The sequence below is a fragment of the Oncorhynchus gorbuscha genome, linkage group LG12 (assembly GCF_021184085.1).
Source record: "Oncorhynchus gorbuscha isolate QuinsamMale2020 ecotype Even-year linkage group LG12, OgorEven_v1.0, whole genome shotgun sequence".
Taxonomy (NCBI): domain Eukaryota; kingdom Metazoa; phylum Chordata; class Actinopteri; order Salmoniformes; family Salmonidae; genus Oncorhynchus; species Oncorhynchus gorbuscha.
Window position 1 is genome coordinate 14,366,561 of NC_060184.1, and position 215,648 is coordinate 14,582,208.

Here is a 215,648-nt window from a genome sequence, read left to right on the forward strand (position 1 = left end):
CAGGTCGGAGCACTAGAAAGAGGAATTCCAAGTCGAGAAAGAGGAATTCCAACCTATTTTCCCAGTCGGAGCTAGTTTTTTTCCACGGGTTCCCAGTTCTCTTGAATTCACTGAAATCTGGGATTTCCCAGTTCTGAGTTTCAAGTAGTTTTCAAAACTAATTATAAGCTTGAAAAAGAGTCCCTTAAATCCAGACTTGGACCACACATCCACTCCACTGAATAGCAGGCTAGTGATTGCTTTGCTATGCTTGCAGTTCGACACTGATTCCTTCCAAACAACTTGTTGTTGAACTTGTGATATCCAACTTGTTTTGTAATGTTTATTTCCAATGGCCAATGAGCAGCGATACATTTGATCTAAAATCTCTCCTCATAATTTCTCTTCATATGACAAGGATGGAAAAAGATTTGCCAGTAGATTGTCAACTTGATTCATCATGATGACTGCTAGCTTGCTGGCTAAGATTATGAAAGTATTATGTTGACATGATCAGTCCAATCACAGCTACTGTAGATATAATTTGATTTGACATCAATTTATCTCGGGCCAATGACCTTGAGCCTTCATGGATGGGCACTTCTAATGCAACTCTATGGCAGCACCCAAGGGGCTTGAATTTTCTAGCTCTCTATGTAGATGTTGCGTTGACGTAGAGTCCCCATGAGTGACAGAACACTGAGCCAATCACAGCGCAGCTAGAGAACATTACCAACCCCTACGCTTAGTATTTTCCGCTGGCTGCCCCACCACCACAGAAAGCACTGAGCTAAGCTGAAACACACACATTTTGGAGCTGCCTTACTCAATAAAGAAAAAAAGAGACCATGTTTGTATGCAGCTTTATTAACTCAATGATTTATATATTTTTTTACATTGCTTGCAAACTGATAATTGACACATATTAATGTCAATATAACATGCAAAACAGGCAAAGCTAAACAAGTGGGGCACTGAATAGAAAACAATCAGTTTTTCACCTCTTCCACACTCACTTTTCGGAAATCAAAATTACAATGCTTGTCTTTCATAATTTTCATCATATGGATGAACCAGGATGGGAGCAGTGAAGCTGTGTTTGAGGTCCCGGAACGCCCGGTCAGCAGCAGGGGACCACATGAACGGAACCTTGGGAGAAGTAAGTGCTGACAGGGGGGAAGCCAGGGTGCTGTAACCCCGGATAAAGCGGCGATAGAATTTGGCGAACCCCAGGAAATGTTGCAGCTGCACCCTGGACGAAGATTGAGGACAATCCACCACCGCTCACCTTCCCGGGATCCATCTGGACACTCCCAGCGGGGAGGATGTACCCCAGAAAGGGGATGGTGGAACGATGGAACTCGCACTTTCCTGCCTTAACAAACAGCTGGTTCTCCAGGAGACATTGAAGAACCTGTCGGATGTGGAGCACATGTTCTTGGGGGGAGCGGGAGAAGACGAGGATGTCATCAATGTAGACGAAGATGAACCGGTTCAACATGTCGCGGAGAACATCACTTACCAGAGCCTGGAACACAGCAGGGGCATTGGTGAGGTCAAATGGCAAGACCAAATACTCGTAGTGGCCACTGGCCATGTTGAAGGCAGTCTTCCATTCATCCCCCCCCCCCCCCCACGGTATCCGGACCAGGTAGTAGGCGTTCTGTAGATCCAGCTTGGACAACTCGAATGGCCCTCTGGATTGGCTCGAAGGCCGAGGAGATGAATGACAACGGGTAGCAATTCTTCTCTATTACGTCATTAAGTCCCCGGTAGTCGATTCACGGGCGCAGAGTCTTGTCTTTCTTCTTAGCAAAGAAGAACCCTGCACCGGCGGGAGAGGACGAAGGACGTATAAATCCTGCAGCTAGGGAGGCCCCAATATAGGTGTCCTGACAACGACTACAGTCTTCCCCGGGGCAGAGTGGTGTTAGGTGTTAGTTTTCAGACCCTTTACTCAGTACTTTCTTGAAGCACCTTTGGCAGTAATTACAGCCTCGAATCTTCTTGGGTATTACTCTACAAGCTTGGCACACCTGTATTTGGGGAGTTTCTCCAATTCTTCTCTGCAGATCCTCTCAAGCTCTGTCAGGTTGGATGGGGAGCGTGGTACGGCAACTGCTCTGCCCACAACCATAAGGCTCTCCAGAGGGTAGTGAGGTCTGCACAACGCATCACCGGGGGCAAACTACCTGCCCTCCAGGACACCTACACCACCCGATGTCACAGGAAGGCCAAAAAGATCATAGTGGATAACAACCACCCGAGCCACTGCCTGTTCACCCCGCTATCATCCAGAAGGCGAGGTCAGTACAGGTGTATCAAAGCTGGGACCGAGAGACTGAAAAACAGCTTCTATCTCAAGGCCATCAGACTGTTAAACAGCCATCACTAACATTGAGTGGCTGCTGCCAACATACTGACTCAAATCTCTAGGCACTTTAATAATAAAAAATGGATGTAATGAATGTATATCTAGTCACTTTATATAGTGTTTACATACCCTACATTACTCATCTCATATGTATATACTGTACTCTATACCATCTACTCCATCTTGCCTATGCCGTTCGGCCATCGCTCATCCATATATTTGTATGTACATATTCTTATTCATTCCTTTACACTTGTGTGTATAAGGTAGCTGTTGTGAAATTGTTAGATTACTTGTTAGATATTACTGCACGGTCAGAACTAGAAGCACAAGCATTTCGCTACACTTGCATTAACATCTGCTAACCATGTGGATGTGAGCAATAAAATGTGATTTGATTTGAAGCCACTCCTGAGTTGTCTTGGCTGTGTACAGATGGTCCTTGTCCTGTTGGAAGGTGAACCTTCGCAGCAGTCTGAGGTCCTGAGTGCTCTGGAGCAGGCTTTCATCAAGGATCTCTCTGTACTTTGCTCAGTTTATCTTTCCCTTAATCCTGACTAGTCTCCTAGTTCCTGCCGATGAAAAACATCCCCACAGCATGAATTTGCCACCACCATAATTCACCGTAGGGATGGTGCCAGGTTTCTTCCAGATGTGATGCTTGGCATTCAGGCCAAAGAGTTTATTCTTGGTTTCATTAGACCAGATAATCTTGTTTCTCATTGTCTCATTGCCTTTTGGCAAACTCCAAGCGGGCTGTCATGTGCCTTTTACTGAGGAGTGGCTTCCGTCTGGCCACTCTACCATAAAGGCCTGATTGGTGGAGTGTTGCAGAGATGGTTTTCCTTCTGAAAGGTTCTCCCATCTCCACAGGGAACTCTGGAGCTCTGTCAGAGTGACCATCAGGTTCTTGGTCACGTCCCTGACTTATGCCCTCAGTTTGGAATGGGCGGCCAGCTCTAGGAAGAGTCTTGGTGGTTCCAAACTTCTTCAACTTAAGAATGATGGAGGCCACTGTGTTCTTGGGGACCTTCAATGAGGCAGAAATATTTTGGTACCTTTCCCCAGATCTGTGCCTCGAAAGACTCCTATCTCGGAGCTTTACGGACAATTTCTTTGACCTCATAGCTTGGTTTTTGCTCTGATATGCAAAGTCAAATGTGAGACCCTATGTAGACAGATGTGTGCCTTTCCAAACCATGTCCAATCAATTTAATTTACCACAGGTGGACACCAATCAATTTGTAAAAACATCTCAAGGATGATCAACAGAAACAGGATACACCTGAGCTCAACTTCGAGTATCATAGCAAAGGATCTGAATACTTATGTAAATAAGTTTTTATTTTTAATACATTTGCATTTACACTTTTTTTCAGTTTGTCATTATGGGGTATTGTGTGTAGATTGATGAGGATTTGTTTTTATTTAATCCATTTTAGAATAAGGCTGTAATGTAACAAAATGTGGATGCAGACAAAAAAAAACACACAAGGGCACTTATAAATACAACCAGTGCAACCACTGCATGAACAGTGCATGGAACCAGTTTGGACAGGTTGTCACAACCTCCAACACTGAGTATCAAAACAAACATTTAATGAACTGTAAAACCGACCACCCAAGTCAACATAGCTATTGTTGGAGAGCCATAGCCAGCTGTAATGAACACGAGGAAGACAGAGAGCTGGTTTCAAGCGCAGGGCGTAGCAGGTGTTTAATGTAAAGGACCACAGGAGGAGGCAGGTAGCTGGGTCCAGGGGCAGGCAGCAGGTCATACACAGGGGGTCCAAAAGGCAACAGTACAGGCAGGGAAAAGGCTAGTAACGTCGTCCGTGAGATCAGGCAATAGGTAAATAACAGGAAATCCGATAGGCTAAGGTACATGAATGGAATAGGCTAAAGGGGTTGTTAGTGAGGCAGGCAAAAACTATCATACACAGGAGGAGTAAATTACGGGAAAAACAGAGCTCCAAAGAGAAGTGTGTCAAAAACAAACAATACCCCACAAAGAAAGGGTGCAAAGAACTGAACTAAATAGTGTGTGATAATGACATTAAAGGTGTGTGAACAGGTCATCAGAATTCGGGTGATTGGGATCTGGAGAGTGAGCTGCATTCAGGGGCTCTAAGTGTATGAGAGTGTGAGTTGGAAGCAGACGTTACACCAGCTAGCTAACATAGTGTAACGGATGTGAAATAGCTAGCTAGTTAGCGGTGGTGCGCGCTAAATAGCGTTTCAATCGGTGACGTCACTTGCTCTAAGACCTTGAAGTAGTTGTTCCCCTTGCTCTGCAAGGGCCGTAGGTTTTGTGGTGCGATGGGTAACGATGCTTTGTGGGTGACAGTTGTTGATGTGTGCAGACGGTCCCTGGTTCGCGCCTGGGTATGGGCGAGGGGACGGTCTAAAGTTATACTGTTACAATAGCATCCCTCTCTGTTTGAGCACGCTAAGCTAGCTAGTTCTATTCGCTAGCAAAGTGAGAAAAAAAATACAAATAAACATAGCTATGTCTCTCTCTCTTTTAGCCTTGCTTCTCCTTTTTAAATAAATACATTTGTTAAAAACTGTTCAACTATTGTCTTTCTCTCTCTTTGAGTCAACTACTCACCACATTTTATGCACTGCAGTGCTAGCTAGCTGTAGCTTATGCTTTCAGTGCTAGATTCATTCTCTGATCATTTGATTGGAACAAAGAATTAACAAAAAGTATGAAAATGTATGCACTCACTGTAAGTCAGTCTGGATAAAAGCATCTGCTAAATTATTAAAATGTCAAATGTAAAATGGACATGTCAGTTCATGCTACAAGACCTCTGATAGGTTGGAGGATGTCTTCCAGAAGTTGTCATAACTACTGGGTAAGTCAATGAAAGGGGGTGAGAACCATGAGTCAATGTACCCAGAGGATGACGGAAAGTAGCTGTCCTCCACCGACACCATGGTGCTACCCAACAGAGTACTGGTGAAGCTACTGTAGACCTTTGTTGCAAAACAGTGTGTTTTTATCAATTATTTGGTGACGTGAATATATTTAGTATAGTTTTAATTTGGGGAATAAAACCGAAAATATAATTGAAAATGGGGAGGACACATTTCAAGTTTCCATATTTAATCTGAATGAATGCCATACTTTCCTCAGGCCCTAACACTCAGTCTTGAGTATTAAAAGCCTCTCATTTGTGGGGAGTACAACTCGCTGGCGAAGCTAGAAGGATGCCATCATGCAGGGCAAGCTAGTGATTTAAAATCAGTACTCTATATGGGGACAACCAGTTCAATTTATTGATGTTGATAGTGACAGATGAATAGAAACGAACTAGATTAATTTTTGCAATGTGCCCTTGTGCACGTTAGTCTGTTGGGAGCTCTGGCAGTTTATAAAACCATTAGGTCAACAGGAGAATAACTTCCATTTGTTCTAATTATTAGCTTTGGTTAAACAGGGCGAAAATGATCTTATCCATGATGCAACCCGTTCTACAGCCTTGTGAAGTACATGTACATCAAGTACAGAAAATGAGGGCAAAAACAACACATGGCAAAACGCATGTGCATCTGGTGGACATATGGCAGTAGTCACATTGTTTCTGACACATATATCAGAATCCCATAGTTCTTACCTTTCTGAAAGTACTATGCATGTGTTTGTAGGAATTATAGTTTTGAATCCGAAATGCACTTTATGAGGGTAGTGTTATGTATGGTACAGCGTGCAGTACATTAGGGTCTACCACAGTATGCTGCTTTACGGATGAATGGGTTATGAGAATGAGTGGCATATGTCATTAAGAGAGAGGGAGTGATGTACAATGTGAAACCGTGCGGATGTGCGTTCTTCTACAGCTAAACTAGATATAATATTGGCAACGACGCCAGCACCATTCCTCGCCTTGAAATAACTGGCTTGATAAGTTTTAACTCTTATCTCGAAGCTATGGACTGTTCCATCACAGACTCCGTACAGAGGGACAGAGGATTTTCAGAGCGCTTGGATCGGCTCCAACATTCTGCTGCAGTCAGCCTCCTACTGAACCACTTTGCCGGTAAAAAGCGAGTGCTCCTCCGACGCTACCGGCTATAAAAATTAAATCAATGGCCGGGTGAGTCCATTCAAAGCTACGTGGCTATTCTGTGGGTATATATGGGACACTTCAGGACGAGATCAGCTGATAGAGGGGACGTTATGTGAAAAGACAAGGCGGGAGAAGCAGCTTTTGGAATCAAATAATTTACAAGTCGATGGAGCATTTCAAACAGCACTCCAGGTTGAAGCGGCGTTGGAATGCTCAACAATGCTGACAGACAGCTCTGCAGTATACTACACTCGGCCCCCAGCCATTCACACAGCAGCTTCAGACCGAGCATGCGCACTACAACGATCACGCGCTGTGCACGCCCTCCTACGTAGATAGCTGCATGGACACAGACACCAGCATCAGTAATGCCAATTTAGAAATTTTGTTGCTAGATTTAGCAACTTTTTTTTCAAACAGCATGTAGCAACCAATTTTGCTACTTTTAAAAATGTATTTTGAACTTTTAGCAACTTTTGAAAAGTGGCTAAAATGCACACATTTTCCCTCTAAATGACACAAAAACGTTTTTTAAACAGAACTTACAACATCAATCAACATGTCTCAATAACAATTGTACAGCCAGAAGAACAGAAAAGACTGGGAGTCTGTACCTGAACATGTCAAATAATATTTTTCGCTGAGATGGCCAGTCAATTTGAGTAACGTTGTTGTGTGTTCTACGTAATGACGCAGTTTTACGCTATCAACTGTAGCAACTTTTAGCAACAAATCAACCTGCCTCTAGCAACTTACCCTGAACATTTTTTTGGCACACTGACCAGCATGCCCATACAGCAGACACACAAACAGACAGACTCTCACAATTCTAGGGCTTCAAACTGCCCAGCCCATGGGAAAACATTCAAGAACTGTTCAAAATACAATCACTTTACAAAATGTCATTCTGCTCCAGCTTTTAGCCACACTCAGAACAGGCACTTATTTTCATCTCACTCTCAACATGAACACACTGAAATCCAAACCGTCTCCACCAACCATGTGACATTCAAGACATTGTGCAGCTCAGCGAGGTGGGTTTGCCTTTGCTACTGGATACCAGCACTGCGGTGTCGTTGCTCAACCCTGCCACTTACTACAAGTTTTTCCGTCACCTACCACTCCAACAGCACTCCACTGCCCTGTGTGGGTATGGTAGATCCAAGACATTGCAGGTGTAACCGATGTGAAATTGCTAGCTAGTTAGCGGTGGTGCGCGCTTGTGGCGTTTCAATCGGTGACGTCACTTGCTCTGAGACCTTGAAGTATTGGTTCCCCTTGCTCTGCAAGGGCCGTGGCTTTTGTGGAGCGATGGGTAATGATGCTTCGAGGATGACTGTTGACGAGTGCAGAGTGTCTCTCGTTCGCGCCTAGGTCGGGGCGATGTAAAGTCTATACTGTTACACAGGCACCCTTCAGGTCCCAGTGCACTACGGCGCCAAGCATCTACCATCATTCACGTTTCAAAGTGGGGTGTCAACCTCCTGGGCCTCGACCTCTTCACGGGCTTGGGGTTCACACTGAGAGATGACAGTGGGTCGGCTATCCACCAAGTTACCTGCACATGGCAACAGAATTGGCCAACTGACCGCACAATTTCATGGCTCCAGGGTCTTCACGAAGCTCGACCTGCGTCAGGTTACCTTCAGGTGCCTTTCCACCCAGCCAGCAGAGATCTCATGGCCTTTGTCACACATGCTGGCGTGTTCAGATAAACACGCAGCGGAGATTGGAGTATGTGTCTTAGTCAACCTCCAGGTTAATGGACTGAACTGGCTAGTTTGGAGAGTCATTGTTTACCTCTTCTATTAAAGGGTTAATTTTTATTTCAGGTATCACTCTAGGTTCTTGCCCTATGGACATTTTTATATATGGTACCAGTCCCTGGTTTTGGAAAGGGGGGGAAATGTTATGTATGGTACGACGTGCTGTACGTTATGGTTTACAACAGTGTGCTGCTTTATGGATGAATGGGTTGTGAGAATGAGTGACACGTGTCATTAAATGAGAGTGATATTCAGTGCCTTACAAAAGTATTCATCCCCCTTGGCGTTGTCCTATTTTGTTGTATTACAACCTGTAATTTAAATGGATTTTTATTTGGATTTCATGTAATGGACATACACAAAATAGTTCAAATTGTTGAAGTGAAATGAAAAATATAAAAAAAATATAAAAAAAACAGGAAAAGTGGTGCGTACATACTATGAAGCCCCTAAATAAGATCTGGTGCAAACAATTACCTTCAGAAGTCACATAATTAGTTAAATAAAGTCCACCTGTGTGCATTCTAAGTGTCACATGATCTGTCACATGATCTCAGTGTATATACACCTGTTCTGAAAGGCCCCAGAGTCTGCAACACTATTAAGCAAGGAGCACCACCAAGCAAGCTGCACCATGAAGATCAAGGAGCTCTCCAAACAGGTCAGGGACAAAGTTGTGGAGAAGAGGCAACAAAGAGACCAAAGATAACCCTGAAGGAGCTGCAAAGCTCCGCAGCGGAGATTGGAGTATCTGTCCATAGGACCACTTTAAGCCGTACACTTCACAGAGCTGGGCTTCTACGGAAGCCAGAAAAAAGCCATTGCTTAAAGAAAAAAATAAGCAAACACGTTTGGTGTTCACCAAAAGGCATGTGGGAGACTCCGCAAACAAATGGAAGTAGGTACTTTGGTCAGATGAGATTAAAATTGAGCTTTTTGGCCATCAAGGAAAACAATATGTCTGGCACAAACCCAACACCTCTCATCACCCCGAGAACACCATCCCCACAGTGAAGCATGGTGGTGGCAGCATAATGCTGTGGGGATGTTTTTCATCAGCAGGGACTGGGAAACTGGCCAGAATTGAAGGAATGATGGATAGTGCTAAATACAGGGAAATTCTTGAGGGAAACCGGTTTAAGTCTTCCAGTTATTTGAGACTGGGACGGAGGTTCACCTTCCAGCAGGACAATGACCATAAGCATACTACTAAAGCAACACTCAAGTGGTTTAAGGGGAAACATTTAAATGTCTTGGAATGGCCTAGTCAAAGCCCAGACCTCAATCCAATTGAGAATCTGTGGTATGACTTAAAGATTGCTGTACACCAGCGGAACCCATCCAACTTGAAGCGGCTGGAGCAGTTTTACCTTGAAGAATGGGCAAAAATCCCAGGGACTAGATGTGCCAAGCTTATAAAGACATACCACAAGAGACTTGTAGCTGTAATTGCTGCAAAAGGTATTATTGACTACAAAGTATTGACTTTGGGTGGGTGAAAAGTTATGCACGATCAAGTTTTCAGTTTTTTTGTCATATTTCTTGTTTGTTTCACAATAAAAAAAATGTGCATCTTCAAAGTGGTAGGCATGTTGTGTAAATCAAATGACACAAACCCCCCAAACATACATTTTATTTCCAGGTTGTAAGGCAACAAAATAGGAAAAATGCCAAGTGGGTGAATACTTTCGCAAGCCACTGTATAATGTGAAACCGTTCAGATGTGCGTTCTTCTACAGCTAAACTAGATATAACAGGTAGCATACAATATTATGGGTAATTTAGAAAATGCCACCAGAGGTCATCAGAGTTTGAGGTTTGAAGAAAGTGATTGAGCCCAATGCTACTTCCTTGTAAAAATGCATGTAGGTACAGTGTGAAAAAAAGTACCCAAAAGTCATACTTGAGTAAAAGTAAAGTCACCCAGAAAAATACTACTTGGGTAAATGTCTAAAAGTATTTGTTTTTAAATATACTTAAGTATCAAAAGTGAAAATATAAAATATTTCCAATTCCTTATATTAAGCAAACTGGACAGCAATATTTTCTTGTTTTTAAATGTATGTATAGCCAGGGGCACACTCCAACACTCATAATTTACAAACGAAACATGTATGTTTAGTGAGTCCATCAGATCAGAGGCAGTAGGGATGTCCAGGGATGTCCTCTTGATAATTGTGTGAATGGACCATTTTCCAGTCCTGCAATGCTTTCAAAATGTAAACGATTACTTTTGGGTGTCAGGGAATATGTATGAAGAAAAAGGACATTGCTAAAGAAAATACATGTAGTGAAGTAAAAGTTGTCAAAAATATAAATAGTAAAGTACAGACACCCCAAAAAATGACTTAAGTAATACTTTAAAGTATTTTTACTTAAGTACTTTACACCACTGTGTTGGTAGTTGTGTTGTTGTGTGTTTGTTCTGATGTTGTTTTGTTTGTTTGTTTATTTGTTGTTGGTGGGTTTTTTTGGGGAGGAGGGGTGCTAGGAGGGGGAGGAACATTTTTAAAGTGTTGCCACAACAGCAGTTGTGCAAAGTGTTCATGCCAACACAAATGAACGGCATAAGACATTTTAATTCAAAATGAGGCCTACAACCCATGTTCAACCCTAGTCTGTATGGGACCAACAGTATGTCCCTTCTGTGTCCCCCTTTCTGAGCTCCTTGGTCTATTTTAAACGCTTAAGGTAGGCATAAACCTATTGTTAATGTTGCCTAATCACTGATGTAGTCATTGTTCATGCCTAAAGGAGAACCAGTAAATAAAAAGGCTTTGTATCAGCACAAACTTCATCGCCTCCAGTTTTCAATTTGCCATAAAATCAACTGTGAAGTAAGCTAATAAACATTGACTTAATGTGTATTTCTTTAAATTTTCAGATGTAATTTAAATAATTTCTATCCCAGTTGATTTAGTCATTGAAGTGTATATAAGTGTGCACACTGAACCACTATGAGAGTCAAAGTTTTCTATGACTACTTTTTCTCTTATCCTGCTTTTTAGAATTATGACTGCTATCTATGAAGCCTTAAATGTTCACTCAAAACATTTTCTGTACATAATAGTGTTCTGCAGTCCTGAGGTTACTCTTTTAAGGACTTATGCAACTTCACATTATGTTCGTCTGCCTGATTATGTTATCTTCTCACTCTAGCAAATATCATCACGCTGACTGAGTGCACTTCTGTGGGAATCCTGATCAAAGAGGTTCATAGATTTCTTTATAGAGGTGAAAGGGGGAACTATGCATCCGTCTCTGTCCATTCATACTTTAGTCACACACGATATGTCAGACACCACTGGCCTGATTTTAACTAAACTTGGGTAAATGATGCATCTTGCCATAGAGATCTGGCATTTACAAAATACATTTGATAAGCCCAAGGGGGGCGCTATATTAATCAACTGAAATGTGGTTGTGTTACTGTTGCCTTATCTTAATGTACATCTTACAAGGCCTCCGTTTACACTTCTGTCCATTATAAACGTGTACATATGATATTCAGTTGGAAAAATAGCATTCAGGGTCTTGTAGATAGAATTTCAGGGAAGTATAATTAAGCATACAGAAAACAAATGACTAAAATACACATTTATCCATTCAACTAACCTATTTGGGTTGGTAGAGTAGATCATTCATGTTAGTAGGCATGTTCTGAGTGACTTGCAGGCCACCAATCTCATCTGACCACATTAATCTATACAACACAAATATCAGAACAGGTGTACAGTAAATCCCATGTAACAATGATAAATAATTTGCTACAGTGCTTGAGCACCAGTGACAATGTTTTTTTTTAAATACACAAGTTTATTTTACAACCCCTTACTTCAATCACTTGTTTCTAAAGCATGAAAAACCTTAGTTTGTAAATAAAATAAAAATGATAATAATAAAAAGCTAATCTAATACAATCAGAGAGTCCAATCAAGTCCAGTGCTGACTGACAAGTCTTGGGAGTGTTTGTGAAATGAGTTAGGCCTACCTTTGCCCTGCCACAAGGACTGCCTGAACTCTGGAACCAGGGCGGCACTCTGGCAGTTCTGGATCTCTGAAAGAGGGTTGTGAGAACTATAAAAGCAGAGAGCCAAAGCAGAGGAATCAGTCTACTGAAAGAGTGAACAGACCTCTTCTTCTCTCCCGAAGGCTTACAGAGCTTCTTCCAACCCATCATGGGGGATACTAAGCTCTGCCTTCTGCTACTGCTAGGCACCTATGCCTTGGCCCGTAAGTACAGCGCAATTTACACATTGTTTTTGAGGTCCATTTTTAATACATGCTTTTCATTCTCTACACAACTTTTTGGTAGTTTTGTGCTACAAGCATCCATTTGTGTTGAAATAGGTCTACATTTAACAAGAGACGATATAACTAATTCTGGGTAGCTTACATACACTTTTTTAAATTGTCATTGACATATAAGCATATATATATATATATATATATAATGAAAATATGCAGATACTATGAATACATTTTACAGACAGACAATTGCTGCAATGGATGATGTTCTGTGCACTGGTATTTCAACTTTTTTCCCAATACTTTTTTATTTTCATTATTCACAGAGCAAGATATTGGGAATTCTGAGGGACAATCTCCAACTTGTCTCTGTAAGTTTTTATTTTTATTTATTTAAATGTTAGATGAAGGTAATCTTCCAGTAGACAATGGTGTCTAGGGGAAATGGGTTTTCAACTTTCAACAAGTTGCAAAATGTCAGAGAAGAGAGGAGAAACAACCATATTGCTTGCTAGCTAGGAATCAAGCTTCAGGGGATTTTGTTTTACCTCAGGATTACAATAAAAATATGTTTTCTTCCAGACTCCACTAAAAACCATAGTGGAATCAGCACATCTTTATTATAATGTTTACTCCTTGTAGCCTAATCACAACAACTCTAGGGATCATTGCTAAAATTCACCTAGGCCTACTGAACTTGCACTGGTCAGCTGAAATGTGTGACTTTGGACACTTTTGATGATATCGCCATTCACTATCAGGTTGACTTTGCTAGCTAGCTACTGTCTGTAGCTATTTAGTTTCACCACAGGATTAAAATTAAAATAGCTACATGGTTTTCCAGACTAAGATACTAAGCAAGTTGTCAATACAACTCTGATATGGAATTTTTATGAATTTGCCTATAGACTATACTTAATTTGCAAACATTTAAAAAGAGTGAATGAACAGGATGGGACAAAACTTATGCTTAGCATTTTTCTCTGGTAAAATTCTGATAATTTTCATACACTAATTCTGACGTCATCAGAACCCAAAACAGGATATCAAACAAAAAAGGAGAGTGATTTTGTGAGAAGTTATCACGGCTTGTTAAAACCATAGAGGAATAAGCAAATCTTTGTTTCAACTCCTTGTAGTCTAGTACTCACAACGGTTCTGGGGAACGTTACTTCACCTAGGTCTACTCAATTTGCACTGGTCTCAGCTGAAATGTGTGACTTTGAACTCAATGATGAGATCATCGATCAGTGTCATGTTGACTTGCCAAATGTCAACACTATCAATTTTATCATACGAAAGGTAGAGTCCAGAACTCCTTATCTCACTAGAGATTAGATGTCTTTCATAACATGTCCCTACGTATTGCTCCCTTTTTCTCATAACTGTAATTGCAACGTTAGTCATTTATGCCCCCTTATTTTTAGTGGCAAAGAGGTTCAAGAACTTCAGAAGATTTCTGTACCAGTATGAAGCCGAGACACTTAATGGTGTAAATGGAGCTACCAACCTCAAGAATGGCCCTAAAGTAACCTGCAAGGTACGTGACAGACAGCTGAGCCCAGAGCCCTCCAGCAACTCTTCCGGGCTCTCACTCAACTTCCATTCCTCCCTTACAGAAGGGGACATTAAAGGGACAGTCCTCTGACCGTTCCTTTTCTCCTTCTCACAGGTCGAAATTGATGTGCCCCAAACATGCAGTTTCATCCTGCGCACCCCAGAGTGCTCCCTGAGCGAGGTCGTCCACGTCGACACAGAGGGTTCCGCTGTGTTCGCGCCCGCTGCTGGTGCTGAGGCTTTCCAGGCTGCCATGGCGAAGTACGCTATCACGTCACTCTTATCCCACAGCGATTTACAGACCTTTTCTATTGCTTGATAACCCTTGATGATAGAATAAGAGTATACTTAGTGGCTCTGATGAAAGTTTGACTACCAAAAGATCAACGTAAATAAATAGAAAATTGTGCATTGATCCTGAATGTGCGGAGATTCCTTTTCATTTCAGAATAAGAGTATACGAAATAAGATGATCACTCCTTTATTGTCCAGGAACCCCCTGAAGGTCATGGTTGAGGGACAGACAGGTGTGAAACTCTTCCCTGAGGAGGATGAGACCACCACCATCTTAAACATCAAGAGGGGAATTGTCTCAGCCCTTATCGTGCCTGCCTTGGAGGAAGAGAAGAACAAGGACATGGTAAGAGCTGACCAAGGCAATTTCCTCACCTGCCAGCTCACAGTCAATTAGTCAGTGACGTGACATAACAGTCATCAGGTCCATATAGGTCTGGGTCATCAAGGCAATTTGATTTTGTTTGTGATGTATCAAGATACAAATGACATAATAAACAGATAAGATGCCGCAATCTAGGGTGATAAATACCAAAAAACAAGTTGTTACAATGACTACCTAGAATGACTGCACCATAGATAAAGCTGCAGGTCAAAGTCCTTCATAGCTTCATCTCAAAACTTTGTGTGTCCATCTTATTGAGTTGACCATTCTAGATCTATAATCTGTAAATATCCTTCTTGGTACCAGTCATGTGACAAGGAATCACAGAAACCGAAGTATATTGTGTTAACCTAATAATCTAAATGGATGTATGTTCGTCATTTACTTTAACAAAAACTCTCTCAACATTCAGGCCACCCTTCATGGAGTCTGTGTCACCAACTTCGCTGTCAATTCCAAAGAAGACATCGCCACTGACGTGACCATCACCAGGGACCTGTCCAAATGCGACAGCTTCATTGCCCAGAGGGACCACACCAGCCCCCTGGCTATCCTCTCTGGCATGGTTAGAGGGAGGGGAAACGTGCAAAAAGATAACTTTATGGCCATCATTTACAAAAAAACATTTGGTCATTCTTCGATTAAGCATTACATTTTAATAGAATATCATATCATAAATTCAGCCACGGGCCAATTTTCTTCTTGAACGGATGGTCACGTGGCCCGAACATAATTGCAAATAATTTGTAGACTGCAAATTTACCGCAAGATGCCCAAACAGATAAAAATATTTGACTAAAACATCATAATTTCTTACATTTGTACACATTCACATATCTCTCTATTATTGTTGGAAATACTTTGGAGCAGATTTCCCAAATTAAAATCACTTGGAGCTGATTTGCTGGTATTTTTAGTCAACATTTGGCCAACATTTAAAAAAATATATAACTCACTTTTTTTACTTTTTTTTTTTACTTGGGGGGACAAATAAAATCACGTCAGTTGGGGAACCTTGATTTACACCATAAACCCATCATGATTATTGTTCCTGACAAAGTGTTTAATTGTGCTTCCCTGTCAACAGCAATACCCACTGTCCAAGCTGATCAGCAGCACCCAGACTTGCAACTACAAGTTTGACAACCAGAAGAAGCACATGACTGCTGGATCCTGCACGGAGAAGCACATCTTCCTCCCTTTCTCCCACCAGTAAATCCAGGCAACTTCAAATCTGTTTAATCCTATGAATAGAATACTGAGTCTGCAATGATGTTAGCCCAGATTTGACCCAGGCCAGTTTAGAATTCGTCACATGTTCTTCAATCCTCTTCCTAAATGCAGGACTGAGTATGGAGTGTCAACATTGGTCAAACAGACTTTGACTCTCCTGGAGACTAGCAAGATCAACGAAAGAGTTTTCAACCACAGTAAGAATTGACACTGGTCAAAATTCGTCTTTTACTCAAATGATAAACAGAATGTGTACTGTACCAGGCGGCCTTTACAGAATGACCTTTAAAACTAAATGTCTTCTATCTTACTCTCTAAAGATGAGGCCAACCTCAAGGGTTTACCCATGGAGGCTGCTGAGGACAAAGCTGCCGTCCAGACAGCAGATGCTGCTCTTGCCACCCTGAGGGAACTGAGCACCCTGTCCGAGACCAACCAGGGCCACCAGCGTGCCAGCACCTTCCAGAGACTTGTGTCTGAGCTCCGGGGACTGAAGGGTGAGGCTATGAGCCCTGCCGTCCCTGAGATGGTGTTCGTATCGGACGCCCTGACCTGGCAGGCCCTGGCCCAGTGCGGTACTCCTGAGTGTAGCAGCGCCATGCTCCAGCAACTCAGGACCTTCGAGCCTGAAGCTATTGAAGTCGACGCCGCTGTCTATGCCCTGGGACTCCTGCCCAACCCCTCCCGCCTCCTAGTCAAAGACATGCTCAGCATGGCTCAGTACAAACAGAGCAAGCCCATCATGTTTGCTTTAGGCAATGTCGTCAGAAAGTAAGTCCAAAATGTATACTCTACTTGGTTATTGACTGATAGACAATGACTGACGGTTTCAAATTAGTTTAATAAACATTATGGTTCAAATGTTCATTGCCACCCTCTTGTTTTGTGTTACTAGGCTCTACCAGGCTGAGGGCAAAGTCACCCCCGAGATTGCTGCTGTGTCTGAGTTCCTTGTCTCCCTTTTGGGTGCTGATTGTGCTGGAGAAAAGGAGCTGACCTTCCTGACCCTGAGGGTATGTTGTCACCTGTTGCTCAACTAATTCGATTCTTCTTCCCACCTAATCACATGACATGGAAAGCTTGACTTCTTTGACTGCTTATCTGACTCTCTCTCTCTTTTATTTGTAATGGACTCCAGATTATTGGCAACATAGGAGAAGCCATGGAGGCCGCCGACGCTACCGTGAAGACCACCCTGCTGAAGTGCATGAGACAGCCCACCACAACCCTGCAGGTCCAGCTCGCTGCCATCCAGGCCTTCAGGCGCATGTCTGTGACCGATGAGGTAAACTATATTCAAACTCAAAAGGAGTGTAGGAGTGCTGATCTAGGATCAGGTCCCCATATAATGTTTTTCATTATGATCTAAATAAATAGACAAGCTGATCCTATATCAGCACTCCTACTCTGAGACATGTGAATAAGGGCCATGCACTGCTATACTGTGGCACAAATTCTCCTTTCAAAAATACATTGACTAATTAGCTGCCATTTTGTTTTTCCTTTCCAGGTGCGCTCTAACCTCCAGAGGGTGAGCTCATACGCTAAGGGTGCTGTGCAGAAGAGACTGGCAGCCTACCTGATTCTGATGAGGACACCTGAGGCAAGTGACCTGGAGCTGGTGAAGAAAATACTGAAGGCGTCGATGCAGGAGCAGAAACCAGACGTCCAGGAGCAGAATGCGCAGGTCAAGGCCTTCGTGACCTCTCACATCTACAACATCATCCACTCCAATGACCCCGAGACCATAAAGTATGTATAAATTTGATCTGAAACAGACTTTGTCATAATATTATACAAAAAAGTTAAGTATCCAGTGTTAGTACTGATCTTTAATATTCTGTGATCCTAATCCCCAGGCTGGGCGAAAAGATCCTTGATGTCCTTGCTGACCCTACCATTGCAACCACTCATGGTGACTACACTACTATGTCTCGCAACTACAAGATGGATGCTGCCATGAACAACATGAAGACCAGCATGCAAGGAAACATGATCTTTGATCCCACCAGCCAACTGCCCAAGGAGATCATGCTTGAGACTACCCTAAAGGCTTTCGGCTATAACATGGACATGTGGGAGGTATGTAATAACAGAAAGAGGTTTTTACGTCTAGTAACTCATAATAACAGGTTTGTAGTGTGATTTTTGTTATATCCACTCTACATTGCATTGACTGTTTTTTTTTGTCTATAGATTGGCATGGAGGGAAAAGACTTTGAGCCAACTATTGAGGCTCTGTTCGGAAAGAGCGGGTTCTTCCCTGACACTGTATCCAAGGCTATGTACTGGGCTGGAGACAAGATGCCAGACCAGGTGAACGAGGTTCTGAAGAACTTCGCTGCCCCATTGAAGAATGAGAAAACAAAGGTGATTACCACACATCCAAAAAAATATTACTCCACTGCATTCAGTTTGTGTTACGATTGTCATTGTTAACTCTTCTCAAATCTTTTCTTCAGGTCCCAGAGAACATCATGAGGGAGATTATCCGCAACTTCAACAAGCTGGCGAAGGATCTGCAGGCTCAGGAGTCCCCTGAAGCCATGGCCTATCTAAGGATCATGGGAACTGAGCTTGGATACATCAAGGGCAGCGAGCTGAAGGGCATTGCCCAATACGCAGCCATGTACGCTGAGATCCTCCTCAAGGACATGCCCGCAAAGGTAATTCACATGTTTACACATATGTGTACCTCCAAGTGTGAAGAACCCTCTTGTTTTATTTCCAGCTAAGAACAATTTAATGTTTATAAAAATGTTCAAGAATGTATGACTTTTAAGTTGCTTTGGATAACAGCATCTGCTGAATGATATATTTTATATGTATTTATTGTTATTGTCATTGATTACATTTCTTCCGGGGTTTAGTTCATGCAGAATATGGTGGCAGGCACTGACAATGAAGTGTTTGCCCATTACATCTTCATGGACAACAAGTTTTCCCTGTCAACTGCCTCTGGCTTCCCTCTGAAGTTCTCTCTGTCCGGTACCTTTGCTCCTGGAGCTAAGGGTGGCCTGCGCTTTCACCGCAACATGGTAAATATCTCACTCACTGTTCTCTGCTATCTTCCTGCACTCAATCAACATTCTTTCACAAGATTCTAATTCCATTTTTTGTTGAGTTTTCAGTAACAGTAGTTTTCATACTATTGATACATTTGTATCCAATTGTTTGTAAACATTTAGAAAAATTCTCAAGTATTTGTAATAAACATTTGTAATAATAATATATGAAACATTTATAATAATGCATTTATACATAAGAGTTTTCTAATGGGCCTCTCACTGCTATCTTTTAACAGCAGGAAGTGTCCTTCATGCCCTCTGTGGGAGTGGAGTTTGTGACCCAGATGGGAGTACACATCCCTGAGTTTACCAGCTCCGTTGTGGAGATGCACACCAACATGTACCACGAAAGCGCCGTCAACGCCAAGATCACCATGGAGCAGAACCAGATCAAGCTGGGTATCCCTGCTCCTCAGGGCTCCACCCAGCTCTTCAGAGTCAGGTACATAAAAAACAACCAAAACAAATTCAAATTTTCAATTGAGTAAATGTATCAAAAGTCACATGATTTGTTATTTATTTTTGTTCTTTTGCTTTTCTTCAACAACAGCAACAGAATGCTGACAGTTACCTCTGGTCAGGCTACTCTGATCCCCCCCATGGATGAGGGCAGGACCAACGTTGTGAACTGCAACCCTCTCTTCTCTGGAGTGAAGTACTGCACCACCGTCCGTTACAACTTAGCTGGTGACAACGCTGCTGCTCCTTATTTCCCTCTCAATGGAGAGACTAAGTAAGTACAACATTTGAGGGAGTCTGGATGTGTTTATGGAAAGATATTGCTAATGCACCATGTATGAAGATCAAACTAGCATCATACTGAACAACAGTCTCTCTGTTCTAGGTTTGCTCTTGATATCCAGCCCACTGACGAGGTCTCTGAGTACACCGCCACCTTTGCCTATGACCTCCTTAGCGAGGGAAAGGAGGGACGCCAGAAGGTTGACACCGTGAGGATGACACTTAGAGCGGAGGGTAGGAACATCTGTCCAAGCACTACATTTCCCATGGTTCATACTGTTTGGTGTGAGTCAGTGGTTAAAATCAACTCACTCTCTTCCTCCTTGTTTCCCTAGGTGCTAAACCCACTGAGGCCACCGCCACCATGAAGTACAACAGGAACAGGAACATCCTGACCGCCAACGTCCAGATCCCCGACTATGATGTGGAGGCTGGAATCAGGATTGGTCTCACCGACAGCAGAGCCAATGGAAAGTCCATCACCATCGACATCACCAACAAGAACATCCCTCAGCTGTCTCTAATTGGCCGCGCCAAGTAAGTAAACGCAAAAGCCCTCCCCTTTAGCCACATTCATTGGTGCATGTCTTCATAGATCAGCACATGTTGGAAATTAATTGAATCACTAAGAGATTCTGATGGTTTTCTTTCCTCCAGGCTTGAGGCCATGAGCGACAGTATGCTGCAGGTCCAGCTGGTTGTCCCTGCCCTCAAGACTGATGCAGTTATCACTGCCACTATGAAGAGTGCAGAGGAACTCACCCTGGAGCTCAGGAGTGACATCAAGCTCCCCGAGACCACCTCCATTCAGGGTGTCATCTTCAAATACGGTACGCTGATTCTACAAATTCATAATACACCATTGTGTAGGGAGGAGGTCTATCTTTATGTGGTATGTTTATTTGACTAGTATGCAATAGACATAAGGTTCAAAGTTGAATGTACTAATAATACAACATGTTTTCCTTTTAGATGAGAACAAGGTTGAGGTTCAGCTGGTGTCCGACATGGGCTCTGAGATCCAAAAGGTCATCCCTCATACCGAAGCCCTCCAGGCATGGCTGAAGCAGCTCTCTGAGGACATCCTGGACCAGCAGGTGGTCAAGACCGACATGAAACTGCGTCAAATCCTCACCAAATCTCTTGAGGTAAGACAACACCCAAATCCTTTTCGTACAGTCTCCTCAATTCATTTCATGTTTTATTCTTCCATAGAAGTCAAACCAATGGTGGCAGATCAACGCATAACAAAATAGTTTTTTAACAGGCCATCAACATTTGGATGGACAAGATCACCTTTGATGTTCCCATGGTTGAGACACTGAAGGACAACATGCCAGAGCTGGCAATGCCCACAATGCCCGAAAGACTGTTCCTGAAATCGTAAGTACATCTGAAAGCAGTATTCTCTTTTTGGGGTCTATTTTTATAGAGCCTAGTAATTTTCTATGTGATGTCAGTGTCCAGTATCATAGTCTGATAGTAACAAACTATTTTTCATTATTTCATTCCTTCAACAGTGAGAGCACATTCAAATACCAGTTCAACAAGAACCGTGTTACCATCACCATCCCCATGCCATTCGGAGGAAAGTCATCTGAGGAGCTGAGGATCCCTGCCATGCTGACCACCCCACATCTGTCCGTGCCCCAGGTCGGTTTGGAGCTTGCCTCCAAGAAGGTCCAGGTCCCCACCTTCTCCATCCCCAATGACTACAAGCTCACTGTGCCACTCTTCGGAATGGTTGAAGTCTCTGCTAAGGTGAACAGCAACTACTATAACTGGGAGGGAATGGTCTCCGGTGGCAACAACTCTGTGGAGAGCCCCAGCTACATTGCCAAGTTTAAGGTGGTAGCTGACAGTCCCATTGAACTCCTCGCTTTCACATCTGAAGGTAAACCTTTTCTCTTAACTTTTTTTTAACCTTTTTGATTGTTATAACCTTAACAAGTTCATTGAACTTCCAAATCAGAAATGTTTAGTAGTTTTACAGATTGCCATATTATCATGTTTGGAAAGGAAGAAACATGATACATAATAACTTCAAATTAGATTATATAATATAACCTACCTTGAGTCAGTTTGACTGATTTACATTGTGTGTACTATAGTGACTTCATGTCCCTTGTTTTGTCTCATTACAGGAACTGCCCTCATCACTGACGTGCCAGAAGACTCTCTGAATGTGATTTTGAATGGTTCCCTGAGCCACAAGCTCATTGACACCAGCTTTGAGGTAATGGAAACCGTCAGTGTGTCAGACAAAGTGAGAGCCACAGGCAACCACAAGATTCAGGTCTTCAGCCCTCTGGGTCTGCAGACATCCTTGGACATCACTTCGCAGGCCTCCTTGGCCTCTGACATGCTCATTGGAGATGCTAACATGGATGGTAGTGTAACCCTTGGATCCGTGACCGCCAGCACCACTTATTCCCAGTCTTTCTCTTTCGAACACATGAAGAAAGAAGCCAGAGCCGAGTCCACACTGAGGGTGAACTCCCCAATCCTGGAGATTGTCAACAAGCTCAAGGCCGGCTATGCTAATGAGCAGCTTCTGATTGAGTCCAATACCAACCTGAACAACGACCCCATTAAGCACACCACTAAGTTCAGCATCAGCTACAAAGAGGCCCAGCTGACGATCCAGTCCGACTCTGTGACCAAGGCTGAAGAGAAAATGATCCGCAGCAAAGTGGACTTCACCGCCTCCAGGGATGAAGCCATCATCAGGGTAGAAAACCAGGCTGATGATACTGAGAATCGTGCCTACTCCCTGCTCTCCGGAGCCCTGAACCCCGCCAGCCTAGAGATCAATGCAGACGCTTCCGTCAACGTCCTCGGCAACCGCGCCTTCCACAAGGCTGCTCTGACGCTGAACAAGGAAGGTCTAGCAACAAGTGCCACCACCACCGCCCAAAGCAGCCCCATAACCTTCGAGAATGTCTTCAATGGTGGAGTCGATACCACCGGGGCCCATGTGTCCATAAACACCAAGGGGACCTTTGGAGAGACCACCGCCAACCTCAACTTGGAGGGGAAAGTGGCAAGCTCTGAGGTCTACCTAAACAGCATTTTCAAGGGCAATCTCTTCGATGCCAACACCATGAACAGAGTGAACCTGAAGGTGAATGAAGATGGCCTGGCCCTCACCAACAAGCTGGTCGCTGAACTGTATCAGATGGAGACTGAGAACACACACAGCCTGACTCTCACTCTTAAATCTCTGGCCCTCCGCTCCAAGACCGAGAACTTCTTCAACAAGGAGAACACCTACAAGCACGACATCTCTGTCGACATTCAGCGCTTGGGTGTTGCTGTGAACGTGAAAAACGACCTCAAGATCACAGAGATTAACTTTGTCAATGAGGCTATGTTCAAGGTAGAGAATTACAAGATGGAACTGACCGGCAGCCTGAAGGGAGTCTCTTCCGAAGAGGCCAATTTCAAGCACACTTATGAGATCAGTTTTGCTGACATGACCACCACTGCTAAGTGCAACACCAATGGAAAATATGCACTCTCTCAGATGACACACACTGCTGACCTCGAGATTGCTGGTCTGTCCACCAAGTTCAACAGCTTGGCTAGCATCAACTCTGAAGCACTGAACTTGGACAGCACTGTCAACGTTGTCGCTGAGCCATTCATGGTTGACATTTCTGCTCTATTCAACTCCAACGGAACTCCGAATATGTTTGGAATTCAGAACATTGAGCTGTTCAACCAGTTCCTGTTGAAGGCAGAGCCCCTGGCTTTCTCCCACTCCCACGAATGCAAGGCCTCCACCAGCCTCCAGCTGGAAAATGGAGACTCTGTCAAGACCAACCTGGACAACAAGATCACCAGTCGTCTGACTCCCCAGGAGCAGTATGCCTCAATGAAGATGACATCCAAACTGAATAACCATGAATTCAACCAAGAGCTTAGCGCCTTGAACAATGCTGAAACTATGGGAATGGAGATGACAGGAGCTGTCTTCACCACAATCTTGAACAAGGCCGGTGAAAACGAGGAATACGCCATCTCTGGTTCCCTGAAGTACGAGAAGAATGTTGACAGCCATTTCATTCTGCTGCCATTTGTTGAGCATCTCCCTGCAGTCATTGAACAAGTCAAAATTGCCACGATGATGACAATGGAAAACAGCAAAGGCCTGCTGCTAGATATTGACACCAAATACAAAATTAGAGCAAAGATCCAGGGGAAAGTGGGTGAACTGAAACAAGTTGTTGAGAGCTTCGACATCAACCTGTTCATTCAGGACCTGAAGAACTTCATCAATTCCATTGAAAGCCACATTCCTACACTGATAGCCAAGATTCCCACTGAAGAAATCATGAATGTCCTGAAGTCAATCAGGGACACTATTATGAGGTGGATCAAGAAAAATGACATCACTGGCAAGATAAATGCTGTTTACACCAAAATTGAAGAGATCCTGTCCAATTACGAGGTTGAAAAGATGGTTGAGAACATCATGGATGAGGTTGTGGAAATCATGAAGTCCTACCAGCTCAGAGAACACATTCAGTCAGCAAACAATGCTCTTAAGTCTATTGATATCCAAGCCATGCTGAACAAAATCATGTCACATGTGAATGAGTTTGTAAATGAACTGAATGCCTTTGACTTCAAGCAAATGGTAGACAACATCAGTGTCTATTTCGATAGACTGACAGAGAAGATCAGGTCTTTTGATTATAACACATTCGCCGAGGAGCTGAAACAGAAAGTCATCGAACTGAGCAGGGTCCCCTGTTTCGGAAAACTCCACGGAGAGTTCAGTGTCATCTCACCTGACTACATTATGAGCACCAATGCTGAGTTCCGGAATGCCACAACTACCGAAGTGACACCAGAGTTCTACGCTATCCTCAAATCTCAGGCCACTTCTACCTTTGATCTGTTCGCCTACACCCTGGATGCCAAAGTTGACATTGCTGTGCCCAAGATGAGCCACCTGTCTGTTTCTGAGAACATCAAGATCGTGCACAGGGACTTCTCCGTGGACCACCAAGGAACAGTTGCCTTCTACAGCACATCAGTCCAGGCGTCCTCCAAGACCAATGCCAAGGCCACAACTGAGCCCTACACCGCCGAGCTGGTTAGCAATGCCTTCTTCGACATGGAGAATGGAGTCTCTACCACACTGGAGACTACATACAACCACAATGTGAACCTCCCATTTCTCAACATCTTCAGCAAGGCTGCCATAACCCAGAAGGCATTTGCTCGCCTGGAAGGTGGCATTGTCACTCTGACTCTTACCAATGAGGGTAACGGTAAATCTGCCATCCAGGATTACTCCGATGAAGGAACCCACAAGTATGACATGCAGATTGTAATGAACCTCAACACTGTCAAACTGATCTTCACTGGGGTAACCGACACCAACAACCTGAAAATGAAGCAGAATGTGAATGCTGAAGCCAGCATTTTCAGTCACATCATCATTGAAGCCAACACTGAGACCGAAACTCCCTTCATCAAAAGCAGTGTTGCTGAGCTGAAAGCAGAGGCTAAGGTGCAGGATCTGAAAATTGAGGTAACTGCCTACTGCAACACAGAGCTGGTAGGCAAAGTTGAGGGAATTATTTCCAACTCAATCAACTTCATCGCTACACCCTATGAGTTTGTGTTTGACACCAAGAACAAGGAAAACACCAAGATTGCGCTTCCCTTCAAGTTGACTGGAAAGATTGATCTTCAGAATGACTTTGCCTTTACCCTCAACTCTGGAGTGCAGCAGGCTAGCTGGACTGGACTGGCACGATTCAACCAGTACAAATACTCACACTACTTCACAATGGACAACGGTGAGCAGGAAATCCACATCTTCGCCCAGATCAATGGAGAAGTGAACCTTGATGCGTTGAAGGAGCCCATCTCCATTCCCAAAAGAGCTGTAGAATTCATAGGTAGGACTGAGTTCTCTCTGTGGGAGGACACCGGTCTGAGTGTGCTCTTGACCACACCTCAGCAGACCTTTGACATGGACACCAAGCTCACATACAAGAAGAACCCTGAGATGATCACCATTGGCATTGACATGGAGCCAATCTTCAATGCCATCAACAAGCACACCAGGAGTCTGAACAAGAACATGATCGTTGGAAGGGACAAGGCTGTTGCCATTCTCTCTACATCATTTGACCAGGCAAAGGCAGAGTACGAGAAATACAACATTGAGCTACCCAAAACTCTCACTGTTCCGGCACACATAGTTCCAGTGCTGAATATTGAAGTGTCTGGTTTCACCATTCCTGTGCCTGACTTCAGTCTCATCACAATGCCTACTATGCATGTTCCATCTGCTCTTAGCAAGCTGACCCTGCCAAAAATCACTCTGCCCAAAATGCAGAGCAACATCATGATCCCTATCTTCGGTGACCTGACCTACGAGTTCTCCATGAAGACAGCTGTCCTGACAGTGAAGGCAAATGCTGCTGTTCTCAATCAGGATGACATCATTGTCCGATTTGACGCTTCCTCTACCTCTGAATTTGATGCTCTGAAGGCCAAGATTGATGGTAGCGCCACCTTGAACAGGAACAATGGATTGAAACTGGCCTCTATCCTGAATTTGGAAGCGATGTATGTTCAGGGCAGCCATGACAGCACCATCAGCCTCAATAGCGATGGTATGGATGCCTCCATCACAAATACAGCTACCCTCTGGACTCTGGAAGTCAACCAGGAGGTCTTTGGAAATGCCCAGGAAGGCCTCATTATCTCTGTGTCTTCTCCAAATGCCGGACTCCTAGGACTCCAGCTGCAGGCCAAGAAACCACCCCAAGTGAAAGGAAGACTCTACGGCAGATACCCGGTAAGACTCGTGTACATTTCAATGAATTGATAAGTACTTTTTGCAATGTGTTCATGACAGCCATGTAGAGCATGTTACAATGCTGTTTCACTCACTTATTTCTGTTTCTGTTTTCATTCTCTCATGCAGTCTGAACCCACCACTGATGTGGAGATCATGGCCCTGAAAATGTCTGTGATCAACTCTGAGAAGCTGAACATTCAGACCACCTGGAATATGGAGGTTCCCACTGAGATGCTCCTGGTAGTGAAGGCGAAGGTGCCTGAGATCATGTCAGCAGTTTGCATGGAGGATATCCTATCTGCTCCCCAGAAGATAGCCGACAGACTTGAGGGTAGTATGGAACAGATCACGGATCAAGGCAAGGTCATCTACAAGAGGGCTGCAGAAAACATTGCAGCTATGGATCTTACAGCCATCACAGACAAGCTCTCCAACAGTGTCATTTTCGTCCTCAGACAGTACCAGAAGAATGTTCAGGTTTTGCTCGATGCTGCCATCAAGTTCCTGAGAGAGACCCAGTTCCAGATGCCTGGACTTGAGGGAAAGATGTCCGGTCTTGAGGCCTACCAGAAACTGAGTAGATTATTTGCTGAATTGGTTGAGGAAGCTATCAAGAAGGTTCCAGAATTCTTTGCCTCCCATGGTGCAGCTCTCCTTGAAAAGATCAGAAACATCAAATTCACACTTCCAGGCTCCAGCAACCTGGTCAGCGGGAGAGAAATCCTGGATGACCTGATGGCTGCCATTGAGAAGATTCAGAAGCAGGTGATCATCATTGTGAAGAGAGTCGGAGATGTCCCTCTGGAGGATATTGTGAGCAGGCTGTCTGCATTCCTGCGCTTAACCGTGCAGAAAACCGAAGAGCTCATTGTCTCCCTGAAATCTCAGGATATGGAGAAACTCACCGTGTGGATGAGTGACGTCTTCAGCGAAGCCATCGACTCCCTTGCCATGTCTGATATTGCACAGCAGATGGAGGAAGCCAAGAGAATTATCCGAGAATATCGCGACCTCTTTGCTGAAATGTCCATTGAGCAGATCAATGCTGACATCCAGTCTTGGATTGACTCTGTGATTCAGAGTATTAACGCCATCCACATCAAGGTTACGGAGTTCCTTCAGGACATTACCAGAAATGCTGAGTCTTTTGTGACAGTGAGTGACAAACAGATGGACATTGAAATTCCTATTCCATTCATTGCTCAGCTTAACATGTAAAACATATATGCCCAATTCATTGGCTTTCAACTTGCAAACATAACTGTTATTCTCATGTAGTCTATTCATATTATAATGCATTTCCATTTATTTTTTGTAAGTTACTAATTTAGTTTATTATTCACAAGTTAAGACAGCCAACTTAACTGGTTTAATTTTGCTTCCTATGTGTCTTGTTCTTTTTAAAAACTTGAAAGAAAACCATGAATAAAGACAATTTGATGCAAATGACGAGATACATTTTTCTATATCACTCCCCACCCATTCATAAACTTACATCTATCTTGCTCGGCCACGATCAATAACATTAACAGATCAAGCCTATGTTGTCTTGGGTTCTTGGTGGGTCTCTCTGATTTTGGTCAAATACCTTATGAAACAGCTTGTTAATTAAATAAAATGTACTATGATAATACACTATAATACACTGTTATGTATTTAATGTACTTGATCTATTTATAAACATAATTAGCTACAATACAACAACTATATACACTGCTCAAAAAAATAAAGGGAACACTTAAACAACACAATGTAACTCCAAGTCAATCACACTTCTGTGAAATCAAACTGTCCACTTGGGAAGCAACACTGATTGACAATAAATTTCACATGCTGTTGTGCAAATGGAATAGACAACAGGTGGAAATTATAGGCATTTAGCAAGACACCCCCAATAAAGGAGTGGATCTGCAGGTGGTGACCAGACCACTTCTCAGATCCTATGCTTCCTGGCTGATGTTTTGGTCACTTTTGAATGCTGGCGGTGCTTTCACTCTAGTGGTAGCATGAGACGGAGTCTACAACCCACACAAGTGGCTCAGGTAGTGCAACTCATCCAGGATGGCACATCAATGCGAGCTGTGGCAAGAAGGTTTGCTGTGTCTGTCAGCGTAGTGTCCAGAGCATGGAGGCGCTACCAGGAGACAGGCCAGTACATCAGGAGACGTGGAGGAGGCCGTAGGAGGGCAACAACCCAGCAGCAGGACCGCTACTTCTGCCTTTGTGCAAGGAGGAGCAGGAGGAGCACTGCCAGAGCCCTGCAAAATGACCTCCAGCAGGCCACAAATGTGCATGTGTCTGCTCAAACGGTCAGAAACAGACTCCATGAGGGTGGAATGAGGGCCCGATGTCCACAGGTGGGGGTTGTACTTACAGCTCAACACTGTGCAGGACGTTTCGCATGTGGCAGAGAACACCAAGATTGGCAAATTCGCCACTGGCGCCCGTGCTCTTCACAGATGAAAGCAGGTTCACACTGAGCACGTGACAGACGTGACAGTCTGGAGACGCCATGGAGAACGTTCTGCTGCCTGCAACATCCTCCAGCATGACCGGTTTGGCGGTGGGTCAGTCATGGTGTGGGGTGGCATGTCTTTGGGGCGCCGCACAGCCCTCCATGTGCTCGCCAGAGGTAGCATGACTGCCATTAGGTACCGAGATGAGATCCTCAGACCCCTTGTGAGACCATATGCTGGTGCGGTTGGCCCTGGGTTCTTCCTAATGCAAGACAATGCTAGACCTCATGTGGCTGGAGTGTGTCAGCAGTTCCTGCAAGAGGAAGGCATTGATGCTATGGACTGGCCCGCCCGTTCCCCAGACCTGAATCCAATTGAGCACATCTGGGACATCATGTCTCGCTCCATCCACCAAGGCCACGTTGCACCACAGACTGTCCAGGAGTTGGCGGATGCTTTAGTCCAGGTCTGGGAGGAGATCCCTCAGGAGACCATCCACTACCTCATCAGGAGCATGCCCAGGCATTGTAGGGAGGTCATACAGGCACATGGAGGCCACACACACTACTGAGCCTCATTTTGACTTGTTTTAAGGACATTACATCAAAGTTGGATCAGCCTGTAGTGTGGTTTTCCACTTTAATTTTGAGTGTGACTCCATATCCAGACCTCCATGGGTTGATAAATTTGATTTCCATTGATAATTTTTGTGTGATTTTGTTGTCAGCACATTCAACTATGTAAAGAAAAAAGTATTTAATAAGAATATTTCATTCATTCAGATCTAGGATATGTTATTTTAGTCTTCCTTTTATTTTTTTGAGCAGTCTATTTTACTCAAATGTTTTACTTTTACACCGTGCAATATTTCAGTAGCCCTGAAGGAGATGCTGTTGCAGCCAAAAACCAATTGAGTGTTTCCAATGGCACAGGAGTCATACACTAAATATGAGAAAGAAACAGAATTATTTCTTAATATGAGGGATTATACAGCCTGACACAAAATTGTTCAAAAGCCAGAAAAATAAGTAATTTATTAAAAAAATTACAACACACTCTCTTAACTATAAAAACGTACTGTCCTTCACAGTACTTCACTGAACAATATTAAGATATTTCACTGCATCATCAGATTTGTATCCATCAGATAATTAATAACCTTACAATCTTATGGAATTCCATCATATACATTCTGATGTAACTTTCTTCAACAAACATGCCCACCCTTAAATCCTGTGGTCTAAATATAAACTATGGCAGACAAAAATGACATCATTGCTAGCGTGTCTCTGGAGAGAAGTTTTACTGTAATTTCCACAGTCCTTGGTTATGATACTGGCATGCCCAGTGCTGTAAAGCCAGTGGGTAAAATCCTCAACTCCCTCCTAATGGAACTTCTAAAACTATATCAGCATCCGTCACTATTATAATGGGCGGCAGGTTGCCTCGCGGTTAAAAGCATTGAGCCATTAATCGAAAGGTCGCTGTTTTGAATCCCCTAGCCGACTAGGTGATAAATCTGTCGATGTGCCCTTTAGCAGGGAACTTAAGTCTAATTGCTCCTGTAAGTTGCTCTGGATAAGAGTGTCTGCTAAATGACTAAAATGTCAATGTAAAATGTATTACGACAACCAACTTTGAGCATGAAACACACTGTGATCCATCGGTGTAGTTGCGTAGAATATTATCTGTATAATTGATATATGGGTTCAGTTCTTGCAATACAAGGTCATGAACTGCTGTTCCTGTTACACACACTATTTCATGGGGCTGGATTTAAAAGCATTTGTAATTTTAAACATCTTCACTGGAGTGTTTAAACAGAGTATCAAGTGTAGTGTCCTTTATGTAGTTGGAGATGAAAATAGTGGAGAGTTGCTGTACTGTGGTGTAGGCCTAGCTAGCTCAATGTTAGGCTTTCAATTGAGGGACTATGAGGTCATTAGAGGTCTTTGGTTTATAATGATCAATTCTCTGTTATACGTAGTAGCCATAAAGACGACTGATATTAATATGCCAACTTCCCTGTGATTTACAAGGACAGTCTGATGTTACTCTTTGTCATATAAATGGGAAACCCGTTGGCACATAGGGGGATGGAGATCCATTGATTAGATATTGATGGTCCTGCTGTTGGCAATTGTTCCCTTGAATTCTCTATTGCTTTTCCAATTAAAACTTTCCATTCATTTAATTTTAGGTACTATTCCGAGATACAAAGTGGAGTTTAGTAACTAAACTCAGCAAAAAAAGAAATGTCCTCTCAGTGTCAACTGCATTTATTTTCAGCAAACTTAACATGTGTAAATATTTGTATGAACATAAGATTCAACAATGGAAACATAAACTGAACAAGTTCCACAGACATGTGACTAACATAAATTGAATAATGTGTCCTTGAACAAAGGGGGGGGGGGTCAAAATCAATAGTAACAGTCAGTATCTGGTGTGGCCACCAGCTGCGTTAAGTACTGCAGTGCATCTCCTCCTCATGGACTGCACCAGATTTGCCCGTTCTTGCTGTGAGATGTTACTCCACTCTTCCACCAAGGCACCTGTAAGTTCCCGGACATTTCTGGGGGGAATGGCCCTAGCCCTCACCCTCCGATCCAACAGGTCCCAGACGTGCTCAATGGGATTGAGATCCGGGCTCTTCGCTGGCCATGGCAGAACACTGACATTCCTGTCTTGCAGGAAATCACGCACAGAACGAGCTGTATGGCTGGTGGCATTGTCATGCTGGAGGGTCATGTCAGGATGAGCCTGCAGGAAGGGTACCACATGAGGGAGGAGGATGTCTTCCCTGTAACGCACAGCGTTGAGATTGCCTGCAATGACAACAAGAATCAGTCCGATGATGCTGTAACACACTGCCCCAGACCATGACGGACCCTCCACCTCCAAATCGATCCCGCTCCAGAGTACAGGCCTCAGTGTAACGCTCATTCCTTCGATGATAAACATGAATCCGAACATCACCCCTGGTGAGACAAAACCGGGACTCGTCATAGAAGAGCACTTTTTGCCAATCCTGTCTGGTCCAGGGACGGTGGGTTTGTGCCCATAGACGACGTTGTTGATGGTGATGTCTGGTGAGGACCTGCCTCACAACAGGCCTACAAGCCCTCAGTCCAGCCTCTCTCAGCCTATTGCGTACAGTCTGAGCACTGATGGAGGGATTGTGCGTTCCTGGTGTAACTCGGGCAGTTGTTGTTGCCATCCTGTACCTGTCCCGCAGGTGTGATGTTCGGATGTACCGATCCTGTGCAGGTGTTGTTACACGTGGTCTGCCACTGCGAGGACAATCAGCTGTCTCTCCTGTCTCGCTGTCTTAGCCGTCTCACAGTACAAACATTGCAATTTGTTGACATGGCCACATCTGCAGTTCTCATGCCTCCTTGCCTTATGCCTAAGGCACGTTCACGCAGGTGAGTAGGGACCCTGGGTATCTTTCTTTTGGTGTTTTTCAGTCAGTAGAAAGAACTCTTTAGTGTCCTAATTTTTCATAACTGTGACCTTAATTGCCTACCGTCTGTAATCGGTTTGTGTCTTAACGACCGTTCCTCAGGTGCATGTTCATGAATTGTTTATGGTTCATTGAACAAGCATGGGAAACAGTGTTGAAACTCTTTACAATGAAGATCTGTTTATTTATTTGGATTTTAACGAATTATCTTTGAAAGACAGGGTCCTGAAAAAGGGCCGTTTCTTTTTTTGCTGAGTTGAGGTTTTGGTTTAAATCAACCTGGAAATGCACAGATGCACTAATCTATGTATTATTGCAGAGATTATGCAGTGTAATGTTACATACTTTAGTTTGTTTCCTACCAATTTACTTTTGTTGATGAATTTATCTAGGACTGAGATAAGAAAAAAATTGGACAGTCCCTACCAAAAAAGTGTCCTCTACTTTGCCTGTTACATGGGGGAAAACCCCATTATTGGAACATTTAAGATCGTAGTATCCGAAGGCAGACTTCCTCAATTTGGAACCAGACCCAATAGCTTTCTTTAAACTTGTTTTAACCATGAAAACCATGTTTTCTGCCTATCCTTCAGGAAGAATTAAATCATACATGATTATATATGGAAAAAGGAGAAAGGAAGAAATGTTTATATGAAAGAGATCCAGTGGGTACATTGTGTCCTTTCCTGAACGTAAACAAAGGGTCCAGCAACAGAACACTATAGTAAAGAATGTGACTTCTAAGTAATTGCAAATGAAAAAAAGCAACCCTTTGAGAACCCCCCCCCCCCCAACAAGATCATTATGTTACACAAAAGAGCCCAGCTGTCCTTCGAGGGGGTCAGGGGGAAAGGAAAGAAAGAAAATTGTATGTCTCCAATGGATGTTCCAATGCTGTCATCTGTGGAGACCCTCCCAGGCTCCCACCACATAAAGCACAGTAATGTCACAGCCATCTGAACATAGCATCATTTATGTTTTATTGGCCAGTGTGTGTCTCCTATAAAAATGAAATACTACTTGGATATACAGTACCAGTCAACATTTTGGACACACCTACTCATTCAAGGGTTTTTCTTTATTCGTACTATGTTCTACATTGTAGAATAATAGTGAAGACATCAAAACTATGAAATAACACATACTGTATGGAATAATGTAGTAACCAACCGTTTTAACAAATCTAAATATATTTTAGATTCTTCAAAGTAGCAACCCTTTGCGTTGATGACAGCTTTGCACACTCTTGGAATTCTCTCAACCAGCTTCACCTGGAATGCTTTTCCAACAGTCTTGAAGGAGTTACCAACATATGCTGAGCAACTAATCCCAAACCATCTCAATTGGATTGAGGTCGGGTGATCGTGGAGGCCAGGTCAACGGATGCAACACTCCATAACTCTCCTTCTTGGTCAAATAGCCCTTACATAACCTGGAGGTGTTTTGGGTCATTGTCCTGTTGAAAAACAAATGATAGTCCCACTAAGCGCAAACCAGATGGGATGGCGTGTCGCTGCAGAATGTTGTGGTAGCCATGCTGGTTAAGTGTGCCTTGAAATCTAAATAAATCATTGACAGTGTCACCAGCAAAGCCCCACACTATCACACCTCCTCCTCCATGCTTCACGGTGGGAACCACACTTCCATTCACCTACTCTGCGTCTCACAAAGACACGGCGGTTGGAACCAAAAATCTCAAATTTGAACTCATCAGACCAAGCACGTCTCCTCTTATTATTGGTGTCCTTTAGTGGTGGTTTCTTTGCAGCAAATCAATCAGGAAGGCCTGATTCACACAGTCTCCTCTGAACAGTTGATGTTGAGATGTGTCTGTTACTTGAACTCTGTGAAGCTTTTATTTGGGCTGCAATTTCTGAGGCTGATAATTTATTTTACCTTTATTTAACTAGGCAAGTCAGTTAAGAACAAATTCCTATTTTCAATGACGGCCTAGGAACAGTGGGTTAACTGCCTGTTCAGGGGCAGAACGACACCTTGTCAGCTCGGGGGTTTGAACTTGCAACTTTTTGGTTACTGGTCCAACGTTCTAACCACTCTAGGCTACCCTGCCGCCCCAACTCTAATGAACTTACCCCCTGCAGCAGAGACTGCTGGACTCCCTTTCCTGTGGCGGTCCTCATGAGAGCCAGTTTCATCATAGTGCTTGATGGTTTTTGCGACTGCACTTATAGAAACTTTTAAAGTTCTTGACATTTTACAGATTGACTGACTTAAAGTAATGATGGACTGTCGTTTATCTTTGTTCTTTTGAGCTGTTGCCATAATACAGACTTTGTCTTTTGACAAAGTTTGACACCCCTACATTGTCACAACACAACTGATTGGCTCAAACGCATTAAGGAAAGAAATTCCACAAATTTACTTTTAACAAGGCACACCTGTTAATTGAAATGCATTCCAGGTGACAACCTCATTACTTTGAAGAATCTCAAATATAAAATATATTTAGATTTTTTTAACACTTTTTTGGTTACGACATGATTGCATGTGTCATTTCATAGTTTTGATGTCTTCTGTTTTATTCTACAATGTAGAAAATAGTAAAAATAAAGAAAAACCCTTGAATTAGTAACTACTGTACGTAGTTACTAAATTTTAATAACAATGTTTTCTGTGGACATATGACTAGTTGACCTCCAAGTTGACTAGTTGACCCCCAAGTATCATTTCACACATTATACACGTGGATATTTGTGAATCAAAATTTCTTATAGTTCCCAAAAACTAGATTACTGAGAATTAAACAGCTGAAAATAGGTCACACCCATAACCTGTGCGTTGATTCAAAGGCTATTTTAACATGGTACTGTAAAGGTAGAGCACCAAAAACATCAATAAAACACCGGGTTTGTTGAGACACTGACATATCTTGTTAATTAACTGAGCGCCTTCTCAAACATTCACTGTGCAACTAATTTTTGTTGATTTAAATGGAATTCCTTTCACCTTCCTCTAACCTGGCTGGGCATCTAAGAAGTGTGCTACAAAAGTCCCCCTCATGTTTTTCATGCGTCATTTTTTCCATCCCTCCTCCACTGCACTGGTTTTTAGACAAAGTAGCTTAAAAATGACAGCGTAATATCCTGACAGTTCTCTTGATAGAAACATCGCAAAATAATCCATTTTAGAAACACACACTTGCTATCTTATTTCCCTGGTTTAAACCAATAATGGAGTCAGAGAATAGAAGGGGACAGAATTGTGTGTCATTATTGTCCTAAACCACTAAGCTGACCACCGTCACATTTAGCAGGCCTACCAGTGCTTCCAGTCAATTGTGTGTGGTTGGGTTGTGATGGAAAGCAGTCTCCCAGTCTACCTGTTCGCCCAGTCCCCCCATATTACAACAGTGCCTTTGTGTTCTGTCCTCATGTCATCCGCTTGTGCTGTAATACTAATTTCCAATATATATTTACTGTATTATTTATTATAATAGCTGTTAAAATAGCTTTCCATACCACCTAACCCATTTCTGCAGAGGTAGTTTGTGTTATCCTGAATTGTGATGCTATTTATCCAAAACAAGGCTGTGAGTATGAAAATATGCAGGCTGTGGGTTAACTGCTGCTATCAATAAGCTATAGCGGCATTACATAAGTGGATTGCCTTGTGACCCTGAACAACACCAGACCCATAAGTCAGGAGTGAGAGATCCTTTTCACATTTTAATGTCCCAGTAATGGTGACCTTAAAATTCCTGACTTGCGTTAATTATTTATATGATGATCCACTATGAAATTTCCCATGTGGGACAGATAATTATGCACAAAGTCAAATAATTAGGTTTTCCCATGTGCATTTACAGTTTACATCCACAGCAGCAGGCCATACAAATATAATTCCATTGGCAGTAGGCTATACACATTCTAATCATATCTTTATTATTTAATAACATAAAACAATAAACTGACAAAGTTGAAACTAAGACAAAATATTGCACTATGGGGATCTTTTTTGAACCACCATATACAGTATGTGAAATAATAGCATTCATGCTTTACACAGTGCTGCAGTGCTATCCCTGTCATGTTAAATAATGCTATGATGCACACGGCAGGATGAACAGCCTTTTAAAAACATTAGGAGAGCAACAACAAACATAACAAACAAACCAAACATGGAAATGTTCCTTACAAGTCAGAATGTTGAATAAATTAAGTTTGAATTTATTCTACCGGTTGCCTGTGTGGTTGGTCCTTCAGCTGCTTGGAATTTGAGGCAAATAGATAGACTTTTTAGAGTGCTGATACTGAAGTTGAAATTTCTATCACCTGGCACATGTACAAAACCATGTAAACATCAGTTATCATGCATACATCACGTGCATGTACTTCGGTCTTGTGCACATGCCTTTGTTCATGAGCAAACATATTTATTGCCACACACAGACCTGCGTTTTGAAGTTGGTTTAATAATAAGTCCCTGTGGATATTTTGTCTCAAATGTCGACCAGCTAAAGGACCAACACCACGCACAATCGGCAGATTAAGTTGAAATATAAAAGGAACTCAACATTCGTGACAGACAAGGGAAGTGTAGGTTTTTGTCCATGTAAATGTGCGTGGAGTTTAAGGCATCACCACGTTTCGTGACTAACTGGTTGCATGTCAACAAGGCTTGGCACCCACACTCAAGTAGGCTCCTTGGAACAATATCCTCAAAGGCTACAGCATCATTTCAGGCAGCATCCGGAATGCATAGCAAATGAATTTATTCAGTAAATTAGAATCGCATGGAGTGTCAGTTGTTGGCTACTTGTATTAGAGTATGTATTCGCGTCAATTGAGGGATCAGGTAAATAGATCAAGATGATCCACAATCTGAGGATTATTAGATTTCTCATGGCTACAGGCTCAAAATAAAGTCTTTAGCCTAATGGGAGACAGACTTGGTCATGCATCTTTTCAAGCACAATGACAACAGGTCTTGGTGGTGTTGGCAGCCGTACATTAACGTAAGATACATTATTGCTCACGTTAGCTGTTCATTCACAACAACAGACAGCAGTTCACACAACCGCTGGAGGGTTTTGATCTCTTCTGTAAAGAGGCACGTGTAGCAGTGTCGAACACCTCCCGAATACCATCCTTCGTTTTAGCAGAACACTCCAAATAGTCATATGCACCAATGCGCATGGCCATGGCGCGCCCGTCCTCTGTTTTCACTGGTTCCTGTTTCATTCTGGACAGCTCGCTCCTAACATTCTCGTCGTTGCGCAAGTCTCTTTTGTTGGCAACTAAAATAATGGGCACGTTGGGACAAAAGTGCTTTACCTCTGGCACCCATTTCTCGGGGATGTTTTCGAGGGAGTCCGGGCTGTCCACGGAAAAGCACATCAGGATGACATCAGTGTCCGGATAGGATAGCGGGCGTAGGCGATCGTAGTCCTCTTGTCCAGCCGTGTCCCACAGTGCTAGTTGGACTTGCTTGGTGTCCACTTCAATGTCGGCCACATAGTTGTCAAATACAGTTGGCACATAGACCTCAGGAAACTCGTCTTTGCTGAACACAATCAGCAAGCAGGTCTTTCCACAGGCGCCGTCGCCGACTACGACCAGCTTTTTTCGTATCTCTGCCATTTGCTTCTCTTAACCGATACTTTTCCTTGATCCTAACTGTTAAACAAATATGACGTATAAACTGTCTGTGTTAGCTAAGAAGTCAAATTATGGTACGAGCCTGGTTAAACTTCCCTGAACGTAGCCGTCTGCGTTTCTCCGGTGGATTCGATATTTCTCAACTACTTGCTCCCTGTCCAGCCACTGAAGCGCTTCCTTTATAAAGAGCATGGGTGCTTTCCTAATATAGCAATCCAATCGGAAGTAGGGCGGTGAGATCATTATTTCGAAAGAAGGAGGTGATTGGATCCCAGACCTGCTTTGTCGGTAGAGGAGGGTCGTACCACGAGGATCATGTCTCGCCCAGACACTGACCTGGGATCAGCTCTATAAAATCAGAGCTCAACTAATTTGGCAATATGATTTTGGGATATTTCATACACCATAAAAAATGTTTCAATAAATGTTTCATAATTCATAAACACATAATTTAATTTATGAAAAATAATTTGACATGGACATATGGCACTAGTTTATCCTTCTGTCAAACACACAGGTACTGTCCTAAACTGTAGACTACAATAGGCTATAGTACCGTGGGCAGAAAAGGCTTCGACCATACTGATACTAAAATATTTTAACTGGCCATCAACTCCCAAGATAACAATTCCATAGGCCACGTTTTTTTTTGTTCAGGGCCTTAAGCACAGGCAGATCTATGCTCCTCACAACCCCCCTCTCTCATTTACATAGAGATAGAAGCATAGGAACGTGTGTCTTCGTCCAGTTTAGTTACACCTATAGAATTATAACAATCATTGTTATATTCATTAACCACCATGAAAAATATTGATCAGTATTTACTGAAACGACTCCCTAGAATACTTTTATTGATACGGATAAATCATGTATATGCTACCACATGTCAACAATTGAGAATTTTTGAGTGGGTATTATTTTATATTGTATTAGAATTGCAAATAGCGGGTTTAATTGACGTACTATGCGCGGGTCTAATTAACGTACAATATGCATAATAGGCAGCAGGAAGGGCACTAGCGTGATATAGTCAAACTCCTATATATTGCATGTTCAATCCCAAATCATTAAAACACCGATCTCCACGGAAACAAAACAATATACATTTAATACCCTTGAAATTTTGTACAAGCATCGCTCTTCTACCGAAAAGACAGCGCGTGAGTATCTTCTAAATGTCTATAATGCGATGTTGTACGTAATTCTCACTATTTTAAACGTGGATTATTGCCGTGGTCGTTGAGAATTTCCCCCTTTTGTTTAGCGGGTAAGGCCCCTCTGGAACTTGGAGGGGGGCCATGTTGTTAGTGAGTGTGTAGTTACCCAGCAGCAATGGTGTTTTGTTAATGCAGCTCACCAGACGGCATTTGTATGGTTCGCTCGGTTAAAAACGTTTGATTACAACTGTTCAGCGGCGTGTGAACAACGGAGAGCTATGTTTTTATTGTATGCACTTATTTAACTACAATAGCTAGCTAGTAATTTTGGGGGTGTTTTTTTATTTATTTTTATTATCAAACTGAAAAGGTAAGAGGCCTTCCTTAAATCTGCCTAGCTAGCCATGGTAGCATCAACAAATCTAGTCATCTGACTAGCTAGTTAAATTAGTTCATTTAACAAATTCAACATTGACGCTGGATTTACAGGTGAACTGTTAACGCTAGCTAGCTAACTTGGCTTCTGTCAGTATAGCTCGCTAACTAACGGCAGGTAGCTAACCGCTAATGATAGCTAGCTAACGTAGTTCACGAACGGTTGTTTTTCCAGTGAACTAGCCCGTTGTCCGGAACAGAGAAATCGTTAACTATCTCTATGTTATGTTGCCAGGAAACGTAAGTTTGAGAATGTATACATTTCGCATGATAACTAACATTCAGACACGTTTTTTTTTTCAACTAGCCAAACTAATCCAACGAAGTACAGTACGTTAACTAGCTAGCTACATGCTGCCTGTAATATGTCGAAACACACACCCGACACCGAAGAGTTGAGCATTCGGTGGGCAGACATTCATTGTTCGATTGGCTACGCTAACAAGTTATTTAGCAAGCTAGCTAATTTAGCTAGGCTAGATGGAGAGCTAGTTAACGTTATCCATCTAACGTTACCTAACATTGTTTTGATTATTAAGAGATTGGTCTCCACTGCCTATAGCTAGCTAGTTCAATTTGACCATGTTAGCGATTGATGTTACCTAGTTTGGCTAAGAAGGCCAAATTGCGTATTACACGGACTTTCGGACACTGAATATTTATTCGTTTATGTTAGCTAGCTAGCAACGAGCTCAAGTGTATTAATGTAATAGCTAGCTACTTAACTAGCAAGCTAGGTAGCCAAGTCAAAGGAAGGGCAGGTAACGTCCCCAGAGAAGATTGTTACCTTAGATTGACACTAGCTGTTAGTGCTTTATGCTGAAGTTCTACAGACCTTTCAGTGTGTCAATTTACAAATGTTATTGTAACTTATGAAACAAAGCAAGGAAACTCTCTGTTAGGGACCAAAGAAAGACTGTGTGTGGTTGGTTCAATAAGCATACATGGGGGATCCCTAATAAATACAAATGCATTCAATATCAGAAACCTCAGGTTAATGTATATACATTATGTTTGATAAGTGCTATCCATATGCAATCTAAAGCAACTCTACTCACACTTGTTCTGTTATTTCCCCCTCCAAAGGTTTCCCCGTGGAATGAGTGTTCCATGCAGCATCCTAGGTATGAATGACGTGGCCTGGCAGGAGACACGAGGCGGGATGCTGCACACAAACGGTGCTCCTGAAGCCGGGAGCGTCGGAGTTCACGGAGGGGGATCCCTGGCTGCCATGGGGGTTGCAGGTCAGGGTCCTGGAGGGCCACACCGTCTGCAGGGACCCAACCCCATCCCAGGCACCCCACAGCCTCCACTAAGTGGGCGCTCTCAGGATGATGCCACAGTGGGCTACTTCTTCCAGAGGCAGCCTGGGGAGCAGCTGGGAGGTTGCACCTCCAGCAAGCACCGTTGGCCCACTGGAGACGGCAACCACGTTGACCAGGTACAATGGTTTTGCCAGAGCTAAACTACTTGGCTACAAGCTTCCTGTTTGATAATAAAATATTTGAATGAAGCCGATCTTATACTTTCTAGAAACTACTTTACCACAAGAGACCCTTGCCGTTTCAGTCCAGAGCATGACATCAATTGCACCAGCCAAAGATTTCCCACTCTTTAGAAAGCTACACTTGCTTCTGTTTCATAGAAATCACTTTCAACAAATATTAATTGTAGCAAGCATTAGCCTAATATAAATATTCTAGTGGTTCATTCTAATGGCTTGTTAAACTAATTTTTAAAGTTGTATGTGAAAGTTTGAAGGAAATGTTCCATTCCCAGTAAATCAAATCAAATCAACACCCAGCCTGTTGACGACAACAACAACTGACTTGGGAAGTATGTGTCTGTGTAAGGAGGGGGGGGGGGGTCTCTGTCAGTGATCTCTATCTAAGGATAGAATTCAGATTTGTAACTCATCCTATGCTTTAACAACCCATACAGTAGTAGGGTTTTTATTACTTTTTAGTGAACATTGTAATTTATTTAGACTCATAATAGTCTTTGTTGTCTAGGACAACCTTGTAAGTGTGGCTGGAGTTTGCATCAATTTGTGTTGTATCAATTTGTGTTCCTCCAATTTCAATATGATGTCCAGAAATAACGTACCATGCATGAGAATATCATTTTTGCCAGGTTGAATTGTGTATGTGCTCTGACTGAAGCCAAATTATTATTTTTATCAGGTTCGAACTGTGGATGAGATGAACTATGGTTTTCAAGCCCTTGCTTTGGAGTCCAGGGGCATGGGTGAGGTAGGTTGAGATCCACCACAACGTCTCACATTTCCTCCCTTTAAAACTAGGATAGATTCTGTGCTACATCTTCCATTGAAGTTTCCCACGGTGACCCAGAATGTCGAGAATGTCCAAGTAGCCATTTTGCCTTCTCTTTACAGCTCCTGCCAGCAAAAAAACTGTGGGATTCGGATGACTTGTCCAAGGATGGAAGGAAAGGGATGCTCCTTGGAGAGGAATGGCGGGAGAATGCTTGGGGATCTTCTCGTGAGTGGTTTTCTATGCCTCTGCTTGTTTGTCTGTTTGTTTAACCCTCGGGGCTCTTTGAGAACCAATTTTATTTTTATCAACCCCTTGGCTCCCCCATATGCATACATTCTTAGAGGCACTATGCAGAAATCGCTCCGCAATTTCCTGGCTGCTAAAATTCTAATAGTTATCATAATTTCTGTTTTTATGTGACAAAACAGTATACTGTTGTGTAGAGCAGGGTTCCCCAACTGTCGCCGGTTGGTTTTATTCCCCCCCAGGTTTTCTGAGCATTAAAAAAATCTATATAAATATATAGTGTGTGTGGAATTTTCATTGTTGGACATAAAATACTGTTAAATGTTGTTTTTTTAAACACCAGGAAATCGGCTCCAAGTGATTTTTAAGTCAAGAAATCTGTTCCCAAGTATTACCTATGCTTAATAAAGTGATATGACATGATTATATACCAATGTATGCAAGGTTGAGATTGTTTTAGTCAAATATCTGTTTGTGCTTCTTGTGGTCAATTTGCAGTCTACAAATTATTTGTAATTATGTTCTGACCATCTGCTCAAGAGAGAAATTGGGCTGCAGCTGAATCTAGTTCATTATTCCTGGTGTAGAGCATCATTGTACCATCTAAACTGCTGTAAAATATATTTTTTGAAGCTGGTGTACAAAACCGTAAGTGAAAAAGACGCAAAAGCAAAACTTAAGAGCGGAATCAGAGAAATGGCAAACATTGACCAGATCTACCGCTTCTTAGTCCCGCTTTCAATGAGAATGACAGATCTATAACACTCATACCTATGTGAATTTGGTCAGAGTCACCTAAAAAGTGACATTTCAGCTTTAACTTCTTGGATGTAATGTCTGTTTAGGGGATCTGCATGGTTCTTGTACTGGTTCCGACTGATATTTTTATGGACACTATATCTAATTGGCTGGTTCCTACTGACACCATAGTATATTTGAGCCGGTGTGAAGTAGGATGTGAAATCTGAAACCACTTGAAGCTGGGATGGCCCTCCTACCATTTCTTTTGCTCTTCGACTGTCCAACTCCTGGCTGAACCCTATGTCACAAGCACTGGCAAAGCACATGCCTGCAATCCTTACATCATAGCACAGCTGGAGAGCGTGGCTTCATCGCTGTAGCACACTGAGATCGATTTATAGCCATTAATCTCAAAATTCACAGATACATTTTTTTTAAGCATCGTTTGTTTGTCAGACTGATAAGATTAATATGAGATGAAAGGCTAGTTCCTAACAAGTTCAGATAGCCACGCTACAGCTCCGTGAGACGTGAACAGTGACATTTTGATCAAAAGCCCTTTAGAAAATATGCCCCCCAAAATTCTAACATTAAACAAACAAATATGAATTTTACAGTTATAAGGAAGGTGAAGTCTTGTAGTTGGTCACTTTATTACTTGGTTATCCTACACTGAACAAAAATATAAATGCAACATGCAAAAATGAAGAAGTTTACTAAGTTACAGTTCATATAAGGAAATCAGTCAATTGAAATGAATTTGTTAGGCCCTAATCTATGGATTTCCCATGACTGGGGAATATAGACAATGCATCCGTTGGTCACATACCTTAAAAAGAAAATGGGTGTGGATCAGAAGCGGTCAGTATCTGGTGTCGCCACCATTTGCCTCATGCAGTGCGACACAACTCCTTTGCATACTTGGGGCTGTGCATTGTTATGTTGAAACATGAGGTGATGGCGGTGGATGAATGGCACGATGTGGAGGTCCTGGGCTGGCGTGGACACACGTGGTATACGGTTGTGAGGCCGGTTGGACATACTGCCAAATTCTCTAAAATAACATGGGAGACGGCTTATGGTAGAGAAATGAACATTTATATTATCTGGCAACAGCTCTGGTGAACATTCCTGTAATCAGCATGCCAATTATACACTCCCTCAAAGCTGGGGACTGGCATTGTGTTGTGTGACAACTTCACATTTTAGAGTGGCCTTTTATTTTCCCCAGCACATGGTGTACCTGTGAAATGATCATGCTGTTTAATCAGCTTGATATGTTGATATGCCACACCTGTCAGGTGGGTGGATGGATTGTCCTGGCAAAGGAGAAATGCTCACTAACAGGCATGTAAGCAAATATGTGCACAGATTTTGAGAGAGAATAAGCTTTTTGTCATGCAACTCGGGACCAACTGTTTACATGTTGCTTTTTTTTTTTAAAGCATACTAGTCATTTCAAACATTTAATAGTTATAGAATAGGAGATGTGAGATGTTACCCCACTCTTCCACCAAGGCACCTGCAAGTTCCCTGACATTTCTGGGGGGAATGGCCCTAGCCCCCACCCTCCGATCCAACAAGTTCAAGACGTGCTCAATGGGATTGAGATCCGGCAACAACGTCACCTATGCGCACAAACCCACCGTCGCTGGACCAGACAGGACTGGCAAAAAGTGCTCTTTGACGAGTCGCGGTTTTGTCTCACCAGGGGTGATAGTCAGATTCGCGTTTATCATCGAAGGAATGAGCGTTACACCGAGGCCTGTACTCTGGAGCGGGATCAAGGTGGAGGGTCCGTCATGGTCTGGGGAAGTGTCACAGCATCATCGGACTGCGCTTGTTGAGATTGCCTGCCATGACAACGCTGTGGTTACAGGGGAGACCTCCTCCTCCCTCATGTGGTACCCTTCCTGCAGGCTCATTCTGACATGACCCTCCAGCATGACAATGCCACCAGCTATACAGCTCGTTCTGTGCGTGATTTCCTGCAAGACAGGAATGTCAGGAATGTTCGTTGCCATGGCCAACGAAGAGCACTTTTTGCCAGTCCTGTCTGGTCCAGCGACGGTGGGTTTGTGCCTATAGGTGACGTTGTTGATGGTGATGTCTGGTGAGGACCTTCCTTACAACAGGCCTACGAGCCCTCAGGTCAGCCTCTCTCAGCCTATTGCGAACAGTCTGAGCACTGATGGAGGGATTGTGCGTTCCTGGTGTAACTTGGGCAGTTGTTGTTGCCATCCTGTACCTGTCCCGCAGGTGTGATGTTCGGATGTACCGATCCTGTGCAGGTGTTACACGTGGTCTGCCAATGTGAGGACGATCAGCTGTTTGTCCTGTCTCCCTATAGCGCTGTCTTAGGCGTCTTACTGTACCGACATTGCAATTTATTGCCCTGGCCACATCTGCAATCCTCATGCCTAAGGCACATTCACGCAGATGAGCAGGGACCCTGGGCATCTTTCTTTTGGTGTTTTTCAGAGTCAGTAGACAGGCCTCTTTAGGGGTCTACGTTTTCATAACCGTTATCTTTATTGCCTACCGTCTGTAAGCTGTTCGTGTCTTAACGAGCAACGTGCATGTTCATGAATTTATGGTTCATTGAACAAGCATGGAAACAGTGTTTAAACCCTTTACAATGAAGATCTGTTTAGTTATTTGGATTTTTACTAAATATCTTAGACAGGGCCCTGAAAAAATGATTTTTTTGCTGAGTTTAGTTATTGTTTATGGCCCTCTCATGATTAATAATTACTTCTGGGGATTACTTTAAGTTACACTTAAGTTACTTGTTTTATAAAATTCTATTTGCTCAGAGTTAATGGTGCTTTTAACAAAATGGCCAATTCAACCCAAAATCAAAGTTTCCTTCTAGGCATAGTGTAACATTTTAGTGCGTAGAGATAATACATAGTTGAACTGGTACCATGAAGACCATGCAAATAGCTTTTAAAATTATTATTATTATTATTTTTTTTTAATCTGCTGAAACTCCTATTTGAGAAGGGTTGTCTCTGCATTGACCCAGGACAATCTCCATGTCTCACCTTCCTGGCTGTCTATTCTATTCCTCTGAACAGATCACTCTGTGTCCCAACCAATCATGGTGCAGCGACGACCCGGACAGGGTTTCCATGGGAACGGTGACGCCAACTCCGTGCTCTCCCCTCGCTCTGAGGGCGGAGGCCTGGGCGTGAGCATGGTGGAGTACGTCCTGAGCTCCTCCCCCGGGGACAAGATGGATGGCCGCTACAGGAACGGTGGCTACGTAAGTCTTTCTGCCAAGGTCTCTTTCGCTCTCTGCCCTTTACGCCAATCCACTCAGAACCAACAGAAGATCTACATCGGCTTCAGTAGTGATACAAAAATTGTCAGGTCTAGAGTTATTCCAGAACTGTAACATCAAATTCTTATTGCTTAGGGCCTAGCCTCTTGTTCTCTGATGGAGCGTTGCGTCTGTTTGGAGGAACAAGCCTTCTGAATGTTTGATTTATCTTTGCTTTTGTAGGGCGGCGGGGACGCTGACCCGGACGGGAGGGAGAATAGTAACGCCCAAGATCAGACGTCCCCGTTTGAAGAGGACAAGAGCCCAGAAATGAAAGTGGGAGAGGAGAGTGATGCGGCCAAGGCCAATGGGAGAGGCCTGCTCAATGGCATGGACAGAGACTGCAAAGACTTCAAGTATGGGACATTTTTAGTGGTTATTGGGGGGGTCTTGAAATTATCATTGAGATTTTATTTACCAATCCGTCACCGCACATAGAGCCCATTTTGGAAAATGAAAGTTATTTGAATTATGCCGATTAGACATTTGAATCCTTTTGCTTCAAAGAGCAACCGATTTGTAAGGCAGTCTGTCTGAGACTTTGCAGGGAGATAGTTGTGAACAAAGCCTCAAAGACCATATCGTCACATGTACTGCTCCCGTCACCCCCCCCCCCCCTTCTCCAGTCCCACCCCAGGAAGTCGCCAGGCCTCCCCCCACCGAGGCGGTGGAGAGGATGGGCCCCGGCCAGACTGGGCTGGAGATGATGGTCCAGCACCAGCAGCACCAGCATCAGCAACACCACCTCCAGCACCAGACCATGCAGCCCCAGAACAAGCCCCAGCAGCAGGATGACTTCCAGAGCCAGGAGGCCCAGAACATGGGCAACATGGAGCAGCAGCAGGGTGTGGAGTCACTCCAGTTCGACTACGCCGGCAACCAGATCCAGGTAGACTCCTCCGGCACCCCCGTCGGCCTGTTTGACTACAACTCCCAGCAGCAGGTGGGTTGAACCAGGAAGTAGTAACGAGGGACTACATTTCTCTAGTGCATAGATTGATGTAAACCTGTCACTTTTTGGTGATCTGAGCCGTTTTGATCTCCAATAGACCTGGAGATCTGAAGGAACAATGTTTTTTGGGTGGGTTGGGGTCTGTGTCCTATCAATCATTGACTGAGCACAGAAAGTTAAGTGTTGAACTTATTAGAAAATAAGTTTTGTTGCAGTAGTTTCTCACAATTCATTAACATGTTAGGGTTTGTTTCTTCTTCGTCCTTGTCAATCATTGGTTCATTGATGAAATTAGCATTATGGCTTTCTTTAATTAAATAATTCAAAAACTTTTAATGCAAAAGTTGACAAACAGGAATATAGCACACATGTTTCTGAGTAAGTTCTGCATCAAACAAAAGGTCTCAAGTTGTTTTCTTAAACAACTGACTACGTCATTACCTTTTTACTCCTGAGACCAAAACCCTGCATCCATAGCTATACAAACATAAGAATTTCAGTGTTTATCTAAAAGCTAGGCAATAAATGTCCCCTCCCCAAAGTTGATTTATTGTGGAATGTCTGAGTAGTCTCTTATCTCCCACACTCCCCTGCAGAGTTCTGTCTGTCACACATTATAAGAGAGCGAGCAAACAACTGTGGAACAATTATAAAACTATATAATGTGTGTGTGTGTGTATATATATGTATGTATTTTAAAAAAAAATCTGTAGTCAAGGACCCTATAAATGTGAGGGAGGGGTCTTATAACCCCTCTCCTTCTATTAATAAAGCATAATCAATTATTCTAATACATCAAACATTTTGGTACAAACCTTTTCATGACCCCTTGGTGAACCCGACAAACAATGCATCAGTGATTCTTATTTCCTGCAACTTTCTGAAGTACCGCCTGTTTCTGTGCACCTCTGTGTTGTGTAGCCAGTTAGCATGACTTTAATGTCTGCATAATCTAGTGGCTTTCCCCCAAAAAACTTCCCAATTAAATGTTGACTGCAAAGTTGGTCTACCTTACAGAATGATATCATAAGGATTTTTATCAATCGATTTGCAAACACCGCTGCAGAAAGAAACACTGCTAGCCAAACACAACTCTCTTCCTGGTGTGCAATGTTTTTTTAAACATTTATTTTATTTAACCAGGTAGGCTAGTTTAGAAGTTATCATTAGCAATTGTGACCTGGCCAAGATAAAGCAAACCATCACAACACTGAAGTGTAGGAGATCTCCAATTTTTTTAATGGACTGGATCTTTATATATACCACTTGGGTACTGTTTCAGTAATAATGATATCAGACCTTCTTGTTGGTTGTCTGATAATCTACCATCTATATATGAGTGGTTAAAACATGCTAATAATGGTCCTTTGAGTATATCAAACGTTTTTTCTTTTTAATTTATGCCATCCAGCCCTGGAGTTTATCCATCCTTAAAGGCCCCAATTGCATCAAGTAGTTCTTCCTTTGTAATTTGGCCTTCACATGAGTCTTTCTGTACAGATGTTAATTTTACAATATTATTAGGGAAAAAATCCATACAATTAGTTTCAGTCAGTGGAGATGGAGGAGCCTGAAACACAAACATATTCTTAAAGTACTTCCTCTTTCAAAATATAATTTGGTGAATCCATCATTTGTTACAAGTTTTAATTTTAACATTTTTTATTTGTAGCATTTCTATATTGAAGATTGAAAAAGCATTTGGTGTATGTTTTTTCCCTATATTCCATCCAGTTTGCTTGATTTTTTTTAATAGTATATTACACTGGATCTTTCTGGAATAAGTTCCTCCATTTCTTTTTGTTTTTCCTCTAACTTATTCTGTGCCTCTATGGTATCGTTTTTATTGCTATCTAACTGTACTGTTAGTCCTTCAATTTCCTTTGTTAATATGGACTCTTTTGATCTAAAGTCCTTTTGTTTTATAGATGAGTACTGAATTGCATGGCCTCTAAAGGCACATTTAAAAGTGTCCCATACAATAAGGGGATTGGCTGTACCTATGTTATGTCTGAAAAAGTCAGTTATAAATTAATCTGTCCTAGTTCTAAACAATTTATCATCTAGTAGGCTTTGGTTAAATGTCCAATATCCTCGCCCATGTGGAAATTCTGTAAGAGTAATATATATGTAAATTATGTGATGATCCGACCGCATTCTGTCCCCTAGCAACACTTTTAAAACTTTTGGTGCCAGAGAGAATGGCATAAGAAAGTAGTCAAGACGACTAGCTTGATTAAGCCTCCGCCAAGTATATCTCACTAGGTCAGGGTATTTAAGTCTCCATATATCCACTAATTCCAATATATCCATGACATTCATGATTTCCTTAAGTGCCTGAGGGTGATAGTTTGTAGTGTGATTTCTTTTCCGGTCCATAGAGCTATATAAGACCGTATTAAAATCTCCCACCATAATAATAGAGTCTAGTGTTAAATTCTTATATTTTCAAAGAAGCTTGGATCATCATTATTCGGACCGTATAGGTTAATAAGCCATATCTGTTTATTGTCCAATAACATATTTAAAATAATCCATCTACCTTGAGGATCTGCTTCTTGGACTTGCTTTGAATGAGTGACAGATCTATAACTCACTTTTCTTTGTGTCGACTCTTCCAAAAAGTTACGTACTGCAACTTTAAACCCAGACCAAAGAGTCCAACGCAACCCCCCCCTCCCCAACCCCAGGATAATAAAGTTTATTGTGGTTTGGATAGTTAGGAATATTGAGATTGATCAAATGTGTGTAATTTAAAAAAAATCTGAAATGCACAGAAACATGCACGTTGTTCGTCACCTTTTTGAGTCTTTACCAGTTTGCTTCCCTGTCCCTGAGAGTAGAGGAAGCTTGGGTATTAATGTGTCTAACTTGTTCCGTTTGTTGTCCAGTTGTTCCAGAGGTCCAACCATCTGACTGTCCAGCAGCTCACTGCTGCCCAGCAGCAACAGTATGCCCTGGCTGCTGCCCAGCAACAACACCTTGGTAGGTTCTAGATGTTCTACCCTGGCTGCTTGCCCAGCAACAACACCTTGGTAGGTTCTAGATGTTCTACCCTGGCTGCTGCCCAGCAACAACACCTTGGTAGGTTCTAGATGTTCTACCCTGACTGCTGCCCAGCAACAACACCTTGGTAGGTTCTAGATGTTCTACCCTGGCTGCTGCCCTGCAACAACACCTTGGTAGGTTCTAGATGTTCTACCCTGGCTGCTGCCCAGCAACAACACCTTGGTAGGTTCTACCCTGGCTGCTGCCCAGCAACAATACAAGCACCCCCTAAATTATGATTGTAGTTTTGATTACTATATACAGTAATGTACTGTGGATTTATTCATTATTTGCCTCCAAACTGCACACACACATATTTGTGCCAGATTGGGTAGTATTACCTTTTATTGGTGTAGTATTACGTCTGAATGTTTTGTACGTAAAAATGTCCTGAATGCCATACTTGGAAAAAATATATATATATTTTAAATGTAGTTGTGGTTTTGACTGCAATTTGATATCGGATGATGTGTTATTCGATTTGGACACACTGCTAACTGGAGGTTTTCTTCAGCCGGCCTTGCTCCCGCGTTCGTGCCAAACCCATACATCATCAACACTGGACCCCCCGGAACCGACCCTTACACCGCTGCAGGACTGGCCGCAGCAGCTACACTTGCCGGTTAGCACACACACAAACTGTATTCATACATAGCACCTCTTTCACTCTGAGTGGGTACTGTCATCAAAAGCTGCTTTACTGCTTCGTGAGTGTATAATCTTCTGTATAAAATTGAATTGCAAGTTCATACCACAGGTTTGGTAGTAGTAACTGAGGACTCCCTTCCCTTAGGGCCTACAGTGGTTCCTCCCCAGTACTATGGTGTTCCTTGGGGCGTGTACCCTGCCAACCTCTTCCAGCAACAGGCTGCCAGTCACAACGCTAACCAGCAGGGATCCAATCAAGGACCGGGGCCAGGACAGCAACAGGTAGGCATTTCACCAATTAACAGCAGCTAACTAGAGAATTAATTTAAGGGTTAAGCGTTATAGGTGTATTGGAAGTGACCATGATTTATCTTGTACATTTTCCCTCAGATGACTTAAGTCATTTTAAGTGTGGTTGTGGTGTAACCCCTTGATCTTCTCTCTCTCTCTCCAGGTGATGCGCCCCGGGAACAACCAGCGCCCTCTCACCCCTGGTCAGGGCCAGCAGAGCCAGCAGGAGTCTCTGGCAGCAGCTGCCGCCGCCAACCCTGCCCTCGCCTACGCTGGTATGCCAGGTCAGTGACTGAGTAGTGTTAGTTGAGCACACACAGGTTTTTACCTACATTTACAAATGACCTCGACTAACCGGTGCCCTTGCACATAGACTCTGTACCTGTAACCCCTGGTAACAATAGCATTGCTATTGTTATTTTACTGATTCTCTTTATTTATTTGTTTTTCTTTATTGCGTTGTTGGGTAAGGGCTTGTAAGTAAGCATTTCACTGTAAGGTTGTATTCGGCGCATGTGTATTCGGCGCAAATAAAATTTGATTTGAACACTACTGAGCCAAACCAAGCTCTACTGAGCAGGCCTGGTTAAGCAGCCACATAATTGCAGGAACAAAGGACAATGTCAAAAGAGGATATCCGAGCAGGCAGCGTTTGGTTTGGTGCGTTAGTGTGAAAAGTACAACACAGCCAGTCGTGTACAGGTCTGGAGTTTACCCAAGGGGTGAGAGGTGAAGAGTAGCATGTGAATATATTATACTGACTCTCAGCATTATGTTGAGGTTTCCCTTTAGCCCCTTCTAACAGGCTTAACAGGTCTGTGTAGTGCTTTAGTGGGGGGGGGGTAATTTGATATGAACGCTTGTCTAATATTCCCTCTGGAATACGTTTGTGTACACACTCTTTCAAACTGCCTTTCCCTTCTGATTCTGGTGCAGTAAGATAACACGTCTTCAGCCCTTTCGTAGACCACACGCAACTTCATAGGCCAAACACACACTCGCCAGGCTGGTTTTCACAGTGTGTTTCCCCTCAGTTTGTCTGTCTCCTGCCCACCCAGGTTACCAGATGCTGGCCCCCGCCGCTTACTACGACCAGAACGGAACCCTGGTGATGGCCCCTGGGGCCCGCGGTGGTCTGGGAGGGCCCGTCCGCCTGGTCCAAACCCCGCTCCTCATCAACCCACAGGCCGCAGCGCAGGCTGGTGAGTACCACGGGTTGTCTGGCCCAGTGTTCTCCTAATGGGAGGTGGCTTAGCAGCTAGTGGAATGAGTGCCATGTGGATAGTTTGAACACAATATTACTGTACTTGTGAAAGTTGAGCAAAGCTTTATAATCGAATCTCAATCTTACAATGACGTGGATGAATTGCTCATACCAACAGGGCTATCCAGCAGTTTTAATAGTGCTCACCCCACCCCATGTCTACTCTAAATAGGCACCATACTGAACCGTGGTGACCTGGTTTTTCTTTCCATCCCTCTTTCTCCCCTCTGTCTATATAGCGGCTGCGGCGTCAGCGTCCGGCTCGGGCAACAACATGTCAGGCCCCCAGCCCAACGGTCTGTACCGCTCCATGTCCCAACCCCAGCAGCAGCCCCAGCAGCAGCAGAACCAGGGCCTACCCTCCAGCTCCTTCTACGGCTCTGGGTCGGTGCCGGCCAGCTCCCAGAGCAGCTCCCTGTTCTCCCATACCTCCCAGGCTCCACCGCCCACCTCGTCTCTAGGATTCAGCGGTGCCGGCGGCTCCCTGGGCGTGGGCCTGGGCTCGGCGCTCGGAGGCTTCGGCTCCTCAGGTTAGTGGAGAAGGAACCTTCAGGTTCATTGTTCATATGGCAAAAAGCATACATAAGATGTGATGCACTCTTGACAATTAATTGCATTTTCCAAAGATTCTGTACCCCCCTCTTTGGATGCCCTGCTGTCCTCTTTTTTTTTCTTTCTCCCGTCTCCTTATTTCCCCGTCTTCATCTCTCTCTCCCATAGTGTCGAGCTCCACCAGCAGCAGTGTGTCTCGCCGGGACTCCCTGCTGGCCAACTCGGACCTGTACAAGCGTGGAGGTGGTAGCAGCCTCACCCCCATTGGTCAGCCCTTCTACAACAGCCTGGGCTACTCCTCGCCCAGTCCCATTGGCCTAACACCGGGCCACTCCCCCCTCACACCCCCACCCTCTCTGCCCTCCTCTCATGGCTCCTCCTCCAGCCTTCACCTGGGTAAGACCAGGTGTAATAAATGCGTTGGAGAGCATAGACATGAACATAAGATGGGCAGGCAGATAGAAAACTTCATGCAGTGATACACAATTACGTTTTGTCGCCACCCTGTCAGTCACTCTTCAAATGATGAAATGGTTTTGCACCATATGGAGATGTCTCTCTCACATTATCTGTCTAGTTCACTTAACTCAACACCACTCTAAGTGGATGGCTAGACACGCATAGAAATAGTGACCAGATGGGGAATTCCCATTCAAGCTACGTACTGAGGGTTGAAATCTTATCTCTATGGCAACGCCCCCTCATCCTTTGTTTCCTCCCGGTATTCCCAACCTCCAGGCGGCCTGACGAACGGTAGCGGGCGTTACATCTCGGCGGCGCCCGGCGCGGAGGCCAAGTACCGCAGTGCGGGGGGCACCTCCAGCCTGTTCAGCTCCAGCAGCCAGCTATTCCCGCCGTCTCGGCCCCGCTACAGCCGCTCAGACGTCATGCCCAGCGGACGCAGCCGCCTGCTGGAGGACTTCCGCAACAACCGCTTCCCCAACCTGCAGCTGCGTGACCTGCCCGGCCACATGGTGGAGTTCTCCCAGGACCAGCACGGCTCCAGGTGGGTGACGAATAGACGCACGGCTGAATGGACACAGTCTCTCACATACTATGAACTCGTTTTCTCACACCACACACATACACACGAAGTCTCTCTCACGTACACAAGCTCACTCACATAAAATGAACATGCATTTTCTCACGCCGCATGCACACACAGTGGTACATAGACTCACACAACCTCTGCGGCATATTATGCCCTCCAATCATGCTGTTGAAAAACAACACTTATCACTGTAATGCTCAGGTTGCTCTTAACTCCTCTTCCTCCTTTTCTTTCTCTTGCTTCCCCCCCTGTATCCAGGTTCATCCAACAGAAGCTGGAGAGAGCCACCCCAGCAGAGAGACAGATGGTGTTTGGGGAGATCCTGCAAGCAGCCTACCAGCTGATGACAGACGTGTTTGGCAACTACGTCATCCAGAAGTTCTTTGAGGTGGGAACTGGTCAAAGTTGTCGGGTTAGATTCAATGCCACTCTGGATACTTGTGATATCATTGGATCATACCATACCAACTTGAGGTCGACCCCATTATGATTTTTCAACGCCGATACCGATTATTGGAGGACCCCCAAAAAAAAGCCGATACCGATTTAATCTGCCAATATTTTGGGGATTATTATTAGAATTTATTTTTTGTAATAATGACAATTACAACAATACTGAATTTACACTTATTTGAACTTAATATAATACATCAATAAAAATCTATTTAGCCTCAAATAAATAATGAAACATGTTCAATGTGGTTTAAATAATGCAAAAACAAAGTGTTGGAGAAGAAAGTAAAAGTGCAATATGTGCCATGTAAGAAAGCTAACGTTTCAGTTCCTTGCTCAGAACATGAGAACCTATGAAAGCTGGTGGTTCCTTTTAACATGAGACTTCAATATTCCAAGGTAAGAGGTTGTAGTTCATATAGTATTTATAGGACTTTCTCTCTATACACACATTTGTATTTCATATACCTTTGACTATTGGTTGTTCTTATAGGCACTTTAATATTGCCAGAGTAACAGTATAGCTTCCGAACTGGGAACACATCGACAACAGCCACCCTCGAAGCATCGTTACCCATCGCTCCATAAAATACGCGGCCCTTGCTGAGCAAGGGGAACAACTACTCAAATCAAATCACATTTATTTATATAGCCCTTCTTACATCAGCTGCTTTCTCAGTGCTGTACAGAAACCCAGCCTAAAACCCCAAACAGCAAGCAATGCAGGTGTAGAACCAAGTCTCAGAGTGAGTGACGTTTGAAACGCTATTAGCGCGCACCCCGCTAACTAGCTAGCCATTTCACATTGGTTACACCAGCGAAGAGCTGCTGGCAAAACCCACGAAAGTGCTGTTTGAAAGAATGCCTACGAGCCTGCTGCTGCCTACCACCGCTCAGTCAGACTGCTCTATCAAATATCAAATCATAGACTTAATTGTAACATAATAACACACAGAAATGCCAGCCTTTGGTCATTTAATATGGTCGAACCGTTCGGTGTTTTATCTAACGGGTGGCATCCCTAAGTCTAAATATTCCTGTTACATTGTACAACCTTCAATGTTATAATTACGTAAAATCTGGGCAAATTAGTTCGCAACGAGCCAGGCGGCACAAACTGTTGCATATACACCGACTGCGTGCAATGAACGCAAGAGAAGTGACACAATTTCACCTGGTTAATATTGCCTGCTAACCTGGATTTATTTTAGCTAAATATGCAGGTTTAAAAATAGATACTTCTCTGTATTGGTTTTAAGAAAAGGAATTGATGTTTATGGTTATGTACACATTGGAGCATGGACAGTCCTTTTTCATGAATATGCACCGCATCGATTAAATGTAACGCAAGACACGCTAGATAACTACACATGGTTGATGATATTACTAGTTTAACTAGTGATTATGATTGCTTGATTGTTTTTTATAAGATAAGTTTAATGCTAGCTAGCAACTTACCTTGGCTTACTGCGTTCGTAACAGGCAGGCTCCTCGTGGAGTGCAATGAGGCAGGTGCTTTGAGCATTGGACTAGTTAACTGTAAGGTTGCAAGATTGAATCCCCCGAGCTGACAAGGTAAAAATCTGTGGTTCTGCCCCTGAACAAGGCAGTTAACCCACCAAAAATACGTCCAAATCGGTGTCCAAAAATACCGATTTCCGTTATGAACTTGAAATCAGCCTTAATTAATCGGTCGACCTCAAATACCAACTGTTAGTGTGCTTTCAACCAGCACGTGTCTGATAATTCAATTTTTTTTATTTTTTTTACTAGCACCGATATTGCAGCTTGGGGCTTACTTTTTCAGGTTCAATATTAATTGTGTTATCTTAACCATACAATAAGTGTATCCCACTAAAGTAGTTATCTGGATAAGAGCATTTGTTTTAAATTACTGGACATTATATAATGCAAACAATCAAAACGAACAAACGTTCAAGTCGCTGTCATTGAAGTATTGTTTGTCTCTGCAGTTTGGCAGTGCGGATCAGAAGCTGGCTCTGGCCACGCGTATCCGAGGCCACGTGCTGCCCCTGGCCCTGCAGATGTACGGCTGCCGGGTCATCCAGAAGGCCCTGGAGTCTATCTCCTCTGACCAGCAGGTAATTGTAAGTGGGATCTTCACTTCTCATTAGATTTATTTTATTGCTTCTAGGATGCATCCCAAATGGCATCCTATTCCCTTTTCTAGTGCACTACTTTTGACCATGACGTAGCCCTAGGGTTATCAGTTGCTGTCTTCTGATAAGTTCTGATAAGCATGGTGGATGGATAGAAACCTGTGTAATATGATCCTGTGACCTTTTTGGTCCACTTTGAAAAGCCTTAATTAAGCTTCTTTGAAATTGCCCTTGACATTAAGGACTATGGTAGAAATTAGATTGTTATCAATGAGCCACTAGAAGGAAGAGAATGGATGTATGTACCATAGAAGCAGAATAATAGAATGACTCAATTTCTATGGGAATGACCTAGACGGGTTGAAAATGGATAGATTGATGTGAGAGAGGGATGGATAGATGACTCCTCTCCCTCTATCCCCTTCCTCAGAGTGACATCGTACGAGAACTGGACGGCCACGTGCTGAAGTGTGTGAAGGATCAGAACGGGAACCATGTGGTGCAGAAGTGTATCGAGTGTGTCCAGCCCCAGGCCCTGCAGTTCATCATCGACGCCTTCCAGGGCCAGGTGAGAGCTCATTCAATAGGGCACGCAATGGGAAGAAAAAATTAACAGAAAATTAGAGATTCTGTTGGCAACAATTTGTTTGTTTTTTTGCTGATGTTTACTGACACGGCCATATTCAATAGGTGTTGTGCGTTTGTAAATTCATTAGTATATTCTGTGCGCTGGCACACTCAGACGAGAGTGCTCTGAAATCGGAGTACATAGCCAGAGTGAATTTACAAAACGCACCCCTAGTTATAGGTGTAGTAGCTAGGCTCGTGTTCAGCAGGGCACTCCGCAGCAACACTTTTTACAACTGGAAACTAAAATCTGTTCTTACCTGCCCGTTTCAGGAAAATCTTAATCTGTTGAAAATTGACCCAGACGCACAGTAGAAATGTTTTCTCCTTAGGATTCAATGTATGGACTGGCCCATTTGGCCCTTTTCAAGTGTTTTTTTTTAAATTGAACAAATTTTCACACCGACATTGAGTTAATTCAGTTAATGACAACATACTCTACGCTTTAATCAATGTTTTGCTTAATTCCATTTATCTGAAGCATTACTTTATTTTCCACTTATCTAGACCTGAGGGATCCTGCCACCCATTTTGTTGAGGTGTGCTGTCTGTCTCTTCCCTGCAGGTGTTTGTGCTGTCCACCCACCCTTACGGCTGCAGGGTGATTCAGAGGATCCTGGAGCACTGCACACAGGAGCAGACCCTGCCCATCCTGGAGGAGCTGCACCAGCATTCTGAGCAGCTCGGCCAGGTAAGTGCAGCCAGTTAAGCCCCTGGTCTCCTCATAACTTGGCCCAAGTCACCCAGATACAATGTGATGAGCTTTGTGTGTGTGTTGTAGTTCTTGTGACGTTTTCATTGTTAGTGTTGCTGTGTAGCCTGGGTTGTGTCTGATTTCTCTTTGGACAAGTCCCGGCAGTCCCTCCCTGTTTCAGTAGGTTTTCTTCCCTTTGGTGCCTAACGAACATGACTGTGAGCCCTGTCAGTTAACGATAGATAAGGATAAGTATATGAATTCTGTCAATGATTTCTACCTCTGACCTATGTTAATTTTACCCCCTCCCCCCACTTATTCCATCTAGAAATATCAAGGCGTTTCATTGGAGATGACACCCAAAACATATTATACAGTTTCCAGCGACGCACTGTTTAAGGTCAGAGCAATTCGCCTCCCTCCCACGCGGACGTTGTCCTCGTGTCACCTCCCTCCCCTCTCTCTCTTTCTCTCTCAACAACCAGTGTGCTTTAACACAGTAAATGCCTTTTTACCGTCACTAAACTCTCTAACCCTCTTTTGCAGGCCTCTTTCCTCCTCTAAACTCAAGAGCACGCCTCTTCCTCCCTCGCCACTTTTTCTTTCTCCTTTGCTTCTAAACAATCTGTTCTGTCATGTAGAGGATACACAGCACCCTACTTCTCGGCTCTCTCTGTTTAGATAATCACTCTCTTAGGTCACGGGTGCCTCCTGATTCTTCCTCTTTCCCCCTCCCTCCTGCTCTCTTCCTTCTCTGATGTTTATTCCTCACTGCTTGGTAGAAAGACTCCCTAAGTCGACAGCATTTGTTTTGCCAAAATTTGGACCCCCCTCCCCCAACATTGACATGGATTGTCTGATAGGCTTTGAACTCAATTGTGGTTCTTGGAACTTAGGGGTAAAGTCCATCAGACCATGTAGAGCAATTATGCCAAATGATGGGGGAGGTTTGTAAATCAAATAGGGGGGGGGGGGGCATGATACTCATGGGTGATTTTTTTATATTTTTTATTTTTTATATTCCCCCCCCCCAAGAAACCAGGACAAAACATGTACTTAAAAAATATATATGTTGACTTTATATTTCACATTTGTATCTTAAAGCATTAGTGAGAAATAATGATTTGAAGTTGTAACATTTTGGCATTTATCTGTTTTCGTGAGGAATTGTCATCATTTAAGATTGTCAAATGTTGGCACTATTGATGTTATTATCTGGTCAGGTGAGTTTCAGTGTCTGTCTTCCTGCACAGGTTTAGGTGTATTGGGTTGTTTTCCCTCACAACCATAACGGTCTTATCAGCCATCCCTGAAGGGAGATGCAGCTGTTTGCTCGTGGACCTGTATAGGCCTGTGTCCCATACGAATCACTAGCCTCTCTCTGGTCTTTTGACCTTAATCTGTGGTATGGATGTGGTGCTATTGATACAATTCTGCGGGGGTTGTCATGCTAGATTTCTGTCAAAAGAAAATCTGTCTCAAATGTCTGTAAATGATTGAATCTATAGTGGGGGTGAACTAAATGCCGTTATAAGATTATGTAATTGATTGTTTTCCTTTGTGGGGAATGGGAAACGTGATCCCACACACGCTCACTGTCTTCTGTTTCCATCGCCCTCTGCAGGATCAGTACGGCAACTACGTCATCCAGCATGTCCTGGAGCACGGCAGACCCGAAGATAAGAGCAAAATTGTGGCAGAGGTCCGCGGAAAAGTGCTCCTCCTGAGCCAGCACAAATTTGCAAGGTAAGGCAAAACCCTTTCGTTCTCCCATTACTAATCACAGGGCTGTCTTCATTTTATATACAGTTTCATAGCTGGTGGGAGTGAGATCCATAGAGATGTGCCTCCACTGAGTGAGACAAGTCACATTCTCAGACTTCTAGGGTTGGTTTTCAATGTAGATTCTCCAGTGAGTTGGTTTTTAGTTCAGGACTAGGCTGACTGTCCAAGACACCGGCCCATGTAGCCTCTCTCGTCTCTCCTTCAGTAACGTGGTGGAGAAGTGCGTGATCCACTCGTCCCGTGCCGAGCGGGCCCTGCTGATTGACGAGGTGTGCTGCCAGAAGGACGGCCCCCACAGCGCCCTGTACACCATGATGAAGGACCAGTATGCCAACTACGTGGTGCAGCGGATGATCGACATGGCCGAGCCCGCCCAGCGCAAGATCATCATGCACAAGGTGGGTTGCCATATACCATCGTCTCTGAGGTGAATTCATTCGTGCAATACGTTTCACAACGGGAAACATTTTGCTACGAAAATTTGTGTTTCTCATTGGAGAAGTTAAGGTTAGTCCCGTTTTGGCCTGTTTGCTTGGCTTTGGTTCCTAGTGAGCACATCCCCCCTATTACCTGTTCATTTAAATCAGAATAGTTTAAGCCAGGTTCATTTATTCAGGTTAATTTATTGTCATACGACCAAAGGTTGGTGATTTTGGGTGCAACATGGTTGGGATACTCTGAAGTTGTTCTAATTGTTAATTAATCACGTGCTCTGTGAAGTCCAGTATTATGTGGAATGTTGACCAGACTGCTGTCCCATCATTTTTTCTGTTTTAGTATCCTTCAATGGCAGACTTTTTAAGTGGAACGCAGACTGCATTGTTTTTTAAATTAAAACGAGAACAACTTTTAAACCTCATTGGTCCAGTCCCACCAAAAATGGTATAATTAATCTTTGTTCTCTGCTCCCCCAGATCCGGCCCCACATCGCCACCCTGCGCAAGTACACCTACGGCAAGCATATCCTGGCCAAGCTAGAGAAATACTACATGAAGAGTAGCTCTGACCTGGGGCCCATCGGAGGGCCCACCAACGGCCTCATGTAGTCCTGCCTTCTGTGTCCACTGACTAAAGGCCAGAGTAGGAGCTGCCCCCCCCTAACCTTATTTCTAGTTATGTAAAGAGGTGCTCCTGAGCCATCAGGGCTGACCTTTGACACCCTCTGAATTACCAAAAAGATTTAAACGTCACCTGTGAAATGCTGTGACATCTGACCCCTGCAACTCTAATGCTACCCTCCGTGCTTGTGGCCACCATGGAGGGTAGCAGACAGTTTTGCAGGCAATCTCTTGGTTAAAGCACAGCCCCCCCCCCCCCCCCTCACACACAATTTGTTTATGATGTAACTGGCTGGTTTTTCTTATATAATCCTGTACATTTAGTTTTTTTACCTTGTAAATTCTCTGTAGAAAAAAAAAAAGAAACGCATTTGCTGATAATGTACAATTCTTACAATTACACCAGCAAGTGACTTTATAAGGCCGAACTTGAGTGATCCTTTTAAACAATTTTTCATTTGTTTTTGTACCCAGACTTACTACTACTATCAGCTGTTATGATTAAAAGCCAGGTGTTTAAATATATATATACAATTATCTTTCTACTACCACAAAATGATCCCAATGCCAAAGCAGCTGATGGATCCATTTCTACTTCTTGCACTGCATAGTATGGATAGATTATGAAACTCATCTGTCCCACTGACGATTACTATGTCTCTCGTGCCAATGAGTTAGTCATCCACTGGTCTCTACTTGAACACCTACAATGCTTTGTGCTTCATCTTTAGTGGAGTGTCATCCACTTGCCGGCTTGTGATCGCCGCATGCCTCTGTTTTTCCGCAGACTGACCTCCTCTTTCTCTCACACTGTTTGCTTGATTTGACTAGTCGGCTCCGGGCGACAAATGGCATGGTTGTTCAACAGTGCACATATGCTGTTGCATCTGTAAGCAGTGATTCCACTAAATCCCACCTATACGGTCTTTCCTTTTCTCGCAGATCATTCAATGGCTGCTTGGGCTTACAGCAGACACGGGTAGCGTGGACGTTTATTCTCTTTCAAAAGCAGAGCACAAGGTTGGGTTGTATAGTGGAAGTGTAACTTGGTTGTAATCTTTACAGTAAATGACCGTAGCGGGGGCGTGTGTGGGTGGGGGGTGGGGGGGTAAGCATAGGCATGCTGTAACAGGTTTTTAATAACTTGACTGATTTCTTTATCATGTTTTGTGGAACATCTATCTGTCTTGTAGTTTTGAGATGAACACTGCCCTAGAAGCGGTATCTTTATGTACTGAATATTCATCTCTTGCGTAGAAATAGTTTAGCAAAAATGTATAGCATCTTTGTGTATGAGTAAATATTAAATGGTTGCTTTTTTGGCTAGGGGGCTTGGGGTAAGTTTTTATTTAAAAAAACTTTTTGAAGTGGCTCATCCCAAGTATGTAAAGCGGAGGGTAGAATTGGGAATGAAATTAGGAAAAATAACAGGATGGTTTTATGCGAGAACGACCGTCATGAGGTTGTTTTAATTTAGTTATTCCTCATTTTAATTTTTCTTCTGGTCTGAATATTCAAGTGAATTAGGTGGGGTGAGTAGTGGGGCCATCTAAAAAGCTACACAACTCCTCTGTGACGCTAGTAGTAATGGCTTTTGCTTCATATGAATAATTGTAGAATACGTGTAGTATATGTGCAGTTGATAAGTGTGTAAGTTTAATTGGTGTTTGACAGGCCTTGATAAATTGGTAGTGATGCTTTTTATTTTGTCTGTACAGTTGTACATTTGTAAACGTTGATGCTGTAAATGGATGTCTTTTACACTTTTGGGGGAAAAATTGCCTAAATGTGCATTTTGATGTATGTGTGTGTATATTCATCACTCCTTTCCCCTCAAATATAATGTATACAGTTTTATTTGATCAAGCGTTATTTTAAAACAATCTTTTTATGGCTTCTCGATCTGACATGGTTTTGTTTTAAATCTGTTATGAGAAAGGTCGGCCTCGTTTTGTATGCGGAGCTTTATAACGTCTCCTGTTTATATTGTCTTTCTGACGTGTGACAGTTTTAAAGGAACACCAATGCTCTGTACTTAAAATGAGGCTGCTTCTGGTCCCCTCTGCTGCCATGGAAACTTCACAGGATATGACAGAATTATTTTTGTACAGAAGAGTGCTGTATTTTGGAACAGCTACTACCTTGTAAGCAAAAGAAATGTAAGATATTGTCAATTATATAAATATGAACATATGAGTTTTGTCACACTGTCAAAGTCTTGTACATTTTCAGGTGGCCTTATGTACATTTCCAGACATTTAGATGAAGAAAAAAATACTCATTTTTTGGAAGCAGAATTGTGGCTGTATGATTAAACCGTTCTAACATTTGATCATTTATTTCTGTGCCTTTTTTTAATGTTATTTCAATATCATCTTTTAGGAAGTTGGTGTTGCGCAAACTACAGTACTTGAATTTGGAACATAAAGTTGGATTTAACTGACCTGCTTATCACCTGTTTTGAGCAGTAGATGGTGCTTCTTGCCAGTCTCCAGTTTATACTCAATCATTTTCAATATCACTTGTTTTAAAGTAGTTTCTAAACCGGTTGCTGAATGTCTGTCTACATTCTGCAGAGCACACGATTTCATTTGAGTCAAGATTTTTCTTCCTCTGATCCTGTGTCCGACTCTGACATTCTCACTATTTGCTTCTGTAAACAGAGGGCGGGGCCTTGAATCCCGCCACAGGTAGGTTTAACGTACACCTGTACTACATTGAGACGGAAAATACATTTTAAGACCTACACTAGTAGTAATAAAATCACTGCAGACGACAAGATACAATGAGGACTTTAGTGATTTCCACTTTACTGTTTGCTATGGGCACATGTTTACCTGCAATAACCACATCTGTGAGTAGACTGGTATACTTCTCATGTTAATGTCATTTACTTGTCATGAATGTTGATTTGTGCAGTGTACTTGTCTTGGTTGCCTTTGCTATGACTGCAGTGAATGAACATTGGCTTTGGGATATATATGCAGCTTGAAATATGAATACCATGTGATCGATTGCTTGTGAATTTTATCAAATCAAATGTTATTGGTCACAAACACCGACTACAACAGGTTCAGCCTTTACCTTGAGATGCGTACTTACAATCCCATTCCCATCAATGCAAAGTTAAGAAGTAAGTATTTACAGTATATGCCATTGGAATTGTATCATTAGACCTAACACCAATTATGCATTAACTGATAAGATATCAGGCAGTTGAACTTCATTAATATTTTGATAGGCTAGGGGATCAGCTCTCAGACAGGCTTTCAAGGGATGGAATTTGAATACAACTTGTGTACCTTTGACCAAGCCTCCTAACAAAGTATGGACTCCACTCAATCACATACACATTTTTGGTGAAAAATTGTAAGATTCCGATCTGAAAAGTACATCTGTGTCATTTTTCTTCTCAATAAGCAGGATTACTGTTACATTTTAAGTGTTTGTTCATGTGGTGATACTGTCATGGATTAAACTGAGTGTACATCACTAACCATTATTGTGAAGAGATGAATTTCACAGGGCTGCAGGAGTGAAGTTGGTGATGTCACCATGATACTGAGAAAATCCTGGCCTAATTCTATATCTTCAATTAGTAAAACAATGTCATAAGAAACATAAAATTAAACATTTTATTTTCCAAATTGATGCCCCTATTAGTTCTAGGCTCTAGTCACTCAGTCGATTCTGTCTGACACTTCATGGGGGTTTCTGTTGTGAATCACTCTTCTACCAACCATTTCCTGGCATACAAAAGATCCAATGTTCTGTTTGTTATCTTACTGGGTTAATCTGTAGTGTGTTGACACTCATTTACATTGTAAAAATCCAGCCACTGCTATTGTCCCTACAGTCCATGTATTGTCCCCTCGGGGTGTTTTTATAGGACAGTGGCAGCTTGCCGGCAGTGCCTCGTCCTGAGTCATTACGTATCGGCCATGTTGTGTTGCTGGTGGGGCGACGAGTTGTTGGCGTAGCACTGGACTTCAGACCTCATGATTCACTGGCTGACTCACAGCTCTGTGTTATTGAGACAATATTGTTTTAGCCATTCCTCTTGCAGTCCTTAATCTAGTATGACATGGTATCAAAGGGTTGCATGAAAGTTAACCCTGTAAATACTATTCAACCAGTAAATCATTAAAACTACCATGAAAATGTGATAAATACTCCTTGTTTTCTGTTTCTGTGACAATCCTCCTCGCCAGTGAGAGGTAATGATACAGAGCAGTGAAGGGGGGTCTACTCTGAAAGTATAGTTTACCAATTACTTCACACTGGAAGAAGTTAAGCCACACTAAAGCTATCCTAAAGAAACATATAGTTTACTTCACTAAAGTGACTATGAAAAGGTAGTTCACTACTTTCTGAAAAATTATATGTAAATCTGAAATGTCAGACTACAAATCACAAGAACAGATCACTTTGGGGTCATATGTTAACAATATGGAATTTAGCCTATTAAACACAATTATGTTTCAAGTGATATTTTGTTTTTGCAAAAAAAAGTGCATATATGTAGTTAGATACAGTGCATACACATTGTGTTACGTTACAGCTTTATCTAAAATATATTACATTTGTTTTTCTTCAATCTACACACAATACCCCATAATGACAAAATGTAAACAGGTTTTGGGATTATTTTGCAATTTTTTTTTAAACAATATTATTTAGACTTCTTGAGTATCTGGAACATCAGCATGTGTGGGTTTGATTACAGGCTCAAAATGGCCAGAAACAAAGACCTTTCTTCTGAAACTCGTCAGTCTATTCTTATTCTGAGAAATCAAGGCTATTCCATGTGAGAAATTGCCAAGAAACTGAAGATCTCGTACAACGCTGTGTACTACTCCCTTCACAGAACAGCAAACTCTTTGTTTCTGGCCATTTTGAGCCTATAATTGAAAGTCAAGGGGTCTGACTACTTTCCGTATGCACTGTACACCGTTACATGGCAAAAAAGTAAATAACTAATGAAAACACAACCTAGAATTGAATTTAGTTCAACTACCACCAAGCTACTGTAAAATGTAATTAAATGACTAGTTGAACTACATATAGTTTATTACTCCACAACACTGGAATAGAGGTACACAGTTATTGGCTTCTGTGGACATGGCCTTATGTTGGACTTCTGGGGTCATTTCCACACTGAAGTTGTACGTGTGTTGTTTTTCCTTGTACTCAGTATTCTATTCCTCCAGAAGACCTGGATGGATCGGGACATGATCTGGAAAGTTCTGGCTCAGGTTCAGGGGAACGGGCAGAAGGTAATCCTATTCATTGTGTGTGTCAGGGTGTATGTGTGTGTGTGTCTGTCTGTCTATGTCTGTGGGTTTCACATTTCTTAGTAAACATTTCTGCTTCCACTCCCTTCAGTGTCCAAAGGCTCAGTGAGGCTTACCACTATCTCAACATTTACAATGACAATGAGTGAAGATGACTTAATGTTCAATGCCATTGATGAAGAGGATAAAGCCGTCCCAATTATCATGACAGACAACACCAGAAATAAAATATCAGTAGGTCATTTTAGTATTTTAAGAATTGATTAGTCTTTTAAGAATTCACTATGAGCAAAATATGTTCTCTCTTGATAGAGGTGAAAAAACGTCTGAGTATCCCATCTTTTCTGTGTCTTTAGGAGGACTCAGACTTGACCTTTGACAAAAGGCCTAAACTAGATGACAACAACGGATCAGCCATTGGCAATGTGGCAAAGAGTGGGGGTCTTCTAGCAAACAAAGAAGCTCTTGCAGGTAACATCCAACTTATTGAGTATATTATTTGGTATATTATTTCCTCCATATCAACTGACAGATGCGCTGAGGTACAAGTAGCCCAACCTTCTTATTCTTCCTCTTTGCAGCTATTATTGCAGGAGGAGTGGTGGGACTGGCCTTGGCTGCCTCCCTGTTAACACTCATGGTCTATAACATGAAGAAGAAAGATGAGGGAGGCTACACTGTCAACCAGAAAAACACATCTAACGGAGGATATCAGAAACCGAAGACCAAGGAGGAGTTTATTGCGTAACTTCCCCTCAAAGACAAAATAATGTCTCAACCCAGCAGATTTGTTTGAAGAGTTCATTTTTGAGAGAAAGAAGTTGGTTGGGTTTGCGCCAGGAGAAAATTCACAGCAGAAAATGCAAACTTGTGGTGTATTCGAGGTTTAAAAAGACGGTAACACTTTACTTGACACCCAAGTAAAGATAACATATAACATGGTCATAACCATGTCATAATACGTCATAACAGCTGACATAACTTGTCATATGGCCACAACACTGTCATGACACATAATAAACAGCAAAAAAAGAAACGTCCTCTCACTGTCAACTGCGTTTATTTTCAGCAAACTTAACGTGTAAATATTTGTATGAACATAAGATTCAACAACTGAGACATAAACTGAACAAGTTCCACAGACATGTGACTAACAGAAATGGAATATTGTGTCCCTGAACAAAGGGGGGGGTCAAAATAAAAAATAACAGTCAGTATCTGGTGTGGCCACCAGCTGCATTAAGTACTGCAGTGCATCTCCCCCTCATGAACTGCACCAGATTTGCCAGTTCTTGCTGTGAGATGTTACTACACTCTTCCATGAAGGCACCTGCAAGTTCCCTGACATTTCTGGGGGGAATGGCCCTAGCCCTCACCCTCTGATCCAACAGGTCCCAGACGTGCTCAATGGGATTGAGATCCGGGCTCTTCACTGGCTATGGCAGAACACTGACATTCCTGTCACGCACAGAATAAGCAGTATGGCTGGTGGCAATGTCATGCTGGTGGGTCATGTCAGGATGAGCCTGCAGGAAGGGTACCACACGAGGGAGGAGGATGTCTTCTCTGTAATGCACAGCGTTGAGATTGCCTGCAATGACAACAAGCTCAGTCCGATGATGCTGTGACACACCGCCCCAGACCATGACGAACCCTCCACCTCCAAATCGATCCCGCTCCAGAGTACAGCATTCGGTGTCAAGCAATTTTTTTCAACAATACACACGAATCCGACCATCACCCCTGGTGAGACAAAACCTTGACTCATCAGAGACGAGCACATTTTGCCAGTCCTGTCTAGTCCAGCGACGGTGGGTTTGTGCCCATAGGCGGTGTTGTTGCCGGTGATGTCTGGTGAGGACCTGCCTTACAACAGACCTACAAGCCCTCAGTCCAGCCTCTCTCAGCCTATTATAGACAGTTTGAGGGATTGTGCATTCCTGGTGTAACTCGGGCAGTTGTTGTTGCCATCCTGTACCTGTCCTGCAGGTGTAATGTTCAGATGTACCGATCCTGTGCAGGTGTTGTTCCACGTGGTCTGCCACTGAGAGGACGATCAGCTGTCCTTCTTGTCTCCCTGTAGCACTGTCTTAGGTGTCTCACAGTGCGGACATTGCAATTTGTTGCCCTGGCCACATTTGCAGTCCTCATGCCTCCTTGCAGCATGCCTAAGGCACTTTCACACAGATGAGCAGGGACCCTGGGCATCTTTCTTTTGGTGTTTGTCAGAGTCTGTAGAAAGGCCTCTTTAGTGTCTGAAGTTTTCATAACTGTGACCTTAACTGGTCACAATAAAAGATCCCAGAAATGTTCCATATGCACAAAAAGCTTATTTCTCGCAAATGTTGTGCACAAATTTGTTTACATCCCTGTTAGTGAGCATTTCTCATTTGCCAAGATAATCCATCCACCTGACAGGTGTGGCAGACCAAGAAGCTAATTAAACAGCATGACCATTACACAGGTGCACCTTGTGTTGGGGGCAACATGCCACTAAAATGTGTGATTTTGTCACACAATACAATGCCACAAATGTTTCAAGTTTTGAGGGAGAGTGCAATTGTCATGCTGACTGCAGGAATGTCCACCAGAGCTGTTGCCAGATAATTTTATGTTGATTTATTTACCATAAACCGCCTACAATGTCATTTTAGAGAATTTGGCAGTACGTCTAAATGGTCTCACAACTGCAGACCACATGTGGCGTCATGAGGGACGAGCGGTTTGTTAATGTCAATGTTGTTAACAGAGTGTCCCCTGGGGCCAGTGGCAACAAACAGAATTGCATTTTGTCGTTGGCAATTTGAATGCACAGAGATACCGTGATGAGATCCTGAGGTCCATTGTTGTGCCATTCATCCGCTACCATCAAATCACCTCATGTTTCAGCATGATAATGCACGGCCCCATGTCACAAGGATCTGTACACAATTCCGGAAAGCTGAAAATTTCCCTACATACTCACCAGACATGTCACCCATTGAGCATGTTCTGACTCGACGTGTACAACAGCGTGTTCCAGTTCCCGCCTATATCCAGCAACTTCTTACAGCCATTAAAGAGGAGTGGGACAACATTCCACAGGCCACAATCAACAGCCTGATCAACTCTATGCAAAGGAGATGTGTAATGCTGCAAAACCAGACACTGACAAGTTTCTGATCCACGCCCATACCTTTTTTTAAGGTATCGGTCACCAACAGCATTTCTGTATTCCCAGTCATGTGAAATCCATAGATTAGAGCTTAATTTATTTTTTTCAATGGACTGATTTCCTTGTATGAATTGTAACTCAGTAAAATCTTTGAAATTGTTGCATGTTGTGTTTGTTTTTATTCAGTGTATATGTCACAACAGGTGTAAATATATGAGTCATGACAGTGTCATGACCATGTGACAGGTTATGACAAGTTATGTCAGCTGTTATGACATTTTATGACATGGTTATGACCGTGTCATAACATGTTATGACACTGGGTGTCTAGTAAAGTGTTATCAAAAAGGCTTCTAAGGTTAATTTAAATTTTAATATATATTTGCCCTTACTAAAAATGAATCAATCTCAACAAATATTTCTTAATGATAATCCACACAATAATTCAGATTTCCTTTTGCTTAAGGTTTATTTTCCTGCTGTGAGAAACTGTAAGATCCTACACATGTAATTTCAAGTTTTTTTTAAGAGTAAGGAACAGGTTTATTTAAAATCAAAGTACATTTTGTATTACTGTTCCACATTTGTATTATGTTATCTGTAACATGTGTGCACTGTGTGGATATTATACACCTTGATGTAATGGACACTTTACGTACAACTGTGTTGAATGTAATTAATATAGTGTGGCCTTGAGACTAAAGTGTACCTTGTAGTTGTTTGTCCTATGTCTAATCCCTTATTGCTTAAATAGGAGCGGAAATTGACCTCCCTAACACAATACACTCCTTGTGTTGCAACAGTGAGAAGCACCTTATCACAAAGCACAGCCATATAAGAACCATCTATCTCTCTGACTCTGAATCACCGAGGTCATAAAGAACTATATTACTACATTTCTGTACCAGTTTCTATGTTTTACCATGCAAAAACACATTTCTAAGATATTTTCACATGTTCATAGAGAAACTGTAGACATTTTTAAATGTATATTTATAGGTCCATGTGAGTGGAATATTGTTATGTGAACCATAACTGTTGTTCTGCTTATATCTTAACGTGTTTTCTGCACTCATTTAAAAATAAATGCATACAAGTGTCTGCTAAATTAGTATTCAGTCTATGCAGTGATGGAAAAAGTACTTAATCCTTGATTAAAGGTAAAGATACCTTAATAGAAAATGACTCAAGTAAAGGTGAAAGTCACTCAGTAAAATACTACTTGAGTAAAAGTAAACAAATATGTCAATTTAAAGTAAATGTAATTGCAAAAATATAAAAAAGTATCAAAACTAAAAGTACGATTAATTTAAAATTCCTTATATTAAGCAAACCAAACAGCATAATTGTATTTTTAAAATTTAATTTACGGATAGCCAGGGGCACACTCCAAAACCTGGAAATAATTTACAAATTAAGCATTTGTGTTTATTGAGTCCGCCAGATCAAAGGCAGTTGGGATGACCAGGGATGCTTTCTTGATAAGTGTGCGAATTTGACCATTTTCCTGTCCTGCTAAACATAAAAAATGTAACTAGTACCTTTAGGTGCCATTGAAAAATATATGGAGTAAAAAGTACATTATTTACTTTAGGAATGAAGTGAAGTAAAAGTAAAAGTTGTTAAAAATATAAATAGTAAAGTACACATACTACCCAAAAATACTTAAGAAATAGTTTAAAGTATTTTTACTTAATTACTTTTCACCACTGAACAAATTGCCCTGATAACACATTGCTGCTTCTGACTTCAGAGTTTGTCTTGAAAACCTTGGTCTCACTATTGCTGTCCTGCCATCTAGGGCTGAAAGTAGGAATAATCTGACTGGATCTCAGTTGAATTTGTCACATGTAATACCCTTAGTCTGGCATACATGGTCTTTGTGCTACATACAGTCAGTGCCTTCAGAAAGTATTCATACCCCTTGAATTATTACACCCATCTACACACAATAATTCATTATGACAAAATGAAAACATGTTTTAAAAAATGTTTGCAAATGTATTGAAAATGAAATAACATAACATGATGCAGCCACCACTTCACTTGCAAATATGGAGAGTGGTATTCAGTAATGTGTTGTATTGGATTTGCCTAAAACTTAGCACGTTGTATTCAGGACAAAAACTTGATTGCTTTGCCACATTTTTTGCAGTATTGCTTTAGAGCCTTGTTGCAAACAGGATGCATGTTTTGGAATATGTTTATTCTATACAGGCTTCCTTCTTTTCACTCTGTCAATTAGGTTAGTATTGTAGAGTTACTACAATGTTGTTAATCCATCCTCAGTTTTCTCCTATCACAGCCATTAAATAATAATAAATAATAAATAAATAATATGCCATTTAGCAGACGCTTTTATCCGAAGCGACTTACAGTCATGTGTGCATACATTCTACGTATGGGTGGTCCCGGGAATCAAACCCACTACCCTGGCGTTACAAGCGCCATGCTCTACCAACTGAGCTACAGAAGGACCATTAACCTCTGTAACGGTTTTACCATCACCCTTGGCCCCATAGCGAAATCTTTGAGCGGTTTCCTTACTCTCTGAAGACTGAGTTAGAAAGGACGCCTGTATCTTTGTAGTGACTGGGTGTATTGATACACCATCCAAAGTGTAATTAATAACTTCACCATGCTCAAAGGGATATATTCAAAGTCTGCTTTTTAAATGCCCTTCTTTGCGAGGCATTGGAAAATCTCCCTGGTCTTTGTGGTTGAATCTGTTTGAAATTCACTGCTCGACTGAGTGACCTTAGAGATAATTGTATGTGTGGGGTACAGAGATGAGGTAGCCATTCATTATGTGACATGTTAAGCACATTTGTACTCTTGAACTTATTTAGGCTTGCCATGACAAAGGAGTTGAATATTTTGACATAAGACATTTCAGCTTTTCATTTTACATGAATTTGTAAACATTTCTAAAAACACATCACTCCACTTTGACAATAAATGGGGTATTGTGTGTAGGCCAGTAAAACAAAATCTAATTTTAATAAAATCAAAATTCAGGCTGAACATAACAAAATGTGGAAAAGGTCAAGGCGTGTGAATTATTTTTGAAGGCACTGTAGTTCATTGTTGTTTTACCATTTATCCATCATTCCATCATTGCAGCATTAACTGGGATAAATGGAAACAAAAACAACAGCAACAATAGCCAAACACACCAAAAGACTTCTGCATTGCCCTGCCATTGACCTGAATACTGTATGCAACTATGCATCCACTTTAGTTATGGATTCTATTCATGTTTATAGATTCTCTGCATATTGTAACTCGTTTAATCACCAAAAAGCAGAGGTAATAATAATAAATAATAATAATATATGCCATTTAGCAGACGCTTTTATCCAAAGCGACTTACAGTCATGTGTGCATACATTCTACGTATGGGTGGTCCCGTGAGAGATGTTAAGTGTGTAAGGGTAGAACAATAACATTTTCTGAATAACAAAGAGTAGTTTGTTTTATTTTTTTGGAGAGCATATCGTCTTTTAGAGATGGGAAACTGATGATGGTGTTGTATTCCCTCCCCATCATCACCCTCAACCCCTGGGCCACAGGGGACAGTTCTGAGTATTTGTCAGTGTGAGCTGTGGCAGCTGATTTGTTGACGTTCACCATCTCAGCTCTACTAATGGCCAAATTGTCTGTCAATCAAAACAGGGTATAGTTTGTGTTTTCTTTCACCAACGCCAGTCATATAAGTGGGCGCGTCATAACACTGTCCGTTGTTGATGGTGCAGGCTTTCTTCATCGCGCAGCTTCAGCGATGTTTATCCCTACTTTAGAGGAAGACATGCACCATTTTAAACCGAATCGACACAGGCGCTACACAACGAGATGCTGTGGGTGTTGCCATGTCAGGACGGGAACCATCATTCTCGGCACTTGGTACATGGTACGTACTATACAAATGGTCGCCTTGCTTTTAGATTGTGCTAACGTTAGCTTCGTTGCAGTCATGTTGCAGTACCCCATCGTTGCCATTGCACTGTCGATAGTAGGCCGTTGTACTAACTAGCTAGCTAGCTTGTTACCAGTAAGTTAAACCGAAGCTACTATTTGTCGAGAAAAATCACTTTGCTATCTGAATGCGTGCCCTACTTTAGAACATATTGCCAGCTAGATTATGTAACTCTTCCTGTATTAGCTGACTAACTAGCAAATGTAATCGGATAGTTAACTAACGTTAGCTAAATTAGTTAATTAGCTAAGTGTCAACGTTACCCGCTAGGGACTTTCAGCCAATAGTGTGATTGCTGCACGCAATTCGGGCAGGGCTGACAACTTTTGAAGAAAACTGGAGTGAGATTTGCTAAATGGATTTCATTGCCCCTTGACAGAGTCCCTAGAAGTGGGGCTGGGAATATGTTACTGTTTTAAAGCTAATTTACTGCAATTCTGCGTATTGGGTTAGGCCTATGACCAGGGTGGAAAAAATAATTCGACCACCTTGAGGGGATGAACTTTTTAAAAATCGAACATTTTGTTTACAATGGTTTGAGAAGCATTCCGACTGTAATGAAATTAGCTAGGGAGACGGTATAAAAAGTGGGATAATTGGAAACCGGGCTTGATCCCTGTTCTCAGGTAGAAAGTTGTGTGTAGTGCTCTGCACAGGAGTTAAAACATTATTTTTAAACCTCTCAAGGATCGGACCCTTTCTTTTAAAATTTTCGCTGAGAATGACATACCCAAATCTAACTGCCTGTAGCTCGGTACCTGAAGCAAGGATATGCTTGATACCATTTGAAAGGAAACACTTTGAAGTTTGTGGAAATGTGAAATGAATCTAGGATAATATAACACATTAGATCTGGTAAAAGATAATACAAAGACTAAATGTATTTTTTTGCCACCAGATGGCAGCTGTGTATGTGCAAAGTTTTATACTGATCCAATGAACCATTGCATTTCTGTTAAAAATGGTCTCAAGACTGCCCAAATGTGCCTAATTGGTTTATTAATAACTTTTCAAGTTCAGAACTGTGCACTCTCCTCAAACAATATATTATGATATTATTTCACTGTAATAACTACTGTAAATTGGACAGTGCAGTTAGATTAACAATAATCTAAGCTTTCTCACAATATAAAATAGGTTTGTGTTCTGGGAAATGTTCTTGTTACTTATAACCTCATGCTAATCTCGTTAGCCTACATTAGCTCAACCGTCCCATGGGGGACCCACTGGTCCTGTAAAGGTTGATAGCAAAGGGTAGCCAAATCATAGATTGCAGTTTCCTTGTCCATAGACTGCTTTCAAGGTAAGGACACAAACATTTTGTAATTTGGGTGAACTAGCTATCTCTTTAAAATAGATCCGGTAGAATGTATGCACACATGACTGTAAGTCGCTTTGGATAAAAGCGTCTGCTAAATGGCATATATTATATTATTATTATTATTATTAAAACCCTGCTTGCTATCCAGGAGGGTTGGTCACCTGTGATCTATGTTTTCCAAGTGTTCGGTGTTCGAAAATTTGAATGAATATCAATATTTAGGAGGTTTATGTCTACTAGTTGAATATCCTTGACATCATCTTACTCTACATAGACAAAATATGTATTTATGAGGTGAGTCCCCCTACCATCTCTGCCTAGCATGTGCACAATACTAAACTGTGAAAATTATATTTAATTCCTGGCGTATTTAACATCCTTTTGCTTATTTGTATGACTTATGACTTAAAACTGTCCATGAATGGCTACAATAATACATAATTCGTTTTGAAAGACACAACAGGTATATCCTATTTCAAATGGGTAATTCCACTAGCAAAATAGAGTTATACAAGTAATTATACAAGGAATAACAAGTGTTCTTGCTGACAAGCACAGTAATTATCCTGTATTTTAGCCCATTGTTAAGAATTAGAATTGTTCTACTGATCAGACTAAATAAATGGATAATAAAAATAAGACATAAATCTACCACTACACCCTAACCAAATAATATTCCGTCCTCTTTAGAATCACATGTACACTTTTGGGTTCACAATCTGACACAATTATTGTCATAGTTCCAAATCAGGTCACCCTACCAAACTTCCCTGCTAAAACATACTGTAGGTCTGTCTGCTCCCATTTTGTCATCTCAGCCTGAATGCCAATAGGCCGTCATTGAAAATAAGAATTTGTTAACGGACTTGCCTAGTTAAATGACATTTGACATAACACAGCTACCATGCTGCTCTTTTTACAGTTTAATAAACTCAGCTCCATTCTAATCTTGAGGGGTGTTTCTTTAAAACATGCACCCAATCCCCTTGAGCCTTCACATAACTAGACCAATCATTTGCTTCAATGTGCTGTGGCAAGACAGGACGATGATAGTGGTCCCGCTCATGATGTTAAATTGTAGGCGCAGATGCTTTGATTTCCAAAAGATTTGGAGCACAGTTAACACGCTAATGTAAAAATTAGGAAAATAAATGCAGTTGTTTTCAATGTGTGAGATATTAGGTGTGGCTTGAAGAGGGTCAAATGTGTGTGTCTCACAGCCAATGTGTGAGAATTGGCAGCTCTGATGTAGGCATTCCTGCATATGCAGGAACACCTTGAATTTCGGTCTGCAATTACACCTGTCTCCTTTCAGCTCCCTCCCATGCACATCTGGTGCCGGTGCTGTAGCTAGTGGTAGCTAGCTACCAGTACCTAGTTAGCTGGATACACTGAACAAAAATATAATCACAACATGCAACAATTTAAAATATTTTACTGAGTTATAGTTCATATAAGGACATCAGTCAATTGAAATGCATTGATTAGACCCTAATCTATCAATTTCACATGACTGGGAATACACAGATTATTTTTTTATGCCTGTATGATTCAGAGAACCAGTTAGTGTATGGTGTGAACATTTACTTCATGCATTGGGACACATCTCCTTTGCATATAGTTGATCAGGCTGCTTATTGTGGCCTGTGGAATGTTGTCCCACTCCTCTTCAATGGCTGTGCAAAGTTGCTGGATATTTACTGGAACGCGCTGTTGTACACATCAATCCAGAGCATCCCAAACATGCTCAATGGGTGACTTGTCTGCTGAGTATGCAGGCCATGGAAGAACTGGAACATTTTCAGCTTCAGCTTTCAGGAATTGTGTACAGATCCTTGTGACATGGGGATGTGCATTATCATGCTGATACTTGAGGTGATGGCGGTGGATGAATGGCACGACAATGGGCCTCATGATCTCGTCACAGTATCTCTGTATTCATAATTGCCGTCGATACAATGCAGTTGTGTTCTTTGCCCATAGCTTATGCCTGCCCATAGCATAACCAATGTTCCCTCAAATGTTTTTAATCACTGAGCAAGATTCAGGTCTGCCGAGCGCAAACTTGAACATTTAAAATGCTGTGCAACTTCCGGCGTGCACTTACTGTGAACACTGAGGTTGTACCCACTTTAAGTTAGTTTTAACAGTGATCAAGTAGGCTACTGGGGCTATTTGATCATAATGTAGGTCTACCATTGTGGCCTACCATCAAAAACAATGGAGAAAATGCATCCCATAACATTTTAACATGGAAATAGCTGTTCTATCGTTAAGCCTACAGTAGCAGTGTGGTGGTCAATGTAGGCCTACATTCCTTGAGACTTGCAGGGCTTGACATTAACTGGTTTATCCACTTGTTTTTCAGACAAGGTGACTGAAAATGTTGTTCTTTGATGAACGAAAATGCATCATAATTCCCATACCATTGTTACAGAAAATCAGACTAATGTATTCTACCCTCTGCCTATTGGCCACTTAGCTTATTCAAGCCTGCCTCAAAATACAACACTGTCCCTTTTTATGACAAAAAAAAGCTATGACTCGCTTCAAAGATGTCTAGAAATGCACACCTTGTGCTCTTGTAGGAGGAGGCAAACACTCCCACATTGCTGACTACAAATTATGTAATAACTAACTAAGTAGCAAAGGATATGTGCACACCGCTACATGTAGCTGTCGCTTTGCTCTCAAAACAAGCACATCTACTGACAACCGCTCATGTTGTAAACACAGTCCAGTTCAAAGTGACTGGCACAGATCCATATATGGCGAAGTGCCTTTTTGCATATAGGCCCGACTGCAGCTCTTATTTGATGTGGTGCACTGATTTGTGTAGAGTACCGGCCTGAGTTGTGCCAATCAATGCAATAGAATCCTACTCCGAAGCTTAAAATGCCAAACTGCAGTCCGGTTAAGACTGGTGAGGACGATGAGCACGCAGATGCACTTTCCTGAGACTGTTTGTGCAGAAAATCTTTGGTTGTGCAAAATCAGTTTCATCAGGTGGTGATCCCGCAGGTGATGAAGGCGGATGTGGAGGTCCTGGGCTGGCGTGGTTACACATGGTCTGCAGTTGAGGACAGTTGGATGTACTGCCAAATTCTCTAAAATTATGTTGGAGGCGGCTTATGGTAGAGAAATGAACATTCAATTCTCTGGCAACAGGCCACCACTCTACAACACAGTGATTTTTTCTCCTTTGCCAAGCTAATCCATCCACCTGACAGGTGTGGCATATTAAGAAGCTGAGTAAACAACATGATTATTACACAGGTTCTGGGAACAATAAAAGGCCACTTTTTAAAATGTGCAGTTTTTTTCACAAAACACAATGCCACAGATGTCTCATGTTGAGGGAGCGTGTAATTGGCATTCTGAATGCAGGAATGTTCACCAGAGCTGTTCCCAGAGAATTGAATGTCGCAGACCAACCACAGACCACACTTAAGCACTCCAGCCCAGGACCTCCACATCCACCTTCTTCACCTGTGGGATTTTCTTACATAAATTTTCACTTTCTCCGTCTCGTGTTTTTTAAACATTTTTAATACTTGATATATGTATTATAAGAAGTGAGAATTACGGAGGGATCGTAACCACAAGTGTTAACATCTGGAGTGTTGGAGTGTTTTGTTTTGCACAGTGAAGATGGGTAACAGTGCATGATTTAACATCAACAGTTGACAAGTGTAAAAAGACCCATTTGATCGATCTGTCGTCATTCACAACGGTTGTTGGCAAAACCTCTGGATACATTGATGACCGAGGCCTATATCACAAGTCTAATCATTAAATATATTATGGAATGTATGAGAGGGATTTAATATTTTAAATATAACATACACTTTGACAGGGAAAGTCCATTAAACAGATTAGGGAAAAAGGACTCCTAGCAACCATACAAACCACCTGGTAATAATAACTATTATTTAGGCTCTTCCTAATGAGAGCGCCTTGGTTTTTTCAAATAAAATGAAGTGTAATTTGTTGCTTATCTGTGGAAACAGAAACCTAGTATGTCACAAAATATCAATGTTCTCATCTACAACAGACTGTATCCTAGCATGGTTTCAGATCTGTTTGTAATGTCTTGACAACTCCTATGTCACTCACGCCACATTATAGGAGTTGGCAAACCAGCACAAATCGATCTAGGACCAGTCTATGCGTTGTAGGACATAGTGTAACAATGCCTTTCTGTCTCTCCAGGTGGTGAACCTGTTGATGGGCATTCTGCTGACCGTGGCCGTGACCCACCCAGAGAACGTGCCCACTGTGGACCTGCAGTATGAGGTTATCGAGCACTACTTTAGCCACACCCTCCAGGTGGAGGGGAATGTCTTAAAGGGTTAGTTCGTTGTATCTTCATGTTTTGTTCAACTTGGGTTGTCTACGTAGGCCAGTACTGACAGCATCCACGATAATATATGTTTATCTTCCCAAAAGGCAGTAGCTGGCATGATTTAGCATAGTCTCCCGATGTTGGTATTTGTTAGCAAAGTTGCAGTACTTTTTCTGGACTGGTACCTCATAGCTCTCACACACACACCAATCCCCTTCTCATCCAGCATTGATAACTTTCACCAAATGCCTGCTTCTTTAATCTTTCAGCCCTATACGGACTGATTTAGCTAGAACTCTTATTTTGTCACAGGCTCAAAGCCTGAAGAATCAGGATTTTAATACATAACCTGGAGCTGGGCAGCGCTGAGCTGTGCTCTCTGTGGCTGGCTGTTGTTTAGTTTATTCGGTGCGGTTATGTTGTTTATTTGGCTTGGTTGCACAAGGACTCCTCATTTCCCAGAAAGTGACTCAGTAAGAGCTGAAGGGGCTTGGCGCTTGTGGGCAGCGACTGAACCACCCCCGCAACACACGTGCACACAGAGCAGGGCTGTGCCAAAAGAAGGGGGGGTATGCGCGCACTATGTAAATCCAAAGCCTGGCACTGCTGTGGCTTCATGGGTGCCATTTCTAGACAGCCTCTTCCCACTTGGTTGACGTGTTTTAAGAAGGTTGCGAGCCAGTTTGGAGCCAACACAGCCGACTTTGGACAAGCAATGGTATGACATCGCCCCGCGTTAGAGGTACGAATCCCCGGTATGACACTTTCAATGCTGTCTATCCTTTTCTAGGACTCCCACCTACGGTCTAAATAAAGGACATTGTTTACAGACAAAACATGAGGGTCTGAACCGCCGTGACCTGCAGTGTGATATCAAAGTACAAGGTGTGTTAGAGGGCCCCTGTTAGAAGAGGGCTTGAAAATGCATATTTCCTTTCTTGTGTCCTTGTGGTAAGCACAGATCTATAAGCAAGTGGATCGGTATTAAACAACGTTAGCGCCCTATTACTGTCGCCAATCCAACCATTTCAGATTTGTGATTACCTCCAGGTAGGTAGGAACGCAGGATACCTTTCTGAAGTATTCTAACAGAACTGAAAACAAATGGAGAAGCCCCAAATAAGAGATGTTGTTCCATCCGAATACTCTTCTACAATTACCTAAAATATATATTTTTTAAGTTCTGTATTTGACTACCATTTCCATCTGTTCTTTTCCACTGATATCTTTCACTGTAATATCAGATATTTCACACGCGCATAGAAAGGTTCACAGTTATCCTGTTGGTGTTGGCAGATTCCCCGATCCAGAATGCCTGCCAGAGGCTGATGAATGTATAGCCTGGCCTCAGACACGGGACGAAATGCCTAACGATCTAATGTAATGGATTGGGCTACAGATTGCATCAGTGACGACCCTTCTGACACACACACACACACACACACACACACACACACACACACACACACACACACACACACACACACACACACACACACACACAATGTACAGCTTCAGAACTGAATTTGGAAGCTCTGCATGGACTGCACACTCCTCTTCTCATTCAGTCACATTCATAAATGCCCTACTAGGAAGGAATGGCTTGCAGATTGCATCAGTTACCGTTACGACAATCGGATATGTTACACTCTGAAGAGAAACGGCTTCCTGCACAGCTTTAGAATGACTGTCTGACTGATAGTCTGGAGTGAACCACACATGCCTCGCCTCAACTCACTCACTTAGTGCCCAGCACGAGGCTGTGAGCTGTTAGAAGTAATTGACCGACGCAGCAGATGGCAGGCCTATTAATTAGCCTAGTGTAGCCTGTTTTGTTGTGCGTTGTCTTCACTGATGCTACTGAGTGCCTGAGTGGGAGAAGCTTAGGGCTCCCCAGAGCACGCTAACGCTAAAAGAGAGCGAGTTAGTAGGCAATGCATCCCTGGAGACGCTTCAGTTACACACAAATCAATTGGGCCTCTGTAGTAACGCTCTCACTGACAGTTGCATGAATGCACTCTGTGGGGCCCCATCGTGGGATGCAACTGGCGCAGACCAGGCAGCCATGATGGCTCACAAGGATAGGTGCACAATACCACTATATTCAATTGTTAGTTATAGATAATTCAACATTTGGGTTAATATTTTTTAGATTTAGGAAATGATTCTCCCAACGTCTTTGACTGACGTTAATTTCAAGACTTACTACAAGTTTAGTTTGTAGTTGAATGTACAAGTATTTGACCCTAATGAATGAACTATGTTAGTCTCTGACTTTCTCTCTCTGTGCTTATAGAGAATGCCTGTGTGGGATTCGCAATCTCTCTGTTGATGCTCACTATCAGCGCCATGATGGTCTATGGAGCCATTACTGTAAGTTTCTATCCATCTATTTTGTATGTGTGTCAATCAAATGTCTTACATTTGTATGCTGGGCTTAGAATATATAAGTTGTGACAGCGGGGATGACAATTACCCCTGGAGGAGTGGGAGAAATAGGAAGTTGAAAAGAGTTCTCACTGAACTTCAACCATGGTCAAGTTCATTATGGAAGAAAGCGAACTAAAACTGGGAAGAACTACTTGGAGTTATCCAATAATAAACACTAATTTTGAGCTTCGTGTTGCAAAATGTTTTAAAACCTATGTGCCCCAATGAACACAACTCTGGCAGTGCTTTGTCCCTTCCTGGTGTCTGAAAGGACAATATATATTTGTTATGTCTTAATGCTTTTTAACAGATTCACTGCATGCAAACTCCTTGCTTGTGCATTCAACTAGCCCCACCAGGGTGAGCGGAAAGTTTGCTACACAACGTTGTTCTAATGTTATCATCTTTACCTCACCAGGCCTACCTGATGGGCATCCACACTGACAGGTTTGATGGATATGTGACGTGGACCTGAATAGAGCTTCATGACTCATTGTCTAGGTTTTGGTTGATCTTTGTGTGAGCAACTAGCGTTATGGCTTAGCTGTGAATACAGGCTCTTAGGTTACCCTTGTAGATGCCCTGTATTCAGTGTTTGTCAGAGTAGTTCCATTGCTGGCTGTAGCCTCCTTTGCTAAATACCCTGTCCTGATGATGTAAGAACAGATGTACATAGATTGATTCAATACCTGTGAATTTTGTGACATCCTCAACATTGCTTAGAACCCAAAATTTAGACCAGGTTTTTTGCTAGGGCTAGATATCCTTCTTGCTTGACAAACCCCCAGACAAACTCTTGTGAAATGGCCATTCTTTTACATGTATGGTCAATGACGTGTGTTTACTCTTCCTCCCCATGTAGCATCGTGACGGCTGGCTCATCCCGTTCTTCTGCTACCAGCTCTTTGACTTTGCTCTGAGTTGTCTGGTGGCCATCAGCTCCCTCACCTACCTACCCCGGATCAAGGACTACATGACAGAGCTGGTGAGTCAGTCCAGTCCACCACCACCAGGCCGGTCGGCTAGTCCGCCACCACCCCAGGCCTGTCGGCTAGTCCACCACCTCCCAAACAATGAAAGCATTGAATATAGTGTGTACATTTGTTTACCTCCCTGTTAGTGAGCAGTTCACAATTGCCGAGAGAATTTATCCACTTGAGAGGTGTGGCATGTCAAGAAGCTGATAAAATATCATTACACAGGTACACCTTGTGCTGGGGACATTAAAAGGCCACTCTAAAATGTGCAGTTTTTTTCACAACACTACCACAGACGTCTCAAATTTTCAAGGAGCATGCAATTGGCCAGGGGAATAGTTACAGGGGAGAAGTTACAGGGGAGAGGAGGGGGATGAATGAGCCAATTGTAAACTGCGGATTATTAGGTGACGTGATGGTTTGATGACCAGATTGGGAATTTAGCCAGGACACCGGTGTTAACACCCCTACTCTTACGATAAGTGCCATGGGATCTTTAATGACCGCAGAGAGTCAGGACACCCGTTTAACGTCCCATCCGGGGGGGGTATTTCTGCCTGTAATAAAGCCCTTTTGTGGGCACCCCAGTGGTTGGGCCTATGCTCTCCCAGGCCACCCGTGGGAAAGCCCTTGCCCAGTCATGTGAAATCCATAGATTAGGGCCTCGGGAATTGATTTCAAGTTTTCTTATATGAACTGTAACTCAGTAAAACCTTTGAAATGGTTGCCTTTTATATTTTTGTTCAATATAGTTTTATATTCAGAATAAACAAAGTAATTGCAGAATGCTTAGGTAACTTAGCTGGCAAACTTGGCCCTACTCTGTCATACCCCCTGGAGGCTTAACAATGTGTTCTCACTACCGTCTCCACTGTCTTTACATTAGACCTGCTGCCATTATATCAGATGGATTTGACATCTGAATGAGAAATGAAAAAACACTGGGATGTTCAATGGAACTGAAGCTAAAGATGCTCTGTAGGCCTATATTTTAGTACAATCCCTGGTTTTATGGGGTGTTTCGTTTCTGTACATGCTGAATGTGTGTTTCGTCTCAGCCAGACTTCCCCTACAAGGACAACCTACTCTCCATGGACTCCAGCTGCCTGTTGCTCTTCGTCCTCGTGTTCTTCGCCTTCCTCATCATCACGAAGGTGTGTTTATGGAAAATGGACTCATTTGAATACTAAACTTATTTTCCCCCCCATCCAGATACCCAAGAATATTTAGATTTACCGCACTTGTTAGTGGTAACTGAGATCTTGATCTGATTTACCCAATCCATTGGCTGAACTTTAGTAGACGGATGATAGACCTTAACTGACAGGTCTTCAGTAGATGGTTGATAGAGCTTCTGGAGATGAATCAGTGGTGTTGGAGCTGGGCTAGAACACAAGCCTGCACACTGTAGCTCTCTAGGACTAGGATTGAGCATCACTGGCTCAGGTAGAAAGACTTAACATTTTGGCTGTGCCCCCCCCCAGGCTTACCTGATCAACAGTGTGTGGAACTGCTACAAGTACATCAACAACAGGAATGTGCAGGAGAGTGCCGTTTACCCTACCTTCATGGCCCCTCCCCAGGTTTGTGTCTGAAAAGCCTGCTCTCCAGGTCCCAAACTAATTGTCAATGACACACGTAATCAAACCTCTGAAGCATACTGTGGCATAACCAGTAGAGGGCATACCTTTCACATGCTGAGTCTGTTCAAGGATGCAAGGTGGTTTCAATTGCGTTCGGAAAATATGCAGACCACTTGACTTTCTCCACATTTTGTTACATTACAGCCTTATTCTAAAACTGATTCAATTGTTTTTCCTCCTCATCAACCTGCACACACTACCCCATAATGACAAAGCAAAAACAAGTTTAGAAATGTTTGCAAATTTATTAAGAATAAAAAAACTGACATTTACATAAGTATTCAGACCCTTTACTCTGTACTTTGTTGAAGATTCTTTAGGCAGCGATTACAGCCTTGTGTTTTCTTGGGTATGACGCTGCAAGCTTGACACACCTGTATTTGGGGAGTTTCTCCCATTCTTCTCTGCAGACCCTCTCAAGCACTGACAGGTTGGATGGGGAGCGTCGCTGCACAGCTATTTTCAGGTCTCTCCAGAGATGTTTGGTCAGGTTCAAGTCCGGGCTCTGGTTGGGCCACTCAAGGACATTCGGAGACTTGTCCCGAAGCCACTCCTGCGTTGTCTTGGCTTAGGGTCATTGTCCTGTTGGAAGGTGAACCTTCATCCCAGTCTGAGGTCCTGAGTGCTCTGAATGATCAAGGATCTCCAAGTTGTAGAAACAGGTCAAGGATGATCAATGGAAACAGGATGCACCAGATCTCAATTTCGAGTCTCATAGCAATGGGTCTGAATACTTATGTACATAAGGCATGTGTTTTAGTTAATACATTTGCAAAGATGTCTAAACCTGTTTTTGCTTGGTCATTATGGTATATTGTGTGTAGATTAATGAGGGGGAAAAATGTATTTAATCAATTTTAGAATACGGCTGTAATGTAACAAAATGTGGAAAAAGTCAAGGGATCTGAATACTTCCCGACTACACCCAGTCTGCCCGTCTTAGACGGGTGAAATATCTAGCAAAATATCAAATGTCTCAAATATGATTATGTCCATGGCTTTGGTCCTCTCACTGTGTGCAGTATATTTATAAATTGATTGATAAATTAAAATAATTCTCCCTCTCTCCCCAGTACATCCTGCCTACCTACGAGATGGCAATGAAGATGCCAGAGAAAGAGCCCCCTCCCCCCTACATGCCTGCCTGAAGACCCCGTGCCCCCCTCCCCTCTACCCCCATCTATATGTATGTGTGGGCCACCCAGAGCTCGTCATTTTGACTCCACCATGCATTTCTAGAGAGGAGGGATACTCTTTATAAAGTCTTGCTAACATTCAAACCCCCGTAATATTGTAGACAAGTGAGAGCGGCAGATGCCGTGAAAGCTTTACGACTGTTCGTTCCTTGTCTAGCCCCGTCTTTTGATGCCTTAATAAAAAAGGGATATTGTGAAAGTACCATCGCTTCAATGCCTTTCACCAGTCCAGCTTTAGAAAAACAATATTCTTTCCTTATAGATTGATATTATAACGCGTGAATGTAAAGGAATATGATAACTCATCTTTATCTTTGAATTGTTTTTTGCTTGTTAAAATATCTAGATTTTATTCTGTCTAACAGTTTGATTGGGATGTTTGAAGCACTTTCTCTTTATCCCTTCATTTATTTAGCCTTGGACATCCATTCGCCACCTGCGTGTGCCATGTTCATGCTCCGCCACTGCCTTTGTGACCTTGCGTTGTTAGCTTAGTCAAGGTAGTGTATTGCGTTGCAGTTCGAAGCGTCCAGACACTGCTGGTTAAAGGCATATTACACCAACAGTTGGCAGATATTTTCAGACCTCAAAATTTGTCCAATGTCAAGATGAAATAATAAGACTTAACAAGTCTGCTTTGGACTGAAATCAGACACACTTTGGTTTTGAAGTGGACGCGTGCGGTTCACCTGAAGGGAACGAACGGCTAGTGTGAACAGTAGTGGATCCGTGCTACTCTTTCTTTCTGCCTTTCTTTACATTGTGTTTTGATCCTTGTGGGGAAACAAATAGCTTCAATAAACCATTCAAAAACATTTTGTATCCATTACCCGACTGAGTCCATTTTAACCTGATGTGAGCAAAGAAACATCCTTACTTTTTGTTGAGAACCTATTTGGTTCTGTACTCAGGTTAAATGCTCATACCAGTCACCCCCCCCCCCCCCCTCTCCTTTTTTTTTTGCTGAAAGATGACAGCCAGCGCTTAACTGTGATGTTGCACAATGATTTAAGTCAAAAACTTGAATTTAGTCAAATTATTATATATTTTGGCTTAAAGTGACAAATCCAAACTGCCCCCTGTGTTAAAATCCATGTGAATGTGGTGTCTTTTCCTATGATATACAATTATTTTGGGACTGGGTTTTATTTAAATGTTACCATCTGCCAGCATAGCATTGTTTATTGACAGAAAAAGCTGCAAAGTTCTTCCTCTTTGTGACCGAGATAAGCCAAACAGCCTTGTCTACTTGTCCACCTGAGACATGGAGCTAATTAAAATAGGAGGGGAACTTTTGTTTTTGCACCTACATTTGGGGGGGTGAATTATCATAATTGGATAATTTGTAAATTCACTTATTGTTGAGCTAGTCTGTAAAAAATATCTTGCTATTTTATAAATTGATATAATTGCGCGATAGCAATTACTGCCCCACTGTGTCTTTCACAATGTAGAAAAATGCATATCAGCTATCTTTTGAATAGTTATCCATATTACGAGAGCTTCAACTATTTATATGGTGGATTCACGGCCGCAATTGATGGAAAATCCCAAACTAAGGAGATCAAAGATAGGTTTGTGGTTTCCATCTGTGGCAATCTCTTCTGGATTTCGATGGTGGATCACATCCAACTTTTAGGTGCATGCACCGCCCCCTACTGTACTAGTGAGGCCATTCATTTCTGCAGTACAATTGACAACCATGGCTATGAATGCTAAAAAGCACACAAAACTGAAGTAGATATTCTTCCATCACTCTCTCTTGGTCTCTGCTCCTCTACCACTCCCTTCACTGCTTTGGCAGACAACACTTTCTGTACTACTCTAACCCTGGCAACCTCAACCTGCCTTTCACCGGACACCTGATCTCCAGCCCCACGGACACCCCCACAGCTAACACGCACAACTTTCTCCAACTACACATTCCTGCGTCTCATGCCCTCCTGCACACCACTCACATCTATGAATCTCCGTCGTACACGCCGTTGCAACATGCCAATAAACTTGACACCTAAAACACCGTAGTATTTTCGGCGCAATTCCCGTAGTATATTTCCCACGCTCTCCACCGGATCTGTGTCGCACCAAACAGCGGGCATCACCAGACACCAGGAATGTTCAATTTCAACTGATCCTCAACACTTAATGCCAACCCGTTATCACTCATTTCAATGGCACCCTGCTCCGGAGAGTAAAGAAAGTCACATTTATTGTCCCTAATCGTGTAATCTGGAGCGCCAGCTCCCTCTGGACTGAAGAAACACAGTAAATCATCACTAATCCACTCCGTTCACCAACTCAACAGTCCCCAATCTCTTCTCCACCCAACCCGACACCACGTATGGATCAGCCAAAATTCAAGGATCCATTCTCTCCACAAACCTCACTCCCTCTGGGCCAGAATGATCCTTTCCATCCTGGGGATGAGGCCCAAGATGAGGCCCAAACTCAGCGGTTCTCAGTGCAGGTACTACATCCATACTCCCGTCAGGTTCCATCTCTGAGCTACTAGAGCACATATCCCTCTTTTTGCTCGACGCCAATCGTCCTCACCGCACCGCTTCCCTCTACACTCAGCTCCCGCTCATCGGTCATCACTGCACCTGCCACCAAAATGAATTCCCCCTCACTCTCGTCACATTTACTTTGCTTCTCCTGCTCTTCCAAAAGTTCCGTGCAGTCCTCTACTCCAGGGGTGTCAAAGTCAAATGGACGGAGGGCCAAATAAAAAATTTAGCTACAAGCCGAGGGCCGGACTGTTCGAATGTTCATTGAAATTTTTTTAAATGACGCATATAGTCTAGTGAACCTAATTGAACCTACTGAAAACCTAACAAATATATTCCAATATGATCAGATAAATAAAGCAATATTTTCTTATGGCTCTGTCAGTAATCTTTAATTTTCAACAGACACAAAAGACAAATTTCCTTTATATAAAAATCCCCATAACATGAACATTAAATGAAAGAAACCGGTATTCAAGGCACCATCAGTAGCCTATATTTTCTATTTTAGCAAAAGTGGGCTAAATTTACTTCAAAGAAAAAAACAATAATAGCAATTTTCTATCATCCACTCAACTGAAATATTTTTAAAATATAATTGGATTGAAATACAATAAAATAAAGTGCAAAAATCTATTAATCAAAAACAACACTTTGTTTAAGGAGAAGTAACATGCAGTGAAAACAAATATTAAACTTTAACTTTTAAACTTGAACTGAGTAAAAACTCTAAATATGTGATTGCACAGTAATGTTCACTTGTTTGAGGTTGAGGGTGATACTTGGTGGTGTCCCATCTTTTCCACAAGTTCATCAATGTTCGGGGTAAGGCTCTGAGCTGAGGAAATCCTCAGAATTGAGTGGAGGTGTTCAGCAGTAAGTCGACTTCTGTGTGATGTTTTGTTCAAGTTCATCAAAGAAAACAGTTGTTCACACAGGTATGTGCTGCCAAACAGACAACGTTTGAGCAGCCTGGATGCGCAGCTGGGGCATTGTGTCGGGGAGGAAACGGGCGAACTCCGCAGCACCCACTGCCGCATATTTTGCCCTCAGTGCATCATTGCATTGGAGGTCAATCAACTCCATTTGGAGGTTTGGTGGTGAGCTTTCCACGTCAACAGCAAATGGGTTACCGAGCAGTTCCAACCTGCTTTTTGTGCTTCAAAGTCAGCAAATCGGCGTCGAAAGTCAGCGGCAAGCATACCTATTTTATCAGCCAACTGTGCGCTCGGGAACGCACTGGTAGAGAGCTTCTCTTTCATGGTCTGGCAGCTGGGAAAGTGGCTCAAATTTTCTTTCCGCATCTGCGTCTCCCACAGAGTCAGTTTGGTTTTAAATGCCTTCACTGTACTGTACATATCAGAGATGACACGATCCCGACCCTGCAGCTGCAAGTTCATTGCATTCAGATGACTCGTAATGTCACACAGAAAAGCCATTTCACACAGAAACATTTCGTCTCGGAGTTGTGTTGTGTCTTTCCCTTTGCTGTCCAAGAACAGACAAATCTCCTCACGAAGCTCGAAACATCTTTGAAGCACCTTTCCCTGGCTTAGCCATCGCACCTCTGTGTGATAAGGCAAATCACCATGCTCCGTTTCTAACTCCGTCAGAAATGCCTTGAACTGGCGGTGATTCAAACCTTTGGCTCTGATAAAGTTAACTGTGCGCGTGATGATGCTCATTACATGCTCCATTTTCAAGGCTTTACCGCACAACGCTTCCTGGTGTATGATACAATGATAAGCTGTCAGCTCACCTGTCGCGTTTTCCTCTTGCATCCTTTCCCGTATCTTCGCCACCAGTCCGCTCCTGTGTCCACACATCGCAGGTGCTCCGTCGGTTGTCAAACCCACGAGTTTTTCCCAAGGCAGCTCCATCTCATTTACACATCTTGACACCTCTTCATACAAATCATGCCCCGTAGTTGTGCCATGCATAGGACGTAAAGCCAAAAACTCCTCTGTCACGCTTAGGCTGGAGTCCACTCCGCGGATGAAAATTGACAACTGGGCAATGTCAGAAATGTCGGTGCTCTCATCCACAGCCAAGGAATATGCAATGAAATCTTTTCCCTTTTTCACAAGATGTTCTTTTAGATTGATGGACAACTGGTCTACTCTCTCGGCAATGGTGTTTCTGCTCAGACTCACATTTAAAAAGAGTTGCCTTTTTTCTGGGCAAACTTCGTCACAAACTTTAATCATGCAGTTTTTGATGAAATCCCCCTCCGTAAATGGCCGGGCTGATTTAGCGATCTCTTCTGCCAAAATAAAACTGGCCTTGACAGCAGCCTGGCCTTGTGATTTGGCTTTTTTGAACAGAGCCTGTCGAGATTTGAGGCCTCGTTTTAATTCCTCTGCCTTTTGTAGCCTTTGTTCCATGTCCATATTCTTGTTTTTGTCCGCGTGTTTCGTTTCATAATGTCGTCTCAGATTATACTCTTTCAGTACCGCCACACTTTCTCCACACAGAAGACACACAGGTTTTCCAGCTACCTCCGTGAACAAATACTCCGACTCCCACCTTGTTTGAAACCCCCGGTTCTCAGTGTCCACCTTCCGTTTTGCCATTTTTGATGGGTATCTGAAAGTTAATTTTACTGTGATGCTGACAACTGCTGTGCCAATAAATATTGAAATGAAGCAGCCTACTGCTCGGTGCGTCACCGTTGCATTGTGGGAAATGTAGTATTGGTGCGTGTAAAAGATCTGCGGGCTGCCGGCTTGCTGCGGTCTGCGGGCCGGTTCTAATAATAAATCAAGATCATCCCAGGGGCCGTAAAAAACCTTCTCGCGGGCCGGATGTGGCCCGCGGGCCTTGACTCTGACATATGTGCTCTACTCCATATTCCTTATCCGCCATCTTCTCCTTCCAGAAGGATGCTGCAATCCCCCACTCCATATTTATTAATAAGGTTCCACTTTATTCCTTGTACACCATCTTCTTTTCATGATCTCTGCTCTTTTTTTTGGCGTAGGTCTTTTCCCCTCAAACTATGTTCATGACAAATCCAGCTCCAGACTTCTTCGATGAGTTTTAAAGGGCTGTTGCCATTCAATATATGTTGCATTACCGCCACCAACTAGACGGGGGTATGAATTCCTTATACTTTGCGTTGAAAAAGGGGAAAGTGATATATTATATATATATATGTATATATCACTTTCCCCTTTTTCAATATATATATATATTCCCGGACTTCAACTCCCGAGTGGCGCAGCGGTTTAAGGCATTGCATCCCAGTGCAAGAGGCGTCACTGCAGTCGCTGGTTCAATTCCAGGCTGCATCACATCCAGCCGTGATTGGCAGTCCCATAGGGCAGCGAACAATTGGCCCAGCGTCGTCCGGAGTTGGCCATCCATTGTAAATAAGAATTTGTTCTTAACTGACTAATTAAATAAAAAGAGAACCATTGCTATGAATGCTGCTTAAAAGCCAATCTTACTGAACCATATATTGCTCGTTGGCCTAACCCTCTGTGCTGGCACAGATTTACTACTGACACACATATTCTCAGGATCCCTCCCCCTTGACCCATCTTCCTCTACTTTCTTCAATGCCTCTGCATAGGACAACGTCTGCACTACTTTACCCCAGGTAACCTCAACCTGTGTCTATCGCCTCTGGACACTTCTGATGCCCAGTCACATGGGCACCCCTAAAAATATAGAAGATAGCCCTATTTAAGTCCATGTTATGGCAAGAATAGCTCAAATAGGCAAATAGTCCATCATTACTTTAAGACATGAAGGTCAGTCAATCTGGAAAAAACATGCAGTTGCAAAAACCATCAGGCCCTATGATGAAACTGGCTCTCATGAGGACCACCACGGGAAAGGAAGACCCAGAGTTGCCTATGCTGCAGAGGATAAGTTCATTAGAGTTACCAGTCTCAGTGAAGCATGGAGGAGGTGTGATGGTGTCGGGGTGCTTTGCTGGTGACAGTCTGTGATTTATTTAAAATTCAAGGCACACTTAACCAGCATGCCTACCACAGTATTCTGCAGCGATACGCCATCCTATTATTTGTTTTTCAACAAGACAATGATCCAACACACCTCCAGGCTCTGTAAGGGCTATTTGACCAAGAAGGAGAGTGATGGAGTGCTGCATCAGATGACTTTGCCTCCACAATTACCCGACTTCAACCCAATTGAGATGGTCTGGGATGAGTTGAACCGCAGAGTGAAGGAAAAGCAGCCAACAAGTGCTCAGCATATGTGGGAACTCCTTCAAGACTGTTGGAAAAGCATTCTAGGTTAAACTGGTTGAGAGATGGCCAAGAGTGTGCAAAGCTGTCAAGGCAAAGGGTGGCTACTTTGAAGAATATAAAATATATTTTGATTTGTGAACACTGTTTTGGTTACTACGTGATTCCATGTGTGTTATTTAATAGATTTGATGTCTTCACTATTGTTCTACAATGTAGAATATAGTAAAATAAAGAAAAACCCTTGAATGAACTTTTGACTGGTACTGTATATGTTTTAGATACTTCAAGAGGTCTTAAAATTAAAAATCAAATAGCTTAGTGATTATTGCTTTGACCTCCTGAAAACAAGGATCCTGCACATCACTGACCCTTCCAAAATGGTGTTTGGTTTGGGGAGGGGGGAAATGTGATCTTTTCCGTCTTGCATCTGGATTGGACAATAATTACACACGTGCTTTAGTCAGTGGTCTTCAAATTGACCCTCCAAGTCCCTCTCCTAAACATTTGAGTTTCAGACATTTGTGCTGACTGGGTAAACCGGCAAGAACTTGAACGGACGTGAGAAGAAAACATTGGTACAATGAAGTCTTTATTCGGGAGTCTCGTCTACTGCATTTTCCTCTTTGTGTCTGATGTATACGGAACGTACGGTTTGAATGGATTCGATCCACAGCAGGTTACTGCTCAAAGTTATGCACAACGTAGAAATATTGCCCCGCCACCGCTGCGGACGCTCGCTCCTTCAGGTAGGTTTACAGAGAAAGGTGTCGGTCCCCCATACACCTTTCTGTTTGTGTTTTGTGTCATGATACACACTGAATATCACTTGATTGTTTAGCCAAGTACATTTTCCGCCAAAATTGAAGAGGTTTTTGAATTAGATTATTTGTTTAATCCGATCAAAATCCCGTGCCAACTACTCGTAGTCTGTCCACGAGAGATTAATCCGATAATTGTATACTTCTCCTCATTGGGAACCAACCAAGTGTCCGTGCGTAAAAATCGCGTAAAATATGCACGGAACAATTGGTTTTATTATAGCCACTCATTGAATTGTAGATAATTCGGTCTGCTATAGGTTTGCAAAATTCCAGTAATTTTTAACCTTGTTTTCCAGAAATCCTGGTTGGAGATTCCTTTTGGGAACGTTACCAGAATTTTGCAACCCTAGTCTGCTATGTGGAAATTCTAATACGTGTACTAAGGTACTTGGACATATGCATTCCATGTTCATGCAGTTCAACAGGGAAATAACTCATTATAGATTTACATTGACTTGTTTTAACCATACAATTTCAAAATTGACAAATTATACTTGATTTTGCTTTATTGGCTAAACAATGACATCCAAGTTTATAAGACCGATACCATATCTGTCAAATCTATATGTACTACAAGACTAAATGCATGTGTAAGTAATTTACATTTTATAACATTTTATAAGTGTAATATTCTTCTATGCTGGTTCAAAACGAGCCAAGCGGCTACCAGCTCAAATGTCACTCATGCTTCAAAAACTAATCAGTATTCTCATGCTAACTTTTAAAGCAAGCGGAGTTCATTCTCACATCAACAACACACCCATAACTATAATTTATACAAACTCACAACGAAGCATAACTATCATTCATACAAACTCTCTTCGAAACTATAATTCATAAAGACTCACAGCTTTCCCATTTGCTGACTAACTCATTTGCTCTACCGCTCCTCCTCTCCTCCTCTGGTGGCCCCTAGTTCACGCCAGTGCATACAGGCATAGAGGCTATCACTACCACCACCAGCCACCAGGGATCCACCTGCCCGTGGTTTACCAACAACCTGGCCCTCTATCTCCACCCGTGGCTTACCCCAGATCCTCTGTCCCCTTACCACCTTACCAACACAGAGCGCCACCGGTGGTGTACAACCTATACCAAGACTTTTCACCTCCAGTAGTTCACCACCACCCGTTTAAAGTTTTTTTTCCACCAGTGAGGCACCACCACAAATTCAAAGGTAAATGTCCACATATTTTACCTCTGGTACAGCCTAAACCTACTACACTGCCAACGACCCCTGTGGTGTACCTACCCACCACAGTTCCAACTCTACCATCAGTGACTACATTGCAACCGGTGATGACCACCTTGCCACTGGAGGTGACCACCACCCCTGTGCCGCCAACACTACCTGTCAGTACCCAAAGCGGCGTCGTCATCACCACCGCCAGTGTGGAGACAGGTAGAAGCCAGGTTTCCCTTCCTACCCAACCAATTCAATCCATAGTTGTCCAGGTCAGCTCTTGTCTTTTTATTTTATAATAGCACAGGACTACTGTCACATAATCAACCATTCTCATTGATCATTTCATCACATAATCAACCAGCCAGAATTGATGTTATTTGCAATCTAATAATGACAAAACACCATACAATACTGGGGTGAAGCATTCCAGGACAAGTCAAAAAATACTTTCTTGTTCTCCGCAGTTTATAATTTGGAACAGAAAAACTATGATGTGACAGTAACTGGATATACATTTAAATACTTTTCACTGCATTAGAAGGATATAAAAAATAAAAAAAAATTGTTGTTGAAAAAAACGAATGTTTTGACAACAGGATGATTAAAAAAGGATACTGGTATCAATTAAAATTCTGCACCAGTTGGGATGTCAAAGCTTAATGAAGCCTTTCCATTCAATTTGACCTTTCACAGTCCAATCCTGAACTATTGACATAGAAGAAGGGTTAAGAGGGGAAAGGATACAGTATGGCTCCATGAAAGGCATAATATACTGTAATAACTAACCTCTAAACCGTCTAACTGAAATGATGCACAACTCATTGCCTTGCAAAACCCTCTTTCATCCTATAACTCAAGCAACCAGAGTTGTGCATCCCCCAAACAACCATGAGAAATGTCCTTTTTTTTGTGTAGCTGAATTGTTTCAACTTTCTTCATGGACACTAATATGAATGAATGTCGCTTTTCAATCCACAAACTAGGGCTACATGTGTGTGTCCAATGAAATGAGTTTGTATGAAATAAACTGGTGAACATATGGCCATCTTGTTAAGAGCTGCAATGCTTCTGGTTTGCCACCAGCAACAGACAATTCGTGCAGGAGCCGTCCCCTGGACCTGGTCTTCATCATCGACAGCTCCCGCAGCGTGCGCCCCGGCGAGTTTGAGAAGGTCAAGATCTTCCTGGCCGACATGGTCGACACCTTGGATGTGGGACCAGAAGCCACCCGTGTGGCCGTGGTCAACTATGCCAGCACGGTCAAGATCGAGTTCCTGCTCAAGGCTCACCTGAACAAGCCCAACATGAAGCAGGCTATCACCCGCATTGAGCCCCTCGCCGCCGGCACCATGACTGGCCTGGCCATCAAGTCGGCCATGACTGAGGCCTTCACCGAAGAGTCAGGCGCCCGGCCAAAGTCAAAGAACATCGCCAAAGTGGCCATCATCGTGACAGACGGGCGTCCTCAGGACCAGGTGGAGGAGGTGTCAGCGGCTGCCCGGGGGTCCGGCATCGAGATCTACGCGGTGGGGGTGGACCGAGCCGACATGACCTCTTTGCGGCTGATGGCCAGCAACCCTCTGGAAGACCACGTGTTCTACGTTGAGACCTACGGCGTCATCGAGAAGCTCACCTCCAAATTCAGGGAGACCCTGTGTGGTATGACTGAGCAGGGTGGAGGAGGAGACTAGTCTAAACTGTAAACGTTGGTTTTAGTCCGGGAATGTGTAGGGACCGTGTACTATCTACAGGGGTGGTTTCATCTGTTTTCTCTTTAGCACTTAATTTTGAATCCTTAGGTTTTCTATTCAAGTGTAAATTATACGTTGACCAAATGGTAAAGAGAAAAAACACACCTCACATGGATTAAAGGTTTATATACCCTGGTACTAGATTCCAGCCCATTGGAAAGTAGTTCGGCCATTTGGTCTACTCTGGGCTTGTTTCCCCACATTTAGATTAAACCTAGTCACAGATTAAAAATCTATTTTAATGGAGAATCTCTATTGAAAGTGCCTCTTAGTCCAGGACTAGGCTTAATCTGGGTCTGGGAAACCCGCCCCAAGAGTTTTGGACAATCTTGGTCTCTAGTGAACAGTCAGGTATGGTTCCTCACTTTTAGTAACAGACAGGATGGTCCTTCAACAAGTGCAAGGTGATCGAAGAGGTAACTGCTCATTAACGATTGACCAATGAGAAATCAAAGCATCATGCCACACACAGATTGCTTTGAATCTGTCAATCGTACAGCTTTGTTTAAAATTATCAGAATACTGTTCTAAAATCTTCAAAGTCATTTTGAATAGTAAATTGACTTTTTTTCATAACATTCTAATATTTATTAACTTGAATGTTGTGTACATTTTAATATGGTTTTTAAAATGTATTTATTTTTTATGTTAACAGTCCCCCTTCTATGTTTGCAATGGACCTTGACTGAGTTGGTGTATGGTCCCCCAGCTTTCCAGTCACATTAGGTGGCCTTCAGTGTATAGCTGGCCTTATCTCAATAGTCTATTGATATACTTCCATACACCTTTTTGAAGCTTGAAACTCAGACAACAAACAGTCTTTTGCGTCTACAATTTCATCAAACAGGCCATGGAAACATGTCTCTACCTTCTGCACTTACACGCATATGCTCAAAAACATGTCTTAGTTCATTTTGCTATGGTATCTATACTCGTTATGCTATTTATACTATATACAGAAATGACGTTTTCTTATAGAAATGAGATTATAAATGGGTTATAAACGACCAGCGTTTATATATGGTAAGTATGTTTGATAATTTGGCTTCTTCAGATCACATTTGAATGCATACAAGCTTTAACTGTTCCAAACTTACCAACCTATGAAATTGTACCCATGCTGCTTTGTGTGTAGCTTGATGGCGGCTTCACTTAACCCCGACTTATTCCAGGTTGGGACCCCTGTGACATGGGACACGACTGTGAGGACATGTGTGTTAGCAGCAGCAGCAACAACTCCTATCACTGCGAGTGTCGGGAAGGGTATCTCTTGAACGCGGACAAGAAAACATGTTCCCAGAGTCAGACACGTAAACCTCCCCACTATGTTTGCAAAGGACCTTGGCTGAGTTGCATTGAAGGTGTATGGTCCAACAGCTTTCCAGCCACAGCATATAGCTGGCACTATGTCAATATATACTTCCATACAGCTTTTTGAAGCTTGCAAATATTGCCACTGGAACTCAGATAATACAAGTGTCCTTTGCATCCACAATTTCATCAAACAGGCTATGGCAAAATGTGTCCCTATATGTGTGTGTATGTATGTATATATATATATATATATATATATATATATATGTGTATATATACTTAAAACATGTTATCCTACTTCAGTTTGTTATGGTATTTTCACAAATTAGCGTTTCTATCAAATTGCCATCCAGGAATGAAATTGAATAAATTAGTTATAAATGACCATTACATACAGTGAGGTAAGTATGTTTTGATAGTATGGCTTCTTCAGAGTACTACCCCAGATCACCTTTACTTAGACATAATCCTTATGCATACAAACTAACATACACACTTTCAAATATGATGCCAGCCTATGAAATTGTACCCATGCTGCTAGCTTGTCAGCTCCTTCCCTTAACCCCGGCTTATTCCAGGTGTGGACCCCTGTGCCATGGGACACGACTGTGAGCACATATGTGTCAGCAGCAACGCGTCCCATCACTGCAAGTGTCGGAAGGGCTATATCTTGAACCTGGACCAGAAAACGTGTACTCTGAAACGTAAGAGTCAGTGCGCTAACTGTGGTTGTATTCTAAATATGCCTCCTTTATTTAATTTGAACTTTATGTTGAGTCTGCTCAGATGCTCGACCCGTTATGGATGGTGATCACAGAAGATCTCTAATTTGTTTGTTTTCTTATAAGCAGCACATAAGTCTTCATTCCGCTTTTAAAATCCAATTGGTGCACAATCAATATTACTTCTTGATTCACCTTTGGTTTTCCATTTGCCGAACACTTTGTAACACTCGCTAGGTTGCTTCAACGTTGTCATAGCATTGTGTTCCTGTCACGGCCATGCAAATGGAACCAAACTCTCTGTGCTGATCGTCTTGCCTACTAGAGAACACGAGAGCAAAACCAGGATAGGTAAGGGATTAGTTTTTGGGTATGTCTACTGCTATCAAAGAGGATCAGTTGAACGTAGGTAAAGTACTTATACATGGTCATGTTTAGTAGGGAGAAAATGTTCCAGACACTACCTGATCTAGTCCAATAAGAAAACATTTATTTTCCAGTGCAAAACACCTTTTGCTACAATGTACTCTACTGAACGCAACCCTGGTCTGTAGAAGAACAATTGCAAGCCCAACTAGTATATGGAACTCAACAGTATAACAACATTGAGTGAGAGGCTCCTCCTGTGTGGTGTTATCTACTGTACAGTTGAAGTCGGAAGTTTACATACAACTTAGACAAATACATTTAAACTCAGTTTTTCACCATTTAATACTAGTAAAAATTCCATGTTTTAGGTCAGTTAGGATCACTACTTTATTTTAAGAACTTGAAATGTCAGAATAATAGTAGAGAGAATTATTATTTCAGCTTGTATTTCTTTCAACGTGTTCCCAGTGGGTCAGATGTTTACATACACTCAATTAGTATTTGGTAGCATTGCCTTTAAATTTTTTAACTTGGGTCAAACGTTTCAGGTAGCCTTCCACAAGCTTCCCACAATAAGTTGGGTGAATTTTGGCCCATTCCCCCTGACAGAGCTGGTGTAACTGAGTCAGGTTTGTAGTCCTCTGTCCTCGCACACGCTTTTTCAGTTCTTCCTACACATTTTCTATAGGATTGAGGTCAGGGCTTTGTGATGGCCACTCCAATACCTTGACTTTGATGTCCTTAAGCCATTTTGCCACAACTTTGGAAGTATGCTTGGGGTCATTATCCATTTGTAAGACCCATTTGCGACCAGGCTTGAACTTCCTGACTGATGTCTTGATGTTGCTTCAATATACTTTTCCTACCTCATGATGTCATCTATTTTGTGAAGTGCACCAGTCCCTCCTGGAGCAAAGCACCACCACAACATGATGCTGCCACCCCCGTGCTTCACGGTTGGGATGGTGTTCTTCGGCTTGCAAGCCTCACCCTTTTTCCTCCAAACATAACGATGGTCATTATAGCCAAACAGTTCTATTTTTGTTTTATCAGACCAAAGGGCATTTCTCCAAAAAGTACGATCTTTGTCCCCATGTGCAGTTGCAAACCATAGTGTGTATTTTTTATGGCTGTTTTGGAGCAGTGGATTCTTTCTTGCTGAGCGGCCTTTCAGGTTATGTCAATATAGGACTTGTTTTACTGTGAATATAGATAATTTTGTGCCGGTTTCCTCCAGCAACTTCAAGGTCCTTCGCTGCTGTTCTGGGATTGATTTGCCCTTTTTGCACCAAAGTACATTCATCTCTAGGAAACAGAACGCATCTCCTCCCTGAGCTTTATGACGGCTGCGTGGTCCCATGGTGTTAATACTTGCGTACTATTGTTTGTACAGATGAATGTGTTATCTTCAGGCATCCTCCCAAGGATGAACCAGACTTGTGGAGGTCTATAATTTTTTTTCTGAGGTCTTGGCTGATTTCTTTTGATTTTCCCATGATGTCAAGCAAAGAGGCACTGAGTTTGAAGGTAGGCCTTGACATACATCCACAGGTACACCTCCAAAAGGCTAATTGACATCATTTAAGTCAATCACAAGTTTCTAATGCCATGACATCATTTTCTGGAATTTTACAAGCTGTTTAAAGGCACAGTCAATTTAGTGTATGTAAACGTCTGACCCACTGGAATTGTGATACAGTGAAATAATCTGTAAACAATTGTTGGAAAAATTATGTGTCATGCACAAAGTATATGTCCTAATAGACTTGCCAAAACTATAGTTTGTTGACAAGAAATTTGTGCGGTGGTTGAAAAATGAGTTTTAATGGTTCCAACCAGTGAATGTCAACTTCCGACTTCAACTGTATGTACATACATTATGTCATAGTTAACACTAACGTGACATATTGCTCTGTCCCAACATGAAGAGATTAAGGCGGTGGTGGTGGTGGAGGAGGACCCTTGTAAGTGTGAAGCCAGACTGGCCTTCCAGATGCAGACACAGGCCGCCCTCCAGGAGATCACTGCCAGACATATCCTTTCTGTTAGTTCACAGTAGGAAAATAACTGACCGCAGCACTCAATATAGGCTGAAGACTCAGTGGTATGCCTCCTTCAAAGCAATTCATGGGTTATCTTGAATGCCTTTTATGATTAATGGGCTGGGTTGCATGATCTACCATGACATTATGCAGTTTAGATTTGTGGACGCAAATGCTACTTTGTCAACTGGATAATCTGATCAATTGTAAAAACAAATATATGTATATGAAAAGAAAAGGTTATAAATATGAGTTTTTCAGATGTAACTGTTTATTAACCTTTTATTCAAGTTAGCTTACTCCTAATGTTTTACCATGGAAAAAGAATTGCCTTTACTCTTCTCACTAGCTGACATGACAGGAAGGGTGGAACAGATTGAGAACATTTTGGGACCTGTCTAAGTTGAGGAAGAAACGGTAAGTAACTATTCCCTATAAGGAAGACTAGGTTGAAACCTTCCAACTCTGACCTCTGTGTATTTGTTTACCCTCTGCAGGGTCAGACAACCTCCGATGGCCCCGCCGTCAGACACGGACCACTGCAACACAGGCATGTACTACTACTGCTGTCCTCCATCACATCGGCGGATATCGACAACAACAGACAGTGGAACTTTGGATAAACAACACTGCAACAGCTAGAAGGAAATGATGTCAGTCCATGGTTCTTTAAACAAGCTATTGGCCTTAGGTCAGGACTGTATCAGGGAATTATGGGGGCTAATGGTGTCAGTCTGTCCATATATGAGCATCAGGTTCCCACAAAGCGTTACAGTATATAACGGTATAGACCTTTTAGAAATGTGCTAAATACATCTATTGCATTAATTCATTTTCATCAACTCTGCTTCAGCTAACACATTTGAAATTTGTTTTTGGAAGTTTCTTTGAAGTATATTGAGAAATTGAAATCATGTTCAGTAGGGACCAGTCAGTGAGGGGCAGTGCTTTTAAGATTTTGTTCTATTTTAACAGATTTTAGAAATGTTATACTATATGATCATTTCCAATCTGGTAGAAATGTGTCATTTGTTTTTTGTGCCCGCCATATAAGGTATTTTTGTTAGGTTGTGTCAGTGCAAAATGTTGAACGCTATAATGTGAGGAAAATGTACACCCCCATGTGTGCTGTGTACATCAGAATAAAAAAAACGAATGTACTGAATATGTGGCAATCAAGACCAGGGGAGGAAGTTATTTTGCACAGTGCCTTTATCCATTGAACTACTTGATGAATATTAAATGGGAAGTTCAGTATTTTACAAGTTGTTAGATAGTTTCTCCCTCTGAAAGTAGTCTAGACCAGAAAAAACAGTACTCCATGGTTCAGTTTCCTTAACAGCCTCTAAAAACCTAATGACAGGTCGAAGGAAAATGGCAAGAATAGTGCAAGTTAACAGGCGGGACACAAACAGACAAATAACAGCACAATACAACAGTGCTGTGCAGAACGGCATCGACTGAATGCACAACTCGTCGGTCCTCGTCATGGATGGTCTATTGGTCGACCACACCAGGTTCCACTCACATCAGCTAAAAGCAAAAAGAAGCGGTGCCAGTGGGCACGCCATCACCAACACTGGACAATTGAGGGGTGGAAAAATATTGCCTGGTCTAATGAATCCCGGTTCCTCTTGCCTCACGTTAAGTTAGGATTTGGTGTATGCAGCAGGAGTCCATGGCCCCTTCGTGCCTGGTGTCAACGGTATAGACTGGCTGCAGTGGTGTAATGGTGTGGCGAATGTTTTCCGGGCACACGTTAGGTCCTTTAATCACAATTGAACAAAGTTTGAACGCCACACCTTGTAGAATCCATGCCCAGAGAATTCAGGCTGTTCTGGAGGCAAAGGGGGGGTCCGACCCGGTACTAGATGGGTGTACGTAATAAACTGGCAACTGAGTGTGTGTGTGTATGTGTGTAAATATATATATGACACCAAAATCTCAGATTCAAAACAAAGAGTCACACGTGTTTTTAGCAGCACACCAAGTTTGACCCGCACTCTGACTAGTGACTATCTGGTGGTAGCAAGTGCATTACTTATGTACATACCGGTATTCACATTTTTGATACATACTGCTATAATTCTGTACACTACATGTAGATACAAAAGAATCTCTATGTGGTATTTGTTATATAAACCTGAGCTCCCTACGCTTAGGTGTCAGTATAGGAAGGGAAATATTTAAGTCCAGCAACGATATTTATGTTAACACTGTGTTAAAATGTACTCTGGCTGTATCGTAGCAGTGAGACCTTTCAGAAACCTATAGCATTGGAAGAAGGGGAACGATCCTTCCATTCATGGATCCAGCAATGCAGGAGTTTTGAAAGAGTTTACAATATTCTGTTCCTGCTGAATCTCAGAGAGATGCAACTTTACTATAACCTACAATAAAAATAACCATATTTTTCAGGTGATTCAGAGAAATAAATAAACAAACAAGAGTGCCTTCAGATGTTTTTGGCAATGGTCAAGGTGCAAACATGCCGTGAACCAGTTCAATTGAAGAGGACCCAGTTCAAATAGAGATCACATGCGGTTGAAATGTGGTTGTACAATGGAATTTATAATTACCTTGTTCTGATGGACTAATTTAGCACAAGTGCCTCCAAATACCTTATTTCAACCACATGTGACCTCTATATTTGAACTGCAGCTCCTCCTCAATGGAACTGGGTCACCGCATGTTCTTTTGGCAAATTGCTCATCGCTAAAAGAGCTGAAGAAGGCACTGAAGATTTTCCGTCTGGAATCAGTATTTGTTCATTTGTCTGAATCACCTGAGAAATACAGTTGATCTGTCTGTTATGTCTGTGTGAGGTACTCAGTCAAACATTTACCTCAGGTCTAGTTTGGATTATTTTACTAGCCAGCTGTTTTCTGTTTGCTTGCTATTTCAGTGGCTACACGGTCTACAACACAGTCTTTGTTCAAACAGTGGCAACCGTAAAAATGTTTCCCTTATACTTAGGTGGGAGGGAACGCACATACATACACCCACATGCAGGGACACACACACATACACCCAACTTTGGAAACGTTTTACGACAGCCATGGGTGATGCAGCACGGATCTCTTTCAAATCTAAGGGAAACACTGACATGGAACCCCTCAAAGACACGACCTTCAACCTTTGACCCACATATATCCAAACTAAGCCAAAGCCTGATACCCCTAAGTGGAAGCCTGCTCTCCCCTGTCTACTATTCAAAACAATACAGAGTGCAACGCCTCAACCAGTCATCAACGATGTCATGCAGGGTTGAGATCAAATTCATTTCAATTCAGGAAGTTAACTGAGTTTCCAACTTGAATTAAAATACAATTGACCTCAACCTTGATGATAAACATAATTTTATTTCAAAACCATAATGTAAGTATTGCTGATTCTTCCTGTCCTCATTCAACATGCCTAACAGTTCGTCAAACAGTTTACAGCTATGGCTGGATGGTAAGTTGTCAGTGATATTGATTTATAACACAGTTCTTTGATGGTGAGGGGCTGATTGATGCCTGCCCTGTTTCTGCCAGACCATGAGTGGACTTTGACACTCTGTGTTAATTCTCACAGCAAACAACAATGTTTGGGGCACTGGAAAAATGCACCAGTTGCCGGGTGCCCCACCCCACACACACACATATCCTTCCTTACGGTGTAGACTGAGGCCAACCTGCAAAGAGCAAATATGAAAAAGGTGATGGCTGAATGAGCATCGACACAGCATTTGAAAGTAGTAGTATAACTACTTTTCTATCAAGGTAGTGTAACGTCTGCTTCCAACTCACACTCTCAAACACAGATCCCTTGAACGCAGCTCATTTTCCAGCCCACTTTCCAACTCACATTCTCAAACACACAGGTCCCCTGAACAGAGTTCACTCTCCAGATCCCAAACACCTGAATTCTGATCCCCCGTTCACACACCTGTATGTCATTATCACACACTATTTAGTTCAGTTCTTTGCACCCCATCATTGTGAGGTATTGTTTGCTTTGTGACACACTTCAATTTGGAGGGCTGGTTTTCATTGTAATTTAATCCTCCCGTGTGTGATAGCGTTTGCCGGCCTCACTTAACGACACCTATTCCCTGCCAGTACTTTAGCCTATCGGATTTTCCTGTTATCAACCTATTGCCTGATCTCCCTGACAACATTACTAGCCTTTTCCCTGACTGTACTGTTGCCTTTTTGGACCCCCTGTGTATGACCTTCTGCCTGCCCCTGGACCCACCTACCTGCCGCCTCCTGTGGTCCTTTAACAATAAACACCTTCTGCGCTTGAAACAAGCTCTCTGTCTCCCATCTTGTTCATTACAGGTACTCTATTAGTTTTCCGTGCATTAGCCTTGCCTACCAGGACAACCTTTATGTTTAGTGCATTGTGTCCCTATAGACATGCCTCTCTATAGGCTATTTATTAGAGGCTGTCATGAGTCTATTCCCCAGTAACTACTTCAGTGCCCTTCTCTCTTCCTCTGTGTGTCTTCCCTTTGATCTGCCTGAACCCGACCACACACTCTGAAGGTAGATGGGCTGTAAAGGAAGTGGCTACTGAACAGGCCATAGTTCCTTAAGGTACTTTTTTTTTTTTAAAGGACGACACGTGACCTATTTCAGATCATTCTGTGAATTTCTCACCTAGAAAAAGTCTGCTCACATTTTTGTCTGTGAGCGTCCTTTCCTGAGTGTAACGTTTTAGTCTGAGTTTCAGACGGAAGCAATAGACCATGTTACAAATGGAAAACATCTGTATTGTACTGATGCATACTACTGAATGATGATTGGATTTCTCCTTTGCGAGAGTAATGGCATCTTTTTGTAGACACTAACTCCACCATGATTCGTTGGATATAGCACATGGGGAAATTAATGCAGTTTTTGGATAAACGTCTGTGGTAAACATAGGTTTAGGAGATTTTATACGTTTTATTCTGAGATCATCAGCTAACGTCACTTTTTAGTGAACTTTGAAGAATTTATGTCATTTAAAAAGCACAAAAGCTTCATAATTCATAAAAGTAATGTTAACTGACTGATATTATTGCATATAATAAAACATTAAGCTTGTCTTAACCTCAGACCTTATTTTCTGCATTTATCCCCAAACCCTATTCTTTCCCTATTAATTTTTGCCTTTCAGAATGGCTGAAATTACCAGAGGTAACTCATTTTTGGGTTTTAGGACTTAAAGCTGGCAACCTCTATGACCATAGGCCTACTAATGTTGGCTTATAGAGATAATAATGGCAATTTTTTGTAGGCACTAACTCCGCCATGGTTCGTTGGACAAAGCCTTTGGGGAAAATGAATGGCGTTTTTGTAGTGTTTTGGATAAATGCCAAAAATAAGGTCTGTGGTAAACACAGACTTAGGAGATCTTATATGTTTTGTTCTATGAGAATCTTCATCAGTTCACATCACTTTTTGTGAACTTTTAAAGGCTTCGTAATTCATAAAGGTCATGTTAACTGGCTGCTTTATCTCATAGAACAAAATCTCCTAAACCTGTGTTAACCTTTGACCATATTGAATGGCGGTAGAATCAAGGAGAATTAGACTATTGTCTAAAAGAACTGAAAACTCGGCAAAGTAGCGTACAGTGCTGAGAATGTCCCTTGTTGGAGTATGGTTTATTAATGAGGAGCAATTGATCAGATTACCAATCTTGAAGAATCCATTTGAGATATCCAGACTGGTAGAGAGAGTGCTGGGTAAAGTGAAGGCTGTGAGGATTACAAGAGGCAGTCACAAGAGGCCTGGTTTAGATTTATTTTGTACTTCTGATGATCAGAAGGATTGTGTGTTGCGTCTCACCTGATTTGATAAGTTTTACATGTTGTGTGTGTCTCTTGGGACAGGGCACCCCTCAAGGGAGTAATATCTGGCGTCTCGTGGGCAGCCGATGTTACAGAGATGGAAAATATTATTGCATTGATTGATGCACATCGGATGACTCGTGTGGTGAATAAAGAAGAAGTGAAGTCTATTTTGTTGTTTGATATGGAGTCTCTCCCTACTCAGGTCCAGTTGGGGAATATAAAATAGAGAATTCGATACTGTATCCCAAGACCAATGCAGTGTGATCACTGTAACGCTTTAGAACATGTTTCAAGTGTTTGCAGAAGGGAGAAGCCGAGATGTCCAAGTTGTGGAAAAGATTATGTAATGTGTTTTAAAAGTGATGAACATGTGACATGTTGCAATTGTGGTGGAAACCATGAAGCCATGTCTTTGGAATGCCCAACAAGGGTGAAAGACAATGAGGTGGCCATTGGCAGGGCTGTCCAGAGCATTTCATATGCAAGTGCTGTTAAAAGGGTTGAGGGTTCGAATGGTACTACTGTCGAGTCCATGGTGATGGATAGGCCTTCACCAGCAGGACCCAGATATTTTAAAGGGTAAGAAGATGGACTTTGTGGCCTTTATAGCTATGGGGATTAACGACACTACCAAGGTGGAGAGGAAGTCCAGGAAAATATATATAATTGTAGATGTGGTTCCTAGGACTAAAAGGAGTCGCAGGAAGTATTGTCACAAGCCATACCACCCTCTCAGGCGCTAGAGCCTGCCCTTAACAAAAAATATTGCCGTTTTGAAACTGTAGTAAAAATTCACTTACTGCAGTTGACTGTGATATTTTGTACGCAGTAATTGCAGAATAACTGGAGTGTACTGCATTTCAACTGCTGGTAAACTGCACTCTAACTGCAGTTACACTGAAAAATTACTGCAGTAAAAAAAGGGTTATTTTGGACACAGTATTTGAAGCAGTTGTATTGCAATCTTTTTCGAAATTGGTGAGAAGGGAAATATGGAGGATTGATGGAAGAAGTGGGAGTTTTTGTCAATGTACTATTTTTATTTGGGTGGATTAAGTTAAGGAAAACTATAATGTATGGACTTAATTTTTACTTATTAAAAAAAAATCCGTCCAGTTGGTGGCGTAAACCCACCTTTTTAGGTTGTAGTTCGCCATAAAAAAAAACACAAAACATTTTCTCCATTTTCCCATATGGCTGGCGGAACGAACCGGAAGTCACTCATTTCCGGGTTTTAGGACTGCAAGCAGGCGAGCTCTATATCACATTAATTAACTGCTTATGTATAAGACATGTGCATTACTCAGCAAAGTACAAAAAAATCGAAGATAAAAAAATACACAAATGAAGGGGATAGACAAATCACAAGAAAATCATAATATGGACACATAATCAACTAATAATGTGGTCAACTCTGCCACCTGTTTTTACAAGAAAGGAAAATAGGTGAACATTTGGATTATATTTAAATAGCTAATCAATTGAGCAGTTATGTACAATAAATATGGTGTTTATTTAGTAATATAATGTTAGATCAATAAATATTTTAAATAACCATACATGCTTACGTTCCCCCTGGCGTCAACACGCACCAAGCGTGTTAGTGTATTTGTCCACAAATATACTCATTTCCGGTAAGAGTTTCTGAAGCGGAAAACAGATTTCCATCCAAACATTTTATGCATTAAATGGAACAAGACAGATGCCAAACTCTTGAACGCGCCAATGTTGAGTTTAAAAAACGGAATTTTAAGCAGGCAGAAGAACTATATACAAAGTTCCTCGCATCATGCTGGAAAACAAGGTAACACAAAAACACGTTGTGATTGAGATCATGTGTGAATTCCGTGCTGATTTAGCTATGTGGAATACAGTAGCTAGCTAACGTTAAATGTTAACATCCTCTTTTGCCGTGGTTTATTTCAGAAATTGTGATGCCAGTGACCTTGCTACTGCTCACAACAACCGTGGGCAGATAAAGTACTTCAGGGTGGATTTTCGTGAGGCAATGGAGGACTACACTTCTGCAATTGAGGCCAATTGCCAGTTTGAAGTATCATTCTACAACCGAGGACTAATACATTATAGATTAGGTAATGAAATGTCGTGTAATGAAGTGGCTTCAACAGACGAGATTCTGAATTCCAATGGTGAAAAAAGGTATTGCAGTCCCAATTTTAGTCACTAGGTGGGGTTATTTCATCCATTTGAACAAACTTGTGCTGGCAAGGCAGTCTTGCTGGTTTTCCTTATGTGAAATGTTTCTTGTAGGCTGGCGTAATCATTAAGCATATTCTGTTGCAAAACGTTTTGTGGAAACTTGACTACAAACGGAATAAGCAAACAAGAGTTTATATTTGACAAATGCAGGTGCTCCCTCATTTTGTTCCATTTGGTTCTTAAACAGTTTCAGTAATGAATACATCCCTGGTGAATTGAATGGATAAATGTTTTACCTTTTTTGTTGCAGGTTTTTTCCAAGATGCAGAGATGGACTTCAAGAGGGCTCTAGAACTCAACCCCAACTTTGAAGATGCCAAAGTGAGCTTACAACAAACACTATTGGACCAAGAGCACAAGATCAATAGGGGATATTGAGAATGTATTAGGTTTTCCCCTTAGCTACACTCTAATGACAAGAAATCTCAACAAAGTAATTGCCAGTATGTCTTCAATTTGAATTGGCACAAAAATGTGTCCATGTATGATGTTGCATATGTTTTTTGGGATAAGATCAATTATTAGATTATGGTAGATATAAAGTGTAGATTCACAACATACCCATTCTTATCAAAGAATTTACCTCCAGTGTTTGACAACCATGAACAACCTCTGTTGCCCTCATACTAATTAAGATGATAATGCTGTAATGTATACAGCACATGTTTTTTTTTAACCTTTGGATGGTGTACAATTTTTCTGTTATTCACCCAATGTTCGTGGGTCTGATGGACCCACAACATTATTGGGTCTTTAAAATGATACAGCATAACAATTTATGTAAAAAATACTTACTGTAGATGTTGACAAATTGCAAGCAATATAGACTGCATACATGGTTAATATATGCCATTTACCGCTGCTAGATCACATTTACCAATAAAAGCACTATTTAAAAAAATATATATATATAAAATGTGATTTTTGTAAACAAATAATTTATAATCAGAACATGGGTGGAATAAATCATGTTTATCTTGATCTTTGAACTGAACAAATTGGAAGGACACATTTTACATACAGTATTTTATGGAAATGATAAATGAGTCCAATTGAACGCGCATTAAGGCCGGTGTAGACACCACATGAGGGACAGTTTTACTGTGTGTTGCAAATGTATTTCTTGCACTTGTTGCATGTGTATCGTCTTCCTGTCCTTATTGGGTCCACACACATCATAGCACTTTTTGTTGCTACCGGGTGCAATCTAGAATGATGAAAACACTTAGTTCAGGAGTTTTAACATCTCACTCACATATATAGTTACAGCAGGCCAAGGTAGGAGAGTCAGACACACACACACATGCAAGAACATCACTCACACTTCCGGCATTGTAGTTGTGGGTCTGGCAGATGGGGCACCAGCATCCTCCTGAATACTCCTCACGGTGGCTGCAGAAGCTGGGGCCCTTGGGATATGTTGCCGCCTCTAGATTTCAGGTTCTTACCGATGCCATGCCCAGCTCCTCGAGAAAGAGCGGTCTCTGGACCTTCCCTCTGTTCCAATCTGGGTTCAACGACATCCAGATGACAAATGTGATGTACGCAGAGATGTCCAAGAAGTTGAATATCACAAGTGGCCAGCGTAGGGTTCTTATTTTGCAGCTGTAGCCAGTCACCAGCTTGTCTAAATTGTCCACCATCCTTTTGTTGCATTGTAATCCATTATGATTCCTGTTTTGTGATATTCCTGGACACAGATTCTCCCATCCCTATGCAGCGTACTCAGGAGTACCACATTTGACCTTTCTTTGACTCGTAGGACACTAGGGGTGTGTCGGCCATGAACACAAATTTAGAGGAATTGATAGGCCTGTTCTGGAGTCTTATGGCTTGGGGGTAAAAACTGTTGAGAAGCCTTTTTGTCCTAGACTTGGCACTCAGGTACCACTTGCCATGTGGTAGTAGAGAGAACAGTCTATGACGGGGTGGCTGGGGTCTTTGACAATTTTTAGGGCCTTCCTCTGACACCGCCTGGTCTAGAGGTCCTGGATGGCAGACAGCTTAGCCCCAGTGATGTACTGGGCCTTACGCACTACCCTCTGTAGTGCCTTGTGATCAGAGGCCAAGCAATTGCCGTACCAGGCAGTGATGCTCTCGATGTTGCAGCTGTAGAACCTTTTGAAGATCTCAGGACCCATGCCAAATCCTTTTAGTTTCCTGAGGGGGAATAGGCTATGTCGTGCCCTCTTCATAACAGCCTTGTCAATGAGAATGGGGGTGTGCTCGGTCCTCATTTTCCTATAGTCCACAATCATCTCCTTAGTCTTGGTTAAGTTAAGGGATAGGTTGTTATTCTGGCACCATCCGGCCAGGTCTCTGACCTCCCTGTAGGCTGTCTCGTCATTGTCAGTGATCAGGCCTACCACTGTGTCATCTGGAAACTTAATGATGGTGTTGGAGTCGTGCCTGGCCATGCAGTCGTGGGAGAACAGGGAGTACAGGAGGGGACTGAGCACGCACCCCTGTGGGGCTCCAGTGTTGAGGATCAGCCTGGCATATGTGTTGTTGCCTACCCTCACCACCTGGAGTTGGCCCGTCAGGAAGTCCAGGATCCAGTTGCAGAGGGAGGTGTTTAGTCCCAGGATCCTTAGCTTAGTGATGAGCTTTGAGGGTACTATGGTGTTGAAAGCTGAGCTGTAGTCAATGAACAGCATTCTCACATAGGTGTTCCTTTTGTCCAGTGGGGAAAGGGCAGTGTGGAGTGCATCATCTGGGGATCTGTTTGGGCAGTATGTAAATTGGAGTGTGTCTAGGGTTTCTGGGATAATGGTGTTGATGTGAGCCCTTACCAGCCTTTCAAAACACTTCATGGCTATGGACGTGAGTGCTACGGGTCTGTAGTCATTTAGGCAGGTTGCCTTCATGTTCTTGGGCACAGGGACTATGGTGGTCTGCTTGAAACATGTTGGTATTACAGACTCAATCAGGGACATGATGAAAATGTTGGTGAAGACACCTGCCAGTTGGTCAGCACAACCCACATCCCTTGGTTCTTCTCAGAGGCTCCTCCATCTGGCTTCCCCGAATACAGTTCCATGCATATGATGAAGCAGCATCACAGGCAGCCCAGATCTTGATTCCATATTTTGCGGGTTTATACGGTATGTACTGCCTGAAGGGGCAGCGGCCCCTAAATGACATAAGCTGCGCATCAACAGTAACGTTGGGCCCAGGGTTGTAAAACAGGGGAAGGCGTCCACCCACTTGTCCCACACTGATCTGATTGCAGCTAGCTTGTCTCTGCCACCGAACTGGTCTGATGTCTCAGTTATCGAAGCAGATAATCCTGGAAATAATGTGGAAGTTTTCCAGAGATGTTGCACAGATGTTGCCAGTTTCTGCATCCCACAGGGATTCTGTGGATTCCCCCTTGGATCTGAAAACACCAGCAAGGATAAGAACCCCAAAGTATGCATGTAAATAAGTTTGGTCCATCTCCTTCCATCTGTCTCCAAAAACATGCCTTCTTTCCAAATTAGTGCAGTCCAGAATTATTTTCTGTATGGTGTCTTGGATGAGCAGTTCATTAGAAGACTTTATGTCCTGTACATGAGTAAGCGCCGTCTAAGGCCCCCTGAGCAGAGATGAGTTTTGCCATACTAACTGATTGTGGTAAGGAACCACACAGCAATTTATTTGTTGTGTCCATCCCCCAATTTGCACCAGGCTGGGGTAGAGTGTGGGAAAATACAGAATGTTTTTACAATATATTGGAAATAATGTATCGAAATAATGTAATAACATTGTGCAGGTTCCCGCAAGACACTGTGTAGTTTCACACACTACAAAGAGTAAAGAGTGCGAGAAAAGTGGGGGACAGGCAGACAGGCAGGGAGACAGACAGGCTCTTGGTGCTATGTTGAAACAGCAGGCCCAGGGGGGGAGGACAGAGTGAAGGCACACAGCAAACCTTTTTTTTCTCAATTTTTACTTGTTTTCACCTACACACACACTTTTCCACATTTTTATTACCCTTGGGTCCAGTGGACCCGAAAACCACATATGTAATATAAATGTGTAGGGGGGTGCCACATGCTAGCTCCCACACCTAGCTCCCACATGCTAGGTGAACAGTGTATTCAATAAGGTGTACAGTATTCAATAACAAGCTCCAGTTCCGTTATTTAATTTGTTAACCGGTAACCGAGGATCAATGCATTTTTGGTGTGCAATATACAACATGACGAAATGTGATTTTTCTGAATTAATGAGTAATAGTATTAGTGTTGTACTCAAGTCCACGTCTCGGACTTGACTCAGACTCAACAAAATTTTCATGACTCGTCTCGTGCGCTACCATCCTTACAATGGACAGAATTTAGATTTTAAAAAAGGGTTGGATCCGGTGCTTGACTTGGACTGAAATAGGTTCCGGAACTCATTTTGGGTGCAGGTACTGTTCATATTTGGGTGCAGGCGATCCACAATACTTTTTTAGCTAATATTCTATAAGAGGAACAGGACCTCAATCAGTAGAAAATTTGAGGTGCCGATACTCAGCTTCGGTGAGCTCCTGCCCAAGTCAAGCACTGGTTGGACCGCAGCTTTTAGCACTACCAAGGGACTCTTGACTTAAGTACAATGGACTCAGACTCAAACAATAGGGACTTAGGGCCAGACTCGGACTTCAGGTTTTTGTGACTTGACAACGTCCCTGAATAGTATGTCTTAGCTGCGTTGACACAGGCAGCCCAATTCTTATCTTTTGCCAACGATTGGCTGATCTGATTGGTCAAAATACTCATTACTGGACAAAGATCAGCATTAGGCTGCCTGTGTAAACTATTAATGCTATTATTGAAATAGGCCAGTAAAACCGATTTTGTCTAGAAGGGAGAGAGCTTTTGTCAAAATTGACTTTTCGTAGCAGCTTTAGGAGAACTTATGCAGCAGGTTCGAATAATTCATGTAGCAGGTTAGGAGAAGTAGGTTAAGGTTAGGAAAAGGGTTAGCTAAAATGCAAAAAAAAAACTACTTTTGAACTCAATTTGACAAAACCTGTATCCCATCTAGACATAATCCAGCAGCACCCCCCTTTGCCCTACTTGTCATTGTTTCGCTGATCACCTCCCTGATAACATTTCAGATATCAATACAACATATAGAGCTAAAATTGTTACTTTCTCTACATGAAAGAGAAGCATATCCAATGCGTTTAAATCTGACGGTTCTGTACTCTGATTACAGCTAACGAACTATGAGTGTGGGCCGTTGATTGATAATGACTATCACCTGTGGCCAGTGTGATTGGATACCAGATAAAACACCTGGGGAGGGGATCAAGCACAGTATTCCAGTGGTACAGTTGTCTTCTGTGCTGCATGTGGGTTTTTGTTGCTGCGTACAAGCCAAAGTGCTGATTTGGTGTGATGTGTGTTTTTAGACATCTGTAAGTAGCTTAGTGTTTTTAGTTTTTAATGTTTCATAAATGTTTGATTTATATGTGGTACTCTCATTTTAGTGTGACATGGATTTTGCTGAGTGTTGCTGTCTCTGGCCAGTTCCGGAGGCCAAGTTCCAAGCCTAGTTCAAGTAGGTTCTCCCTAATTGTATAAAGTTAAGTACCTGACTAATGCTGCTCTGTAGGATTTACTGGTATCTTCTCTCTAGATAATGGTTGGCAGTCTGCGTGTCTTGGCAATGTCTTGAGGCTAACATTGGACAAAACTCTGGCTGTGGGTAGCCAGCTAGAAATTGATGCCATCGGTGAGTCTAAGTACTGAAGTCATGACAAGTTGGTGTGAACATGATGTTTCAGTCTAATCTGCAACTGTTCTTTCAGATGGCACTGACATCATACCGTTGTCGCACACCTTGGCTGCCCAGTGTGGATATAGCATCGAGTCTGACCCTTGGGGCAACACCAAAGTCTTTGCATCCTTGTTGGGCTGTTATGTTGACAACCAGGTACATTTCCAAAAGGGATAATGTGGTTAAATGACAACTACCTGGTCCATTGTCAACCTTGCTCTTAGTCTTATCAGCTGATGTATACATTTCAACTTGTGAAAAGTATTTATTTAGGGCAAAATATGCAAAGTTGCCCACAATGGAAAATTGGCATTCCAGTTAGTCCCTCCCTGTTTTGGCTACTCTTATGCTTCATGCCTAATGAAAGGGACCTAGTACTAAGTGATTTGTTCCTTAGGCGGATGTGGTATTCACATTTGGCCTGCGACTCCGACTGTATGGAGATGGCCTTTCAGAGGAGGTTGAGCATGATGTGACCGCGATGTGCAGCTACTCCCCCTGGGCCTCCCGGGAAATTCTCTGTGACAGGAACTACATGGAGGTGAGGCCCTTGTGATTATCCCTAGATTTAGTTTTAAAATTTTAAATTTTAAGAGGGGTGCAATACTTTGGGGTAGAATTTATTGATCAAGCCTTGATTTGCTTTGTTCAGGTGTCAAGCCACATGGTCACTCCAGAGACTCCTGTCAAAATGGTTGCTGGCCAGCAGGTTCATGATTCCTGGGAAAAAGCCATCCCTGATGTATGTCATTTTAAGATCCATTTTTTTAAATACATGTGGAATGGCTCCATTTCTTGTCTGTAGTTACTATTTCCTTTCCACCACAGGCTGCTGGTGCTCCAAATGGCATCTGGAAGATGACATTCCACACTCCTGACCCCAAGGTCATGTTGCTGACTGATGCTCAGCGGGCTGGTTATGGTGCAATGATGACCCAAACAAGACTGGTGATCCGAAGCCCCTACAACATGGCAGAGACTTATTCTGTGGAGGTGATCATCACTGGCCTAAGCAATTTTCTTGGTTCACTTCCCTGTTATCATGACATATTGGTTAGAACATGCCATGTGACTAATACATAATTTTCTCACCAGGTGGCTGGAGTTCCTATGGAGGTCTTCAGTGTGTCCACTTACTACAAGATTGGCAGTTTGATTGTGGATTCAGCTGCTGCCTGTCCTACTGGTACATATGCTTTCTAAAGGGGTTCTCTGGCTTTATACAAAAGCAGCACATTTCTGATTGCATCTTGCCCAATTGGTCAGGTGGTGTAGTCTTCACTGAGAAGGTCATCACCTGGCATGTGCCTCGTCGCATCACCCCGCTGATTTCTAGTGCTGTTAAGATTCTGGAGACACACATGGGCATCTATGGCCAGAGGTTGGACAAAACCAAGATGGCTGCCAGACACTACAAGCTGTCTGTCACAGAGTTTCACATCATCATTGAGATTCCAGTGGGGTCCCCTGACGGCTACTACAAGGTCAGATTACTTGCACATTGTTCATTAGGCCAGAACTCTCTAGCCCAGATAATGTGTGTATGTAATTGTTTCACTGTATTTTTATCTGCCTAATAAACAAAACATGTCTTGAGTTGCTTGATTTATAAAAAATGTATTGATTGCAGAGTCACGCCCCAGATTATGCTTACCACATAACCTACACTGTTGAACCGATGCTTGAGTTGCTGTGGAGGGCAGAAAACACACAGGCTGACACAAGATACAAAGTCCTCTTCCCCATCACAACCCCTCTGATGCCCAGACCTCCACATGTTATTGACAGTAAGTCTGCTTCACTGGGACTGAAAGCAGGGGGTCTCTTCAGGATGGTGTACAGTTCACAAACACTTAGTCTGGCAGTAATCTCCACTCTAGCAGATGCTGTCCCAGTCTCCAAGGAGGTAACTTAACTCCCTGGTATAAAATATTACATTGTCAGGTGTACTTCAATCCATTTCTGGAATACTTGTTAACGTCTGCTTACCTTTAACCCATGCTATGGTCTCTCTTCCAGACACAGTTCATGAGCAGAGAGTGTTTGACATCCTCCTGGGGATTTTCCTCCATGATGTGGAGCTGATGAACATCACCTTTACCACCAGGGTGCTAACTGTTGCAGAGTGCAATTCCAGAGGCTTCGATGTCCAGCAGCACCACTTTGCTAACGGCTCCATGACCTTCTCAATAAGAGTGCCCTTCTCAGATGAATTAGTCCTGAAACGAGTATGTTCCTTTGGTCAAATTTACTACTGCAATGACTGACTCAGTCTGTAAAAGATCATTGCTTATGTGGTGTGTGTGTATATGTATATATATGTATATATATATATGAACAGGATTTTGTAAAGGGCAACTTGGTGTTTTGGCTCACAGTAAATCTGACTAGATTCTGCATCTGAAACTTGCCTCATGTGTGACATGACCAACATGTAATGCTCTTTTCTATTTAAAATATGCAGAACCCTGATCCCCTTACAACTGTGTACTTACTCCCTCTGGTCTTCGGTCTGCTAGTCCTGCCTGACCAAACACCCTTCCCCCACCCTGCTGAGCTGGAGGCCTCCCGGGAAGATGTTGGTAAGGCCACCTAGGTTAAATACCAATCGATTCAGTGACCACAGGACCCAGTAAGGTATCTGGTTAAAGCTAGTCAATTGTTGACTTCCATGCAGATTCTATTCCTATGCATTTAACTTGATTAAATGCATAGGAATGGAAGGCAACCATTTTGTTTCTACTTCAATGCACTTAATCCTATCCAATAGGGAAACTGGGCCCAGGATGAGCACCCATCCAGTGCTTCAGATCAACTTGTTCCTTAGCTGCATTTTCTGTCTTAGTTCTTCCCACAATCACTGGCAGCTGCGACCAGGATAACTTCTACTTCTCTGTAAAATACGGGAGCCAACATGATAACTTCCAGACCATGATGCTTCATGCTGGTGCATGGAGGGAGCTGGATATTGAGCTGGCAAAGCTGTACAGTCTCACTGGCAACGGCACACACTTCAGTATCATAGTGCCCTTCACTGCACCTGCTGCAGCATTTGAGGTATGAGTTCTGATCCATGATTACTATTAACTCTGTGCACGATGCCTCGGATGACTATTTAACTGCCTAATGCAACAGGGGCTGGCAACATGGTGATTTTATTTGCCCTACAAAGTTTGTTATTTTAAGGAGTTTTAAATGGTGGTTACATTGTCAAATGTCTCTTGGTTTATTTGCTGTGTTAAAGTAACAGTTTAAATCTTGTTACCTACCCCTGAACTAAAAGGAACTGTTTCTTTCCAGTTGGTTAATTTCAAATCTATCAGAGCCAGAGTGGACTTGCTGCTGTTGGAGATGCTGAACATGTGGCAACTCGCTGACCTTTCACTTGCCTGCTACTTCCCCCTGACTACAACTGGTTTGTTCTATTTTAATGTTTAACACATTTGCTTAAAATATTACCAGAATGCAGCTTCACATTAGGTCAATAGAGACTGACTTATCTGTACTTGTTTTGAACACATTTCAGAGTGCTACGCCAACGGCACGGTGACTGCACTGGCGGTCAAGGTGGAATCTGTTAGCAACTTGAACCCTGAATACCTGACCTTGAGGGACCAGTCGTGTAAACCAGCCTTCAGCAATGACCGCTTTGCTTTCTTCTCCTTCAAACTCAACTCCTGTGGCACCACGAGAAAAGTGCGACAGCTTCTAAGCCCGACTCATCAGATTATGTGGATTTCAAATCAGAGTTTATTTGTTATATACGCTGAATACAACGGGTGTCAACCTTACAGTGAAATGCTTACTTACACGCTCTAACTAATAGTGCAAAAAAGGTATTAGGTGACCGGTAGGTAGAAATGCTTTAAAGTAGCAAGGCTACGTAGACACCGGTTAGTCAGGCTGAGGTAGATATGGTTAAAGGGACCATGCATACATGATGACCACAGTAGTGTAAAAGAGGGGTGTGTGGGACAATGTGCGATCTAGGATTTGATCAGCACACCTACTGACACTATGCATATGGGTCCATGTATTATGATTCGACCTCTGTATCGTGAATGACATTCTTCAAACTGTACTGGAATATTGCATGTCTAATTGTTCTTATCTTTCTAGTTCTTTGACAATGTCATGGTGTATGAGAATGAAATTGCCCTGCCATACAACACAGGCAAACAAAGTAGGAAAGGTCCCTTCACTCCAGAGTATCGGTAAGAATACATGCCACTATGTTGTGAATGATTTTTCCATCCTGTGTGTTTTGTCACTGTTTGGCCCTCATGTTTCAGGCACACTATCTCTTGCTACTACCTGCTCAACTACACAAAGACCATGGCATTCCGTGCTAGCCCAAGGAGCACTAACCCTGTGGCAGATCCTGGGGTGGGACATCTGGTGGTCCAAATCAGACTGTCTCAGGGTAAGATGAATTTAAGTGTGACTGTCCCAAATCAGCCTTCTAGTCAGACTGCTTGGGTTAATAGTTCTAAACTGAACTACATTTCTTGACAAATTAAGAAATCATGTTAATGTAATAAACATTCATGTAGATCCTGTTCACTGGCTCTCTTTCAGATGGCTCTTATGCCTTATTCTACCAATTGGCAGACTACCCAGTGGAAAAGTACTTGAGACAGCCTCTGTATTTTGAGGTGGAGCTGATGCAGTCCACTGATCCTAAAATAGAGGTGGTGTTGGAGAACTGCTGGGCCACATTGCACAAGGACAGGACTTCTCTTCCTAGCTGGGACCTCATCATTGACAGGTAGCTCACATGTTTTTTTTTTCTGGGTTCATTTTAGGCAGAATAAGTGGTCTCATTCACTAGTAAACTGGCTGACACGAATGGATTACTTGCCCAAAATAGTATGCATTAATGAATACAGCCCAGGATTCTTCATGATTTTTATTCTCTTGCCCACTCCGACTCTCAGCTGTGAGAATCCTGATGACCTCTACCTCACTGTCTTCCATCCCGTTGTTGCGGACACAAGGATTCAGGTCCCAGCTCACATCAAACGCTTCTCAATCAAGATGTTCACCTTCACCAAGGATGACGCAGTTCTGAAAGAACAGGTGATGCAGACTTTCCTCTAGTCTATTCTCTTAGATGCTAGCCTGAGTTGTTTTAAATACGATGTTCTCTCCATAGCTCTTTGTTCATTGTGACGCAGTCCTCTGTGACACCACCAAACCTGATGGCATCTGTTCAGGCCAGTGTGCAAATGCCCTGAGTTATGCGAACTCTCTCAGACCAACTGACTCAAAAAGGGGTATGGTTCCATTGTCTTATTTCTGGCCACTGATGGCTCTTCTCAGTATGTCCTCCAGACTCTAAAGTTGGTGTCTGCTCTTGTTCTAGGTCTTAGCACTGCAGATGCCAGCCAGTATAAGAAACAGATCTCATCTGGACCTGTTCTTCTCTCTGACTCCAACTTGTTCTAAAATATAATAAATCTTATTCTGTTTGAAGTCTCACCACATTGTTTGTTTCCACAAACTCCTTTCGCAGAGCTTGTTCCATGCAATTAGACTCAATAGCTATTCACTAGGCCACTTCAACAGCATGTAGTACCAGACAATATTGGCACTAGTTAAGAACTCTAAATTTAGTTGCAGCTTTTTCTAATCATTGATTTGTTAACATTTACCTTAACATCTCTGCACATGGAACCCGGTACATGGAACCCGGGATGAAATTAAACCATATGGTGATCACCACATAGTCATATTAAGCATTCATGAAAATACAAGTGTCTACATGTTTTGAAAGCCTAGAATCTTGCTAATGCAGCTGCTTTGTCAGATTTTAAAGGTTTTACTGCAAAATAATACAATGTGATTATGAGGATAGAGCCCCATAAACTATTTCAATCCGCACAGGCGTTACAATCACAAACTGCAATCAAATAAATTGTTCACCTCAACTCCCTCTGTTTGCAATCCCAATGTTCATTGTTACACAATGAATGGTATTTTGTTTGATAAATTCCATTTTTATAGCCTAACAAAACATTCTGTCATTCCATTTTCGACAATACATTCAAGGTAAATACACTACTTTTCCAGGTATGTTTGGTTTCATTGCACTCAGCTAGTTTGTTTTGTAACACAACCAAACCTGAGGTCATTTTTGGACTTATTGACTGAAAGAAACCGCTTTTGAAGACTAACATTGTGCACCAATCATTTGCCCGCTGTTTCGTTGATTGCCTGTATTTCAACCCAATGACCACTGATCGTCTTAATCTAGCTGAGTAGATAGCGACTGAGCTAAACGGCAATGTTTGTTGGAAGACTAACCCATGTAGTAAACTCCAGTGTAAAAGAGGTTAATTCGCCATTGACAATTCATACCGGAAGGAGCAACGCATGTTGCGCACAGCGTTTTGGTAAAGCGCATATTCAGCTGTTTATATATCAATCAGTATGGCAATTAAATCGGAAGCTAAGTCTAGATTTACACAATTTTAGAACAGCTTCATCGCTTCATTTAGCGAATCCCAAACAGGAATATTCTTTGAACAGCGGACATTGTTTTTGACTAAGTTCTTCTCATGCTAATGCTGTTTTGAAATTTGTAAAAATATTAGTGAAATGGCTTGTGGGGAGGGCAGGCCCACAATAGCCAAAGTGAAATGGAGACAGCTGTAGATACAGCCTGTCTGTAATCTAAAGACAGATCTAGCAGGTATATAATACATTCAAACGTATGTTCCCTGTACTCTTATTATACCTGATACAGGGCTCATATGTGAAACTATTCTAACTTAACATTTTCTTTCAGTGACACTGACTCTGACTGGGAGCCCCCAGTGCCAAGGTGTCAATCCCCCACTGAAGCTGGTTCATCCAGCTCCTGCCACAAGTGTTGATTTACCCAAATGCATTTCTGCAGCCATGGAGGTGCTATGGCACCTGGCATCAGCAGCATAATGTGGAGAGGACTGAGGGTCTTCCAAATATTGAAATTGTTCTTTAAAAAAAAATTGTTTAGAATACCATTTTGGTATACATTTTGAATGGAATAACTAACTCCACCAATTTGGGCTACTTGTGTGGGACACTTGGGTGACTTCATGATAAATGTCAGTGTGCTATTTTGGCAGTAAACTTTCTGAAACTTTGCACAAGTACTGTTGCCCCCTTATATTTTTCACTGATAGGATGGGGACAATCTGAATGTTTGATTTGTCTTCATTTTAAAGATGATACAACAATAAAAATAAGTTTTCATTGTATTTAAACCAGATCTATTGTTATCTTCTCCTACATTTACAAACTTCAGTTTATTTCAAATGAAATCAAGAATATGCGTACCCTTGATTCTGTACGAGCTACAGGCAGATTTGGGTATGTCTTCAGGCAGAAATTGAAAAGTAGGGGGGTTAGCTCTGAGGTTTAACATTGAAAAATTAAGAGAATCACCAAGGCATGGACAATTATTGGCACCCAGGTGCAATACTTGGTTAAATAGGTTCTGCCAAAGACTGCAAGAAATGCATCTAGTCCTGAGCTTGCTGTACCTTCCTACTAGAAATTTGGTTTGCTTCAAGTTGAGGGTTGCCTGCTGTACTGCTGATACTGTAGGTTTTCAATTGGGGCTTTTTCTCCCATAATGGGTGTAGCTTGGTAGACTTTTGGACTGAGCTTAAGCAGCTGACTTTGCCAACCCCACAGCATTATTCCACCTTTGTTTGTAGGGACCAGTTAATTCATTTGTTCATTGAACATCTTCATTTCCCCTGAATTAAGGTGTTAGGTAGTTTTGGAAGTTCAAGCCCAAATTCTGGTCTTCCTGTTCACCAACACAATGAAGCAGTGAAAACACTCACTCCAATCACATGGCGGTTTGACACTGAGTTGCTTTGCCTCTGGTACTGGGGGGGCCTTAAGTGCAAGATATGTAATTGGTAGCTTGTACACTGCAACCCCTTAATCTTCCAATTGTCTGACTGTTGGTCTTCCAGCAGGAGAACCTGAACACAAGCACCTAACAATGGTTGGTACACACTTGACTTTCTGTGACAAGTCATCTGAATCCCATCAGTTGACATAACCACCCAATTTTGCAAAATTGGTGCTGCTCAAGTGGGTCAAATTGGCAACAAGATCAGTTGTAAATTCTCCTGGGTGCCAATTTTGCCCATGCAATTAGTTGTAATTTTATAAACAAAGGGGTTTTGTAATTGTGACAACCCAATATATGAATAGTTCTCAACTAAGGGTGCAAGTGTATTTGACTGGCAGGACAAATGTTCTGTTACCTTATAGGTAGGCTTTGAATTACTTCCCATTTGTCTGACATGGCCAGTCTTCCTTGACATTAAAGTTCTGTGTGTACCAGCGTTATTGTGCTGAGTAATGGGATGCCTGCTCAATTGCCAATTTTGGTTCCCCTCAAAATGGAAGGGAAGCTGTAATGTGTCAGTGAAGCACTTCAATAGGCCAAGTCGTTTTGTCTACTGCCTCATTACTAAATCTGACTCGCATTTTCAGGAAAGGTGTAACTAAAATGGGAACTCTTTCATTTTGGACATCAGGCTACTTGAATAAACAAACATTTGAGATGTATTACTGGTTCCTCTAAACCCTGGCTATTGTTTGACATCAGCTGTAGCAACTCAGACTCCAGGTATCAGTCATTGGCTAGGAGGGCCCTATTATTGTTCCATCACTTGTCGATGGACATTCCCACTCACCAGTGCTTGACTTGGCCTAAAAGGTGGCAGTACTGATGCAGGCGTTCCAATACTTTTGCGCTAATCTGAGGAACAGGCGCTCAGACATTAGGAAGTGACGGTATTCCGGTCTGAGCTCCCGCCCAAGTCAAGCACTGCCACTCCTACCTTGCCTCAAATCGCATCGCCAATTAGTAATTGTTCCATTGACCCCAGACCCTTTTTTTTGTGGCCCTACATGGCAGTTGAGCCATGTGGGTTATAAGGCCCTGTCCTTTAAGCGTAAGGCTATGCTTCATACCTTAACACTAACATTCTTAATCAGTTGACTGCATTTATTTCCTAATGTGTAGTTTTCAACCTGTAACATTTATATTAAACCTTGATTTTTTTCAATAAATTCCAGTCCCACTTTATTTCTCTAATCAATGTCAATTTTCAGTGTTCATTCTCTGTACTCTGTGAGTGAACATCAAGTGTGAAGTGAGGCCTTTCTAGCCATGCTGTCACAACTAGGCCTTGGACCTATTTAAGAATAACAGGCTATGTAAAGTATCCAGCTACCTCTTATACGCAGTGCCTTCAAAGTAGTCATACCCCTTGATTTAATCCACTTTACTGCCTGTTCAAAATGGATTAAAAATACTGGATAAATGCAAGATGTAAAGTTTCATGAGCTGAAATAAAAAAAAATCACATGTTCCATATGCACAAAGCTTCTCTTTTTTGCACTTGTTAATCACTGTTAGTGAGTATTTCTCCTTTGCCAAGATTAACCTGACAGGTGTGGCATATCAAGAAGCTGATTAAAGAGCATGATCATTACACAGGTGCACCTTGTGCTGGGGACAAAAGGCCCCTAAAATTAAGATGCCACAATTGCATGCTTCCATCACATGTCATGTTGATTGCAGTAATGTCCACCAAACTTAACATTCATTTCTCTACCATAAGCTGCCTCAATCGGTTTAGAGAATTTGGCAGTACATACAACCAGCCTCAACCGCAGAGCACGTGTAACCATGCTAGCCCAGGACCTACATCGGGCTTCTTTACCTGCGGGATTGTCTGAGGGTGCTGAGTATTTGTCTGTAATAAAGCCCTTTTGTGGGGAAACTCATTCTGATTGGCTGCGCCATTGCCCACCCGTAGCTGCGCCATTTAGGTTAGCATTGTGGAGTAACAATGTTGATCCATCAGTTCTCTTATCACAACCATTACGGTTTTAAAATCACCTTTGATACACCACCCAAAACGTAATTTCACAATGCTTAAAAGGATATATATTCAGCTTTTTAGATTTACCTATCGGTGCCCTTATGAGGCATTGGAAAACCTCCCTGGTCTTTATGGTTGAATCTGTGCTTGAAGTTCACTACTCGATTGACAGACCTTACAGAATTTCTGTGTGGTGTACAGATATGATTAGTCATTCAAATCAGGTTAACCACTATTGAACACAATGATTCCGTGCAACATTGATTTGTTAATTAAGCGCATTTTATACACCTGAACTTAGGCTTGCCATAAAGTGGTTGAATACTTGACTCAAGACAGTTCAGCTTTTCATTTATTAATTTGAAACATTTCTACCAACAAAATTCCACTTTGACATTAAGTGGTGTTGTGTAGATCAGTGACAAATCTCTATAATAAATTCAGTTTCAGGCTGTAACAATGTGGGAAAAGTAGCGGTGTCAATACTTTCTGAAGGCACTGTACAACTCTACAAGAAGTAGAGGCTAGTCTGCTTCTTGCTGCCTTGTTCTGTGACAGTTGAATGTTTTATATGCATTGTACTAACTTTGCCCCATCAACTACTGATGTCTTCATTTTCAGTATTGAGTCTTTCAGTTTCATAGTTATCATTAGTACACTAGTGCCCAATACTCAAAGGCTTTTGTTTGAGGTATCTCTACCCCAGGTACAAAGCACAACCATGTTTTTCCATATCTCAAGTCTCCCATATATGAAATGGATGGTTGTGTAAAAATGTTTTACTGAAAGGGGTTAAATTGATAAATAGTGACACACCACCTAAAGTCAAACCATGCAGAATGAGGCATGGCTGTAAGGGGGAGCCACAAGCTGATGTAACCCAAAATTACATGCTCTGATATTGCTACAATGTGCAATACAAGTAGTCAGTTGTCTTCCCTACATACAAACATGTCTTAACGCATCTTGGAAATATAGACCTGTAAACACAGACACAACAGGAGGAAATAACTATGAATATTTATGATGAATGTAAGCCTTTTGGTAACTGTTAAACAGACAACTGTCAAATCGGCTCTCATTCAGTGCTGTACGGTCCTGCCTGACACAAATGCATACACTTAAGTGTTTGGATGTTGTGGCTAATGTAATCAGCGCTAAGGCAAACTCAGACACCAAAAATGTATTTTAAGTCAAAGGTTGCTCTGTGGATTTTATGTTCAGCTTCTTCCAATTACGTTAGGCCCCCACTAGACTTGACTCCAAATCCATTATGGTGCCCAAAATGGCCTCCACAATAATGTTAAATGGTGGTTTAATCACCTGTATATGTACACATATGACCACTACTTAAGACTAATTCTGTGTAATTCAGCTGTTAGTAATACAACATGCCCACCATTTACACTCAAACACCTTTGTCTGGATGTATAAAAAGGTAGCAGACTTCTTGGCATGGCAACACCAGGCAATCCAAGGTCTGAGGATCAATGAGATAACTGGGAGGATCTGACAAAAGGAAAGAGCATCCAACCCAGGACTCAGACACCCTCTCCCGAACTCCACAACTTGCCCCCACTGTAGTATAAATTGTGCCTCCAGGATTGGGCTCTTAAGTCACCTCATTATTTAGAAGTGAGCTTTGATTCATTGCTAGCCTAAAACGTCTGCCTGAATCCAACATGACCTTCCACTGGCTCACTGCATTTGTGATGCACATTGGGATGTTCCGGTGCACCCTCATCCTGTTCCGGTTGCTTCTTCCAGTCATGTCCATCATCCTGGGGTTGCTGTAGATGTTTACATGAAGGTTTATTAGGAGAATGCAACCAGAATGACACTCATTGACAAGAAATGCCATCAACCTTGCACCACTCCAATGTCAATACTATTGTGAATTTCCTAGAACTATCCTCCATAGGCCCACTCCTCCCACCAGGCAGTTACTAGAGAGACTGGACTGCCATGTCAGGCCATTCAACAGACAAATTGCTTGTGGATTGCCCTCATACCATTTTCCTACCAACCATAGCTGAACCAGCCCATGTGACACCTGAACCGGACGAGCATGTGAAGAATGAGCTCATGCTGTGGTGACTCATGCATTGGTCTGGGAAACTGCAGTAATTCCAACATCCCTATAAGGCCATGCCATTTTATGACAAACAAGAAGCATCGTAGGATGGTAAAACTTGCTGTATGTGATTATTTCTGGAGGCTGGGGATTGACTGGGATATAGGGTCTTTGTACAGCATGCCTGATCAGCTCCACCTCCTCTTCAACCCTTTAACTGTCCATCAAAGCCCAGGGATCATCTCCAAATGTATATGGAGCTGTGCTATGTCCCTCACAACCAAGCTACACTAACCTCCAAGTAACTGGAGGTCACTCTCACATATTGTCACTCTCCACATTTCCTGCTGGGCGTGCCCCAGTAAGTAATCAATGCCAACCACCCACAGTTAATATAGGTTACATTTTCATCCCGACTTCCAAAGGAATATAAAGAAATATGTAGGACATGACCTACAGGACTTGGCCATATTCAACATTTAAAAAACATAGGCATCGAAAGGCAAGTATGTGTGACAGCCCTTTCAGACTCCTTCACAATCAGACACCCAACCATTCCACTACTGGAGTATCCTGAGCATCATTCAGGCTGAGATAACATTCTGGTTAGTCAATGGGTCTCATTGACATGCAAGCTGCACCTGTTGAGTGCCTGCAACTGTTTTAGAAATGGAAACTGATCACCACACAGCCCTGAATACCCCGTCAAACATACAGGAATTATACTGCCCTTATTGCGGCATCTTGCCCAGAATGACCAGTTAGCTGTGCAAGCTGGTCAGGCTCCAGAACTACAACCCCTACTGTTAGCTGTACAACCTGGTCAGGCTCCAGAACTACAACCCCTACTGTTAGCTGTACAAGCTGGTCAGGCTCCAGAACTACAACCCCTACTGTTAGCTGTACAACCTGGTCAGGCTCCAGAACTACAACCCCTACTGTTAGCTGTACAAGCTGGTCAGGCTCCAGAACTACAACCCCTACTGTTAGCTGTACAGGCTCCAGAACTACAACCCCTACTGTTAGCTGTGTAACCTGGTCAGACCTACAGAACTACAACCACTACTGGCTACTTTGTCTTCTCACCCTGATAGGACACAGTCATGACCTGTCACCTCAGACTGAATCAACCTTGCACATGTCGTTTTATTGGGGAAAGGTTAGCATTTCTAGAGTAAAGTGACCAGATTTCTGAAGAAAAAAAAAACTGGGACATTTCCAGTTTGGTGGTCAATATACAATTAAAATATCCAATGTTATTATTGATGAAAGAAAAAAGGGGGACAATTCCGGTTTCATTTATTTAATCTAACAGCCACTGTGGTAGACAGAGAAAACAACTATATTACAGAAACACTACAGACAAGACAGAACTGTCTGATCTGAACAGCCATTCAGTGGTCCTGGTAGTCTGGGTAGAATAAGAACAGAAGAGAACATGAGCAAAATTGAAACAACAGACAATAGTATATGTGAAATACTTATAATAAAGAAATAAGATGCTGATGAGATTGGTAACTACATAACATACCTATACCAACCTAATCTGTATATTTTTCAGAAGAATGTATTTTCTTCAGGATTGGTCTGTCTTTGGCCAGCTTCTCCATGAACTCCTGGCAGGGGAGGATGAAGTTTGTCTTCACAATAAGCACGGCCTTGATGGTCGGAACAGTGAACCTATTTCTTGCTGCTGTCCATATATCATTAATTTGGGAGAACACTCTCTCGACTGGTGCATTACTTCCAGGTAAGCACATGACAACAGACGCTAATTTAGCCAGGTTAGTGTGTGGGATGTTGTTCTCTTTGAAGTGTGTAACCACCATGCTCCATATCTGACTAAGCGTTGTCTCAGATGTTTTCCATTCTTTAAGTGATCCCACCTTTAGGAACTCTTGCAGGCCAGTAACCTCGTCAAACAATGCATCCTAATCGATGGTCACATTGGGGCATTTTTCCTGCAGTGTGGCTGCTGCCTTCTGGATCTCTTCACGCTGAGGTTGCCTTTTAAAAAGGAGACCAAATAAATATTTTAAGATTATTTGTGTGCTTTCCCCATGCTTGCAAGTAATTCACACCCGTAGTGAAGAATGATTGGGATTTTTCAAGAAAGCTCTCTTTGGACATGTCTCCATTTTCCTCTAGCTCTCTCAGAAGTCCTCTGACCAAAACTGGAATGAAGTTGTCATCATGTCTTGCAGTCAATTTTGCCTCAACGTTTCTCAGAATTGCAGTTGACTCCACAGCACAGCGGTCCTGGCCTTTAAGCATCTTGATCATGTCACTGAATAAGGTCAGGTTTCCATGGACAAAGGCCAGCCAATTGACCTTCAAACATTGTTCACAGGACAACAGGGCATGTGTCTTCATAAAGAAAAAAGGATTTCAAATGGCACATATATTTTCAGCACCCTTTCTAGAGCAGGGAGCATGGACAGCCAGCGAACATCGCAGTGTCCTAAAATGTTATGGTACTCCTGGCCAACAAACTCACAAAAGCTCTTCAGTCTTTCTACTCTGACGGTGAAAATGTGAAAATATCTTTGTGAGCAGGTAATCAACATCAAGGGGAATCATATCCAAAGCTGTTCTGACCGTGTTATGAATGATGTGGGCAGGACAACCTAAGCCAATCACCTCCCGCTGCAGAGCCTTTTAAACTTTGGTATGGACATTAACCCTCCCCAGCCTATTCAGTCCTCCAAAGTTGGTATTTGTGTTGTCGGCAGAGAATGCCACGACTTTGTTTTCCAGGTTACATTTTTAGATGACCGCCAGGACCTCGGATGCAATTTCCTCTGCTGTTTCTCCTTTCAATTCAACAAAATCAAACTGTTTTGTTTCCACAGATGTGCTGCATTCATATATTTGACTCACTATGGTGTCACATTTTGTCCTAGCACATGTAAACTTTGGCTCATAAAGCTTCCGTGTCAGTTGTGCTATGCAGTCCATAGATCGGTAACTATGATTGCATAGTGTGGTATGCAAAGACACCCTCCTGCACAGCTAAACCATATTCTTCTTGGGAAGGCTCTACCTTCTTGAAGAATGTGGTGACAGAGGGCAAACCAACACGGCCAATCAGAGAGGCTTTATGCTTTTTCGTCTGTTGATGTTCTACCACTGCCGTTCTTCCCCCGCTGCCAATTGGGAAAAGAGGAATAACAAAGGTTTCTGTGAACCATTCTATCGTCTTGACCTGAGCGTATAAACGGAAATTCTCTCATGTTGCCATTAAAATGGCATTTTCCGTTTCTTGGAAAGAACCATTGTACCTCTGCTCTTCTTCACTCTCATTGTGTCACTCTTCTTACTCTTAACTTTTTCTCCAATCTCTCTTTTCTTCACTCATCTTCCTTCTCTTTCTTCCTTTCCTCCTCTTCACCTTTCCACCTCACTCTTCTTCTCTCCTCTCTTCACTTTTTTTACTCCCTTAATTGTTCCTTCTCCTTCCTCTCCAATCTGTAATAATAAATAATACACTATTAGATCAAATACTTTGGTTAACAGATTCCCATTGCTTGCATCATTTCTGTATTTCATCTCAAAAACATTGTTTGGAATAATACATTTTCGGGCTCTGTAATCATATCTTTACCTTTCCTCCTCTATCTCTTTCACTCTTCTTCCTATCCAGTCTTCCTCCTCTCCACTCTAACATAAAACATTATGCTAATGTTATCCATGACAATGTCAAATTCTATTTTCAAACTACTTATTATAATGCCGAACCATTAAAATTGTAATCTACAAATAAATATTCTCAATTAATTGTGCATTCATTTAATATACTTTCAAAACATTCACATGCGTTGGATGGGTTGCTTTTGAACCTAGCTAACGTTACCATGACAGTTGCTAGCGAGCTAGATAATTTACTAACTTAAGTCTACATAGATGCTCTATAAGGTTAAATATGCTATATAAATAATTTGTGACATTATAACATGACTAGCTAGTATAACAAACGATTGTAACTTACCTGGCTTGAAGACGTTTGTGGTGATGTTTTGGATTCACTTTGACACTTACTAGCTTCTGGCCGAGTTTTCCACAGCAGTTTTCTCTCAAACTAGTGCGAGCAAGTAGTTAGTAGAAGAAGAGTGAATGAAGCTGCTATAGCAAGTAGCCCCCTCTGTTGGCCAAAACAAGAACAACGCGATTGAGACGTCAACCAGTAGGCTCTGCTGCCTGGTCTTTCTTGCCATGTAAAATATTATTTCACTTTGCGGTCTGTTCTTAACGCACAGTTAAAAACTGGGACATTTCTGGGGACAGCTACAGCTGTGGACAGGCCACCAAAAACAGGGACTGTCCCTGGAAAGCGGGGATGTCTGGACTGAAACCCAAACCGGCTGTGCATGTGCGCCATCGTGCATACATTTATTTTGTCCCCCCACACCAAACGCAATCATGACACAGGTTAAAATATCAAAATAAATTCTGAACCAATTATATTAATTTGGGGACAGGTCGAACAGCATTAAACATTATTGGCAATTTAGCTAGCACTTGCTAGCTAATTTGTCCAATTTTGCTTGCTTGCTGTTGCTAGCTAATTTGTCCTGGAATATAAACATTGAGTTGTTATTTTACCTGAAATGCACAAGGTCCTCTACTCCGACAATTAATCCACACATAAAACGGTCAACCGAATCGTTTCCAGTCATCTCTCCTACTTCCAGGCTTTTTCTTCTTTGAACTTATATGGTGATTGGCATCTAAACTTTCATAGTATTACCACAAAGTCCAAGTCCGACAACACAGTTGGTCTATCAATCACCCACGTGGGTATAACCAATGAGGAGATGGCATGTCATTGGTATAACCAATGAGGAGATGGGAGAGGCAGGACTTGCACCGTAGCCCTTGGCAACACAGACCCTTGTTGACGCACACGAGCAGTGTGTGCACACTACATTTTTTTTGCAACGCTCACGTGGGGTGTAGTCAGGGTATTATGTGGCTGACTGTTGTATTACAGGTTGCTTTCCTGTAACTTAGTTACTCTACTGTGCTTGTGAAATACTTATATGATAATATGCTGTGAGTGTGAATGAGATTAAAACATAAACACACTGAAAAACTAGTTTGCTTGAGCTATTCAAACAGGTATGGCAGTGCCACTCCCATGATATACCAAGAGCCCTTATGAAACACTTAAGACAAAACACTACTTACAGTAAAAGCAAACAGGTGTTTGAGGCATGAATGTTACATAATTCATATTTACAGGTGATTTAACCTCTAAATGTTATGGCAGCCATATTGGATATGACAACATTTTGAATTTTAGGCAAATTATAAAGAATCTGCAATGACTTCATTGCAGGACTAGGGGCTAAATATACAAAGTCCTTTAACCTCTACATGATGGGTGTTCCTATATCAGGTCTGTTGAGTTAATGTGCACCGATGTGATTAGCATGACAGTTGTAAGTAACAGCAAGCTTTCCAGGACATAGACACATCTTATATGGCCAGAAAGCTTAAATTGTTCATCTAACTGCACTGTCCAATTTACAGTAGACATTATTGAAAAAAGACCATGCTATTGTTTGAGAGTGCACAACAATAAAAACTTATCACGGCAACTGGTTCAATACATTCACCTCTTAAGGTAATAATGTACTTACATTCAGTAATCTTGCTCTGATTTGTCATCCTGAGGGTCCCAGGGATAAAATGTAGCATAGTTTTGTTTTATAAATGTTTATATTCAAATGTAGGAACTGGGTTCTACAGTTTGAACCCTTGCTGTCTCTGGCTCCACACCCACCATCTAGATGTGAAAGTTAATGTATAAGCTAATGATCCATCGTTTGACACTCGGTTGTTTTCCTTTTGAGACTATTACAATAGTCACAAAACGTGTAATTGTGCATTTGTCAGGCAGGACCATACAGTATTGAGTGCAAATTTGACTTGGAAAGTTGTCTATTGAACAGCTACCAATCAGTGAAGTTTATATTCATGAATATTCAGTTGATACTCCGCCCAGATGCGAAGAGTAGTCTGGTGGACTTTCAAACTTTGTATTCAGATTAGCCAACAGAAACTACCAGCGCATAGGTTTAATCTACCAACCTCACACCTTCCCCGTAAACCAGTGGTAGTCTGTTAACACAGCCAAAGTCAAACACTGCCCATTTCTACTCTTAACCTATGATTTAACCTAACCACACTTAAAAACATGTTTTACAATATAACTTGGATAACTTTGCAATACATATAACAAGCACAGAGTTATACTTTACAATATAACTCTGTGCTTGTGGACAACCCCACAAGCACAGAGCCACAGTTGTGATTAAATATTAAATGAAACACTTTACATAAAGGTCACACCTATAGTCACTCCCACAACGGCCAACTTTGAGTCGTTGATGAACTAGTCTTATGCACAATAGCATGGGATGAGGGCATCTGCTAGGAACACTGATCATGTGTTACACTAGTGATAAGCTGTAGTGTGTGCGTCTGGAATGGGAAAAGTAGCCACGCGTTGACATTTCCAGGTCCTACCCTCTGACGAGTAGCATTCACCTTGAAAGACTCAACACGAGTTTGCACAACTGTCGGGAGGGAAAAAGCAACACGTTTAGTGGATAGTGTCACAGCATGTGCACAGTATCAACCTCACTGTGAACACCTCACAGGGAGGATCCCAACAGAGTCCAGTCTTGCTGCAGCACTGACTGGTGTAATGACTGACCCGACTCATCACATGCTGCCTCAGGCTAGATACCAGTACTCCACGCTATCTCACCCTGGGACTCAGCAGCACTGACTGGTGTAATGACTGACCCTACTCATCATATGCTGCCTCAGGCTCGATACCAGTACTCCACGCTATCTCACCCTGGGACTCAGCAGCACTGACTGGTGTAATGACTGACCCGACTCATCATATGCTGCCTCAGGCTAGATACCAGAACTCCACACCGTCTCACCCTGGGACTCAGCAGCACTAACAGCCTAAACAGCAGTAAACTCAATGCACGGACCATCGAATTAGGTCAAGTTCATTCAGGAAGTAAACCAAAATGCCAATTCTACATGCCTCAGAATAGAAAAATTGGAATCGGTTTACTTCCAAAATTGAAAGACCATCACCGCTGTAGTCAGGGCTCGCATCCATCCACAGCCTTGGAGCTCAGCGTCACCACCCCGCTGGCATCACTTTGGGGGGGGTACAACATGCTGGAACACTGAGTCACTTCTTCCTACTACACTGGAATTCTCTTCTGCTTTTATACCAAATATTTATTTTAAAAGTTACTTTTCCCTCAGATGGAAAATTGGTTTGCAGCTTAAAATTACAAAAGGGGTTGATTTATGCATGTCAGATGACTAAAGTATATGCCTTGGTGTTGAATGCAAATAACCAGATGAGCATTAAAGCTACCTTAATCTTTAAGTTACCGTTTCTGACCCACTCACACTGCCATGCCTGATGAAAATCCAAATTAGAGCAATTGATAGATTGAGGTGCAAGTGAATCAAACCAAATAATGTAGAACACTTTATTTGAAATTTCCTCACATTAGGACATTTACACACAAAGAACCTGTCCAGATTAAACATATGGGATGCTCCTCAGATGTCTGAGGTCGTTGCCCTGTTGAGAGAAAAACCTGTTAGTTCAGTTGTGTTTGACAGAGTCTGAAAATCATTCCATACCTTTCTCATTGTTGTCCTGGTTCACACACTGTCCACCACAGAGGCCAGAGGGACTACTGACGTCACAGATGAGCTCAACACAATGGACAAAGAGCTACGAACCAAATAGACAAAGGGAAGATTACCACTCAAACAAAATATACCTAAACAAAAACTAATTTTTTCAATTTTACCTGTCCACTAAGATAATTCACATCCTTGGCGAAGGAGAACATCTTGACCTCAAAGCGTTTGATGCGAGAGGGGAAGTGGACCCTGGAGTCAGCCACCACTGGGTGGAAGACCACACAGTACAGAGCCTCCGGTTTCTCACAGCTGCCAGTGGAGACAGGAACCAAGTTAAGCAGACAAATAAAAAAAGCTGTAACCAAAACCACCTTGTGTATGAGGTCTTATGGTGGTTTGGTCTGAATTCTTTAGAAATAGCCTGTTATGGCTGGCCCTACCGGAGGGGATATACTACAAAGCAGGTTCAAGGAGTTAACATACCTACATATTCTGATAACTTTTTAGAAAGATCTACTGAATACAACCATGTTCATTTAGATTGAAATAATGCAGTCAAAAAAAGTGAACATCAGGGTTGGAATGCTAAGTCAGCATTAAATCCAAAGTAACCCACTACCCAAAACACTTATCTGGGTCAAAAATAGAACAAGTTACCCATGAATGAGATTCCATCTGGATTGGGAGTCAGACCTTGTTGAGCGTGGCCCAGCAGCGGTCAAGCAATAGCACCAGATTGGGGTCAGTGGACCTGGGAAGCTCCACCTCAAAGTACAGAGGCTGTCTTAGGTATGTCACCACTGGGTAGTCCTCCTCCTGGTGGAACGAGTTATACGAGGCATCTGGAACACAGAGAAAACCAGGGGGGGGGGGGTGTTTAGTATCCATGAAACAGGTACTTGTACTTATCCAATAAGAAATGCTCATTTTCATATCCTGTTGTGCCCCAATAAACATGACCAATCTATACCAAATGCTACATCAACAAGAGGCTTCTGCTGAATTCACCAACCACCTCCTCCAGAACTACTCCTCTGCAGATCGGAGCTGGTTGGATAAGTGGAAGCATTACAGGTTGGAAATATTTCCACCCAGGCGATCAGAAGGCAAGATTAAGCCTTGACCATACTGCTTAGATTTCTGTACTTTATCAAGACTATAAATGCAGTGAAGGAGACCTGATAAATTTATGCCAATGATGGAATATTCAATCCTCAGATCAGGACTGACTAGAATGTAGAGGCCAGGTGTCAAATTGAAATTAGTGCACTCTTACCATGAGTGAGTCTCATTCTGAATATAAACTGACCATTCCCAGTCTCATTGGTGAGGTAGGAAAGCGTGTCGGTGACATTGACCACGTAGCAGCAGGATAGTCAAGTATTCTACCATCCCTCATTAGGTTAAGGGAAACATGCCTACACTGGTAGTATTGCCACAGGAAGATGTTTGGGGTGGGGGTACTGCAGCACCCATAATTCCAGAGTTTATGACTGGCAGAAGATGGGAGGTTAGATTATTGAGCAACTGGCGATGAAAGCATACAAATATTAATTATAAATGTTATGATTTGTGTAACCACTAACTGATATTCTTCCGAGTCTTAAGTTTCTGCGTTAGTCTTCCCCTCAACCAGTTAGAGTTTTGAAGCTGTAAGCCAGGGTGAAGTATTTGATGGTAATGTTGTAGGGATTCAGTCACATCCAGTCTGCTCCTGATAGATGAAGAGTGAACAGACTGAGAAACCGTTCAAGCATTCATTAGTCAATTTCATTTAGAATTTTAGCTTAACGTGTTCAGGGAGCGCGTCATACCTCAAACACTGTATTTGGTGAAGAGAAGGGCACTGTGATAGTGATGTTTGAGTCACCCTCTTAAATACTGTTGTGCAAGCTCCTTGGTCAGCAGCCGCTTGCCAACCACAACCACGAAGGGCTCCTGGTTGCCATAGTTCAAAGTGATAACTGATCAGGATAACTTTTTCCAGTGACTGATGGTGGAACTAAAAGTACAAAAACAGGGAGGCACTACTTGAACTTGTCCATGATAAAACATTGATTTCTACAGTGCGCCCTAATAAACACGACCCTGGCAAGTTGGGAACAGGTTCCAAATACACAGCTGAACACTTTTTGCAGAGACTGCATGGGAAAAAAGAAAACATGGTTTCAAGTCAAATATGGCATTCACGGCAATCATTGTTAACAAGAGGAAACAGTCAATATAAGTGGTGCATAGTCCAGAGAACCCAGTTCCATACCAACGTCCTGCGGTACAGCGTACACAACGTCCTGCGGTACGGCGTACACAACGTCCTGCGGTACAGCGTACACAACGTCCTGCGGTACGGCGTACACAACGTCCTGCGGTACGGCGTACACAACGTCCTGCGGTACGGCGTACACAACGTCCTGCGGTACGGCGTACACAACGTCCTGCGGTACGGCGTACACAACGTCCTGCGGTACAGCGTACACAACGTCCTGCGGTACAGCGTACACAACGGCAGGGTGAGAGAAAGAGGCGTACTCCGGCAAGATGACCAGGCCGTAGATCAATTGAAGAGTGAACAATGTGACTCCTTGTTCCGGTCTTTTCTGTAGATACAGTTGAAGTCAGAAGTTTACATACAAGTTAATGACTCCAACCTAAGTGTTTTTCAACCCCTGCACATATTTCTTAACAAACTATAGTTTTGGCAAGTCAGTTATGACATCTACTTTGTGCATGACACAAGTAATTTTTCCAACAAATGTTTACAGACAGATATTCACTGCATCAGAAGTTTACACTAAGTTAAGTGCCTTTAAACAGCTTGGAAAATTCCAGAAAATGATGTTATGGCTTTAGAAGTTTCTAATTGACTTAAATTATGTCAATTAGCCTATCGGAGGTGTACCTGTGGATGTATTTCAAGGCATACCTTCAAACTCTGTGCCTCTTTGCTTGACATCATGGGATAAAAGCAAAAGATATCAGCCAAGACCTCAGAAAATAAATTATAGACCTCCACAAGTCTGGTTCATCCTTGGGAGCAAGGATGCCTGAAGATAAAACATTCATCTGTACAAACAATATTACGCAAGTATTAACACCATGGGACCACGCAGCCGTCATACCGCTCAGGAAGGAGATGCGTTCTGTTTCCTAGAGATGAACGTACTTTGGTGCGAAAAGTGCAAATCAATCCCAGAACAGCAGCAAAGGACCTTATGAAGATGCTGGAGGAAACAGGTATAAAAGTATCTATATCCACAGTAAAACAAGTCCTATATCAACATAACCTGAAAGGCCACTCAGCACAGAAGAAGCCACTGCTCCAAAACCACCATAAAAAAAGCCAGATTACAGTTTGCAACTGCACATGGGGACAAAGATGGTACTTTTTGGAGAAATGTCCTCTGGTCTGATAAAACAAAAATAGAACTGTTTGGCCATAATGACCATCGTTATGTTTGGAGGAAAAAGGGGGATGTTTGCAAGCTGAAAAACACAACCCCAATCACGAAGCACGGGGGTGGCAGCATCATGTTTTAGGGGTGCTTTGCTGCAAGAGGGACTGGTGCACTTCACAAAATAGATGACATCGTGAAGAAAGAAAATTGTTGATATATTGAAACAACATCTCAAGACATCAGTCAGGAAGTTAAAGCTTGGTCGCAAATGGATCTTCCAAATGGACAATGACCCCAAGTATACTTCCAAAGTTGTGGCAAAATGGATTAAGGACAACAATGTCAAGGTATTGGAGTGACCATCACAAAGCCCTGACCTCAATCCTATAGAACATTTATGGGCAGAACTGAAAAAGTGTGTGCGAGCAAGGAGGCCTTCAAACCTGACTCAGTTACACCAGCTCTGTCAGGAGGAACTGGCCAAAATTCACCAAACTTATTGTGGGAAGCTTGTGGAAGGCTACATGAAACATTTGACCCAAGTTAAACAATTTGAAGGCAATGCTACCAAATACTAATTGACTGTATGTAAACTTCTGACCCACTGGGAATGTGATGAAAGAAATAAAAGCTGAAATAAATCATTCTCTCTACTATTATTCTGACATTTCACATTCTTAAAATAACGTGGTGATCCTAACTGACCTAAAACAGGGAATTTTTACTGGGATTAAAAATCAGGAATTGTGAAAAACTGAGTTTAAATGTATTTGGCTAAGGTGTATGTAAACTTCCGACTTCAACTGTAAATTAAAAGCAATGGTCAACTGATAGCGTTGTAACTATTCAATATCAAGGGATAATGTCAAGTACATTGAGGAATGAGAAAACAAGTTATAATCTTTCTAAAAAGCAATGTTGCCACATTCCTCAACTACTACGCATCTTAAAATCAAGCACCATTTGCATGTCAAGACGGCATGAGAGTCGCTCAATTTGTTGACCCATACCTATTAGGCAATGCGGCTTTGTGTTTAGAGAGCGAAAAGTACCTCCTTAAAGACCACTGGGTCAGAAAAGGGAACTTCCATTGTGAAGGTCTTCAAGGTGTTGTCCAGGGATCTGTGCTCCTGAACATTAAAGCCTCTGGCATTGCACTCTGCAACAGTTAGCATACCGATGGGAAAGGTGACATTCAGCAGCTCCACATCAATGTTGAAAGTCCCCAACTCAAACACAAACACTGGCTGCTCAGCATCCAAGGGCGTGTCTGTTCATTGGCACAAAATAAATAATTTAAATGCTTAGCAGAAACCTGCATTTTGGGGATAATCCCACCATGTTTCAATACATTGTCTACCTTTTAGTGCCTAATGAACAGGACCCAGCATCCCAACAGCACCTTGAAACTAAACCTTACTCAGTTGCGAACTTGTGGAGGCCTGACCAGAGGTGTGGTGATTAGGGAGGAGGACTTTGTATCTGGTGTCCTTGTTTGCATTCTCCTCAATCCACAGCAACTCAAGCATGGACTCAATGGTGTAAGTGACGAAGTAGTGGTCATCCTGAATATGGCTCAGTTAGATAGTCAAGTGATCATTTAGTAATATTGCTTGATAAGATATTTTACACAAGACAGGTTTAAGAGTTTTCCCCTGAAAGAAGGCAAAGGGAGAAGTGTTACTGCAAAGCACTGACAAGTGCGTCACTGACTGAAAAGTAGTATTTTCTGGCAGCCATTTCCTCAGCGTCCAGTCTCTTGGCATCAATCCCCATGTATACCGCCAACATGGTGAAGGCATCAGAGGAGATCAGTGGGTCTAGGTGCCTGGGTATGTACCAGGTGATCATTTCTGGAGTGAAGGCCACTGCCCTGCATTGAAACAAGATGCCAAGGACATCTTCAGTAGACCAGGGAACCTTGTAGCAAATAAAAAAATGTGCCCTTTGACAAATTCAGGTAGTTCTTTGTTTCAAAACACCCAACTGAACACTATCTATGTAGACCAAGCAACAAATGAATGTCGTGCCAATAGTTCACTCAACCTGGTGTTGTACAATCAGCAGTGGCATCTATTCGAGTCACCAGCCACTTCTGCTCAAAGGTTGAGATCAGCCTCATTGGAACCCCAGCAACCTGTTCAGTGGGCAACCACACCAGGGCTGTGCTCAGTAGGGCACTGTGTAGTAAAAACTAACACTTTGACAAGTTCAGGTAGGGCCACTTGGTTTCCAAACGTTTGCTCTAATGAACACAACCCAGTCATAGAAAACATAGGGGGATTAACAGTTAGCTCATGGAGGAAGTGGAGAAAGTCCACTTACATCCTGTAGGTAAGTCTCCTCTGCATTATCAGGGCTCCTCAACACTAGCTGTGTGGGAGTGTTGCCTATTGCATAGCCCTTTCTTTGGAGCTCACCCACCTTCATGACCTTCTTGCTAGGACTGAATATCACTGCTGTCATGCATCCTGAAGCAAGATCCTGTTTTAGGACATGGAAACATGAATTAACCATGTTCTTACTAAAGGCAAACTGTTCGGTTCCAACTTTCTGCAGTGGAATTAAAGAAACATGGCTACCTCAGCACCTCTGAGGTTGCCGCTCCTTGCCTTAAGCTCAAGGACGGGTTGGAATACTGGAATACTCCTGACCTACACCTAGGGGAGAAAGGCCATAACTCCCCATAGAGTATATTGGTCATTGGTCACTATCTTCCTCCTCCTGTGCACTGAAACCACTGAAGTCATCTCCTTCGGTGTCGGAGTTGAATAGCCTCAGAATTGCTTCTTCCGATCTTGGATCGTTTTCATTGTCGCTCTCGTCACTTTCATCCGGAGGCAAATACCCCGCTGAGCTCATGCTGCCCCCTTCAACACGCAGCAGTCCAGCCTTTCGAAACCCGTTGATGATAGTGGATTTTTTGACAATGCTCCACGCTGTCAGGACCCACTGGCAGACTTGACCATAAGATGCTCTTCGCCTGCGGCCCATTTTAGTGAAAGATTTCTCCCCACTTGTCATCCAAGCCTCCCACTGAACAAGGAGCGCCACCTTAAATGCATGATTTACACTGATGTCGAGTGGCTGCAAATACTTTGGGCCATCTGCTTTTCTTCCCTCTGAAAGCTTTTGTTGTCTTTCTGCACTGAGTCAGTTCCTCACGCTGCTGTTTCCAACGTCTTATCATCGATCATCGGTTAAGGCCAAGCTCCCATGCAGCAGCTCTATTTCCTTTTCCAACAGCCAGATCGATCCCCTTCAACTTGAAAGCTGCATCATATGCATTTCTCCGTGTCTTCGCCATGATGAGCGTGACAAAATTACTACCGTAATCAGAATGATGGGAAGTTTGAGCGCGCTCGATTTACGTCACATTATGTGACGGTGCTCAGTTTTTTGGCTGCATGAATCTTGTGAAAGCGGGAAAAATCCATAATTTAGCCTCGTCATTGTATAAACCGCGAGATTAAAAGTGTGGGAATAAAGTAGTGGCTTGTAGTCCGGAAATTACGGTCATTTCTTAATAGTCTTGTCAATTTGAGTCTGCTCTCCTAAAATGCAATGAAGACTATATATCCTCTGACTATATTCTGTAAGCATTTTGAGGTGGTGAGTGAAATCAAAAACAGTTGAGAAAAAGCCAAGACCTCTGCTTTGTTGCAGAATAAACTAAAGTGGAGAATTGTAGAGCTAGAAAGATCATTCCGACAGGCATTTAGGACAAGCGCGACAGTTCTCCATAGGGGCTAGCCCAGGCAGCCGTCAACTACCTTAAGCGCCTATTGACGATAACATCTTCTAGCCAGGTGAGTTTTTATTTAGCGACTAGTGTTAACATTGCTCTAAAAAAGGTTAACACTAGTCGCTGCAGTACGGTTTCAGAAACATAAAGAATATCTCATATCAAAAAATATGGTTTGATTACTACATACCATTGTAGGGTTAAGGCTCACACACCGCCTTGTTACAGAAAACAGACAAGACAGTCATCTGTGCTAATTAGTCATCTGCGTCTCCTAACATCTGTGTACACAACATTGACGCCACAAACATGTTACTGAAAAATACTGCCCGCTGCAACTGTTAAGTGTACAGCAAGTGTATTTTGCATGGGCAATTATTGATGCGATATGAAAGTAGTGGGATGTATGTCTCTAGAACCATACTGCAATAATAACCGAGTCACATGTAGATGGAGTATTTGGCTTCCAACGCATATTTGCCTTTAAAACAGAACATGTAAGGCCTTTGGCGTAACATTGGCCCCCAGTAGTCCATTGGGGCATGCTCTGCTCACTTGCCTCCATGTAGGTGCGGTCACACTCTCGGGAGGCCCATAGGGTGTAGCTACAGGTTTTGCCTACTCTGTACACGGAGCAGTGTTGCCAACTCCTCAGTAAGGAAAGCAGCTATTGGCTGTCCTAAAAGTCGCTAGAAGTTGCTAAATGACCACCTAATTTGCATAATTGTCCATGTGCATGTAATTGTGATGGATGCTGTAGGAGAGAGGAATAACATCGTGGGAGAGACAAAAAAAGTGAGTAAAAAACACCCTAAATATGTTTAGAACTACAAAGAACTTTCTTCTGTCGATTTGTGTTTTTTTTTGTCACAATTCCAACCCTCCTCCTTTATCTAGGCTTTGGACCGGCAAAAGTGACCCAAAAGAGACACTCTGGTGGAGTTACTTTGTTTTTTTTTCTTTCTTTTTTTTCTTAATTTGGTTTGGTTTTAAACCTTATGGTCCACTTAGGAGCCTACAACAAGTCACAATAAAACATTAACATTTTTAACCATAACATTTTAAACATTTTTTGTATACAATCCAAATGGACCAAAAAGAGACCATATAAAAAACTGTCAATGGCAATGTGAGAAAATTATGGTAACTAGTCTGGCCCTAATTCAGGTGAATTGTCGTCGTCCCCCCAGAACCCCCTCCACACACACAGGCTGTGCTGGCTCACAGAAAGAGGGGGTCATCTTCATTTTGGTCAAGGCTCTCTCTCTATGGCAGGTTCAGCAACTGAGGGAGCTGAGCAAAACATTATCAGGTAGCTGGTGCTCATAGCAAGTCTCACCAGACAGCTTCAGTCCATATCGAATGTACAGGATGGAGTTATGGGTCTGCAAGGACATCCGATTTCTAAGATTGCTTTTTACCACACTCACCTGGCTGAATACTCTCTCGACTTCAGCATTCGAGTGTAGTAAGGACAACACAGACACAGCAGCCATGGCAAGTTCTTGAAACGGGTTGATATCAGCTGCATCCCTGAACTTCCAAATCTTACTCCAGAAGCCCAGTGTGTTTTTTGTCTCATTCCATTTACTAAGATGGATGGCACATCATTGCTGGACAATCTTGTCTATCTCTGCAGGGGAGTAGCCAAGGAGCTTGGCTATTTCTTCTATTTCTCCAGGGCTCTTATTGTGCTTTAGAGTTTCCTCCGCATTGAAAACGGACATATACTGCAATGCTTCGATGTTATCCGGCAGTCTCACCCTCAACTCATTAGTGAGGGAGATGGTGAAAGCTACACACTGCTTTCAGACATTGTTTTCATCCTCAGGCGCAAGGTGGAGCTCAGCTGCCTTTGACTCAAAAAGGTAACCAAGGTACGGTTAGGAGACACTGAAAACCAGTTAAGTCTCTCGTACCAAGTACTCCACACTACAGGGGATGGTGTCATTGGAAGCATGACTTACAGCAAGCTGCAGAGTGGCACACACAGCGAATAAGAATCAGATATGAGGCCATACTCATCCTTCAGCTCTTTATGGACCCAATTGTTAATCCCTGTCATAAGAGGCATTGTCAGTCCCTATCCCCAGGAGACATCACTTTGAGAAAAGCCACAACAGCACGGGCTATGAATTTGGCATCTCCTCCCTCCAACTCAACAAGCCCCAGAAATGTTGATACAATTGTCTGCTTGGTGTCACAAAAGTACCTTATCACAACCCCCAGGTACTTAGAAACACTTACATTTGTGGACTCATCGAGGCTGAAACACTGGTCACCCACATCTGCGTCCAACTTTTTCAGAAAGTATGGTGCTAGAACACCATTAATCATGTTGGTGCACTTTGTCCTGTGCATTTTGAAGTGGGTAGCAGCAGTGGAGTCTGAGAAAGCAGCTCTACATGCTTCTCCAATGTGCTCACATGCCAGCACGGAACAGTGTTCAGTGATAGCTAATGCCATGGTGGCCTCAGCCTTTCTTGCAGTCAATTTTTTTAACCATAAATGGCAGCTTGTTTTGGCTGGAACCATTTTAAGGCTTTGCCTTTTGAGTATGTTTGAGTTGTCATGTGTTTTTTTACATCGCTAAGTTAAGTGTAGAAATCAACCTTACAATACAGGCAGTGTGCCCATGTATCATCTTCAATAAACAGCGTCAACCAGCCTTTGAATTAAGGGTTTGATTCTCACTCCTTTCTGTATTTTTGAGCGTACAGTTTAGACTGAGACATGAGCTAGCCAGCTAGATGTTTAGCTTATGTCACAGAGAGGCACACAGTGAACAAGGTGAGTAAGTGACTGAGGCTGTGAGTCAAATGCAGCAATTTATTTTAGACAAAGAACATTTTACATCCTGCCCTGAATGTAAGCCAGGGCGAGATCAGCCAGCGGCGGCTTCCCGCAGTGGGGTGAACATCTCCTGCTCTGACTGCAGCTGGGAGGGACTGCTGCGCGAGGACTGGGCCGCCTGTGAGTGCTTTGGGAGGGGGAGCCCACGGCCGCACCTGCTGCTCATTGAGAAGAGTAAGAAACTTAAGTGCTTTCACGTCAGTCTCCAATAACACTGCTAGATTTGTCACTAGTTGTTTTTTTTTTATGTGTCGCTAGAGGGGTCTGAATACTCACTAAATATAGCAACAAAGTCGCTAAATTGGCAACACTGACAGAGTACTCGCTCAGAGGAGAACAGAAGCAAACATGACATTGCCCATCGGGTCCATTTTCACACTCATTCCACACAGAGTAGCCAGGCTGGGCATCAGGTTTATGATTTTCAGGTCATCTGGAAGGGTTGGCGAGGGTGTAAGCACAAGTTTGCAAATACATGTACAATTACAATGCATGAATTATGAAAGAGATTCAAAGTCAAACTGACCGACAATAACATCAACTTCAAACCTCCTGTAAACAGGGATCCACAATCAAACAAATCATGTTCCCCAGGCATTCAGGGTAGAGGTCATCTTTAAATGGGATTCCAAATGTTGTCAAACATTTAGTGCATGAATATACGGTAATCTTACTTGTAGAAGGTGTCTGTGCTTGTATGCTCCTAGCTACCATCAATAGGCAAAACCACCCATAAGGCATTTGAAAAATGATTCAAACGAAAATGAAGACAAATCCAATGTTTAGGTTGCATAGGGCTCTTACTAAGGGCCCGCTACCGCTTACTTAGGGCCCGCTACTCATAATTGATTATCTGCCCATCAATGGTGGGCCAGACAATCACTATGCGGGTTTACATTTACATTACATTTAAGTCATTTAGCAGACGCTCTTATCCAGAGCGACTTACAAGGTGAAAACGGAAAATTCAACGATGCAGGTCAAATATTTACAGATTTGTTTTACTGAAATAAAAAACGAGGCATTGAAAATACATTTGCCACACTTAATCATAAGGCTAAAATCTCCACCAAATCCGATGCACCTCCCCTCTCAGAGATTGAAGGAAACCATTGCTTGGCTTTGGACCACAAAATCCTCGCGCCGTTTTTATTGGTGCGTTCATGTCGGAGTAGCGGACTGCGTGATTCAGCCTGCTACACTCCCCGTCCGATCATTATTGCGGGCGCGCTCCGAGCACCAACAACGTTTCGGTTTAGGGATAATTCCTTCTGAAGCATGGGAATACTATTTATTTGGAGATGAGAATAATCGGATAATCAGTACTCGGAAAGTTATTTTAATGGAAAGAAAGGGCACAGGAACAGGTATGCTTTATGTATTATCATGTTGAACTTATCGGGGAGCCCATGTCGATTTGTTTGAACATGCTTGCCTAATATAGAATATAATATAATTGATTGCCTACATTGTTGTCTAATTGGTATTTGAGACTGTATATAGGCAAATGTAAAAGAGAAAAACAAGTATATCGTAAATAAAACAATTGTAGCCTATCAGGTTTAATTTGACATAAAAGTTAGTCGCCATTCAAGACTAACCAAAATAGTCCTTTAGCGGCCCCGTGTCGGATGAAGGGGTCCATAATAACACTTGTCGAAATAGTTTGTTGTCCGCAAAAAAACAAGATATATTTTTCAAATAATTGCTCGATGTTAAGTCCCATTTCATCCTGTTGTCAAATCCCATTTCTCTGGTGCTGAGGGCCTGTAATTCGATTCCCTTGGTGATAATCTAGTACTTTAGCCTGCTTGAGTTGAGGAAGTGATAGGCATCGAACGGTGATTCAGTACTATCAACACACCACACACGCACTCTTCTTATATTCTTCCCATTGATGCTAGCCATTGCATGTTGATATAAACATTGGTGGGCTCAGGGCAGAAACTTCTCATGGTGTAATATATTATTGGTTTTAAAAGCAGTCAAATGTGTCCTAGGTATGCTATTCAAGCAACCTGGTCTCAGAGTATTTCGTATTATTCAGTACATCAATCCGAACCACACCATTTAGTATGATATGTTATGTCACGTATGGTATGTATTCATTTGTGGCTGTCCATAACTCATTTCGTATATGTTTAAAATTACAATTCATATTATATGTTATGAATTAGCAAAACGTACAATAGGTTACCAATTTTCAAAAACGTATAATATGTTACGAATTCTAGCTTTGGTGGCTAACGTTAGCTAGGCAGGGGTACGGGTTAAATTTAGGAGTTAGGTTAAAGGGGTTAGGGGATGGATTAGCTAAAATAGTTAAGGTTAGGGTTAGGGAAAGGGGTTAGCTAACATGTTAAATAGTTCAAATGTAGTATGTAGTTTATAAGTTTCTAATGACCTAATTAGCAGCTAAAGTTGTCCGTGATGAGATTGAAACTTGCAACCTTTGGGTTACTAGATGTTCCTGTTATACGTCTACGTCTAACCATACCAAATGTAACATATCATACTATTTCAGTGTCCTGGATTTACATGTACTATGTCTAGTCTATGACACCAGGCTGATTCAAGAGGACAGATACGTTTATACAGCAATTGACTCATTCTATATGAATTCAGTCACTTTCTGACTGTACCCTTTTTGATTTGAACAAATCCTTCCAAACATGTTTGCCCATGGGAGAAGTGGTCATAAATTCACTTTTTGGACTTGAACACCAAACAAGATGAGGTGCTGGAAGTTCTTGCATACCCCACACTACCATGAGACATCCACGTTTTCATTACTGGAAATTATAAACGGTTTACTTTGATATCTTTTGAAAGCTTACCAACGGGGTTGTCAAACTATTTTATAATTGACTGAAAATGTTTTGTAATAAACATTTATGCAAAAAAAAGTGTAAACTCAGATTTTTCACATTTTCACATACACTATATATACAAAAGCATTTGGACACCCCTTCAAAATAGTGTAATTGACTATTTCAGTCACACCCGTTGCTGACAGGTGTATAAAATCGAGCACACAGCCATACAATCTCCATTTGCAAACATTAACGGTAGAATGGCCTTACTGAAGAGCTCAGTGACTTTCAAAGTGGCACTATCATAGGATGCCACCTGTCTAACAAATCAGTTCGTCAGATTTCTGCCCTGCTAGAGCTGCCACGGTCAACTGTAAGTGCTATTATTGTGAAGTGGAAACGTCTAGGAGCAACAACGGTTCAGCCGCGAAGTGGTAGGCCACACAAGCTCACAGCACGGGACCGCCAAGTGCTGAAGCACGTAACACGTAAAAATGGTCTCGGTTGCAACACTCACTACCGAGTTCTAAACACAAGAACAGCTCGTCTGGAGCTTAATGAAACTTGTTTCCATGGCCGGGCAGCCACACACAAGCCTAAGATCACCATTCACGATGCCAAGCGTCGGCTGGAGTGGTGTAAAGCTCACCTCCATTGGACTCTGGAGCAGTGGAAACCCCTTCTCTGAATCACGCTTCACCATCTGGCAGTCCAACGGACAAATCTGGGTTTTGGCAGATAGCAGGAGAATGCTACCTACCCCAAAACATATTGACAACTGTAAAGTTTGGTGGAGGAGGAATAATGGTCTGGGGCTGTTTTTCATGGTTTGGGCTAGGCCAGTGAACGGAAATATTAAATTTTTATTTGATTTGATTGTATGTTTTAATATTCAATCTACCTGCTGTGAAACCGCTCAACATTTACATTACATTCAGTCATCTAGCAGACACTCCCATCCAGAGCAACCCACAGGAGCAACCAGGGTCAAGTGCCCCACCCAGGGGCACATCAAACAGATCTCCCACCAAGTCAAATCGGGGAGCCGGACCAGCAACCTATTGGCCACCGGCCCAAGCTCCCAACAGCTAGGCCACCAATCATCCAAGATCCCCCAACAGTTCCCGAGAGCTTCCCCTCAAACTTCCGAGACCCTCTAGTGCCAACTGTAACGTTTGGTGGGGGAGGAATAATGGTATGGGGCTGTTTTTCATTGTTCGGGCCATGTCCCTTCCTATCGCTTCAGCATACAATGTCATTCTAGACGATTCTGTGCTTCCAACTTTGTGGCAACAGTTTGGGGAAGGCCCTTTCCTGATTCAGCATGATAATGCCCCCGTGCAGAAAGCAATGTCCACACATAAATGGTTTGTCAAGATCGTTGTGGAAGATATTGACTGGCCTACACAAAGCCCAGACCTCAACTCCATGGAACACCTTTGGGATTCATTTGAACGTCGACTCCGAACCAGGCCGAATCGCCCAAGATCAGTGCCCAATCTCACTAATGCTCTTGTGGCTGAATGGAAGCAAGTCCCCACAGCAATGTTCCAACATCTAGTGGAAAGCCTTCCCAGAAGAGTGGAGGCTGTTATAGCAGCAAAGGGGGAACCAACTCCATATTAATGCCCATGATTTTGGAGCGAGATGTTCGACGAGCAGGTGTCAACATACACTACATGACCAAAAGTATCTTAGACCCTATTGTACATCATCTGAGGTGTTTGTGTTGGCTGAGACAGCATATTCTTGAATACACGGTGGGTGTCATTTACATTTACATTACATTTAAGTCATTTAGCAGACGCTCTTATCCAGAGCGACTTACAAATTGGTGCATTCACCTTATGACATCCAGTGGGACAGTCACTTAACAATAGTGCATCTAAAACTTAGGGGGGTGAGAGGGATTACTTATCCTATCCTAGGTATTCCTTAAAGAGGTGGGGTTTCAGGTGTCTCCGGAAGGTGGTGATTGACTCCGCTGTCCTGGCGTCGTGAGGGAGTTTGTTCCACCATTGGGGGGCCAGGGCAGCATTTCAATCAGAGAAACAGAATTCATAGAATGGAGTTATCCCTTCAGACCAATGCAATTTAGATGGTACACCATTGAAATTTAATTGAAATTTGAACTTCCAATTACTACCAGAAAGATATCTACCCGCTGTCAAATGTCAACTTGAATGGAAATGTTTCAAAATTGACAGTTTCATTGAAGACTATGGATATTCCCACTCAAGTCAACATAATCTGATGTGTGGACCTACAACCATCTTTGTGGTACCATTTTAAAGTAGAAATGTACATTTTATTGACACTGTAGTACATTTCTCAGCCAAAACATGACACCTATTCAAGAACACGCTGTGTCTCATCCGATGGTGGGTACAAACACCTCTGATGAAGCTTTTTGATAATTGATGTTAAAGGTTAAAGACATTATTATTTAAAAAAAAACCTTTTTTTCAAGAAATGATCTAATTGTTTGACAACCCTGTTTGTAGGCTTTCAAATGATATCAAACTCATCCGTTTATCCTTTTCAGTGATGAAGACATGGATGTCTAATGGTAGGGTGCAGTGTGAAAAATGTGGGAAATATGAGCACCTTTATCTCCTAAAGGTTATGGCATTCAGGCCCTAAAAGTCACTTTCTGACCACTTCTACCATGGGAAAACATGTATGGAAGGTTTTGTTCAAATCAAAAGGGTTGCAGTCAAAAGTCACTGATCACATGGAACAACCCTATTCCTTAAACTTAAAATGGGTGGTAGAATGACTATTGATAATTGGAATGTTTCTCCTCCTCATAGATGGACCCTTGAGCCTTACCCTCACCGCTAGCCCCCGGAGGCTGATCATCCCAAACTACATTTCCCACCAGCACTTCCCCCTCCTTGCCCATGTGGCCTATGGCTCATCATCACCAACATGGGATATGGGCAAGTCCTCCACCGATGCGGAAATGAGGAAGACCAGGTATACCTCAACGTGGGAGGTGTCCGGCACGAGGTGGCAGAGGAGACGCTGCTCCGCTTCCCCCACACACGCCTGGGCCGCCTGCTGCACTGCCGGAGTGAGGACGCCATCCTGGAGCTATGTGACGACTACAGCGCCACCGAGCGCGAGTACTACTTTGACCGCAATCCCCACATCTTCATCAGCGTGATCAACTTCTACCGCACAGGCCGCATCCACATCATGGAGGAGGTATGCGTCTTCTCCTTCAGCCAGGAGATTGAGTACTGGGGCATCCAGGAGCTCCACTTAGGGGATTGCTGCAGCAACTGGTTCCAGGAGCGCAAGGAGTACATTGAGGACCGCGACTGGGACGTCCAAAGTGACGACGTGCAGCCGCCCAGCTTGGACTCGTCCTTCGAAGAGCTCTCAGCCATGGACAAGGACCTTGAGAAGTTCAAGGGGGCGTGGTGTGCCGAGGTGCGGAGCTACGTGTGGATTAGGCTAGAGGACCCCGGTCATTCGCTCTCATCCAAGATCATCGCTGTGGCCTCGCTGAGCATTGTGCTCACCTCCATCGTGGCCATGTGTGTCCATAGCATGCCTGAGTTTCAGATCTTGGACGAGAACGAGAGACACATCGAGGACCCCGTTCTGGCCATCCTGGAGGTGGTCTGCATCGTCTGCTTCTCGGCCGAGTTCATCATCCGATTGATCGTAGCCCCCTCCCCAAGGAAGTTCCTCAGCAACACCCTGAACATCATCGACGTGGCCTCCATCCTGCCCTTCTATATCACGCTGGCCTTTGAGACGGTGGATGATGAGAACAGCGAGGAGAACGAGAACCTGGAGAACGTGGGCAAGGTGGTGCAGGTCCTCCGGCTGATGCGCGTCTTCAGGATCCTAAAATTGGCCCGCCATTCGGTGGGTCTGCGTGCGCTTGGCGCTACTGTCCGCCATAGCTACCACGAGGTGGGCCTGCTGCTCCTCTTCTTATCTGTAGGCATCTCCATCTTCTCCGTGCTCATCTACTCAGCAGAAAAAGAGGAGGAGGACACTGAGCTGGGCACCATACCCATGGGCTGGTGGTGGGCCACCATCACCATGACCACCGTGGGCTATGGTGACACCTGCCCGGTTACGTTGCTGGGGAAGCTAGTGGCCACCCTGTGCATCCTCTGCGGCTTGCTGGTGGTTGCCTTGCCTATCACCATAATCTTTAACAAGTTTTCCAAGTACTACCAGAGGAACAAAGCCATTGAGGAGGGCCTGTGTCTGAGTCAAAAGGCGTCCGAGAGACATGACCTGGCGCTCCCTTACCATAATATCAGAGACCTCTACGCCCAGAGTCTGGGCGTGTACCCCTTCATGGGTGGCCTCGCCTTCAAGAACAGTGAGAGTAGCGGTGGGGATGATACGGATGCCTCCAGCCTACAGGACATAGAGGAGGTGTGTGACACAGACACTCTGGACAATGGGGCAGGTAAATGAAGCTTGAGGCTTTAGAAAGCTCAATACACCTCAAAGGAGCCCTTTATGGTTCTCAGGGTCAAGCTCTCCATCGTTAACTCTTAATATGTCTTCCTTTCATGGCTGACTCTAGACTTTCACAACACTGTGGCCATGGGATTTTTTCTATTCTGATAAATATATCCCTGAACTGAGAGGGCACAGATGACTGACTTGGATCCCCCTTATAAAGGTTTGAATGTAATTCATCTATTAGGCCAGATATTGCAACGTTGCATGCGTATGTTAAGGAATTTGCATTATATCGTACAGATTTATCCGCTCAAAAGTTCAGTAAAGGTTTGCATATGCAAAGAAAAACTAAATTGATTTGAGAAAAAAGGAAAGAGTGATCAGATTCCGGGTTCGATTGATGTTTCAATCTCTGCATGAATAAAAACACATAAGACAAGTCATCAATCATGGGTAGTGGATCATTACTTTGAGACCACAGTTACTGTAGATAAAGAGACAGAAATGACCTCTCTCCAAAACCTCTCATGCTATAAGCACTGATGTACAGGTCATTTGATTAGAAAGACATTGTCTTAGAAATATATGATGGCATGCTAGCTCCCTGGGTTAGGCCGTATGGACGTACTAATCAAATAAAATCGGACATGCGAAAGCTGAATTATGTCTCTTTATTTTGACATCGATCGGAGCCTTTGCTTCATGCGTTTTAAGTCATTGATGGACTAGGAATGTACACAAATTAGTTGTGAAATACGTATTCCCTTTAAATTAGTGGTTACACTTAGCGGTACAGTAAATCAAACAATTTCGAACAAATCAACTTTGGGATTACATCAGTATAAAAGTCATAACAGTCGTAAAATCCTGTAAAAAAAAAAACAATACCCATTCAACTCCTAGGCAGTGTTCTTGACTCCTTATACGTTTCTCTGGCTTCTTCTCTGATTTCCTGTCATGTGTCATCTTCTCTGGAAGGATGAGCTGCTGTCCCAGTAGAACAGAAATGTGGGAAATGAGCCCAAACCACTGTAGGTTTTGGCACATTTACGTAGTAACCATTGTGGTGTTCTCCCGGCCATAAGAACAATGATATGGTGCAATGAGCAAGATAACTGGATTCCAGAAACAAAGGATTCTGTCAAGATGTTAAGAAGCTCCTCTACCTCAGTAGACATAGCTTTGCTGAAAATAATAATTAGGCTACATGTATTTATGTAATTAGCATGTTTTAGCTAAAGTCAATTTCAGACTTTTTAAAGTATGTGAACACCTGCTTGTCGAACATCTCATTCCAAAATCATGGGCATTAATATGGAGTTTGTCCCCACTTTGCTGCTATAACAGCCTTCACTCTTCTGGGAAGTCTTTCCACTAGATGTTGGAACATTTCTGCGGGGACTTGCCTCCATTTAGCCACAAGAGCATTAGTGAGGTCGGGTACTGATGTTGGGCGATTAGGCCTGGCTCGCAGTCGGTGTTAATTAATCCCAAAGGTGTTCGATCGTTATTATAATTTATTTAACCTTTATTTAACCAGGTAGGCCAGTTGAGAACACGTTCTCATTTACAACTGCGACCTGGCCAAGATAAAGCAAAGCAGTGCGACAAAAACAACGACACAGAGTTACACATGGGATAAACAAACATACAGTCAATAACACAATAGAACACTCTGTATACAGTGTGTGCAAATGAAGTAAGGAGGTAAGGCAATAAATAGGCCAATAGTGGTGAAGTAATTACAATTTAGAAATTTACACTGGAGTGATATGTGCAGATGAGGATGTGCAAGTATAAATACTGGTGAGCAGAGAAACAAACAAATATGGGGATGGTAGTTGGTTGGATGGACTATTTACAGGTGGGCTGTGTACAGCTGCAGCGATCGGTAAGTTGCTCTGGCAGCTTACGCTTAAAGTTAGTGAGGGAGAGTCTCCAACTTCAGTTATTTTTGCAATTCGTTCAAGTCATTGGCAGCAGGGAACTGGAAGGAAAGGCGGCCAAAGCAGGTGTTGGCTTTGGGAATGTGAAATATAGAGCGCGTGGAGCGAGTACTATAGATCACCTGGAGCCCGTGGGTTTGTCAACGAATATGTAGCGAGGACCAGCCAACGAGAGCATACAGGTCACAAAACGAATGGCACTGTGACAGACTGCATCCAATTTGCTGAGTAGAGTGTTAGAAGCTAATTTGTAAATGACATCGCTGAAGTCAAGGATCGGTAGGATAGTCAGTTTTACAAGGGTAAGTTTGGCAGCATGAGTGAAGGAGGCTTTGTTGCGAAATAGGAAACCAATTCTAGATTTAACTTTGGATTGGAGATGCTTAATGTGAGTCTGGAAGGAGAGTTTACAGTCTAGCCAGACACCTAGGTATTTATAGTTGTCCACATATTCTAAGTCAGAACTGTCCAGAGTAGTGATGCGAGTCGGGCCGTCGGGTGCGGGCAGCAATTGGTTGAAGAGCATGCATTTGGTTTTACTAGCATTTAAGAGCAGTTGGAGGCCACGGAAGGAGTGTTGTATGGCATTGAAGCTCTTTTGGAGGTTTGTTAACACTGTGTCCAAAGAAGGGCCAGAAGTATACAGAACAGTGTCATCTGCATAGAGGTGGATCAAAGAGTCACCCGCAGCAAGAGCGACATCATTGGTATATACAGAGAGAAGAGTCGGCCCAATAATTGAGCCATGTGGCCCTCCAATTTGACGCACTGAACTCTATCTGAGAAGTAGTGCGTGAACCAGGCGAGGCAGTCATTAGAGAAACCAAGGATGTTGAGTCTGCCGATAAGAATACAGTGATTGACAGAGTTGTGAAGGCCTTGTCCAGGTCGATGAAGACTGCTGCACAGTATTGTCTTTTATCAATGGCGGTTATATCTTTTAGGACCTTGAGCGTGGCTGAGGTGCACCCATGACCAGCTCGGATACATAGGATACATATAGGATACATATAGGATACATATAGGTCTGTAACAGTTTGGGTCTAGAGTGTCTCCCCCTTTGTCCCGCTTTCCAATCTTTAGGAAACTCAGACGATACGAAAGAGAGGTTGAACAGACTAGTGATAAGGGTTGCAACAATGGCGGCGGATAATTTTAGGAAGAGAGGGGCCACATTGTCTAGCCCAGCTGATTTGTAGGGATCCAGATTTTGCGGGGGGGGGGGCTTGGGCCAGTTGCTGTGGGGGGTTGGGTTCGATGGGGTTGAGGTCAGTGCTCTGTCCAAGCCAGTCAAGTTCTTCCATGCCAATCTCGATAAACCATTTCTGTATGGACCTCGCTTTGTGCATTGTCATGCTGAAACAGGAAAGGGCCTTCCACAAACTGTTGCCACAAAGTTGGAAGCACAGAATCGTCTAGAATGTCATTGTATGCTGAAGCGATAGGTATGGGCCTAGCCCGAACAATGAAAAACAGCCCTAGATCATTATTTCTCCTCCCCCAAACTTTACAGTTGGCACTATGCATTTGTACAGGTATCATTCTCCGGTCATCCGCCAAACTCAGATGTGTCCATCGGACTGCCAGTTAGGGAAGCATGATTCATCAGAATGCGTTTCCACTGCTCCAGAGTCCAATGGCAGCGAGCTTTACACCACTCCAGCCGACGCTTGGCTTTGCGTATGGTGATCTTAGGCTTGTGTGTGGCTGCTCTGCCATGGAAACCCATTTCATGAAGCTCCCGACGAACTGTTCTTGTGCTGACGTTGCTACCAGAGGCAGTTTGGAACTTGGTAGTGAGTGTTGCATCCGAGGACGGATGATTTTTACGTGCTACGCGCTTCAGCACTCGACGGTCCTGTTCTGTGAGCTTGTGTGGCCTACCACTTCGCGGCTGAGCCGTTGTTGCTCATATATGTTTCCACTTCAATAATAGCACTTACAGTTGACCAGGGCAGCTGTAGCAGGGCAGAAGTTTGACTAACTGACTTGTTGGAAAGGTGGCATCATATGACAGTGCCACGTTGAAAGTCACTGAGCTCTTCAGTAAGGCCATTCTACTGCTAATGCTTGTCTATGGAGATTGCATGGCTGTGTGCTCGATTTTATATACCTGTCAGCAACGGGTGTGGCTGAAATAGCTGAATGCATAAATTTTAAGGGGTGTCGACATAATTGTGTAGATAGTGTATGATAACTGTATAGTGTATATATAGTGTATGCTAAAGTTTTTTTGGTGACAGCAGCCAGGTAAACCAAACCAAAGCATTGATTGCTGTCTCTCCTTGTCCAAGGACTGCTAACAGGATAACCAATATGTAATTTGGGCAAATCATCCCCTTTAAGCTATATTAATTGCTTAATCACTTAATCTACTTATTTTCTGCTGATGTCAAATGCCAAACTACCAACATATGACTTAACAGTTAGTACAACCATTCATAGTACAACCTTTGGTTTCAATGAGTTTTTAATCACAGCGTGTTATCAAGTAAACTCTCCTTGATTCTGTGATTTAGTTGACAGTGATATCAGTCTGGTTCTGATAGAAACCGTCCCTGGAGTTTCAGATAGCAATGAATCCAAACCACTGCAACAGTCATTTCAATGCTTTTTATCATTGCACGCCCTAATGAACACGACCCACAGCTAGTAGGCATAGACTGGAAGGATCTTTAAATTATTTTATGCACCTTCACGTTGAGGTCAATAACTTTAAGTCAACTTTGAGTAGGGTTGCAAGATTCTGGGAACTTTCAATAAATTCACTTTTTTTTCCTCAGAAATCCTGGTTGAAGGATTCTGGATTTCCTGCTTATTACTTCTGGAAATCCTCTAACCACGATTTCTAACCAGGTAATTTATTTCCTCTAACCTGGTCATTTATTTCCTCTAACCAGGTAATTTATTGAAGGTTCCTGGAGTTTAACCTAACTTTGAGACAATGTTGTGTGTTTTCTCGGTTTCAGGTAAATCTTCAGTACATGGGTTTATGCAGAGTCATCTCTCTCTTATATGTATAGAGTCTGGGTTTTTGTTTTTACCGTTCATACGCAGTTCTCTTTCATAGGAAATGGGATTTTTACAGCCATTACTGTTTGGATGTGGTAGTGGTTTAATGGCATTCAATTAATAGTGTATGTAGTGTCATTAAGTTTAGAAAAAGTTCAGTCAAAGACACTGCGGTCAAGATGGCCATTAAAACCAAAGGTTCTTCAGGGAATAAAAAGTGGCAGAGAAATTTGTAGCAGCTATTTCCATTATGATTTTTATTTCTAATCAATGCCCAACAGTGCGACCCTTCAATTTCTAACCAAGTGGTCCTAGTGGATTTTTGTTTCTCAGATGTCAGTGTGTTTCAGGGTAGTCTGCCTTGTTTTATAAAGGCCATGGAGCTATATTAGCTTCATGGCTCGACATGTTAAACAAAAAGCTGGCCTCTGTTGGTATGGTTAATGAACGGGAGAATGAAGTACATGGGAGACTGGGGAAACCTGCTGACACATGGGGCTATTTTATATTGATGAATGTGAACATTGCAAACCCATCAAATCTGTGATGGCGGCCCCCCAAATGCATACACTATAGTGGCAAATAACCATTCAGTTCCCTCCCTTTATATGCTTGGATATAGTGCATGGGTAAGATGTTTTATCAATCTGGTTTCTCAGACATAGTTACGAAGAAGGATAAAACACTGTCCTTTCACAGTGACTATCATAAAGCAGGAATGACATGAATGACATTTATTTCAACCACTGTCTTGTTTACTAGTTGATTTACAGAGTAAGAAAATGGGAGTTCATGTCATCCATCAAGAATATTAATATTTCAGTATATGGCTCAGTTTCAATGGAAGTTATATTGATGAGTGCAGCTGTATATCAGAAAAAATCTATTCTCCATTTCCTAAAGAGCTATTTCCTTTCAGGGCGGTAAGAACCAGAATTCATACAGTAATGTAATGTACAAAAAGTGCCCCGGGGTTTGCAAAAACTATTGTTACCTTTTTAGCTCTCCAAGATTGGACTGGGAAAAGGTCACTGACCCCTGAGCAGAGGGGAATGCACATTGTGTGTGTGTGTGTGTGTGTGTCCTTATGTTATGTGTCTACTGTTTGTGGGTTTGTATTTCACCCACAGAATATACCAGAAATACTAGGCCACATTCCTCAGAGCTAATAGGACCAGTTAACCGTCAGATGTGATGGATAGAGGTAGCACATCCCCTGAGGTAACTCAAACAGACCTGTGCCAATCATCTCCATAAAAAACATTGGATTTCACTTCACTTGAGCACACAATGACCCAGATGGATATATAAACATTAATGTATTATATCATGGTATATATAAAATGCGTTTCCAAGAACACACTGCCTGTAGGTCAGCAGCATACAGTATTAGCCCACAGCGAGATAATGGCCCTATAGCCGAGAAAAAGCACTCAGCCAACCTCATATGTTTATGTCTTTTTGAAGTCGTAATGAGCTGGAAAGTGTTCGGTGGTGCTTGGCTGAACTCAGATGTAGAGCAGACCTGGGTTCAAATACTATTTGATAGTCTTTGAAATGATATCTGGGCTTGATTGAGCTTGCCTAGCACAATGGAACCAATAGATTAGTCACAAAAGTGCAATCCCCACCCATCTGGCACTTCGGGCTGACTCAAACTAAAGCAAACGCTAGAAGTATTTGAAAGATTTCAAATAGTACTTGAACCTAGGTCTGGAGTAGCGGGAAGAAAATACAGTACTACTTTTCCTTTTGGGGGTTAAGAGGAAAGAAAACAAGGTTTGGTGCCAGGAAGCGGTTTGATTTGTGCATTCATTTTCCGATTTGGTCCGATGACTTTGTAAGGTTTTGATTATTACATTTCTGGACTCCAGCCTAATAAACAGAATATTGATCGGTGTACTTTGTATTCAGTCCAACATCAAAGGCTATTACTGATGGTTGTCTGTAAGCTATAGGCTTGTGTTGCAAGAAATAAACTGTTTACATTGTTTTTGTCTTGCCCTTTCTCAGTTCTACTCTCTCAGTGCGGATAGAAAGCTCCCAGCTCCATTTTGTCACACTGGGTTTGGAAACATTTTTTATTGTGCCACTTAATCATTGTTTACTACAGTGACCACAGCTTGTGCTGCGGTTGTTGTTGGTGCAACACCATAAACTACATTTTCCCTTCATACATAAGTATTCCTTGATGTTTATATCCCAAAAGCATTAGCTTAATATTTTACCTGAACTTCAGGTCCCCCCTCGAGTCTTTTTAGACCTTCTCCTTACCTCGTCTCCTTGAACCGTGAGTGTGACTTATCTCATTTCACTTCATCACAGACAAGAAAACAAGTAATGCCTTTTCAATTAACCTCTTTGACCATGGGTACGTCCCAAATGAAACCCTATACCCTGTTTAGTGCACTACTTTTGACCAGGGTCCATATGGCTCTGGTCAAAAGTAGTGTACTACTGTATACAGGGAAAAGGGTGCCATTTGGTACACAGACATTTCAATTGTCCTCCAATCAGAGGCGTGTCCAGGAAGCCTAACCAATTAAGAGGCTGGGGATTAGAGTGAGAATGCCTTGTCCCAGATGGGCCCTACTATACACTCCCATGGGGGAGTCCACATGCCCCGCTACAGTAACACACCCCCATCTCTTGGGGCTTTTGGTACTTACCGCCTGCTGATTCAACTGTACTGGCAGATAAGTAAAGGTTGTGTGAGGTTGCAGCAGGGGTTGTTATGTCATTATTTATTTTCTAAGTCAAATAAGAAGAGTGAAACTGAAGAGTGGTCCTCTGTAGCTTAGTTGGTAGAGCATGGATCTTGCAATGCCATGATAGTGGGCTCGATTCCCGGGACTACACATACTTAAAATGTATGCACGCATTACTGTAAGTCGCTTCGGATAAAATCGTCTGCTAAATGGCATATATTGAATATGAAGAGGTTTGAAATCAATTATAAATGCAACAGTCAAAGTTTAAAGCAACTTTTGAAGGGGAAATTCGGGAGTTATTTCACTGATCCACATCACATTTATCTCCACTTTACCTACACTGTACATCATCAGATGTCAGTCAGGGACAGATTGGGTCATACCCTTTACACAGCATGCATCAGCAGCCCAGACGTGGTATAAATGTACACCTCATTAATCTGGCCCCAACAATCCTGATGAACCAATCTGAACGAGCTGAGCCGAGCCAAGACGTGCTGGGCTAAAATGAATAGGTTGAAAAATGTATATGAGAGAGTGGCCAGGCTGCCATGAGTTCAGATGATAGTCTCTCTCTGTCTCACACATATACACACACACACTTTGTCTCTCTCTCTCCACGGTGGTCTGTGGTGGAGAGATCAAGGCTTTTATGGAGGTACTAAAAAGAGGGAAGGAGAACTCTCTGAGCCTTGCTAATGATTGGGAGGGAGGGGGTGAGAGAGAGAGGAAGGGAGGAAGGTGGGCGGGTGGCAGAGAGAAGTGGGGGTACAACTCACATAGAAAGATAGTATATTATGCCTTTGCACCCTAAGTAGTGTGCACTAAAGAGGGATTAGGGTGGCGTTTCAAACAGAGCCTATACATTCTCATCTGTAGCTCTTTAATAAAGAGAAGGGTTATAAGGATTGGAGGGGGGATAAGTCCAATCATCAGATCCCATCTAGCTATTGACAGTGAATACGGTCAGACATCCAACATACACAACATGACCAAAAGTATGTGGACACCTGCTCGAACATGGTTCTAAAATCTTCTGACAGGATAATTGACATCATTTGAGTCAATTGGAGATGTACCTGTGGAAATATTTCAAAGCCTACCTTCAAACTCAGTGCGTCTTTGCTTGACATCATGGGGAAATCAAAAGAAATGAAGACCTCTGAAAAAAAATTGTAGACATCCACAAATCTTGTTCATCCTTCGGAGCAATTTCCAAACGCATGAAGGTACCACGTTCATCTGTACAAACAATAGTACGCAAGTATAAACACCATGGGACCACGCAGCCGTCATACCACTCAGGAAGGAGACGCGTTCTGTCTCCTAGAGATTAACGTACTTTGGTACGAAAAGTGCAAATCAATCCCAGAACAACAGCAAAGGACCTTGTGAAGATGCTGGAGGAAATAGGTACAAAAGTATCTATATCCACAGCAAAACAAGTCATATATCGACATAACCTGAAAGGCCGCTCAGCAAGGAAGAAGCCACTGCTCCAAAAACACCATAAAAAAGCCAGACTGCAACTGCACATGGGGACAAAGATTGTACTTTTTGGAGAAATGTCCTCTGATCTGATAAAACAAAAATAAAACTGTTTGGCCATAATGACCATCGTTAAGAACACCATCCCAACCGTGAAGCACAGGGTTGCAGCATCATGTTGTGGGGGATGCTTTACTGCGGGAGGGACTGGTGCACTTCACAAAATAGATGGCTACATGAGTAAGGAAAATGATGTGGATAAATTAAAGCAACATCTCAAGACATCTGTCAGGAAGTTGAAGCTTTGTCGCAAATGGGTCTTCCAAATGGACAATGACCCCAAGCATACTTCCAAAGTTTTGGCAAAATGGCTTAACGACAACAAAGTCAAGGTATTGGAGTGGCCATCACAAAGCCTTGACCTCAATCCCATAGACAAATTGTTAGCAGAAATGAAAAAGCATGTGTGAGCAAGGAGGCCTACAATCCTGACTCAGTTACACCAGTTACACCAGCTCTGGAATGGGCCAAAATTCCCCCAAGTTATTGTGGGAAGCTTGTGGAAGGCTACCTGAAATATTTGACCCAAGTTAAACAATTTAAAGGCAATGCTACCAAATACTAATTGAGTGTATATTAACTTCTGACCCAATGAGAATGTGATGAAAGAAATAAATGCTGGAATAATTCTCTACTATTATTCTGACATTTCACATTCTTAAAATAAAGTGGTGATCCTAACTGACTTAAGCCGGGGAATTTTTACTAGGATTAAATGTCAGGAATTGTGAAAAAAAAACTGAGTTTAAATGTATTTGACAAAGTTGTATGTACATTTTTACCTTCAACTGTAGGTCCTGGATTGCCGGAAGCTTTGCCATTTGTAGCGTCTTCCGGTCAGATGCCGAGCAGTTGCCATACCAGGCGGTGATGCAACCGGTCAGGATGCAACTGGTCCTGTAGTCCACAATCAGATCCTTTGTGTTGCTCACATTGAGGGAGAGGTTCTTATCCTGGCACCACACTGCCAGTTCTCTAACCTCCTCCCTATAGGCTGTCTCATCATTGTCGGTGATCAGGCCTACCACTGTTGTGTCGTCAGCAAACGTAATGATGGTGTTGGAGTTGTGTTTGGCCACGCAGTCATAGGTAAACAGGGAGTACAGGAGGGGACTAAGTACACAGGGATCCCAGTGTTGTTGATCAGCATGGCAGATGTGTTGTTGCCTACCCTTACCACCTGGTGGCCCCTCAGGAAGTCCAGGTCCCAGTTACAGAGGGAGGTGTTTAGTCCCAGGGTCCTTAGCTTAGTGATGAGCTTCGTGGGCACTATGGTGTTGAACGCTGAGTTGTAGTCAATGAACAGCATTCTCACGTAGGTATTCCTTTTGTCCAGGTGGGAAAGGGCAGTGTGGAGTGCGATTGAGAGTGCGTCATCTGTGGATCTGCTGGGGTGGTATGCGAATTGGAGTGGGTCTAGGGTGTCCAGGAGGACGCTGTTGATGTGAGCCATGACCAGCCTTTCAAAGCACTTCATGGCTACTGACATGAGTGCTACGGGGCAGTAATAATTTAGGCAGGTTACCTTCGCTTCCTTGGACACAGGGACTATGGTGGCCTGCTTGAAACATGTAGGTATTACAGACTCCGTCAGGGAGAGGTTGACAATGTTAGTGAAGACACTTGCCAGTTGGTCCACACATGCTTTGAGTACATGTTACGCACGCCTCTATGAAGAGGGAACGCAACACCCTGCTACAACTAAACTCTCCGTGAAGAGAAAAAGGTATGGACTGTAGGTGCAAGTAAGAATGACAACAGGCAGAATGTGGTACCGTTTACAAGGACTTTATTCCTTTACACGGTAATATGGGGAATAGGGGCTGGACGGAACCAAAGCAAAGAAAGTAAATCTCAAAGCCCCCCCCCCCCCCCCCCCTCCTATCTTACCTGCCTACCCACTACATACTTAGTTTAGCACCACCTGGTGCCCTAACCAAAATACAAGAGGGTGGTACGCCCAGGTCTTACATAGTGTGCCTAGACAGCGAATATGCTACGGGTATATGTATGCCCGGGGGCCTCTTGCCTAAGCACTCCCTAGGTGCCTTCCCCTTCCCCCCTGGGAACAAATGAAACAGAATATTAAACAATTTTCACAAACAAACTAAGAAACAAAGGACATCAAATAAGCTCTATCTGAGCAACAAACTCACAAAACATACCAACTCTCAGCAATGACATCCCAGCAAATCTCTCTAGCAAAATCTCTGCAATGAGCTCCCAGCAAATCTCTCTAGCAAAATCTCTGCAATGACCTCCCAGCAAATCTCTCTAGCAAAATCTCTGCAATGACCTCCCAGCAAATCTCTCTCTGCAATGACCTCCCAGCAAATCTCTCTAGCAAAATCTCTGCAATGACCTCCCAGCAAATCTCTCAGCTGCTTGAGGGATTTCAGGAAGCCATTTCCTTAAATAAACACTTGCAAATACTCAAACTACAACACATAAATTGGGGAACGTAACAGTACGTCCTAGAACTCCATCTGGCCCGCGGCTTTGTGAATGTTGACCTGTTTAAAGGTCTTGCTCACCTCGGCTACCGAGAGTGTTATCACACAGTCATTCAGAACAGCTGGTGCTCTCGTGCATGCTTCAGTGTTGCTTGAAGTGAGAATAAAAGGCATTTAGCGCATCTGGTAGGCTCGTGTCACTGGGCAGCTCACATCTGGATTTCCCTTTGTAGTCTGTAATCATTTTCAAGCCCTTCCTCATCCAACGAGCGTCAGAGCCAGCGTAGTCGCATTCAATCTTAATCCTGTATTGACGCTTTGCTTGTTTTATGGTTCACCTGAGGGCATAGCGGGATTTCTTATAGGCATTCGGATTAATGTCTTGCTCCTTGAAAGTGGCAGCTCTTGCCTTTAGCTTGATGCGGTTGTTGCCTGTAATCTATTACTTTTGGTTGGGATATGTACAGTGGCTTGCGAAAGTATTCACCCCCTTGGCATTTTTCCTATTTTGTTGCCCTACAACATGGAATTAAATGGATTTTTGGGGGGTTTGTGTCATTTGATTTACACAACATGCCTACCACTTTGAAGATGCAAAATATTTTTTCTTGTAAAACAAACAAGAAATAAGACAAAAAAACAGAACTTGAGCATGCATAACTATTCACCCCCATCCCTCCTAAAGTCAATACTTTGTAGAGTCACCTTTTGCAGCAATTACAGCTGCAAGTCTCTTGGAGTATGTCTCTATACGCTTGGCACACATAGTCACTGGGATTTTTGCCCATTCTTCAAGGCAAAACTACTCCAGCTCCTTCAAGTTGGATGGGTTCCGCTGGTGTACAGCAATCTTTAAGTCATACCACAGATTCTCAATTGGATTGAGGTCTGGGCTTTGACTAGGCCATTCCAAGTAATTTAAGTGTTTCCTCTTAAACCACTCAAGTGTTGCTTTAGCAGTATGCTTGGGGTCATTGTCCTGCTGGAAGGTGAACCTCCGTCCCAGTCTCAAATCTCTGGAAGACTGAAACAGGTTCTTAAGAATTTCCCTGTATTTAGCGCCATCCATCATTCCTTCAATTCTGACCAGTTTCCCAGTCCATGCCAATGAAAAACATCCCCACAGCATACTGCTACCACCACCTTGCTTCATTGTGGGGATGATATTTTAGGGGTGATGAGAGGTGTTGTGTTTGCACCAGAAATAGCGTTTTCCTTGATGGCCAAAAAGCTCAATTTTAGTCTCATCTGACCAGAGTACCTTCTTCCATATGTTTGGGGAGTCTCCCACAAGCCTTTTGGCGAACGTCAAACATGTTTGTTTATCTTTTTCTTTAAGCAATGGCTTTTTTTCTGGCCACTCTTCTGTAATGCCCAGCTCTGTGGAGTCTACGGCTTAAAGTGGTCCGATGGACAGATACTCAAATCTCTGCTGTGGAGCTTTGCAGATCCTTCAGGGTTATCTTTGGTCTCTTTGTTGCCTTTCTGATTAATGCCCTCCTTGCCTGGTCCGTGAGTTTTGGTGAGCGGCCCTGTCTTGGCAGGTTTGTTGTGGTGCCATATTCTTTCCATTTTTTAATAATGGATTTAATGGTGCTCCTTAGGATGTTCAAATTTTCTGATATTTTTTTATAAACCAACCTTGATCTGTACTTCTCCACAACTTTGTCCCTGACCTGTTTGGAGAACTCCTTGGTCTTCATAGTGCCGCTTGCTTGGTTGTGCCCCTTGCTTAATGGTGTTGCAGACTCTGGGGACTTTCAGAACAGGTGTATATATACTGAAATCATGTGACACTTACATATAGTCTACCTATGTGCAATCTAACTAATTATGTGACTTCTGAAGGTAATTGGTTGCACCAGATCTTATTAGGGGCTTCATAGCAAAGGGGTGAATACATACAGTATGCACCCACCACTTTACCATTTATCTTTATTTTTTGTATTTTTTGAAACAAGCAATTTATTTCATTTCACTTCACCAATTTGGACTATTTTGTGTGTGTCCATTACATGAAATCCAAATAAAAATCCATTTAGGTTACAGGTTGTATTGCAACAAAATAGGAAACATGCCAAGGGGGGTGAATAATTTTGCAAGGCACTGTATATACGGTCACTGTGGGGACGAGGTCGTCAATGCACTTATTGATGAAGCCGATGACTGAGGTGGTATACGCCTCAATGCCATTGGATGAATCCCGGAACATATTCCAGTCTGTACTAGCAAAGCAGTCCTGTAGCGTAGCAACCGCGTCATCTGACCACTTCCATATTGAGTGGAAGTGGTCAGATGGCCTGGCTTAGAGTCTGCGTTCCAATTCATCCCAAAAGTGTTCGATGGTGTTGAGGTCAGGGCTCTGTGCAGGCCAATCAATTTCTTTCACACCGATCTCGACAAACCATTTCTGTATGGACCTCACTTTGTGCACAGGGGCATTGTCATGCTGAAAGAGGAAAGGGCCTTCCCAAACTGTTGCCACAAATTTGGATGCACATAATCATCTAGAATATAATTGTGTGCTGTAGCACTAAGATTTCCCTTCACTGGAACTAAGGAGCCTAGCCCAAACCATAACAAACAGCCCCAGACCATTATTCCTCCTCCACCAAACGTTACAGTTGTTACTATGCATTGGGGCAGGTAGCATTCTCCTTGCATCCTCCAAACCCAGATTCGTCTGTCGGACTGCCAGTTGGTGAAGCGTGATTAATCACTCCAGAGAACACGTTTCCTCTGCTCCAGAGTCCAATGGCGGTGAGCTTTACACCACTCCAGCCCACGCTCGGCCATTTAAACCCCTTTCATGAAGCTCCAGACGAATAGTTCTTGTGCTGACGTTGCTTCCAGAGGCAGTTTGGAAATCGATAATGAGTGTTGGAACCGAGGACAAACCATTTTTACATGCTACGTGCTTCTGCACTCAGTGGTCTCGTTCTGTTAGCTTGTGTGGCCTACCACTTCGAGGGCTGAGCCATTATTGCTCCTAGACGTTTCCACTTCACAATAACAGCACTTACAGTTGACCGGAGCAGCTCTAGCAGAGCAGAAATTTGACGAACTGACTTGTTGGTAAGGTGGCACCCTATTTCAGTGCCATGTTGAAAGTCACTGAGCTCTATTGTAAGGCCATTCTACTGCCAATGTTTGTCTTTGGAGATTGCATAGCTGTGTGCTCGATGTTATACACCTGTCAGCAAAGGGTGTGGCTGAAATAGCCGAATCCACTAATTTGAAGGGGTGTCTACATACTTTTGTATATATAGTGTATATTTATCTATTGATTGATTTCTGAGTGGAAAGTTATATACTGCCTTTTTAATTATTGCGCATGCTTTGCTTACCTAAGATCTAGGTATCCATTCAAACTCATCAGGGCTTGGAGTGTAATATAAAATATTGCAGGAGTATTTTACCATAATTGCAATGTTTACAACCCTCCCTTGTATGAATTATGCACAGGAGTGAGCGTATCTCTGGGGTGGTGGTTTTTACCTTGCAATTGAGCCCACTCAACCTTTCACAACTCCAATAAAGCAATGTAATGGAAAATCAATTAAATGGAACTCGTTTGGTTTTTCTCTTACAGAGTCATATTTCAATGCATTTTATGTGGTATGTTTTCATCTGTAGTTGAATTCCATCTAATCAACTATGATTCTGTATTAGTTCTTACCAGCGCCGGTTTCATTTGTAATCAGTGAAAACAATTAGTGAGACAAAATTTTGTCTCATTTAACTTGTTATGGCTGGGGGCAGTAATTGAGTAGCTTGGATGAATAAGGTGCCCAGAGTAAACTGTCTGCTACTCAGGCCCAGTTGCTAATATATGCATATTATTAGTAGATTTGGATAGAAAACACTCTGAACTTTCTAAAACAGTTTGAACGACGTCTGTGAGTATGTCAAAACTCATATGGCAGGCAAAAAACTGAGAAAAAATCCAACCAGGAAGTGGGAAATCTGAGGTTTGTAGTTTTTCAACTCTTGGCCTATCGAATACACAGTGTCTATGGGGTCAAATTGCACTTCCTAAGGCTTCCACTAGATGTCAACAGTCTTTAGAACCTTGCTTGATTCTTCTACTGTGAAGTGGGAGAGAATGAGAGGGGAATGAGTCAGAGGTCTGCCAGAGAGGCATGGGCTGAACACGGGCGTTCACGTGAGAGTTAGCTTGAGTTCCATTGCATTTCTGAAGACAAAGGAATTCTCAGGTTGGAACATTATTTAAGATTTATGTTAAAAACATCCTAAAGATTGATTCTATACATCGTTTGACATGTTTCTATGGACTGTAACAGAACTTTTGGACTTTTCGTCTGGACCTAGTGATCGCGCGTCATGAATTTGGATTACTGGGCTAAACGCGCAAACAAAAAGGAGGTATTTGGACATAAATTATGGACATTATCGAACAAAATAAACATTTATTGTGGAACTGGGATTCCTGGGAGTGCATTCTGATGAAGATCATCAAAGTGTTGGTGTTGTTGTCATTTCCGGTCACAACTTGCAGACTCGTTTACGTGTTGCTGTGCGTTTTGTTGCCAACCTTACTTTGCTACCTGACAACTTTACGATTTTGACTTTTTAATTACCATTTATATTTTTAGTTTTTCCCCTCAACTTCTTTTCATTAAACTTTTTCACTCCGGACGCTTTATCTGGACAGGGTTCGTCAGGACTTCAACAGCAAAAGCTAAGTGGTAATGCTGGAAATGCTGTAGGAATGCTCAACCGGTGTCGCTCATTCAGCCGACAGAAACTTTCAACCGGTTTTCCCCATTAAACAGCGAGTCAGAGTCTGAGGCTGAGCCTTCTCCTGTCTCTACTCCTCCCGTTACGGGGTCTGAGACGCCGAAGCTTCCCACCATTAGCTCTGACAAATTGAAAACCCTAGTCTTTGGCGACTCCATTACCCGCAGTATTAGACTTAAAAATAATCATCCAGCGATCATACACTGTTTTATCAGGGGGCAGGGCTACTGACGTTAAGGCTAATCTGAAGATGGTGCTGGCTAAAGCTAAAACTGGCGAGTGTAGAAAGTATAGAGATATTGTTATCCATGTCGGCACCAACATTGTTAGGATGAAACAGTCAGAGGTCACCAATGGCAACATAGCTTCAGCGTGTAAATCAGCTAGAAAGATGTGTCGGCATCTAGTAATTGTCTCTGGATCCCCCCCCAGTTAGGGGGAGTGATGAGCTCTACAGCAGAGTCTCACAACTCAATCGCTGGTAGAAAACTGTTTTCCCAAAAGATAGAATTTGTAGGTAATTGGCCCTCTTTCTGGGACTCACCCACAAACAGGACCAAGCCTGGCCTGCTGAGGAGTGACAGACTCCATCCTAGCTGGAGGGGTGCTCTCATCTTATCTACCAACATAGACAGGGCTCTAACTCCACAATGAAATAGGGTGCAGGCCAGGCAGCAAGCTGTTAGCCATCCTGCCAGCTTAGTGGAGTCTGCCACTAGCACAGTCAGTGTAGTCAGCTCAGCTATCCCCATTGAGACCATGTCTGTGCCTTGACCTAGGTTGGGCAAAACTTAACATGGCAGTGTTCACCTTAGCAATCTCACAAGAATAAAGACGTCCTCCATCCTGCCATTATTGAAAGAGATCATGATAACTCACATCTCAAAATAGGGCCACTTAATGTTTGATCCCTTACTTCAAAGGCAGTTATAGTCAATGAACTAATCACTGATCATAATCTTGATGTGATTGGCCTGACTGAAACAAGGCTTAAGCCTGATGAATTTACTGTGTTAAATGAGGCCTCACCTCCTGGTTACACTAGTGACCATATCCCCCGTGCATCCCGCAAAGGCGGAGGTGCAGCTAACATTTACGATAGCAAATTTGAATTTACAAAAAAAAGACGTTTTCGTCTTTTGAGCTTCTAGTCATGAAATCTATGCAGCCTACTCAATCACTTTTTATAGCTACTGTTTACAGGCCTCCTGGGCCATATACAGAGTTCCTCATTGAGTTCCCTGAATTCCTATCGGACCTTGTAGTCATAGCAGATAATATTCTAATTTTTGGTGACTTTAATATTCACATGGAAAAGTCCACAGAACCACTCCAAAAGGCTTTCGGAGCCATCATCGACTCAGTGGGTTTTGTCCAACATGTCTCTGGACCTACTCACTGTCACAGTCATACTCTGGACCTAGTTTTGTCCCATGTAATAAATGTTGTGGATCTTAATGTTTTTCCTCATAATCCTGGACTATTGGACCATTTCATTACGTTTGCAATTGCAACAAATAATCTGCTCAGACCCCAACCAAGGAGCATCAAAGGTTGTGCTATAAATTCTCAGACAACACAGATTCATTGATGCCCTTCCAGACTCCCTCTGCCTACGTAAGGAATGGACCAAAATGCAGCGTGGTTTGTGTTCATGATGATTTTTTAATTAAAGAAAGCACTGAACACTGAATACAAACTATACAAAACAATAAACGAATAACAACCGTGAAGCTAGAATGAGAACTGTGCTGACACAAGCAACTAACATAGACAATCAACCACAAACAGACAGTGGAACCCAGGCTACCTAAGTATGATTCTCAATCAGAGACAACTAATGACACCTGCCTCTGATTGAGAACCATACTAGGCCGAAACATAGAAATCCCAAAATCATAGAAAAACAAACAGAGACTGCCCACCCCAACTCACGCCCTGACAATACTAAATAACGACAAAACAAAGGAGATTTCTATTTCTGCTTTTTGTGACTCCTCTTTGGCTGGAAAAAATGGCTTTGTTTTTCTGTGACTAGGCACTCACCTAACATAATCGTTTGGTTTGCTTTCGTTGTAATGCCTTTTTGAAATCGGACACTGTGGTGGGATTAACAAGAAGTGTATCTTTAAAATGGTGTAAAATACTTGTATGTTTGAGGAATATTAATTATGGGATTTCTGTTGTTTTGAATTTGGTGCCTTGCACTTTCACTGGCTGTTGACATATCGATCCCGTTAGCAGGATCTCAGCCCAAAGAGGATTTATTAACCAAAAATCCATTAAATCGGACTCATAATGTGAATTTGATCTGACAATTGGTCACAGCCATGTTTGGAATCAGAGCGGCTTTTGACAAAGGACAGTTTCATTAGAGCAACTATACTGAACAAAAATATAAACGCAACATGCAACAATTTCAAAGATTTTACTGAGTTACAGTTCATATAAGAAAATTGGTCAATTGAAATAGATTAATTAGGCCCTAATCTATGGATTTCATGACTGGGAATAAAGATAAGGTATCTGTGACCAACAGATGCATAAGAAAAAAGGTAATGTTTTGGATCAGAAAACCAGTCAGTATCTGGTGTAACCACCCTTTGCCTCATGCAGCGCAACACACCTCCTTCGCATAGAGTTGATCAGACTGTTTATTGTGACCTGCGGAATGTTGTCCCACTCCTCTTCAATGGCTGTGCAAAATTGCAGGATATTGGCAGGAACCAGAACACTCTGTCATACACGTCAATCCAGAGCATTCCAAACAGGCTCAATGGGTGACATGTCTAGTGAGTATGTAGCCATGGAAGAACAGGGACATTTTCAGCTTTCAGGAATTGTGTACCTTGCAACATGGGTCTGTGCATTATCATGCTGAAACATGAGGTGATGGCAGTGGATGAACGGCACGACAATGAGCCTCAGAATCTTGTCACGGTATCCCTGTTCCTTCAGATTGCCATTGATAAAACATAGTTGTGTTCATTGTCCATAGCTTATTCCTGCCTATTCCATAACCACATTGCCACCACTCTGTTCACAACGTTGACATCAGCAAACCACTCGCCCACACGACACCAAACAGGTGGACGGCAGTTATGAGGCCGGTTGGATGTACTTCCAAATACTCTAAAAAGACATTGGAGGCGGTTTATGGTAGAGAAATTAACATTCAATTCTCTGGCAACACCTCTGGTGGACATTCCTGCAGTCAACATGTCAATTGCACTTGGCATTGTGTTGTGTGACAAAACAGCACATTTTAGAGTGTCCCCAGAACAAGGTGCACCTGTGTAATGATTATGCTCTTTAATCAGCTTCTTGATATGCCACACCTGTCAGGTAGATGGATTATCTTGGCAACGGAGAAATGCTCCCTAATTTATACTCAACATTTGAGAGAAATAAGCTTTCTGTGCATATGGAACATTTCTCAGATCTTTTATTTCAGCTGATGAAACATGGGACCAACACTTTACATGTTGCGTTTATATTTTTGTTCATTATATATTTGAATGACCTCGACCCTGATCAACCCACGGGGCATAAACTAGTTCCACGTCATTTCAACCCCAAAAATCTATGAATCAACGGAAAACTGATTGGGTTTGCAAAAAGTAATCGTCTTTATTTTTACCTAACCTAAATCCAATGACATGGTGAAATGTTTTGTTGATTTCACGCTGAATTCAAGTTTGTTGACAACTCAACCAAATGTAAACCAAAACTAGACGTTCAACTGACATCTGTGCCCAGTGGGAAGTATCTCCCTCTTTTTCTCTGCCTGTACACATTGACTTCACATTATGACAGAGATAACGCAATTTGTAGTGTTGTATTTCTTCTCAAATTAGCACTCTGTCAAATCTATTGTCATTGAGTATGATGAATGTGTTACTTCTATATTGTATCGCTATCAAGGTGATGCATAAGTCAGTTTGCAGTTTGCTGAAAGTGAATTAGGAACTTACTTTATAATGATATATAGAATATTCATAGATTCCTGTCCTTTGCCGCTGTAATTGTGCCAGAGTACCCCAATACGGCGATCTGATGCACACCATTCTATTCCCCCACAGCTTCGAGCCCAGATGGCCATTGTCATCACTCATATTTTTTGAGAGGCAGGCGACAGAATCACCGTTCCCTCCATGAAGAAAGGTTAATGTTTAATGGCGACAAGCTATCAAACACATGGGAGGAGGGAATTTTTCTCTCTGTCTCACACACCCTCCCATACACAGGAGGCCTCAGGGGAAAACTTCAGCCTTTCCATTACTACAAGGGCATAGAAAAGATTAAATGCAACGTCAGCGCTGAAGTTTTAGAGGCTGGATAGATGGATCAATTCTACCTTGAAGGAGTGAGCACCACCCCCTTTCAAATGCGCTGAAATATATATATATATATTTTTGGGGGGGGGGGATTTCCGAGTTTTGGCACCATTGCTCCTTGGCATCCCGAGTAACAAATGATGTTGTTTTGCAGAGTCATCTTTCAAAGGTCAACTCTGTCTCAAGGGCTCATCTGCCCTCTGTCCATGTTGGTATTGCTGTCCTGGGCTGTGTTCCTAAGACAAAAAAAAAATACTTTTGAAACTGAGTGAAACAGGGGGAGGTACTACACAGATTTTCATTGTAAGTTGCAAAACCTAATGCTATGGTGCACCCCACTGAACACGAACCGGGTGTTGCCTGACTGTTGTGAAACAGCAAAACTCTCCAAACATTTGTTAATGTGGTACCGTGTTTCACATTGCGTTTCAAGGTGTTAATATCAATTACATGCCTGGAGTTTTTGGCTTTTTGCTGTCAAGGAAACATTTACATTTCAAAAAGACTCCTGTATTCCGGCAGGCCAAAGGCATTTCAGAAGCAATTATTCAATGATAGATTCCCTAATGCATTCAATGCAGTTTTCTTGTCCACATAAATGTCTTGATAGCCCTCAGAAGACCTTGCCAAAAATGTATTTATACACATGATTTACCTGCTTTAATTGAACATCATTATTGTTCCAACCAATCTGGTGGTGTCTGAAATGTAACCGTCACCTTGTTGGCCTCCGGCATTGCGCCAAATTATATTAACCACCTAATTAGCTAAGGCCTACATTCAATGAGATCAAGCGTTAACGAGCGATAGCCGACACGCGCATAGCTGATGTTTTGCCATGGTCGGAAGTGTAACTACTTTGGAGCTGTCAAATTGGTGAACAGCTGCTCTTGATCATTTTCAGGAAGCCACACCCCTTCAACAAAACAATGAGGATTTCTATCAGCCAAATGGAGGTGTAGATTAAATCACACATTCCAGTGTTCAAACTTGTAAACAAGGCTGCATGGGATGTCCACTTTAGGTACAATGCCAGGAGCCACTTGTGGATTTGACAGCTCTAACACAGTTACACCTCTGACATTGCCAAAACAACTGCTATGCAGATGCTGGATAAAGCGGGTCTGATTGAGTAGAGTGACCCCTAAGTGTTTACTCAGGCAGGTCAGGTGTTCAACCCAAAGGCTAGTACGTACAGAAGTTTCTGCATCCTTATTTGAGAAACAAAATAATGTATTGTATATGCATTTCTCTTACAGACACTCCATTGGTTGATCTATGATGCTATCAAATGGGGCTATACAGCATCATTGTAAAATTAAAGAACAGTGGAGCTGCTCTGTCTGACACCGTCAGTCTATCAAGACCGACTGTGTTACTTTAATATATGCTATGGTACAAAATCTTTTATCCAAAGCGACTAAGAGGCTTAGTGCATATTTTTTTTAAACTATTTTCTACATTGTAGAGTAAATAACACATGAAATCATGTAGTAACCAAAAAAGTGTTAAACAAATCAAAATATATTTTACATTCTTCAAAGTAGCCACCCTTTGCCTTGATGACAGCTTTACACACTCTTGGCATTCTCTCAACCAGCTTCACCTGGAATACTTTTCCAACAGTCTTGAAGGAGTTCCCACATATGCTGAGTACTTGTTGACTGCTTTTCCTTCACTCTGCAGTCAAACTCATCCCAAACAATCTCAATTGGGTTGAGGTTGGGTGATTGTGGAGGCTAGGTCATCTGATGCAGCACTCCATCACTCTCCTTCTTGGTCAAATAGCCCATACACAGCCTGGAGTTGTGTTGGGTCATTGTCCTGTTGAAAAACAAATTATAGTCCCACTAAGCGCAAACCAGATGGGATGGCGTATCGCTGCAGAATGCTGTGGTAGCCATGCAGGTTAAGTGTGCCTTGAATTCTGAATAAATCGCTGACAGTGTCACCAGCAAAGCACCCCCACACCATCACACCTCCTCCTCCATGCTTCATGTGGGAATGACAAATGCGGAGATCATCCATTCATCTAATCTGCATTTCACAAAGACATGGCGGTTGGAACCAAAAATCTCAAATTTGGACTCATCAGACCAGAGGACAGATTTCCACCAGTCTAATGTCCTTTGCTTGTGTTTCTTGGCCCAACAAGTCTCTTCTTCTTATTGGTGTCCTTTAGTAGTGTTTTTTTGTTGTTGCAGCAAATCGACCATGAATTCCTGATTCATGCAGTCTCCTCTGAATAGTTGATGTTGAGATGTGTCTGTTACTTGAACTCTGTGAAGCATTTATTTGGGCTGCAATTTCTGAGGCTGGTAACTCTAATGAACTTATCCTCTGCAGCAGAGGTAACTCTGTGTCTTCCTTTTCTGTGGCGGTTCTCATGAGAGACAGTTTCATCATAGCACTTGATGGTTTTTGCAACTGCACTTGAAGGAACTTTCAACGTTCTTGAAATGTTCCAGATTGACTGAACTTCATGTCTTAAAGTAATGATGTACTGTCGTTTCTCTTTGCTTATTTGACTGTCCCCAGTTCGGAGCCTCCAGCGACGGTCCCCAGTCCGGTTCTCCAGTGACGGTCCGGGGCCTCCAGCGACGGTCCCCAGTCCGGGGTCTCCAGCGACGAACTGCAGTCCAGAGCCTCCGGCGATGATCCATGGTCCGGTTCCACAAAAGCGGAGGGATCAGCGTAAGGAGGGGGGGCTGCGTCCAGAACCGGAGTTGCCACTGAGGGTAGATGCCCACCCGTACCCTCCTCCATAGGTTCAGGTTTGAGGTCGGGGGTCCGCACCTTTGGGGGGAGGGGGGGGGGGTACTGTCCTGACCTTAGATATCTCTGTTTTTCTCTATATTTTGGTTAGGTCAGTGTGTGACTAGAGTGGGTACTCTAGTTTTTGAATGTCAAGGGTTTTTGTATGTCTATGTTGGCCTGATGGTTCTCAATCAGAGACAGCTGTTTATCGTTGTCTCTGATTGGGGATCATATTTAGGTAGACATTTTCCTCATTTGTGTTGTGGGATCTTCTCTATGTATAATTGCCTTAGTGCACATCAGTAGCTTCACGTTTTGTTCGGTTGTTTGTAGTTTTGTTCAGTGAGTTTCGATTTATTACAATTATTTGGAACTCTACTCATGCTGCGCCTTGGTCTCATCGTTATGACGAACATGACACCAAGGAAAATATTCAGATTACAAAGTTTACATTTTCCTAATAGAACTTTTCAGATATTTTTATATCTGATCAATTAGTCTTCTTAATTCATTAATTATTTATTTTACCTCACGTTAGTCTAATTCCAATCGTCGTAAATTGTTGATCTGCACGAACGCAGCCTTTACTATGAGTCATCCATACATCAATTGTCTCAATCATTTATTTATTTATTAACTAACTAAATAATCACAGAAGTGCACACAAAAAAAACAAAGTAAATATGGTTACAAGAAATGATAGGGGAATGTGCCCTAGTGGGCTAAACGGACATGGCGGCTTGTTAGACAGAAGGGAAATGGGGGTAGATCGATAACACTACAAAGTTGATCATTTATAACACTGGAAAGTGATCCTTTGCACATGAACGCTCTCTCATTAGAGAATAATTGCAATCAATATACAGTGGGGAGAACAAGTATTTGATACACTACCGATTTTGCAGGTTTTCCTACTTACAAAGCATGTAGAGGTCTATCATTTTTATCATAGGTACACTTCAACTGTGAGAGACGGAATCTAAAACAGAAATTCAGAAAATCCCATTGTATGATTTTTAAGTAATTAATTTTCATTTTATTGCATGACATAAGTATTTGATACATCAGAAAACCAGAACTTAATATTTGGTCCAGAAACGTTTGTTTGCAATTACAGAGATCATACGTTTCCTGTAGTTCTTGACCAGGTTTGCACACACTGCAGCAGGGATTTTGGCCCACTCCTCCATACAGACCTTCTCCAGATACTTCAAGTTTCGGGGCTGTCGCTGGGCAATACGGACTTTCAGCTCCCTCCAAAGATTTTCTATTGGGTTCAGGTCTGGAGACTGGCTAGGCCACTCCAGGACTTTGAGATGCTTCTTATGGAGCCACTCCTTAGTTGCCCTGGTTGTGTTTTCTTGGGGTCGTTGTCATGCTGGAAGACCCAGCCACGACCCATCTTCAATGCTCTTACTGAGGGAAGGAGGTTGTTGGCCAAGATCTCGCAATACATGGCCCCATCAATCCTCCCCTCAATACGGTGCAGTCGTCCTGTCCCCTTTGCAGAAAAGAATCCCCAAAGAATGATGTTTCCACCTCCATGCTTCACGGTTGGGATGGTGTTTTTGGGGTTGTAGTCATCCTTCTTCTTCCTCCAAACACGGCGAGTGGAGTTTAGACCAAAAAGTTATATTATTTGTCTCATCAGACCACATGACCTTCTCCCATTCCTCCTCTGGATCATCCAGATGGTCATTGGCAAACTTCAGACGGGCCTGGACATGCGCTGGCTTGAGCAGGGGGACCTTGCGTGCGCTGCAGGATTTTAATCCATGACGGCGTAGTGTGTTACTAATGGGTTTCTTTGCGAATGTGGTCCCAGATCTCTTCAGGTCAATGACCAGGTCCTGCCGTGTAGTTCTGAGCTGATCCCTCACCTCCCTCATGATCATTGATTCCCCATGTGGTGAGATCTTGGATTGAGCCCCAGACCGTGGGTGATTGACCGTCATCTTGAACTTCTTCCATTTTCGAATAATTGCGCCAACAATTGTTGCCTTCTCACCAAGCTGCTTGCCTATTGTCCTGTAGCCCATCCCAGCCTTGTGCAGGTCTACAATTTTATCCCTGATGTCCTTACACAGCTCTCTGGTCTTAGCCATTGTGGAGAGGTTGGAGCCTGTTTGATTGAGTGTGTGGACAGGTGTCTTTTATACAGGTAACACGTTCAAACAGGTGCAGTTAATACAGGTAATGAGTGGAGAACAGGAGGGCTTCTTAAAGAAAAACTAACAGGTCTGTGAGAGCCGGAGTTCTTACTGATTGGTAGGTTATCAAATACTTGTCATGCAATAAAATGCAAATGAATTACTTAAAAATCATACAATGTGATTTTCTGGATTCTTGTTTTAGATTCCATCTTTCACAGTTGAAGTGTACCTATGATAAAAAAATACAGACTTCTACATGCTTTGTAAGTAGGAAAACCTGCAAAATCGGCAGTGTATCAAATACTTGTTCTACCCACTGTATATATTTACACTCAGTGTGTTGTTCTTGATCGCTGTTGAAAAGTTTGTTTCTTTTGTAGAATTATCCGTCTCTCTCTCTGCCGTGGTCAGAATGGATACTTCAGAGTTACATTCAGCGATGTTGTTGTAGAATGGATGTTTCGGCAGTTGTCGGTCTTCACGTTCAATGATACCGAATTCCTAGAAGGCAAACTGGTCTGGTCTCAAACCTTGGCCCCCTCGTGGTGGGGTAAGCTGGTCTCAACCTTAGTCCTCTCGTAATTGAGAGAAACATGGTCTGGTGATAGAAAACCCAGGTGGGGGTTTTATTTGGAACATCGAAAAGGGCTGTCTCATGACGCCCGGTCCTGTCTGTGCCCCTGGGGGCATCCCAAGGACTTAATGAAACTTTTTAGGGAATTGGAGTTTACTTCATTAAACAGTCCAAAATCACATAACACAATTTCACAAACAGTTCCATCCTCACTCATTCATTTTATACAACAATTCGATCTAAGCCTCATTATTGAGGCTTTTGTATAAACAGCGTTATGGTAATGTGGTCGTATTGTCTCTCATGAGTTTCACAAAATTGTACCAAACGGACCAGTTCGTAGCTGGATTCTTCGCCGATCTTTTATACCTTCTCCAGAACATAAATGTTGTTCGGACCTTAAGTTCTGTGACGTAGAAGAAATTCCTTTGTTCTCTCCATGAAATACTCACTCTCTCTCTATACTGTGGCCACGAGGAGATAATCTCCTCCAGGAATTTATGACCTGAGGTCGCAGCAGCCTGAGTGTAGGAGACAGAGTGAGGAGGATGGTGCTCGCTGTACCCAAAGAGGGCAACGTCATGACACCGGCTCGTGACAGTGACTAAGTTCAGGGCAGGGCACTGGGTGGTCGGCGGCTAGTGACAGTGACTAATTTCAAGGCAGGGTACAGGGTGGAGACCTGAAACATAAAGGCTTCTTTGAAGAACGACATTATTACCACTGTTTTAAAACAAATAGAACCAGAGAGGAAAAAGAGTGGCTTACACTGCCAGAAAGATTATATCGATACACTGTGTGACTGTGATCATTGTGGGCAAATAAAAGCAGCTGGATTTATTCTAGTTCCAGGCGCCAGACTCAAGTCCAGTCTAATGGACAATAAAACTAAACTAAAATAGTTTTTATGTGATATCATCTATATTTGGAAACATAAAGTGGGCAGGCCGGGCAAGAGATGTTGGATGTGAGGCAACTGTGTAACTGTGTTTGTGTCTGATTGGAAAATGCTGCTCTAAAACAAATGAAATAAAGATAGATACCCTCACAGTGATGACTGCTCTTGCAAAACTGCTTCCACAAAATCATTGTTGGGTGGCAGTTGGCCTAGCGGTTAGAGCGTTGGGCCAGTAACTGAAAGGACAATGGTTCGAATACCCGAGCCAACAAGGTGAAAAATGTATCCTTAGGTGCTGTACTACTATGGCTGACCCTGTAAAATTGCACCCATCTGTAAAACAACACATTTCACTGCACCAATCCGGTGTATGTGACAATGAAACCTGTATTGAATTCCTTTACTTTTTGTACCCTGCAACCGCAAGTCACTGGATGTGCATACCAATGGCTGTATATATGAACCGACAGCGGCATTAATCACATGACACCATTCATTCCCATGTCAAGACTCAAAAGTGCATTGAAGCCAAAATAAGTCGATTAAGATGTCGTCTTATGGAGACATAACATGAGCAGTGTGAGCTACTCCAGGAACTGACGTTGCAGGCTAGCTCAGTGCTGCCCCCTCTCATTGAGTAAAGGTGGTAGATTTTTTTTTAAATTACATATTTTTTATTTTTTACATTTTTAAAATCATTTAAAAAAATCCCACACCAGATACAAGCATACACATACAAACATCAACTTACAGACACACACAAACAGTGACTACATCTCCTCTGGCCAGATCCGCATGTTCCCACCTCCATCCCTAGTGGCTCCATTATTGTTTGCCACATGGCCTTAAATTGTACCAATTTGTTGTAAAGGCAATTCAATCCACATCACGGGAATTCAGCTTACAGCGTGATTGAAATGTAAAGGCAATGTTCCCGCTTGAATTTCACGGTAAATGCTGCATATGTCATGTCGGGGCAATCGCGGAATCTGTAAAGCTTCAGCTCAAGTTGAAGGCCGACCGGGGTACGATAAGCTGCCATTAGCAACTAAATTATCCTTCTTTTGTGTGCGATTTAAAAATAAAAATTTCAAGGATATACATCTGGTGTATTAGAAGCAAATTATTGGTACCATGATTGTGTGTATATATACACAATCATGGTACCAATAATTTGCTATATATATATATATATATATATATATATATATATAGCAAATTATTGGTACCATGATTGTGTGTATATATACACAATCATGGTACCAATAATTTGCTATATATATATATATATATATATATATAAAAATTTAAACAAAGATTGACTACAAATATTTACATTTTTCCATTCACTACAATGGAGGATCCTGTTTTCTGCAAACAATACTTTCAGTTCTGCGGTCGGCCTTGAACTTCAGTGGCTTCAATGAGACGGGGCAGTCATTCTCCCCTGGAAGTACAAAACTACACATCCTCTCACAAAAATATGTCCTTACTGTGTTGAAATGTGTTTTTTTGAACGACCCATGTAAAATGAGACTGGTCAGTCCAGTCTGCCCTAGGATCAGGTTGTCCTGTCTGTCAAAGACCCCTATCATGTGTTTGCAATCAGACCCCTTAAGCCAAAATGGAGTCCAGACAAGTCCCAGTTGCAGTAAACATATGGACTGACGCACTGACACCAGAGGTCAGAGTATTTGATAACACCAGTGAGCTAATGGTGCTGGGGAGATACAAGATGTGTAGGCTTTTGTTTTCTTCAGAGAGTTGTAACAGACTTTAAGCTCACGCGAGATTTCATTCTGGTTCAGGAGTACAGCAGTGAATAAAAGTCTAATTCAACAAAAGACAGTGATCCTTCAAGAGGAAGAGGATTGGTTCACATGATTGATTCCATTTTGTCAGCAGTCAACATCCCTGGAACTGGATAAATATGGGGTGTGGAGGCTTTTGTTAAATAAATTGTTCCACTCTGTCTCTGATGAAATCAGCTTCAGAGCAGATTTAATTTCGCTACTGATGGAGAAAATGATGTGATTGCTGGAGACAAATCATGCTCTTAGTCGGGTCAGCAACTTCCGAAACTCAATAAGAGCGTCGTTTTTGTGCTGAGGAACTGAAGAAGTGCAAGACAGTTCCAGTCATTGTACGAAAATGTCTCTTTTCATTATCACGTCGACCTTGACATTTCTTTAAAATATTTACAGTCCATTGAGCAAGCTGGGGTTGTTGATCCTGTCTGGGACACCCACCCCAGAACATGGCAATATCAAAAGGTGACCCCAGCAATTTTTTGCGGTCCTTCAAAAATATGATGCACTGTTTTTGTTTGAAGGGCAACTCATTACGCCGCATCACCACCATTCAATGACTTTCAATACATTTAATTAGACCACAGATATAGAAACATTTCTTTCAAAAAGAGGAGGCTCATGAAGGGAGGAAGAGGATGGTCCCCCTTCTTAATTTAAAGAAAACCTTATTTTAAACATTTAGAAAATAAAATGACACATTTGTTACACACAAGTCATCAAAACTTCTGGCTAACTACTATAGACACCATTGTTAACCCCCTCCCCCAGGTCTGGATAGCTACTATAGATATCATTATTAACCCCCTCCCCCAGGTCTGGATAGCTACTATAGATATCATTATTAACCCCCTCCCCCAGGTCTGGCTAACTACTATAGATATCATTATTAACCCTGCCAGGTCTGGCTAGCTACTATAGATATCATTATTAACCCCCTCCCCCAGGTCTGGCTAGCTACTATAGATATCATTATTAATTAACCCTGCCAGGTCTGGCTGGCTACTATAGATATCATTATTAATTAACCCTGCCATGTCTGGCTGGCTACTATAGACATCATTATTAACCCTGCCAGGTCTGGCTAGCTACTATAGATATCATTATTAACCCCCTCCCCCAGGTCTGGCTAGCTACTATAGATATCATTATTAATTAACCCTGCCAGGTCTGGCTGGCTACTATAGATATCATTATTAATTAACCCTGCCATGTCTGGCTGGCTATTATAGACATCATTATTAATTAACCCTGCCATGTCTGGCTGGCTACTATAGACATCATTATTAACCCTGCAACGTCTGGCTAGCTACTATAGATATCATTATTAATTAACCCTGCCAGGTCTGGCTGGCTACTATAGATATCATTATTAATTAACCCTGCCATGTCTGGCTGGCTATTATAGACATCATTATTAATTAACCCTGCCATGTCTGGCTGGCTACTATAGACATCATTATTAACCCTGCCAGGTCTGGCTAGCTTTTATAGACAACATCATTATTAAGCACTGATCCATACCCATACTGTTGAATGTAGACCTATAGAAAGCCTGTTGGAAAAACAGTGATAGTAATAAACACCCCAGTGTTATGTCTGAAATTGTAACCTATTTCCTATATAGAGCTCTATGAGCCCTGGTTGCACTATATAGGGAATAGGGTGTCATTTTGGACGCAAATCCAGTTCTATTTGGTGTGTTCTGTTCTAATCCACAGCATTCCTAAAGGATCGTTGGCTGGCTTCCAGAATCAATCAGGAGCCCATAATGGAGAAGAATCCATGAATTCTCTGAATCTGGACGCCCCGTCCCCTGGCTGATATATACCGCCAATCCATCATGGTCCTGGATTTGAGGCAGAAGTACTACCCATTACCACTTAATCATGCCAGCGCAAGGACAGCGGAGCCAAAACGAAGAGATTTGACTGCGTGTGTGTGACAGGCGAACAAACCCCGACGGTGAATCACACAGATAAATCAACACATCCGCAGGTTGTACCTATACATCACATTCCCTGCTGAGGAGAGAAAGGTGGAGGGCCGATTCAGACTCAAACAGATGGGTTGATGGGATCGCGGTAGGTGGATGGGTAGTTTACCTCCAAAGTTGTCTGCTCAGGGGTTAGAGAAGACACTACCCTCTGCGGGTATATAAACCAGATGCATCCAGTTTTCAGGGGAAATATAAAGTTGAAATTGTTTTACATGTTTCTTTAATTCCTCCTCCACATTTACCCGGATTGGTTCAACAGTGCAGAAGAGAACCTCCCCGACAGTTTTTTTTCTCTTATCAGGACCAGAAAGAGTGAAACGCCATTCAGAATAGGCTAGATTAGGAAAACGCAGATGTGATGCAGATTGAAACGTAAAACTGCATATGCTGACGGTTTTATATGTTGTTTATTCAGTGTATGGGTCCTAATATTTCAACACACAAAGCATCTTTGGAAGACTTAGAAAGGCAGTAAGGACAAACTTTTATCTGAAATTAAATGTATTTTTTCTCATTTTCTTCCAATTCTGACTTCACCCTAGGAGTAAATACTATTTTGAAGTTGTCCTAAGGACATTTTTTTTGTGCAATTCGTTTTTATGGATCGTCTGTTGGTTGAGCTATGCAGTTGTTTATTCAGTGTGTGGATCCTATTTCAATACACAAAGCATTTTTGAAAGAGTTATAATGGCTGTGAGGATGAACTTTTATCTGAAACGTAAATTTTAAAAAAAAATGTAATCTTCCAATTATGCCCTCACTAAAAAAAGTTAAGTTGTCTTGAGGAAGTGCTTTGTGCAAAACTCCACATAACTGTGACCAAGCCCTTGCTAATAAAATCACGAGGGCGTTGACGGATGCCAATGTGCCTTGCTCGCCTTTGTTTTGCCGATGCTCTTATCCCCTCATTTCCGCACGTTTCAAGATGAGCATTAACTTAAAGAAGCAACATCCGGATGTAATCGATAGAACGTCTTTGTTAAAACCGTGACTCAGCAAAGGAAGGGCAAACAAGAGTCCTGGGTTACATCCCAAATGGCAGCCTGTTCTCTGCATCAGGGATCATCAACTAGATTCAGCCAGGGGCAGTTTTTTTCTTGAGTGGATGGTCAGGTGGCCAGAACATAATTACAAATCATTTGTAGGCAGTAATGAATGTCAAACTGTGCTTATATTTGTAAACGATCACATACACTCAGTGGCCAGTTTATTAGGTACACCACCATATTCGTGAAAATAATTAGCTCCTACAGACCGTGAGTCAAGTGGTCTTGGCTTGCTATATAAAGCAGGCAGACAGGCATCGAGGCATTCAGTTACTGTTTTATTGAATGTTAGAATGGGCCAAATGAGTGACATAAGTGATTGAGCGTGATTATGAACCTTATGTTTGTCGGTGTCAGGCAAGCCGGTTCCAGTACCTCAGAAAAGGTTTGGCCTCCTGGGCTTTTCACACACGACAGTGTCTAGGGTTTTACAGAGAATGGTGTGACAGAAAAAAAATCCTGTCAGCGGTAGTCCTGTAGGCATGAAACAGCTTGTTGATGAGAGGTTGAAGGAGAATTGCAAGAATCATGCAGGCTAACAGGCAGGCCACAAACAGTCAAATGACGGCACAACCACCAACACTGGACAATCGAGGAGTGGAAAAACTTTGCCTGGTCCGACGAATCCCGGTTCCTGTTGGGGAATTCTACCCTACATAGTGCACTACATTTGACCAGATCCCTGCTCAAAAGTAGTGCACTAAATGGGGAAAAGGTGCCATTTGGGACTTATTCTTGCTCTCTCATCACCCGATTGGCAGGAGTCGGAGTGAATCAGGGTCTGAAACAGGTCGTACTTTTATTAAGTGCATTTGGCGACGGCCACTGGATATTTTATCATCATCATCTCAGTCATAAATAATGTAAAATCTGAGCAAGGTGGATCGGGCGCTGTTCTTTATTCTGCCGAGTTGACATTTCCCAAATTAAAAGGAGCGAGAGAGATTAGAGAGAGAGAGAGAGAGACAGAGAGGTGGAGAGCGAGAGGCAGAGAGAGAGAGAGCGATAAGAGGTCCAGTATTGCTGCTTTTCTGTTATCCTAAATTGTTCATCAATTTGGATAGGATGTTATCCGACCGTTCAGCAAATGGACCTAGGGCATACTGGACCTAGTGCCCTCTCTGCCTCTGTACACCTCGCCACAGTTTGCACTTCTTTGATTAAAGAGTTCAATGAGTCACTGTGCCTTGTCAGCGATACCCCCATCAAACAACCTCTAAACAACCTGTCGCTCCACCCTCAGCATCGCTTAGAAGACAGCCGCAGGGCTCGTTTTTTGTGTGCAAGTTAATTGTGTGTCTGTAACTGTGTGTGTGTGTGTGTATACGTGTACGCGCGCCCGCAGGCGTGTACGACAAGGTAATATAGCTCTTCACCGGAGCCCTGAATCAGAGCGGGGGGACCCTCTACATATTACTTTACACTTCATAGCCTCTGAGTCAAGGCCCACTCAGTCACCCTAAGCACTCCGTTGAGGAAGGTAGCATTGTAGCATCTCCCTCAGGCATCAGGCAGATGGGCCCGGCCCATTCCCCCATCGCATTTCTGATACCTCCTCCAGGAACAAGGGAGGAGAGAGAGGAGATGAATGGACGAGAGCGTCCTCCTTCCATCAGAGGGGCTATTTGCATACACGAGTGAGAGTTATCCTGCTGACATCGACTGAAACACTGACTGATGGATTTAATTTTGTTAAGTGAGTTAGTGTATACGGGCAGAGTAGCCTGTCAGGGCTTGATCTACGGTGCACAGCAGCACTTCTGTAAACACTACAGACCTGAGTCAGAACCTATAGCTATAGGATAGGTTCCATTTTAAACATATATTCAGGCATTGTGAGATTTGCTGTGTGCGACTGTAATATAGGTGACCTGGAACGTCCTACAGCGACTAAGGAAGCGAGGCGAATGTGCTTTACAAGCAGGCAATCTGAGAGAGCCCAGCAAACCAAAAGTTGGTTCTTTGAAAGTTCCCAGAACATTTTCTTTAGGTTGGGGTAAATGTTCTCGTAACACAAAAACTGTCCAGTTGTGCTGATGATTATACAATGTTTGTATAAACGTTCGCTTGATGCTGTAAGAACGTTCCCAGAACACATTTAGTCTGTTCTTTAAAATGTTCCCAGAATGTTTCAATAGGTTGTGGGAACAGTCTTGTGGGAACATTGTGGGGACATCACAAAAGATATGTTCACAAAACTCAAAAACTGTCCACCAGATGATTATACAATGTTTATTTTACGGTGAAACAAACATTCACCTGTTGTTAGAACAATTTGTTCTGGGAACATTCTTGTATATATATATAACACATTTCTTTAGGTTGTTGTAATATTGTGCGGACAGATGTTCCCAAAACACAGAAATTTTCCAGTTGTGCTGATTGATTACAATGTTTCTATTAGGTTGAAAAAACATTTGCCTGGTGTTGCAAGAACGTTCCCAGAACAAATGTTTTACGTTCTTTGGGAACATTGTGAGGCTATGACAAGAGATAGGATCTCAAAACATAAATCTGTCCAGTTGTGATGACATTCTTAATATCAGAGTGCACAAAATATTCCCTCAAAGTTGTTAGAACGTTTTTCCTATGATCCCAGAATGTTTTAAATACATTTTAAACAGTCCATGGAGGTTTATTTCGTGTCTTACTGTTCTCTCACTTTTGAGGAAGTTAGTTGTACAACAATCCATGTAGAAAAGCATATGGCAATTACCTGGAATCACATGACAAAATATTAGACATTCATTGTACAAACATAGTTGTTTTACCATATTGTGTTGATAGTCACACGCACTGCTGAAACCTGGGAGCATTGGAGTGTTATCTCCCTGGAATCAATCCACTGCACCACTGGGATGGGACGAACACAAATATAAAGCTGTTTACACCTTTATTCTGACTTCCAGGTCATCATCTTTGTAGAGAGAGGAAAAGTATCCTCTATCATTTCTTACTGTAAAGTTGGGATGTATTTTTTCCTACACACTTGACTTCAGAAATCATGTAAACTTATTGCCTGGCAGACTGCAGTGAGTTGTACATAGATGAGAATATGTACTAAGACATATACGGTAGCCATAGTTTGGATAATAATTGAGCTTGAAGTTGGAAGATTGCAGGTTCATACCTACTCGATTACAATTCTTTCAAATAGTGATGTTTGGACAATACCCTAATAAAATATTCTGTAGGAGAAAAAAAAAGTTTGCCAACTTCATACAACAATGTTACATTACACATCAATATTAGCAGAACGTTGCGGCAATGTTTTTAGATCTACTTCCATTATCATTGAAGTATGTTTTTGGAACAATTCTGGATCATCTCGTCATAACCTCACAGAATAACTTCATGAGTCTCACAGGAATGTGTCTTGTTTGTTGTTACAGGTGTGAGTAGTACTATCGCCATCAACATTAACTTAAGGAATGGTTTTGTTTGTTGTTACAGGTGACAGTAGTACTATCGCCATCAACATTAACTTAAGGAATGTGTCTTGTTTGTTGTTACAGGTGACAGTAGTACTATCGCCATCAACTTAAGGAATGTGTCTTGTTTGTTGTTACAGGTGACAGTAGTACTATCGCCATCAACATTAACTTAAGGAATGGTTTTGTTTGTTGTTACAGGTGACAGTAGTACTATCGCCATCAACATTAACTTAAGGAATGGTTTTGTTTTAGAACAACTTCTATTGCTGAAGTATGTTCAGGGAATGCTATTACAACCATGTCAATGTCACACCAGCTTGTTGGTGTCTTTAATAACATTACATAATGTTCCTGTAATGTTTTTTCCAGAACCATTTTTATTGCAGTAGTCTGTTCTATAAACATTACATTACCTGGAAACCTAATCAGAACATTTGAGGAATGTTCTGTGGTGGTTGTTACAAATGTTGTGCACAACACTTCAGTGAACGTTAGGAGAACATTCTGAGGACATTTCCTTTACAATAAACAAACAATTAAATGTTAGAAAACAAAACGAACTACAACTTAATGGAAATGTTAGATAATGTTCTGGGAATGCTAGATAATGTTCTGGGAATGTTAGATAATGCTCTGGGAATGTTCCCGGTTTGCTGGGAAGGGATTCATAGGTGGTGGGTCCTTGGTCCCCGAAGGCCAATGACTAGTGGTTTATGACTCCATTGCCGAAATGATCCCCTTAAATCATATAGAGTCGACACAGAGGACTGCTGTATTGATGAATTGCAGGTCGCATACACATCTGTAACCTTAAATATTTGATGAGATTCATGGCGTCAAATCTACTAAACTACCCTTTTTCAGGACCCTGTCTTTCAAAGATCATTCGTAAAAATACAAATAACTTCACAGATCTTCATTGTAAAGGGTTTAAACACTGTTTCCAATGCTTCTTCAATGAACCATAAACAATTAAATGAACATGCACCTATGGAACGGTCGTTAAGACACGAACAGCTTTCAGACGTTAGGCAATTAAGGTCACAGTTATGACAACTTAGGACACTAAAGAGGCCTTTCTACTGACTCTGAAAAACACAAAGAAAGAAAGATGCCCAGGGTCCCTGCTCATCTGCGTGAATGTGCCTTAGGCATGCTGCAAGGAAGCATGAGGACTGCAGCTGTGCAATAAATTGCCATGTCTGTACTTTGAGACGCCTAAGACAGCACTACAGGGAAACAGGACAGACAGCTGATCGTCCTTGCAGTGGCAGACCACATGTAACAACACCTGCACAGGATCGGTACATCCGAACATCACACCTGCATGACAGGTACAGGATGGCAACAACAGCTGCCCGAGTTACACCAGGAAAGCACAAACCCGCCATTAGTGCTCAGAATGTCCACAATAGGCTGAGAGAGGCTGGACTGAGGGCTTGTGGGCCTGTTGTAAGGCAGGTCCTCACCAGATATCACCCGCAACAACGTTGCATATGGGCACAAACCCACCGTTGCTGGATCAGACAGGACTGGCAAAAAGTGCTCTTCACTGACGAGTCACGGTTTTGTCTCACCAGGAGTGATGGTCAGAGTCGGGTTTATCGTTGGAGGAATGAGCAATACACCGAGGCCTGTACTCTGGAGCGGGATCGATTTGGTGGTGGAGGGTCTGTCATCTTCTGGCGTGGTGTGTCACAGCATCATCGGACTGAGCTTTTTGTCATTGCAGGCTGTGCGTTACAGGGAAGACATCCTCCTCCCTCATGTGGTACCATTCCTGCAGGCTCATCCTGACATGACCCTCCAGCATGACAATGCCACCAGCCACACTGCTTGTTCTGTGCGTGATTTCTTGCAAGACAGAAATGTCAGTGTTCTGCCATGGCCAGCGAAGAGCCTGGATCTCAATCCCATTGAGCACATCTGGGACCTGTTGGATCGGAGGGTGAGGGCTAGTGCCATTTCCCCCAGAAATGTCCGAGAACTTGCAGGTGCCTTCGTGGAAGAGTGGAGTAACATTTCACAGCAAGAACTGGCAAATCTGGTGCAGTCCACGAGGAGATGCACTGCAGTACTTAATGCAGCTGGTGGCCACAACAGATACTGACTGTTACTTTTTATTTTGACTCCCCTTTGTTCAGGGACACATTCTATTTCTGTTAGTCACATCTCTGTGGAACTTGTTAAGTTTATGTCCCGGTTGTTGAATCTTGTTATGTTCATACAAATATTTACACATGTTAACTTTGCTGAAAATAAACGCAGTTGACAACGAGAGGATGTTTCTTTTTTTGCTGAGTTTATTAAAGTTCTGTTCTCACATCCACACGTGTGTTCGTCCTTTGACATTTTCCCCCCATGTAAGCCTATGACATTGACATGCTTTCTTTAATTATTTTCTGAAAAGTATCCTGGCATTTTGCTTATATTAAAAACCCCATAGAAATTAACTTTGAAGGCGTAAATGCCCTAAGCGTACATATTAATGGTGACTGCATATTTTCCCTTGATGCAGATTTCAACCTAGACTTTGCTGCTGATCCAGAGAGATATATCAGCCAATAAGTCTTCTAAAACATTAGAGACATTGATCCTCTTCCTGCCCTTATCTTCTCTCTTTAAAGTTCTCACAATAAAATCATCCATCTGGTTCCCTGTCCCTAACATAAACAATTGTCATAGTGCACTACATTAGACCAAACCCTAGTGCGCTATGAAGGGAATAGGGTGCCATTTGGATCATAGCCTGTGTATGACTCTGCTCCTAATGGGTCTGATTAGCAGTGGGAGGACTCTATGAGGAGACTTGATCCCCACTTAGCCCCTGCTGCCTCAGCACGGCCCACAGGGGAGGACCGATGCTGGCTCCTTAAGTGATGAGAAGGGTGGGAGATGTGGAGAAGGCCTCAGCACGACCCACAAGGAAATAGGACCGATTCTAGCTTCTTAAGCGACGAGAGGGGAAGGAGACGTGGAGAAGCCCCATAGGGTAAGGTCATTGAGACTGAAGGCTATAGGACAAGAGAAACAACATTAGGTCCACATCCTAACACTAAACAGTGCACTAGATAGGGCAGTGGTTCAGAGAGATAAGGGGAGATGAACAAACAGAAAAAAAATGGAATTCAGTCGGGGCATTACTACGCTGATAATTGACAACATACATCCGGACATTTACCACCTAGGAAATGTGTGACCGGACCTTCTCAAATAGTAAATAACAGGAGTGAAAACGTTTGGGAAGCACTGATACAGGGAATAGAGTGTCAGACACAGGGGAGGACCTATATGCTTGAGGTACGTACTCCCAATCAGTAGGGATCATAATGGATCAATTGTGGTGACAGAAACAAGAAGGGGATGAGTCTTACCCTTGAGCCACAAAACTACTAATTTCTCATCTTAAAAATCTGTTCTCTTGACAGACTGTAAACACTAAAGGAAAAGAGAAGTAGGAGGGTACATTAGGTAGTTAAACCCCACACTAAAGACACCCAGAGTGGAGGAAAAGAAAAGCTCTATAGCCCTCTCTTCAGGGCTGATGGAGCAGTCTCGGCTGTGTCCTAGGTGCTTCTCTCTCGCTCTCCCGCTTTCAGAAAAGTGGAGATGTAAACGAGTGCTGGGAGGGGGGGTGGCTGTCAGGAGAGAGAGAATGGTGGCTGTCAGGCCCCCCCCTGCATGATGAGTGTAGGATGAAGGCAAGGCAGGCCATTTTATTTTCTCCTCTTTCATCTCCAGGCCTTGCATTTAATCTCCTAAGTGCTGCTGCTGCCTAGGCGTCTCTGTGTGTCTCTCTGTGTGTGCGCACCAGGCTGCCCTGGCTCTTACCCAGTGTTCTTTTTGACGGCTAGTTATTTCACCTTGGCAGAGTCGCAAAACACTTGCCACGCCCCCAAGGCTCAGACGAGTTTGCCCTCTGTCCTTCCCGCTCTGTAGACGGATTGGAACCTGGGTTGTATTCATTAGTGCATACCGCAGCAAAACTTTTTGAAATGGGAAATGCTTTGCAATAAAATATATATATATATTGTTTCTTATTGGACAAGTTGTGGTTCTCTCCCACCCATTTTGTTCAGTTTTCCTGCTCTTGGTGAATATTTGTATTTATTTTACCTTTATTTAACCAGGTAGTCTAGTTGAGAACAAGTTCTCATTTGCAACTGCGACCTGGCCAAGATAAAGCATAGCAGTGTGAACAGACAACACAGAGTTAAGTCGCTCTGGATAAGAGCGTCTGCTAAATGACTTAAATGTAAATGAGTAAACAATTAAGTCAATAACACAGTAGAAAAAAAGGGGGAGTCTATATACAATGTGTGCAAAAGGCATGAGGAGGTAGGCGAATAATTACAATTTTGCAGATTAACACTGGAGTGATAAATGATCAGATGGTCATGTACAGGTAGAGAGATATTGGTGTGCAAAAGAGCAGAAAAGTAAATAAATAAAAACAGTATGGGGATGAGGTAGGTGAAAATGGGTGGGTTATTTACCAATAGACTATGTACAGCTGCAGCGATCGGTTAGCTGCTCAGATAGCTGATGTTTGAAGTTGGTGAGGGAGATAAACGTCTCCAACTTCAGCGATTTTTGCAATTCGTTCCAGTCACAGGTAGCAGAGAACTGGAACGAAAGGCGGCCAAAATGAGGTGTTGGCTTTAGGGATGATCAATGAGATACACCTGCTGGAGCGCGTGCTACGGATGGGTGTTGCCATCGTGACCAGTGAACTGAGATAAGGCGGAGCTTAACCTAGCATGGACTTGTAGATGACCATGTAGGGGCGGCAGGTAGCCTAGTGGTTAGAGCGTTGGGCCAGTAACAGTATCGAATCCCCGGCCTGACAAGGTAAAAATGTGTCGTTCTGCCCCTGAACAAGCCCACTGTTCCCCGGTAGACGGTCATTGAATTTGTTCTTAACTGACTTGCCTAGTTAAATAAATAAAAACCTGGCATGACCTGTTGGATAGTTATGAGGTTCTCTCTTCTACAGTCCTTGACAAAATGTGGATATCGGACTTATTTTTTTTTGCTTCCAAGTTAATGCACTCCTACTTCGGTGCTGGTTATGGCTGAAATAACAGGCCAAAGCACATTCCTGTAAATGAATAACAAATGTAACCTTGTTGTATAATTGTTTTCTGTTATAATGTGTCAGATCAAGTTACTTTTGACATTTGCTATGATTGATTAGTTGTGTTATGTCTATAGTTTTGTGTAGTATGTTGTCCTACTAATCATATAGCATATGTATTGAAACTCAAGGGGGGATATTGTCCATTGATGATATTGAAGCACTTACTTCCCTCTACTGGTGGTTGTGTGAACAGCATACTTGGATTAACTTGGAAGAAAATGGAAGTAAACAGGCTGAAAAAGTAAGTCAGTTAAAGGTCTTGATGAATAAAATCCGTTTGGCACGGACATTGCATTAAGGTCTTCACCATTTTAAAGTAGTCAACTGGGTGGGATTTCCCAGAGATGAAGATGTGAAGCGAGAGGATTTACTCAAAATATGGTTGTGTGAGATATGTACTTTTTTGTATAGAGGTACAGTATATTACTTTTTAATAAACATTTTTTATACACAAAACACACACATTCGATGTTAAAGGTCCCTTTGTAGTTTAAAATGTGCAATTCAACCTTAGAGTTTGCTGACAATTCCTAAAAATGTCCCCACAATATTTTCCTTTAAAAAAGTTAAGAATAATTCATACAAGGTGATATCTACATTAGCCCCAATTTTAGAACACAGGTGGATATTATAAAAGTGAAAAATCTCTTTGATCATGATTTAGTAAGCACAAACAGGTATCCACAGAGTATAGCTAGTTTGTTTAAACGGCCGATGTGTAAAAACTATTAAGAACAACCATTATATCTATAGTCCACACAAATAATTAGCAATATAGATATTCCAATAATAGCAAAATAGATATTCCAATATAGATATTCAATTAAAGTGATATAAAAGAAGTGAGATCGGCAAAAGCAGTAGAATATAATACAGTGCATTTACAAATCATTTCACATTTCCTTGTGAAAAACAAACACAAAAAAATGGTTTGAAATATGTGGAGTTGGAAAAGCAATTAAAAGCAAGTCAAGTTGTGGCACTGATGTGAGACAAAGTGGACATTGCAGGTTGCACCGGGCATTTCTGAAGTTTGCTAAATCATATACAGAGCCTTCAGAAAGTATTCACACCCCTTGACTTTTTCCACATTTTGTTGTGTTACAGCCTGAATTTAAAATGGATTACATTTCGATTTTGTGTCACTGGCTTACACACACATACAATGCCTCAATGTCAAAGTGGACTGATATTTCTAGACATTTTCACAAATAATTCAAACTGAAATGTCAAGCTGAAATGTGTTGAGTCCATAAGTATTCAACCCCTTTATTATGTAAAGCCTGAATAAGTTCAGGAATAAAAAAATGTGTCACATAAGTTGTATGGACTCACTCTGTGTGCAATAAGGGTTAAACATGATTTTTGAATGACAACCTCATCTCTGCACCCCACGCATACATTTATCTGTAAGGTCCCTCAGTGGAGCAGTGAATTTCAAACTCAGATTGAACAACAAAGACCCGGGAGGTTTTTCCGACGCAACGAATGGCACCTATTGGTAGATGGTTAAACATTTAAATAAATGTAGACATTGAACATCCCTTTGAGCAAGTTATTGAAGACAATTTGGATGTTGTACACCCAGTCACTACAAAGACACAGGCGTCCTTCCTAATTCAGTTGTCGGAGAGGAAGGAAACTGATCAGGGATTTCACCATGAGGTCAATGGTGATTTTAAAACAGTTACAGAGTTTAATTGCTGTGATAGGATAAAACTGAGGATGGATCAACAACATTATAGTAACTCCACAATATTAACCTAAATGACAAAGTGAAAATAAGCAAGCCTGTGCAGAATAAAAATATTCCAAAAACATGCATCCTGTTTGCAATAAGGCACTAAAGTAAATCTGCAAGAAATGTGGCAAAGAAATTAACTTTGTACTGAATACAAAGTGTTGTTTGGGGCAAATCAAACAAAACATCACTAAGTACCACTTCATATTTTCAAGCATGGTGGTGGCTGCATCATGTTATGGATAAACTTGTCACTAGGGAGTTTATTTTTTTTTTAGGATTACAAGAAACAGAATAGAGCTGAGCACAGGCAACATCCTAGAGAGAGAGGCTGGACAATAAACAGAATAGACCTGCACAGGCAACATCCTAGAGAGAGAGCTGGACAATAAACAGAATAAACAGGTAATAGAGCTGAGCACAGGCAACATCCTAGAGAGAGAGGCTGGACAATAAACAGAATAGAGCTGAGCACAGGCAACATCCTAGAGAGAGAGGCTGGACAATAACCAGAATAGACCTGAGCACAGGCAACATCCTAGAGAGAGAGGCTGGACAATAAACAACTTGCAGGCTTGTTTTCAAATTGCTGTGCGTTTTGTTGCCAACCTATTTTGCTACCTGACAACTTTACGGGTTTCACTTTTTAATTACCGTTCATATATTTATTTTTTCCTCGACTTTTTCACTCCGGACGCTTTATCTGGACACGATTCGTCAGGACCTCCAACAGCCGAAGCTAAGTAGTAACATTAACACGATGCCTTCTAATTGCAGCCGCTGTGCTCGCCTTACGGCGAGGATAGCTGTACTGCAAGCCCAGCTTCAGACGCAATCGTTAGGCAAGGGTAATTTCAGTGTAGGAAAGGATGAAACAGCGTCTGTGCCACCAGTAAGTACAGATAGTAGTATAAATCCCCTGGCACAGTCCCCGCAGCCGGACAACTTTCTCACGGTTTCTGGTAGGAAATGCTGTAGGAACGCTCAACCGGTGTCGCTCATTCAGCAGACAGAAACTTTCAACCGGTTCTCCCCATTAAGCAGCGGGTCGGTGTCAGAGGCCGAGTCTTCTCTGGTCTCTACTCCTCCCGTTACGGGGTCTGAGACGCCGAAGCTTCCCACCATTAGCTCTGACAAATTGAAAACTCTAGTCATTGGCGACTCCATTACCCGCAGTATTAGACTTAAAGCGAATCATCCAGCGATCATACACTGTTTACCCGGGGGCAGGGCTACCGACGTTAAGGCTAATCTGAAGATGGTGCTGGCTAAAGCTAAAACTGGCGAGTGTAGAGAGTATAGAGATATTGTTATCCACGTCGGCACCAACGATGTTAGGATGAAACAGTCAGAGATCACCAAGCGCAACATAGCTTCTGCGTGCATATCAGCTAGAAAGATGTGTCGGCATCGAGTAATTGTCTCTGGCCCCCTCCCAGTTAGGGGAGTGATGAGCTCTACAGCAGAGTCTCACAACTCAATCGCTGGTTGAAAACTGTTTTCTGCCCCTCCCAAAAGATAGAATTTGTAGATAATTGGCCCTCTTTCTGGGACTCGCCCACAAACAGGACCAAGCCTGACCTGCTGAGGAGTGACGGACTCCATCCTAGCTGGAGGGGTGCTCTCATCTTATCTGCCAACATAGACAGGGCTCTAACTCCTCTAGCTCCACAATGAAATAGGGTGCAGGCCAGGCAGCAGGCTATTAGCCAGCCTGCCAGCATAGTGGAGTCTGCCACTAGCATAGTTAGTGTAGTCAGCTTAGCTATCACCATTGAGACCGTGTCTGTGCCTCGACCTGGGTTGGGCAAAACTAAACATGGCGGTGTTTGCCTTAGCAATCTCACTAGGATAAAGACCACCTCCATTCCTGTCATTACTGAAAGAGATCATGATACCTCACATCTCAAAATAGGGCTACTTAATGTTAGATCCCTTACTTCAAAGGCAATTATAGTCAATGAACTAATCACTGATCATAATCTTGATGTGATTGGCCTGACTGAAACATGGCTTAAGCCTGATGAATTTACTGTGTTAAATGAGGCCTCACCTCCTGGCTACACTAGTGACCATATCCCCGTGCATCCCGCAAAGGCGGAGGTGTTGCTAACATTTATGATAGCAAATTTCAATTTACAAAAAGAAAATGACGTTTTCGTCTTTTGAGCTTCTAGTCATGAAATCTATGCAGCCTACTCAATCACTTTTTATAGCTACTGTTTACAGGCCTCCTGGGCCATATACAGCGTTTCTCACTGAGTTCCCTGAATTCCTATCAGACCTTGTAGTCATTGCAGATAATATTCTAATCTTTGGTGACTTTAATATTCACATGGAAAAGTCCACAGACCCACTCCAAAAGGCTTTTGGAGCCATCATCGACTCAGTGGGTTTTGTCCAACATGTCTCTGGACCCACTCACTCTCACAGTCATACGCTGGACCTAGTTTTGTCCCATGGAATAAATGTTGTGGATCTTAATGTTTTTCCTCATAATCCTGGACTATCAGACCACCATTTTATTACGTTTGCAATTGCAACAAATAATCTGCTCAGACCCCAACCAAGGAACATCAAAAGTCGTGCTATAAATTCACAGACAACACAAAGATTCCTTGATGCCCTCCCAGACTCCCTCTGCCTACCCAAGGACGCCAGAGGACAAAAATCCGTTAACCACCTAACTGAGGATCTCAATTTAACCTTGCGCAATACCCTAGATGCAGTTGCACCCCTAAAAACTAAAAAAATGTCTCATAAGAAACTAGCTCCATGGTACACAGAAAATACCCGAGCTCTGAAGCAAGCTTCCAGAAAATTGGAACGGAAATGGCGCCACACCAAACTGGAAGTCTTCCGACTAGCTTGGAAGGATGGTACCGTGCAGTACCGAAGAGCCCTTACTGCTGCTCGATCGTCCTATTTTTCTAACTTAATTGAGGAAAATAAGAACAATCCGAAATTCCTTTTTGATACTGTGGCAAAGCTAACTAAAAGCAGCATTCCCCAAGAGAGGATGACTTGCACTTTAGCAGTGATAAATTCATGAACTTCTTTGAGGAAAAGATTATGATTATTAGAAAGCAAATTACGGACTCCTCTTTAAACCTGCGTATTCCTCCAAACCTCAGTTGTCCTGAGTCTGCACAACTCTGCCAGGACCTAGGATCAAGAGAGACGCTCAAGTGTTTTAGTACTATATCTCTTGACACAATGATGAAAATAATCATGGCCTCTAAACCTTCAAGCTGTATACTGGACCCTATTCCAACTAAACTACTGAAAGAGCTGCTTCCTGTGCTTGGCCCTCCTATGTTGAACATAATAAACGGCTCTCTATCCACTGGATGTGTACCAAACTCACTAAAAGTGGCAGTAATAAAGCCTCTCTTGAAAAAGCCAAACCTTGACCCAGAAAATATAAAAACTATCGGCCTATATCAAATCTTCCATTCCTCTCAAAGATTTTAGAGAAGGCTGTTGCGCAGCAACTCACTGCCTTCCTGAAGACAAACAATGTATACGAAATGCTTCAGTCTGGTTTTAGACCCCATCATAGCACTGAGACGGCACTTGTGAAGGTGGTAAATGACATTTTGATGGCATCGGACCGAGGCTCTGCATCTGTCCTCGTGCTCCTAGACCTTAGTGCTGCTTTTGATACCATCGATCACCACATTCTTTTGGAGAGATTGGAAACCCAAATTGGTCTACACGGACATGTTCTGGCCTGGTTTAGGTCTTATCTGTCGGAAAGATATCAGTTTGTCTCTGTGAATGGTTTGTCCTCTGACAAATCAACTGTACATTTCGGTGTTCCTCAAGGTTCTGTTTTAGGACCACTATTGTTTTCACTATATATTTTACCTCTTGGGGATGTTATTCGAAAACATAATGTAAACTTTCACTGCTATGCGGATGACACACAGCTGTACATTTCAATGAAACACGGTGAAGCACCAAAATTGCCCTCGCTAGAAGCATGTGTTTCAGACATAAGGAAGTGGATGGCTGCAAACTTTCTACTATTAAACTCGGACAAAACAGAGATGCTTGTTCTAGGTCCCAAGAAACAAAGAGATCTTCTGTTGAATCTGACAATTAATCTTAATGGTTGTACAGTCGTCTCAAATAAAACTGTGAAGGACCTCGGCGTTACTCTGGACCCTGATCTCTCTTTTGAAGAACATATCAAGACCATTTCGAGGACAGCTTTTTTCCATCTACGTAACATTGCAAAAATCAGAAACTTTCTGTCCAAAAATGATGCAGAAAAATTAATCCATGCTTTTGTCACTTCTAGGTTAGACTACTGCAATGCTCTATTTTCCGGCTACCCGGATAAAGCACTAAATAAACTTCAGTTAGTGCTAAATACGGCTGCTAGAATCCTGACTAGAACCAAAAATTTGATCATATTACTCCAGTGCTAGCCTCTCTACACTGGCTTCCTGTCAAAGCAAGGGCTGATTTCAAGGTTTTACTGCTAACCTACAAAGCATTACATGGGCTTGCTCCTACCTACCTCTCTGATTTGGTCCTGCCGTACATACCTATACGTACGCTACGGTCACAAGACGCAGGCCTCCTAATTGTCCCTAGAATTTCTAAGCAAACAGCTGGAGGCAGGGCTTTCTCCTATAGAGCTCCATTTTTATGGAACGGTCTGCCTACCCATGTCAGAGACGCAAACTCGGTCTCAACCTTTAAGTCTTTACTGAAGACTCATCTCTTCAGTGGGTCATATGATTGAGTGTAGTCTGGCCCAGGAGTGGGAAGGTGAACGGAAAGGCTCTGGAGCAACGAACCGCCCTTGCTGTCTCTGCCTGGCCGGTTCCCCTTTTCCACTGGGATTCTCTGCCTCTAACCCTGTTACGGGGCTGAGTCACTGGCTTGCTGGGGCTCTCTCGTGCCGTCCCTGGGGGGTGCGTCACCTGGGTGGGTTGATTCACTGTTGTGGTCGGCCTGTCTGGGTTTCCCCCCTTTGGGTTGTACCGTGTCGGAGATCTTTGTGGGCTATACTCGGCCTTGTCTCAGGATGGTAAGTTGGTGGTTGTAGATTTCCCTCTAGTGGTGTGGGGGCTGTGCTTTGGCAAAGTGGGTGGGGTTATATCCTTCCTGTTTGGCCCTGTCCGGGGTGTCCTCGGATGGGGCCACAGTGTCTCCTGACCCCTCCTGTCTCAGCCTCCAGTATTTATGCTGCAGTAGTTTATGTGTCGGGGGGGCTAGGGTCAGTTTGTTTATCTGGAGTACTTCTCCTGTCCTATTCGGTGTCCTGTGTAAATCTAAGTGTGCGTTCTCTAATTCTCTCCTTCTCTCCTTCTTTCTCTCTCTCGGAGGACCTGAGCCCTAGAACCATGCCCCAGGACTACCTGACATGATGACTCCTTGCTGTCCCCAGTCCACCTGGCCATGCTGCTGCTCCAGTTTCAACTGGCCTGGGCCCTAGGACCATGTCCCAGGACTACCTGACATGAGGACTCCTTGCTGTCCCCAGTCCACCTGGCCATGCTCCTGCTCCAGTTTCAACTGTTCTGCCTTGCTATTATTCAACCATGCTGGTCATTTATGAACATTTGAACATCTTGGCCACGTTCTGTTATAATCTCCACCCGGCACAGCCAGAAGAGGACTGGCCACCCCACATATGCTCTCTCTAATTCTCTCTTTCTTTCTCTCTCTCGGAGGACCTGAGCCCTAGGACCGTGCCCCAGGACTACCTGACATGATGGCTCCTTGCTGTCCCCAGTCCACCTGACTGTGCTGCTGCTCCAGTTTCAACTGTTCTGCCTTATTATTATTTGACCATGCTGGTCATTTATGAACATTTGAACATCTTGGTCATTTTCTGTTATAATCTCTACCCGGCACAGCCAGAAGAGGACTGGCCACCCCACATAGCCCGGTTCCTCTCTAGGTTTCTTCCTAGGTTTTGGCCTTTCTAGGGAGTTTTTCCTAGCCACCGTGCTTTTACACCTGCATTGTTTGCTGTTTGGGGTTTTAGGCTGGGTTTCTGTACAGCACTTTGAGATATCAGCTGATGTACGAAGGGCTATATAAATAAATTTGAGCTGAGCACAGGCAACATCCTAGAGAGAGAGGTTGGACAATAAACAGAATAGACCTGAGCACAGGCAACATCCTAGAGAGAGAGGCTGGACAATAAACAGAATAGAGCTGAGCACAGGTAACATCCTAGAGAGAGAGGTTGGACAATAAACAGAATAGAGCTGAGCACAGGCAACATCCTAGAGAGAGAGGCTGGACAATAAACAGAATAGAGCTGAGCACAGGCAACATCCTAGAGAGAGAGGCTGGACAATAACCAGAATAGAGCTGAGCACAGGCAACATCCTAGAGAGAGAGGCTGGACAATAAACATAATAGAGCTGAGCACAGGCAACATCCTAGAGAGAGAGGCTGGACAATAAACAGAATAGAGCTGAGCACAGGCAACATCCTAGAGAGAGAGCTGGACAATAAACAGAATAGAGCTGAGCACAGGCAACATCCTAGAGAGAGAGGCTGGACAATAAACAGAATAGAGCTGAGCACAGGCAACATCCTAGAGAGAGAGGCTGGACAATAAACAGAATAGAGCTGAGCACAGGCAACATCCTAGAGAGAGAGGCTGGACAATAAACAGAATAGAGCTGAGCACAGGCAACATCCTAGAGAGAGAGGCTGGACAATAAACAGAATAGAGCTGAGCACAGGCAACATCCTAGAGAGAGAGGCTGGACAATAAACAGAATAGAGCTGAGCACAGGCAACATCCTAGAGAGAGAGGCTGGACAATAACCTGTTGCTGACCAAGACGACATTGAATGTTCCTGAGTGGCCTAGTTACCGTTTTCACTTAAAATCGGCTTGAAAATCTATGGCAAGACCTGAAAATGGCTGTCTAGTAATGAGCAACAACCAACTTGACAGAGATTGAATAATTTTTTAAGAATGTGCAAATATTGTACAATCCAGGTGCGTAAAGCTCTAAGAGACTTACCCAGAAAGACTCGGCTGTAATCACTGCCAAAGGTAATTCTAACATGTATTGACTCAGAACTGAAAATACTTATGTAAGTGAGATATTTCTGTATTTCATTTTCAACACATTTGAAAACATGTTTTCACTTAGTTATTATGGGGTATTGTGTGTAGACGGGTGAGAAAAATAAATGTAATCCATTTTGAATTCAGGTTGTAACACAACAAAATGTGGAATAAGTCAAGGGGGATGAATACTTTCTGAAGGCACTGTAAATGTGGTTCCCTTAGACGCAACACCTCCCTGGGTGTTGTAAGATCTGATCGTCTGTGCAGCACATGTGTAATGATGACCTGGAACACCTCCATCCTCAATCTCATTGATTCAGGTACAAAGATTATTTGTACTCGTTTGTTTTTCTGGGAGTGGGATATGTCTTTCATTCCCTCTCAAGCCCCCCCTCCCTCCTCCCCTCTCTCACTGCCAGTCCTCGTCCTTTTCATCTTCTGTCTCTGAAGGCACATCCTCATCACTGACCTCATCCTGTTCTCCTGCTCCATTCCCACCCCCGTTCCCATTCTGCATAACCTCTGCTGCCTCCCTGGCCCGTGCCTCCGCCTCAACCGCTCGCTGCTCCTCCTCCTCTTTGAGTTTGAGTGCAGCTTCCTTCTTCTCCCGCTCAGCGTGGCTCTTCATGTGGGCGCTGCGGCTTTTCACCTTGTAGAACACCCTGGAAGTCAAAAGGTCAGATAGATACATGGACGATTGAACCCAGAGAACTATATAGAGAGAGAGACCTATGGCTCTGATCGAACCTACAGCCACACAGGTGACGTTCCAGGTCACCTATTTTTGCAGTTGTGCATCTCGGAAGATTGCTAAAGTATATCAATGTGGTTACTGAGACGTAAACTCTTCTCCAGGTGTTGTAAGATCTAATTACCTGTGCAGCTCGACTGCAACTAAGACAACCTGAAACGCTACCAATGGCCATTGTCTCCATTGTTGCCACACTAGTCTGAGATATGTCCAGCGAACACTGGTCTCTAAGAGAGATGCCTGGTTTATAATACTCTTGGTCAATCCCTGTCTTTCACCGTTTTCTTTCACTCAATTAAAAATTGTCGGGGAAAAGTATTAATGGTGGAAAATGTGTATCTTTATGCAGATCATCTAAACATAGTCTTAAAGGGACACACACACACACACTGACCTGCTACACTTCTTGCAGGGGAACACGCCCTCTGGGTCGCCGGGGGGCTTTGGGGGCGCTCGGCTCTTCTTCCCCGCCTCGGGACGAGGTTTTCTGGCTGCAGAGGGAAGGGTTGGATGGGGAGGACCAACCTTGTGTACAGCATCCTGGTCCCTGCGCCCGAGCACTGCTCCTGTCTGGTGGACCCAACATTCAATTATTGTGTTTGTCTAGTATACCAAATCAAAATCAAACCAAATTGTATTGGTCATATACGCGTGTTATGCAGATGTTATTGTGGGTGTACTTGTAATTTAAAAAACAATGACATAAAAAAAGAATACTGCAAAGTTTCCTTAGAGCTAGAAGCACGGCAGCCCTCTGTTGGCGTACCAAAGTACCAGTGTTGTACTGTCCTGTTGGTGAATCAGTCTGTTAAACCAGTGTTGTACTGTCCTGTTGGTGAATCAGTCTGTTAAACCAGTGTTGTACTGTCCTGTTGGTGAATCAGTCTGTTAAACCAGTGTTGTACTGTCCTGTTGGTGAATCAGTCTGTTAAACCAGTGTTGTACTGTCCTGTTGGTGAATCAGTCTGTTAAACCAGTGTTGTACTGTCCTGTTGGTGAATCAGTCTGTTAAACCAGTGTTGTACTGTCCTGTTGGTGAATCAGTCTGTTAAACCAGTGTTGTACTGTCCTTTTTCAGGACCCTGTCTTTCAAAGATAATTCTTAAAAATCCAAATAACTTCACAGATCTTCATTGTAAAGGGTTTAAACACAGTTTCCCATGCTTGTTCAATGAACCATAAACAATTAATGAACATTGGTCAAAGGACATATGATAGCAAGTATAAATAGATAAGGGATAGATTTAAACATGGTACAAAGAGGTTTAAAAATCATTTTTAAAAATGTAACTTCAAGTGAAAATGAGCACTTACATTGTCGTGAACCTGTAGTGTCTGAGTAACCCTGGACTGGTTGCAATCTTGACCCCTGTCACATGACCCTTCCCACTTCCTGTCAACTTCTTCCTGACTTGGTTTTGATCCCTGAGAGCTCTGTGAAAAAGAGACAAATAACACAATAAATGGTCATCTTAATAAAATGTTACTTTGTAATGTAAAGATATTTTTATGAACTCATGAACAACTTGTTTTATAATAAACTCAGCAAAAAAAGAAATGTCCCTTTTTTAGGACCCTGTCTTTCAAAGATAAGTCTTCAAAATCCAAATAACTTCACAGATCTTCATTGTAAAGGGTTTAAACACACTTTCCCATGCTTGTTCAATGAACCATAAACAATTAATGAACAGGCACCTGTGGAACGGTCGATAAGACACTAACAGCTTACAGACGGTAGGGAATTAAGGTCACAGTTGTGAAAACTTAGGACACTAAAGAGGTTCTCTGAAGAACACCAAAAGAAAGATGCCCAGGGTCCCTGCTCATCTGTGTGAACGTGCCTTAGGCGTGCTGCAAGGAGGCATGAGGACTGCAGATGTGGCCCGGGCAATAACTTGCAATGTCCGTACTATGCGACGCCTAAGACAGCGCTACAGGGAGACAGGACAGACAGCTGATTGTCCTCGCAGTGACAGACCACGTGTAACAACACCTGCACAGGATCGGTACATTGGACCATCACACCTGCAGGACAGGTACAGGATGGGAACAACAGCTGCCCGAGTTACACCAGGAATGCACAATCCCTCTATCAGTGCTCAGACTGTCCGCAATAGGCTGAGAGAGGCTGGACTGAGGGCTTGTAGGCCTGTTGTAAGGCAGGTCCTCACCAGACATCAACCGCAACAACGTCATCTAAGGGCACAAACACACTGCTGCTGGACCAGACAGGACTGGCAAAAAGTGCTCTTCACTGAAGACTCATGGTTTTGTCTCATCAGGGGTGATGGTCAGATTCAGGTTTATCGTCGAAGGAATGAGTTACACCGAGGCCTGAATTCTGTAGCGGGATCAATTTGGAGGTGGAGGGTCCGTCATGATCTGGGGCAGTGTGTCACAGCATCCTCGGACTGAGCTTGTTGCCATTGCAGGGAATCTCAAAGCTGTGCGTTACAGGGAAGACATCCTCCTCCCTCATGCGGTACCCTTCCTGCAGGCTCATCCTGACATGACCCTCCAGCATGACAATGCCACCAGCCATACTGCTCATTCTGTTCTTGATTTCCTACAAGTCAGGAATGTCAGTATTCTGCCATGACCAGCGAAGAGCCCGGATCTCAATCCCATTGAGCACATCTTGGACCTGTTGGATCAGAGGGTGAGGGCCATTACCCCCAGAAATGTCTGGAAACTTGCTGGTGCCTTGGTGAAAGAGTGGGGTAACATGTTACAGCAAGAACTGGCAAATCTGGTGCAGTCCATGAGGAGGAGATGCACTGCAGTACTTAATGCAGCTGGTGGCCACACCAGATACTGTCTGTTGATTTTGATTGACCCCCCCCATTTGTTCAGGGACACATTATTACATTTCTGTTAGTCACATGTCTGTGGAACTTGTTCAGTTTATGTCTCAGTTGTTGAATCTTGTTATGTTCATACAAATTTTACACATGTTAAGTTTGCTGAAAATAAACACAGTTGACAGTGAGAGGACATTTATTTTTTGGCTGAGTTTATTTGTATTCATTAACTAAAGCCTTACCTTAACATCCACTACTGCCTCTGTGTGTCTATCTGCTGGGGACTCTGCAGGTCCGTAGGTAACGCTTCCACTGTGACTGATCTTCACCTGTTTCTTATGCATGTAGTAGAACTCCACACATTGGGCCACTGTCTTTGTTTGCACCTGTATACGGATAGACAAAATGCACACGCACACAGACACAAATAGACAGTTATTAAAAGGTTATTCATTTCTTATAGTATTCCCACTGTTTGCCCAGGTGGTACTGATTCATGCTATGTGGTGAAAACGTCATGGCCGACATGGCCTGGTTAGAAGTGAGCGTACCAGTTTCTGCACCATGAAGAAGTCCTTCCTGTAGGTAGAGATGCCTTTATTGAAGAAGCGCTTCTCTGAGGGAGTCCAACTGTCTGATCCTGGGGGGGGATTATTCACCATTCTGTCAATAAGGCCTCACAGTGTGTGTGTGTGTGTGTGTGTGTGTGTGTGTGTGTGTGTGTGTGTGTGTGTGTGTGTGTGTGTGTGTGTGTGTGTGTGTGTGTGTGTGTGTGTGTGTGTGTGTGTGTGTGTGTGTGTGTGTGTGTGTGTGTGTGTGTGTGTGTGTGTGTGTAATTTGGAAGTGAATGAATGGCACTACCCCCCTCCATTTCCCCTTTAACAAGCACACTTTTGAGAAAGAAGCAATTGAGGAAACAAAATGTCTTCCCACCTGAGTAGTGATAGTCTGCCAGGTGGTGGCCATCAGAGAAAACGGGCTCCTTGAGCAGCAGGAACGCCAGGGTCTCCTGGGGAGAGCAACACAATTCATCACCGGTACTATCTAGTGCACTATTTTGACCAGGGGCCATAAAGGCTCTAGTAAAAAAAATATAAATATTTAAAAAACACACTATAAAAAGTTAATAGGGAGCTATTTATGAAACCTGGGAGAAACTAATTTGCCACAGAGGGGATTATCGTGGAATCACTGGGTTAAATCACTGTGTGAGTCACCCTACTCACAAGGACATTTCCCCCGCACTCATGCAGACAGTGGAGGGCCAGCTCCTGATTGGTGCCACCGCCATACAGAGCACTGGAGCAGGCCAAGCTCATCAGGTCGTCCACTAGGGGGAAAGAGTGAGGCAATTTTGAGGTAGGAAGACAGGGAGTGAGAGGAGGTGCAGGGAGAGAAAGAGAGAGCGGGGGAGAGAAAGAGAGAGAGCGGGAGAGAGAAAGAGAAAAGAGAGAGAGCGGGAGAGAGAGAGAGCGGGAGAGAGAGAGAGCGGGAGAGGGGGAGAGAGAGAGAGAGAGAGCGGGGAGAGAAAGAGAGAGAGAGCGGGGGAGAGAGAGAGAGAGAGCGGGGGAGAGAGAGAGAGAGAGAGCGGGGGAGAGAAAGAGAGAGAGAGCGGGGGAGAAAGAGAGAGAGAGCGGGGGAGAGAAAGAGAGAGAGCGGGGAAGAGAAAGAGAGAGAGAGCGGGAGAAAGAGAGAAGAGAGAGAGAGAGCGGGGGAGAAAGAAGAGAGAGAGAGAAGAGAGAGAGCGGGGAGAGAGAAAGAGAGAGAGAGAGAGAGCGGGGGAGAGAAAGAGAGAGAGCGGGGGAGAGAAAGAGAGAGAGCGGGGGAGAGAAAGAGAGAGAGCGGGGGAGAGAAAGAGAGAGAGCGGGGGAGAGAAAGAGAGAGAGCGGGGGAGAGAAAGAGAGAGAGCGGGGGAGAGAAAGAGAGAGAGCGGGGGAGAGAAAGAGAGAGAGCGGGGGAGAGAAAGAGAGAGAGCGGGGAGAGAAAGAGAGAGAGCGGGGGAGAGAAAGAGAGAGAGCGGGGGAGAGAAAGAGAGAGAGCGGGGGAGAGAAAGAGAGAGAGCGGGGGAGAGAAAGACAACAAAAAAAGACACCGAAAGCAAAACGGTCAACATTTTGCACTACTTCAGGACGTTACAGCCCAAGTTGTTCAAATGTGCCTACTTCGACTTCCATACAAAACCTTTTTAAAGTCAGCTCTGTATGCCTCACACCACAGAGCCATGCCGAGCTGAGCCGAGCCAAGATGTACTGAACTGGCCTGACTATGCATTCAACAGAGTTTCTGGAACCACGCCAGAACCGTATGGTTCGGGTTGGCCCTGTTCTGTGAAAACGGTATTAGATTACTATAGTTTTGAGTAAGAGGAAGTTTAATTACCGGTCTCCTGCTCTGTGTGGCGTAGCAGGGACCCCTTCATGGGGAGCCAGACCAGGTCAGCCTTGTGCTGGTCCCACTGGGTCAGCGAGCGGTCACACTGCAGCTCTGGTACCTCCGCCTGGTACTGCAGGCCAATGTTAATACGCCTGGGGGTGCGGAGAGGGAGAGAGGGTCGGAGGGAGGTAGGTGGTGGGGAGAACGAGGGAGACAGCGAGCGGGTGGAGCGAGAGAGATTGTGGGTTTGATTCCTGGGGCCACCCATATGTAAAATGTATGCATACATGACTGTAAGCCGCTATAGATAAAAGCGTCTGTTAAATGGCATATACATTAGAACTGCATCATAACGCATTATACCGGAGTTCAGTGTTACAGAGGTTTGTGCTCACGGTTCAAAGCTGACAGGTGTGGCGTCGGTGATCAAAGGGAGGACTGGGGGCGTGATGTCTGTAGAGCTGGCTGGAGAACACAAATTAACACAGCACCTTTAGGATGCTACCATCTGGACAGAGGTATATAGAACAGAGAAACCAATCTGGACAGAGGTATATAAAACAGAGAAACCATCTGGACAGAGGTATATAGAACAGAGAAACCATCTAGATTTTTATTTTACGTAATAACAATAGAGGTAGGGGACAACTAGGAGACAGAGGAGAAAGAGAGAGGGAGGGAAAGAGAGAGAGAACGATACAGCGAGACTCTTCAAGCTTCCGTGACAAGACTTACTGGATCGCAGAAGGCTGCGCGAGGCCGACTTGGGCGTGTTGGGTGGCGGCTGTAGGGTCTGGTTGCTGGCGGCGATGGAAGACAGGAAGGTGGAGAAGTAGAGACCAGAGCCTTCGCGCACCGGCGACAGGATGGGCGGCGGGGTGTAGGGCGGCAGGGTGAAGTGGTGGTCGGGCAGGCGGATGGGCGACCGCAGGTGGCTCTGGTAGGGAGTGATGGCGGAGTAGACTGAGGGGGCGATGAACGTAGCCAGTTTGGGTGGCGGGATGAAGAGGGGCTCGGGACGAGGCCGCCATTTGTGCTTGGCCAATTTCCCATCGTCGTCCTGACCAGCATCGCCCTCCCCGTCCTGGTTGGGTGAGATGATTGTGAGGAGTTCAGTGATATTTCAGAGAATGACAAGGACAAATAGACAAACAACCAACTGCATTGGTTCAGTGGAAGGTGGGAGGGAGATTATGACTTGTGTGGGGAAGTCACTAGAGAGGACAGAGAAAGGGGAAGTCACTAGAGAGGACAGAGAAAGGGGAAGTCACCAGAGAGGACAGAGAAAGGGGAAGTCACCAGAGAGGACAGAGAAAGGGGAAGTCACCAGAGAGGACAGAGAAAGGGGAAGTCACCAGAGAGGACAGAGAAAGGGGAAGTCACCAGAGAGGACAGAGAAAGGGGAAGTCACCAGAGAGGACAGAGAAAGGGGAAGTCACCAGTGAGGACAGAGAAAGGGGAAGTCACCAGTGAGGACAGAGAAAGGGGAAGTCACCAGTGAGGACAGAGAAAGGGGAAGTCACCAGAGAGGACAGAGAAAGGGGAAGTCACCAGAGAGGACAGAGAAAGGGGAAGTCACCAGAGGACAGAGAAAGGGGAAGTCACCAGAGAGGAGAAGTCGTTAAATAATAACGTTGTGAAACCACATTGAATGTTTTTGGCCTCTACATCAAAGTGGCTACATTGAGTCCTATTTTTTATTTGATTTATTTCACCTTTATTTAACGAGGTAGGCCAGGTGAGAACACCTTTATTTAACGAGGTAGGCCAGGTTAGAAAACCTTTATTTAACGAGGTAGGCCAGGTGAGAACACCTTTATTTAACGAGGTAGGCCAGGTGAGAACACCTTTATTTAACGAGGTAGGCCAGGTGAGAACACCTTTATTTAACGAGGTAGGCCAGGTGAGAGAACACCTTTATTTAACGAGGTAGGCCAGGTGAGAAAACCTTTATTTAATGAGGTAGGCCAGGTTAGAAAACCTTTATTTAATGAGGTAGGCCAGGTTAGAAAACCTTTATTTAACGAGGTAGGCCAGGTTAGAAAACCTTTATTTAACGAGGTAGGCCAGGTGAGAACACCTTTATTTAACGAGGTAGGCCAGGTTAGAAAACCTTTATTTAATGAGGTAGGCCAGGTTAGAAAACCTTTATTTAACGAGGTAGGCCAGGTTAGAAAACCTTTATTTAACGAGGTAGGCCAGGTGAGAACACCTTTATTTAACGAGGTAGGCCAGGTGAGAAACACCTTTATTTAATGAGGTAGGCCAGGTGAGAACACCTTTATTTAACGAGGTAGGCCAGGTGAGAACACCTTTATTTAACGAGGTAGGCCAGGTGAGAACACCTTTATTTAACGAGGTAGGCCAGGTGAGAACACCTTTATTTAACCAGGTGAGAACACCTTTATTTAACGAGGTAGGCCAGGTGAGAACACCTTTATTTAACGAGGTAGGCCAGGTTAGAAAACCTTTATTTAACGAGGTAGGCCAGGTTAGAAAACCTTTATTTAACGAGGTAGGCCAGGTTAGAAAACCTTTATTTAACGAGGTAGGCCAGGTGAGAAAACCTTTATTTAACGAGGTAGGCCAGGTGAGAAAACCTTTATTTAATGAGGTAGGCCAGGTGCGAACAAGTTCTCATTTATAACTGAGACTTGGCCAAGATAAAGCAAAGCAGTGCGACAAAAATAACAACATCGAGTTACACATGAGATTAACAAATATACAGTCAATAGCACTATTGAACGATAGCGCATGACAATCCAACCCATTGTGGAGTTAAGGCCTAATTTCTACATACTAAAACATGTCCCCCCAGCAGGTCATCAGATCTGGGTTCAAATAGTATTTTTATTTTTTTCATATACTTTAACTGTGCTTGATCGAGCTTGCCTGGCTGGCACAACAGAACAAACAGAAAAGGGCAAACCGCACCCACCTGGAACTCCAGGCAGGCTCAAACAAACACTCAAAGTATGTGAAAGAGAGCAAATACTATTTGAACCCTAGTTTGTGTTCATTAGGCACTACAACAGAAGAAAACAGTGGGGAACTATGTGGACTTGTCCAACAAAGAACACTAAAATGCTGCAAAACATTTTTACTACGCCTAGCCTAATGAATACAACCAAGGTCTGCATGCCACAGGACCTACCTGGCTGAAGATCTCCGAGAGGGACTTCCTCAGTGAGCGGCGGCTCGCTACAATGACCGAGGGCTTGTGTTGGGGCTGGGGTGGGAGCAGGGCGTGATGGCCCGGAGGGCCTGTCTGACCCTGGCGCACTGGCACAGACACGGGGATAACCAGGGGCACCATACCAGCTTGTCTGCCCATAAGACCCTCCCCCTGCTGCTGGGGGGGGGGGGGTAGAAGAGGGGAATAACAGAGATAGAAATAAGTAGAGAAAGGAGATATAGATATAATATAGATAATATATATAATATAGACAATATGTAAGGGAGTAGAAGAGAAAGTGGAAGTAAATATGACAAATAGTGAACTTTCCATTCTACATGCTTGACAAATTAAATGAAACTCCCGCAGCAATTGTTCATCTCAGACTGTAGGTATGCATGTCACAGACAATTTATGGACATTGCTTAAAGGCAGTCTTCAGTGTTGCAAGATCCCGTTTCACAAATAGAATCAGGAAAGCACTGCAACCAGTTACTTATGAACAAATGGTTACTGTCAGCTTACAAAACGTATAAAATCCGCAGCTAGTGAAAATACACAACATTAGCAACTACATTCAAGCCAGGCCAGAGAAATACATTTCAAATCTAATTCATTTGACTACAGTAAATGCCTCAAAACGGCACCATTGAACTCCACCCCACACAGCCAACTCAACAAAAAAATGTCAATAAAAAAAGCTGAAACTTGGGTTTGTGAATAACAGAGGTATGACTGTTTTATTAAGGCACCTGGTTGGGGAGAGAATGTGGAGGAGTTGGAGTCTGCAGGCCACAGCCCCTCCCTGGCTCAGCTGAATGGCTGGGGAGGGAGAGTCCTGAGTGGCTCCAGGCCACAGCCCCTCCCAGGCTCAGCTGAATGGCTGGGGAGGGAGAGTCCTGAGTGGCTCCAGGCCACAGCCCCTCCCAGGCTCAGCTGAATGGCTGGGGAGGGAGAGTCCTGAGTGGCTCCAGGCCACAGCCCCTCCCTGGCTCAGCTGAATGGCTGGGGAGGAAGAGCCCTGAGGAATGTAGAGGTGTGCAGACATGTAGCTGCTTCAACAGTCTGCACCCAGCACACACTTCCTCTCTCTGCAGTCTGCACCCAGTCTCTCTCTGCAGTCTGCACCCAGTCTCTCTCTGCAGTCTGCACCCAGTCTCTCTCTGCAGTCTGCACCCAGCACACCCAGTCTCTCTCTCTGCAGTCTGCACCCAGTCTCTCTCTGCAGTCTGCACCCAGCACACCCAGTCTCTCTCTCTGCAGTCTGCACTCAGTCTCTCTCTGCAATCTGCACTCAGTCTCTCTCTGCAGTCTGCACCCAGCACACCTAGTCTCTCTCTGCAGTCTGCACCCAGCACACCTAGTCTCTCTCTGCAGTCTGCACCCAGCACACCTAGTCTCTCTCTGCAGTCTGCACCCAGCACACCTAGTCTCTCTCTGCAGTCTGCACCCAGCACACCTAGTCTCTCTCTGCAGTCTGCACCCAGCACACCTAGTCTCTCTCTGCAGTCTGCACCCAGTCTCTCTCTGCAGTCTTCACCCAGCACACCCAGTCTCTCTCTTCAGTCTTCACCCAGCACACCCAGTCTCTCTCTTCAGTCTGCACCCAGCACAGTCTCTCTCTCTCTCTGCAGTCTGCACCCAGACTCACCACACTCTCTCTCTCTCTCACCCAGCACACCAGTCTCTCTCTCTCTCTCTCTCTCTCTCTCTCTCTCTCTCTCTCTCTCTCTCTCTCTCTCTCTCTCTCTCTCTCTCTCTCTCTCTCTCTCTCTCTCTCTCTCTCTCTCTCTCTCTCTCTCTCTCTCTCTCTCTCTCTCTCTCTCTCTCTCTCTCTCTCTCTCTCTCTCTCTCTCTCTCTCTCTCTCTCTCTCTCTCTCTGATTTATTCAATAACCAACATGTTTTGCCTTTGAAAAACAAGTCCTGAAAAAAATGCAGCTGCTTTAGTGGGTGTGCCTAAAGGGAAACGTCAACATCATAAATTCCTGACAGCAAGGCAAGGAATCACTATTTTCTCACAGAAGTACAGCATAAGGGGAAGTCCTGCACAGAAACCATCATCTTCCTCTTGGAAGAGGAACAGAGTGTTGCAGTGGTCACAGTGGCAGCAAAGTAGGGGAAAGACAATCAGTTTTCCTGTCATCCGAGGAACTCATCTAAATTCAATAGTCAGGCTGCTGTGTGTGAAAATTCAGCACTTGCAGAAAGATTAAATTAGGAATATATGTATAATTTAACTACATGTACTGTACAATTGAGCGAAAATAGCAGTAAAAGTATTGTTATCTATTAATTTACTCCAATCAGGGGAGGGTTGGTAGGATTCAGGAGTCACATTATTACTACCTTCAGGAAATACATGGGGTATTTAATCAACATCCTTATTTCCCTGGCCCATTGTGTCGGCCTTCGCGTACAGCGACAATTTTGAACACTTGCTGTTCAGAGGTCTATGTGAATGATTGTTTTGTGTGTGTTTCTTTAAAGGATTCTTTAAAGAATACCTTTTGTATTTTGTGTTTATTGGACCGATGATAGAGAGAAAAGTTGATAGGAGGACAATGTTTGAGCAGTGGGTCAGATTCAAACCAATGCTTGCAGCGATACACAGTACATGTGATCCAGACGCAGGGGCTTAGACCGCTGGACTACCCTAGGCCACAATGTGAGATGAACTTGGAACAGGTTGTAGGCCTGGTTGAACTAAACAAAAGAGTGTAAACAAACCTTGGCCATCTTGGAGGAGGGCAGTGATTCCCTCTCGGAAGCCTTCTGGGCCAGAGTCTCCAAGTTGATCTCTTTCGACGCCCTCCTCCTCCGGCGCGTACTCTGGATAACCCCCCCAGTCGGCCCCTGTGTCCCCCCCCCTTCTCGTCTGGCTACCACACCGTTCTGGGGTACCTCTCTGAAGGTCTGGTTCCAGGGGGATAGTGAGGGAGGGTCCACGAGTGGTGATAGCCCATCTCTGGAGAGACGGCGGGAGCGACGGGGGGCAGCCGGAGATGCGTCTGAGGGTGACATGGGGTCTGATGTGAGTTTTGGGGGGCAGGGGTCGGAGGATGTGCTTGATGGGTCAGCGGACGGGGTCTCTACATCCGGTGTATGTCCCTGTCCCTGAGTCTCCACAGACAGAGGCATGTCCTTCTGAGGGGTTGAGGGGCTAGCTCTAGACGGACAGTTGTCAGGGGGCTGGTTATAACTCAGGAAGTGTTGGTTTGGCTGCTGCTTTTGCTGAGACTGCGGCTGCAGTATTTCCTGCGGTGGTAAACTGTGTGGCGGTTGAAGCTGCTGCTGGTGCATTTGTTGCCGTTGCTCCTGTTGTATTTGCTGCTTGTGATACTGCTGATTCAGCTGCAGTTGGATCTGATGCTGTTGTATTTGGTGCTGGAGCTGTTGCTGCAACTGGTGCTGTTGTTGTTGTTGATGATGCTGCTGATGTAACTGTTGTTGCTGCTTCTGCTGTTGTTGTTGCTGCTGTTGCATCTGAAGCTGCATCAGTTGGTGTTGTTGTTGGGTTTTTGGCTGCTCGTTGTAGCTCAGGTTGGACATGGCCTTGGTGCCCCCCTGGAACACTGGGTAGTACCCAGATGAAAGGTGCTGTTTGGTGGGTCCAAACGCCAGCTGGATGGGCTGCATCAAGGACCCTGGTTGCATGGTGGGGTGAGAGGAGGGGGCATGGGGGGGCTGAGCCTGGAGATCTACACCTTTATGGCCCTGCTGGAAGGCCTGGAGCTGGGCTTGACGCATGGCGGCTGCCGCAGCTTGCTGCCCCCACTCTAAGCCCCTAGCCTGGACTTGAGCTTGGGTTGCCTCCCTGTAAACCTCCATGGAACCTGGAGCCTGTTTCTCTGCTGGCCCCATCTGCAGAGCAGATCCTTCATCGTGGCTCCCTTTGGGGAAGGCCATCTGGACCCTAACGTTGTTCAAGCCGTCCATATACGGGCTAAAGTTCTGCCCCCATGAATTGGTTGGCAGGGGCCCGGAAGCATCCTGAGACCAGCCAGCAGCTTGGATGTGGTCCTGGTGCATCCATTTGACAGAGGCAGTCTGCTGATAGTGTGCACGACTTTGGGGCCCCTTCTCTGGGTTGAAGACCCCAGAGCCGTGGCCTCCAGGCTCCCCTACCCTGTGAGCAGACTCCAGAGCCGGGGGGCCCATACCGCCATAGAAGACATCCCCCGCGTGCTGCACTGTGGGCTCCTTCATGGCAGCTGCAGCCCGATGTTTGCCCCCACTCTTATCAGGGATCACTTTCTGCTGGGGAGGATGACTCATACTATAATCATCAAGCTAAAAAAATATAGAAAAAACAGCGGGTAAAAAAGTTGAGGTCCTTTATATATATATATCCTTTATATATATCCCCAGTCACTTGAGTAAAAAACAAGGACGAGGCCAAGTGTTTCTGCCTACACTGCCTCGGTCTGGGACCGTTGTGTCCTGCTTTGTTTAACGGTGAGAACAGAGGGACTCGGGAGGAAACATAAGTCCTACAGGAAAGAGTAGAGGGCGGAGAACACACACCTCCTCCCTCAAGTCAGATCTGAAGAAGTTTGCTGCTGTTAAGGGTCACGGCGGCCCTGGATCCCCAGATGTCCCTCATTCATGTGTGGGGCCCTGAAAGATAGAGGGTGAGGGAAATGACTGGTAAAATATGTGTGAAGTAAGTGTTCAACAAGCATGTGTGCAGGACAGGCCTGTTTGCTTGGCTCAGAGGAAAGAACTAGGCTAATTATATTTAAAGTAAAATACGTTCGGAGAGCATGCACTGTACAACTATTGGCGAAGCAAAGTATTAATAATGCTGAAATACTTCCAAATCCAATTAATATAGTGACATCACAGACACAAAAGTAGTCGTGTCGGCCCATTATTTACACACCGTAGATGTTGGTTTCGACTGTGATAATAGCAGGCAGAGACAGTTTGAGGCGTGGACTGTACAGAACTGCCATTTGACAACGAGAAATACAGGAAGCGAGAGAAAACAAGTAGAGTCGCTTTCCACCCCTCTCGGAGCCCCCAGTCCCAGCCAATTGGATGCAAATTTCAGGCAACCTTTTGTGTTGTAGTAAAGTATTGTTGCCACAACACTGTTGCCTTCGAAAATTACATACAGTAACAATCTGCGCACGAGTTTATGTGCAATAAATATGGCCAGGCCACTAAAATCACATCGTGGCTTCATTAAAGTCAAACTAAACCTACAAAACACGAAGTGCATACTCCCATGGGATTGTGTTTACAATTGCAACTCCATATTTTGCGATCATGTTGATCGACAACACACGTGATATACCATTAATTCAATTAATTGACACTTACTGTTTCAATATCATTTTATGTATATGACAGCGAGTTATACGGAGCCAATTTCCTTTGGGCCAAAGTCGAATGCATGCAGCTCCACTACGGGATCGTGCGCAACAGATAACATATACTTCGAGTTCGACAACTTTTCTTCAGGCCAATAGAGTAAACAACTTGCATCGAAACCATTCAAACACGGGATTTGGGATATCTGTTGTTCAACCACAAATCCATGTAAGTACAGTGGCTACAATGTTGCACACGGTGAAATAATAACACACTTTCAGGAAAACATGTCCAGCAACTTTCTCCCCGCATCGAGTGTGTACGTACATAAACCATTGATTCCGTTGGGTATGATCAAAATGTCAAGTACATTTGGCTATTTGCGTATTTTTCATAGATCTGTCTGTCAAATGCATTGGCTCTATTGCATTCACTGATACATCAGACTACACATAGCATTTATAAATCTGTGAAGCTGCGCCAACGCGTTAAAGTTCTGAGCTCGTGAATGCTCCGCCTCACCCTTCAACCGCTCAACTGACGTCTGCTGTCCAATCCGATTGTCTGACCACGCCTATATCCATGTCCTTATAAGGTTGTCCCACTGCTTGTGGCATCATCCAGTAAATTGCAGCACACCCTGGCAATGAGGGGATTCGATTAATCTGGCCTGGGCGCCATGGTAGACGTGTTTTGCACAGGTCGAAAGTTGATTTTGCATTCGTTATGAAACCGTCTGACTCCCGGGCGTGAGCCAGGTGCCCCGTTCAAAGCCGGCTCCAAACAAAAGTGACGTAACTAAGCATTAAGTAATAAGTAGGATTCTGTATTTTCACATGCAAAAGTGATTGAGTTTGATATATGCCATTCCAATGAAAACTAGTTTAACAATTCTAACATATATTTTATGGAAAATAGATGTATGTTTCTGGAAGATGCTGCCTTGTTTCTGGAAGATGCTGGAAGACGCTGCCTTGTTGACAACATGACCGAGCGGCGCAGAATATTTGAGATCCTCCCTCACCGCTTTTGAAGATCCCGTCATGGGCCATGGACCGGT

The 215,648-nt window shown here is 42.9% G+C and overlaps 7 protein-coding genes, 1 long non-coding RNA gene and 2 pseudogenes across 22 annotated transcripts; 7 read left to right on the top strand and 3 right to left on the bottom strand.

Annotated features, from left to right (window-relative positions):
• Nucleotides 1-12,276: 12,276 nt before the first annotated feature.
• Nucleotides 12,277-63,145, top strand: LOC123991502 (annotated as a pseudogene). The gene is made up of 49 exons (XR_006830808.1): nucleotides 12,277-12,428; nucleotides 12,770-12,814; nucleotides 13,871-13,983; nucleotides 14,116-14,261; nucleotides 14,493-14,640; nucleotides 15,092-15,244; nucleotides 15,767-15,891; nucleotides 16,024-16,109; nucleotides 16,233-16,683; nucleotides 16,808-16,925; nucleotides 17,051-17,197; nucleotides 17,423-17,664; nucleotides 17,772-17,994; nucleotides 18,109-18,282; nucleotides 18,375-18,578; nucleotides 18,783-18,950; nucleotides 19,217-19,422; nucleotides 19,531-19,713; nucleotides 19,825-19,955; nucleotides 20,057-20,258; nucleotides 20,379-20,551; nucleotides 20,694-20,869; nucleotides 20,989-21,104; nucleotides 21,242-21,615; nucleotides 21,866-26,547; nucleotides 26,677-27,764; nucleotides 37,541-38,086; nucleotides 40,769-41,123; nucleotides 41,866-41,934; nucleotides 42,078-42,183; nucleotides 46,026-46,213; nucleotides 46,454-46,626; nucleotides 46,897-47,213; nucleotides 50,114-50,207; nucleotides 50,785-50,892; nucleotides 51,064-51,200; nucleotides 51,373-51,493; nucleotides 52,268-52,411; nucleotides 52,713-53,003; nucleotides 53,194-53,421; nucleotides 53,764-54,031; nucleotides 54,335-54,464; nucleotides 56,503-56,637; nucleotides 57,080-57,217; nucleotides 57,842-57,967; nucleotides 58,299-58,370; nucleotides 59,595-59,716; nucleotides 59,961-60,153; nucleotides 60,670-63,145. The product of XR_006830808.1 is annotated as an apolipoprotein B-100-like (transcript).
• Nucleotides 63,146-63,509: 364 nt separating this feature from the next.
• LOC123990561 (syndecan-1-like) lies at nucleotides 63,510-67,147 on the top strand. Its single transcript, XM_046291160.1, has 5 exons — nucleotides 63,510-63,667; nucleotides 66,008-66,089; nucleotides 66,199-66,341; nucleotides 66,464-66,578; nucleotides 66,689-67,147. Exons 1-5 carry the CDS (start codon nucleotides 63,599-63,601, stop codon nucleotides 66,853-66,855), a joined length of 576 nt encoding a protein of 191 aa, XP_046147116.1. The 5' UTR covers nucleotides 63,510-63,598; the 3' UTR covers nucleotides 66,856-67,147.
• Nucleotides 67,148-72,965: 5,818 nt separating this feature from the next.
• On the top strand, nucleotides 72,966-85,964 carry laptm4a (lysosomal protein transmembrane 4 alpha). The gene is made up of 7 exons (XM_046291161.1): nucleotides 72,966-73,171; nucleotides 78,771-78,909; nucleotides 81,200-81,276; nucleotides 82,196-82,318; nucleotides 83,369-83,464; nucleotides 83,795-83,893; nucleotides 85,027-85,964. The coding sequence occupies exons 1-7, from the start codon at nucleotides 73,043-73,045 to the stop codon at nucleotides 85,099-85,101; spliced, it is 738 nt and encodes a 245-aa protein (XP_046147117.1). The 5' UTR covers nucleotides 72,966-73,042; the 3' UTR covers nucleotides 85,102-85,964.
• Nucleotides 85,965-92,387: 6,423 nt separating this feature from the next.
• Nucleotides 92,388-101,253, top strand: matn3a (matrilin 3a). Of its 9 annotated transcripts, none has more exons than XM_046291163.1 (9): nucleotides 92,388-92,619; nucleotides 93,611-93,871; nucleotides 93,956-94,096; nucleotides 94,964-95,539; nucleotides 96,804-96,941; nucleotides 97,524-97,649; nucleotides 99,965-100,069; nucleotides 100,425-100,495; nucleotides 100,576-101,253. In XM_046291163.1, the coding sequence occupies exons 1-8, from the start codon at nucleotides 92,454-92,456 to the stop codon at nucleotides 100,478-100,480; spliced, it is 1,569 nt and encodes a 522-aa protein (XP_046147119.1). In that variant the 5' UTR covers nucleotides 92,388-92,453; the 3' UTR covers nucleotides 100,481-100,495; nucleotides 100,576-101,253. The 9 variants fall into 9 exon arrangements, with proteins under 9 accessions (XP_046147119.1, XP_046147120.1, XP_046147118.1 ...); XM_046291164.1 differs by having other exon boundaries at nucleotides 93,974-94,096; XM_046291162.1 differs by having other exon boundaries at nucleotides 93,611-94,096.
• A 6,217-nt stretch (nucleotides 101,254-107,470) lies between these two features.
• Nucleotides 107,471-109,030, top strand: ttc32 (tetratricopeptide repeat domain 32). Its single transcript, XM_046293194.1, has 3 exons — nucleotides 107,471-107,709; nucleotides 107,832-107,998; nucleotides 108,376-109,030. The coding sequence occupies exons 1-3, from the start codon at nucleotides 107,594-107,596 to the stop codon at nucleotides 108,501-108,503; spliced, it is 411 nt and encodes a 136-aa protein (XP_046149150.1). The 5' UTR covers nucleotides 107,471-107,593; the 3' UTR covers nucleotides 108,504-109,030.
• Nucleotides 109,031-113,402: 4,372 nt separating this feature from the next.
• Nucleotides 113,403-119,360, top strand: LOC123990565. Its single transcript, XM_046291171.1, has 21 exons — nucleotides 113,403-113,517; nucleotides 113,590-113,660; nucleotides 113,739-113,834; nucleotides 113,911-114,035; nucleotides 114,277-114,420; nucleotides 114,532-114,621; nucleotides 114,708-114,872; nucleotides 114,975-115,065; nucleotides 115,146-115,363; nucleotides 115,510-115,666; nucleotides 115,899-116,107; nucleotides 116,344-116,461; nucleotides 116,725-116,936; nucleotides 117,180-117,294; nucleotides 117,406-117,575; nucleotides 117,999-118,093; nucleotides 118,172-118,302; nucleotides 118,458-118,647; nucleotides 118,817-118,958; nucleotides 119,035-119,155; nucleotides 119,245-119,360. The coding sequence occupies exons 1-21, from the start codon at nucleotides 113,498-113,500 to the stop codon at nucleotides 119,325-119,327; spliced, it is 2,763 nt and encodes a 920-aa protein (XP_046147127.1). The 5' UTR covers nucleotides 113,403-113,497; the 3' UTR covers nucleotides 119,328-119,360.
• Nucleotides 119,361-127,137: 7,777 nt separating this feature from the next.
• LOC123990566 lies at nucleotides 127,138-130,520 on the bottom strand. Of its 2 annotated transcripts, none has more exons than XR_006830674.1 (3): nucleotides 130,458-130,520; nucleotides 129,844-129,996; nucleotides 127,138-129,323 (listed from the first exon to the last, which is right to left on the bottom strand). It is a non-coding gene; the product is annotated as an uncharacterized LOC123990566 (long non-coding RNA). The 2 variants fall into 2 exon arrangements; XR_006830673.1 differs by having other exon boundaries at nucleotides 127,138-129,515.
• Nucleotides 130,521-133,373: 2,853 nt separating this feature from the next.
• Nucleotides 133,374-139,411, bottom strand: LOC123991503 (annotated as a pseudogene).
• A 1,048-nt stretch (nucleotides 139,412-140,459) lies between these two features.
• On the top strand, nucleotides 140,460-151,449 carry LOC123990567 (potassium voltage-gated channel subfamily S member 3-like). 3 transcript variants are annotated; one of them, XM_046291173.1, is made up of 2 exons: nucleotides 140,460-140,754; nucleotides 149,170-151,449. In XM_046291173.1, the coding sequence occupies exon 2, from the start codon at nucleotides 149,288-149,290 to the stop codon at nucleotides 150,803-150,805; it is 1,518 nt and encodes a 505-aa protein (XP_046147129.1). In that variant the 5' UTR covers nucleotides 140,460-140,754; nucleotides 149,170-149,287; the 3' UTR covers nucleotides 150,806-151,449. The 3 variants fall into 3 exon arrangements, with proteins under 3 accessions (XP_046147129.1, XP_046147130.1, XP_046147128.1); XM_046291174.1 differs by lacking the exon at nucleotides 140,460-140,754 and adding an exon at nucleotides 141,384-141,485; XM_046291172.1 differs by lacking the exon at nucleotides 140,460-140,754 and adding an exon at nucleotides 144,679-144,910.
• A 48,811-nt stretch (nucleotides 151,450-200,260) lies between these two features.
• mideasa (mitotic deacetylase associated SANT domain protein a) lies at nucleotides 200,261-215,050 on the bottom strand. 3 transcript variants are annotated; one of them, XM_046291175.1, is made up of 14 exons: nucleotides 214,598-215,050; nucleotides 213,797-213,889; nucleotides 212,000-213,562; nucleotides 209,250-209,447; nucleotides 206,831-207,179; nucleotides 206,491-206,560; nucleotides 206,102-206,247; nucleotides 204,949-205,052; nucleotides 204,656-204,731; nucleotides 204,274-204,362; nucleotides 203,965-204,108; nucleotides 202,236-202,355; nucleotides 201,316-201,491; nucleotides 200,261-200,832 (listed from the first exon to the last, which is right to left on the bottom strand). In XM_046291175.1, exons 3-14 carry the CDS (start codon nucleotides 213,545-213,547, stop codon nucleotides 200,580-200,582), a joined length of 3,273 nt encoding a protein of 1,090 aa, XP_046147131.1. In that variant the 5' UTR covers nucleotides 213,548-213,562; nucleotides 213,797-213,889; nucleotides 214,598-215,050; the 3' UTR covers nucleotides 200,261-200,579. The 3 variants fall into 3 exon arrangements, with proteins under 3 accessions (XP_046147131.1, XP_046147133.1, XP_046147132.1); XM_046291177.1 differs by having other exon boundaries at nucleotides 209,250-209,444; nucleotides 212,000-213,889; nucleotides 214,598-215,049; XM_046291176.1 differs by lacking the exon at nucleotides 214,598-215,050 and adding an exon at nucleotides 214,155-214,509 and having other exon boundaries at nucleotides 212,000-213,889.
• Between the last annotated feature and the right edge of the window lie 598 nt (nucleotides 215,051-215,648).

Excerpts from the sequence above, each read along its gene's own strand:
- LOC123990561 (XM_046291160.1), top strand. The coding sequence starts at position 63,599 with ATGAGGACTTTAGTGATTTCCACTTTACTGTTTGCTATGGGCACATGT. Across the intron at positions 66,090-66,198 it reads TTCAGGGGAACGGGCAGAAG|TGTCCAAAGGCTCAGTGAGG; the intron begins GTAATCCTATTC and ends CACTCCCTTCAG. Across the intron at positions 66,579-66,688 it reads AAACAAAGAAGCTCTTGCAG|CTATTATTGCAGGAGGAGTG; the intron begins GTAACATCCAAC and ends TCCTCTTTGCAG.
- laptm4a (XM_046291161.1), top strand. The coding sequence starts at position 73,043 with ATGTTTATCCCTACTTTAGAGGAAGACATGCACCATTTTAAACCGAAT. Across the intron at positions 78,910-81,199 it reads GGAGGGGAATGTCTTAAAGG|AGAATGCCTGTGTGGGATTC; the intron begins GTTAGTTCGTTG and ends CTGTGCTTATAG. Across the intron at positions 81,277-82,195 it reads TGGTCTATGGAGCCATTACT|CATCGTGACGGCTGGCTCAT; the intron begins GTAAGTTTCTAT and ends CTCCCCATGTAG.
- matn3a (XM_046291162.1), top strand. The coding sequence starts at position 92,454 with ATGAAGTCTTTATTCGGGAGTCTCGTCTACTGCATTTTCCTCTTTGTG. Across the intron at positions 95,540-96,803 it reads ATTCAGGGAGACCCTGTGTG|GTTGGGACCCCTGTGACATG; the intron begins GTATGACTGAGC and ends GACTTATTCCAG. Across the intron at positions 97,650-99,964 it reads GAAAACGTGTACTCTGAAAC|AGATTAAGGCGGTGGTGGTG; the intron begins GTAAGAGTCAGT and ends CCCAACATGAAG.
- ttc32 (XM_046293194.1), top strand. The coding sequence starts at position 107,594 with ATGGAACAAGACAGATGCCAAACTCTTGAACGCGCCAATGTTGAGTTT. Across the intron at positions 107,710-107,831 it reads GCATCATGCTGGAAAACAAG|AAATTGTGATGCCAGTGACC; the intron begins GTAACACAAAAA and ends GGTTTATTTCAG. Across the intron at positions 107,999-108,375 it reads ACTAATACATTATAGATTAG|GTTTTTTCCAAGATGCAGAG; the intron begins GTAATGAAATGT and ends TTTTTGTTGCAG.
- LOC123990565 (XM_046291171.1), top strand. The coding sequence starts at position 113,498 with ATGTGTGTTTTTAGACATCT. Across the intron at positions 113,518-113,589 it reads ATGTGTGTTTTTAGACATCT|TGTGACATGGATTTTGCTGA; the intron begins GTAAGTAGCTTA and ends CTCTCATTTTAG. Across the intron at positions 117,295-117,405 it reads CTTCCCCCTGACTACAACTG|AGTGCTACGCCAACGGCACG; the intron begins GTTTGTTCTATT and ends AACACATTTCAG.
- LOC123990567 (XM_046291173.1), top strand. The coding sequence starts at position 149,288 with ATGGGATATGGGCAAGTCCTCCACCGATGCGGAAATGAGGAAGACCAG.
- mideasa (XM_046291175.1), bottom strand. The coding sequence starts at position 213,547 with ATGAGTCATCCTCCCCAGCAGAAAGTGATCCCTGATAAGAGTGGGGGC. Across the intron at positions 207,180-209,249 it reads TCTCGGAGATCTTCAGCCAG|GACGGGGAGGGCGATGCTGG; the intron begins GTAGGTCCTGTG and ends TCACCCAACCAG. Across the intron at positions 202,356-203,964 it reads AGGCAGTAGTGGATGTTAAG|AGCTCTCAGGGATCAAAACC; the intron begins GTAAGGCTTTAG and ends TCTTTTTCACAG.